Source organism: Microtus pennsylvanicus, chromosome 11 (assembly GCF_037038515.1).
Source record: "Microtus pennsylvanicus isolate mMicPen1 chromosome 11, mMicPen1.hap1, whole genome shotgun sequence".
In the NCBI taxonomy this organism is placed as follows: Eukaryota; Metazoa; Chordata; class Mammalia; order Rodentia; family Cricetidae; genus Microtus; species Microtus pennsylvanicus.
The window spans coordinates 50321923-50533318 of NC_134589.1; the positions used below are offsets into that span (position 1 = coordinate 50321923).

The 211396-nt window shown below is 41.3% G+C and overlaps 3 protein-coding genes and 1 long non-coding RNA gene across 15 annotated transcripts; 3 read left to right on the forward strand and 1 right to left on the reverse strand.

Moving 5' to 3' along the window:
• The first annotated feature begins 35349 nt into the window (after positions 1–35349).
• Positions 35350–42061, forward strand: LOC142860486 (NACHT, LRR and PYD domains-containing protein 1a-like). The gene is made up of 5 exons (XM_075991812.1): positions 35350–35806; positions 36294–36419; positions 37276–37417; positions 39865–39909; positions 40867–42061. The coding sequence occupies exons 1-5, from the start codon at positions 35687–35689 to the stop codon at positions 41190–41192; spliced, it is 759 nt and encodes a 252-aa protein (XP_075847927.1). The 5' UTR covers positions 35350–35686; the 3' UTR covers positions 41193–42061.
• An 11318-nt stretch (positions 42062–53379) lies between these two features.
• On the forward strand, positions 53380–186062 carry LOC142860488 (NACHT, LRR and PYD domains-containing protein 1a-like). 8 transcript variants are annotated; one of them, XM_075991818.1, is made up of 20 exons: positions 115607–115963; positions 116465–116619; positions 117397–117582; positions 120769–120867; positions 123708–123806; positions 125499–125597; positions 127302–127400; positions 129004–129102; positions 145604–147266; positions 167772–167942; positions 168691–168861; positions 170064–170153; positions 172234–172325; positions 174819–174918; positions 176081–176304; positions 179487–179749; positions 180235–180360; positions 181223–181364; positions 183813–183857; positions 184786–186061. In XM_075991818.1, exons 3-20 carry the CDS (start codon positions 117507–117509, stop codon positions 185076–185078), a joined length of 3951 nt encoding a protein of 1316 aa, XP_075847933.1. In that variant the 5' UTR covers positions 115607–115963; positions 116465–116619; positions 117397–117506; the 3' UTR covers positions 185079–186061. The 8 variants fall into 8 exon arrangements, with proteins under 8 accessions (XP_075847938.1, XP_075847939.1, XP_075847936.1 ...); XM_075991819.1 differs by having other exon boundaries at positions 116517–116619; XM_075991821.1 differs by lacking the exon at positions 170064–170153 and having other exon boundaries at positions 115605–115963; positions 184786–186062.
• Positions 59252–104651, forward strand: LOC142860487 (NACHT, LRR and PYD domains-containing protein 1b allele 3-like). 4 transcript variants are annotated; one of them, XM_075991813.1, is made up of 10 exons: positions 59252–59479; positions 84552–85662; positions 93360–93530; positions 94443–94612; positions 95813–96040; positions 98201–98463; positions 98950–99075; positions 99934–100075; positions 102521–102565; positions 103518–104651. In XM_075991813.1, the coding sequence occupies exons 6-10, from the start codon at positions 98344–98346 to the stop codon at positions 103808–103810; spliced, it is 726 nt and encodes a 241-aa protein (XP_075847928.1). In that variant the 5' UTR covers positions 59252–59479; positions 84552–85662; positions 93360–93530; positions 94443–94612; positions 95813–96040; positions 98201–98343; the 3' UTR covers positions 103811–104651. The 4 variants fall into 4 exon arrangements, with proteins under 4 accessions (XP_075847928.1, XP_075847931.1, XP_075847932.1 ...); XM_075991816.1 differs by having other exon boundaries at positions 95813–95967; XM_075991815.1 differs by lacking the exon at positions 59252–59479 and adding an exon at positions 76676–77374.
• A 4580-nt stretch (positions 186063–190642) lies between the features above and the next one.
• On the reverse strand, positions 190643–193775 carry LOC142831967 (uncharacterized). Of its 2 annotated transcripts, none has more exons than XR_012907090.1 (3): positions 193602–193775; positions 192945–193099; positions 190643–192168 (listed from the first exon to the last, which is right to left on the reverse strand). It is a non-coding gene; the product is annotated as an uncharacterized LOC142831967 (long non-coding RNA). The 2 variants fall into 2 exon arrangements; XR_012907091.1 differs by having other exon boundaries at positions 192945–193047; positions 193602–193771.
• Between the last annotated feature and the right edge of the window lie 17621 nt (positions 193776–211396).

Below are 211396 nucleotides of genomic sequence, written 5' to 3' on the forward strand. Positions count from 1 at the left end.
ATTGAGGTCTTTGATCCATTTGGACTTGAGTTTTGTGCATGGTGATAGATATGGGTCAATTTGCATTCTTCTACAGGTTGACATCCAGTTCTGCCAGCACCATTTGTTGAAGATGCTTTCTTTCTTCCATTGTATACTTTTAGCTCCTTTATCGAAAATGAGGTGTTCATACGTTTGTGGGTTAAAATCTGGGTCTTCTATTCGATTCCATTGGTCGACTTCTCTGTTTTTATACCAATACCAAGCTGTTTTCAATACTGTAGCTCTGTAGTAGAGTTTGAAGTCAGGGATGGTAATGCCTCCAGAAGTTCCTTTATTATACAAGACTGTTTTGGCTATCCTGGGTTTTTTGTTTTTCCATATAAAGTTAATTATTGTCCTCTCAAGATCTGTGAAGAATTTTGATGGGACTTTGATGGGGATTGCATTGAATCTATAAATTGCCTTTGGTAGAACTGCCATTTTTTCTATGTTGATCCTCCCAATCCAAGAGCAAGGGAGATCTTTCCACTTTCTGGTATCCTCTTCAATTGCTTTCTTCAATTCCTTAAAGTTCTTGTCAAATAGATCTTTCACTTCCCTGGTTAGAGTTACCCCAAGATATTATATGCTATTTGTGGCTATTGTGAAAGGTGGAGCTTCTCTGATTTCCCTCTCTGCTTCCATATCCTTTGTGTATAGGAGGGCGACTGATTTTTTGGAGTTGATCTTGTATCCTGCCACATTACTAAAGGTGTTTATCAGCTTTAGGAGTTCTTTGGTGGAGTTTTTGGGGTCGCTTATGTACACTATCATATCATCTGCAAATAATGAAAGTTTAACCTCTTCCTTCCCAATTCGAATCCCCTTGATCCCTTTATGTTGTCTTATTTCTATTGCTAAAACTTCAAGCACTATATTGAAGAGGTATGGAGAGAGTCGACAGCCTTGCCGTGTTCCTGATTTTAGTGGGATGGCTTTGAGTTTCTCTCCGTTTAGTTTGATGTTTGCTGTCGGTTTGCTGTAAATAGCTTTTATTATATTTAGGTATGACCCTTGTATCACTAATCTCTCCAAGACTTTTATCATAAAGGGATGTTGAATTTTGTCAAAGGCTTTTTCAGCATCTAATGGAATGATCACATGATTTTTTCTTTCAGTTTATTTATATGGTGGATTACATTGATAGATGTTCGTATGTTGAACCAGCCCTGCATCTCTGGGATGAAGCCTACTTGATCATAATGGATAATTTTTCTAATGTGTTCTTGGATACGGTTTGTCAGTATTTTGTTGAGTATTTTTGCGTCGATGTTCATGTGTGAGATTGGCCTGTAATTCTCTTTCTTGGTTGAGTCTTTGTGTGGTTTTGTTATCAGATTGACTGTAGCTTAATAAAAGGAATTTGGCAATGACTCTTCTGTTTTTATATTGTGAAATACACTAAGGAGTATAGGTATCAGCTCTTCTTGGAAGTTCTGGTAGAATTCCGCATTGAAACCATCTGGTCCTGGGCTTTTTTTGGTAGGGAGGTTTTTGATGACAGCTTTTAATACTTCGCGACTAGCAGGTCTATTTAGATTGTTCACCTGGTCCTGGTTTAACTTTGGTATATGGTATTTATCTAAAAACGTGTCCATTTCTTTTACATTTTCCAGTTTTGTGGCATACAGGCTTTTGTAGTAAGATCTAATGATTCTCTGAATTTCCTCTGTGTCTGTGGTTATGTCCCCCATTTCATTTCTGATCTTATTAATTTGCATATTTTCTCTGCCGTTTGATTAGTTTGGATAGGGGTTTATCAATTTTGTTGATTTTCTCTAGGAACCAGCTTTTTGTTTCATTGATTCTTTGGATTGTTTTCTGTGTTTCTATTTTGTTGATTTCCGCCCTCAGTTTGATTATTTCCAGTCTTTTACTCCTCCTAGGTGAGTCTGCTTCTTTTTTTTTCTAGAGCTTTCAGGTGGGCTGTTAAGTCTCCAATGTGTGCTTTCTCTGTTTTCTTTAAGTGGGCACGTAGTGCTATGAACTTTCCTCTCAGGATTGCTTTCATAGTGTCCCATGAGTTTGAATAGGTTGTTTCTTTAATTTCATTGAATTCAAGGAAGACTTTGATTTCTTTCTTTCTTTCTTCCTTGATCCAGGTATGGTTCAGAAGTTAACTGTTCAGTTTCCATGAGTTTGTAGGCTTTCTGGGGGTAGTATTGTTGTTGAATTCTAACTTTAATCCATGGTGGTCTGATAAGATGCAGGAGGTTACGAATATTTTTTTGTAACTGTGGAAGTTTGCTTTGTTACCGACTATGTGGTCGATTTTTGAGAAGGTTCCATGAGCTGCAGAGAAGAAGGTGTATTCTTTCCTATTTGGGTGGAATGTTCTATAGATGTCTGTTAAGTCCATTTGATTCATTACCTCCATAAATCTCTTATTTCTCTGTTAGGTTTCTGTCTGATTGACCTGTCCATTGGTGAGAGAGGAGTGTTGAAGTCTTCTACTATTAGTGTGTGCGGTTTGATGGCTGCCTTGAGTTTTAGTAATGTTTCTTTTATGTACGTGGGTGCTTTTATATTAGGGGCATAGATATTCAGGATTGAGACTTTATCCTGATGAACTGTTCCTGTTTTGAGTATAAAATGTCACTCTCTATCTTTTCTGAATTATTTAAGTTTGAAGTCAACTTTGTTAGAAATTAGTATGGCCACACCTGCTTGTTTCTTGGGTCCATTTGCTTGATAAGCCTTTTCCCAGCCCTTTACTCTGAGTAGGTGCCTGTCTTTGTGGTTGAGGTGTGTTTCTTGGAAACAGCAGAATGTTGGATCCTGTTTTCGTATCCAATCTTTTAGCCAGTGCCTTTTTATAGGTGAGTTGAGTCCATTGACATTAAGTGATATTAATGACCAGTGGTTATTAACTCCGGTCACTTTTTTAGTAGTAGAGTTTGTGTGTTGCCCTTCTTTGAGTTGTGCTGGTGAAGGGTCTCTAGATGTTTGAGTTATTGTGGTCATTGTTGGACTCCTTGGTTTGTGATTTTCCTTTTATTACTTTCTGTAAGGCTGGATTTGTGGCTACGTATTGTTTAAATTTGTTTTTATCCTGGAAGATATTGTTTTCTCCATTTATAGTGAATGAAAGCTTGGCTGGGTATAGTAGTCTGGGCTTGTATCCATAGTCTCTTAGTTTCTGAAGTACATCTATCCAGGACCTTCTGGCTTTCATGGTTTCCATAGTGAAGTCAGGTGTAAGTCTGATAGGTTTACCCTTATAAATAACTTGACCCTTTTCCTTTGCAGCTCTTAATATTCTTTCTTTATTCTGTATGTTTTGTGTTTTGATTATTATATGGCGAGGAGATGGGGTTTTTTGGTCCAGTCTATTCTGTGTTCTGTATGCTTCTTGAACCTTCAAAGGAATATCTTTCTTTAGGCTGGGAAAGTTTTCTTCTATAATTTTATTAAATATATTTTCTGGACCGTTGAGCTGTACTTCTTCTCCTTTTTCTATCCCAATTATTCTTAGGTTTGGTCTTTTTATTGTGTCCCAGATTTTCTGAATGTTTTGTGATGAGAATTTGTTGGTCTTGCTGTTTTCTTTGATCCGTGTGTTTGTTTTCTCTATGGTATCTTCAGTGTCTGACATTCTTTCTTCTATCTCTTGTAATCTGTTGTTAGTACTTGTCTCTGTAGTTCCTGTTCGTTTACCCAGATTTTCCATCTCCATCCTTCCCTCGGTTTGTGTTTTCTTCATTGCTTCCATTTCATTCTTCAAGTCTTGAACCGCTTCCCTAACCTGTTTGATAGCTTTTTCTTGTTTCTCTTGGTTTTCTTGCGTGTCTTTGAGCGATTTATTCATTTCCTCTACGTTTTTGTTTGTAATCTCTAATTGTTTATGGCAGTTTTTCACCTCCTGTTTAAGGTCCTCTATTATTTTCATATAGTTCACTTTTGAGTCGATTTCTTCTAATTCTTCTGGAGTAGGGTGTATAATTCTTCTTATTTCGGGATCCCTGGATTCTGGTGGTGTCACGTTACCTTTCAGGTTGTTGGAGGAATTCTTGCATTGGCGCCTTCCCATCTCTTCCTTCAAATGGAGCCAGGAGAGGCCTGGTGTCTTGGTCCAGTCTTTGCTGTGATTGACTCTCTGGGTGTATCTCTTCAGTGTAGAAGCAGGAACCGTTCCCGTCCAGATGAACTCCTCAGCACCAAAACATGGACGCCTGGTAGTCCAATGACCCGAGGACAAAAGGGGGAACTTGGGGGGCAGGGTGGGGACGAGTAGAACACAGGACACCGTGCCGCACAGGCTGAAGGTGCATGTGCTCCCTTAGCGGGGGTCCTTGATGCCTCCCCCTTAGGTAGGCTCTCACCGCTCTGGGTGGGTAGCCTTAGTGTAGGAGCAGAAAACTGTTCCTGAGCAAAGGACCTTGAAGAAAACGAAGACTGGGGGGGGGGTCGTGTGTAAGAAAGACAGCCCTGCAGAAAGAGCTGGGGGAGGGGGATTTGTGCTCTCTTTCGGGACAATCCGCCCCTGGATAGCACACACTCACCCGTCCAGATGGGATTCCTCAGCAGCTAAACAGGGCCGCCCGGTAGCCCAATGATCCGGGGACCATGATTTTCCTACTATTACTTTCTGTAAGGCTGGTTTTGTGGCTACATATTGTTTAAATTTGTTTTTATACTGGAATATCTTGGTTTTTTATTTATTTATTTTTGGTTTTTCAAGACAGGGTTTCTCAGTGGCTTTGGATCCTGTCCTAGAACTAGCTCTGTAGACCAGGCTGGTCTCGAACTCACAGAGATCCGCCTGCCTCTGTCTCCCAAGTGCTGGGATTAAAGGCATGCACCACCATTCCCCGGCCTGGAATATCTTGTTTTCTCCATCGATAGTGAAAGAGAGCTTTGCTGGGTATAGTAGTCTGGGCTTGCATCCATGGTCTCTTAGTTTCTGCAGCACATCTATCCAAGCCCAAGCCCTTCTGGCTATCAAGGTTTCCATAGAAAAGCCAGGTGTAATTCTGACAGGTTTACCTTTATATGTTACTTGACCTTTTTTCGTTTGCAGCTCTTAATATTCTTTCATTATTCTGTAGTTTTCTGTTTTGATTATTATATGGCAAGGGGATTTTTTTTGATCCAGTCTATTCGGTGTTCTGTATGCTTCTTGTACCTTCATAAGAATATCCGTCCTTAGATTGGGGAAGTTTTCTTTTATTGAATTTTGTTGAATATATTTTCTGGGTCTTTGAGCTGTAATTCTTCTCCTTCTTCTACCCCTATTCTTCTTAGGTTTGGTCTTTTTATGTTGTCCCAGATTTTCTGGATGTTTTGTGATAAGAATTTGTGCATTTGCTGTTTTCTTTGATCAGTGAGTTTATTTCCTCTATAGTATCTTTAGCACCTGAGATTCTTTCTTCTATCTCTTGTATTCTGTTGGTGATACTTGTCTCTGTAGTTTCTGTTCATTTACCCAAGTTTTCCATTTCCTACCATCTCTTGGTTTGTGTTTTCTTCATTGCCTCCATTTCAGTTTTCAGTTCTTGAACTGTTTCCCTTACCTGTTTGATTGCCTTTTCTTGGTTTTCTTGGAGATCTTTGAGGGATTTATTAATTTCTTCTAACTTTTTGTTAGTCTTTTCATCCATTTCTTTTTTTGGGGGGGGGATTTCGAGACAGGGTTTCTCCGTAGCTTTTGGTTCCTGTTCTGGAACTAGCTCTTGTAGACCAGGCTGGCCTCAAACTCATAGAGATCCACCTGCCTCTGCCTCCAGAGTGCTGGGATTAAAGGCATGTGCTACCATCACCTGGCTTTCATCCATTTCTTTAAAGGAGTTTTTCACATCCTGTTTAATGATCTCTAACATTTTCATAATGTTACATGTAAAGTCTATTTCTTCTACTTCTTATGGATTAGGGTGTTCAAGTCTTCCTGTTGTATGTTCACTGGATTCTGGTGTTGTCATGTTGCTTTTCAGATTGTTGGAGATATTCTTGCATTGGCACCTGCCCACCTCTTTCTTTAAATGCTGTTAGGAGAGTCTTGGCAGCTTGGTCCAATCTTTGCTTTGTCTACCTCTGTACTTGGGGGTTGTTCTTGGTCAGCCCTCTCTTAGGTCCCCTCAGCACTAAAGTTGTCTCTCAGCTCCTCTCCTCTCTGAAGTAGGCCCTCCGAACAGAACCTCTGGTACAGGTACCAGGTCACTTGCTCGGCAGGGACCTCACAGACAAAAGGGGAGCCTTGCTGGATGCAGGCTCAGTAGAACAAAGAAACTCCTACAGCAGTTGCCCTCACCACTTTGTCCGCAGACCCTCAGTTCCACAGCAGGCTGAGTTGGAGGATTTTATGACCCTGCAGTTGGGATGGGGTGCCTGGGGGCAAGCTGGCATTGGATAAGAAGAGAAAGGCAGTAGCCGGGGAGAGACTCTCCGACTGAAGGGCCAGAATGTTTAGGGGATTGGATAGTGCCTGTGCTCCCTTTCCAGGGTGTCCCACTGGCCGGTCAGGTACACACTCACCTCTCCTCATAGCTCTTCTTGTACAGAACTACTGCTGCTGTTTAAAGCAAAAGAGACCATGTCCATGTGGGTTGGTATCTTAAAGGATATTGGCTAAAAGAGCAGAATGTTCTCCACAGCACCTCCCCCTTTTGTTTAAATAAGAGAGTTCCAAACCCAGTACAAAACTATATATACTAGGAACAGATATCAAGTATAATTAGAACTACAACCTGCATAAACAATATTAAGCAAGGAACATAAGTTAAATGTTTTAATAAACATTCTATCCTATGGAGTCTAAGTCTTGTATAGGAAATGGATTGTCTAGATCATAAGAGTACAGTAACTATGACTATCATTTTCAACCCCATCAAAGGCATGAGAAGAAGATAATATTACTTGAGCAGGCAGGAAGTACAATGAAGTAGCTTCCAAACTGAGCGATATATGACAGAGACAATTAGCTACCTGAGCAATCACCCAAAGTCTCATTTTGCAACCTTAAAGAAACCAACATTGACCAAGGCCTAGCATAACTGACAGACCATTTTCAGAGGAAAATTTTCAGAAGGAAAATTTTCAAAATCATCTTACCCTGTCTTGGCATGATTTGACAGTCATGCTTATCCATTTCTGTATATCATGTAACTTGTCACTGGTTGAGGAATCATCAGTTCCTTGCCCAAAGGCAAGTTTTGCCAAGAAGAAAACAAGCTCCAAGTGGAGTTTCTTTGGTGCTCAACATTCTCTCAGGAATTGACTGTTGCTGTCAGAAGCAGTCATGTCTCATGTCTACAGAACCCTGAGTTATTTAAAGCCATGTTCCACAGATCCTTGAAGTGGTTGAAGATTGCCTATCTAGACAGTATACAGTCTCTATGTATCTATATTACCTAACTGATCTGCCTGTATGTACAACAAACATGAGCAACTATTGGCCTATAATAATTAATACCTGTATAAATTAAAGACTAAAAGTTCATGTCAGAATATTAAATAATCTATAAACAAATGTGCAACAAATGAGAACAATAACCTCAAAATGTAAACAGTCTGTAAGTATCTTGATCAGATGTAGGAGTAATATATAATACAATATGAAAATATATCCTAAAAGTTGTCTCAATATATAAAATGTTCTAAACAGAGATAAGATTATACATATATACAATCTGACAAATAACTTTGCATAGGTGTACAAATAATGTACATAAAAAAATAAATATAATTTGAACTTGTATCAATATACAAAACTTTACCAATGTAAATTATCCATGAATAATAGTTCACAAGTGTTCACTCTATTACCCACTATTACTATCCCCCTTGTTTTAAACAAACATATTTATCACCTCTATCTAATATAAGTAATAATCAACAACCCCTAAATAGTGTTCCCAATCCTAAGGACAAGCTTTTTGGGGATGGAGCGTCATCTTCTAAAATTGCTTCCCGCTGTCATAGGGGCGATGTTCTCTTAATGGGATTCTGCAAAATTAAAGTGATGGTTAAGTTTCAAAATTACTGTCTAGTATAGTTACAAACAATTTCTGAGCCGTAAATAGATAGGGCTTGTTTTTCAAAGTTCTTATTTGGAGTTGGTCCAGGATGTCATAAAAAGGTGCACCATTTCAGCAGCTGGTACCCAAAAAAGCAGTTATATAGTAGCACTGTCTGCATCATGATGTCATCTCAACTAGATGGAATTGTTGCTGTGGTGCCCCATCTTCTTCCTGAAAACTTCAAAGATTACTGCAGGGAAAAGATCTATAGGAAAATCTATTGTTCATCATGGAAAACTTAAACATCATTCATATAAACATACATTAAATGAAGAACATGTTTTATGAAATAACATGGAGAAAATAAGATTTTTTTTTCCTAAAGTCTTTTTTCTGCACCAGACCAGATGGCTCGCAATATGAGACAGAAACTCTAAATGTTCCCTTTAACAACATGCTTGTATTTAGAGAACAACAGAGCCATTGTCTGTAGTAATAGGAGCGGCAGGGCTCAGTCCCCAACACCCCAGCCGCCTGCTCGGCTAGCTTTTGCCCCGAAATAACAACACACAAACTGTATTCATTTAATCACTGCTTGGCCCATTTCTATCTAGGCTAATTCTCACATATTAATTTAGCCCATTTCTAATCATCTGTGTAGCGCCCCTAGGTGCGCTTACCGGGAAGATTCCAGCCTCTGTCCATCCTGGGTCGGAGCTTCATAGTGTGCATCTGCCTGGGAGCTGGGAGCATGGCGTCTCTCTCTGAGGTGCCTGCTCCCGAGAGGAGAGCTGTCGAGTCTGAGCTCACTTCCTCTTCCTCCCAGCGTTTTGTTCTGTTTTCTCCTCCCACCTATCTCCTAACCAATGGGAGCCAAGCAGTTTCTTTTTATTTAACCAATGACCTTCCTCCATCAATTGTCCAGCTCCAAAACCAGCTGAATATATTAATGTGTGCGTGTGTGTGTGTGTGTGTGTGTGTGTGTGTGTAAATGTAGGCATAACCCAAACCTTGATTTATAAACCATACTCTGTTTTCTAGATGCTCATTAATATATAGTTAATTTTTCTTCTGTCAGCATTCAAGCATCCAGGGTCTCTTGAATTTTTGATGATGTCTACTTTTCTGTAAAGATAAGAGCAGAATCCTGCCCTAATACTTATGAGGTTTCCTTACCACCTGTATGATTGTCACCATTGTGGATGAGCTGTCATTTCTCTTTTTCAAGAGGCTTCTCCTTTTCAAAGTAAATCTTTATTGATTTTGATGGTATCCATAATTTTTCTACTCCTGTGGAAATGAACAAAACCCCTTCCCAAATGCAGTACATCTCCTGGTTCCCATGGTGAGGTCAAAACATCCTTGAAATATACTGGTTGATTCAATTCAGAAGTTTTTTCCATTATCCAATGCCTCTCTGCTGCTGTTGTTTCTTTCTCATTAGCATTAAGAAAATTCAAGGTTATATTTCTAGGAGTATTTTCTATCCCTTTCTGTTTGTTCAGCATATCCTTTATAATAAGATTTGACCTTTCTATAACTGCTTGACCTGTAGGATTATTTGGTATACCTGTAATGTGCTTTATCTTATAATCAGCCAGAAAAATGCTTCATTTTCTTAGATATACATGTTGGACAATTGTCTGTCTTTATTTGTGCAGTTATACCCATGATGGCCATAACTTCTGATAAATAAATCAGCCTTTTCTGAGCTCAAGGCAGTTGCCCATTGAAAACCTGAGTACGTGTCTATGTTGTGGTGTACATATTTTAATTTACCAAATTCCGTAAAGTGAAACACATCCATCTACCAAATGTCATTCCTTTGAGTACCCGTTGGGTGATTCCCTGCAGGCAACGGTGTTTGATTATAGAAAGAGCAAGTTGGAAACCTCTTTATAATCTCCTTAGCTTGTAGCGATGTAATAGAAAACTCTTTCTTTAAACCTTTGCTATTGACATGTTTTTTATGAAATTCAGAGGCCTGCAACACACTTCCAATCAGTTATTGATCAATTTCTTCATTACCTTGTGCTAGAGAACGTGGCAGACCTGTACAGGCTCAGATGTGTGTTATGTATATAGGACAAAGGTTATTCCAGATTATGTCTTGCACCTGGATAAATAATGAAATCAATTCTGTATCATCTGGTATAAATTCAGCCATTTCAATATGCAAGACAACTCCTTCTGCATATTGTAAATCAGTAACTATATTGAGAGGTTCTTTAAAATCCTTTAGTACCATAAGAATAGCATTTAATTCTGCCTTCTGGACAGAATTATAAGGGCTTTGTTCCACCTTACTTAATTCTTCTGATTTTTAACTTACCTTCCCTGATTTATTTGCATCAGTATAAAATGTATGGGCTCCAGTTATTGACGCATCACATACAATTTGGGGAAGAATCCAAGAAGTTCTCTTTATGAGATTAAGTCTATCACTTTTGGAATAAGTCCTATTAATTTCTCCAAAAAAATTAGCACAAGACCTTTGCCAGGGTTCGTTATCTTCCCATAAATATTATATTTCTTCATCAGTAAAAGGCACTATAATCTTTGCTGGGTCTATACCTGCTAATTGTCAAAGTCTCAATTTACGTTTTAAAATTAATTCCGAGACCTTTCCACATAAGTTTTTAAGTTTTTACTTTGTTTAAATGTAAAAAGATCCATTCTAAGATGATATCATCCCTCTGCATTAAAATTCCTGTAGTAGAATTTCTAAAAGGCAATATGACTAGAATACAATTAAGATTTGGATTCACCCTATCAACATGTGCCTCTTGTAATTTCTCCTCAACAATCTTCAATTCCTTTTCCACTTCAGCTGTTAATTCAAGTCTTTATCACCATCTAAGGTTTTGTTTAAATGGATTATTAGATCAGGTGTTATCCCAACAGCCAGTCGTAGACTGGAAATGTCTCCTAATAATCTTTGAAAGTCATTAAGAGTCCACAACCGTTCTCTTTTAATTTGTGCCTTCTGTTTTCTAATTTTCCATAAACCTATTCTGTAACCTATGGCGGGGAGGAGGCAGAAATCTTTAATAAATAATTAATAAAAAAAGAGTAATCTCTTTAAGGTAAAACATTTCAAAAATAATTTTACATTTGGTATTTTTAAATCAGGGTATATTCAGGGGAGTTAGTAAGAGAAGTTGAATATTAACTGTTAGGACACAGTTAATATTGCATGTAGCAGAATAGAGTTCCCAGACAGAAATTTGAATCTCAGCTCTAGCTTAGCAGCTGCAAAGTTGTGAGAAGCTAGTTAACTTCTGGGGTTCCCAGTCTCTCATTGACAACCAGCAGTAACAACTATTTCTCAACGTGGATATGGAGGTTCTACAGCTCCTCATGCTTGAAAGAACTGTGTCAGAGCCAAAGGAATATTAGCACTATTTTCTGATTCGCATTTATGTAGGTAACCTTGAGTATCACACCATGTTAGTGTTCTCCAGGGTAACAGATTCATTACAGGAAATTTGCCTGTGTGAGTACACCAATTGACAAGTTCCGTGCCGTGTGTTTGACAAACTGGATCCCAGAAACCCTTGATAGAGCCTCTGTAAAAGGTTTATGATTTGAGAAGCAGATGACCTGATGATACTTTTTTCTTCTCAAAAACTCAGTGATGTCATTTTTCCAACTGTTTCAACAGGAAAAGCAGAGGCCTACCTCAAGTACTCAGGGAAGAGGAATTATGTAGAGACAGTTTTTTTCCCCAAATCTTCTCTGGGGACTACTTTTTAAACACCCTAATGTGATTGTCATTATTTCTAGTCTCCAAGATGTTTGAAGTTATAAAAGAAAAGAAATAAAAGTCCATGAGGTAGAACAGTAAGGATTAAATCTGATCTCAGGTCACTGAAGAATTAGTTGCCTACCAACCTTTTTATTATATCTTTATGAACTGAAAAAAAAAGAACAAATGGTGCCTTTCTTCCTCAAAACTATAAAGTGATGAGCCTTGTGATTATACTAACATCTCTAGGGAAAAGATTGTCAAGAGCCATCTAAAACAGGAACAGGGTCTGGTGTTCGGGGAAGCCCACTAGTGGGTTGGTCCTTGACCTGTCTGAATTTTAAGAGTAACTATCCACCTATTAGAGACTTTGAGCTTTGACCTCATAGACTCTAAATTGTGTTACACAATTCATTTGAAGAGGGTCGTTGCCCAATAATGCCGACCTATTTTTTTTCCACTAAGCAAATGGGTTATTTGATTTTCTCCTCCTCTCACTTAGCATCCATGGCCTCTCAGTTAGCATTCACAGTGGATTTTCTAGCAGTGCAATTTGAGCTTGAAGGTTAAACATTCATGCTTGTCTGCTGTTCAGATCAATGCTTCTCTGACATTGCTATTCCTTACCTTGACCTCCATCGATGATTTGATTTAAACCAGCTGTTTTTGCTAATTCAGTAATTAGCGATTAGGCAAAGCGCTAATCGTGTTGGGAGGTAGATAAACATAACTCAGATTTACATATATAATGAAATCTCAGGAGGAAAAGCTTGTTCCAAAGAATGATAATATCAAATATAAAATGCACATTTACCGAAAGACAAGATGAAAAGAAAACCTCACCACATAGGCTAATACCTAACATCCATGTAGGTGTATTTCCCCATTCTAGGTCAACCAAATGTGTGCCAGGCATTATGCCAAATACCTTAAATACATTAGTACACTCTGCATATTGATACTAAAAAACCAAACAAACAATTATCATTGATTCAACTTTTCAATAGAGAAACTGAGATCTATGTTGCTAAGTATTTTGGTCAATATCACACAGCAGGTACATTCCTTGTGCCATAAGATCAGGCACCAGCACCTGAAATATATACTCATCAAATCAAAAATCTACCAAGATTCTTATCATATATGCCCCAAACATAAGGGCATCCAAGTTCATAGAAGAAACAGTCCAAGAGGTGTAATCACATCTCCCACACACACACATCTGATAGTAGATACTTCAGCACCCCATTGTCATCATACAAAAACTGAAAGGAGAAATCCTAGTGGTAAAAGACCTTATAAAACAAATGGACCTAGCAGATGTATACAAAACTTTTTATCCAAACAGAAAAGAATATACCATCTTCTCAACACCTCATGGAACTTTCCAAACCTGAGAACAAACCCTGTCACAAAGCAAGTCTCAACAGATAGAAGAAAATTGAAATAACTCTTTGCATTATACCAGACCACCATGGATTAAAGATGGATATCACCAACAACAAAAATAACATGAAGTCTACGAATTCATGGAAACTGAACAACTAGGTACTAAGTGAAAAAATAGGTCAAGGCAGAAATAAAAATGTTCTAGAATTCAGTGAAAATGCATCCTACCAAAACTTATGGGATACAATGAAAGTGGTGCTAAAAGGAAACTAGACAATAAGACATAACCAAATCGTGGGCTCAAGTCAACAAAATAGAAAAGAGGATAATAATGTGGTTGTTAGCTTGATGTTTTTTGTGGGAGTGGGTATATCGCTGACTCTTTTGCTTGCTCTTGGGACTCTTTTATCCTATTGACTTGTCTTGCCCAGTTTGAATGTGAGGGCTTTAGTTTGGTCTTGTTATATCTTGTCTTGTCATATTGTATTGTTTCTTGGAAGCTTTCTCTTTTCTGAACAAGAAATGGCAGGGAAGTAGATCTGGGGGAGTGGGGAGGTGTGGAGGAATGGAAGGAGGGGAAACTGTGGTTGGGATATATTATATGAAACCCATTGTGTTTACATTAGGCCTTTAGGAAAAACTTGGAATATATACCATATATATACACATGAAATATATAAAAATACTATATATATATAAAGAAAAAAATCTAGTTTACCATTTTAAACTCAGAAAATAAAAAAATATATAAATACATTTATCTGTTCAATAGGCAGTTTTAGAACATAAATTACTCATTCTTTATCTCCTAATTAACTTGGGCTTTAAAAAAGATATCCTACCTTCCTTTATCACTGTGAGTTAAACTTTTATTTTGTCAACTGTAATCCATGCAGTTATCTCTCAAGATTTACTCTGTGATCTCATATATGTTTCTCAGCTATCATTTAAAACTATTAGTTTATCTTCCTCTCTGCTGGCTAGCTTTAATAATTCTGGAAAGTGTTATGCAGGCTTCAGCTGAAAAATCATCAACAATGTTACCTAATTGTGAACCCAGTGAGCTATAATAATGACCAATATGGCAAAATACAATAATTATGTCAGTGTTGTGGAGGTAACTAACCCATGCTATAGGAGAAAACAATTGCCTAGTGCTGTAAATCTGGCTAAGAGCCCATTGTTGGGAGGCCTCGTCTCCAGGGGTTAACCTATATTGTCATTTTGTTAAATGGGCATGATTTCAAACTATTTTTTTAAATGTGTACCTCTATGCCCATAGATTAGTACATCTCTCAGTCCTCATCAGAGAAGTTTCTCTGTGCAGTGGACAGTAGTTAGCACAGAAACTCACAACTGGTTTTGTTGCAGAGAGTAAATGTCTGTGTAGTGCTCAGCCATAACTAGAACATCTATGTCACATACCCTCCATGTAAAACTCAGGGACCAGTGTGGAAGAGGGGACTCGGAAGATTGAGCTGGAGATTGGAGAGGATCAGAGAAAAACAGTGGAACATAGTGGATGCCAAAGCCTGTAAGTATGAAGACAGGAAGAATTTGATTTGATAAATTTAGAGAACTCTAACTGCCTTGAGAGAAATGTACCATAGATTTTTCAGCTTAGAGTCCATGGCTCCTGGTGCATGGTGTGCCTTTCTGTTCCTGAGAAACCAAGGAACTCTCTCAAGCAGTGAAGCCTTCAGGCTGCCTGTGCTTACTTCTCTCTGTTTCTTACAAGTCAGTGGAGCATATAGAAGCTTCGCTGGACAATTAGTTCATAGACATTAATCTTCTATAACCTGTTTGCCTGCAAACATCATCATACCCTGGCAACTATGAGCATATTGATCCTGGAAACTTCCATTATATTCTGTTTTTGATAAAGTATGAGAAATCTCATTGCTTGAATGAACTTGTCACAGACTCAGTCTTGCTGTGATCCCCCAAAATAGGGATTTAGGTAATCCAAAGGGGATGGGCCCCAGGACATTATCTTCTAGAAATAGTAAGTCAAAGGAAACATGAAGTTAGTGAAATTAGACCTTTAGCTCACAATTTAATTATAAAATCAACTCAAAATATATCACCATCCTGAATATGTTAGCTAAACTATGAAATTTCCGTAAGAAACTGTGAGGGAAATATAAACCTAATGAATGCAAATATTTCTTAGGTTGACAACAAGTAAGTTATTGTTCCAATGAATGTCATCATATGGTAGTGAGTTGTTTGGTTCCATGAGTTTGGAAGCCTTCTGTAGTTCATGTTGCTGATATGCAGCTTTAATTCAGTTTGGGCAGATAGGATTCAGGGTGCTATCTCAGTTTGGTTGTGTTTGCTGAAACTTGCCTTGTGTCCAAGAATGTGGTCAATAGAGAAAGTTTTCTGAGTTGCTAAGAAGAAAGTCTAATTTTTTGTGTTTCAGTGAAATGTTCTGTAAATATCTGTTAGCTACATTTGATTTATGTTTGTGAGGCTCAACATTTTTCTGTTTAGTTTTTGTCTGGATGACTTGTCTAATGGTGAAAATGGGATATTGAAATTTCCCACTATCACTCTGTGAGAGTCAATGTGTGATTTAAACTATAGTAGTATTTCTTTTATGAACCTGTTTGCACTTGTGTTCAGATGTTATCTGAATTATAGAAGTTCACTTTAAACATACCGTAAAATAAAGAAACATTTAACACATGGGTTAAAAATATTTTCAAGTCATATTTCTGATACAGGGCTTGTATTGAGGAGAATACATATACCTTAAAAATTATTGATAAGGAAATTGTTCCTCCTCCCAAATATTGCAACATATTTGTATAAGCACTTATCCAAAGATATAAAGATAAATATTGATCACATGAAGAAATGCTCAGTCTCATACTTATTAAATATAAAGTGGTGCCTTCACAATTAACCTGATAGGTATTTCTGAGGTTATGGAGAAATTGGATTCCTCCACCCATTGTTGGTATGGAGGCTGGTATTCTACTAGCCACAAAGTTTCTACAATAGATCTCAATATATTGCATAGCTTTATATACAATTAGAAAACAAACTTGGCAGTTTCTCACAAAGTTCACTATAGATTTGTTTTCCAAATAACCTAACCACTACTGTACATATGTATTTCTGAATATATGCTCATACAAAGGAGAATGTATTTCTAGGCAAGAGACATTAACTCTAATGTCCTTAGTTGAATTATCCACAAAACTCAATAAGAAAATAATTAAATATTCATCCACTTAATAACCAAAATGTGATAGTGGGATACTATGAAGAACCAAGAGAAAGGATTTCCTATACACACTACTACACAGATGGAGCCTGAGAACTTCAGGTTAAGTGGAAAAAGACATATGCAAATATTTTTTGGTAGTGATGGTTAATGCTCATTATTACCTTAATAGCCTTGAGAAAATCCCAGGAATTCACCTCTTGGCTTGTAAGCATGTTTCCAAAGAAGACTATAGGAAGGACTTGCTCTAATGAACACCATAAACCATTTATGAATGCAAAGTTTGCATAAATTCATGGGAGTTGATGGAGCTGTGGGTGCTGGGGGCTTGGCTGGAGAGCGTCGGTCTCTAGGAGATGTCAGGGGGCTATCTCTAATATCAGCCTCTTCTTTTGACTCTTCCTCTCTACCTTGTTTGGCATTTCTATTCTGTGTCACAGAGATATGGGCAGCTCTAACTGGCCACAGGAGGTGCTTCACTAGTGGAATAACATCCTGTTAGCACCGACTGGATCCCGAGGAGCCAGCTGCTTCTGCCATGCTGCATTCCCTATTAACTGAACTCTTTATCTTCCTTTCTCTTAGTTCTCTCCCTCAATTTGGCAAAGCATCTCCTTTTGTGGTTCTCCAAGGAAAAGGTTACACGAAACATAAAAAATTCAAAGAATTCAGTCTGACAATGTCTTAATTAGTTTCATAATTAATACTTTGGGTGGAAATAAACTTTCAGGTCAGATATAATTAATTGTGGAAGAATTAATACATTGTTTCCCAGATTCTGAGGCTGTGATTAAGGTGTGTAGTCACTAATGATCCATTGTTTTTAAAATCTTGTTATGAATCAATCTGTATCTACTTGCCTGTCTGTGGATATTTCTGCCCCTATAGTTACAAAATACCCACAAAGTAAAAGAGCTTGTTCCGCGGAAGGCTGTTTTCACTCAGTACATAGAATGATTAATGAGCCTATTCACTATTGGAACATATTTTTGTTATTTCTGATGAAATTTCTTCCATCATTTTATAGACACTACTTAGCCCCCACTTCTAAACTCTCTCAGAACCTGTGTTTAGGGCTGGCTGATAGAGTATTGGACCTCCTAGCCTGGTGATTTAGTTTTTGTGTCCTTTCTCTAACATTCACCGCTCACTATCCAATGACCTTTAGGGTATAGAATTCTAATTTCTCAAAGAAAACCAGCCTACACATCACAATCCCAGAGAACCTGGACAACAAAGAGGACCCTAAGAGAGACATACATGTACCTAATCTATATTTCATGAGTAAATTGGGAGGACAGGTACCATGGGAGAGGGTAGAAGTGGAGGGGAGAGAAAGGAAAGGGAGTAAAAAAATATAAATATCAATAAAAATGATAAAAAGAATCAAAAAATGTAACAGTCCTATTTTCAAAAAAAATACAATAAAACAAAGCAAAAGTCCTCACACCAAGGCTGTACAAGGCAACCCAACAGGAGAAAAGGAGTAAAGAATAGGTAAAAGAGTCAGAGATACACCCAGTCCCATAGGAGTCCCACAAAACACCAATCTAACAGTCCCAATGTATATGCAGATGACCCGGTGTGGTCCCTTTAGACCCTGGGCTTGCAGTTTCAAATTCTATGAGCCCTGGAGACTCTATGTCCCCCTGGAGAGCCCCTCTTTACCTGACCTCTATGAGTCTATGGATTATAGCTTGATTATCATTTATATTATCTTTAAAATAAAACTAACGTACCCTGCTTAATTGCTTCAGTGGGCTGTTTCTTTATGAAGTCCTTCATCACTCTGATTCCTTGAATCTTTGTGCTCTTTCTTCCATGTGTTTCCATGAGCTCCAAGTGTAGGGACCTGATGGAGACCTCCACTTTAGAGTCTCTCTGTATAATGTCTGGCTGAGGGTCCCTGCATTTTCCCCATCTGCTGCAAGAGGAAGCCTCTCTGATGATAATGAAAAGGCACCGATCTATTAGTAAAGCAGAATACCATTAGGACCACTTTCATTGAATTTTTTTCCTGTCATGTTTGCTTTTACCCTAGGTTCCTTGGCTTTCCAGTCTCCTGTGCTGGCTGTCCAAGCATTGTTAGGCATGGGCTTCCTCGTGTCGTGTGAACTTCAAGTTAAATCAGACATTGATTGCCCTCTGCCACAAGTTTTGTGCTATCATTGCCCCAGCACATCTTGCTGGCAGGATAGATTGTAGGCCAAAGGTGTGTGGCTGGGTTGATGTCCAGATCTGTCTTTTGGTAGACTGCAGAATACATTTCCACACATTGGGGTGAAGGCACCAGCTTGACCTCTCTACGTTAAGTGAGATTGGGCTGTGCAGATTTTGTACTTGGTGATTGGACCCTTGCTGTCAGTTTTCAGAGAACTGTCTTCTTTCCCAGCATCAGCTTGGGTTGTTTGAGGATCTTGACAAGACCCTGTTGGCTAAAATTTCAACTGAATACCTAGCAACAAGCGATGACCAGTTGACAAACCATATCTAATGTTACCAGAAGTCCTCACTGGCATCACTCTCATAGATTCCAGGAAGTTTCCATGGCACTGGGTTTTCACATTGCCCCCCCTCCCAAAGCTCCCCAGTTTCAGTCATCTATCCCTTGACTCTTTCCCTCCATTCTATCTCTCCCCCATGGTACCCCCTCTTTTCTCCAACTGCCCTCAGATCAGGAGCAAAATATATTCTATTTCTCCTTTCCTGGGAGATCCATGTGTCCCCCTGGAGAGCTCCTCTTTACCTGAGCTCTCTGGGTCTATGGATTGTAACTTGATTATCATTTACAATATCTTTTTGTAAAGAGGCCATAAATTTTAGGACATGGTGCTAAACTAATTATATTTCATTGATCATATATCTTTTATGCCAATACACCATGTTTTGATTGCTATTATTTTGTTGTCAATTTACAAAAAAATAAAAAGTATAGGTTTTACAGTTTTGTTTATTTTTCTTTTTTTATTATTTATTTATTTATTTATTAAGGATTTCTGCCTCCTCCCCGCAACCGCCTCCCATTTCCCTCCCCCTCCCCCGATCAAGTCACCCTCCCTCATCAGCTCAAAGAGCAATCAGGGTTCCCTGACCTGTGGGAAGCCCAAGGACCGCCCACCTCTATCCAGGTCTCCTAAGGTGAGCATCCAAACTGCCTAGGCTCCCCCAAAGCCAGTACGTGCAGTAGGATCAAAAACCCACTGCGATTGTTCTTGAGTTCTCAGTATTCCTCATTGTCCTCTATGTTCAGCTAGTCCGGATTTATCCCATGCTTTTTCAGACCCAGGCCAGCTGGCCTTGGTGAGTTCGAGAATTTCCACATCCCCAGATATATTATGCTCTACTTGATATGAGAAAAATATAGAACTTTTTATACTTTAACATTTTAAAAATTTCACGTACATTTTATTTTTAAAGTATCATAATTGAATCTTTTTTAAAACATACTTTCATCCTTTACTGTAATATATGAATATTGAATTTGGAAATCTGAACACATCTATTAGCTGTACATGTGTTGAGAATTGGCATTATATTCAGAGTCATGTGACCTGTAAATGCCAGTTGTTCTTTATTTACAGCCTGGATTTTGTTTTTCAGTTCATTTCAGCTAATGTAAAGCAACTCAGAACAGGATAGAGATTGAAAGAGTGAGGGGTACCCTGGCTTGTTCCCCAGCATAGATGCAAATGCAAGGTAGCTTTCATCATGTTTGCTCAAAGGTGCCACATTTAAAAGAATGGAGTGAACCCGTTAGCTGTTTGCAGATTGTTTTTATCCTTGGTTTTGATTTTTGTCAGTTAGTAACTTGCTCCAGAAATTTTTACTATTATTGTTGATTCTATCAATTGGCAGCCTGCTGAGGGAATTGTGGAACTTTGCCCTTTGGTTTATTAATATTGTAAACTGTGTTAATAACATTTAAATGAGACTCACTTTCCTTTTCATGGTAAGTCTCAGATGCTCACAAGGTAAGTCCCATTTGTCTTCATAATAACTATATTTATATGTGGTTAGATTAGATTTGCTAATATTTAGGGAGGTTTTGTATCTGTATTCATAAAGGATATCCTTTTCATCTCCAATTATAGATTTTCCAAGGAAATTAGCCATGATTATTGTCATTTCTTCAGTATTTGATAGAACTGTCCAATGAAGTCATCTTGGCATGTAATTTCAATTGGGTTAGATTTATAATTCCTGGTTCAAATTATGCACATGTTATCCTCAGATCTTGTGTTCAATTGGAGTCGTTAAAAATTTTATGCTTTCTTGGGTATTTCTCAACTCCAAGCAAGTTGCCTGATTTGTTGACAAAAAAGTTAATTTTGCATTTTGTTTGATTATAACTTGTGCCTTTATTTCATTGCCAGCCTAGATAAAAACTTTTTGTTTGTTTACTTTTGTTTTTGTTTTTCAAGATGTGGTGTGTCTGTATAGCCCTGGCTACTCTGGGATTCACTCTGTAGAATAGACTGACCACAAACACAAATGTCAGCTGCCTCCAAAGTGCTGGGGTTAAAAGTGTAAGCACCACATCCAGCTTGATAAGACATTTTTGATACTTCTGCTCCTTCCTGGACACCTTATTTTATATTAAATAGATTTTAATGTACTATTTTATGTATTTTATTTTTTTATTTTTTATTAGTGTAGGATTTGTATATCTCAACATCTGTATCACAAATCCAGCTATTTTTTTATTTTACCTTCTTAGTTGGCATATAAAATAAAAGATTTTTATATAACATTTACAAGATTCTTGGCAATGGAAAAAAATCAGTAATCCCGTGAGCTTTAAATGACATAATATGACCTATCCTGCCTAAAACTGGGTGAATTAATACAGAGTTGTAAGCAGATTGGCACAACTGCCTATAATTCTAGAACCAGAGAATTTCATGTCCTTTTCTGACTGACGCCTATAGGCTTCTGCACACACTTGGTATATATACAATCCCATTGATAAATAAAATCTTTTAAGATAAAAATATGTTTTAAAATTAAATTTAAAATATTTAAAATTTAAATATTAGTTTCAAAACCTAATTTGAATAATTTTTGTCTTCAATTTATTGGTTTTACTTCTTTTTTTTAATATGAACTATATTTTATTAGACTCTTGGGTTACTTGGTTTTTATATTGTGGGAGAATAATCTAAAAACAACAGACTTTTCACAAACTCTGACTGACCATACAAGAATCATACAAATAATCTTTCAGGGAGCCTCCAGCCTTCAATCCACACCTGTCCTGAGGATTTAGGTTTGTGAGTCAGAGTCATTATTGCCTTCTCCTCGTGTATCAGTAACTCTAGTCACATTGGACATGACTGGTCCCTGGGATTGCCATTACAATGGCATGGTGAAGTAGTTCCCTGTTTACTTAGAGAAGAGACAGGAAATTGTACCATGAGAGAAGTCTCTGCTGTGCTTTCTTATACTCAAACTTCTGACTCTAATGATGATCTTTAATTTTCAGATATGTGTGATCCAGATGTGCAATCCAGATGGTCATTTCAGATGTTCAATCCAGATGTGCGAACCAGATGTGCGATCCAGATGGTCATTACGGATGTGTGATCCAGATGTTCGATCCAGATGTGCAATCCAGATGTTCGATCCAGGTGTGCAATCCAGATGTTCGATTCAGATGTTCTTTCCAGATGTGCGATCCAGATGTTCACTTCAGATGTTCGATCCAGGTGTGCAATCCAGATGTACGATCCAGATGTTCATTCCAGATGTGTGATCCAGATGTGTGATCCGGATGTTCATTCCAGATGTGCGTTCCAGATGTTTGATCCAGATGTTCATACCAGATGTGTGATCCAGATGTTCGACCCAGATGTGCGATCCAGATGTTTGATCCAGATGTGCGATCCAGATGTGCGATCCAGATGTGCGGTCCAGATGTGCGGTCCAGATGTGCGATCCAGATGTTCATTCCAGATGTGCGATCCAGATGTTCATTTCAGATGCACGATCCAGATGTGCGATCCAGATGTTCAATCCAGATGTGCGGTCCAGATGTGCGATCCAGATGTTCATTCCAGATGTGCGATCCAGATGTTTGATCCAGATGGTCATTTCAGATGTTCAATCCACATGTGCGATCCAGATGTGTGATCCGGATGTGCGATCCGGATGTTCATTCCAGATGTGCGATCCAGATGTTTGATCCAGATGTTCATACCAGATGTTCGACCAAGATGTGCGATCCAGATGTTTGATCCAGATGTGCGATCCAGATGTTTGATCCAGATGTACATTCCAGATGTGCGTTCCAGATGTTCATTCCAGATGTGCGATCCAGATGTTCATTCCAGATGTGCGATCCAGATGTTCATTCCAGATGCACGATCCAGATGTTCATTCCAGATGCACGATCCAGATGTTCTTTCCAGATGTCCGATCCAGATGTGCAAGCCAGATGTTCATTCCAGATGTGCGATCCAGATGTGTGATCCAGATGGTCATCACGGATGTGTGATCCAGATGTGCGATCCAGATGGTCATTCCAGATGTGTGATCCAGATGTGCGATCCAGATGTTCATTCCAGGTGTGCGATCCAGATGTTCGATCCAGGTGTGCGATCCAGATGTTTGATCCAGATGTTCGTTCCAGATGTTCGTTCCAGATGTATGGCATATATGCAAATTTTCTTTTTTTCTTTTTTTTAAATTTTTATTGAGAAAAAAAAAGTTTCTGCCTCCTCCCAGCCTCCCATTTTCCTCCCCGTCCTCCCACCCTTCTCCCCCTCCCCCTCTCCTCTCCCCCTCCCTCTCCAGTCCAAAGAGCAGTCAGGGTTCCCTGCCCTGTGGAAAGTCCAAGGTCCTCCCCCCTCCGTCCATATCTAGGAAGGTGAACATCCAAACTGGCTAGGCTCCCACCAAGCCAGCACATTACGTAGGATCAAAACCCGTGCCATTGTCCTTGGCGTCTCATCAGCCCTCATTGTTCGCCATGTTCAGAGAGTCCAGTTTTATCCCATGCTTTTTCGGTAACAGCCCAGATGGCCTTGGTGAGCTCCCAGTAGATCAGCTCCACTGTCTCAGTGGGTGGGTGCACCCCTCGTGGTCCTGACTTCTTTGCTCATGTTCTCCCTCCTTCTGCTCCTCATTGGGACCTTGGGAGCTCTATCCAGTGTTCCAGTGTGGGTCTCTGTCTCTATCTCCATCCATCGCCAGATGAAGGTTCTATGATGATATGCAAGATATTCGTCAGTATTGTTATAGGCTAGGGTCATTTCAGGTTCCCTATCCTCAGCTGCCCAAGGAAATAACTGGGGACCTCAGCTTGGGCACCTGGGAGCCCCTCTAGGGTCAAGTCTCTTGCCCACCCTAAAGTGGCTCCCTTAACTAAGAATTGTGCTTCCGTGCTCCCCTATCCAACCTTCCTTTATCCCAATCCTCCTTTTTCCCCAAGTTCCCCCCATCCTCCCCTTCTCCCTTTTCTCTCCCCATCTCCCCTTACCCCCATCCCACCCCACCCCCAAGATCCCAATTTTCTCCCCAGCAATTGTGTCTACTTCCCATAGCCAAGAGGATAACTATATGTTTTTCCTTGGGCTCACCTTCTTACTTAGCTTCTTTAGGTTCATCAATTGTAGACTCCGTGACCCTTATTTATGGCTAGAAACCAATTATGAGTGAGTACATCCCATGTTCTTCTTTTTGGGTCTGGGTTACCTCACTAAGTATAGTGTTTTCTATTTCCACCCATTTGCATGCAAAATTCGAGAAGTCATTGTTTTTTACCGCAGCATATACTCTAATGTGTAGATATTCCACACTTTCTTCATCCATTCTTCCATTGAAGGGCATCTAGGTTGTTTCCAGGTTCTGGCTATTACAAATAATACCGCTATGAACATAGTTGAACAAATGCTTTTGTCATATGATAGGGCATCTCTTGGGTATATGCCCAAGAGTGGTGTTGCTGGGTCCAGGGGTAGGTTGATCCCGAATTTCCTGAGAAACCGAAACACTGATTTCCAAAGTGGTTGCACAAGATTGCATTCCCACCAGCAATGGATGAGGGTACCCCTTCCTCCACAGCCTCACCAGCAAAGGCTCTCCTTGGTGTTTTTGACTTTAGCCATTCTGACAGGTGTAAGATGATATCTCAAAGTTGTTTTGATTTGCATTTCTCTGATTGCTAAGGAGGTTGAGCATGACCTTAAGTGTCTTTTGGCCATTTAAACTTCTTCTGTTGAGAATTCTCTGTTCAGTTTAGTGCCCCATTTTTTTAATTGGGTTAATTAGCATTTGAAAGTCTAGTTTCTTGAGTTCTCTATATATTTTGGAGATCAGACCTTTGTCTGTTGCGGGGGTGGTGAAGATCCTCTCCCAGTCAATAGGTTACCTTTGTGTCTTAGTGACAGTGTCCTTTGCTTTACAGAAGCTTCTCAGTTTTAGTAGGTCCCATTTATTCAATGTTGTCCTTAATGTCTGTGCTGCTGGGGTTATACCTAAGAAGCGATCACCTGTGCCCATCTGTTGTAGGGTATTTCCCACTTTCTCTTCTATCAGGTTCAGTGTTTTTGAGCTGATATTGAGTTCTTTAATCCATTTGGACTTGAGTTTTGTGCACGGTGATAGATATGGGTCTATTTTCATTCTTCTACAGGTTGACATCCAGTTGTGCCAGCACCATTTGTTGAAGATGCTTTCTTTCTTCCATTGTATACTTTTAGCTCCTTTATCGAAAATGAGGTGTTCATAGGTTTGTGGGTTAAAATTCGGGTCTTCTATACGATTCCATTGGTCGACTTCTCTGTTTTTATGCCAGTACCACACTGTTTTCATCACTGTAGCTCTGTAATAGAGTTTGAAGTCAGGGATGGTAATGCCTCCAGACAATCCTTTATTGTATAGGATTGCTTTGGCTATCCTGGGTTTTTTGTTTTTCCATATAAAGTTGATTATTTTCCTCTCAACATCTGTGAAGAATTTTGATGGGACTTTGATGGGGATTGCATTGAATCTATAAATCGCCTTTGGTAGAATTGCCATTTTTACTATGTTGATCCTCCCAATCCAAGAGCAAGGGAGGCCCTTCCATTTTCTGGTATACTCCTCAATTTCTTTCTTCAATGCCTTAAAGTTTTGTCAAATAGATCTTTCACTTCCTTGTTTAGAGTTACCCCAAGATATTTTATGCTGTTTGTGGCTATCGTGAAAGGTGGAGCTTCTCTGATTTCCCTCTCTGCTTCCATATCCTTTGTGTATAAGAGGACGACTGAGTTTTTTGGAGTTGATCTTGTATCTGGCCACATTACTAAAGGTGTTTATCAGCTTTAGGAGTTCTTTGGTGGAGTTTTGGGGGTCGCTTATGTACACTATCATATTATCTGCAAATAATGAAAGTTTAACCTCTTCCTTCCCAATTCGAATCCCCTTGATTCCCTTATGTTGTCTTATTGCTATTGCTAGAACTTGAAGCACTATATTGAAGAGGTATGGCGAGAGTGGACAGCCTTGTCGTGTTCCTGAGTTTAGTGGGATGGCTCTGAGTTTTTCTCCATTTAATTTGATGTTAGCTGTCGGCTTGCTGTATATAGCTTTTATTATATTTAGGTATGACCCTTGTATCCCTAATCTCTCCAATACTTTTATCATAAAGGGATGTTGAATTTTGTCAAAGGCTTTTTCAGCATCTAATGAAATGATCATATGGTTTTTTTCTTTCAGTTTATTTATATGATGGATTACATTGATAGATTTTCGTATATTGAACCAGCCCTGCATCTCTGGGATGAAGCCTACTTGATCATAATGGATAATTTTTCTAATGTGTTCTTGGATTCGGTTTTCAGTATTTTGTTGAGGATTTTTGCGTCGATGTTCATGAGTGAGATTGGCCTATAATTCTCTTTCTTGGTTGAGTCTTTGTGCGGTTTTGGTATCTGAGTAACTGTAGCTTCATAAAAGGAATTTGGCAATGACTCTTCTGTTTCTATATTGTGAAATACATTAAGGAGAATAGGTATCAGCTCTTCTTGGAAGTTCTAGTAGAATTCCGCATTGAAACCATCTGTTCCTGGGCTTTTTTTGGTAGGGAGGTTTTTGATAACCGCTTCTAATTCTTCGCTACTAACAGTTCTATTTAGATTGTTCAGCTGGTCCTGGTTTAACTTTGGTATATGATACTTATCTAAAAAAAGTGTCCATTTCCTATACATTTTCCAGTTTTGTGTTATACATGCTTTTGTAGTAAAATCTAATGATTCTCTGAATTTCTTCTGTGTCTGTGGTTATGTCCCCTTTTCATTTCTGATCTTATTAATTTGCAAATTCGCTCTCTGCCGTTTGATTAGTTTGGATAGGGGTTTGTCAATCTTGTTGATTTTCTCCAGGAACCAGCTTTTTGTTTCATTGATTCTTTGGATTGTTTTCTGTTTTTCTGTTTTGTTGATTTCAGCCCTCAGTTTGATTATTTCCAGTCTTCTACTCCTCCTAGGTGAGTCTGCTTCTTTTTTTTCTAGAGCTTTCAGGTGGGCTGTTAAGTCTCCAATGTGTGCTTTCTCTGCTTTCTTTAAGGGGGCACTTAGTGCTATGAACTTTCCTCTTAGGACTGCTTTCATAGCGTCCCATAAGTTCGAGTATGTTTTTTCTTTATTTTCATTGAATTCAAGGAAGACTTTAATTTCTTTATTGATTTCTTCCTTGACCCAGATGTGGTTCAGTAGTTGACTGTTCAGTTTCCTTGAATTTGTAGGCTTTCTGGGGGTAGCATTGTTGTTGAATTCTAACTTTAATCCATGGTGATCTGATAAGACACAGGTGGTTACTAATATTTTTTTGTAACTGTGGATGTTTGCTTTGTTACTGAGTATGTGGTCGATTTTCGAGAAGGTTCCATGAGCTGCAGAAAAGAAGGTATATTCTTTCCTATTTGGATGGAATGTTCTATAGATGTCTGTTAAGTCCATTTGTTTCAATACCTCCATTAATTCTCTTATTTCTCTGTTAGGTTTCTGTCTGATTGACCTGTCCATTGGTGAAAGAGGAGTGTTGAAGTCTTCTACTATTAGTGTGTGCGGTTTGATGGCTGCCTTGAGTTTTAGCAATGTTTCTCTTATGTACGTGGGTGCTTTTATATTAGGGGCATAGATAATCAGGATTGAGACTTTATCCTGATGAACTGTTCCTGTTATGAGTATAAAATGCCCCTCTCCATCTCTTCCTATTGATTTAAGTTTGAAGTCAACTTTGTTAGAGATTAGTATGGCCACACCTGCTTGTTTCTTAGGTCCATTTCCTTGATAAGCCTTTTCCCAGCCCTTTACTCTGAGTAGGTGCCTGTCTTTGTGGTTGAGGTGTGTTTCTTGGAAACAGCAGAATGTTGGATCCTGTTTTCCGATCCAATCTCTTAGCCTGTGCCTTTTTATAGGTGAGTTGAGTCCATTGACATTAAGTGATATTAATGACCAGTGGTTGTTAACTCCGGTCACTTTTTTAGTCATAGAGTTTGTGTGTTTCCCTTCTTTGAGTAGTGTTGGTGAAGGGTCTCTAGATGTCTGAGTTATTGTGGTCATTGTTGGACTCCTTGGTTAGTGATTTTCCTTCTATTACTTTCTGTAAGGCTGGATTTGTGGCTACGTATTGTTTAAATTTTTTTTTATCCTGGAAAATTTTATTTTCTCCATTTATAGTGAACGAAAGCTTGGCTGGGTATAGTAGTCTGGGCTTGCATCCATGGTCTCTCAGTTTCTGCAGCACATCTATCCAGGACCTTCTTGCTTTCATGGTTTCCATGGAGAAGTGAGATGTAAGTCTGATAGGTTTACCTTTATAAGTAACTTGGCTTTTTTCCTTTGCAGCTCTTAATATTCTTTCTTTATTCTGTATGCTTTGTGTTTTGATTATCATATGGCGAGGGGATGTTTTTTTTTTTTGATCCAGCCTATTTGGTGTTCTGTATGCTTCTTGAACCTTCATATGTATATCTTTCTTTAGGTTGGGAAAGTTTTCTTCTATAATTTTATTAAATATATTTTCTGGACCTTTGAGCTGCACTCCTTCTCCTTCTTCTACTCCTATTATTCTTAGGTTTGGTCTTTTTATTGTGTCCCAGATTTCCTGAATGTTTTGTGATGAGAGATTGTTGGACTTGCTGTTTTCTTTGATCAGTGTGTTTATTTTCTCTATGGTATCTTCAGAATCTGAGATTCTTTCTTCTAACTCTTGTATTCTGTTGGTTATGCTTGTTTCTGTAGTCTCTGTTTATTTACTTAAATTTTTCATGTCCAGTCGGCCCTCTGTTTGTGATTTCTTCTTTGCCTCCATTTCAGTTTTCAAGTCTTGAACTGTTTCCATTATCTGTTTGATTGTTTTTCCTTGGTTTTCTAGGGTATCATTCACTGATTTATTCAATTCTTTAAACTTTCTGTTATATTTTTCATCCATTTCTATAAGGGTGTTCTTTACATGCTGTTTAAGCGCGTCAATCACTTTCATGAAGTCAATCTTTTCTACTTCTTCTTGATTAAGGTGTTCATGTCCTCCCATTGTGAGGTTGCTAGTTTCTGGTGGCTTCATGTTGCTTTTCAGATTGTTGGGTGAATTCTTGCATTGGCACCTGCCCATCTCTTCCTCCAAATGCTCCCCTATGGATCTTCTTTTACAGGATCAGGTCTCCTTGCCTACTGATGTATCTTCCCAGTGATGGCTCTCCCCAGTGATGGCTCTCCTGGTACCGAGATCAGATCTCCGTGCCCAATGATGGCTCTCCCCAATGCTGGCTCTCCTGGCACCGAGATCAGGTCTCCATGCTGGTTGGGTAGCTCGTAAACAAAGTGCCTACCTTGCTTGGTGCAGTCAGGCTAGAGTGGCTCCCAGGAGCACAAGGCGATGTCCCCAGTTAGTTCCTTGGGCAGATAAGGATACGGAACCTGAAACGACCCTATCCTATAGCAATACTGACGAATATCTTGCATATCACCATAGAACCTTCATCTGGTGATGGATGGAGATAGAGACAGAGACCCACACTGGAGCACTGGACTGAGCTCCCAAGGTCCCAATGAGGAGCAGAAGGAGGGAGAAGATGAGCAAGGAAGTCAGGACCACAAGGGGTGCACCCACCCACTGAGACAGTGGGGCTGATCTATTGGGAGCTGACCAAGGCCAGCTGGACTATGACTGAAAAAGCATGGGATAAAACCGGACTCTCTGAACATGGTGAACAATGAGGGCTGATGAGAAGCCAAGGACAATGGCACGGGGTTTTGATCCTACTTCATGTTCTGGCTTTGTGGGACCCTAGCCAGTTTGGATGTTCACCTTCCTAGACATGGACAGAGGGGGAAGGTCTTTGGACTTTCCACAGGGCATGGAACCCTGACTGCTCTTTGGACTGGAGAGGGAGGGGGAGAGGAGTGGGGGAGGGGGAGAAGGGTGGGAGGAGGGGGAAACTTTTTTTTCCTTTTCTCAATAAAAAAAAATTCTTGTTTAAACAAAAAAAAAGAAAAAGAAACAAAGGAACTCCCACCCGCTTGGTTGCCCTGAGGATTCAGACCCAGTGCCCAGACAGGCTGAGCTGGGTGATGTTATGTGCCCAAAGAGGGCAGGGGGGCCGAAGTGGGGAGGGTTCTGGATGCAAGCTGGGTGGGAAAGGAAGAAAGAGGCAGTATGCAGGGAGTAGAGGCCCTGCAGAGAGCCCAAGAAGGATAGGGGGTTAAGGAACTTCTGAGATCCCTGTCCCGGGTTGGTGCTGCGGGGTCAGAAACTCACCCCAATCTCATTAAAACTCTTATAAGCTAAAATTACTGATATCAATTAGACAATTCAGCTTAAGGATGAGTATTCTTCAGGACAATCCAGAGATGTAAATGCCCGGTAAGTCAGAATTTATTCATAAGATAAACACTGTGGTGCAGGGAAATTTACAATAGCATATGTGAATGTACAGACAGAGGCAAAAGATATTCCAGTTTCTGTAGCCTCGTGACTTGGCCTAATGAGGTTTCGCTGTAGAGAATTTCCTTCTGGTAGGTTGGCAGCTTAAATATTAACCATAATCTGCTGCTCCTTTGACAATGGCACCAACACAGCTAGACTGACTCAGAAACAGACACAAAATGAGAACACTGAATGCTATGATAAGGATGTAGATGAGGAACCACATAGGAAAGGATCCAGATCTTAGAGCAAAGGAGCAGGTAGAAGCTGGTGAATCCTGGGATAGCATATTGAGTCCTGGTGCTCAGACAGATAGAAACCTACTCTGCCCTGTGAGGCTGTGCACGTCAGACCATACGCACATGAATCACATCTACCAAATATCTCTCTCCCTCAGGTCCAGGTGTACTCCAATCACTAATTCCACTTGGCAGATATTCTTCTCCACTCCTGAGTTCACAGGAAGTCTGAAGGTGCTCAACCTAAGTGGAAATCCACTGAGCTACTGTGCAGTGCAGAGCCTCTGTAGGACACTGAGATGCCCTGGATGCCAACTAAGGACATTGTGGTGAGTCTGGCCTGGGTTCTTCCCTGAAGCAGAGATGGATGGCAGAAAGCAAAGGCAAAAGCTGGACCTACAATGAGGCTTTCTTTTAATCACATATTCACCCTCTTGCCCACACCTGTAACAGAGGCCTAAATGTTATGATAAAGAAATGGAAAATGTATTGTATTCTTAGAGATCATGAAATACTGATATTCTCCAGGGAGCCCCACTAACTATTGCTAACAACAGGCCCATGAGGGCTTCAGTGGAGCAAACATACCGAGGAAGTGGCTGCAGGTGAGCTGAAGAGCACAGAGGAGGAGGCTAAATAAAGCAGAGGGGAGAAAGCTCCAGCCAGGGAATGGCATCCCCACTTCCTCCTGCTCTCTTCCTTGTAACCAGCCTTCTGCTCTGTTTCTATGGACTCCATCTTTACTAAGATATCCCATATGTGTGTGTATATCTGAAACATTGTGATTTGAGACCATCGCGATGTAATTGAAATTTATAAATATATAGATACCTTCAGAATACATAGAAACGTGAAGCATATTTTAGCACTATGGCTTCCAGGAAAACTTTCATTAAAATTAGAAAACTAAAAAAAAAAAAATAAACAAGTGAGTCATGTCCTTATTCTATGGCTGGTGAATGTCACTTCAGATGTCTCTTGAAATACACTGGTGAGCTGTCCTGGGTCTCACGGAGGTCTGTCATGGCCAGTCACAGCAGAGCTGTGGGTCTCAACCTGTGCTCCATGATTCTGCAGCTCAGCAGTGGGAAGCATGGGATTATCCGCCCAGAGGAGAAAAGGCACTAGAAAAGCTAAGCACTGCTAACACCACATGCCAGGGCTCACAACGGGAAACCATAGCACAGTTCCCAAGAGCAGTGATCCCTGGAGAATCTGATGGTGAGCATCTCCCATGCAGGCTTGTCAACTGTGGCCTCACATCCAGCCACTGTGAGGACCTGGCCTCAGTATTCTCATGTAGCTCCAGCCTGACTGAGCTAGACCTGCAGCTGAATGCCTGGGAGACTGTGGTGTGAGGCAGCTATGTAAGGGCCTCAGGAATCCTGCCTGCAAACTCAGAATCCTGCGGTAAGTAAAACCCAGGATTTCCATTCTAGGCAGGGGCAAAAGAAGGGACATGAGGGAGTGAAAAATACGGGATATGGAAAAGAAGTGGGAGAGGGAAATGCATAGTCAGAGTGGCTCCTGACCAGCTGTGCCGCTTATACCTGAGACCTGGGCAAGTCACCGTAGTCTGTAAAATTCAGTTTCCTCATATATCAGGTGGAATACCCACTTCATGGATTCTGATGACATAAAGTGTACATATGTAAAAACAAATACCAGGTAGGTAGTTAGGCACTGTGCAGTCATATGTATTAGCAAGGCTGTTACCTTACCAGACTCCCTTGCCTTCCTCCAGGACAGTGATTCAATCATTTATTCATTCATGAATACATATGTGCTTGCATCCATATCAGGACCCTCTGTGCTAAGCACTTGTCCAGTACCTAGGGATACTATCACAAACACACATGGCTCTCTCCTGCTAAAGCTGTGTGGGAAGAGACAGATAAAGATCACCCACCAGCCCATGACACCATTGCCAAACTCTGCTGAACGCTATGGAGTCAACAGTATTGTGAGAATGTATTATTGTAAGAGAGCCTGCATTATTGGATGGCCCATGAGTGCTTTCCCTAGGCCTGATAGAGAAATAGGCTTTGGTTGGGCCAACCTGGAGACAGCAGTCTGGGCAAAGGAAGAATTGGAGAAAGCTCTAGAACAGAAAGTGGTTGAAGCCCTGGAGGGTCATGGGGTTTCACTACAGGAGGTGGTCCTCTGTCCAGAATGCCTATGGGGATATGGTCATGAACTCCATCTACTGGGAATGCTGATAGCAACTTTGTGACCCTTTTTCAATATGAGTCCCCTCATCTACGTCCATGTTCCCTTTCCTGGGAGAGTCTATTTCCAGTGTGACTGACTTGTGGGAAGGGGTATAAAGGGCCAGCCCTCATTTCAGCTCTGGAAAGTTCCAAAGGTCCTCATCCTGGCTTCAGATCTCCCTGCATACTGACCACGTTCCACTAGGACTTTGTCATGGACACATCTCTGTTTGTTATGCCTCCTGTTCTCTATCCTTTGTCCTGGATTTGGCTCAAGAATGAACTTAATAAAGCTCCTCACTTGTTCCATCTATAGACAACAGTGTCAAGGATTCGGGACCCTGAGGTTTCATAATTCTTTTGTGAATCCCAGGAAATATAGCTTCTTCTTGTGCTTGCAGGCTGGACCTGGCCCCTCTCAGTGACCCAGTGATTATGGAGCTCAGGGCCCAGCAGGCAGAGAATCCACAGCTGATAATCCACAGCACATGTTAAGGAGTGGACACAGAACTCCTACTGGTCAACTCAGACTCTATGTGGCTGGTCCACGACTGAGGTGGGACAGGTATCCTGAGGTGATGGGAAAGAGAAACAGAGTCAAGAAGAAACCAGAAACCATAGAAACCAATGTGAGGAAGGGTTCTGTGTGGTGGGGAGGTTTCATTTAGCAGGAACTGAATCCTGCAGCCAGAAAAGAGGCCAGATGCATGTTTTACATGGCATGAATAATAGAAGAGGCCACGCCCAAGTGGGTGGATAATATAAAGGGTTTTGGCTGTAGGATTTCCTGCAGCACAGCATGACTCAATGACCCATCAATCTAGCATCTTTCATGCTTAAAAACTATAGGGAAGACACTGTTCAGTTCTGCTGATAGCTTGAGGTATGATTGCACTAGTCCAAAGCTAAATGATGTGCTGATCATGGGGAAACACTTCCTTGGGATTTGCATTTGTGGAACAGGGAACACGACCACCAAGTCTTTCTGTCTTTAATTTTATTGTTCACAAGGTGAGCCCATGAAGAGTTAGATTTTGCCCTCGGGACACCTTTCCTATTGTCACTGTGCTCTCCCTGCAGTGATGCTGATCTCTAATATTTACAACTGATTTATCTTTTTGAATCAGGGTCAATGCTTTATGTCTTGGAATTTTTCCTGCCATATAGTATTTTATATTTAAATTCAACTTTACACATATTGAGGGCATTTATGCACCGAAACTAGATTCTTGGCCAAACTGTCTCATGAATGGCACCTTTTACAGTTTCAATGGAAATCTTTCACCTCTCTGAAATTGACATGAACTGGCCTCCACCCCCTCTCTCAGCATTCTTGTCTTCCCTGCTTCCAAAAGAATGTAACCATAAGCTCTGCTTTCAGCATAGAAGGGCTTTCCTAGTCCTAAGGACCAAACTCTTCCACATTCTAGCCACAAAACTCTTCCAAATGCGTAAAACCCATGTGACCAGGATCATTATAACAATGACCCAACTCCTGGTATCAATTTTCTATCCAAGTTTACAAGTATTCAAAGTCTTGTAGCTCAAACAAAATACCTAAATAAGGAAACTTAGAAGAAAGATTTATTTGGCCCACACTTTAAAGGAATAGTTCATCATGGCATGGAGATCTGAGAACATTGAGCCTGCAATGCCTGATAAATTTTGTCAACAGAGGGAAGAGAAACCACTAAATGCTTGTACTCCTATGACCATCTCCATTTTACACAACCCTGGATCCTAGTCCATGGATTCCACAGTGGTTAGGTCCTCCCAAATCTTTAACCCAATCAAGATAGTTTCTTTCTATCATACCCTGAGGCCTGTATCTAAGGTGATTCTAGATTTCATCAAACTCACATTTGACACTAATGTTTCCACGGATGCATCCACTTGTCTTCAGTGAACAAAGTTAGGAATCCCTGGTCTCTTTCATAACAGCAAACTCCATCCTGCAACAAGCACATTAGTGGACACTACACTCCAAAGACACTGAAGTTGGTGATGGCAGCGCCTCAGAGAACCTAATGGATGCGCAGTCTCTAACAAAGGCCTCTGAGGCTGTATTCATTGTAGGATACATGGATGAGACCATCAAGAATTTCCATTGTACTGTGAATGCTCCCCCAGCGGCAAGACAGGTCAGAGCCAAGGCTGCTCCAATGAGTGGTAATCTGCACGAGTCACTATGGTAACACATCACAGTCACCTCACAGCATGGTGAACCAATAGAATGGAAATGTTTTATTAATCTGCTATGTTCTCAGTGGGAATTAATTAATAAAACTTAAGATTTTCTTGTTCATGGCTTTTCAATTAAACAAAAATAACCAAAAGCTGAAAATACTTCATGACCAAAGCAATTATAGAAAAAAGATTTGGGAATGGTTAGAGTTTCAGAGTTAAGAGTCCATGACCATCATGGCAGACAGCATGGCAGCAACAGGCAGGCATAGACCTGGAACAGAGCTGAAAGCTCACGTCCTTAGTGACAAGGAGGAGAGAGAGAAATAAAACTGGAAACAATAAAAACTTCTTTTTTTAAATAAGAAGAAAGAAGAAGAAGAAGGATAAGAAGGATAAGAAGAAGAAGAAGAAGAAGAAGAAGAAGAAGAAGAAGAAGAAGAAGAAGAAGAAGAAGAAGAAGAAGAGAAAAGACAAGACCTCAAATCCCATTCCAGTGTCATATCTGCCATTCGTCAAGCAGTTCCACCAAATACAGCCACCCATTCTCATTCTAAGCACCACCGCCATTCCACATCTTAGTGGCTCTTTTTCCAGCCAAGCACAGTTCAGTAGAAACACTAAATCCCTGTCATTGAATCTGTTCTTTCACAGAGGGACAGGTGGACACCTCCTGGTTCCATGTGGCCCACTTTCAAGAACACGGGGTGGTCCCAGAACTGCCAGCCAAAGTGGAGCAAGGCTACACAGTCTTGGAAAACCCAAGCTTCTCCCCAATTGGAGTTCTACTAAGAATTATGCCTCCTGTCAGACATTTCATCCGCATCACTTCTGTCACGTTGATCTACTATTACCTCAATCTCCAGGATGTCACCCTTCATCTCTACCTGATCCCCAATGACTGGACCATTCAGAAGGTAACACTGAGGACCAGAAATGTGGGGCTAGGGTGGATTGACAGAATACTTGAAAATATAGCTATCCCTTTGGAGAAATTCTCCACATAGAGTGGGATACAGTTTATAAGGGGAACCCTGGTGATTATGAGTCTGCAGTCTTCTTGGCCCCCTCACAACAGAGGTTCTTCAACTGCCATTAACACCCCTTTATCTCTACACATCCTTCTATGGCCTCTTTCCACCCATCAGAAGAATGGAAATTCTCCGTATCCAACATGAAACCAACTCCCTTCTTCTCTGTCAGGGAGGGACACAGTCTCCACAATGACCCTGACAGAGGCCAATAATTAGCAATCTATATGGCAGAATAAAAGTCAGAAGGTTTCCCTGGAGCTGACATCACCCCATCACACAAAAATGTACTGATCAACCAACACACCTTATTCAGACCAGTTAACTGTTGCAGTACTGAAATCTATTTAAATCTGTCTGCAATGTTCCCTAGGCCATTGATGAACAAGAAATGAGGTATCAGTTTGTTCGAATACACAAGCCACCCCCAGTAGACTCTCTTTGCATTGGCTCGCGATACATAGTGTCTGCTTCCAAGAACCTGGAAATCATTCCAAAGGTAAGCATCCAGGGGTTTGCATTCTACAGGATCAGATGCCAGATTTGGGGCACTTTACAAGGATTTACAGCAAACTGAGATTGGGGAAAAATTATTTGGGCTTTAGGATGAGCAAGAAAACTTCCAAGTTAAGTGGAAAGCAATTTAAGGGATCACACAGAAGGTCTGGTGAACTGAGGAGTTGGTTTTAATATGGCACAGAGAGGGCAGAGCCTACCGTGCAGCAAGTCCTGGGTCAAGGACTTCAAGATGAGCTCTCACTCATCATGGTTTGAATCTGAAAGGTCTCCTACAGGTGTAAATGTTAAACACTTGATCCCCAGTTACTGCTAGTGTTTGGGGAGTTGTGGAAACAAATATGTGAGGCCAACAATCACAAGCAGGCCACTAGTGGAAGGCCTTGAGGGCTAGAGCCTCTACCTGCTCCTCACCTCAAACTTGGATTCCTGATCATATATAACAAGCTACGCCACAAGCTCCTGCCACAAATAACAGAGCTCCAGTTTACATGCGTTCCCATCATGAAACTAAACAACATAAGCTCTTTCTTAAGTTGTTTCTGCCGTATTTTTGTCAGAGTGATGAGAAAAGGAATAGTATGTGGGCTAAGCTGGACCCATTAGCATTCTCCATATCTTCTGTTGCTACATTCTTTCTATGTCCCCTTTCACAATGTTCCAGCCTTCTGAGTAAAGATGTGCATTCAAAGCTATAGGTTAACTCATTGCAAAAGACACACAGTGCCTAAGCCAGGGTCTACTATGGTGTGCAAGAATAAGAAAGCACAGGGGTGTGGAAAACACTTGTTTTCTTGAGTAGAGAATTCTGAAACAGAATCTGTCCTCGCCCCCTTCAGGAACTGGAGCTGTGCTACTGGAGCCCCAGGGAATCCCAGCTCTTCTCTGAGATCTATGTTGGCCACATGGATTCAGTGATTAAACTGAAAATCACAGACAAGAAGAATGGAAATTTCAAATGGGAAGCCTTGCTGAATCCAGGTAAAATTAGTTTAGATCCAGATACTCAAAAGGTTGAAAAAGTCAATGAATAGGGAAGGTGTGTTATCATTAATTCTTGGTGTCATGAAATAGTCAGATCAGTTATGTGGCTTTTGCTAGAACCAAAGCAGGAGGTTAGAGTTAGAGTGAGTGCAATGGGAGAAGCAGGAAAAGGTAAAGATAAGAGGAGAACAGAAGAGGAGCAGGGACAGAAGAGAGGAGAGGGAGAGAGGCCAAAAGGAGGAGAAGGAGGAGGTGGGAAGCCTATTCCAGGATGGGCCTCCAGTGTCCCAGTTCCTCCAACTGTGCACTCTCATGGTTTCCAGTACCATTCTCAGTGGCCATGCAATTATGAGTGCACTAGTGTGTGTGTTCGTTCATCACACCACAGTCCTCATGACAATTACCGCTGCAGAACCAATCTTTCAACATATGATCACAGAACATGTTACATGCAAACCACTGCATACCCTACGCCCCATTTTCTCAGTCCTGCATCGTGATTTCTACTCCCAGTGCCCTAGAAATGACAGATTTTGAGATGCAGAAAGCAACTAGTAACAGTTCACATTTAAATGTGAACAGTGAAAAGGAAGAGATTTTTCCATCAGGAGATTCTTAATCTTAAAATCCCTTTGTCTCTTGGCAATTTTTTTTAATATTTATTTATTTATTATGTATACAATATTATGTCTGTGTGTATGTCTGCAGGCCAGAAGAGGGCACCAGACCCCATTACAGATGGTTGTGAGCCACCATGTGGTTGCTGGGAATTGAACCCAGGACCTTTGGAAGAGCAGGCAATGCTCTTAACCTCTGAGCCATCTCTCCAGCCCCGTCTTTTGGCAATTTTATACATGCATACAATGCATTCTAGGAATTCCATCCTAAAGAAACCTTATTAACCTCCTGCCAGCCCCTCTTCTTTTCTACAAATCATCTCCCCATATTCATTATTGCTTGTGTCTTACAGAGTTTAAGTAGGATCCTCTGTGTGCCTGAGGGTTTTGAACTTCCCAGTAGGGAAGCAAGTGAGTTCACCAGTGGGTACAGATGGATTGTATACACCCTCTTCTCCCTTAATCTATTATTTGTCAGTAGTAAAGCCCTAAGTAGCACGGCCCCTGTGAGCTGCTTCCCCATGTCTAGGGCCCTACTTGTGTGGGTCCAGAGGCAGTAAGTACAGGTGCTAAGAGTTCATGATGGCCATGGTCATGTCATGCTTAGAAGAGACCACAACCTCTTATCTATATATTCTCGATATGTTCTCCATATCTTCACAGCCCTTCCCCATATCTTTTGTCCCTACATTCTTTCCAATTTTTCTTCCACAATGTTCCTAGATCCTCAAGGAGCGATATAATTGTCTACTAATAGGGATTAGTACTCAACCATCCCTTAGTCTCAGTATCCTGCACAGCAGTAGGTATCTGCAGGCACCTCCATTCACAGCAAAGAGAGGCTTTTCTGGTGAAGACTGAAAGTAGCCTTTGTCTGTGGTATAAACATTGCTATTTACAAGAGAATTGACACCATGTTCCTTTATGTAGGCAGTAAATGTAGTTTTTCTAAGGGCCTAAGACCTTAAAAGACCTGGGTTTGTTTGTTTTAATTTAAAAATGAGAGAAAATCATAACGAATTTTAACCTGTATTTTTCTAATTTCTAAGTGTTTCGTACACATATATGTTTTCTCTTTTAAGAATTCTGCTGCTACTCCTATGGCAAATCTCAGAATTGTGCCATTTCCTTGCTATTTAGGTTTTCTGATCCATATATATTCCTATTACTAATATTCTGTCAGATGTTACCTGGGAATAGTTCACCCATTCTTAACTACATCTTCACTCAATTAAGTTTCCTTTGATCTACAGAACTTTTTGAGTGTTCTGATATCCAATTTGCCAAGTTTTGGTTTTATTTCCTGTGCTACCAGAATCTTATTCACACAATCCTGACATATACTGATTTGTTGAAATGTTCTGCCTATGTTTGTTCTATAAGTTTCAGGGTGTTGGGGCACAAATTAAGGTCTTTGATCATTTATAGTTAATTTTTTAAAGGTGTGATCTAGGCATCTAGTTTGATTCTTGCATACAGTGCTAAGTAGTTTTACAGGACCACTCGTTTAACAGGCTGTCATTTATACAAAGTACATTTTTGGGTTCTTTGTCAAAGTCAAGGTAGGTATGGTTGTATAAACTTTTGTCTAGGTTCCGAGTCTATTCTATTGATCTGCACATCTTTTTGTGTCAATACCATGCTGTTTTTACTACTAGGACTCTAGTATTGGTTTGAAAGAAGTGTGATGAAGTTTTCTACAAAATCATTTTTTATTCAGAATTTTCTTGGAAATCCTATGTCTCTAGTGGTTCTGCATGAATTTCAGCATTTTGCCATTCTATTTGTAAAGAATCATTAGAGAGGATCATCTCTCCTTTCTTCCAGGAGACCTCAGGCCTGCACAGCCCATGATCCCTACAGTCCACAAAGGTCAGTAACACTTATACAGAGCCAGAGAAGCCAATAGTATTCCGCAGGTAGATCATCTGATCCTTTGAGAAGGTCAGTGAGAAAGGAGGGAGGCTCACTTTGCAAACCTTACCAGGACAGGTAGGCCATGTCAGGTAGGCATGAGAGAAACTCCCCAGGGCAGAGTTTCTCTCATGCCTCTTGGCTTCCCATGTTGAAAATAACCCCACCCTACAGCACGAATAATAAATACCCAGAGACAGATATTGGGGTTCAACCTGATGATCAGAAAAGCAAAGCGGCCAATTACTGGCTCTCACCACTACCTCAGACTGAAATGGGGTGAGATCCTGTCCACAAACTCCCAAACTCCACAACCCACACTTCACAGTACACTGAGATCCTGTCTCTTTCCCCTTATATTCCTTTCTCTACCCAGCCATATCACTCCTGTCTCCACCTCCCTAGTGCTGGGATCTAAAAAAAAAAAAATGTTATCCCAAGTGCTGGGATCAACTGAGTGTGAGCTCTATTTCTCTTTAAGACAGATTTAATCTTGTGTAGCCCAGGCTGGCCTAGAACTAACAGAGAACCCTCTGCCTCTCTCTCCCGAGTCCTGCGATTAAAGGTGTGCCACCATTCCCTGGCCTGTATGGCTGAATAGTATGACTGCTTTTCTCACTCATCTTCAGGCAAGCTTTGTTTATTAAAACACAAATAATACATTACTATACTACCCACTCCCAACCTGAACACCTTACCATACACCCTTCCTCTTAGTTATGCAGAGTGTCAGACTAATAACTGGCCTCAGGAAGGATACAAATATTTTTTCTCTTGACTTCCCAGAGGAGGAAGGGAACCAGGGGTGCACAATGCAGATGAAATACGTTAAAAAAATTAAAACAAAAACTGAGCAGACAGTGGAAGAGTCTGTAGAGGCCTCTTTCTATGCTCAGTGTCAGTCTTCACTCCTAGATGCTCCTGCCTTGCTACACTTTGTGGACCAGCATCGGGAGCAGCTGGTGACCCGAGTGACATCAGTGGACCCTCTCTTGGACAAGCTGCATGGTCTGGTGCTGAGTGAAGAGGAGTATGGAGCAGTGCGGGCTGAAGCCACCACCCAAGACAAGATGCGGAAGTTCTTCAGCCTCAGTCGGTCCTGGAACAGGGCCAGCAAAGACCAAGTCTACCAAGCTCTAAAGGAAACACATCCTCACCTGATCATGGACCTCTTTGAGAGGTCAGGTGGTGTCTCTTGGGATCCTGACATCTTAGTGGTTGAGGGGTGCACTCTTCTTTGAGTCCTGGCTCTGCCTGACCTTCCTTTGGCCCTCCAGTTTCTCCATCTATAAACCAGTGGCCATCTGAGTTGCCATTCAAATGGCAATGTTCCTAGGACATCTCTTGGGGACCCAGACATCCCCTCTTGCCCTTCCCCATCCTGTTCATATGGGATGTGCATCTCAGAAAACTTCCAATGGAGCCAGCAAGTCTATTGAGCCTTGTCCAGCTGGCTTTATGGCCTGAGTGGCCATCTCAAAACCACCTGACCAACCATGATACAAGCAGAACTGGGAGCATGGCAATGGAGGCAATGAGAGGGTGCTTTCCCTGGAAAGTGAATTCTTATGAATAGGAAAGGAAGGGGGCTTCTTAAATATTTCCCACCCTCAGTTTTTGTTGTCTTTATTCATTCTATTTCTATTTTCAGGTCTTGAACAACTTACTCATTTACTTCCCTAGTTCTTTGTGTTATTTAAATGTTTTAAGGGATTTGTTCCTTTCCTCACACTGTTTGGATTCTCCTGGATTTCTTTAAGGGATTTATTAATTTAATCTCTGAGGACCTCTATCATCTTCATACAAACTTTTAAGACCTTTTTCTTGTGCTTTAACTATGTTGGAATATTCTGGCACTGCTGTGGTGAATAGGTGGGCTCTAGTTGAGATATATTTGCTTGGATGTTATTGACTGTATTTTTATACAGTCATCTAGGCATCTGGAACTGGAATGATTAAAGGTCTAAGTACTGATATCTGGATTTGTTTTGCTTTGGGTAGGTGTTTGTACCTTGGTTGCTGTTTATTCTGACTATGGGAGAGTGTGATGGGTGTTTGCTGCCTGGTAGGAAATTTTTTTTTACATCATTAAAATCAGTTTTATTCTTTAGCATTGTGGAGAATTCAAATAATAATGCCTTGTATTTGTAAAGAACTTAATTTACAAGTCCCTCCTCTATTCATTATGTTGTTGGGTTCTTTTTTCTTTTTTTAAAGAAAAATATATATGAAGGCTCGAGTGTATGCAGTAATTATACAGGAAGTCTCTCAAGAACAAGGGCAGAATCTGTCAGACTTCTGTTACTCCCCAGGTCTAGGAACAGGAATATAATCATTTTCAAGAGCCAATTAATTTAATTCACAGTCAGAAGTGGGCACAACTGCTTCCACAAGTGGAAAGAGTTTAAGAAGCTCTGCTCTGTCTTCCTGAAGACAAATAAGAACATTGTTCCTCACAGAGAGGTCTCTGAGTTACACAGCTAGCATTGGCTCCACAGAGTAACAAGCCAGTGTATGGAAACTGGGATGTGATGAGCTTAGGAGGAACAATGACATCATAATAGTAAAGACAAGTGACAGGGGGGCAGAGGGTGTAAAAATGCAACAATCATAAACAATAAATGAATTAGCAGAAAGAACCAAAAATGACACAGAAAAAAAAAACATCAGGGTGGTACCAGACCAACTAGTTTGTTCTGATAGACCACGAAGTGTGTATTCTCTCTGAGATGCCATGCTCTGGTTTCTAAACTGGAGACAGTGGTATTGTACTAACTAATAGCATCACTTACCTCGATTCATACCTCAGAGGTGTGATTTGAGGAAAATGGCCTGTTGTATGATGTCTGGTAGCCTTCCTTCTGCCGACCTGACTTTCACCACCTGGTAGGAAATTTTATGCACCTAATATGTGTGGTCAGTGAGGTTTCCCAGTAAAACTTATTTCTTATCATTGACAGCTGACTCTTAGGAATGGGGCTAGGCTGAGAGTCGGAAGGAGTTCACAGGAGGGAGGAGATCAGTGTTCAACAAGAACCTGCTTCTTTAGTCTCCTATGAGACTAAATGAGAGGAGAAACAGTAAAAAAAGGTCACTCACAGGTCGGCTATAGCACTGGGGGTGAGACTGGATTGGATCTAGAGGGACAGAAGGAGAAAGGAAAATCTATACACAACCTACCTGCTTCCCTGGCAGGAGTAGCCTGTGGGTTATCAGGAGGTGTCTGCTGGAATTGGGGGCTGGGATAAAGCAACAAGTGGGGTAAGGAGGCTGGGAGGGGAAAGTCTGTGGGATCCACAGGAGAAGTTGGCAGAGGAGGAAGGAAGGCTGAAAAACAGGTGCTCTGTTGCAGAGGTAGTGAAGAGACTGGGGTATTGGGTTTTGGGGAGAGGAGGGAGTAGTGAAGGTCCTCAGTTAGCTTACCTGTTTCCATGACTACACAGCTGGTGTGATCACAGGAATGAATGCCAGCTGGTTTGGAGGCTGAGCTCCTGGGATGAGTTGGGGGAAGGAAGGTTGGAGCAGAGGATCTTTGAGATTTGAAGGAAGTGGCATCAGAGGGGAAAGGAGACCACAGCAGGTGTTCTGTTACCAAGTTGAGGAGGAGGTTGGGATACTAGTAGCTGAGAAAAAGGAGAGGAGACCTGAAGTCAGCTAGCACAAAGGGATATGCCTTCTTCTCTAAGCCTCGTGGAATTTTCCCGAAATTGATGATATACTCAGACACAAAACAAGACTCAACAGATACAAGAAAATTGAAATAATGTCTTGCATCCTGTCAGATCACCATGAATTACTACAGCTGGATCAACAACAACAGAAAGCATACAAACTCATGGAAAATGAAAAACTATCTTCTCATTAAAAAAATAGATCAACACAGAAATAAAGAAATTAAAGGCTTTCTAGAACTCAAGGAAAATGAATACATGATATACCCAAACTTATGGGACACAAGGAAAGCAGCGCGAAGAAGCAAGTTCATAGTGCTAGTGAATACATTAAAAAACTACAGAGATCTAATTCTAGCAACTTCACAACACACCTGAAAGCTCTAGAACAACAACAAAAGAATTAATCACACTCAAGAGGAGTAGATCACAAGAAATAATCAAACTCAGGGTTGAAAATAGTAAAATACAAACAAAGAGAAAATTTTTTAAAAATCAATAAAATGTAGACAAATTTTTCTTTGGGCTGAAAGTTCTTTTAAAATGACACAGAAGATTATTTTTAATTATGAAAGCTTTGCCCTAGCTTAGGCTTGTTGTACTAGCTCTTATAACCTAAATTAACCCATATTCTTAAATATACATTCTTTTGCGGAGCTTGTTTACCTTTGCTCTGCATTGCCTGTCCTGCTTCCTCGACATCTGGCTGGTGACTCTGCCTTTCCTCTTCCCAGAGCTCTCTGCCCCAGGAAGTCCTGCCTTACCTCTTGCCTGCCTAGCTAATGACCATTCAGCTTTTCTTTTGTAAACCAATCCCAGTGACATGTCTTCATACAGTGAAAAGGAATATTCCACAACAATAAAACAAATAGTTGTTTCTTTGAGAAAATCAACAAAATTCATAAATTCTTCCCCAAATTAAATAAGAGGCAGAAAGAGAATATTCAAATTAATAATATCAGAAACAAAAGGGAGACATAACAACAGACGCCAAGGAAATCAAGAGATCATAAAGACATATTTTAAAAACCAGTGCTCCAACAAATTGAAAAATCTATAAGAAATGGATAATTTTCTCAATATACACATCTTATCAAAGTTAAATCAAGTTAAGATAAGCAATTTGCACAGATATATACCCCCTAGTGAAACAGAGGTAGTCACTAAAAGTTTTCCAAACATGAAATAGACCAGGACCAGATGGTTTAGTGCAGATTTCTACCAACCATTCAATGAAGACCTAATACTCCTCAAATTATCACACAAAATAGGAGCAGAATTAGTATTGCCATATTCATTTTATGAGACCACAGTCAGCATGATACTCAAATGCAAAAAAAAAAAGATTCAGCAAAGAAAGAATTGCAATCCAATTTCCTTAATGAACAAAAATGCAAAAATATTGTAAAATACTTGCAGTTTAGGCCTGGTGGACCCCAGAGGCCAAGCACAGGTCCACCCTAGGTATCTAGACTTGGGGCAGGAAGAATTTCACTGCCCTCTGGTACTAGGTAGTCAGGCCCCATTATGATTTTGGGCAGTAGAGTCCTGCCCAGCACCATGACAGACTGAGTCAGACAAGACCCACAAGCAGGCCAAAGGGGGACTGCCCTGGGCTCTGAAGAGGAATGATGGTCCTGTCCTGAGCCAAGATGGCTGAGTGGGAAGAGACCCATAGATGGCACGGGGCAAACAGGCACAATTATGGTCTACAAATGTACGATATGGTATGGGAGGGAAAAAAGACAGAACGGTTTGTGTCCTGTGGACAGAGGCAGATCTGAAGAGGTGAAAGTGGTGAGGAACAGGCAGATGAGGGTGGCTTGATTGCCAGCCAGAGCCATGGTGATGTCAGGGCCTGGGCTGCTGCTGGGGCCCAGGTCTGGGTTCATGACCCTGATGCATTCAAAGTCTGTATTGATGTCTATGACTCCTGATACCACCAAAGGTCTAGAAGGTAGACTTGGCACCACCCCTTACCACACCATACTGACTATAACTCTGAAGAGAACTGGTCCTGCCCCTCACCCACTGAAGCACTCTGGAGAGTGGACCCTATACCTCCCCTGGGTAACACAACAGAGCTGTCCCTGATGGGATAGGTGTGGGAGAGCTGACCCTAAAAGCAGGAAAGTAGGAGAACTGGCCCCACCCCTTGTTTATCTCTACAAAGGATGAGCTAGCCAGGTCAATGCAGGAGAGCTCTCCCTGGTGAGACCGATAAGAAGCAAGAGCTGGCTGGTGGATTGACTAATCCTGCAACTGTCCAGGCCCAGAACCAGGGTTATAGGTTGGTCAATAACATCTAACCCATATATGATCTGCTGGAGCAAATGAAGGGGCTGGGGGGCTGGAGAGATGGCTCAGTGGTTAAGAGCACACTGGTTGCTCTTCCAAAGGTCCTGAGTTCAATTCCCAGCAACCACATGGTGGCTCACAACCATCTATAAGGAGATCTGGCGCCCTCCTCTGGCATGCGGGCATACATGGAATGTTGTATACATAATAACTAAATAAATCTTAAAAAAAAAAAAAGAAAAATACTTCATGATATTTTAAAAAAAAAATGAAGGGGCTGGTATTGCAGACCCAAAGCTGGAGAATTTCCATAACACAAGGCAACAGCAGACTGTCCAAGAGAGGTCCAATGAGGGCCCAGCATCAAGAGTGTAGCAAAAAGCAGAAGCCCAGAACCAGATCAATGACCTTTGCAATGAACACTTGTGAATAAAGATATCTGAATAAACGGTTTACTGCATAACTCACTGTGTCACACTACTGCAATCAAGAAAAGATTGATGATTTTAATTTTTTTTCTTCTGAAATTTATGTTATTTTGGGGGGAGAGGCTGCAAGGATAGAAAGCAGATACAAAGGGATGAGGAAATAAATGGAATTGAGATGCATGATGTGAAAGACACAAAGAATAAATAGAAAGAAAAAATACTTAATATGTTAGAAGAAACATTAAAAATGAATTTAAAGAATACTTGCATTTCAAATGCAAGACCGCATCGAAAAGATCATCGGTGATTATCTAGTAGGCTTCATTCCAGAGTTGCAGGGATGGTTCAATATATGAAAATCAACAACTATAATCTTCCATATAAACAAACTTAAAGATAGTAATGGAAAACACATGATAAGCTCATCATTTCATTAGATCCAGAAAAGGCCTTTAACAAATCCAACTCCCCGTCATAATGAAAGTTCTTGAGACACGATGGATAAAAAGAACATATGTAAACATAATAACAGCAGTTCACAGAAAGTCCATAGCCAACATCAATTTAAATTGAGAGAAAATCAAAGCAATTCCACTAAAATCAGGAGCAAGAGAAGGTTATTGACTCTCTCCATATTTAGTCAAAATAGTATTCAAAGTCTTAGTTTGAGCAATAAGCTAAGGCTTATTGTTTATAAGATGTATAAGCTGAAGGAGATCAAGGGGATATAAATTGGAAAGGAAGTACTCAAAATATCTTTATTTGTAGATGATTTGATAATATACATAACTGTCCCTAAAAATTCCACTGGGAAACTCCGAGATCTGATAAAACAATTTGATCAAAGTAGCTGGATACCAAGTTAATTCATAACCATCACTACAAGTGACAAATGGACAGGAAAACAAATTAAAGAAACATCTTAGCCTCAAATAAAATAAAATATCTTGACATAACTCTAACCAAGCAAAGGAAACAAATGTATGATGAAACTTCAAGTCTTTGAAGGAAGTAATTGAAGAAGATATCAGAAGATGGAAAGCTCTCCCATGCTCATGGATCAGTAGGATGAACATAGTAACACATGTAAACTCAAATGTTCTCCCATAATACAATACAGACATGAAGCACAGTTAATCAAATCTCAGAAACAGATATTGGGGTTCAGCTTGAAGAAAAGAAAAGAAAAGCAACCAGCCCCTAACTCTTATTGAACCTCAGTCTGAAATGGTGATTCTGTCTCCAGGAAACCTCAGAATGAGACTGAGCCTGAAAACGGTCTCTTGCCATTTTATAACACTCTCTAGTTCTCGAATCAAAGGTGTGTACCACTGGGATTAAAGGCACACACTGCCCGGTTTCTATTTCAACTAGTGTGGCTACTGGGATTAAAGGTGTGTGTTAATACTGCCTGGTCTGTAAGGCTGACCAGTAGGGCTCTTTTCCTCTCTGATCTTCAGGCAAGCTTTATTTATTAAAAATATAAATGAAATACCACTACAAAAATACATGTTAACTTGTTACTTACAAGTTAAAAAACAAAAATAGAAAAATATTTAAATTTTTACAATCCGTTATGAAGTTATGTTTCTATAAGAGCAGAAGGTCTTTCATGTATAGGGAAATGCTGTAATCACAGCAAACGATAACCTCAACTATGAGCCAAGGTGTTTCAGAAGCATCACAGGGGTTGTGTGGTGTGTGGTTGTGTTGTGTGTGGTTGTGTGGTGTGTGGGTTCGTGCAGTACAAAGTACTCAGGCCGGGTGCTCAGAACCAGAGGTGTGAGGAAGTCACATGATGCAACATGGCACACACTGCAGAAACGCCTCAGATTCAGTGCACATTTGAATTAAGCTTGGCCATTTCATGTACACAAAACATTTTTCTTGTCAAAATTTTGCAATTGCCAGAGTGACATCATCCCATACAGAGATGTGATTCACAGCTTAAGAACCTGATGTACATCCTGGCAGTGGTGGTGCATGCCTTAAATCCAGTACTTGGGAGGTAAAAACGGGTGGATCTCCGTGACTTCAAGGCCAACCTCATCTACAAAGGAACTTCTAGGACAGTTAAAACTGTTACATAAGGAAAGCCTGTTGAAGGGAAGGAAGAAAGGAAGGAAGGAAGGAAGGAAGGAAGGAAGGAAGGAAGGAAGGAAGGAAGGAAGGAAGGAAGGAAGGAAGGAAGGAAGGAAAAAGGGAACTAACTGATGGTACAATTTTAAAATAAGGGGCAGACATTAAGACTGTGATTAAGAGCCTTGCTGCTATTGCATAGGTTCAGAATTCTACTCCCAGCACCATAATCAGACAGATATACATTCAAAGACACACACACACACACAAATGTACACACATTCACACACAAAGACAAACATATAAAAGAATGACAAATTGGGATTCCTCTTTATTGCTCACCCATCTACCAAAGTAGGACACAATGTTCATGATGGTATGTTTGCCGCAAGGGTAGGCCTACCAGTTTCTTTGCCCAGGCTGTCTGGATACCCTCTGGATCACGTTTCTGGACCCCTACTTCCCAGACTCATAACCAAAGCTGTTATCCTGTTATCCTGGCTTCTCAGTGCCTCCCATCTTCTCCTCTGGACTCCGCAGGTGTGCTAGCTCAGCCTGTGGGAATCTCTGAAGTTCTCCCTCTCTTTATCTCTTAGGACACAGTATTTTCCTTATTGTCATGCCTACCCTTCATGTTGTCACAGGCAGAAAGCTTCTCCCAAGACTTCTTACACAGAATCCTCTAGGGTTTTATTTGATAAGAGATAATTCCATGTTTTGACCTTCCTTTCTGCTACATTGACTTCATTGGGAGTTTGGAAATAAAACTAAATAGTTGGATATTACAAGGGAACTCAAGGCTCTTAAATGTATACAACAGATATAAAACCTTGGGTTTCTTTGTAAATAAGAGAAAATGCTAAAATATCATGCTGTGGAATATTAGTTGAAGTTGTGCTACGTTTATTTATGCTATGGAATATTTGTTTTAATGATTCAAAGGTGTGCTGCATTCTTTTAGGTTGCATTTGTTTAACTCTGTGAAGCTGTGCTACTTTGCCTGTCTAAAACCCCTGATTTGTCTAATAAAGAGCTGAACGACCAACAGCAAGGCAGGAGAAAGGATAGGCATGGCTGGCAGGCAGAAAGAATAAGTAGGAGGAGAAATCTGGGAAGAAAGGATCAAAGATCTAGGGAAAAAAGAAGGAAAGGAGGATGCCAGGGGCCAGCCACCCACCTATATAGCAAGCCATAGAGTAAGAAGTAAAGGAAGATATACAGAAATAGAAAAAGGTAAAACCCAGAGGCAAAAGGTAGACAGAATAACTTAGTTAAGAAAAGCTGGTTAGAAACAAAGCAAGCTAGGGCAGGGCATAGAAGTAAGAATAAGCTTCCTCCAAAAGCTAGAGATAAACCCTGTCTCAAAAAACAAACAAACAAACAAACAAAAAGAATAAGCCTCCATGTGATATATTTTGAAGCTAGCTAGTTGACCTCCTAAAGAACCAGAAGAGCAAAGAGAAAAAAAAAACAACAATATCAATACCAATTTGTAAATATAAATTTAAGTCTGAGTTTCTTAAAAGATATATAAAATGAAATATATTTAGGTGTACTAATTTCATTTCATGAATTATTGGTATATAAAAAGAAGTTCACATTCCTTTCTTCTGGCTGTGTGCTGGAACGCAAGGTCACTGAGTGCTCTAGGTAACCCAGGCCTTCTGCTGATGTGGTTAGGATGCTCTGAGAAACAAGTTATGACAGGACAGACTCTGTGTCCAGCAGCAAATCCACACTGACACAGTCCCCATACCTGAGGTCCTCAACTTGGGTCCTCCAAAGGACATGTCACCTGGACAGTGGTCAAGTGTTTGGTTGCTTCAATCACATACTGGTACATTCACAGCTTTTTTTATTTTTACTGTTAAAATACATTAGTGACAAGTTTTTTGTGTCAAGTTTCCAGCTGTGGCTTCCCTGTCAATAAAATGTTTTTGGCAGTGTGAACCAATACCAATAGTCACAACAGGGAGCAAAGGGCACCTCCTTCTTCATTGTGGAGTGGAGGGCTGGCTGCATTCTCCTGCCTGTCCTTTCTTACATTATAAAATTTTTTATTTAACATTTTGTGTCCTCCAGGAGAAACATTGCAAAATTAAAAACCACAATCTTTGGCTCTTGACTCCTCAAATGTGTTTCTTTATATTTTCCAACATAGTATTTGTATTGCTTATTTGGGAATTTCCATAATGCAGCCCAATCACACTGACTTTCCAGTCCCTGCATGAATATCCTCCCACCCTTCTAACCTCTCCCACCAAAAATGAAGAAGAAGAAAGAAAGGAAAGAAAGGGGAGGAAGGAAGAAAAATTAAGAAAAGGAAAAAATATGAGTCACAGAAACATCTATGTCCCTGTTTCAAAACCGTGAATCTGCAGTAATCAATATCACTGTAAAAGTAGCTTCCTTGCCCTTTACAGTCAGTGGGATCATGAATCATGGGCTTCTACTTGGTTTCTGGCAATAGCACTGCTACGAACATCCACCTGGTCTACGGACTCAGCACTTTCCAGGAACTTCCTCTTGATGTCCTGTGGGAGTGCAGACAACAGACGACAGGACGGCCCTCTGCTGAAGCACAGAGCACAGACACCATCACAGTCTTTATCAGCAGCACGGGCCAAAGCTGTCAATATGGCCTCTGGGGTAACATGGGCCATGAACACCACTATGGACCGCAGTGACAGCCAGGCCCACGGACATCAACATGGCCTCTGGTAACGGCACAGACAACAGACATCCACATGACCCCAGAAGACCTCAAAGAACACCCACATCAACATGGCCTTCAGCAGGCCCAGGGCCCATGGATATCAACATGGCTTCTGACAGTGGCACAGACAGCGCACGTCCACATGGCCCTCAGTGGTAACATGGGCCTCAGATGTCAGAACAACCACTGGCTGCAGTAGGATCAATGACCCAAACATGGCCTGCATCCACAACATGGACCACAGACATCGAAATTGTTTCAGGTGGCAGCATAGACCACAGATCTCTGCATTGACCTCAGGTTTCATCATGGCCTAGGGCAGCAGCACTGACCACCAATACCATGGCCTCTGGAAAAAATACAGATAGTGAAGGTCTTTCTAGGAGGTCCAATCCAGAAAACGAACTGTTAGACCTGATACGACTAAATGTAATTTTCTATCCTTCTTCTTCTGGTGTAATTTTAAACTGTGACACCATATTGACAAGATCATCAAATCCTAGAAGTCCATCAACGATTTCTTTATCACTCTTCGTCACAGTGTGAGTCCTTGATCCTATATTCTTGTCCATTGTCTAGTGGCAGAAGCTGCCATAGGTTCATGGTTGCATTACAATCCATGGCCGTAAAGAATTTACTTTAACATGTGTGCAGGGGTTCCTTCCAGTTACGGCAGCCATGCTTGCTCTGGACACAGCTGGTGAATGACACAGACCTCTGAATCCTCATCACCTCCATCTTGCAGCAAGACTGACTGAGGCGCCCAACACGCATGACTGCAGTGAAACAAGTGACCGTTTTCTATATGGACAGTGTTGCCCTACAGCAGAGCCCCTGACACGGACATGGGCAGACTGAATAGACGTGAACATATAGTTAGCCTGGGGTCTCCTCTGCTGCTTTCACACTAAGTTGCGCTAAGCACCAAAGTTTCCATCACTTGAGGGACAGACAGAGCTCAAGGTAAAAGGAGCTGGGTAAGAGAGGGTGTGGCATCTTCAGGGGAGGGGTCCATGCAAATTCCTGTGGTCTCTCAATTGCTCTATGAGTAATCCCTAACAAATTCATTTCTATTCATTGAGATGAACTTAATGAGTCAGTCTTTGGGCAGTGGAAAGGTCAGAAGTTAGGGCAGATATTAATCTCCCCAGAAAAGTCACACCACAGTTGTGGTCAACAAATAGCTCAGTATATGCAAATGAGACTATACACTAGATGGCAGATTCAAACTAAGTGTGAAAATACATACAATAAACTGCTTTTTCAAACATATTTTCAGGTTATTTAAACTCAAGAATTTTAATTTTATTTGCTGTTTATTTTCTTTTCTTAAGTTATAAACAGTTCAGGAGCAATTAAAAATGTAGCAAGGGTATAGTTTTCAAACTTCTGAAATCACACCTTATCAAAACAGACTTATAAATTCAGCAGTGATTTTTTTAAGGTAATCATGTGTTCTGGCAAGGTTTTCATCCTATAATAACATTGCCTGAGATTATTTTAATGTATGTCTTAAATAACTTGCCACATATGTCCTAGCTTAAAACAATTTATTGAATAACAATGTTTTGGATGGAAAAAGTTTCAGATGATAAAAATAAGGGATTTTTGTTGTTGTTGTTGTTGTTGTTTTAAAGTGTAATGACAAGCAAAAATTACTCATTGGTGACTAAAGTATTTATTCACTGGCAAAGAGAAAGCCTTGCTGACACGTGGTTCTGATAAACTGGATGTCTGCATGTAAAGAACCTTCCTCTGCTCTCACCCTGTAGTGCACTCAACTCCAAATGTACCAAAGACATCAACCCAAGACTTCAGGAGTTAAAAATAAATAAATACACGGGGTTTGGGCCTAAGAACAACTTCCTGAAATGAAAAGCCTGTGTGCTGGGCAGGCTACAGGGAGGAGAGAGAGTCCAGAAATCCACAGCACAAACCTGGGAGCTCCAGGAGATTCTGCTGAACTGGAACCTGGTGGCAAACCTGGGATACCCTGCTTTACTGGATGTAAGAAGTGAGGCTCAGACCTGAGTCCTGCACTCAGCAGGTGGGGCCCCTGCAGGCTTGGCTGAAGCTCTCAAGGGACTCCTCCTCCAGCCCAGGCTTCTGCAGAGAATTCACAACAGGAAACCAGCTGAACAATGCTCAACCTCCACTCACAGGGTCCAGAGGAAGACCATCTGCCATCTGCGCAGACTCTGATTCCTGCCTGGCTTCCTGGAGAAGCTGGGTCTCTTTCACTTTCAAAACTACTCTTACTAGCTGAGAAGCCTGGGCCAGGGAAGCACGCATCAGAGAGCCCCCTAAAAGAGCAGGGTGAGTAGTGGGACCAACAGAGTCCACCGAACTATTTGAGTTATGGGACGATAAATGCACTAAGGCACACTGCGGCAGACATGGGGGACCTTGTCCTGAGAGCCAGGGCCCAGGCTCCACCCTGCTTGGAGAATCTGCAGGCCAGCTCTGGTGGGTGGAAGGTCGCTGGATTTCTCTGTAGGCTCCATGTGTCTGCTCCTGTCATAGCCTATTCTGCACCCTCCTCTCTCCTGTCTTCCATGAACCTGCAGGTATAAGGGTCGTGAGTGGGGAGGTGTTAAGTGGGAAGCCTTAGAATGAGAAATAAAAAGACAAAAGTAATCCATGGGACCAGCAGGGCTTGCCTAAGATGATAACTTGTGCCATGCAGTTTGTTTAAAAGAACAGTGTCATATAAACTATTTCCTGGGGAAAGTGGCTAATGTCAAAAGAAAGCTACATCCATCAGTTTTTATGGCTAGCCTGGGCCAAATCTTCACTGCTGTGGTTCTTCAAAATTAGAGACCTAGATCTCCTGTCAGCTGCTGGTGGTAGGAACTGTGTCTTCCTCCAGGAACAGTGCGGATTCTGCACCAACAAACCCAAGCTGGTTGAATGGGACCCACAGACTTAATTAAGGACCAGACAAAGATTCAGTGACTGTCATCTTCCTAAGGGTGAGCTTTTGTTCCCTTACACTCTGGCTCCTCCCCTTGATCTCTCCATTCCTCCTTCTCTATTTTCCCTGTCCTTTAAAAGTTCACACAAGTTCCTCCTGGATCAAATCCTTGCCATCACTAGGTCCACATTAGGACAATGGGTACCCTGGCTACGAGCTTACTGGGTCACCTTTCTTGATTCTCATCTTACTTCCTGACTGTAGCCCCATCTGTTAACGGTTTTTAAAGGTTCCTCTGGGAATGAATGACAGCAATCACAGAACCCACTGCAGCAGTATAACTTAAAACTGTTTTCCTGGTTCATGAAGTCACCCAAAACTATGCCCCATAAACCCTAGGAATAGAGCCTAGCCTGACCTCTGCCTTCCCCCTCCTGCTGGAAGCAGGCAATGAGAAAATATACCCCCTTCTTATAATGGGTCCTCAGTGTTAGATAAATGACCTTAATGACCTAAGAGAAGAAACCTTAGATAGCTGGGAAAACCCAACTCAGAATAACTTCCCTGACAGGAAAGCCGATGTAGTGCCAAGAATATCTGCCAAGATCATTCAAGAATCCATAAAGAACACATGCACTGATAAACCTTCCTCCCAGAGCCCCCTCTTTTGCCCTATAAAGTCCAAACGCTGCACCTGGGCACACAGTCTCCATCCCCAAGAGAGACTAGAATCCTTCAGTTGTTGTGATCAGAGGACCATCTCCCTGTAATGCTTGTTCTGTTCTTTCTTTTCCCGATCTTCTCCATGGGTTCTGATCAAACACCCTTTCCCAGAGCGGAAACGGTTGTCAGAGACCAGGATACACTGGCCTCCTGTTCTGAGCAACAACAAAAGGGAAAAGCAAAGCTCTGCCAGCAAGAGCTGCACAGCCAAGCACCATCACCATGGAAGAAGTTCAGTCCAAGAAGACAAGTGGCGCAGAGGAGGCTCAGCAAAAGGGCCAACAGGTCGTGGGTTCCACCCAGAATTGGGGGGAGCAGATGAATCTGGAGCCTCAAAAGACCAAAACCCCAGCAGAGAAGGACTTGACAAAAAGTAAGTACAATAAGGACCTCAACCCACCGCTACTGTAACTCCTCCATCACCACTGAGTCCTCCTGCCAGGGTTTCCATGGGCAGGCTAATCACCTGTCAGAAGGATTCACAGGCCCAGGACAGCCTGGAACCAGAAAGCATGCAGAAAGAACTAAGTGAACTTTAGAGCCCCACACCCTCAGCTACAGGAGTGCATTCTCAGGCCCCTGGGAAGGAGCACTCTGAAGCTTCAGGAGTGGGGAGAGGCTGGTATTCAGGATGGCTCTGAAAGGGAGGAGCACAGAGTTCAAGTAAGTCCCCCAAAGGAAAACTTGGTGACGCTTAAGTTACAAACCCAGACTGAAGTTTGGCAGAGTCAGACTCCAGTCATGGCTCTATCACCCTGGACAAGTCACTTTACTGCCCTCAGCCCCCATGTCTCCATTTAAGAAACAGGAGGGAGGTAAAAACTTGTTTCCTTGGCTGTGAGAGTAAAGTGAAAATTCATGTTGTTTATTGAACAGTATTCAATTAATGTTCAGGTATTATAAGTACAAGTGAATACAATTTCAGCTGCTGTTATTATAGTTTGTAACCCTGTGCGACAGAAGGTCAGAGCCCCACATGAAGGAGCTGAGGCTCACAGAGAAGACTAGAGACTCACACAGAGGACTAATAAAGAACCAGGGCAGATGTGTGAACTTCATGGTCCCAGAGAAGGATCTTTCCTCATCAGGAACTCTGAGAGCATCTTGTGACAGCGAAGAAGGCTATAGGGGTGGGGAGTAAGGCCCCCAGGTTTGTTGCCCTGGCTCCTATCTCTGTGTTAGGCCATCAGCCTCTGTGACACTCACGGTGGGGAACATGAGCAGCCTGTGTGCAGAAATAAAGATGAACTAAACTTGAAGCTGTGAAAGGAACTTAAAGTCCACATAGGTAGTGGTTCTTCACAAGTGACCACCCATCTGAATGGGGACCTGAACAAGGGACTTAAATACAGTGAAGCCATGGTGGAGAGCTAAGGGTCACAGACTAGAGAGGCTCCACTATACTATGCAATGCTGAATTTGCATTTGACACAAGAACCATCTGGAAACCTGAGAAACCGAAAAACTGCTTTCCAAAGTCGTTGCACAAGTTTGCATTCCCACCAGCAATGGATGAGGGAACCCCTTCCTCCACAACCTCTCCAGCAGAGGCTATCATTGGTATTTTTGATTTTAGCCAATCTGACAGGTGTAAGATGATATCTCAAAGTTGTTTTGATTTGCATTTTCCTGATCCCTAAGGAGGTTGAGCATGACCTTAAGTGTCTTTTGGCCATTTGAACATCTTCTGTTGTGAATTCTCTGTTCAGTTCAGTGCCCCATTTTTAAATTGGGTTGAGTAGCATTTTAAAGTCTAGTTTCTTGAGTTCTTTATATATTTTGGAGATCAGACCTTTGTCTATTGTGGGGTTGGTGAAGATCTTCTCCCAGTCAGTGGGTTGCCTTTTTGTCTTAGTGACAGTGTCCTTTGCTTTACAGAAGCTTCTCAGTTTCAGTAGGTCCCATTTATTCAATGTTGCCCTTAATGTCTGTGCTGCTGGGGTTATACCTAGGAAGCGATCGCCTGTGCCCGTCTGTTGTAGGGTACCTCCCAATTTCTCTTCTATCAGGTTCAGTGTGCTCAGACTGATATTGAGGTCTTTGATCCATTTGGACTTGAGTTTTGTGCATGGTGATAGATATGGGCCAATTTTCATTCTTCTACAGGTTGACATCCAGTTGTGCCAGCACCATTTGTTGAAGATGCTTTCTTTCTTCCATTGTATACTTTTAGCTCCTTTATCGAAAATGAGGTGTTCATAGGATTGTGGGTTAAAATCTGGGTCTTCTATACAATTCCATTGGTCGACTTCTCTGTTTTTATGCCAGTACCACACTGTTTTCATCACTGTAGCTCTGTAGTAGAGTTTGAAGTCAGGGATGGTAATGCCTCCAGAAGTTCCTTTATTATACAAGACTGTTTTGGCTATCCTGGGTTTTTTGTTTTTCCATATAAAGTTGATTATTGTCCTCTCAACATCTGTGAAGAATTTTGATGGGACTTTGATGGGGATTGCATTGAATCTATAAATAGCCTTGGTAGAATTGCCATTTTTTCTATGTTGATCCTCCCAATCCAAGAGCAAGGGAGATCTTTCCACTTTCTGGTATCCTCTTCAATTGCTTTCTTCAATTCCTTAAAGTTCTTGTCAAATAGATCTTTCACTTTCCTGGTTAGAGTTACCCCAATTATTTTGTGCTATTTGTGGCTATTGTGAAAGATGATGTTTCTCTGATTTCCCTCTCTGCTTCCATATCCTTTGTGTATAGGAGGGCGACTGATTTTTTGGAGTTGATCTTGTATCCTGCCACATTACTAAAGGTGTTTATCAGCTTTAGGAGTTCTTTGGTGGAGTTTTTGGGGTCGCTTATGTACACTATCATATCATCTGCAAATAATGAAAGTTTAACCTCTTCCTTCCCAATTCGAATCCCCTTGATCCCATTATGTTGTCTTATTGCTATTGCTAAAACTTCAAGCACTATATTGAAGAGGTATGGAGAGAGTCGACAGCCTTGCCGTGTTCCTGATTTTAGTGGGATGGCTTTGAGTTTCTCTCCATTTAGTTTGATGTTTGCTGTCGGTTTGCTGTAAATAGCTTTTATTATATTTAGGTATGACCCTTGTATCCCTAATCTCTCCAATACTTTTATCATAAAGGGATGTTGAATTTTGTCAAAGGCTTTTTCAGCATCTAATGAAATGATCATATGATTTTTTCTTTCAGTTTATTTATATGGTGGATTACATTGATAGATGTTCGTATGTTGAACCAGCCCTGCATCTCTGGGATGAAGCCTACTTGATCATAATGGATAATTTTTCTAATGTGTTCTTGGATTCGGTTTGTCAGTATTTTGTTGAGTATTTTTGCGTCGATGTTCATGAGTGAGATTGGCCTGTAATTCTCTTTCTTGGTTGACTCTTTGTGTGGTTTTGTTATCAGATTGACTGTAGCTTCATAAAAGGAATTTGGCAATGACTCTTCTGTTTCTATATTGTGAAATACATTAAGGAGTATAGGTATCAGCTATTCTTGGAAGTTCTGGTAGAATTCCGCATTGAAACCATCTGGTCCTGGGCCTTTTTTGGTAGGGAGGTTTTTGATGACAGCTTCTAATTCTTCACGACTAACAGGTCTATTTAGATTGTTCACCTGGTCCTGGTTTAACTTTGGTATATGGTATTTATCTAAAAACTTGTGCATTTCTTTTACATTTTCCAGTTTTGTGGCATACAGGCTTTTGTAGTAAGATCTAATGATTCTTTGAATTTCCTCTGTGTCTGTTGTTATGTCCCCCTTTTCATTTCTGATCTTATTAATTTGCATATTTTCTCTGCCATTTGATTAGTTTGGATAGGGGTTTATCAATTTTGTTGATTTTCTCTAGGAACCAGCTTTTTGTTTCATTGATTCTTCGTATTGTTTTCTGTGTTTCTATTTTGTTGATTTCTGCCCTCAGTTTGATTATTTCCAGTCTTTTACTCCTCCTAGGTGAGTCTGCTTCTTTTTTTTCTAGAGCTTTCAGGTGGGCTGTTAAGTCTCCAATGTGTGCTTTCTCTGCTTTCTTTAAATGGGCACTTAGTGCTATGAACTTTCCTCTCAGGACTGCTTTCATAGTGTCCCATGAGTTTGAATAGGTTGTTTCTTTATTTTCATTGAATTCAAGGAAGACTTTGATTTCTTTCTTTATTTCTTCCTTGATCCAGGTATGGTTCAGAAGTTAACTGTTGCGGACCACCGGGCGGCGGAACGCGGCCGGACCACCGGGCGGCGGAACGCGGCCGGACCACCGGGCGGCGGAACGCGGCCGGACCACCGGGCGGCGGAACGCGGCCGGACCACCGGGCGGCGGAACGCGGCCGGACCACCGGGCGGCGGAACGCGGCCGGACCACCGGGCGGCGGAACGCGGCCGGACCACCGGGCGGCGGAACGCGGCCGGACCACCGGGCGGCGGAACGCGGCCGGACCACCGGGCGGCGGAACGCGGCCGGACCACCGGGCGGCGGAACGCGGCCGGACCACCGGGCGGCGGAACGCGGCCGGACCACCGGGCGGCGGAACGCGGCCGGACCACCGGGCGGCGGAACGCGGCCGGAGGACGCCCATCGCAGCCGGCGGGGACCCACTGGGACCAGAGTGGCAGCAGAGGACACAGGCTGCTGGCGGTGGGAACCATCCCAGCAGGAGAAGCAGGCTGCAGGGACCGCGCGCAACGCCAAGAACAGATCGCCCCACTACAATTAAACCAAAGAGGTAGGCCTTCGGTTGGGGAGGTCCCTGGCAAAGGAGGAGCCGGGTCCTATTCCTGAAGACCTTTCTGGGGGGTGAGAGGGATCTTGGCCCCCGGCAGGAACCAGGAAACAGAGCAAGGGCATTTTGTAAGAGGAGCCCCTGGCCAGCAGGGGAACCTGAACCAGTTTTAAAAGACCCCTTAGATAGCATCGATAGGAGGAGATGGGCAGGCGCCAAGGAAAGAATTCACCCAATAATCTGAAAAACAACATGAAAACACCAGAACCCAACGATCTTACAACAGAAGGTCTCCAACACCATAACACAGAAGAAGTGGAAAAAATTGACTTTATGAAAGCTGTAGAGTCCCTTAAACAACATGTGAAAAATGCCCTTATAGAAATGGATGAGAAGTATAACCAAAAATTTGAAGAAATGAGTAAATACGTACATAATACCCTGGGAAACCAAGAAAGAACGATCAAACAGGTAATGGAAACAGTTCAAGAATTGAAAACTGAAATGGAAGCAAGGAAGAAAACACAAACTGAGGCCCAGCTGGATATGGAAAATCTAGGTCAACGAGCAGAGCCTACAGAAACAAGCATAAACAATAGAATACAAGAAATAGAAGAGAGAATCTCAGATTCTGAGGACAACATAGAGAAAATAAACGCTCTGATCAAAGAAAACTGCAAAGCCAACAAATTCTCATCACAAAACATTCAGGAAATATGGGACACAATAAAAAGACCAAATCTAAGAATAATAGGAATAGAAGAAGGAGAAGAGTCACAGCTCAAAGGCCCAGAAAATATTTTGAACAAAATTATGGAAGAAAACTTTCCCAACATAAAGAAAGATATTCCTTTGAATATTCAAGAAGCATATAGAACACCAAACAGACTGGATCAAAGGAAAACATCCCCTCGCCATATAATAATCAAAACACAAAATATACAGGTTAAAGAAAGAATACTAAGAGCTGCAAAGGAAAAAGGCCAAGTAACTTATAAAGGTAAACCGATCAGACTTACACCTGTTTTCTCTATGGAAACAATGAAAGCCAGAAGGTCCTGGATAGAAGTACTGCAGAAGCTAAGAGACCATGGATGCAAGCCCAGACTACTATACCCAGCCAAGCTTTCGTTCACTATAAATGGAGAAATCAAGACATTCCAGGATAAAAACAAATTTAAACAATACGTAGCCACGAATCCAGCCCTACAGAAAGTAATAGAAGGAAAATCGCAACCCAAGGAATCCAACATTGCCAACACTGCTTACAATAACTCAGGCATCTAGCGACCCTTCACTAGCACAACTCAAAGAAGGGAGACACACAAATTCTACTTCCAAAAACAATAAGAATATCTGGCGTAAACAACCACTGGTCATTAATATCACTTAATATTAATGGTCTCAATTCACCTATAAAAAGGCACAGGCTAAGAGATTGGATACGAAAACAGGATCCAACATTCTGCTGTTTGCAAGAAACACATCTCAACCACAAAGACAGGCATCTACTCAGAGTAAAGGGCTGGGAAAAGATCTTTCAAGCAAATGGTCCTAAGAAAAAAGCAGGTGTGGCCATATTAATTTCTAACAAAACTGACTTCAAACTAAAATCAATCCGAAGAGATCGAGATGGACACTTTATACTCATAACAGGAACAATTTGTCAGGATGAAGTCTCAATCCTGAATATTTACGCCCCTAATATAAGAGCACCCACGTATGTAAAAGAAATATTACTAAAACTCAAGGCAGACATCAAACCACACACACTAGTAGTAGGAGACTTCAATACACCTCTCTCAGCAATGGACAGGTCAATCAGACAGAAACCTAATAGAGAAGTAAGAGAACTACTGGAGGTAATGAAGCAAATGGACTTAACAGACATCTATAGAACATTCCACCCAAATAGGAAAGAATATACCTTCTTCTCTGCAGCCCATGGAACCTTCTCGAAAATTGACCACATACTCGGAAACAAAGGAAACCTCCACAGATACAAAAAAAATCAGTGTCCACCTGTGTCTTATCAGATCACCACGGATTAAAGTTAGAATTCAACAACAATCCTACCTCCAGAAAGCCGACAAACTCATGGAAACTGAACAGTCAACTACCGAACCACACCTGGGTCAAGGAAGAAATCAAGAAAGAAATTAAAGTCTTCCTTGAATTTAATGAAAATAAAGGGACAACATACTCAAACCTATGGGACACCATGAAAGCAGTGCTAAGAGGAAAGTTCATAGCACTAAGTGCCCACTTAAAGAAAACAGAGAAAGCATACATCGGAGACTTAACAGCACACCTGAAAGCTTTAGAAAAAAAAGAAGCAGACTCACCTAGGAGGAGTAGAAGACTGGAAATAATCAAACTGAGGGCGGAAATCAACAAAATAGAAACGCAGAAAACAGTCCAAAGAATCAATGAAACAAAAAGTTGGTTCTTGGAGAAAATCAACAAGATTGACAAACCCCTATCCAAACTAATTAAACGACAGAGAGAGAACACGCAAATAAATAAGATCAGAAATGAAAAGGGGGACATAACCACAGACACAGAGGAAATTCAGAGACTCATTAGATCTTACTACAAAAGCCTGTATGCCACAAAACTAGAAAATACAAAAGAAATGGACATTTTTTTAGATAAGTACCACATACCAAAGCTAAACCAAGACCAGGTGAACGATCTAAATAGACCTGTTAGTCGCGAAGAGCTAGAAACCGTTATCAAAAATCTACCTTCCAAAAAAAGCCCAGGACCAGATGGTTTCAATGCAGAATTCTACCAGAACTTCCAAGAAGAGCTAATACCTATACTCCTTAATGTATTTCACAATATAGAAACAGAAGAGTCATTGCCAAATTCCTTTTATGAAGCTACAGTTACCCTGATACCAAAACCACACAAAGACCCAACCAAGAAAGAAAATTACAGGCCGATCTCACTCATGAATATCGATGCAAAAATTCTCAATAAAATACTGGCAAACCGAATCCAAGAACACATTAGAAAAATTATCCATTATGATCAAGTAGGCTTCATCCCAGAGATGCAGGGCTGGTTCAACATACGCAAATCTATCAATGTAATCCACCATATAAATAAACTGAAAGAAAAAAACCATATGATCATTTCATTAGATGCTGAAAAAGCATTTGACAAAATTCAACACCCCTTTATGATAAAAGTCTTGGAGAGATTAGGGATACAAGGATCATACCTAAATACAATAAAAGCTATTTACAGCAAGCCGTCAGCTAACATTAAATTAAATGGAGAAAAACTCAAAGCCATCCCACTAAAATCAGGAACACGACAAGGCTGTCCACTCTCTCCATACCTCTTCAATATAGTGCTTGAAGTTCTAGCAATAGCAATAAGACAACATAAAGGGATCAAGGGGATTCGTATCGGAAAAGAAGTTAAGCTCTCGTTATTTGCAGATGATATGATAGTATACATAAGCGACCCCAAAAACTCTACCAAAGAACTCCTACAGCTGATAAATACCTTTAGTAATGTGGCAGGATACAAGATCAACTCCAAAAAATCAGTGGCCTTCCTATACACTAAGGATAAGGAAACAGAGAGGGAAATTAGAGAAGCATCACCTTTCACGAGAGTCACAAATAGCATAAAATATCTTGGGGTAACTCTGACCAAGGATGTGAAAGATCTATTTGACAAGAACTTTAAGTCTTTGAAGAAAGAAATTGAAGAGGACACCAGAAAATGGAAAGATCTTCCTTGCTCCTGGATTGGGAGGATCAACATAGTAAAAATGGCAATTCTACCAAAAGCAATCTATAGATTCAATGCAATCCCCATCAAAATCCCATCAAAATTCTTCACAGATCTGGAGAAGACAATAATCAACTTTATATGGAAAAACAAAAAACCCAGGATAGCCAAAACAATCTTATACAACAAAGGATCGTCTGGAGGCATTACCATCCCTGACTTCAAACTCTACTACAGAGCTACAGTATTGAAAACAGCTTGGTATTGGCATAAAAACAGAGAAGTCGACCAATGGAATCGAATAGAAGACCCTGACATTAACCCACAAACTTATGAACACCTGATTTTCGATAAAGGAGCTAAAAGTATACAATGGAAAAAAGAGAGCATCTTCAACAAATTGTGCTGGCAAAACTGGATGTCAACCTGTAGAAGAATGAAAATAGATCCATATCTATCACCATGCACAAAACTCAAGTCCAAATGGATTAAAGACCTCAATATCAGTATGAACACAGTAAACCTGATAGAAGAGAAAGTGGGAAGTACTCTACAACACATGGGCACAGGAGACCACTTCTTACGTATAACCCCAGCAGCACAGACATTAAGGACCTCATTGAATAAATGGGACCTCATGAGATTGAGAAGCTTCTGTAAAGCAAAGGACACTGTCACTAAGACACAAAGGCAACCCACCAACTGGGAGAAGATCTTCACCAACCCCGCAACTGACAAAGGTCTGATCTCCAAAATATATAAAGAACTCAGGAAACTAGACCGTAAAAGGCTAATCAACCCAATTATAAAATGGGGCATTGAGCTGAACAGAGAATTCTCAACAGAAGAACTTCAAATGGCCAAAAGACACTTAAGGTCATGCTCAACTTCCTTAGCGATCAGGGAAATGCAAATCAAGACAACTTTAAGATACCATCTTACACCTGTCAGAATGGCTAAAATCAAAAATACCAATGATAGCCTTTGTTGGAGAGGTTGTGGAGAAAGGGGTACACTCATCCATTGCTGGTGGGAATGCAAACTTGTGCAACCACTTTGGAAGGCAGTATGGCGGTTTCTCAGGAAATTCGGGATCAACTTACCCCTGGACCCAGCAATACCACTCTTGGGAATATACCCAAGAGAGGCCTTATCATACAACAAAAGTATATGCTCTACAATGTTCATAGCAGCATTGTTTGTGATAGCCAGAACCTGGAAACAACCTAGATGCCCTTCAATGGAAGAATGGATGAAGAAAGTATGGAATTTATACATATTAGAGTACTACTCAGCAATAAAAAACAAGGACTTCATGAATTTTGCATACAAATGGATGGAAATAGAAAACACTATCCTGAGTGAGGTAAGCCAGACCCAAAAAGAGGAACATGGGATGTACTCACTCATATTTGGTTTCTAGCCATAAACCAAGGACATTGAGCTTATAATTAGTGATCCTAGAGAAGCTAAATAAGGAGAACCCAAAGAAAAACATATAGGCATCCTCCTGAATATTAACCTTCAGCAAGCGATGAAAGGAGACAGAGACAGAGACCTAAATTGGAGCACAGGACTGAAATCTCAAGGTCCAAATCAGGAGCAGAAAGAGAGAGAGCACGAGCATGGAACTCAGGACCGCGAGGGGTGCACCCACACATTGAGACAATGGGGATGTTCTATTGGGAACTCACCAAGGCCAGCTGGCCTGGGTCTGGAAAAGCCTGGGATAAAACCGGACTCTCTGAACATAGCGGACAATGAGGACTACTGAGAACTCAAGAACAATGGCAATGGGTTTCTGATCCTACTGCACGCACTGGCTTTGTGGGAGCCTAGGCAGTTTGGATGCTCAACTTACTAGACCTGGATGGAGGTGGGGGTTCCTTGGACTTCCCACAGGACAGGGAACCCTGATTGCTTTTCGGGCTGGGGGGGAGACTTAATTGGAGGAGGGGGAGGGAAATGGGAGGCGGTGGCGGGGAAGAGACAGAAATCTTTAATAAATAAATAAATTTAAAAAAAACAAACAAACAAACAAACAAAAAAAAAAGAAGTTAACTGTTCAGTTTCCATGAGTTTGTAGGCTTTCTGGGGGTAGTATTGTTGTTGAATTCTAACTTTAATCCATGGTGGTCTGATAAGATGCAGGAGGTTACGAATATTTTTTTGTAACTGTGGAAGTTTGCTTTGTTACCGACTATGTGGTCGATTTTTGAGAAGGTTCCATGAGCTGCAGAGAAGAAGGTGTATTCTTTCCTATTTGGGTGGAATGTTCTATAGATGTCTGTTAAGTCCATTTGATTCATTACCTCCATTAATTCTCTTATTTCTCTGTTAGGTTTCTGTCTGATTGACCTGTCCATTGGTGAGAGAGGAGTGTTGAAGTCTCCTACTATTAGTGTGTGCTATTTGATGGCAGCCTTGAGTTTTATTTTTTTTTTAATATTTATTTATATTTTTTATCTATAGAATATTCTGTCTGTGTATATGTCTGGAGGCCAGAAGAGGGCACCAGACATCATTACAGATGGTTGTGAGCCACCATGTGGTTGCCGGGAATTGAACTCAGGACCTTTGGAAGAGCAGGCAATGCTCTTAACCTCTGAGCCATCTTTCCAGCCCCCAGCCTTGAGTTTTAGTAATGTTTCTTTTATGTACGTGGGTGCTTTTATATTAGGGGCATAGATATTCAGGATTGAGACTTCATCCTGATGAACTGTTCCTGTTATGAGTATAAAATGTCCCTCTCTATCTTTTCTGATTGATTTAAGTTTGAAGTCAACTTTGTTAGAAATTAGTATGGCCACACCTGCTTGTTTCTTGGGTCCATTTGCTTGATAAGCCTTTTCCCAGCCCTTTACTCTGAGTAGGTGCCTGTCTTTGTGGTTGAGGTGTGTTTCTTGGAAACAGCAGAATGATGGATCCTGTTTTCGTATCCAATCTCTTAACCTGTGCCTTTTTATAGGTGAGTTGAGTCCATTGACATTAAGTGATATTAATGACCAGTGGTTGTTAACTCCGGTCACTTTTTTAGTCATAGAGTTTGTGTGTTGCCCTTCTTTGAGTTGTGCTGGTGAAGGGTCTCTAGATGTTTGAGTTATTGTGGTCATTGTTGGACTCCTTGGTTTGTGATTTTCCTTCTATTACTTTCTGTAAGGCTGGATTTGTGGCTACGTATTGTTTAAATTTGTTTTTGTCCTGGAAGATATTGTTTTCTCCATTTATAGTGAATGAAAGCTTGGCTGGGTATAGTAGTCTGGGCTTGTATCCATAGTCTCTTAGTTTCTGAAGTACATCTATCCAGGACCTTCTGGCTTTCATGGTTTCCATAGAGAAGTCAGGTGTAAGTCTGATAGGTTTACCCTTATAAATAACTTGACCCTTTTCCTTTGCAGCTCTTAATATTCTTTCTTTATTCTGTATGTTTTGTGTTTTGATTATTATATGGCGAGGAGATGGGGTTTTTTGGTCCAGTCTATTCGGTGTTCTGTATGCTTCTTGAACCTTCAAAGGAATATCTTTCTTTAGGCTGGGAAAGTTTTCTTCTATAATTTTATTAAATATATTTTCTGGACCGTTGAGCTGTACTTCTTCTCCTTCTTCTATCCCAATTATTCTTAGGTTTGGTCTTTTTATTGTGTCCCAAATTTTCTGAATGTTTTGTGATGAGAATTTGTTGGCCTTGCTGTTTTCTTTGATCCGTGTGTTTGTTTTCTCTATGGTATCTTCAGTGTCTGACATTCTTTCTTCTATCTCTTGTAATCTGTTGTTAGTACTTGTCTCTGTAGTTCCTGTTCGTTTACCCAGATTTTCCATCTCCATCCTTCCCTCGGTATGTGTTTTCTTCATTGCTTCCATTTCATTCTTCAAGTCTTGAACCGCTTCCCTAACCTGTTTGATAGCTTTTTCTTGTTTCTCTTGGTTTTCTTGCGTGTCTTTGAGCGATTTATTCATTTCCTCTACCTTTTTGTTTGTAATCTCTAATTGTTTATGGCAGTTTTTCACCTCCTGTTTAAGGTCCTCTATTATTTTCATATAGTTCACTTTTGAGTCGATTTCTTCTAATTCTTCTGGAGTAGGGTGTACAATTCTTCTTATTTCGGGATCCCTGGATTCTGGTGGTGTCATGTTGCCTTTCAGGTTGTTGGAGGAATTCTTGCATTGGCGCCTTCCCATCTCTTCCTTCAAATGGAGCCAGGAGAGGCCTGGTGTCTTGGTCCAGTCTTTGCTGTGATTGACTCTCTGGGTGTATCTCTTCAGTGTAGAAGCAGGAACCGTTCCCGTCCAGATGAACTCCTTAGCACCAAAACACAGACGCCTGGTAGTCCAATGAGCCGAGGACAAAAGGGGGAACTTGGGGGGCAGGGTGGGGACGAGTAGAACACAGGACACCGTGCCGCACAGGCTGAAGGTGCATGTGCTCCCTTACCCGGGGTCCTTGATGCCTCCCCCTTAGGTAGGCTCTCACCGCTCTGGGTGGGTAGCCTTAGTGTAGGAGCAGAAAACTGTTCCTGAGGAAAGGACCTTGCAGAAAACGAAGACGTGGGGCGGGGGGTCGTGTGTAAGAAAGACAGCCCTGCAGAAGGAGCTGGGGGAGGGGGATTTGTGCTCTCTTCCGGGACAATCCGTCCCTGGATAGCACACACTCACCCGTCCAGATGGGATTCCTCAGCAGCTAAACAGGGCTGCCCGGTAGCCCAATGATCTGGGGACCATGATTTTCCTTCTATTACTTTCTGTAAGGCTGGTTTTGTGGCTACGTATTGTTTAAATTTGTTTTTATACTGGAATATCTTGGTTTTTTATTTATTTATTTATTTTTGGTTTTTCGAGACAGAGTTTCTCTGTGGCTTTGGATCCTGTCCTAGAACTAGCTCTGTAGACCAGGCTGGTCTCGAACTCACAGAGATCCGCCTGCCTCTGTCTCCCAAGTGCTGGGATTAAAGGCATGCACCACCATTGCCCGGCCTGGAATATCTTGTTTTCTCCATCGATAGTGAAAGAGAGCTTTGCTGGGTATAGTAGTCTGGGCTTGCATCCATGGTCTCTTAGTTTTTGCAGCACATCTATCCAAGCCCTTCTGGCTATCAAGGTTTCCATAGAAGAGTCAGGTGTAATTCTGACAGGTTTACCTTTATATGTTACTTGACCTTTTTTACTTTGCAGCTCTTAATATTCTTTCATTATTCTGTAGTTTTGTGTTTTGATTATTATATGGCAAGGGGATTTTTTTTGATCCAGTCTATTCGGTGTTCTGTATGCTTCTTGTACCTTCATAAGAATATCCTTCCTTCGGTTGGGGAAGTTTTCTTTTATTGAATTTTGTTGAATATATTTTCTGGGTCTTTGAGCTGTAATTCTTCTTCTTCTACCCCTATTCTTCTTAGGTTTGGTCTTTTTATGTTGTCCCAGATTTTCTGGATGTTTTGTGATGAGAGATTGTTGGACTTGCTGTTTTCTTTGATCAGTGAGTTTATTTCCTCTATAGTATCTTTAGCACCTGATATTCTTTCTTCTATCTCTTGTATTCTGTTGGTGATACTTGTTTCTGTAGTTTCTGTTCATTTACCCAGGTTTTCCATTTCCTACCATCTCTTGGTTTGTGTTTTCTTCATTGCCTCCATTTCAGTTTTCAGTTCTTGAACTGTTTCCCTTACCTGTTTGATTGCCTTTTCTTGGTTTTCTTGGAGATCTTTGAGGGATTTATTAATTTCTTCTAACTTTTTGTTAGTCTTTTCATCCATTTCTTTTTTTTGGGGGGGGGGGGGTTTCGAGACAGGGTTTCTCCGTAGCTTTTGGTTCCTGTTCTGGAACTAGCTCTTGTAGACCAGGCTGTCCTCAAACTCATAGAGATCCACCTGCCTCTGCCTCCTGAGTGCTGGGATTAAAGGCATGCGCCACCATCACCTGGCTTTCATCCATTTCTTTAAAGGAGTTTTTCACATCCTGTTTAATGATCTCTAACATTTTCATAATGTTACATCTAAAGTCTGTTTCTTCTACTTCTTATGGATTAGGGTGTTCAAGTCTTCCTGTTGTATGTTCACTGGATTCTGGTGTTGTCATGTTGCTTTTCAGATTGCTGGAGAAATTCTTGCATTGGCGCCTGCCCACCTTTTTCTTTAAATGCTGTTAGGAGAGTCTTGGCAGCTTGGTCCAATATTTGCTGTGGCTACCTCTGTACTTGGGGGTTTTTCTTGGTCAGCCCTCTCTTAGGTCCCCTCAGCACTAAAGTTGTCTCTCAGCTCCTCTCCTCTCTGAAGTAGGCCCTCCGAACAGAACCTCTGGTACAGGTACCAGGTCACTTGCTCGGCAGGGACCTCACAGACAAAAGGGCAGCCTTGCTGGGTGCAGGCTCAGTAGAACAAAGAAACTCATACAGCAGTTGCCCTCACCACTTTGTCCGCAGACCCTCAGTTCCACAGCAGGCTGAGTAGGAGGATCCTATGACCCTGCAGTTGGGATGGGGTGCCTGGGGGCAAGCTGGCATTGGATAAGAAGGGAAAGGCAGTAGCCGGGGAGAGACTCTTCCACTGAAGGACCAGAAAGTTTAGGGGATTGGATAGTGCCTGTGCTCCCTTTCCAGGGTGTCCCACTGGCCGGTCAGGTACACACTCACCTCTCCTCATGGCTCTTCTTGTACAGCACTACTGCTGCTGTTTAAAGCAAAAGAGACCATGTCCACGTGGGTTGGTATCTTAAAGGATATTGGCTAAAAGAGCAGAATGTGCTCCACAGCACCTCCCCCTTTTGTTTAAATAAGAGAGTTCCAAACCCAGTACAAAACTATATATACTAGGAACAGATATCAAGTATAATTAGAACTACAACCTGCATAAACAATATTAAGCAAGGAACGTAAGTTAAATGTTTTAATAAACATTCTATCCTATGGAGTCTAAGTCTTGTATAGGAAATGGATTGTCTAGATCATAAGAGTACAGTAACTATGACTATCATTTGCAACCCCATCAAAGGCCTGAGAAGAAGATAATATTACTTGAGCAGGCAGGAAGTACAATGAAGTAGCTTCCAAACTGAGCGATATATGACAGAGACAATAAGCTACCTGAGCAATCACCCAAAGTCTCAAAGTTGTCTCAATATATAAAATGTCCTAAACAGAGATAAGATTATACATATATACAATCTGACAAATAACTTTACATAGGTGTACAAATAATGTACATAAAAAAATAAATATAATTTGAACTTGTATCAATATACAAAACTTTACCAATGTAAATTATCCATGAATAATAGTTCACAAGTGTTCACTCTATTAATCACTATTACTATCCCCCTTGTTTTAAACAAACATATTTATCACCTCTATCTAATATAAGTAATAGCCAACAACCCCTAAATAGTGTTCCCAATCCTAAGGACAAGCTTTTTGGGGATGGGGCGTCATCTTCTAAAATTGCTTCCCGCTGTCATGGGGGCGATGTTCTCTTAATGGGATTCTGCAAAATTAAAGTGATGGTTAAGTTTCAAAATTACTGTCTAGTATAGTTACAAACAATTTCTGAGCAGTAAATAGATAGGGCTTGTTTTTCAAAGTTCTTATTTGGAGTTTGGTCCAGGATGTCATAAAAAGGTGCACCATTTCAGCAGCTGGTACCCAAAAAAGCAGCTATATCGTAGCACTGTCTGCATCATGATGTCATCTCAACTAGATGGAATTGTTGCTGTGGTGCCCCATCTTCTCCCTGAAAACTTCAAAGATTACTGCAGGGAAAAGATCTATAGGAAAATCTATTGTTCATCATGGAAAACTTAAACATCATTCATATAAACATACATTAAATGAAGAACATGATTTATGAAATAACATGGAGAAAATAAGATTTTTTTCCTAAAGTCTTTTTTCTGCACCAAACCAGATGGCTTGCAATATGAGACAGAAACTCTAAATGTTCCCTTTAACAACACGCTTATATTTAGAGAACAACAGAGCCATTGTCTGTAGTAATAGGAGCGGCAGGGCTGAGTCCCCAACACCCCAGCCGCCTGCTTGGCTAGCTTTTGCCCCGAAATAACAACACACAAACTGTATTCATTTAATCACTGCTTGGCCCATTTCTATCAAGGCTAATTCTCACATATTAATTTAGCCCATTTCTAATCATCTGTGTAGCGCCCCTAGGTGCGCTTTCCGGGAAGATTCCAGCCTCTGTCCATCCTGGGTCAGAGCTTCATAGTGTGCGTCTGCCTGGGAGCTGGGAGCATGGCGTCTCTCTCTGAGGTGTCTGCTCCCGAGAGGAGAGCTGTCGAGTCTGAGCTCACTTCCTCTTCCTCCCAGCATTCTGTTCTGTTTTCTCCTCCCACCTATCTCCTAACCAATGAGAGCCAAGCAGTTTCTTTTTATTTAACCAATGACCTTCCTCTATCAATTGTCCAGCTCCAAAACCAGCTGAATATATTAATGTGTTTGTGTGTGTGTGTGTGTGTGTGTAAATGTATGCATAACCCAAACCTTGATTTATAAACCACACTCTGTTTTCTAGATGCTCCTTAATAGATAGTTAATTTTTCTTCTGTCAGCATTCAAGCATCCAGGGTCTCTTGAATTTTTGATAATGTCAACTTTTCTGTAAAGATAAGAGCAGAATCCTGCCCTAATACTTATGAGGTTTCCTTACCACCTGTATGATTGTCACCACTGTGGATGAGCTGTCATTTCTCTTTTTCAAGAGGCTTCTCCGTTTCAAAGTGAATCTATTAATTTTTCTTCTCCTGTGGAAATGAACAAAACCCCTTCCCAAATGCAGTACATCTCCTGGTTTTCATGGAAGGGTCAAAACATCCTTGAAATATACTGGTTGATTCAATTCAGAAGTTTTTTCCATTATCCAATGCCTCTCTACTGCTGTTGTTTCTTTCTCATTAGCATTAAGAAAATTCAAGGTTATATTTCTAGGAGTATTTTCTATCCCTTTCTGTTTGTTCAGCATATCCTTTATAATAAGATTTGACCTTTCTATAACTGCTTGACCTGTAGGATTATTTGGTATACCTGTAATGTGCTTTATATTATAATAAGCCAGAAAAATGCTTCATTTTCTTAGATATACATGTTGGACAATTGTCTGTCTTTATTTGTGCAGTTATACCCATGATGGCCATAACTTCTGATAAATGAATCAGCCTTTTCTGAGCTCAAGGCAGTTGCCCATTGAAAACCTGAGTACATGTCTATGTTGTGGTATACATATTTTAATTTACCAAATTCCGTAAAGTGAAACACATCCATCTGCCAAATGTCATTCCTCTGAGTACCCTTTGGGTGACTCCCTGCAGGCAACGGTGTTTGATTATAGAAAGAGCAAGTAGGAAACCTCTTTATAATCTCCTTAGCTTGTAGCAATGTAATAGAAAACTCTTTCTTTAAACCTTTGCTATTGACATGTTTTTTATGAAATTCAGAGGCCTGCAACACACTTCCAATCAGTTATTGATCAATTTCTTCATTACCTTGTGCTAGAGAACGTACCAGACCTGTACAGGCTCAGATGTGTGTTATGTATATAGGACAAAGGTTATTCCAGATTATGTCTTGCACCTGGATAAATAATGAAATCAATTCTGTATAATCTGGTATAAATTCAGCCATTTCAATATGCAAGACAACTCCTTCTGCATATTGTAAATCAGTAACTATATTGAGAGGTTCTTTAAAAACCTTTAGTACCATAAGAATAGCATTTAATTCTGCCTTCTGGACAGAATTATAAGGGCTTTGTTCCACCTTACTTAATTCTTCTTATTTTTAACTTACCTTCTCTGATTTATTTGCATCAGTATAAAATGTATAGGCTCCAGTTATTGATGCATCACATACAATTTGGGGAAGAATCCAAGAAGTTCTCTTTATGAGGTTAAGTCTATCACTTTTGGAATAGGTGCTATTAATTTCTCCAAAAATATTAGCACAAGACCTGGGTGCATTATCTTTCCATAACTATTTTATTTCTTCATCAGTAAAAGGCACTATAATCTTTGCTGGGTCTATACCTGCTAATTGTCAAAGTCTCAATTTACATTTTAAAATTAATTCAGAGACCTATCCACATAAGTTTTTAAGTTTTTACTTTGTTTATGTGGTAAAAAGATCCATTCTAAGATGATATCATCCCTCTGCATTAAAATTCCTGTAGTAGAATTTCTAAAAGGCAATATGACTAGAATACAATTAAGATTTGGATTCACCCTATCAACATGTACCTCTTGTAATTTCTCCTCAACAATCTTCAATTCCTTTTCCACTTCAGCTGTTAATTCAAGTCTTTATCACCATCTAAGGTTTTGTTTAAATGAATTATTAGATCAGGTGTTATCCCAACAGCCAGTCGTAGACTGGAAATGTCTCCTAATAATCTTTGAAAGTCATTAATAGGCCACAACCGTTCTCTTTTAATTTGTGCCTTCTGTTTTCTAATTTTCCATAAACCTATTCTGTAACCTATGGCGGGGAGGAGGCAGAAATCTTTAATAAATAATTAATAAAAAAAGAGTAATCTCTTTAAGGTAAAACGTTTCAAAAATAATTTTACATTTGGTATTTTTAAATCAGGGTATATTCAGGGGAGTTAGTAAGAGAAGTTGAATATTAACTGTTAGGACACAGTTAATATTGCATGTAGCAGAATAGAGTTCCCAGACAGAAATTTTAATCTCAGCTCTAGCTTAGCAGCTGCAAAGTTGTGAGAAGCTAGTTAACTTCTGGGGTTCCCAGTCTCTCATTGACAACCAGCAGTAACAACTATTTCTCAACGTGGATATGGAGGTTCTACAGTTCCTCATGCTTGAAATAACTGTGTCAGAGCCAAAGGAATATTAGCACTATTTTCTGATTCGCATTTATGTAGGTAACCTTGAGTATCACACCATGTTAGTGTTCTCCAGGGTAACAGATTCATTACAGGAAATTTGCCTGTGTGAGTACACCAATTGACAAGTTCCGTGTCGTGTGTTTGGCAAACTGGATCCCAGAAACCCTTGATACAGCCTCTGTAAAAGGTTTATGATTTGAGAAGCAGATGACCTGATGATACTTTTTTCTTCTCAAAAACTCAGTGATGTCATTTTTCCAACTGTTTCAACAGGAAAAGCAGAGGCCTACCTCGAGTACTCAGGGAAGAGGAATTATGTAGAGACCGTTTTTTTTTCCCAAATCTTCTCTGGGGACTACTTTTTAAACACCCTAATAAATATAATGTGATTGTCATTATTTCTAGTCTCCAAGATGTTTGAAGTTATAAAAGAAAAGGAATAAAAGTCCATGAGGTAGAACAGTAAGGATTAAATCTGATCTCAGGTCACTGAAGAATTAGTTGCCTACCAACCTTTTTATTATATCTTTATGAACTGAAAAAAAAAGAACAAAAGGTGCCTTTCTTCCTCAAAACTATAAAGTGATGAGCCTTGTGATTATACTAACATCTCTAGGGAAAAGATTGTCAAGAGCCATCTAAAACAGGAACAGGGTCTGGTGTTCGGGGAAGCCCACTAGTGGGTTGGTCCTTGACCTGTCTGAATTTTAAGAGTAACTATCCACCTATTAGAGACTTTGAGCTTTGACCTCATAGACTCTAAATTGTGTTACACAATTCATTTGAAGAGGGTCGTTGCCCAATAATGCCGATCTATTTTTTTTCCACTAAGCAAATGGGTTATTTGATTTTCTCCTCCTCTCACTTAGCATCCATGGCCTCTCAGTTAGCATTCACAGTGGATTTTCTAGCAGTGCAATTTGAGCTTGAAGGTTAAACATTCATGCTTGTCTGCTGTTCAGATCAATGCTTCTCTGACATTGCTATTCCTTACCTTGACCTCCATCGATGATTTGATTTAAACCAGCTGTTTTTGCTAATTCAGTAATTAGCGATTAGGCAAAGCGCTAATCGTGTTGGGAGGTAGATAAACATAACTCAGATTTACATATATAATGAAATCTCAGGAGGAAAAGCTTGTTCCAAAGAATGATAATATCAAATATAAAATGCACATTTACCGAAAGACAAGATGAAAAGAAAACCTCACCACATAGGCTAATACCTAACATCCATGTAGGTGTATTTCCCCATTCTAGGTCAACCAAATGTGTGCCAGGCATTATGCCAAATACCTTAAATACATTAGTACCCTCTGCATATTGATACTAAAAAACCAAACAAACAATTATCATTGATTCAACTTTTCAATAGAGAAACTGAGATCTATGTTGCTAAGTATTTTGGTCAATATCACACAGCAGGTACATTCCTTGTGCCATAAGATCAGGCACCAGCACCTGAAATATATACTCATCAAATCAAAAATCTACCAAGATTCTTATCATATATGCCCCAAACATAAGGGCATCCAAGTTCATAGAAGAAACAGTCCAAGAGGTGTAATCACATCCCCCACACACACACATCTGATAGTAGATACTTCAGCACCCCATTGTCATCATACAAAAACTGAAAGGAGAAATCCTAGTGGTAAAAGACCTTATAAAACAAATGGACCTAGCAGATGTATACAAAACTTTTTATCCAAACAGAAAAGAATATACCATCTTCTCAACACCTCATGGAACTTTCCAAACCTGAGAACAAACCCTGTCACAAAGCAAGTCTCAACAGATAGAAGAAAATTGAAATAACTCTTTGCATTATACCAGACCACCATGGATTAAAGATGGATATCACCAACAACAAAAATAACATGAAGTCTACGAATTCATGGAAACTGAACAACTAGGTACTAAATGAAAAATAGGTCAAGGCAGAAATAAAAATGTTCTAGAATTCAGTGAAAATGCATCCTACCAAAACTTATGGGATACAATGAAAGTGGTGCTAAAAGGAAACTAGACAATAAGACATAACCAAATTGTGGGCTCAAGTCAACAAAATAGAAAAGAAGATAATAATGTGGTTGTTAGCTTGATGTTTTTTGTGGGACACCAAACAGTGGGAGTGGGTATATCGCTGACTCTTTTGCTTGCTCTTGGGACTCTTTTATCCTATTGACTTGTCTTGCCCAGTTTGAATGTGAGGGCTTTAGTTTGGTCTTGTTATATCTTGTCTTGTCATATTGTATTGTTTCTTGGAAGCTTTCTCTTTTCTGAACAAGAAATGGCAAGGAAGTAGATCTGGGGGAGTGGGGAGGTGTGGAGGAATGGAAGGAGGAGAAACTGTGGTTGGGATATATTATATGAAACCCATTGTGTTTACATTAGGCCTTTAGGAAAAACTTGGAATATATACCATATATATACACATGAAATATATAAAAATACTATATATATATATAAAGAAAAAAATCTAGTTTACCATTTTAAACTCAGAAAATAAAAAAATATATAAATACATTTATCTGTTCAATAGGCAGTTTTAGAACATAAATTACTCATTCTTTATCTCCTAATTAACTTGGACTTTAAAAAAGATACCCTACCTTCCTTTATCACTGTGAGTTAAACTTTTATTTTGTCAACTGTAATCCATGCAGTTATCTCTCAAGATTTACTCTGTGATCTCGTATATGTTTCTCAGCTACCATTTAAAACTATTAGTTTATCTTCCTCTCTGCTGGCTAGCTTTAATAATTCTGGAAACTGTTATGCAGGCTTCAGCTGAAAAATCATCAACAATGTTACCTAATTGTGAACCCAGTGAGCTATAATAATGACCAATATGGCAAAATACAATAATTATGTCAGTGTTGTGGAGGTAACTAACCCATGCTATAGGAGAAAACAATTGCCTAGTGCTGTAAATCTGGCCAAGAGCCCATTGTTGGGAGGCCTCGTCTCCAGGGGTTAACCTATATTGTCATTTTGTTAAATGGGCATGATTTCAAACTATTTTTTTAAATGTGTACCTCTATGCCCATAGATTAGTACATCTCTCAGTCCTCATCAGAGAAGTTTCTCTGTGCAGTGGACAGTAGTTAGCACAGAAACTCACAACTGGTTTTGTTGCAGAGAGTAAATGTCTGTGTAGTGCTCAGCAATAACTAGAACACCTATGTCACATACCCTCCATGTAAAACTCAGGGACCAGTGTGGAAGAGGGGACTCAGAAGATTGAGCTGGAGATTGGAGAGGATCAGAGAAAAACAGTGGAACATAGTCAGTGGATGCCAAAGCCTGTAAGTATGAAGACAGGACAAATTTGATTTGATAAATTTAGGGAACTCTAACTGCCTTGAGAGAAATGTACCATAGATTTTTCAGCTTAGAGTCCATGGCTCCTGGTGCATGGTGTGCCTTTCTGTTCCTGAGAAACCAAGGAACTCTCTCAAGCAGTGAAGCCTTCAGGCTGCCTGTGCTTACTTCTCTCTGTTTCTTACAAGTCAGTGGAGCATATAGAAGCTTCGCTGGACAATTAGTTCATAGACATTAATCTTCTATAACCTGTTTGCCTGCAAACATCATCATACCCTGGCAACTATGAGCATATTGATCCTGGAAACTTCCATTATATTCTGTTTTTGATAAAGTATGAGAAATCTCATTGCTTGAATGAACTTGTCACAGACTCAGTCTTGCTGTGATCCCCCAAAATAGGGATTTAGGTAATCCAAAGGGGATGGGCCCCAGGACATTATCTTCTAGAAATAGGAAGTCAAAGGAAACATGAAGTTAGTGAAGTTAGACCTTTAGCTCACAATTTAATTATAAAATCAACTCAAAATATATCACCATCCTAAATATGTTAGCTAAACTATGAAATTTCCGTAAGAAACTGTGAGGGAAATATAAACCTAATGAATGCAAATATTTCTTAGGTTGACAACAAGTAAGTTATTGTTCCAATGAATGTCATCATATGGTAGTGAGTTGTTTGGTTCCATGAGTTTGGAAGCCTTCTGTAGTTCATGTTGCTGATATGCAGCTTTAATTCAGTTTGGGCAGATAGGATTCAGGGTGGTATCTCAGTTTGGTTGTGTTTGCTGAAACTTGCCTTGTGTCCAAGAATGTGGTCAATAGAGAAAGTTTTCTGAGTTGCTAAGAAGAAAGTCTAATTTTTTGTGTTTCAGTGAAATGTTCTGTAAATATCTGTTAGCTACATTTGATTTATGTTTGTGAGGCTCAACATTTTTCTGTTTAGTTTTTGTCTGGATGACTTGTCTAATGGTGAAAATGGGATATTGAAATTTCCCACTATCACTCTGTGAGAGTCAATGTGTGATTTAAACTATAGTAGTATTTCTTTTATGAACCTGTTTGCACTTGTGTTCAGATGTTATCTGAATTATAGAAGTTCACTTTAAACATACCGTAAAATAAAGAAACATTTAACACATGGGTTAAAAATATTTTCAAGTCATATTTCTGATATAGGGCTTGTATTGAGGAGAATACATATACCTTAAAAATTATTGATAAGGAAATTGTTCCTCCTCCCAAATATTGCAACATATTTGTATAAGCACTTATCCAAAGATATAAAGATAAATATTGATCACAGGAAGAAATGCTCAGTCTCATACTTATTAAATATAAAGTGGTGCCTTCACAATTAACCTGATAGGTATTTCTGAGGTTATGGAGAAATTGGATTCCTCCACCCATTGTTGGTATGGAGGCTGGTATTCTACTAGCCACAAAGTTTCTACAATAGATCTCAATATATTGCATAGCTTTATATACAATTAGAAAACAAACTTGGCAGTTTCTCACAAAGTTCACTATAGATTTGTTTTCCAAATAACCTAACCACTACTGTACATATGTATTTCTGAATATATGCTCATACAAAGGAGAATGTATTTCTAGGCAAGAGACATTAACTCTAATGTCCTTAGTTGAATTATCCACAAAACTCAATAAGAAAATAATTAAATATTCATCCACTTAATAACCAAAATGTGATAGTGGGATACTATGAAGAACCAAGAGAAAGGATTTCCTATACACACTACTACACAGATGGAGCCTGAGAACTTCAGGTTAAGTGGAAAAAGACATATGCAAATATTTTTTGGTAGTGATGGTTAATGCTCATTATTACCTTAATAGCCTTGAGAAAATCCCAGGAATTCACCTCTTGGCTTGTAAGCATATTTCCAAAGAAGACTATAGGAAGGACTTGCTCTAATGAACACCATAAACCATTTATGAATGCAAAGTTTGCATAAATTCATGGGAGTTGATGGAGCTGTGGGTGCTGGGGGCTTGGCTGGAGAGCGTCGGTCTCTAGGAGATGTCAGGGGCTATCTCTAATGTCAGCCTCTTCTTTTGACTCTTCCTCTCTACCTTGTTTGGCATTTCTATTCTGTGTCACAGAGTTATGGGCAGCTCTAACTGGCCACAGGAGGTGCTTCACTAGTGGAATAACATCCTGTTAGCACCAACTGGATCCCGAGGAGCCAGCTGCTTCTGCCATGCTGCATTCCCTATTAACTGAACTCTTTATCTTCTTTTCTCTTAGTTCTCTCCCTCAATTTGGCAAAGCATCTCCTTTTGTGGTTCTCCAAGGAAAAGGTTACACGAAACATAAAAAATTCAAAGAATTCAGTCTGACAATGTCTTAATTAGTTTCATAATTAATACTTTGGGTGGAAATAAACTTTCAGGTCAGATATAATTAATTGTGGAAGAATTAATACATTGTTTCCCAGATTCTGAGGCTGTGATTAAGGTGTGTAGTTACTAATGATCCATTGTTTTTAAAATCTTGTTATGAATCAATCTGTATCTACTTGCCTGTCTGTGGATATTTCTGCCCCTATAGTTACAAAATACCCACAAAGTAAAAGAGCTTGTTCCGCGGAAGGCTGTTTTCACTCAGTACATAGAATGATTAATGAGCCTATTCACTATTGGAACATATTTTTGTTATTTCTGATGAAATTTCTTCCATCATTTTATAGACACTACTTAGCCCCCACTTCTAAACTCTCTCATAACCTGTGTTTAGGGCTGGCTGATAGAGTATTGGACCTCCTAGCCTGGTGATTTAGTTTTTGTGTCCTTTCTCTAACATTCACCGCTCACTATCCAATGACCTTTAGGGTATAGAATTCTAATTTCTCAAAGAAAACCAGCCTACACATCACAATCCCAGAGAACCTGGACAACAAAGAGGACCCTAAGAGAGACATACATGTACCTAATCTATATTTCATGAGTAAATTGGGAGGACAGGTACCATGGGAGAGGGTAGAAGTGGAGGGGAGAGAAAGGAAAGGGAGTAAAAAAATATAAATATCAATAAAAATGATAAAAAAGAATCAAAAAATGTAACAGTCCTATTCTCAAAAAAAATACAATAAGACAAAGCAAAAGTCCTCACACCAAGGCTGTACAAGGCAACCCAACAGGAGAAAAGGAATCTAAAGAATAGGTAAAAGAGTCAGAGATACACCCAGTCCCATAGGAGTCCCACAAAACACCAATCTAACAGTCCCAACGTATATGCAGATGACCCGGTGTGGTCCCTTTAGACCCTGGGCTTGCAGTTTCAAATTCTATGAGCCCTGGAGACTCTATGTCCCCCTGGAGAGCCCCTCTTTGCCTGACCTCTATGAGTCTATGGATTATAGCTTGATTATCATTTATATTATCTTTAAAATAAAACTAACGTACCCTGCTTAATTGCTTCAGTGGGCTGTTTCTTTATGAAGTCCTTCATCACTCTGATTCCTTGAATCTTTGTGCTCTTTCTTCCATGTGTTTCCATGAGCTCCAAGTGGAGGGACCTGATGGAGACCTCCACTTTAGAGTCTCTCTGTATAATGTCTGGCTGAGGGTCCCTGCATTTTCCCCATCTGCTGCAAGAGGAAGCCTCTCTGATGATAATGAAAAGGCACCGATTATTAGTAAAGCAGAATACCATTAGGACCACTTTCATTGAATTTTTTTCCTGTCATGTTTGCTTTTACCCTAGGTTCCTTGGCTTTCCAGTCTCCTGTGCTGGCTGTCCAAGCATTGTTAGGCATGGGCTTCCTCGTGTCGTGTGAACTTCAAGTTAAATCAGACATTGATTGCCCTCTGCCACAAGTTTTGTGCTATCATTGCCCCAGCACATCTTGCTGGCAGGATAGATTGTAGGCCAAAGGTGTGTGGCTGGGTTGATGTCCAGATCTGTCTTTTGGTAGACTGCAGAATACATTTCCACACATTGGGGTGAAGGCACCAGCTTGACCTCTCTACGTTAAGTGAGATTGGGCTGTGCAGATTTTGTACTTGGTGATTGGACCCTTGCTGTCAGTTTTCAGAGAACTGTCTTCTTTCCCAGCATCAGCTTGGGTTGTTTGAGGATCTTGACAAGACCCTGTTGGCTAAAATTTCAACTGAATACCTAGCAACAAGCAATGACCAGTTGACAAACCATATCTAATGTTACCAGAAGTCCTCACTGGCATCACTCTCATAGATTCCAGGAAGTTTCCATGGCACTGGGTTTTCACATTGCCCCCCCCCCAAAGCTCCCCAGTTTCAGTCATCTATCCCTTGACTCTTTCCCTCCATTCTATCTCTCCCCCATGGTACCCCCTCTTTTCTCCAACTGCCCTCAGATCAGGGGCAAAATATATTCTATTTCTCCTTTCCTGGGAGATCCATGTGTCCCCCTGGAGAGCTCCTCTTTACCTGAGCTCTCTGGGTCTATGGATTGTAACTTGATTATCATTTACAATATCTTTTTGTAAAGAGGCCATAAATTTTAGGACATGGTGCTAAACTAATTATATTTCATTGATCATATATCTTTTATGCCAATACACCATGTTTTGATTGCTATTATTTTGTTGTCAATTTACAAAAAAATAAAAAGTATAGGTTTTACAGTTTTGTTTATTTTTCTTTTTTTATTTTTTATTTATTTATTTATTAAGGATTTCTGCCTCCTCCCCGCAACCGCCTCCCATTTCCCTCCCCCTCCCCCGATCAAGTCACCCTCCCTCATCTGCTCGAAGAGCAATCAGGGTTCCCTGACCTGTGGGAAGCCCAAGGACCGCCCACCTCTATCCAGGTCTCCTAAGGTGAGCATCCAAACTGCCTAGGCTCCCCCAAAGCCAGTATGTGCAGTAGGATCAAAAACCCACTGCGATTGTTCTTGAGTTCTCAGTATTCCTCATTGTCCTCTATGTTCAGCTAGTCCGGATTTATCCCAGGCTTTTCCATACCCAGGCCAGCTGGCCTTGGTGAGTTCGAGAATTTCCACATCCCCAGATATATTATGCTCTACTTGATATGAGAAAAATATAGAACTTTTTATACTTTAACATTTTAAAAATTTCACGTACATTTTATTTTTAAAGTATCATAATTGAATCTTTTTTAAAACATACTTTCATCCTTTACTGTAATATATGAATATTGAATTTGGAAATCTGAACACATCTATTAGCTGTACATGTGTTGAGAATTGGCATTATATTCAGAGTCATGTGACCTGTAAATGCCAGTTGTTCTTTATTTACAGCCTGGATTTTGTTTTTCAGTTCATTTCAGCTACTGTAAAGCAACTCAGAACAGGATAGAGATTGAAAGAGTGAGGGGTACCCTGGCTTGTTCCCCAGCATAGATGCAAATGCAAGGTAGCTTTCATCATGTTTGCTCAAAGGTGCCACATTTAAAAGAATGGAGTGAACCCGTTAGCTGTTTGCAGATTGTTTTTATCCTTGGTTTTTGTCAGTTAGTAACTTGCTCCAGAAATTTTTACTATTAGTGTTGATTCTATCAATTGGCAGCCTGCTGAGGGAATTGTGGAACTTTGCCCTTTGGTTTATTAATATTGTAAACTGTGTTAATAACATTTAAATGAGACTCACTTTCCTTTTCATGGTAAGTCTCAGATGCTCACAAGGTAAGTCCCATTTGTCTTCATAATAACTATATTTATATGTGGTTAGATTAGATTTGCTAATATTTAGGGAGGTTTTGTATCTGTATTCATAAAGGATATCCTTTTCATCTCCAATTATAGATTTTCCAAGGAAATTAGCCATGATTATTGTCATTTCTTCAGTATTTGATAGAACTGTCCAATGAAGTCATCTTGGCATGTAATTTCAATTGGGTTAGATTTATAATTCCTGGTTCAAATTATGCACATGTTATCCTCAGATCTTGTGTTCAATTGGAGTCATTAAAAATTTTATGCTTTCTTGGGTATTTCTCAACTCCAAGCAAGTTGCCTGATTTGTTGACAAAAAAGTTAATTTTGCATTTTGTTTGATTATAACTTGTGCCTTTATTTCATTGCCAGCCTAGATAAAAACTTTTTGTTTGTTTACTTTTGTTTTTGTTTTTCAAGATGTGGTATGTCTGTATAGCCCTGGCTACTCTGGGATTCACTCTGTAGAATAGGCTGACCACAAACACAAATGTCAGCTGCCTCCAAAGTGCTGGGGTTAAAAGTGTAAGCACCACATCCAGCTTGATAAGACATTTTTGATACTTCTGCTCCTTCCTGGACACCTTATTTTATATTAAATAGATTTCAATGTACTATTTTATGTATTTTATTTTTTTATTTTTTATTAGTGTAGGATTTGTATATCTCAACATCTGTATCACAAATCCAGCTATTTTTTTATTTTACCTTCTTAGTTGGCATATAAAATAAAAGATTTTTATATAACATTTACAAGATTCTTGGCAATGGAAAAAAATCAGTAATCCCGTGAGCTTTAAATGACATAATATGACCTATCCTGCCTAAAACTGGGTGAATTAATACAGAGTTGTAAGCAGATTGTCACAACTGCCTATAATTCTAGAACCAGAGAATTTCATGTCCTTTTCTGACTGACGCCTATAGGCTTCTGCACACACTTGGTATATATACAATCCCATTGATAAATAAAATCTTTTAAGATAAAAATATGTTTTAAAATTAAATTTAAAATATTTAAAATTTAAATATTAGTTTCAAAACCTAATTTGAATAATTTTTTGTCTTCAATTTATTGGTTTTACTTCTTTTTTTAATATGAACTATATTTTATTAGACTCTTGGGTTACTTGGTTTTTATATTGTGGGAGAATAATCTAAAAACAACAGACTTTTCACAAACTCTGACTGACCATACAAGAATCATACAAATAATCTTTCAGGGAGCCTCCAGCCTTCAATCCACACCTGTCCTGAGGATTTAGGTTTGTGAGTCAGAGTCATTATTGCCTTCTCCTCGTGTATCAGTAACTCTAGTCACAATGGACATGACTGGTCCCTGGGATTGCCATTACAATGGCATGGTGAAGTAGTTCTCTGTCTACTTAGAGAAGAGACAGGAAATTGTACCATGAGAGAAGTCTCTGCTGTGCTTTCTTATACTCAAACTTCTGACTCTAATGATGATCTTTAATTTTCAGATATGTGTGATCGATCCAGATGTGCAATCCAGATGGTCATTTCAGATGTTCAATCCAGATGTGCGATCCAGATGTGCGATCCAGATGGTCATTACGGATGTGTGATCCAGATGTTCAATCCAGATGTGCAATCCAGATGTTCGATTCAGATGTGCAATCCAGATGTTCGATTCAGATGTTCTTTCCAGATGTGTGATCCAGATGTTCAATCCAGGTGTGCAATCCAGATGTACGATCCAGATGTTCATTCCAGATGTGTGATCCAGATGTGTGATCCAGATGTTCAATCCAGATGTTCAATCCAGATGTGCGATCCAGATGTTCGATCCAGATGTTCAATCCAGATGTTTGATCAGGATGTTCATTCCAGATGTGCGATCCAGATGGTCATTCCAGATGTGCGATCCAGATGTTCATTACAGATGTGCGTTCCAGATGTTCATTCCAGATGCATGATCCAGATGTTCATTCCAGATGTGCGATCCAGATGTGTGATCCAGATGTTCAATCCAGATGTGCGGTCCAGATGTGCGATCCAGATGTTCATTCCAGATGTGCGATCCAGATGTACGATCCAGATGTTCATTCCAGATGTGTGATCCAGATGTGTGATCCAGATGTTCATACCAGATGTGCGATCCAGATGTACGATCCAGATGTTCATTCCAGATGCGTGATCCAGATGTGTGATCCAGATGTGTGATCCAGATGTTCAATCCAGATGTGCGATCCACATGTTCATTCCAGATGTTTGATCCAGATGTTCATTCCAGATGTGCGATCCAGATGTTCATTCCAGATGTTTGATCCAGATGTTCATTCCAGATGTTTGATCCAGATGTTCATTCCAGATGTGCGATCCAGATGTGTGATCCAGATGTTCAATCCAGATGTGCGGTCCAGATGTGCGATCCAGATGTTCATTCCAGATGCGTGATCCAGATGTTCTTTCCAGATGTCCGATCCAGATGTGCAAGCCAGATGTTAATTCCAGATGTGCGATCCAGATGTGCGATCCAGATGGTCATTACGGATGTGTGATCCAGATGTGCGATCCAGATGGTCATTCCAGATATGTAATCCAGATGTGCGATCCAGATGTTCATTCCAGGTGTGCGATCCAGATGTTTGATCCAGATGTTTGTTCCAGATGTTCGTTCCAGATGTATGGCATATATGCAAATTTTCTTTTTTTCTTTTTTTTAAATTTTTATTGAGAAAAAGAAAAGTTTCTGCCTCCTCCCAGCCTCCCATTTCCCTCCCCCTCCTCCCACCCTTCTCCCCCTCCCCCCTCTCTTCTCCCCCTCCCTCTCCAGTCCAAAGAGCAGTCAGGGTTCCCTGCCCTGTGGAAAGTCCAAGGTCCTCCCCCCTCCATCCATATCTAGGAAGGTGAACATCCAAACTGGCTAGGCTCCCACCAAGCCAGCACATTAAGTAGGATCAAAATCCCGTGCCATTGTCCTTGGCTTCTCATCAGCCCTCATTGTTCGCCATGTTCAGAGAGTCCAGTTTTATCCCATGCTTTTTCGGTAACAGCCCAGCTTGCCTTGGTGAGCTCCCAGTAGATCAGCTCCACTGTCTCAGTGGGTGGGTGCACCCCTCGTGGTCCCGACTTCTTTGCTCATGTTCTCCCTCCTTCTACTCCTCATTGGGACCTTGGGAGCTCAGTCCAGTGCTCCAGTGTGGGTCTCTGTCTCTATCTCCATCCATCGCCAGATGAAGGTTCTATGATGATATGCAAGATATTCATCAGTATTGCTATAGGCTAGGGTCATTTCAGGTTCCCTATCCTCAGCTGCCCAAGGAAATAACTGGGGACCTCAGCTTGGGCACCTGGGAGCCCCTCTAGGGTCAAGTCTCTTGCCCACCCTAAAGTGGCTCCCTTAACTAAGAATTGTGCTTCCGTGCTCCCCTATCCAACCTTCCTTTATCCCAATCCTCCTTTTTCCCCAAGTTCCCCCCATCCTCCCCTTCTCCCTTTTCTCTCCCCATCTCCCCTTACCCCCATCCCACCCCACCCCCAAGATCCCAATTTTCTCCCCAGCAATTGTGTCTACTTCCCATAGCCAAGAGGATAACTATGTGTATTTCCTTAGGCTCACCTTCTTACTTAGCTTCTTTAGGTTCATCAATTGTAGACTCCGTGACCCTTATTTATGGCTAGAAACCAATTATGAGTGAGTACATCCCATGTTCATCTCTTTGGGTCTGGGTTACCTCACTAAGTATAGTGTTTTCTATTTCCACCCATTTGCATGCAAAATTCGAGAAGTCATTGTTTTTTACCGCAGCATATAATCTAATGTGTAGATATTCCACACTTTCTTCATCCATTCTTCCATGAAGGGCATCTAGGGTGTTTCCAGGTTCTGGCTATTACAAATAATACCGCTATGAACATAGTTGAACAAATGCTTTTGTCATATGATAGGGCATCTCTTGGGTATATGCCCAAGAGTGGTGTTGCTGGGTCCAGGGGTAGGTTGATCCCGAATTTCCTGAGAAACCGAAACACTGATTTCCAAAGTGGTTGCACAAGATTGCATTCCCACCAGCAATGGATGAGGGTACCCCTTCCTCCACAGCCTCTCCAGCAAAGGCTATCCTTGGTGTTTTTGACTTTAGCCATTCTGACAGGTGTAAGATGATATCTCAAAGTTGTTTTGATTTGCATTTCTCTGATGCTAAGGAGGTTGAGCATGACCTTAAGTGTCTTTTGGCCATTTAAACTTCTTCTGTTGAGAATTCTCTGTTCAGTTCAGTGCCCCATTTTTTTAATTGGGTTAATTAGCATTTGAAAGTCTAGTTTCTTGAGTTCTCTATATATTTTGGAGATCAGACCTTTGTCTGTTGCGGGGGTGGTGAAGATCCTCTCCCAGTCAATAGGTTGCCTTTGTGTCTTAGTGACAGTGTCCTTTGCTTTACAGAAGCTTCTCAGTTTTAGTAGGTCCCATTTATTCAATGTTGCCCTTAATGTCTGTGCTGCTGGGGTTATACCTAAGAAGCGATCACCTGTGCCCATCTGTTGTAGGGTATTTCCCAATTTCTCTTCTATCAGGTTCAGTGTTTCTGAGCTGATATTGAGTTCTTTAATCCATTTGGACTTGAGTTTTGTGCACGGTGATAGATATGGGTCTATTTTCATTCTTCTACAGGTTGACATCCAGTTGTGCCAGCACCATTTGTTGAAGATGCTTTTAGCTCCTTTATCAAAAATGAGGTGATCATAGGTTTGTGGGTTAAAATTCGGGTCTTCTATACGATTCCATTGGTCGACATCTCTGTTTTTATGCCAGTACCACACTGTTTTCATCACTGTAGCTCTGTAATAGAGTTTGAAGTCAGGGATGGTAATGCCTCCAGACAATCCTTTATTGTATAGGATTGTTTTGGCTATCCTGGGTTTTTTGTTTTTCCATATAAAGTTGATTATTTTCCTCTCAACGTCTGTGAAGAATTTTGATGGGACTTTGATGGGGATTGCATTGAATCTATAAATCGCCTTTGGTAGAATTGCCATTTTTACTATGTTGATCCTCCCAATCCAAGAGCAAGGGAGGCCCTTCCATTTTCTGGTATACTCCTCAATTTCTTTCTTCAATGCCTTAAAGTTCTTGTCAAATAGATCTTTCACTTCCTTGGTTAGAGTTACCCCAAGACATTTTATGCTGTTTGTGGCTATCGTGAAAGGTGGAGCTTCTCTGATTTCCCTCTCTGCTTCCATATCCTTTGTGTATAAGAGGACGACTGATTTTTTTGGGGTTGATCTTGTATCTGGCCACATTACTAAAGGTGTTTATCAGCTGTAAAAGTTCTTTGGTGGAGTTTTGGGGGTCGCTTATGTACACTATCATATTATCTGCAAATAACGAAAGTTTCACTTCTTTCTTTCCAATTCGAATCCCCTTGATTCCCTTATGTTGTCTTATTGCTATTGCTAGAACTTGAAGCACTATATTGAAGAGGTATGGAGAGAGTGGACAGCCTTGTCGTGTTCCTGAGTTTAGTGGGATGGCTCTGAGTTTTTCTCCATTTAATTTGATGTTAGCTGTCAGCTTGCTGTATATAGCTTTTATTATATTTAGGTATGACCCTTGTATCCATAATCTCTCCAATACTTTTATCATAAAAGGATGTTGAATTTTGTCAAAGGCTTTTTCAGCATCTAATGAAATGATCATATGGTTTTTTTCTTTCAGTTTATTTATATGATGGATTACATTGATAGATTTTCGTATATTGAACTAGCCCTGCATCTCTGGGATGAAGCCTACTTGATCATAATGGATAATTTTTCTAATGTGTTCTTGGATTCGGTTTTCAGTATTTTGTTGAGGATTTTTGCGTCGATGTTCATGAGTGAGATTGGCCTATAATTCTCTTTCTTGGTTGAGTCTTTGTGCAGTTTTGGTATCAGAGTAACTGTACCTTCATAAAAGGAATTTGGCAATGACTCTTCTGTTTCTATATTGTGGAATACATTAAGGAGAATAGGTATCAGCTCTTCTTGGAAGTTCTGGTAGAATTCCGCATTGAAACCATCTGGTCCTGGGCTTTTTTTGGTAGGGAGGTTTTTGATAACCGCTTCTAATTCTTCGCTACTAACAGTTCTATTTAGATTGTTCAGCTGGTCCTGGTTTAACTTTGGTATATGATACTTATCTAAAAAAGTGTCCATTTCCTATACATTTTCCAGTTTTGTGTTATACAGGCTTTTGTAGTAAGATCTAATGATTCTCTGAATTTCTTCTGTGTCTGTGGTTATGTCCCCTTTTCATTTCTGATCTTATTAATTTGCAAATTCGCTCTCTGCCGTTTGATTAGTTTGGATAGGGGTTTGTCAATCTTGTTGATTTTCTCCAGGAACCAGCTTTTTGTTTCATTGATTCTTTGTATTGTTTTCTGTTTTTCTGTTTTGTTGATTTCAGCCCTCAATTTGATTATTTCCAGTCTTCTACTCCTCCTAGGTGAGTCTGCTTCTTTTTTTTTCTAGAGCTTTCAGGTGGGCTGTTAAGTCTCCAATGTGAGCTTTCTCTGTTTTCTTTAAGTGGGCACTTAGTGCTATGAACTTTCCTCTTAGGACTGCTTTCATAGCGTCCCATAAGTTCGAGTATGTTTTTTCTTTATTTTCATTGAATTCAAGGAAGACTTTAATTTCTTTATTGATTTCTTCCTTGACCCAGATGTGGTTCAGTAGTTGACTGTTCAGTTTCCTTGAATTTGTAGGCTTTCTGGGGGTAGCATTGTTGTTGAATTCTAACTTTAATCCATGGTGATCTGATAAGACACAGGTGGTTACTAATATTTTTTGTAACTGTGGATGTTTGCTTTGTTACTGAGTATGTGGTTGATTTTCGAGAAGGTTCCATGAGCTGCAGAAAAGAAGGTATATTCTTTCCTATTTGGATGGAATGTTCTATAGATGTCTGTTAAGTCCATTTGTTTCAATACCTCCATTAATTCTCTTATTTCTCTGTTAGGTTTCTGTCTGATTGACCTGTCCATTGGTGAAAGAGGAGTGTTGAAGTCTTCTACTATTAGTGTGTGCGGTTTGATGGCTGCCTTGAGTTTTAGCAATGTTTCTCTTATGTACGTGGGTGCTTTTATATTAGGGGCATAGATATTCAGGATTGAGACTTTATCCTGATGAACTGTTCCTGTTATGAGTATAAAATGCCCCTCTCCATCTCTTCTGATTGATTTAAGTTTGAAGTCAACTTTGTTAGAGATTAGTATGGCCACACCTGCTTGTTTCTTGGGTCCATTTCCTTGATAAGCCTTTTCCCAGCCCTTTACTCTGAGTAGGTGCCTGTCTTTGTGGTTGAGGCGTGTTTCTTGGAAACAGCAGAATGTTGGATCCTGTTTTCCTATCCAATCTCTTAGCCTGTGCCTTTTTATAGGTGAGTTGAGTCCATTGACATTAAGTGATATTAATGACCAGTGGTTGTTAACTCCGGTCACTTTTTTAGTCATAGAGTTTGTGTGTTTCCCTTCTTTGAGTAGTGTTGGTGAAGGGTCTCTAGATGTCTGAGTTATTGTGGTCATTGTTGGACTCCTTGGTTAGTGATTTTCCTTCTATTACTTTCTGTAAGGCTGGATTTGTGGCTACGTATTGTTTAAATTTGTTTTTATCCTGGAAAATTTTATTTTCTCCATTTATAGTGAACGAAAGCTTGGCTGGGTATAGTAGTCTGGGCTTGCATCCATGGTCTCTCAGTTTCTGCAGCACATCTATCCAGGACCTTCTTGCTTTCATGGTTTCCATGGAGAAGTGAGGTGTAAGTCTGATAGGTTTACCTTTATAAGTAACTTGGCCTTTTTCCTTTGCAGCTCTTAATATTCTTTCTTTATTCTGTATGCTTTGTGTTTTGATTATTATATGGCGAGGGGATGTTTTTTTTTTTTTTGATTCAGCCTATTTGGTGTTCTGTATGCTTCTTTAACCTTCATATGTATATCTTTCTTTAGGTTGGGAAAGTTTTCTTCTATAATTTTATTAAATATATTTTCTGGACCTTTGAGCTGCACTCCTTCTCCTTCTTCTACTCCTATTATTCTTAGGTTTGGTCTTTTTATTGTGTCCCAGATTTTCTGAATGTTTTGTGATGAGAGATTGTTGGACTTGCTGTTTTCTTTGATCAGTGTGTTTATTTTCTCTATGGTATCTTCAGAATCTGAGATTCTTTCTTCTAACTCTTGTATTCTGTTGGTTATGCTTGTTTCTGTAGTCTCTGTTTATTTACTTAAATTTTTCATGTCCAGTCGGCCCTCTGTTTGTGATTTCTTCTTTGCCTCCATTTCAGTTTTCAAGTCTTGAACTGTTTCCATTATCTGTTTGATTGTTTTTCCTTGGTTTTCAAGGGTATCATTCACTGATTTACTCAATTCTTCAAACTTTCTGTTATATTTCTCATCCATTTCTATAAGGGTGTTCTTTACATGCTGTTTAAGGGCGTCAATCACTTTCATGAAGTCAATCTTTTCTACTTCTTCTTGATTAAGGTGTTCATGTCCTCCCGTTGTGAGGTTGCTAGTTTCTGGTGGCTTCATGTTGCTCTTCAGCTTGTTGGGTGAATTCTTGCATTGGCACCTGCCCATCTCTTCCTCCAAATGCTCCCCTATGGATCTTCTTTTACAGGTTCAGGTATCCTTGCCTACTGATGTATCTTCCCAGTGATGGCTCTCCCCAGTGATGGCTCTCCTGGTACCGAGATCAGATCTCCGTGCCCAATGATGGCTCTCCCCAATGCTGGCTCTCCTGGCACCGAGATCAGGTCTCCATGCTGGTTGGGTAGCTCGTAAACAAAGTGCCTACCTTGCTTGGTGCAGTCAGGCTAGAGTGGCTCCCAAGAGCACAAGGCGATGTCCCCAGTTAGTTCCTTGGGCAGATAAGGATACGGAACCTGAAACAACCCTATCCTATAGCAATACTGACGAATATCTTGCATATCACCATAGAACCTTCATCTGGTGATGGATGGAGATAGAGACAGAGACCCACACTGGAGCACTGGACTGAGCTCCTAAGGTCCCAATGAGGAGCAGAAGGAGGGAGAAGATGAGCAAGGAAGTCAGGACCACAAGGGGTGCACCCACCCACTGAGACAGTGGGGCTGATCTATTGGGAGCTGACCAAGGCCAGCTGGACTATGACTGAAAAAGCATGGGATAAAACCGGACTCTCTGAACATGGTGAACAATGAGGGCTGATGAGAAGCCAAGGACAATGGCACGGGGTTTTGATCCTACTTCATGTTCTGGCTTTGTGGGACCCTAGCCATTTTGGATGTTCACCTTCTTAGACATGGACAGAGGGGGAAGGTCTTTGGACTTTCCACAGGGCAGGGAACCCTGACTGCTCTTTGGACTGGAGAGGGAGGGGGAGAGGTGTGGGGGAGGGGGAGAAGGGTGGGAGGAGGGGGAAACTTTTTATTCCTTTTCTCAATAAAAAAAAATTCTTGTTTAAACAAAAAAAAGAAAAAGAAACAAAGGAACTCCCACCCGCTTGGTTGCCCTGAGGATTCGGACCCAGCGCCCAGACAGGCTGAGCTGGGTGATGTTATGTGCCCAAAGAGGGCAGGGGGGCCGAAGTGGGGAGGGTTCTGGATGCAAGCTGGGTGGGAAAGGAAGAAAGAGGCAGTATGCAGGGAGTAGAGGCCCTGCAGAGAGCCCAAGAAGGATAGGGGGTTGAGGAACTTCTGAGATCCCTGTCCCGGGTTGGCGCCGCGGGGTCAGAAACTCACCCCAATCTCATTAAAACTCTTATAAGCTAAAATTACTGATATCAATTAGACAATTCAGCTTAAGGATGAGTATTCTTCAGGACAATCCAGAGATGTAAATGCCCAGTAAGTCAGAATTTATTCATAAGATAAACACTGTGGTGCAGGGAAATTTACAATAGCATATGTGAATGTACAGACAGAGGCAAAAGATATTCCAGATTCTGTAGCCTCGTGACTTGGCCTAATGAGGTTTCCCTTTAGAGAATTTACTTCTGGTAGGTTGGCAGCTTAAATATTAACCATAATCTGCTGCTCCTTTGACAATGGCACCAACACAACTAGACTGACTCAGAAACAGACACAAAATGAGAACACTGAATGCTATGATAAGGATGTAGATGAGGAACCACACAGGAAAGGATCCAGATCTTGGAACAAAGGAGCAGGTAGAAGCTGGTGAATCCTGGGATGGCATATTGAGTCCTGGTGCTCAGACAGATAGAAACCTACTCTGCCCTGTGAGGCTGTGCACATCAGACCATGCGCACATGAATCACATCTACCAAATATCTCTCTCCCTCAGGTCCAGATGGACTCCAATCACTAATGCCAGTTGGCAGATATTCTTCTCCACTCTTGAGTTCACAGGAAGTCTGAAGGTGCTCGACCTACGTGGAAATCCACTGAGCTACTGTGCAGTGCAGAGCCTCTGTAGGACACTGAGATGCCCTGGATGCCAACTAAGGACATTATGGTGAGTCTGGCCTGGGTTCTTCCCTGAAGCAGAGATGGATGGCAGAAAGCAAAGGCAAAAGCTGGACCTACAGTGAGGCTTTCTTTTAATCACATATTCACCCTCTTGCCCACACCTGTAACAGACGCCTAAATGTTATGATAAAGAAATGGAAAATGTATTGTATTCTTAGAGATCATGAAATACTGATATTCTCCAGGGAGCCCCACTAACTATTGCTAACAACAGGCCCATGAGGGCTCCAGTGGAGCAAACATACCGAGGAAGTGGCTGCAGGGGAGCTGAAGAGCACAGAGGAGGAGGCTAAATAAAGCAGAGGGGAGAAAGCTCCAGCCAGGGAATGGCATCCCCACTTCCTCCTGCTCTCTTCCTTGTAACCAGACTTCTGCTCTGTTTCTATGGACTCCATCTTTACTAAGATATCCCATATGTGTGTGTATATCTGAAACATTGTGATTTGAGACCATCGCAATGTAATTGAAATTTATAAATATATAGATACCTTCAGAATACATAGAAACGTGAAGCATATTTTAGCACTATGGCTTCCAGGAAAACTTTCATTAAAATTAGAAAACTCAAAAAAAAAAAAAAAAACAAGTGAGTCATGTCCTTATTCTATGGCTGGTGAATGTCACTTCAGATGTCTCTTGAAATACACTGGTGAGCTGTCCTGGGTCTCACGGTGGTCTGTCATGGCCAGTCACAGCAGAGCTGTGGGTCTCAACCTGTGCTCCATGATTCTGCAGCTCAGCAGTGGGAAGCATGGGATTATCCGCCCAGAGGAGAAAAGGCACTAGAAAAGCTAAGCACTGCTAACACCACATGCCAGGGCTCACAACGGGAAACCATAGCACAGTTCCCAAGAGCAGTGATCCCTGGAGAATCTGATGGTGAGCATCTCCCATGCAGGCTTGTCAACTGTGGCCTCACATCCAGCCACTGTGAGGACCTGGCCTCAGTATTCTCATGTAGCTCCAGCCTGACTGAGCTAGACCTGCAGCTGAATGCCTGGGAGACTGTGGTGTGAGGCAGCTATGTAAGGGCCTCAGGAATCCTGCCTGCAAACTCAGAATCCTGCGGTAAGTAAAACCCAGGATTTCCATTCTAGGCAGGGGCAAAAGAAGGGACATGAGGGAGTGAAAAATACGGGATATGGAAAAGAAGTGGGAGGGGGAAATGCATAGTCAGAGTGGCTCCTGACCAGCTGTGCCGCTTATACCTGAGACCTGGGCAAGTCACCGTAGTCTGTAAAATTCAGTTTCCTCATCTATCAGGTGGAATACCCACTTCATGGATTCTGATGACATAAAGTGTACATATGTAAAAACAAATACCAGGTAGGTAGTTAGGCACTGTGCAGTCATATGTATTAGCAAGGCTGTTACCTTACCAGACTCCCTTGCCTTCCTCCAGGACAGTGATTCAATCATTTATCATTCATGAATACATATGTGCTTGCATCCATATCAGGACCCTCTGTGCTAAGCACTTGTCCAGTACCTAGGGATACTATCACAAACACACATGGCTCTCTCCTGCTAAAGCTGTGTGGGAAGAGACAGATAAAGATCACCCACCAGCCCATGACACCATTGCCAAACTCTGCTGAACGCTATGGAGTCAACAGTATTGTGAGAATGTATTATTGTAAGAGAGCCTGCATTATTGGATGGCCCATGAGTGCTTTCCCTAGGCCTGATAGAGAAATAGGCTTTGGTTGGGCCAACCTGGAGACAGCAGTCTGGGCAAAGGAAGAATTGGAGAAAGCTCTAGAACAGAAAGTGGTTGAAGCCCTGGAGGGTCATGGGGTTTCACTACAGGAGGTGGTCCTCTGTCCAGAATGCCTATGGGGATATGGTCATGAACTCCATCTACTGGGAATGCTGATAGCAACTTTGTGACCCTTTTTCAATATGAGTCCCCTCATCTACGTCCATGTTCCCTTTCCTGGGAGAGTCTATTTCCAGTGTGACTGACTTGTGGGAAGGGGTATAAAGGGCCAGCCCTCATTTCAGCTCTGGAAAGTTCCAAAGGTCCTCATCCTGGCTTCAGATCTCCCTGCATACTGACCACGTTCCACTAGGACTTTGTCATGGACACATCTCTGTTTGTTATGCCTCCTGTTCTCTATCCTTTGTCCTGGATTTGGCTCAAGAATGAACTTAATAAAGCTCCTCACTTGTTCCATCTATAGACAACAGTGTCAAGGATTCGGGACCCTGAGGTTTCATAATTCTTTTGTGAATCCCAGGAAATATAGCTTCTTCTTGTGCTTGCAGGCTGGACGTGGCCCCTCTCAGTGACCCAGTGATTATGGAGCTCAGGGCCCAGCAGGCAGAGAATCCACAGCTGATAATCCACAGCACATGTTAAGGAGTGGACACAGAACTCCTACTGGTCAACTCAGACTCTATGTGGCTGGTCCACGACTGAGGTGGGACAGGTATCCTGAGGTGATGGGAAAGAGAAACAGAGTCAAGAAGAAACCAGAAACCATAGAAACCAATGTGAGGAAGGGTTCTGTGTGGTGGGGAGGTTTCATTTAGCAGGAACTGAATCCTGCAGCCAGAAAAGAGGCCAGATGCATGTTTTACATGGCATGAATAATAGAAGAGGCCACGCCCAAGTGGGTGGATAATATAAAGGGTTTTGGCTGTAGGATTTCCTGCAGCACAGCATGACTCAATGACCCATCAATCTAGCATCTTTCATGCTTAAAAACTATAGGGAAGACACTGTTCAGTTCTGCTGATAGCTTGAGGTATGATTGCCCTAGCCCAAAGCTAAATGATGTGCTGATCATGGGGAAACACTTCCTTGGGATTTGCATTTGTGGAACAGGGAACACGACCACCAAGTCTTTCTGTCTTTAATTTTATTGTTCACAAGGTGAGCCCATGAAGAGTTAGATTTTGCCCTCAGCTCACCTTTCCTATTGTCACTGTGCTCTCCCTGCAGTGATGCTGATCTCTAATATTTACAACTGATTTTTCTTTTTGAATCAGGGTCAATGCTTTATGTCTTGGAATTTTTCCTGCCATATAGTATTTTATATTTAAATTCAACTTTACACATATTGAGGGCATTTATGCACCAAAACTAGATTCTTGGCCAAACTGTCTCATGAATGGCACCTTTTACAGTTTCAATGGAAATCTTTCACCTCTCTGAAATTGACATGAACTGGCCTCCACCCCCTCTCTCAGCATTCTTGTCTTCCCTGCTTCCAAAAGAATGTAACCATAAGCTCTGCTTTCAGCATAGAAGGGCTTTCCTAGTCCTAAGGACCAAACTCTTCCACATTCTAGCCACAAAACTCTTCCAAATGCGTAAAACCCATGTGACCAGGATCATTATAACAATGACCCAACTCCTGGTATCAATTTTCTATCCAAGTTTACAAGTTATCAAAGTCTTGTAGCTCAAACAAAATACCTAAATAAGGAAACTTAGAAGAAAGATTTATTTGACCCACACTTTAAAGGAATAGTTCATCATGGCATGGAGATCTGAGAACATTGAGCCTGCAATGCCTGATAAATTTTGTCAACAGAGGGAAGAGAAACCACTAAATGCTTGTACTCCTATGACCATCTCCATTTTACACAACCCTGGATCCTAGTCCATGGATTCCACAGTGGTTAGGTCCTCCCAAATCTTTAACCCAATCAAGATAGTTTCTTTCTATCATACCCTGAGGCCTGTATCTAAGGTGATTCTAGATTTCATCAAGCTCACATTTGACACTAATGTTTCCACGGATGCATCCACTTGTCTTCAGTGAACAAAGTTAGGAATCCCTGGTCTCTTTCTTAACAGCAAACTCCATCCTGCAACAAGCACATTAGTGGACACTACACTCCAAAGACACTGAGGTTGGTGATGGCAGCGCCTCAGAGAACCTAATGGATGCGCAGTCTCTAACAAAGGCCTCTGAGGCTGTATTCATTGTAGGATCCATGGATGACCAACAAGAATTTCCATTGTACTGTGAATGCTCCCCCAGCAGCAAGACAGGTCAAAGCCAAGGCTGCTCCAATGAGTGGTAATCTGCATGAGTCACTATGGTAACACATCACAGTCACCTCACAGCATGGTGAACCAATAGTATGGAAACGTTTTATTAATCTGCTATGTTCTCAGTGGGAATTAATTAATAAAACTTAAGATTTTCTTGTTCATGGCTTTTCAATTAAACAAAAAATAACCAAAAGCTGAAAATACTTCATAACCAAAGCAGCTTATAGAAGAAAGATTTGGGAATGGTTAGAGTTTCAGAGTTAAGAGTCCATGACCATCATGGCAGACGGCATGGCAGCAGCAGGCAGGCATAGCACTGGAGCAGAGCTGAGAGCTCACATCCTTATTGACAAGGAAGGGAGAAATAAAACTGGAAACAATAAAAGCTTCTTTTTTAAAAGAAGAGGAGGAGGAGAAGGAGGAGGAGGAGGAGGAGGAGGAGGAGGAAGAGGACGAGGAGGAGAAAAGACCTCAAATCCCATTCCAGTGTCACACCTCCCACTCCTTCTCAAGCAGTTCCACCAAATACAGCCACCCATTCTCATTCTAAGCACCACCACCATTCCACATCTTAGTGGCTCTTTTTCCAGCCAAGCACAGTTCAGTAGAAACACTAAATCCCTGTCATTGAATCTGTTCTTTCACAGAGGGACAGGTGGACACCTCCTGGTTCCATGTGGCCCACTTTCAAAGACACGGGGTGGTCCTAGAAGTGCCAGCCAAAGTGGAGCAAGGCTACACAGTCTTGGAAAACCCAAGCTTCTCCCCAATTGGAGTTCTACTAAGAATTATGCCTCCTGTCAGACATTTCATCCGCATCACTTCTGTCACGTTGATCTACTATTACCTCAATCTCCAGGATGTCACCCTTCATCTCTACCTGATCCCCAATGACTGGACCATTCAGAAGGTAACACTGAGGACCAGAAATGTGGGGCTAGGGTGGATTGACAGAATACTTGAAAATATAGCTCTCCCTTTGGAGAAATTCTCCACATGGAGTGTGATACAGTTCTATAAGGGGAACCCTGGAGATTATGAGTCTGCAGTCTTCTTGGCCCCCTCACAACAGAGGTTCTTCAACTGCCATTAACACCCCTTTATCTCTACACATCCTTCTATGGCCTCTTTCCACCCATCAGAAGAATGGAAATTCTCCGTATCCAACATGAAACCAACTCCCTTCTTCTCTGTCAGGGACACAGTCTCCACTATGACCCTGACAGAGGCCAATAATTTGCAATCTATATGGCAGAATACAAGTCAGAAGGTTTCCCTGGAGCTGACATCACCCCATCACACAAAAATGTACTGATCAACCAACACACCTTATTCAGACCAGTTAACTGTTGCATTACTGAAATCTATTTAAGTCTCTGTCTGCAATGTTCCCTAGGCCATTGATGAACAAGAAATGAGGTTTCAGTTTGTTCGAATACACAAGCCACCCCCAGTAGACTCTCTTTGCATTGGCTCGCGATACATAGTGTCTGCTTCCAAGAACCTGGAAATCATTCCAAAGGTAAGCATCCAGGGGTTTGCTATTCTACAGGATCAGATGCCAGATTTGGGGCACTTTACAAGGATTTACAGCAAACTGAGATTGGGGAGAAATGATTTGGGCTTTAGGATGAGCAAGAAACCTTCCAAGTTAAGTGGAAAGCAATTTAAGGGATCACACAGAAGGTCTGGTGAACTGAGGAGTTGGTTTGAATATGGCACAGAGAAGGGCAGAGCCTACCGTGCAGCAAATCCTGAGTCAAGGACTTCAGGATGACCTCTCATTCATCGTGATTTGAATCTGAAATGTCTCCTACAGGTGTAAATGTTAAACGCTTGATCCCCAGTTACTGCTAGTGTTTGGGGAGTTGTGGAAACAAATATGTGAGGCCAACAATCACAAGCAGGCCACTAGTGGAAGGCCTTGAGAGCTATAGCCTCAACCTGTTCCTCACCTCAAACTTGGATTCCTGATCATATATAACAAGCTATGCCACAAGCTCCTGCCACAAATAAGAGAGCTCCAGTTTACATGCATTTCCATCATGAAACTAAACAACATAAGCCCTCCCTTAAGTTGTTTCCGCTATATTTTTGTCAGAGTGATGAGAAAAGGAATAGTATGTGGGCTAAGCTGGGCCCATTAGCATTCTCCATATCTTCTGTTGCTACATTCTTTCTATGTCCCCTTTCACAATGTTCCAGCCTTCTGAGTAAAGATGTGCATTCAAAGCTATAGGTTAACTCATTGCAAAAGACACACAGTGTCTAAGCCAGAGTCTACTATGGTGTGCAAAAATAAGAAAGCACAGGGGTGTGGAAAACGCTTGTTCTTTTGAGTAGAGGCTTCTGAAACAGAATCTGTCCTTGCCCCCTTCAGGAACTGGAGCTGTGCTACCGGAGCTCCAGGGAATCCCAGCTCTTCTCTGAGATCTATGTTGGCCACATGGATTCAGAGATTAAACTGAAAATCACAGACAAGAAGAATGGAAATCTCAAATGGGAAGCCTTGCTGAATCCAGGTAAAATTAGTTTAGATCCAGATACTCAAAAGGTTGAAAAAGGCAATGAATTGGGAAGGTGTGTTGTCATTAATTCTTGGTGTCATGAAATAGTCAGATCAGTTATGTGGCTTTTGCTAGAACCAAAGCAGGAGGTTAGAGTTAGAGTGAGTGCAATGGGGGGAGAAGCAGGAAAAGGTGAAGATAAGAGGAGAACAGAAGAGGAGCAGGGACAGAGGAGAGGAGAGGGAGAGAGGCCAAAAGGAGGAGAAGGAGGAGGTGGGAAGCCTATTCCAGGATGGGCCTCCAGTGTCCCAGTTCCTCCAACTGTGCACTCTCATGGTTTCCAGTACCATTCTCAGTGTCCATGCAATTATGAGTGCACTAGTGTGTGTGTTCGTTCATCACACCACAATCCTCATGACAATTACCGCTGCAGAACCAATCTTTCAACATATGATCACAGAACATGTTACATGCAAACCACTGCATACCCTACGCCCCATTTTCTCAGTCCTGCATCGTGAATTCTACTCCCAGTGCCCTAGAAATGACAGATTTTGAGATGCAGAAAGCAACTAGTAACAGTTCACATTTAAATGTGAACAGTGAAAAGGAAGAGATTTTTCCATCAGGAGATTCTTAATCTTAAAATCCCTTTGTTCTTGGCAATTTTTTAATATTTACTTATTTATTAGGTATACAATATCATGTCTGTGTGTATCTGCAGACCAGAAGAGGGCACCAGATCCCATTACAGATGGTTGTGAGCCACCATGTGGTTGCTGGGAATTGAACTCAGGACCTTTGGAAGAGCAGACAGTGCTGTTAACCTCTGAGCCATTTCTCCAGCCCTGTCTTTTGGCAATTTTATACATGCATACAATGCATTCTAGGAATTCCATCCTAAAGAAACCTTATTAACCTCCTGCCAGCCCCTCTTCTTTTCTACAAATCATCTCCCCACATTCATTATTGCTTGTGTCTTACAGAGTTTAAGTAGGATCCTCTGTGTGCCTGAGGGTTTTGAACTTCCCAGTAGGGAAGCAAGTGAGTTCACCAGTGGGTACAGATGGATTGTATACACCCTCTTCTCCCTTAATCTATTATTTGTCAGTAGTAAAGCCCTAAGTAGCACGGCCCCTGTGAGCTGCTTCCCCATGTCTAGGGCCCTACTTGTGTGGGTCCAGAGGCAGTAAGTACAGGTGCTAAGAGTTCATGATGGCCATGGTCATGTCATGCTTAGAAGAGACCACAACCTCTTATCTATATATTCTCCATATGTTCTCCATATCTTCACAGCCCTTCCCCATATTTTTTGTCCCTACATTCTTTCCAATTTTTCTTCCACAATGTTCCTAGATCCTCGAGGAGTGATATAATTGTCTACTAATAGGGATTAGCACTCAACCATCCCTTAGTCTCAGTATCCTGCACAGCAGTAGGTATCTGCAGGCACCTCCATTCACAGCAAAGAGAGGTTTTTCTGGTGAAGACTGAAAGTAGCCTTTGTCTCTGGCATAAACATTGCTATTTACAAGAGAATTGACACCATGTTCCTTTATGTAGGCAGTAAATGTAGTTTTTCTAAGGGCCTAAGACCTTCAAAGACCTGGGTTTGTTTGTTTTAATTGAAAAATGAGAGAAAATCATAACAAATTTTAACCTGTATTTTTCTAATTTCTAAGTGTTTTGTACACATATATGTTTTCTCTTTTAAGAATTCTGCTGCTACTCCTATGGCAAATCTCAGAATTGTGCCATTTCCTTGCTATTTAGGTTTTCTGATCCATATATATTCCTATTACTAATATTCTGTCAGATGTTACCTGGGAATAGTTCACCCATTCTTAACTACATCTTCACTCAATTAAGTTTCCTTTGATCTACAGAACTTTTTGAGTGTTCTGATATCCAATTTGCCAAGTTTTGGTTTTATTTCCTGTGCTACCAGAATCTTATTCACACAATCCTGACATATACTGATTAGTTGAAATGTTCTGCCTATGTTTGTTCTATAAGTTTCAGGGTGTTGTGGCACAAATTAAGGTCTTTGATCATTTATAGTTAATTTTTTAAAGGTGTGGTCTAGGCATCTAGTTTGATTCTTGCATACAGTGCTAAGTAGTTTTACAGGACCACTTGTTTAACAGGCTGTAATTTATACAAAGTACATTTTGGGGTTCTTTGTCAAAGTCAAGGTAGGTATGGCTGTATAAACTTTTATCTAGGTTCCGAGTCTATTCTATTGATCTGCACATCTTTTTGTGTCAATACCATGCTGTTTTTACTACTAGGACTCTAGTATTGGTTTGAAAGAAGTGTGATGAAGTTTTCTACAAAATCATTTTTTATTCAGAATTTCCTTGGAAATCCTATGTCTCTAGTGGTTCTGCATGAATTTCAGCATTTTGCCATTCTATTTGTAAAGAATCAGTAGAGAGGATCATCTCTCCTTTCTTCCAGGAGACCTCAGGCCTGCACAGCCCATGATCCCTACAGTCCACAAAGGTCAGTAACACTTATACAGAGCCAGAAAAGCCAATAGTATTCCGCAGGTAGATCATCTGATCCTTGAGTGAAGGTCAGTGAGAAAGGAGGGAGGCTCACTTTGCAAACCTTACCAGGACAGGTAGGCCATGTCAGGTAGGCATGAGAGAAACTCCCCAGGGCAGAGTTTCTCTCATGCCTCTTGGCTTCCCATGTTGAAAATAACCCCACCCTACAGCACGAATAATAAATACCCAGAGACAGATATTGGGGTTCAACCTGAAGATCAGAAAAGCAAAGCAGCCAATTACTGGCTCTCACCACTACCTCAGACTGAAATGGGGTGAGATCCTGTCCACAAACTCCCAAACTCCACAACCCACACTTCACAGTACACTGAGATCCTGCCTCTATCCCCTTATATTCCTTTCTCTACACAGCCATATCACTCCTGTCTCCACCTCCCTAGTGCTGGGATCTAAAAAAAAAAAAAAAATGTTATCCCAAGTGCTGAGATCAACTGAGTGTGAGCTCTATTTCTCTTTAAGACAGATTTAATCTTGTGTAGCCCAGGCTGGCCTAGAACTAACAGAGAACCCTCTGCCTCTGTCTCCCGAGTCCTGTGATTAAAGGTGTGCCACCATTCCCTGGCCTGTATGGCTGAATAGTATGACTGCTTTTCTCACTCATCTTCAGGCAAGCTTTGTTTATTAAAACACAAATAATACATTACTATACTACCCACTCCCAACCTGAACACCTTACCATACACCCTTCCTCTTAGTTATGCAGAGTGTCAGACTAATAACTGGCCTCAGGAAGGATACAAATATTTTTTCTCTTGACTTCCCAGAGGAGGAAGGGAACCAGTGATGCACAATGCAGATGAAATACATTAAAAAAAAAACTGAGCAGACAGTGGAAGAGTCTGTAGAGGCCTCTTTCTATGCTCAGTGTTGATCTTCACTCCTAGATGCTCCTACCTTGCTACACTTTGTGGACCAGCATCGGGAGCAGCTGGTGGCCCGAGTGACATCAGTGGACCCTCTCTTGGACAAGCTGCATGGTCTGGTGCTGAGTGAAGAGGAGTATGGAGCAGTGCGGGCTGAAGCCACCACCCAAGACAAGATGCGGAAGTTCTTCAGCCTCAGTCGGTCCTGGAACAGGGCCAGCAAAGACCAAGTCTACCAAGCTCTAAAGGAAACACATCCTCACCTGATCATGGACCTCTTTGAGAGGTCAGGTGGTGTCTCTGTGGGATCCTGACATCTTAGTGGTTGAGGGGTGCACTCTTCTTTGAGTCCTGGCTCTGCCTGACCTTCCTTTGGCCCTCCAGTTTCTCCATCTATAAACCAGTGGCCATCTGAGTTGCCATTCAAATGGCAATGTTCCTAGGACATCTCTTGGGGACCCAGACATCCCCTCTTGCCCTTCCCCATCCTGTTCATATGGGATGTGCATCTCAGAAAACTTCCAATGGAGCCACCAAGTCTATTGAGCCTTGTCCAGCTGGCTTTATGGCCTGAGTGGCCATCTCAAAACCACCTGACCAACCATGATACAAGCAGAACTGGGAGCATGGCAATGGAGGCAATGAGAGGGTGCTTTCCCTGGAAAGTGAATTCTTATGAATAGGAAAGGAAGGGGGCTTCTTAAATATTTCCCACCCTCAGTTTTTGTTGTCTTTATTCATTCTATTTCTATTTTCAGGTCTTGAACAACTTACTCATTTACTTCCCTTGTTCTTTGTGTTATTTAAATGTTTTAAGGGATTTGTTCCTTTCCTCACAGTGTTTGGATTCTCCTGGATTTCTTTAAGGGATTTATTAATTTAATCTCTGAGGACCTCTATCATCTTCATACAAACTTTTAAGACCTTTTTCTTGTGCTTTAACTATGTTGGAATATTCTGGCACTGCTGTGGTGAATAGGTGGGCTCTAGTTGAGATATATTTGCTTGGATGTTATTGACTGTATTTTTATACAGTCATCTAGGCATCTGGAACTGGAATGATTAAAGGTCTAAGTACTGATATCTGGATTTGTTTTGCTTTGGGTAGGTGTTTGTACCTTGGTTGCTGTTTATTCTGACTATGGGAGAGTGTGATGGGTGTTTGCTGCCTGGTAGGAAATTTTTTTTTTACATCATTAAAATCAGTTTTATTCTTTAGCATTGTGGAGAATTCAAATAATAATGCCTTGTATTTGTAAAGAACTTAATTTACAAGTCCCTCCTCTATTCATTATGTTGTTGGGTTCTTTTTTCTTTTTTTAAAGAAAAATATATATGAAGGCTCGAGTGTATGCAGTAATTATACAGGAAGTCTCTCAAGAACAAGGGCAGAATCTGTCAGACTTCTGTTACTCCCCAGGTCTAGGAACAGGAATATAATCATTTTCAAGAACCAATTAATTTAATTCACAGTCAGAAGTGGGCACAACTGCTTCCACAAGTGGAAAGAGTTTAAGAAGCTCTGCTCTGTCTTCCTGAAGACAAATAAGAACATTGTTCCTCACAGAGAGGTCTCTGAGTTACACAGCTAGCATTGGCTCCACAGAGTAACAAGCCAGTGTATGGAAACTGGGATGTGATAAGCTTAGGAGGAACAATGACATCATAATAGTAAAGACAAGTGACAGGGGGGCAGAGGGTGTAAAAATGCAACAATCATAAACAATAAATGAATTAGCAGAAAGAACCAAAAATGACACAGAAAAAAAAACATCAGGGTGGTACCAGACCAACTAGTTTGTTCTGATAGACCACGAAGTGTGCATTCTCTCTGAGATGCCATGCTCTGGTTTCTAAACTGGAGACAGTGGTATTGTACTAACTAATAGCATCACTTACCTCGATTCATACCTCAGAGGTGTGATTTGAGGAAAATGGCCTGTTGTATGATGTCTGGTAGCCTTCCTTCTGCCGACCTGACTTTCACCACCTGGTAAGAAATTTTATGCACCTAATATGTGTGGTCAGTGAGGTTTCCCAGTAAAACTTATTTCTTATCATTGACAGCTGACTCTTAGGAATGGGGCTAGGCTGAGAGTCGGAAGGAGTTCACAGGAGGGAGGAGATCAGTGTTCAACAAGAACCTGCTTCTTTAGTCTCCTATGAGACTAAATGAGAGGAGAGACAGTAAAAAAAGGTCACTCACAGGTCGGCTATAGCACTGGGGGTGAGACTGGATTGGATCTAGAGGGACAGAAGGAGAAAGGAAAATCTATACACAACCTACCTGCTTACCTGGCAGGAGTAGCCTGTGGGTTATCAGGCAGTATCTGCAGGAATTGGAGGCTGGGATAAAGCAACAAGTGGGGTAGAGAGGCTGGGAGGGAAAGTCTGTGGGATCCACAGGAGATGGTGGCAGAGGAGGAAGGAAGGCAGAAAAACAGGTGCTCTGTTGCAGAGATAGTGATGAGACTGGGGTATTGGGTTTGGGGGAGAGGAGGGAGTAGTGAAGGTCCTCAGTTAGCTTACCTGTTTCCATGACTACACAGCTGGTGTGATCACAGGAATGAATGCCAGCTGGTTTGGAGGCTGAGCTCCTGGGATGAGTTGGGGGAAGGAAGGTTGGAGCAGAGGATTTTTGAGATTTGAAGGAAGTGTCCTCAGAGGGGAAAGGAGACCACAGTAGGTGTTCTTTTTAGTTGGGGATGAGACTTGGGTTAGTGGGAGCTGAGGAGGGGAGGAGACCTGCAGTCAGCCTAGCACAAAGGGATTTGCCTTCTTCTCTAAGCCTCGTGGAATTTTCCCGAAATTGATGATATACTCAGACACAAAGCAAGACTCAACAGGTACAAGAAAATTGAAATAATGTCTTGCATCCTGTCAGATCACCATGAATTACAGCTGGATCAACAACAACAGAAAGCATACAAACTCATGGAAAACGAAAAACTATCTTCTCATTAAAAAAAATAGATCAACACAGAAATAAAGAAATTAAAGGCTTTCTAGAACTCAAGGAAAATGAATACATGATATGCCCAAACTTATGGGACACAAGGAAAGCAGCGCTAAGAAGCAAGTTCATAGTGCTAGTGAATACATTAAAAAACTACAGAGATCTAATTCTAGCAACTTCACAACACACCTGAAAGCTCTAGAACAATAACAAAAGAATTAATCACACTCAAGAGGAGTAGATCGCAAGAAATAATCAAACTCAGGGTTGAAAATAGTAAAATACAAACAAAGAGAAAATTTTTTAAAAATCAATAAAATGTAGACAAATTTTTCTTTGGGCTGAAAGTTCTTTTAAAATGACACAGAAGATTATTTTTAATTATGAAAGCTTTGCCCTAGCTTAGGCTTGTTGTACTAGCTCTTATAACTTAAATTAACACATATTCTTAAATATACATTCTTTTGCGGAGCTTGTTTATCTTTGCTCTGTATTGCCTGTCCTGCTTCCTGGACATCTGGCTGGTGACTCTGCCTTTCCTCTTCCCAGAGCTCTCTGCCCCAGGAAGTCCTGCCTTACCTCTTGCCTGCCTAGCTTATGGCCATTCAGCTTTTCTTTTGTAAACCAATCCCAGTGACACGTCTTCATACAGTGAAAAGGAATATTCCACAACAATAAAACAAATAGTTGTTTCTTTGAGGAAATCAACAAAATTCATAAATTCTTACTCAAATTAAATAAGAGGCAGAAAGAGAATATTCAAATTAATAATATCAGAAACAAAAGGGAGACATAACAACAGACGCCAAAGAAATCAAGAGATCATAAAGACATATTTTAAAAACCAGTGCTCCAACAAATTGAAAAATCTATAAGAAATGGATAATTTTCTCAATACACACATCTTATCAAAGTTAAATCAAGTTCAGATAAGCAATTTGCACAGATATATAACCCCTAGTGAAACAGAGGTAGTCACTAAAAGTTTTCCAAACATGAAATAGACCAGGACCAGATGGTTTAGTGCAGATTTCTACCAATCATTCAATGAAGACCTAATACTCCTCAAATTATCGCACAAAATAGGAGCAGAATTAGTATCGCCATATTCATTTTATGAGACCACAGTCAGCATGATACTCAAAAAAAAAAAAAAAAGATTCAGCAAAGAAAGAATTGCAGTCCAATTTCCTTAATGAACAAAAATGAAAAAATACTTGTAAAATACTTGCAGTTTAGGCCTGGTGGACCCCAGAGGCCAAGCACAGGTCCACCCCAGGTCTCTAGACTTGGGGCAGGAAGAATTTCACTGCCCTCTGGTACTAGGTAGTCAGGCCCCATTATGATTTGGGGCAGTAGAGTCCTGCCCAGCACCACGACAGACTGAGTCAGACAAGACCCACAAGCAGGCCAAAGGGGGCTGCCCTGGGCTCTGAGGAGGAATGATGGTCCTGTCCTGAGCCAAGATGGCTGAGTGGGAAGAGACCCATAGATGGCACGGGGCAAACAGGCACAATTATGGTCTACAAATGTACGTTATGGTATGGGAGAGAAAAAAGACAGAACGGTTTGTGTCCTGTGGACAGAGGCAGATCTGAAGAGGTGAAAGTGGTGAGGAGCAGGCAGATGAGGGTGGCTTGATTGCCAGCCAGAGCCATGGTGATGTCAGGGCCTGGGCTGCTGCTGGGGCCCAGGTCTGGGTTCATGACCCTGATGCATTCAAAGTGTGTATTGATGTCTATGACTCCTGATACCACCAAAGGTCTAGAAGGTAGACTTGGCACCACCCCTTACCACACCTTACTGACTATAACTCTGGAGAGAACTGGTCCTGCCCCTCACCTACTGAAGCACTCTGGAGAGTGGACCCTATACCTCCCCTGGGTAACACAATAGAGCTGTCCCTGATGGGATAGGTGTGGGAGAGCTGACCCTAAAAGCAGGAAAGTAGGAGAACTGGCCCCACCCCTTGTTTATCTCTGCAAAGGATGAGCTAGCCAGGTCAATGCAGGAGAGGTCTCCCTGGTGAAACTGATAAGAAGCAAGAGCTGGCTGGTGGATTGACTAATCCTGCAACTGTCCAGGCCCAGAACCAGGGTTATAGGTTGGTCAATAACATCTAACCCATGTATAATCTGCTGGAGCAAATGAAGGGGCTGGTATTGCAGACCCAAAGCTGGAGAATTTCCATAACACAAGGCAACAGCAGACTATCCAAGAGGAGTCCAATGAGGGCCCAGCATCAAGAGTGTAGCAAAAACCAGAAGCCCAGAACGAGATCAATGACCTTTGCAATGAACACTTGTGAATAAAGATATCTGAATAAACGGTTTACTGCATGACTCACTGTGTCACACTACGGCTTTCATGACAAGATTGATGATTTTAATTTTTTTCTTCTGAAATTTATGTTATTTTGGGGGGAGAGGTTGCAAGGACAGAAAGCAGATACAAAGGGATGAGGAAATAAATGGAATTGAGATGCATGATGTGAAAGACACAAAGAATAAATAAAAAGAAATAATACTTAATATGTTAGAAGAAACATTAAAAATGAATTTAAAGAATACTTGCATTTCAAATGCAAGACCGCATCGAAAAGATCATCGGTGATTATCTAGTAGGCTTCATTCCAGAGTTGCAGGGATGGTTCAATATATGAAAATCAAAAAAATAAAAAAATAAAATAAAATAAAAAAAAATATATATATATATATGAAAATCAACAACTATAATCTGCCATATAAACAAACTTAAAGATAGTAATGGAAAACACATGATAAGCTCATCATTTCATTAGATCCAGAAAAGGCCTTTAACAAATCCAACTCCCCGTCATAATGAAAGTTCTTGAGACACGATGGATAAAAAGAACATATGTAAACATAATAACAGCAGTTCACAGAAAGTCCATAGCCAACATCAATTTAAATTGAGAGAAAATCAAAGCAATTCCACTAAAAGCAGGAGCAAGAGAAGGTTATTGACTCTCTCCATATTTAGTCAAAATAGTATTTAAAGTCTTAGTTTGAGCAATAAGCTAAGGCTTATTGTTTATAAGATGTATAAGCTGAAGGAGATCAAGGGGATATAAATAGGAAAGGAAGTACTCAAAATATCTTTATTTGTAGATGATTTGATAATACACATAACTGTCCCTAAAAATTCCACTGGGAAACTCCTAAATCTGATAAAAAACAATTTGATCAAAGTAGCTGGATACCAAGTTAATTCATAACCATCTCTACAAGTGACAAATGGACAGAAAAACAAAGAAACATCTTAGCCTCAAATAAAATAAAATATCTTGACATAACTCTAACCAAGCAAAGGAAACAAATGTATGATGAAACTTCAAGTCTTTGAAGGAAGTAATTGAAGAAGATATCAGAAGATGGAAAGCTCTCCCATGCTCATGGATCAGTAGGATGAACATAGTAACACATGTAAACTCAAATGTTCTCCCATAATACAATACAGACATGAAGCACAGTTAATAAAATCTCAGAAACAGATATTGGGGTTCAGCTTGAAGACCAGAAAAGTAAAGCAACCAGCCCCTAACTCTTACTGAACCTCAGTCTGAAATGGTGATTCTGTCTCCAGGAAACCTCAGAATGAGACTGAGCCTGAAAACGGTCTCTTGCCATTTTAAAATACTCTCTAGTTCTCGAATCAAAGGTGTGTACCACTGGGATTAAAGGCACACACTGCCCCGTTTCTATTTCAACTAGTGTGGCTACTGGGATTAAAGGTGTGTGTTAATACTGCCTGGTCTGTAAGGCTGACCAGTAGGGCTCTTTTCCTCTCTGATCTTCAGGCAAGCTTTATTTATTAAAAATATAAATGAAATACCACTACAAAAATACATGTTAACTTGTTACTTACAAGTTAAAAAACAAAAATAGAAAAATATTTAAATTTTTACAATCCGTTATGAAGTTATCATGTTTCTATAAGAGCAGAAGGTCTTTCATGTATAGGGAAATGCTGTAATCACAGCAAACGATAACCTCAACTATGAGCCAAGGTGTTTCAGAAGCATCACAGGGTTTGTGTGGTGTGTGGTTGTGTTGTGTGTGGTTGTGTGGTGTGTGGGTTCGTGCAGTGCAAAGTACTCAGGCCGGGTGCTCAGAACCAGAGGTGTGAGGAAGTCACATGATGCAACATGGCACACACTGCAGAAACGCCTCAGATTCAGTGCACATTTGAATTAAGCTGGGCCATTTCATGTACACAAAACATTTTTCTTGTCAAAATTTTGCAATTGCCAGAGTGAAATCATCCCATACAGAGATGTGATTCACAGCTTAAGAACCTGATGTACATCCTGGCAGTGGAGGTGCATGCCTTAAATCCAGTACTTGGGAGGTAAAAACGGGTGGATCTCCGTGACTTCAAGGCCAACCTCATCTACAAAGGAACTTCTAGGACAGTTAGAACTGTTACATAAGGAAAGCCTGTTGAAGGGAAGGAAGGAAGGAAAGAAGGAAGGAAGGAAGGAAGGAAGGAAGGAAGGAAGGAAGGAAGGAAGGAAGGAAGGAAGAAAGGAAGGAAGGAAGGAAGGAAGGAAAACGGGAACTGATGGTACAATTTTAAAATGAGGGGCAGACATAAGACTGTGATTAAGAGCCTTGCTGCTATTGCATAGGCTCAGAATTCTACTCCCAGCACCATAATCAGACAGATATACATTCAAAGGCACACACATACACACACACACACACACACACACACACAAATGTACACACATTCACACACAAAGACAAACATATAAAAGAATGACAAATTGGGATTCCTCTTTATTGCTCACCCATCTACCAAAGTAGGACTCAATGTTCATGATGGTATGTTTGCCGCAAGGGTAGGCCTACCAGTTTCTTTGCCCAGGCTGTCTGGATACCCTCTGGATCACGTTTCTGGTCCCCTACTTCCCAGACTCATAACCAAAGCTGTTATCCTGTTATCCTGGCTTCTCAGTGCCTCCCATCTTCGCCTCTGGACTCTGCAGGTGTGCTAGCTCAGCCTGTGGGAATCTCTGAAGTTCTCCCTCTCTTTATCTCTTAGGACACAGTATTTTCCTTATAGTCATGCCTACCCTTCATGTTGTCACAGGCAGAAAGCTTCTCCCAAGACTTCTTACACAGAATCCCCTAGGGTTTTATTTGATAAGAGGTAATTCCATGTTTTGACCTTCCTTTCTGCTACATTGACTTCATTGGGAGTTTGGAAATAAAACTAAATAGTTGGATATTACAAGGGAACTCAAGGCTCTTAAATGTATACAACAGATATAAAGCTTTGGGTTTCTTTGTAAATAAGAGAAAATGCTAAAATATCATGCTGTGGAATATTAGTTGAAGTTGTGCTACGTTTATTTATGCTATGGAATATTTGTTTTAATGATTCAAAGGTGTGCTGCATTCTTTTAGGTTTCATTTGTTTAACTCTGTGAAGCTGTGCTACTTTGCCTGTCTAAAACCCCTGATTTGTCTAATAAAGAGCTGAACGACCAACAGCAAGGCAGGAGAAAGGATAGGCATGGCTGGCAGGCAGAAAGAATAAGTAGGAGGAGAAATCTGGGAAGAAAGGATCAAAGATCTAGGGAAAAAAGAAGGAAAGGAGGACGCCAGGGGCCAGCCACCCACCTATATAGCAAGCCATAGAGTAAGAAGTAAAGGAAGATATACAGAAATAGAAAAAGGTAAAACCCAGAGGCAAAAGGTAGACAGAATAACTTGGTTAAGAAAAGCTGGTTAGAAACAAAGCAAGCTAGGGCAGGGCATAGAAGTAAGAATAAGCTTCCTCCAAAAGCTAGAGATAAATCCTGTCTCAAAAAACAAACAAACAAACAAACAAAAAGAATAAGCCTCCATGTGATATATTTTGAAGCTAGCTAGTTGACCTCCTAAAGAACCAGAAGAGCAAAGAGAAAAAAAAAACAACAATATCAATACCAATTTGTAAATATAAATTTAAGTCTGAGTTTCTTAAAAGATATATAAAATGAAATATATTTAGGTGTACTAATTTCATTTCATGAATTATTGGTATATAAAAAGAAGTTCACATTCCTTTCTTCTGGCTGTGTGCTGGAACGCAAGGTCACTGAGTGCTCTAGGTAACCCAGGCCTTCTGCTGGTGTGGTTAGGATGCTCTGAGAAACAAGTTATGACAGGACAGACTCTGTGTCCAGCACCAAATCCACACTGACACAGTCCCCATACCTGAGGTCCTCAACTTGGGTCCTCCAAAGGACATGTCACCTGGACAGTGGTCAAGTGTTTGGTTGCTTCAATCACATACTGGTACATTCACAGCTTTTTTTATTTTTACTGTTAAAATACATTAGTGACAAGTTTTTTGTGTCAAGTTTCCAGCTGTGGCTTCCCTGTCAATAAAATGTCTTTGGCAGTGTGAACCAATACCAATAGTCACAACAGAGAGCAAAGGGCACCTCCTTCTTCATTGTGGAGTGGAGGCCTGGCTGCATTCTCATGCCTGTCCTTTCTTACATTATAAAATTTTTTATTTAACATTTTGTGTCCTCCAGGAGAAACATTGCAAAATTAAAAACCACAATCTTTGGCTCTTGACTCCTCAAATGTGTTTCTTTATATTTTCCAACATAGTATTTGTATTGCTTATTTGGGAATTTCCATAATGCAGCCCAATCACACTGACTTTCCAGTCCCTGCATGAATATCCTCCCACCATTCTAACCTCCCCCACCAAAAATGAAGAAGAAGAAAGAAAGGAAAGAAAGGGGAGGAAGGAAGAAAAATTAAGAAAAGGAAAAAATATGAGTCACAGAAACATCTATGTCCCTGTTTCAAAACCGTGAATCTGCAGTAATCAATATCACTGTAAAAGTAGCTTCCTTGCCCTTTACAGTCAGTGGGATCATGAATCATGGGCTTCTACTTGGTTTCTGGCAATAGCACTGCTACGAACATCCACCTGGTCTACAGACTCAGCACTTTCCGGGAACTTCCTCTTGATGTCCTGTGGGAGTGCAGACAACAGACGACAGGACGGCCCTCTGCTGAAGCACAGAGCACAGACACCATCACAGTCTTTATCAGCAGCACGGGCCAAAGCTGTCAACATGGCCTCTGGGGTAACATGGGCCATGAACACCACTATGGACCGCAGTGACAGCCAGGCCCACGGACATGAACACGGCCTCTGGTAATGGCACAGACAACAGACATCCACATGACCCCAGACGACCTCAAAGAACACCCACATCAACATGACCTTCAGCAGGCCCAGGGCCCATGGATATCAACATGGCTTCTGACAGTGGCACAGACAGCGCACGTCCACATGGCCCTCAGTGGTTACATGGGCCTCAGATGTCAAAACAACCACTGGCTGCAGTAGGATCAATGACCCAAACATGGCCTGCATCCACAACATGGACCACAGACATCGAAATTGTTTCAGGTGGCAGCATAGACCACAGATCTCTGCATTGACCTCAGGTTTCATCATGGCCTAGGGCAGCAGCACTGACCACCAATACCATGGCCTCTGGAAAAAAATACAGATAGTGAAGGTCTTTCTAGGAGGTCCAATCCAGAAAACGAACTGTTAGACCTGATACGACTAAATGTAATTTTCTATCCTTCTTCTTCTGGTGTAATTTTAAACTGTGACACCATATTGACAAGATCATCAAATCCTAGAAGTCCATCAACGATTTCTTTATCACTCTTCGTCACAGTGTGAGTTCTTGATCCTATATTCTTGTTTATTGTCTAGTGGCAGAAGCTGCCATAGGTTCATGGTTGCATTACAATCCATGGCCGAGAAGAATTTACTTTAACATGTGTGCAGGGGTTCCTTCCAGTTACGGCAGCCATGCTTGGTCTGGACACAGCTGGTGAATGACACAGACCTCTGAATCCTCATCACCTCCATCTTGCAGCAAGACTGACTGAGGCGCCCAACACGCATAACTGCAGTGAAACAAGTGACCGTTTTCTATATGGACAGTGTTGCCCTACAGCAGAGCCCCTGACACGGACATGGGCAGACTGAATAGACGTGAACATATAGTTAGCCTGGGGTCTCCTCTGCTGCTTTCACACTAAGTTGCGCTAAGAACCAAAGTTTCCATCACTTGAGGGACAGACAGAGCTCAAGGTAAAAGGAGCTAGGTAAGAGAGGGTGTGGCATCTTCAGGGGAGGGGTCCATGCAAATTCCTGTGGTCTCTCAATTGCTCTATGAGTAATCCTTAACAAATTCATTTCTATTCATTGATATGAACTTAATGAGTCAGTCTTTGGGCAGTGGAAAGGTCAGAAGTTAGGGCAGATATTAATCTCCCCAGAAAAGTCACACCACAGTTGTGGTCAACAAATAGCTCAGTATATGCAAATGAGACTATACACTAGATGGCAGATTCAAACTAAGTGTGAAAATACATACAATAAACTGCTTTTTCAAACATATTTTCAGGTTATTTAAACTCGAGAATTTTAATTTTATTTGCTGTTTATTTTCTTTTCTTAAGTTATAAACAGTTCAGGAGAAATTAAAAATGTAGCAAGGGTATAGTTTTCAAACTTCTGAAATCACACCTTATCAAAACAGACTAAGATTTATAAATTCAGCAGTGATTTTTTTTTTAAGGTAATCATGTGTTCTGGCAAGGTTTTCATCCTATAATAACATTGCCTGAGATTATTTTAATGTATGTCTTAAATAACTTGCCACATATGTCCTAGCTTAAAACAATTTATTGAATAACAATGTTTTGGATGGAAAAAGTTTCAGATGATAAAAATAAGGGATTTTTGTTGTTGTTGTTGTTGTTGTTGTTTTAAAGTGTAATGACAAGCAAAAATTACTCATTGGTGACTAAAGTATTTATTCACTGGCAAAGAGAAAGCCTTGCTGACACGTGGTGCTGATAAACTGGATGTCTGCATGTAAAGAACCTTCCTCTGCTCTCACCCTGTAGTGCACTCAACTCCAAATGCACCAAAGACATCAACCCAAGACTTCAGGAGTTAAAAAAAATACACGGGGATTGGGCCTAAGAACCACTTCCTGAAATGAAAAGCCTGTGGGCTGGACAGGCTACAGGGAGGAGAGAGAGTCCAGAGATCCAGAGCACAAACCTGGGAGCTCCAGGAGATTCTGCTGAACTGGAACCTGGTGGCAAACCTGGGATACTCTGCTTTACTGGATGAAAGAAGTGAGGCTCAGACCTGAGTCCTGCACTCAGCAGGCGGTGCCTCTGCAGGCCTGGCTGAAGCTCTCAAGGGACTCCTCCTCCAGCCCAGGCTTCTGCAGAGAATTCACAACAGGAAACCAGGTGAACAATGCTCAACTTCCACTCACAGGGTCCAGAGGAAGACCATCTGCCATCTGCGCAGACTCTGATTCCTGCCTGGCTTCCTGGAGGAGCTGGGTCTCTTTCACTTTCAAAACTACTCTTACTAGCTGAGAAGCCTTGCCCAGGGAAGCACGCATCAGAGAGCCCCCTAAAAGAGCAGGGTGAGTAGTGGGACCAACAGAGTCCACCGAACTATTTGAGTTATGGGACGATAAATGCACTAAGGCACACTGCGGCAGACATGGGGGACCTTGTCCTGAGAGCCCGGGCCCAGGCTCCACCCCTGCTTGGAGAATCTGCAGGCCAGCCCTGGTGGGTGGAAGGTCGCTGGATTTCTCTGTAGGCTCCATGTGTCTGCTCCTGTCATAGCCTATTCTCACCCTCCTCTGTCCTGACTTTCATGAACCTGCAGGTATAAGGGTCGTGAGTGGGGAGGTGTTAAGTGGGAAGCCTGAGAATGAGAAATAAAAAGACAAAAGTAATCCATGGGACCAGCAGGGCTTGCCTAAGATGATAATTTATGCCATGCAGTTTGTTTAAAAGAACAGTATCATATAAACTATTTCCTGGGGAAAGTGGCTAATGTCAAAAGAAAGCTACATCCATCAGTTTTTATGGCTAGCCTGGGCCAAATCTTCACTGCTGTGGTTCTTCAAAATTAGAGACCTAGATCTCCTGTCAGCTGCTGGTGGTGGGAACTGTGTCTTCCTCCAGGAACAGTGCGGATTCTGCACCAACAAACCCAAGCTGGTTGAGAGGGACCCACAGACTTAATTAAGGACCAGACAAAGATTCAGTGACTGTCATCTTCCTAAGGGTGAGCTTTTGTTCCCTTACACTCTGGCTCCTCCCCTTGATCTCTCCATTCCTCCTTCTCTATTTTCCCTGTCCTTTAAAAGTTCACACAAGTTCCTCCTGGATCAAATCCTTGCCATCACTAGGTCCACATTAGGACAATGGGTACCCTGGCTACGAGCTTACTGGGTCACCTTTCTTGATTCTCATCTTACTTACTGACTGTAGCCCCATCTATTAACGGTTTTTAAAGGTTCCTCTGGGAAGGAATGTCAGCAATCACAGAACCCACTGCAGCAGTATAACTTAAAACTGTTTTCCTGGTTCATGAAGTCACCCAAACCTATGCCCCATAAACCCTAGGAATAGAGCCTAGCCTGACCTCTGCCTTCCCCCTCCTGCTGGAAGCAGGCAATGAGAAAATATACCCCCTTCTTATAATGGGTCCTCAGTGTTAGATAAATGACCTTAATGACCTAAGAGAAGAAACCTTAGATAGCTGGGAAAACCCAACTCAGAATAACTTCCCTGACAGGAAAGCCGATGTAGTGCCAAGAATATCTGCCAAGATCATTCAAGAATCCATAAAGAACACATGCGCTGATAAACCTTCCTCCCAGAGCCCCCTCTTTTGCCCTATAAAGTCCAAACGCCTGCACCTGGGCACACAGTCTCCATCCCCAAGAGAGACTGGAATCCTTTGGTTGTTGTGATCAGAGGACCATCTCCCTGTAATGCTTGCTCTGTTCTTTCTTTTCCCGATCTTCTCCATGGGTTCTGATCAAACACCCTTTCCCAGAGCGGAAACGGTTGTCAGAGACCGGGATCCACTGCCTCCTGTTCTGAGCAACAACAAAAGGGAAAAGCAAAGCTCTGCCAGCAAGAGCTGCACAGCCAAGCACCGTCACCATGGAAGAAGTTCAGTCCAAGAAGACAAGTGGCGCAGAGGAGGCTCAGCAAAAGGGCCAACAGGACTTGACAAAAAGTAAGTACAATAAGGACCCCAACCCACCGCTACTGTAACTCCTCCATCACCACTGAGCCCTCCTGCCAGGGTTTCTATGGGCAGGCTAATCACCTGTCAGAAGGATTCACAGGCCCAGGACAGCCTGGAACCAAAAGGCATGCAGAATGACCTAAGTGAACTTTAGAGCCCCACACCCTCAGCTACAGGAGTGCATTCTCAGGCCCCTGGTAAGGAACACTCTGAAGCTTCAGGAGTGGGGAAAGACTGGTATTCAGGATGGCTCTAAAAAGGAGGAGCTCAGGGTTCAAGTCAGTCCCCAAAAGGAGAGCTTGGGGACACTTAAGTTACAGTTCCAGACTGAAACTTGGCAGGGGCAGACTGCAGTCATGGCTCTATCACCCTGGACAAGTCACTTTACAGCCCTCAGCCTCCATGTCTCCATTTAAGAAACAGGAGGGAGGTAAAAACCTGTTTCCTTGGCTGTGAGAGTAAAGTGAAAATTCATGTTGTTTATTGAACAGTATTCAATTAATGTTCAGGTATTATAAGTACAAGTGAATACAATTTCAGCTGCTGTTATTATAGTTTGTAACCCTGGGCGACAGAAGGTCAGAGCCCCACATGAAGGAGCTGAGGCTCACAGAGAAGACTAGAGACTCACACAGAGGACTAATAAAGAACCAGGGCAGATGTGTGAACTTCATGGTCCCAGAGAAGGATCTTTCCTCATCAGGAACTCTGAGAGCATCTTGTGATAGTGAAGAAGGCTATAGGGGTGGGGAGTAAGGCCCCCAGGTTTGTTGCCCTGGCTCCTATCTCTGTGTTAGGCCATCAGCCTCTGTGACACTCACGGTGGGGAACATGAGCAGCCTGTGTGCAGAAATAAAGATGAACTAAACTTGAAGCTGTGAAAGGAACTTAAAGTCCACATAGGTAGTGGTTCTTCACAAGTGACCACCCATCTGTGTGGGGACCTGAACAAGGGACTTAAATACAGTGAAGCCATAGTGGAGGGCTAAGGGTCACAGACTAGAGAGGCTCCACTATACTATGCAATGCTGAAGTTGCATTTGACACAAGAACAATCTGGAAACCATGATGGTTAGCAGTGAGTCTAACCCACCTGGCACCCAGAATTCAGCTCAAAATACGAGTGTGCACTGAAGACCTAAGGGAGTCATGGAGGTTCTGATGACCCAAGAAGGTTTCTGCTCCTTGAGATGGACAAAGAGAAGAGGGCAGGCTCCTGCCTCAGCTTCAGTCATTTTCTGCTACTGACTTCATTCTCTTTACCGGGGCCATATTTGTAGACAGATTTTCCTTTGACCACCAGCTCACCAAAAACAACATGGAGACTTGTTATTAATTATAAAACCTCAATGTATAGCTTGGGCTTACACTATTAGATCTTATAACTTAAATTAACCAATTTATAATAATCTTTGTTTTGCCTCACTACTTTTTACCTCTCTTCCATCTTGAACCTCCTGCTTTGTACCCGTGTCCTCTGGCATCTCTCGTGCACCTAGATCCATCTCCTCTTCTTTCTTTCTCCCTGGAAGTTCCACCTAACCTCTTCCAGCCTGACTATTGGCCATTTAGCTTTATTTATTTTACTTTTATTGATTAAACCAATTTTGTTAAACTAATTAGAAAATGACTTAGCAAAAAACTTATCTTTACAGTGTACAAAAGGATTAGGCCACAACACACACCCTTGCTGCTTCCTTTTCTCAAGCATGAAAGTAGCCTTTTCTATCCATTGCACAAGGTTTAGAGAGAGAAGTAAACTTGTCCTAGCTTAAAGCACACAGAGACAGACACAGGGCTGCAATCCAGAACTCTCAGTACCTGGGAAATGGGAGATACCTCTTTCAACCTAGTGCTACAGTGTGAAGTCCTGCCTAACCCTCGTCCTTCATTTTAAAGTTCATTACTTTTACCCCACATTAAGCTTTGAAAATGTTGACTATAGAGTCAAAGTCCCTTGCCTTTGATGATCACACTGATTTTACTTACTGTGTGATAGGAATAAAGTCATTATGTCTAAGGACATTTTGAAAGAGATTAGTCCTGTCTCACAGAACTTCCCTGCTGTTCCATTTAAAATAATTCCCCTCCATCCTGACCTTTCTAATTGCATTTAATTATGATTCAAAACTGTGTTTTAGAGACTCTCACATTCCTCCCAAGGATGCCACTTACTAAGTAACCATCAGTAACAACTTGAAATGTGTGCTTCAGCCCGCTAGAAATTTGTCAGAATCTGTGTTATAGGTTGTTTCGTTATTCTTTAGCTCTTTGGTGGGTACTGCCACCCAGTTCCCAAATAAATCCAGTCTTTTTCTGACTTACGAATGGCTGACCTTAGCATTTTTTTGTGTGTCTAGCCAGCTTTTCGTAAATTATCCAGTCTATCTACTGCCTCTGGGAGTTTACCTTTCCTTACTAATTACTTTGTAGACTGCTGTGTAGCTGAGTATCTGTCCCCAATGAATCTTTCTCTTGTTCATGTCTCTTCCTTCCTCGTTTATTCTCACGATTCACAGCTTTTAAGCTATTCTATTCAAATAATTTCTCTCCATCACTAACTTCCATGCTCAAGTTTCATTGTGTATCAAAACTGTGTTTTAAACATTCTGGTCTTCCTCCCTAGGATGCCACTTAGTAACTGTCAGCTATTATTGTAAATACGTACATGAGCCCCCCAAATTTTTCTCAAAATCACTCTTTCTAATACAGTATGCCCAACTTTTAAGTTTTAGATCAAATACTAAGAAATAATAAGGCATCAAAAATGAGGTTGTTAACTAGTTGTGAAAATATTCCTATAATCCCAGAACTTGTGAAATTAATGCAAGAAGAATCTGAGCTTGAGGCAAGCCTGAACTACACAGTAAGGTGCTACCTATCCTGGCGGGACATAAAATCAGAGAGCCACATGAGGGAGCTGAGTCTTAGAGAGGAATGTGGAGACTCACACAAAATAGAGTAGAACAGCATTAGTGTGTGAACTCATGGTCCCTGTGAAGGAAGGTGACCCTGCATCCGGTGTAAGAGCATCATTCTCTCCATGAAAGAGTGGAGAAGGGTATGAGGGTAAGGAGGTAGGACCCAGCCTTATTGCCCTGACTCTTCCTGCTGCTTCTCCGACAATCACACAACCACTACCCCTTCCCATTGCACTTTCTTCATCATTTTCAGGTTCAACAATCACACCCTATGTGGATCCAACTACCCTTGAAGACTCCTTGATACTTCTGAGCTCAAACCTTAATAACCTGAGACAAATTCTGATGTCAGGTAAGGGGCTTGTTAAAAGGGAACCTGCAACACAAATAATAAAAATCAAGAGACAGATACTAGGAGTTCAACCTGAATATCAGAAAAGCAAAGCAATTAGCCACTAGCTTTTACCTCTACCCCAGACTGAAATGGGCAAGATCCTGTATCCACGAATCCTGAAGACTTCACAGTCCACTGAGTTCCTGTCTCTTCCCCTTCATATTCCTCTCTCTGTCTTGTCATATCGCTCCTGCCTCAACCTCCTTAGTGCAGGGATCACTTTTGTGTGTGCTCCCTTTCTCATTTAGACAGATCCTATCTTGTGTAGCCCAGGGTGGCTTTGAACTAACAGAGATCCATCTGCCTCTGTCTCCCAAGTCCAGGAATTAAAGGTGTGTGCCACCACTCCCTTGCTTGTATATCTAACTAGTATGGCTGCTTTGCACTCTGATCTTCAGGAAAGCTTTATTTATTAAAACACAAATAGTATACCACTAAAGGAGCATGGGAAGTCTGGATCCAGAACCAAATGTATCTGAGCTGGCAGCTATGCTGGGACTTCTAGTCCACATAGATGGAGGTTCTTCACAGCTGAGCCTTCACCTGTGTGGGTCCTGCAACTAAAATGAACAATCAGAAGACTGATGGAGGAATATTAAGAGTCACCGGCTAGAGATGATGTCTCTCGGCTATGCAGTGCTGAAGCTGCACTTGACACATGAAGAAAGAGGAACCCATGGGGGTCAGCAGTGAGCCTTGCACCAATGTCACCCAGATTTCAGCTCAACATATGAGTGGGTTCTGAAATATCGGGGATAATACAGCTCCAGAAGTTCTAAGAAGGTTTCTTCCTTTAGACGGAACCAGGGAGACAGTAGACTCCTGCCTTGGCTTCAGCCTGACTTCCCATATTTCAATTTATACAGGCCACACCCTTGTGTCTTCCTCTTTTCAAACATGAAACAGGCCAACCCTTTCAAGTGAACTAGGTCTGGAAAGAGATGTTAACTTGTCCTGACTCACAGCACACAGAGATACACGGAGAAAAGATCTAGAGCAATAAAAGCCTTCCTCCACACTCATCCTGCTACCACTCTGTGAAAGTCCTGCCTATACCTAACCTTCTCTCTCCCTTCAAAGTCCATTCTTCCTTCCCCACAATAAGCTTTGAAGACTACATTGTCAAAAGCCGTCACCCCTTTCATCTTACACCAGTAATAATGGCAATGATCAAAACATAGGCAGGAGAGGATGTAGGGTCAAGGGAACACTGCTGCATTGCTGGTGGGATGGCAAGCTGGTACAGCCTCTTTAGATATCAGTATAACGATTTCTCAGAAAATTGGGAAACTATCTTCCTAAAGACCCAGCAATACCGCTTTTGGGTATATACTCAAGGGAACATCAATCATACCAAAAGTACATGTGCTCAACTATGTTCATAACATAGCCAGAATCTGGAAACAACCTAAATGCCTCTCTTGTGAAGAATGGATAAGGAAAATGTGGTACATTTACACAATGGAGTACTACATAGCTGGAAAAAATGACATCTTAAAATTTGTGGGCAAATTGATAGATCTAGAAAAGTTCATATTGAGTGAGGTAACCCAGACCCAGAAAGACAAACATCATATGTACTCATTCATAAGTAACTTTTAGACATAAAGCAAAGAAAAAACACCATACAATTCACAATCCCAGAGAACCTAGACAACAAAGAGGACCCTAAGTGAGACATACATGAATATAATCTACATGAGAAGTAGAAAATGACAAGATCTCCTGAGTAAATTGGGAGCATGGAGACCATGGGAGAGAGGAGAAAGAGGGGGGAGGAAGAGAGGAGAGTGCAGAAAATCACATAGCTCAATAAGGCCATTTTTTAAAAATGCCATCACTCCTAGTTGTCACCTTGGAATCATTTAATGTTGGTCTTATAAAAAGCCATTCCAGAAATTATGTCCCATTTTCATTATCTGAGCATTGATGTTGCTCACCCTTTGTTCTGCTGCCACCTCTTCAATAGGTGAAGATTTACATCTTCAGGCTGCACACAAGAAGGCTCTTGCTCATGGGGCTTAGGGAAGACTCCACTGATAAATTGCATCACATTAGACTGTTCATGTCTCTCTTGTCACAAAGCTTTTTCCTATGCTAACAACAGGTTCCTTCTCTCACTTCTTTCCCTCACTATTTCCACCTTCCTACTTGTTTTATTAAAATAGTTCCACTACTTTTCTGATGTCCATGCTCATTTTCATTGTGTATCAAAACTGTGTTTTAAAGACTCTCACCTTCCTCCCTGAGATGCCACTTAGTAACTGTCAGCTATTATTTGAAATATGTACCTGAGTCCCAAAGAATTCTCTCAGAATTGCTCTGTCTTATAGATCGTACACCCACCTTGAAGTTTTAGATCAAACATAAAGGAATTACACGCATCAAAAATAAGACTACTAACTGGCCCTGAACATATTCCTGTAATCCCAGAATGTATGAAATTAATGCAGGAATAATCTGATCTTGAGGCAAGTCTGAACTACACAATAAGATACTATCTATCCCTGTGCAACATAAAGTCAGAGACCCAGAATGGGGGAGCTGAATCTCAGAGAAGAATGGAGATTCACACAAAGTAACAGAGTAGACCAGCATTGGTGTATAAACTTCATGGTCTCCATGTAGGACATATCCCTGAAGCAGGCGTAAGATCATCATTCTCTCCATGAGAGAGTGGTAAAGGGTATGAGGGTAAGCAGGTAGGATCCCAGAGCTGCTACCCTGGCTCCAACTGCTGGTTCTTAAACAATCACACAAACACTGTCTCTTTCCATGTCTCTTTCTTCATCTTTCAGGCTCATCCACAACTCTCAAAGTGGATCCCACTGCCCTTTGGGACTCCTTACAACTACTGAGCTCAGACCTTGGAAATCTGAGACAAATTCTGATGTCAGGTAAGGAGCTTGTTAATTGAGAATCTTATGACTCTGGATTTAGAACCAAAATAAACTGAACAGTCAGCAGGGAATGCGACTTATAGTCCATATAGATGGTGGTTCTTCACAGGCTAGAGTCTACCTGTATGGGGACCTGGGAAGTCAATGGTCAAAGGAGCTATGGCAAAATGTTAAGCATCCCAGACTAGAAATGATGCCTCTGGGATCTGCAATGCAGAATTTTCATCTAACACATGAAGAATCTGTAACCCATGGGGGTCATCAGTGAGCTTAGCCCTACTGTCACCGAGAGTTCAGGTCAAAGTATGAGTGGCTTCTCCAATCCCAGGGGTGCTGCAACTCCAGAAGAGGGTCCTTTCCTGTAGATGGCATCAAGGAGAGGGTAGGCTGCTCTCTCAGCTCCAGCCTGACTTCCCTTATTTCAGCTTATGCAGGCAACACCCTTGCCTCTTTCTGTTCTCAAACATCAAGGTAGCCACTTCCTTCCAGTGCAAAAGTTCTTGAGAGAGAGGGTAACTTGTACAAGTTTACAGCCTATAAGGACAGACAGAAGAATAGAATCTAGACCAATGTGTGCCTGGGGAATGAGTTACTCTTCCTTTATCCTACTGCTACTCTGTGAAAGTCCTGCCCACATCAAAACCTTTCCTTCCATTCAAAGTCCATTCTTACCCAAATTTACATTAAGGCTTGAGAATGAAGACTACAAAGTCAAAAGCCATCACCCCCAAATTTTACCTAAGGATCCTTTAACGTGCGTCTTGGAAAAGGCCATTCCCGAGACAGTATCTCTATTTCATTATCTGAGCATTCACATTGCTCACCCTTCATTCAGATGCCATCTCTCCAGTATGTGCAGATCTCACATCTTCAAGAAGCACATAAGGAAATCCTTACACACAGGCCATAGGGAAGACTCCACTGATGATACCGTAGCAGAGATTAGACTGTTCAAGTATCTCTCTTCTCAAAAATTTCCTCCTATGCTACCAAAAGATTCCTTCTCTCATTTCTTTTTTTCACTATTCCCAGCTTCCAAGTTGTTCCATTAAAACAAGTTCACTCCATCCAGAACTTCCATGTTCAAATTTCATTGTGTAATAAAAATGTGTTTTAAACAGTCTCAACTTCCTCCCAAAGATGCCACTTAAAACCTGTCAGCTATTGCTTGAAATATGTGCCTGAGTCCCTAAGAAGTTTTTCAGAATCGCTCTGTCTGATGGACATTAATATCTACCTTGAAATTTTAGAATAAAGGCTAAGGAAAATTATAAAGCTTCAAAATATGATTATGGACTTGTAGTGGACATATTCCTATGAATCCTGAACATGTGAAATTAATGCAGGAAGAATCTAAGTTTGAGCCAAGTGCTGAACTACACAGTAAGATGCTACCTGTCTTCTGGCACATAAGCTTAGAAACCCCGTGAAGAAACTGAGGGTCAGAGAGGAATGGAGACTCACACATAAGACTAGAGGAGACCAACATAGGTGTGTGCACTTCATGGTCCCAGTGTGAGAACCTGTCACTGAAGCAGGTGCAAGAGCATCATTCTCTCCATGAGAATGGAGAAGGGTATGAGGGTGAGCTTGAAGGACCCAAGTACTGCTGCTCCGAATCCTAGCCCTGTTCTCTAACAATCACACAACAATTGCCTCTTTGCTTGGCACTTTATTCATTGTTTCCAGGCTCAGGATTCACAAGCTACATGATTCCCACTACCATCAAAGGCTCGTTACGACTACTAAACTCAAGCCTTGAAAAGCTGAGAGAAATTCTGATGTCAGGTAAGAAGCTTGTTAATTGGGGACCTGACAAATTTGTATTCAGAACTAAATGTAAGCTAAGCTGGAAGCTGAGAATGAGAATTCTAGGCCACATAGATGGTGGTTCTTCACAGGTGAGCCTCCACCTGTATGGAGGCCTGGGACAGGTAACTAAAATGAAAGGTCAAAGGAGACATGGAAGAATGCTAAGAATCACAGGCTAGCAATATTCTCTTGGGACCTCTAGTGCTTAAGTTGCAATTGACACATGAAGAAACTGGAACCTGTGGTGGTCAACAGTGAGGCTAGCCCAAATAGAACCCAGGGATCAGTTCAAAATTTGAGTGGGTTCTGGAATATCAGAGTCATGCAGCTCTTGAAGTTCCAAGAAGTTCTCTTGAGGTGGACTCCCAAGTAGAAGGAAGGCTCCTGGCTCAGCTTGAGCCTGACTTCCCTTATTCCAACTTATCAGGCAGCACCATTGCTTTTTCCCTTTTTCAGACATCAAAGTAGCCAACTCCCTTCAGTGCACAATGTCTTGAAAGAGAAGTTAACTTGTTTAGGCTCACAGCACATAGTGACACATGCAGGCCTTAAATACAGAAAAATAGGAACCTGGGGAAGAATTTCTTCCACATTCATCCTGCTTCTACTTTGTGAAAGTCCTGCAAACACCTAACCGTTGTCTCTCCCCTCAAAGTCTATTCTTCCTTCCCCCACCATAAGCTTTGAGAATGAAGACTACAGAGTCTAAAGTCATTGCCCTTCATTGATACCTTGGCACCATCTAATGTCTATCATGAAAAAGCCATGGAACAGATGGTGTCTCAGTTTCAATATCTTATCACTGATGCTTCTCACCCTTTGTTCTGCTGCCACCTCCTCAGCAGGTGCAGATTTACATCTTCAGGCTGCACACAAGAAGGCTCTTGCACATGGGGCTTAGGGAAGACTCCACTGATTGTCTGGCAGCACATTAGACTGTTCATGTCTCTCCTGCCACGAAGCTCCTATGCTAACAACAGGTTCCTTCTCTCGTTTTTTGACTTCTGTTCCCATCTTTCAACTTTTTCCATTAAAATAATTCCACTACATCCAGATCTTCCATGCTCATTTTCATTGTGTATCAAAACTGTTTTTTAAAGACTCTCACCTTCCACCCTAAGATGCCTCTTAGAAACTGTCAGCTATTTTTGGGAAAAGGCACCTCAGTTGCCAAGAAGATTCTCAGAACATTTCTGCCTGATGGATGCTATACATACCTTGAAGTTTTGAATCAAACACTAAGAACTAATCATAAGACTTCAAAACTAACATTAGTAACCAGTCCTGGGCATATTCCTAAAGTATCAGAACCAATGAAATTAATGCAGAGAAAAATCTGAGCTTCAGGCAAATCTAAAGTAGACAGTAAGGTGCTACTTACCCCTGTGTGACATGAAGTTAGAGATTCACATGAGGGAGTTAAGGCTCAGAGAGGAATGGAGACTTCCACAATGGACTAGGGTAGACTAGCATTGGTGTATAAGCTTCATGGTTGCATGCAGGACAGGACCATGTCCCTGCATCACCTAAAAGATCATCATTCTTTCCGTGAGACTGGAGAAGGGTATGCGGGTAAGCTTGTAAGAACTTCGCTCTTATTCCCCTGAAGCCTACTGCTGGCACTCTGACAATCACACAACCACTGTCTCTTCCAATGGCCCCTTTCTTCATCTTTTCCAGGTTCAACAATAACACGCTACATGGATCCAACTACCATCCAAGACTCCTTACAACTACTGAGCTCAGTGCTTGAAAATCTGAGAGAAATTCTGATGTCAGGTAAGGGGCTTGTTTAATGAGAACTGAGGAGTCTGGATTCAGAATTAAACTTAAACCGAGCTGGCAGCTGGGAATGGAATTCTAGTCCACAAAGATGTTGGCTCTTCACAGGTGAGCCTCTACCTGTATGGGGATCTGGGAGACAGAACTAAAATGGAAGATCAGAGGAGACAGGAAGGAATGCAACTTTTAAGTCACACACAAGAAAACAGGCTAGAAATGACCTGACTGGGCCCGGCAGTTCTATAGTTACCAAAGACACATGAAGAACCTAGAACCCATGGGGGACAGACGTGAGCACAGTCCAAAGGGCACCCAGAGTTCAGTGCAGAGCATGAGTGGGTTCTGAAATGTCAGGGATCATACAGGTCCTGAAGTTCCAAGATGGTCTATTCCCTTCAGTCTGGCTTCCTTTATTTCAACGTACCCAGGCCACACATGGCCTCTTCCTCTTCTCAAGCATCAAAGTCGCCACCTTTCTCTAGTGCACAAGGTTTAGAGAGAGAGATTAACTTGTCCAAGCTCCCAGCACACAGAGATACATGCATGTGTGGAATCCAGAACAATGGGAGTCTGAGGAAAGATTTTCTCAGCCTCCATCCCGCTGCTGCTCTCTGAGAGTCCTGCCCACACCTTGTGTTAACTTCAAAATTAATTCTGAATCATCTCACACAGCAAGGCTTAAGTATGGAGACACAGATTCAAAAGCCATCATCCCTAGTTGTGACCTTGACATCATTTAATGTGTGTCTTAGAAAAGGCCATTCCAGAGATAGTATCTCTGTTTCATTATCTGAGCATTCACAGTGCTCAGCCTTTGTTCTGATGCCACCTCTCCAGCATGTGCAGATCTCACATCTTCAAGCTGAACACATGAAGGCCCTTGCACTTGGGGCTTAGGGAAGACTCCAGGGATGATATTTTTGTGGAGATTAGATTGTTCGTGTCTCTCTTGCCAAAAAAAAAAAACTTGCCCCTATGCTATCCAAAGGTTTCTTCCCTCATTTTTTGTCACTATTCTCATCATTCACATTCTTCCATTAAAATAATTCCACTCCTTCCCAAAGTTCCATGCTCAAATTTCACTGCGTAATAAAACTGTGTTTTAAAGACTCTCACCTTCCTCCCTAAGGTGCCACTTAGTAACTGTCAGCTATTGCTTGAAATATGTACATAAGTCCCCAAGAAGTTTCTCAGAATCTTTCTGTCTAATGGGCGTAAGTCCATAAAAATAAGAATGCTTATTGGTCCTGGATATATTCCTAATGTATCAGAACCAATGAAATTAATGCAGGAAGAACCAGACTTCATGGCAATCCTGAACTATACAATAAGATGCTACCTATCCCTGTGGGACCCACATGAGGAAGCTGAGGCTCAGAGAGGAATGGCGACTCACACAAAGTACTAGAGTACTAGAATAGGTGTGTGAATGATAGGGTCCCAGTAGAGGGCTGTGTCCCTGCCTTACCTGTAAGAGGCTGAGGAGAAGAATATGAGGGTAAGCAGATAGGACCCCTGCCTTGACCCTGATTCCCACTGTTGCCCCTCTGACAAACACAATCACTGTTTCTTCTCATGAACCTTTCTTCATCATTTCCAGGCTCATCAATCACACCCTCCATGGATCAGATTACCCTCCAAGGCTCCTTAAAACGACTGTACTTAAACTTAAGAAGTCTGAGAGAAACTCTGATGTATGGTAAGGGACTTGATAAATGAGAACCTGATATCTCTGGATTCATAACCTAATGTAAACATAGCTGACAGCTGAGAAAGGGACTTCTAGTCCACATAACATAGAAGGAGGTTCTTACAGGTGAGCCTGCCACTGTATGGGAACCTGGGACATGCAACTCAAATGTAAAATCAGAGGAGGAATGCTAAGAGTCACAGGCTAGAGATGATCCCTCTGGGCTCGGTAGTACCCAAGTCGCATTTGATCCTTGAAGAAACTGGAAATCCATGGTTATCCAAAGTAAACCTAGTCCAAATGTCACCCATAGTTCAATCAAAATATGAGTGGGTTCTGAAATTTCAAGGGTCATGCAGCTCCTAGATTTCCAAGAAGTTCTCTTCCCTTGAGATATACCCTAAAGACAGGGAAAGCTCTTGCCTCAGCGTTAGTCTAACTTCCCTTATTTTAACTTATGCAGGCAACACCCTTGCCTCTTCCTCTTTACAAGCACCAAAATAGCCACCCCTCTTCAGTGCTCATGGTCTAGAGGGAGAGGTTAACTTTTCCAAGCTCATAGCACATAGGGACAGATGCAGGGACATGGGAAATTACTTCCTACTCTTTCATCCTGGTGCTACTCTGTGAAAGTCCTGCCCACACATAACCCTTGTCTCTCCCTTCAAAGTGCATACTTCCCTGGCTACAATAAGCCTTCAGAATAAAACTACAAAGCCAAAAGCCGTCACTCCTAGATATCACCTCGGCATCATTTATTGTGAGACATGTAAAAAGTCCTTCTACAGATTATGTCTCATTTTCATTATCAGAGTACTGCTCACCCTTTCTCCCACTGCCACCTCTCCAACAGGTGCAGATCTCACGAAATCAAGCTGCACACACGAAGGCCCTTGCACCCGGGCCTTATAGAGGACTCCACTGATAATATTATAGCAGATATTCTCCTGATCATATCTCTCTCCCTAAAAATGTTCCTCCTAGAAGTTACCAGCCATATTGTTCTCCCAATTCTCGTCATCACTATTCCAAGCTTCCAAGTTTTCCCCTGAAACAATTTCACTCAATCACAAGCTTTCATGTTCATATTTCATTGTCTATCAGAATTGTGTTTTAAATATTTTCACCTTCCTTCCTAGCTCACAAATGCCACTTATTATTTGAAATATGTACCTCAGCACCCAAGAAGTTTGTCAGAATCTCTCTGTCTCTTAGACACTATACCCACCTTGAAGTCTTGGATCCAACAATACGAAAATATTAAGTTTTCAAATATAAGATTATTAACTCGTTGTGGATGTAGTCCTATAATACCAGAACAGGTGAAATTAATCAGGAATAATCTGAGCTTGAGACAATCTGAACTACATTGTAGGATGCTACCTATCCCTGTGGGACATGAGGTCAGAGTCCTATATGAGGGAGCTACAGCTCAAAAGAACTGGAGACTCACACAACAGAGTAGAATACACCAGCATAGGCGTGGGAACTTCGTGGTCCCAGAGCAGGACCCTTTCCCTGCAACACCGCAAGAGCATCATGCTCTCCATAAGACTGGAGAAGGGTATCAGGGTAAGTAGGTACAACCCCAATTAGGAAGCTCCTGGAACAAGGTGGCCTCCAGCTGAAAGTCTTAATTCACTGCTCAGGTGAGATGAGCTTCTTAAAGTGAAGCAAAGACATGTATAATGTCATATCATGTGTAAATAGAGAGAATTTGGCTTCTTTTCCTACTTGTTTCCATTTAATTTCCTTCTCTTATTGCTCCAGCTACTGCTTTGAGCACTATATTGAAAAGAAATTTGGGAGTGCTGGAAAAGTATCTCTGTATTTGAGACCACTGGCTGTTCTTTCAGAAAACCTGGATTTAATTCCCAGCACACACATGACAGCTCACAATTGTCTGTAAGTTCAGTTCCCCGGGTATCTGACAATCTCTTCTGACCTTTGAGGGCACTGCACAGACATGTATACAGGCAAAACATAATTACACATAGAATAAAAAGTAAAATGAGAAAAAATATTTTAAAGAAAGTAAAGGAATGAGAATAGTGGACAACCGTATCTTATTCATGATTTTAATAGGATTACTTTGAGATCTTTCTCCATTTAGGAAAATGTTGACTGTGTGTTTGTTCTAAAGAGCATTCATTGTGTTGAAGTATGGGTCCTTTGATATTGTTCTCTGTACAACTTTTCTCATGAAGGAATTTTGAGTTTTGTCAAAGACTTTTTATACATCTACTGAGATAATCATGTAATTTTTCTTTAGACCCATTTATATGATTTATTATCTTAATTAGTTTATATAGAGTCTTGGGGTTTCTGTTGCTGTAAAGAGACAAAATGACCAAGGCAACTCCTATACACATGATCATTTAATTGGGGCTGCCTTAAAATTGTCAGAGGTTCAGTTTATTATCAACATGGTGGGAGATGGTGGCATTCAGTCAAACATGTGGAGAAGATGTTGAGAATTCTACATCTTGATCTGCAGGCAGTAGGAGTCTGTGTTCACATGGACACAGCTTGAACATAAGAGACCTCAAAGCCCACCTCCACAGTTACACACGTCGTCCAAAGTAAACCATACCTCCTTATTGTGCCACTCCCTATTCTGGTCACTTTCTTCCTAATAACCGGTTATTTACATTAATGTAACACAATTTTTTAAAACCACAGAGACAGATAATGAGGTTAAACCTGAAAGTCAGAAAAGCAAAACTACCAGCCACTGGCTCATATTCTTAGGAAAAAATCATAAGGCCGGCACAAAGAAATCCAATTAGGTCAAAACAAACTGAATTAAAATGCCCATGATTTATTAAATGCTGCACTCTCAGGTGGCCGAGAGCATGGCAGGGGAGACAGAAAACTGGGGGCCACATGCCAAATCTGGGACCACGTGTTCCTCCTCTGGGAGCCCACTTAAATACCCTGTGGGAGTGGTCCTGTAAGGATGACTAGGGGTTTAACTCTCTGATGTTCAGGCTTGCTTTATTTAATAATGTACAAGTGAAATATCACTGCATGTTTCTTAAGAATTTTTTTCATCTATGTTCATTAGGGAAATTGGCATGTAGCTTTTGATAAATTTTTGTTTTGTTGTGTGGTTCATGTGTGTGTGTGTTTATTAGTTTACATGTTAGAGTTGTACTGGCTTCTTAGAAGGAGTTTTGAAGTGCTCCTATTTCTAAGTTAATTGGGGTTTTGTTTGTTTGTTTGTTTGATATGATTTTTTGGCTTTGTTTTGAATAACTTTAGAAGGATTCTTGTAGAACTTTCTTTTCAATAAAATAAACTACTTTATTAGGAGAAATGTTAAAATGGGAGAAAATTTGACTGAGCTAGTTCGCTGAAAGCATCCAACAAGGAACACATAAGCTCCTCAGGCAATGGATTTCAACCTTCCTTGTTTTTATTGTGTTATTCATTTTTCTCCACTTCCCTTCCTCCTCTCCGCTCCCCTTCTACACTCTCCTGTGACCCACATGCTCCCAATTTACTCAGAAGATCTTGTCTTTATCTACGTTCCATGTACATTAGATCCATGTATGTCTCTTCTAGGGTCCTCTTTGTGGTCTGCGTTCTCTGGGCTGGTGGACTCTGGGCTAGTTTGGTATTTTTTTTTTTTGCTTTATGTCTAAAAGCCCCTTATGAGTGAGTACATATTATATTTGTCTTTCTGTGTCTGGGTTGCCTCACTCAATATGGATTTTTCTAGATCCATCCATTTGCCTGAAAATTTAAAGATATTATTTTTTATCACTGAGTAGTACACCATTGTGTAACTGTACCACATTTTCTTTATCCATTCTTCGGTTGAGGGGCATCTAGGTAATTTCCAGGTTCTGGCTATTATGAATAATGCTGCTATGAACATAATTGAGCATATGTACTTTAGGTATGATTGAGGTGTCTTTGGGTATATGCCCCAAAGTGATATTGCTGGGTCTTGAGGTAGATTGTTTCCTAATTGCCCAAAAAATCCCCATACTGATTTCCAAAGTCGCTGTATCAATTCGCACTCCCATCAGTGATGATGTAAGTCACAAGATAACCCCACACTAGTTTAGAATTATGATTAATAAAAGGGTTATTTCTTTAAGGGGAAAACTTACAGATCACTGTCCTAGACAACAGTCCGCTGCACAACCAGGAACAGAGTCTAGCAGCCAGAAGCAGGAGCCTTTAGAAAGACGGTGGGCACACTGCTACCACTGCTTTTTAAAAAGTGTTATTTTTATTTTTCCATTCAAAAATTTACACTTTCTCCCTTCCTCCCATTCCCCTCCCACTCCTCCAACACCCTCCTCCCTCCCCCTCCCTGCTTGAGAGAGCCCTGTGGAAAGTCCAAGGCCCTCCCCCTACATCCAGGCCTAGGAAACAGTACGTTCAAATAGACTAGCATCCCAAAACACTAGTACATGCAGTAAAAACAAGTCCCAGTGCCTTTATCAATAGCTTCTCTGTCAGCCCCCATTGTCAGCCACAATCAGAGAGTCTGGTTTGATCACATGCTCGTTCAGTCCCCGTCCAGCTGGATTTTGTGACCTCCCATTAGAACAGGCAACTGTCTCAGAGGGTGGACCAACCCCTCACGGTCCTGACTTCCTTGCTCGTCTTCTCCCTCCTTCTGACCTTCAACTGGACCTTGAGAGCTCAGTCCATGGAACTGATGAGATTCTCTGTCTCTATCTCCATCTTGTCGCCAGATGAAGATTCTATGGTGATATTCAAGATAAACATCGGTGTGATACTGGGGCAAGGACAGTTCAGGCACCCTCTCCTCCGTTGCCCAAGGACCTAGCTGGGGACATCCCCGTGGACACCTGGGATCCCCTCTAGAAACAAGTCTCTTGCCAACCCTAAAATGGCTCCCTTAACGTAGATATCTTCTTCCCTGCTCCTATATCCGCCCTTCCTCCATCTCCACCCTCCCATTCCCCCAAGCTCTCCCTAGTCTTTCCCTTCTCCCTTCCCTCTCCCCCTCACCCCTTCCCCCAACCCCAGCCCCACCCCTACCCCAACTCCCATGCTCCTAACTTTTGCCCAGCAATCTTGTTTGTTTCCAATTTCCAGGAGGATTTATATATGTTTTTCTTTGGGTAGATCTTGTTATTTGGCTTTCTAGGCTTGTGAACTATAGACTTAATGTCCTTTTTTTATGGCTAGAGTCCACTAATGAGTGAGCACATATCATATTCATCTTTTTGCATCTGGGTTATCTCACTCAGTAAAGTGTTTCCTATTTCCATCCATTAGCATGCAAAATTCAAGATATCATTATTTTTTTTACCACTGAGTAGTACTCTAATGTGTATATATTCCACACTTTCTTCATCCATTCTTCCATTGAGGGGCATGTAGGTTCTTTCCAGGTTCTGGCTATTACAAATAATGCTGCTATAAACATAGTTGAACAAATGCTTTTGTAGTATGATTGGGCATCTTTTGGGTATATTTCCAAGAATGGTATTGCTGGATCCTGAGGTAGGCTGATTCCCAATTTCCTGAGAAACCCCCACACTGATTTCCAAAGTGGTTGCACAAGTTTGCATTCCCACCAGCAATGGATGAGTGTTCCCCTTACTTCACATCCTGTCCAGCATAGGCTATCATTAGTGTTTTTGATTTTTGCTATTCTGACAGGTGTAAGATAGAATCTCAAGGTGTTTTGATTTGCATTTCCCTGATAGCTAAGCAGGTTGAGCATGACCTTAAGTGTCTTTTGGCCATTTGAACTTCTTCTGTGGAGAATTCTCTGTTCAGATCAGTGCCCCATTTTATAATTGGGTTGATTAGCCTTTTACGGTCTAGTTTCTTGAGTTCTTTATATATTTTAAAGATCAGACCTTTGTCTGATGCGGGATTGGTGAAGATCTTCTCCCATTCAGTAGGATGCCTTTTTGTCTTAACAGTGTCCTTTACTTTACAGAAGCTTCTCAGTTTCAGGAGGTCCCATTTATTCAATATTGTGCTACTGGGGTTATATGTAGGAAGTGGTTTCCTGTGCCCATGCGTTGCAGTCTATTTCCCACTTTCTCTTCTATCAGGTTCAGTGTGGTCGGATTTATTTTAAGGTCTTTCATCCATTTGGATTTGAGTTTTGTGCATGGTGATAGATATGGATCAATTTTCATTCTTCTGCAGGTTGACATCCAGTTATGCCAGCACCATTGTTGAAGATGCTTTCTTTCTTCCTTTTTGAAAATCAGGTGTTCATAGGTTTCTTGGTTAATATCCGGGTCTTCAATTTGATTCCATTGGTCGACATCTCTGTTTTTATGCCAATACCAAGCTGTTTTCATTACTGTAGCTCTGTAATAGAGTTTGAAGTCAGGGATGGCAATGCCTCCGGAAGTTCCTTTATTGTATAAGATTGTTTCGGATATCCTGGGCTTTTTGTCATATAATGTTGATTATTGTTCTCTCAAGGTCAGTGAAGAATTTTGTTGGGATTTTGAAGGGGATTGTGTTGAATTTATAGATTGTCTTTGGTAGAGTTGTCATTTTTACTATGTTGATCTTACCCATCCAAGAACATGGGAGATCCTTCCATTTTCTGGTATCCTCTTCAATTTCTTTCTTCAAAGCCTTAAAGTTAGTGTCAAATAGTTCTTTCACTTCCTTGGTTAGTGTTACCCCAAGATACTTTTTTTAAAAAGATTTATTTATTTATTATGTATACAACATTCTGCCTCAGTGTATGCCTGCATGCCAGAAGAGGGCTCCAGATCTCAGTACAGATGGTTGTGAGCCACCATGTGGTTGCTGGGAATTGAACTCAGGACCTCTGGAAGAAGAGCCAGTGCTCTTAACCTCTGAGCCATCTCTCCAGCCCCTACCCCAAGATACTTTATGTTATTTTTAGCTATCATGAAAAGTGAAGTTTCTCTGATTTCCCTTTCTGTTTCTCTATCATTTGTGTATAAGAGGACTACTGATTTTTTTGAGTTGATCTTGTGTCCTGCCACATCACTGAAGGTATTTATCAGTTGTAGAAGTTCTTTGGAAGAATTTTAGGGGTCACTGATGTACATTATCATATCATCTGCAAATAACGAAAATTTAACTTCTTCCTTTCCAATTCGAATTCTCTTGATCTCCTTATGTTCTCTTACTGCTATTGCTAGAACTTCAAGCACTGTGTTGAAGAACTATGGTGAGAGTGGACAGCCTTATCTTGTTCTTTATTTTAGTGGAATGGCTTGGAGTTTTTCTCCACTTAATTTGATAATAGCTGTTGGTTGTTGTATATTGCTTTTATTATATTTAGGTATCATGCTTGTATCCCTAACCTCTCCAAGACCTTTATCATAAAGGGGTGTTGAATTTTTTCAAATGCTTTTTCAGCATCTAATGAAATGATCATATGATTTTTTTCTTTCAGTTTATTTATATGATGGATCTCATTGATAGATTTTCGTATGTTGAACCAATGCTGCCTCTCTGGGATGAAGCCTACTTTTTCATAATGGATAATTTTTTTGATGTGTTCTTGGATTCTGTTTGCCAGTATTTTATTGAGAATTTTTGCATCCATGTTCATGAGCGAGATTGGTCTGTAATTCTCTTTCTTGGTTGAGTCTTTGTGTGGTTTGGGTATCAGGGTAACTGTAGTTTCATAAAAAGAGTTTGGTGATGACTCTTCTTTTTCTATTAATGTGTGAAACACATTAAGGAGTATAGGTATCAGCTCTTCTTGGAAGTTCTGGTAAAATTCTGCATGAAACCCATCTGGTCCTGAGCTTTTTTTGGTTGGAAGGTTTTTTATGACAGCTTCTATTTCCTCACGATTTATAGGTCTATTTAAATTGTTCACTTGTTCTTGATTTAATTTTGGTATATGGTACTTATTTAAAAACAAGTCCATTTCTTTTACATTTTCCAACTTTGTGGCATATAGGCTTTTGTAATAAGACCTAATGATTCTCTGAATTTCCTCAGTGTCTGTTGTTATGTCCCCCTTTTCATTTCTGATCTTGTTAATTTGCATGTTCCCTCTCTGCCTTTAGATTAGTTTGGATGGGGGTTTGTCAATCTTGTTGACTTTCTCAAAGAACCAGCTCTTTGTTTTACCGATTCTTTGGATTGTTTTCTATGTTTCTATTCTGTTGATTTCAACCCTCAGTTTGATCATTTCCAGTCTTCTACAACTCCTGGGTTAGTCTGCTTCTTTTTTTTCTAGAGTGTTCAGCTGTGCTGTTAAGTCTCTAATGTGAGCTTTCTCCGTTTTTTTTTAAATGTGGGTACTTAGAGCTATGAACTTTCCTCTTAGCACTGCTTTCATAGTGTCCCATTGGTTTGGGTATGTTGTGTCTTTATTTTCATTGAATTTAAGGAAGACTTTAATTTCTTTCTTTATTTCTTCCCTGATCCAGGTGTGGGTCAGTAGTTGACTGTCAGTTTCCATAAGTTTGTAGGCTTTCTGGGGGTAGAATTGTTGTTAAATTCTAACTTTATTCCATGGTGATCCAATAAGACACAGGTGGTTACTAAAATTTTTTTGTATCTGTGGAAGTTTGCTTTGTTACTGAGTATGTGAACTATTTTTGAGAAGGATCTATGAGATGCTAAGAAGAAGGTATAATCTTTCCTATTTGGGTGGAATGTTCTATAGATGTCTGTTAAGTCCATTTGATTCATTAGCTCCATTAGTTCTCTTATTTCTCTGTTAAGTTTCTGTCTGGTTGACGTGTCTATTGGTGAAAGAGGAATGTTGAAGTTTCCTACTATTAGTGTATGGAGTTTGATGTGTGCTTTGAGTTCTAGTAATGTATCTTTTACATACGTGGGTACTTTTATATTCGGGGCATATATATTCAGAATTAATACTTCATCATGACGAATTATTCCTGTTATGAGTATAAAGTGTCCATCTCCATCCCTTCTGATTGATTTTAGTTTGGAGTCAATTTTGTAAAGATATTAGTATAGCCATACCCCCTATTTCTTAGGTCCATTTGATTGAAAAACCTTTTCCCAACCCTTTACTCTGAGTAAATTTCTGTCTTTGTGGGTGAGGTGCGTTTTTTTGTAAACAGCAGAATGTTGGATCCTATTTTTACATCCATTCTCTTAACCTTTGCCTTTTTATAGGTAAACTGAGACCATTGATATTAAGTGATATTAATGACCAGTGGTTGTTACCTCCAGTTACTTTTTTTTTTTGGTGGTAGACTTTGGGTGTTTCCCTTCTCTGAGTTGTGTTTTTGGAGGGTTGTTAGATGTCTGAGTTATTATAGGTGTTGTTGAATTCCCTGGGTTGTGATTTTTCTTCTATTACTTTCTGTGAGGCTGGTGTTGTGGCTATGTATTGTTTAAATTTGTTTTTATACTGGAATATCTTGGTTTTTTATTTTTATTTATTTATTTGTTTGTTTTGTTTTGTTTAGTTTTTTGAGACAGGGTTTTTCTGTGGCTTTGGAGCCTGTCCTAGAACTAGCTCTGTAGACCAGGCTGGTCTCGAACTCACAGAGATCCGCCTGCCTCTGTCTCCCAAGTGCTGGGATTAAAGGCCTGCACCACCATCGCCCAGCCTGGAATATCTTGTTTTCTCCATCGATGGTGAAAGGCAGCTTTGCTGGGTATAGTAGTCTGGGCTTGCATCCATGGTCTCTTAGTTTCTGCAGCACACCTATCCAAAACCTTCTGGCTATCATGGTTTCCATAGAAAAGTCAGGTGTAATTCTGACAGGTTTACCTTTATATGTTACTTGACCTTTTTCCTTTGCAGCTCTTAATATTCTTTCATTATTCTGTAGTTTTGTGTTTTGATTATTGTATGTCAAGGGGATATTTTTTGATCCAGTCTATTCAGTGTTCTGTATGCTTCTTGTACCTTCATAGGAATATCCTTCTTTAGGTTGGGGAAGTTTTCTTCTATAATTTTGTTGAATATATTTTCTGGGTCTTTGAGCTGTAATTCTTCTCTTTCTACCCCTATTCTTCTTAGGTTTGGTCTTTTTATGTTGTCCCAGATTTTCTGGATGTTTTGTGATGAGAATTTGTTGCATTTGCTGTTTTCTTTGATCAGTGTGTTTATTTCCTCTATAGTATCTTTAGCACCTGAGATTCTTTCTTCTATCTCTTGTATTCTGTTGGTGATACTTGTCTCTGTCGTTTCTGTTCGTTTACCCAGGTTTTCCATTTCCTACCATCTCTTAGTTTGTGTTTTCTTCATTGCGTCCATTTCAGTTTTCAGTTCTTGAACTGTTTCCCTTACCTGTTTGATTGCCTTTTCTTGGATATCTTTGAGGGATTTATTAATTTATTCTAACATTTGTTAGTCTTTTCATCCATTTCTTTTCTTTGGGGGGGGGTTATTGAGACAGGGTTTCTCTGTAGCTTTTGGTTCCTGTCCTGGAACTAGCTCTTGTAGACCAGGCTGGCCTCGAACTCACAGAGATCCACCTGCCTCTGCCTCCTGAGTGCTGGGATTAAAGGCATGCACCAGCACTGCCCGGCTTTCATCCATTTCTTTAAAGGAGTTTTTCACATCCTGTTTAATGATCTCTAACATTTTCATAATGTTACATCTAAAGTCTATTTCTTCTACTTCTTATGGATTAGGGTGTTCAAGTCTTCCTGTTGTATGTTCACTGGATTCTGGTGTTGTCATGTTGCTTTTCAGATTGTTGGAGAAATTCTTGAATTGGCGCCTGCCCACTTCTTTCTTCAAATGCTGTTAGGAGAGTCTTGGCAGCTTGGTCCAATCTTTGCTGTGGATACCTCTGTACTTGGGGGTTTTTCTTGGTCTGCCCTCTCTTAGGTCCCCTCAGCAATGGAGTTGTCTCTCAGCTCCTCTCCACTCTGAAGAAGGCCCTCCGAACGGAACCTCTGGTAAAGGATCCAGGTCACTTGCTTGCCAGGGACCTCACAGACAAAAGGGCAGCCTTGCTGGGTGCAGGCTCAGTAGAACAAAGAAACTCCTGCAGCAGTTGCCCTCACCACTTTGTCCGCAGACCCTCAGTTCCACAGCAGGCTGTGTTGGGGAATCCTATGACCCTGCAGATGGGAAGGGGTGCCTGGGGGCAAGCTGGCATTTGATAAGAAGAGAAAGGCAGTAGCCAAGGAGAGACTCTTCCACTGAAGGACCAGAAACTTTAGGGGATTGGATAGTGCCTGTGTTCCCTTTCCAGGGTGTCCCATCGGCCATTCGGGTACACACTCACCTCTCCTCATGGCTCCTCTGGTACAGCACTACTGCTGCTTTTTAAAGCAAAAGAGACCATGTCCATGTGGGTTGTTATCTTAAAGGATATTGGCTGAAAGAGCTGAATGTGCTCCACAGCACCTCCCCCTTTTGTTTAAATAAGAGAGTTCCAAACCCAGTACAAAACTATATATACTAGGAACAGATATCAAGTATAATTAGAACTACAACCTGCATAAACAATATTAAGCAAGGAACATAAGCTAAATGTTTTAATAAACATTCTATCCTATGGAGTCTAAGTCTTGTATAGGAAATGGATTGTCTAGATCGTAAGAGTACAGTAACTATGACTATCATTTTCAACCCCATCAAAGGCCTGAGAAGAAGATAATATTACTTGAGCAGGCAGGAAGTATAATCAAGTAGCTTCCAAACTGAGCGATATATGACAGAGACAATTAGCTACCTGAGCAATCACCCAAAGTCTCATTTTGCAACCTTGAAGAAACCAACTTTGGCCAAGGCCTAGCATAACTGACAGACCATTTTCAGAGGAAGGAAAATTTTCAAAATCATCTTACCCTGTCTTGGCATGATTTGACAGTCATGCTTATCATTCTGTATATCATGTAACTTGTCACTGGTTGAGGAATCATCAGTTCCTTGCCCAAAGGCAAGTTTTGCCAAGAAGAAAACAAGCTCCAAGTGGAGTGTCTCTGGTGCTCAACATTCTCTCAGGAATTGACTGTTGCTGTCAGAAGCAGTCATGTCTCATGTCTACAGAACCCTGAGTTATTTAAAGCCATGTTCCACAGATCCTTGAAGTGGTTGAAGATTGCCTATCTAGACAGTATACAGTCTCTATGTATCTATATTACCTAACTGATCTGACTGTATGTACAACAAACATGAGCAACTATTGGCCTATAATAATTAATACCTGTGTAAATTAAAGACTAAAAGTTCATGTCAGAATATTAAATAATCTATAAACAAATGTGCAACAAATGAGAACAATGACCTCAAAATGTAAACAGTCTGTAAGTATCTTGATCAGATGTAGGAGTAATATATAATACAATATGAAAATATATCCTAAAAGTTGTCTCAATATATAAAATGTCCTAAACAGAGATAAGATTATATATATATACAATCTGACAAATAACTTTGCATAGGTGTACAAATAATGTACATAAAAAAATAAATATAATTTGAACTTGTATCAATATACAAAACTTTACCAATGTAAATTATCAATGAATAATAGCTCACAAGTGTTCACTCTATTGCCCACTATTACTATCCCCCTTGTTTTAAACAAACATATTTATCACCTCTATCTAATATAAGTAATAATCAACAACCCCTAAACAGTGTTCCCAACCCTAAGGACAAGCTTTTTGGGGATGGGGCATCATCTTCTAAAATTGCTTCCTGCTGTCATGGGGGCGATGTTCTCTTAACGGGATTCTGCAAAATTAAAGTGATGGTTAAGTTTCAAAATTACTGTCTAGTATAGTTACAAACAATTTCTGAGCAGTAAATAGATAGGGCTTGTTTTTCAAAGTTCTTATTTGGAGTTTGGTCCAGGATGTCTTAAAAAAGGTGCACCATTTCAGCAGCTGGTACCCAAAAAAGCAGTTATATAATAGCACTGTCTGCATCATGATGTCATCTCAACTAGATGGAATTGTTGCTGTGGTGCCCCATCTTCTTCCTGAAAACTTCAAAGATAACTGCAGGAAAAAGATCTATAGGAAAATCTATTGTTCATCATGGAAAACTTAAACATCATTCATATAAACATACATTAAATGAAGAACATGATTTATGAAATAACATGGAGAAAATAAGATTTTTTCCCTAAAGTCTTTTTTCGGCACCAAACCAGATGGCTCGCAATATGAGACAGAAACTCTAAATGTTCCCTTTAACAACATGCTTGTATTTAGAGAAGAACAGAGCCATTGTCTGTAGTAATAGGAGCGGCGGGGCTGAGTCCCCAACACCCCAGCCGCCTGCTCGGCTAGCTTTTGCCCCGAAATAACAACACACAAACTGTATTCATTTAATCACTGCTTGGCCCATTTCTATCTAGGCTAATTCTCACATATTAATTTAGCCCATTTCTAATCATCTGTGTAGCGCCCCTAGGTACACTTTCCGGGAAGATTCTAGCCTTTGTCCATCCTGGGTCGGAGCTTCATAGTGTGCGTCTGCCTGGGAGCTGGGAGCATGGCGTCTCTCTCTGAGGTGTCTGCTCCTGAGAGGAGAGCTTTCAAGTCTGAGCTCACTTCCTCTTCCTCCCAGCATTCTGTTCTGTTTTCTCCTCCCACCTATCTCCTAACCAATGAGAGCCAAGCAGTTTCTTTTTATTTAACCAATGACCTTCCTCCATCAATTGTCCAGCTCCAAAACCAGCTGAATCTATTAATGTGTTTGTGTGTGTGTGTGTGTGTGTGTGTGTGTGTGTGTGTGTGTGTAAATGTAAGCATAACCCAAACCTTGATTTATAAACCATACTCTGTTTTCTAGATGCTCATTAATATATAGTTAATTTTTCTTCTGTCAGCATTCAAGTATCCAGGGTCTCTTGAATTTTTGATGATGTCTACTTTTCTGTAAAGATAAGAGCAGAATCCTGCCCTAATACTTATGAGGTTTCCTTACCACCTGTATGATTGTCACCATTGTGGATGAGCTGTCATTTCTCTCTTTCAAGAGGCTTCTCCTTTTCAATGTGAATCTATTAATTTTTCTTCTCCTGTGGAAATGAACAAAACCCCTTCCCAAATGCAGTACATCACCTGGTTTCCATGGTGAGGTCAAAACATCCTTGAAATATACTGGTTGATTCAATTCAATAGTTTTTTCCATTATCCAATGCCTCTCTGCTGCTGTTGTTTCTTTCTCATTAGCATTAAAAAAATTCAAGGTTATATTTCTAGGGGTATTTTCTATCCCTTTCTGTTTGTTCAGCATATCCTTTATAATAAGATTTGACCTTTCTATAACTGCTTGACCTGTAGGATTATTTGGTATACCTGTAATGTGCTTTATATTATAATAAGCGAGAAAAATGTTTCATTTTCTTAGATATACATGTAGGACAATTGTCTGTCTTTATTTGTGCAGTTATACCCATGATGGCCATAACTTCTGATAAATGAATCAGCCTTTTCTGAGCTCAAGGCAGTTGCCCATTGAAAACCTGAGTACGTGTCTATGTTGTGGTGTACATATTTTAATTTACCAAATTCCGTAAAGTGAAACACATCCATCTGCCAAATGTCATTCCTCTGAGGACCCTTTCAGTGACTCCCTGCAGGCAACGGTGTTTGATTATAGAAAGAGCAAGTAGGAAACCTCTTTATAATCTCCTTAGCTTATAGCGATGTAATAGAAAACTCTTTCTTTAAACCTTTGCTATTGACATGTTTTTTATGAAATTCAGAGGCCTGCAACACACTTCCAATCAGTTATTGATCAATTTCTTCATTACCTTGTGCTAGAGAACGTAGCAGACCTGTACAGGCTCAGATGTGTGTTATGTATATAGGACAAAGCTTATTCCAGATTATGCTTTGCACCTGGATAAATAATGAAATCAATTCTGTATAATCTGGTATAAATTCAGCCATTTCAATATGCAAGACAACTCCTTCTGCATATTGTAAATCAGTAACTATATTGAGAGGTTATTTAAAAACCTTTAGTACCATAAGAATAGCATTTAATTCTGCCTTCTGGACAGAATTATAAGGGCTTTGTTCCACCTTACTTAATTCTTCTTATTTTTAACTTACCTTCCCTGATTTATTTGCATCAGTATAAAATGTATGGGCTCCAGTTATTGACGCATCACATACAATTTGGGGAAGAATCCAAGAAGTTCTCTTTATGAGGTTATGTCTATCACTTTTGGAATAAGTGCTATTAATTTCTCCAAAAAAATTAGCACAAGACCTTTGCCAGGGTTCGTTATCTTCCCATAACTATTTTATTTCTTCATCAGTAAAAGGCACTATAATCTTTGCTGGGTCTATACCTGCTAATTGTCAAAGTCTCAATTTACGATTTAAAATTAATTCAGAGACATTTCCACATAAGTTTTTACTTTGTGTATGTGGTAAAAAGATCCATTCTAAGATGATATCATCCCTCTGCATTAAAATTCCTGTGTTAGAATTTCTAAAAGGCAATATGACTAGAATACAATTAAGATTTGGATTCACCCTATCAACATGTGCCTCTTGTAATTTCCCCTCAACAATCTTCAATTCCTTTTCCACTTCAGCTGTTAATTCAAGTCTTTATCACCATCTAAGGTTTTGTTTAAATGGATTATTAGATCAGGTGTTATCCCAACAGCCAGTCGTAGACTGGAAATGTCTCCTAATAATCTTTGAAAGTCATTAATAGGCCACAACCGTTCTCTTTTAATTTGTGCCTTCTGTTTTCTAATTTTCCATAAACCTATTCTGTAATCTAGGTAATTAACAGAATCTCCTCTTTGAAACTCTTCAGTAGCATTTGTAATCCCCATTTCGGCAGACTTTATTTACTTCTTCAAACATCCTTTTTAAAGTAACTATATTTGAATCCCATAGAAAAATGTCATTCATGTAATGACAAATTATAGACTTAGGAAATTGGTTACATATTATTTCCAGTGGCTGGCTGACAAAGTATTGGCACAGGGTGGGGGTTTGAGCATTCCCTGTGGGAGGATGGTTCATTGATATCTCCTAGTAGGATGAGAATTAAGTAGGCACTGTGAAGGCAAACTTTACTCTATCCTTTTCTTGTAAAGGTATAGTGAAGAAACAATCCTTTAAATCAATAACTATAAATGGCCATCCCTTTGGTAACAGAGAAGGCAGTGGAATTCCAGACTGTAGAGGGCCCAAAGGTTGATTAGCTCTAAGATCTGTCACCATTCTCCATTTTCCAGATTTCTTTTTAACAACAAATACAGGGGAGCTACTGGATGATCCCATAGACAGAATGAGGACAGAGTTGTGTCTGTGAACTCATCCTTTATACTCAGCCCTAAGAGCAGGTCTGGCACAGAGTAAGATGTCAATAAATATCCGAAATGGAAATGAACATCATACGTTATTATTATTATTGTGACTATTATTATTAGCCAAGTGAAGACCTGAACTAAATTCTTCTGCTCTAAACCTCACATTCTTAGCACCCAAAATGTGTATCCAGTATGCTGTACAGCTTAGAGAGGTGCCATAGTTGTTGAAAGGGGGAAAGAATGAAACAAAGAATAAACAACTCTAATGTGTTCCTTTATGCTCCATCTTTCTCTCCATAATGTATTAAACATTTCAGAAATACATCAAAGCGAAGGAAGAGAAAACTTTTACCCCACACAGACCTGGAAAACAAATGATTTGCTGCAAAATTTCACACAGCTACTACTTGTACAAAAACCTTGCCCAAGAGGATTGGAGACCGTGGTATGGGAAAGATGGCATAAATATAAAAGAGAGGAAAGAGGGCATCTGATTGAGATCCAAAACTTATTTTGTCCAAGCCCGGGTACCCAGAAGGAGCCTCAACTTGTTGTATTAGAGGGGGCGGCTGGAACTGGAAAGTCAACACTGGCCAGAGAGGTGAGGAGAGCATGGGAGGAAGGTCAGCTCTACAGAGATCGCTTCCAGCATGTCTTCTACTTCAGCTGCAGAGAGCTGGCCCAGTGCAAGCAGCTGAGTCTGGCTGAGCTCATAGCAAAAGACCAGACTGTGCCAGCAGCTCCCATCAGGGAGATCCTGTCTCACCCTGAGAAGCTGCTCTTCATCCTGGATGGCATAGATGAGCCAGCATGGGTTTTGGAGGATAATAATCCCAAGTTCTGCCTGCACTGGAGCCAGATACAACCTGTGCACGCACTGCTGGGCAGTTTGCTGGGGAAATCTGTCCTGCCTCAGGCTTCCTTGCTGCTCACAGCTCGAACCAAAGTTCTGAAGAACTTCATTCCTTCCTTGAGGCAGCCACGTTGGGTGGAAGTCCTGGGCTTCTCTAAGTCTGGACGGAAGAAATACATCTACAAATATTTCAGAGAGAAAAAAGAAGCAATGGCAGCTTTTAACTTGGTTAAATCAAACCCAGTGCTCTCAACACTGTGTGTGGTACCCTGGGTATCCTGGCTGGTCTGCACCTGCCTGAAGCAGCAGATGGATCGGGGACAAGACCTCTCACTGACCTCACAGACCACCACAGAGCTCTACCTGAAATACCTTTCCCAGGCTCTCTCAGGTCATGCCCTGGGGAACCAGCTCAGAATACTCTGCTCTCTGGCTGCTGAGGGAATCTGCGAAAGAAGGACCTTGTTCAGTGAGAGAGATTTTTGGATCCAAGGATTGGATGATGATGACATTGCCACTTTCCTGAAGATTGGCATCCTTCAAAAGCAGCCCGGATCTCTGAGTTACAGCTTTGCCCACTTGTATCTCCAGGAGTTATTTGCAGCAATGTTCTACGTCTTGGAGAATACTGTGCTAATATATCACTATATGGATGCCTACACAACTGTGGAAGCACTGAAGGACGTCTATGGAAGACATGACCTACTTGAGGCACCCACTGTGCGCTTCCTATTCGGTCTTTCAAGTAAAAGAGGAATAAGAGAAATGCAGAAGATCTTTGCCTGCAGTTTGCTTCAGAAGACAGGCTTGTACCTACAATGGCACATCCTAGAGGAAACCCAATACCATCAACCAGATCCTCTGGGTTTACTCCATTGTCTGTATGAGACTCGGGATGGGGACTTCCTGAGAGAGGTAATGCACATTTTTCAGAGAACAATGGTGCATGCCTCAGTGGATATGCTACACCCAAGGTTCCAGAAAAGCATTAACCACTTGGTGGTCCAGACAGACGTGGAACTCATGGTGGTCACTTTCTGCATTAAGTTCTGCCACCATGTGAAAAGGCTTCAGCTGAACGCTTGTGGACAACAGGGACACACGCTGGCGGCCCCAAGTATGGTTCTGTGAGTATCCAGACACAGCCCTCTCTCCAGCTTCCCTATGGATTGCATGAGCACACCTGTTCTGAGCACCAGCAGCACACTTAGTTGGTTTCGGGTCATCAGCATCCAGGTCACCAGCGAGATCTAACTGCTGAATCTGACCACATTTCTCTGTTTGCCTCTGTGTGCCTAACTATGCAATTGAGGTATGAGCTCGGTAAGGACCACCCACCTTCTCTGATTCAAATCCTCTTCACCCTTCACAAGGTTCAAATGACCCACAGTTACTGGTCCTCTCGCTCATCATGCTTTCTCTCTGAGAGAAACCTCATCCAACTCCTGCAGGCACCATCTTCTCTCCCCATGACAAATACCTTGTCCTGAGGTCTTCCCTCCCCAGAAGGCGTATGCATTGGAGTCCATACATTTTTCCTGATCAAATGACTTTCCTATATGTGTCAATGAAGGCAGCATGAGCCTGACACTCAGCTTGAGGGTGTCCTAATGTCCACCGATCCCAGCAGCAATGTAGACCTTGTATTCCAGGATCTCCTTTTACCATGCAGAAGTGGTAAACCAGTTTCATTATGTATCTCTCTCCTCTTTAGATGATTAGTTAAGCATTAATTTTATACCAGGGCCTGCCAATCAGTAGCAAGAGGAGAAATACAGTTGTTCTCCCAAGGATTCAAAACTGAAAGAGAAGAAAGCCAACTACTCTAATTACACAGGATGTGACTGTTGAAATAATCAGAAACAACAGTAATCTAGAGTTGAGGGCTTTGACTCCAAGTTGAAAACACAGTAAGAGCCCATGTGAAAAATAAATAGCTTAAAAGTAGTGGAGCAAAGGCTAGAGAACAGGAAGAGGATGAGGAGAGGAGGGAAAACTGGTCAAAGAAAAGAAATGTCATTAAACAGTGTTATATTCATCTAGGAAGTTCCCTCAAAGACTCTAATTTTGTATTAATAGGATGGAATAATAAAAACATACTTGCTGTAGAATACTGAGGATTTATCAGTTATCAAAACCACAGAAAATTAGTATCCTACAGAATTCCATTTCTTAGAGAGCAGCACTAAATATTGTGTTAACTGAGCTTGATTGGGTACACGTCATCCCAAACTCAGAAGGCTGACACAAGAAGGTCAGAAGTCCCAGTCTAGCCTGGGCTACATACATAGTGTGCTGTTGTCTCAAAATGTCATTGACTAAGGATGTTACTCATTTGGTACAGAGATTGCCTACTCTGTTGGATAATTTTCTGTTGCTGTGAAAAAGCACCATGGCCAAGGCAACTTATGGGAGAGTTTATCTGGGCTTCTGGTTCAGAGGGATCAGGGTCCATCGTGGCAGAGGGAAAAGATGTGACTGGAGCAGCAGCTGAGAGCTTATTTCTTGAACCACAAGCAGGAAACACAAAGGATGTACTGGGTGTGACTCAGGGCCTTGAAATCTTCAATCCTATCCCCAGTGATGTATTTCCACCCACAAAGCCATACCTCCTAAGCCTCTACAAAGAGATTTCAGGATCAGGCATTCAAATTTGCATGTCTAGGTGACCAGTCATTCAAAACACCTCACCTAATAAGCCCAAGACCCTAGGTTTGATCAACAGCATGAAAGAAGGAATGTGACACCTCCTTTTATCTTTTATGTATATAATTTTCTATGGGATTCCTGAGCCACACAGTTTCTGCTATCTCATATTCACGTGTATTTTCTTAATGAATCAAGACACTTCTCTGGTCCTGAAAGCCTAGGACAACACCATTCTGACCATTCTTAATTGCCTTCTGATATTGCCTAGAGAGACTATCTTAGTGAAATGAGTTTTTCCTGCTCTTGGCCAGTATAAGTTGCTTCTAAGTGTATGGTTATAAAGAAGTGAGCCTTAAAGGACCTTGATACAGATGATGGAAATAGAAGTGGCTTGGTGTAGAGCTTCAGAAGAATTCTGAGTATATACAGAGACAGAGACAATATAGGGCCAGAGAAAAAAGGAACACCCACCTGCTTACAGGGACAGTGGTCTTCAAAGCCTGTGGACAACCCCTTGGGATAGGGAGAGGCTTTGACTAATAGTGAAAAAGTAAAATTGAGGGGAAAATCAGACAAGGTAGGGAGAGAAGTAGGAAGCCACTGCACATAAGGAAAATGGGTGGACCTTGGTTAAAGTCAAGGGATAAAGGATGGCAAGGTGAGTGTCTTAGTCAGGGCTCCTATTGGTGTAGAGATACATCATGACAAGAAAACATTTGATTGTTGGTGCTCTGTTGTAATAAGAGCAGCGGGGCTGCGTCCCAGGCACCCGGCCACCCACATGGCTAGCACTAGCTTATGCCCCGAAATAATTACACGGAAACTGTATTCTTTTAAACACCGCTTGGCCCATTATATCTAGCCTTGTCTCTGTTAACTCTCACACCTGGACTAGCCCATTTCTTATAATCTGTGTAGCCCATGAGCTGGCTTACCATGAATGATCTTAACCTACATCTGCCTGGAGTGGAAGAATCATGGCGACTCCTTGACTCAGCTTCTTTCTCCCAGCCTTCTGTTCTGTTTACTCCTCCCACCTATGTTTTAACCTATGAGGACCAAGCTGTTTCTTTATTGCTTAACCAATGAAATCAACAGATTGATATATGACACTCCCACATCAATGCTCGCTTTCAGTTTAGAGGTTCAGTCCATTATCATCATGGTGGGATAGGGCAGTTGGCAGGTAGACACAGTGCTGCAGAGGTAGCTGCTACATGTTGATAAGCAGGGAACTAGAAGTAGACTGTCTTATTAGGCATGGCTTGAGCATATATGTGACCTCAAAGCCCGCCTCCACAATGATACAATTCCTCCAGCAAGACCATAGCCCCTCCAACAAGTCCACACCTTCTAAAATTGAAGCCCTCGTTAATGGCCATTTTCTTTCTAACTACCATAGTGAGCAACTTCTGTGTGTGGTTTATAATGATGCCTCTTGTTTCGTGATAGCACATACTGAAGTTCCACACTCAGTCAGTGTACATACTAAACACGCATCAAAACTATCATCCTGTGAAAACTGAGAGACTGGCTCCACCATTAAGAAAACCTGGTGCTCTTTCAGAGGGTGTGGATTCATTCCCAGCACCCACATCAGATGGCTCACAATCACCTTTATCTACAGTTCCAGGGGATCCAAAGCCCTGCTTTGAGTCTCTGAAGGTTTCTGCATGCATAGAATACATACAGACAAGCCGGCATACAAACATAGTCTTAGGCCTTGTATTGTTATGAAGAGACATTTTGACCATGACAACTCTTTTTATTTTTATTTCACTTTATTCTTATTTTTTTAAAAAGAAAAAATATCTTTTTATTTTACACACCAATCCCATTTCCCTCTCCCTACACTTCTCTCATCCCCTCCATCCCTCACCCCCACATCCGTTCTTCAGAGAGGGTAAGGCACATTGCTAAAGGAAGGTTCAATGCCCTCCCTACTATATCTAGGCTGAGCAAGGTATTCATCCGAAGAGAATAGGTTCCCTAAAACCCAGTACAAGCAGTAGGGATAAGTTCTGGTGCCACTGCCAGTGGCCCTGCAGTCTGCCCCAACCACACAACTATCACCCACATTTAGAGGGACTGGTATGGACCTATGCTGGCTTCTTCCTTGTCTGACTGGAGTTGTGGTAAGCTCCCATTAGCTCAGATAAGCTGTTTTCAGTGAGTGTTCCCATCACAGTCTTGGCCTCTTTGCTCATTTTCTCATTCCTCCCACTCTTCATCTGGACTTTGGGGGCTCAGTCCAGTGCTCTGTTTCAGTTCAGGTCTCTGTCATCTGTTTCCATCAGTTGCTGGATGAAGGTTCTATGTGACATTTAAGAAATTTGTCAAGCCGGGCAGTGGTGGCACACGCCTTTAATCCCAGCACTCGGGAGGCAGAGGCAGGCGGATCTCTGTGAGTTCGAGACCAGCCTGGTCTACAAGAGCTAGTTCCAGGACAGGCTCCAAAACCACAGAGAAACCCTGTCTCGAAAAAACCAAAAAAAAAAAAAAAGAAGAAATTTGTCAATCTGACTACAGGGCAAGGCCAGTTTGGGCACCCTCTCCTCTTAACTGGGGTCATCCTTGTGGAATCCTGGGAATTTCTCTAGTGCCAGATATCTTGCTAGTCCCATAATGGCTACCTCAATCAAAATATAAAATATCTCTTCTTGCTCTCATGTCTGTACTTCCTACATCTCGACTATCCCGTTCCCTCAAGTTTTCTTCCCCCCTTCTCCCGGCCTCTTTTCCTTCTACCCTCCCATCTACACCCACCCCCATGCTCCCAATTTTGTAGGGAGATATTGTCTATTTGCCCTTTCCAGGTGGATCTATGTATTTTTTCTTAGGGTTCATTGTTACTTAGCTTCTCTAGGATCATTAACTATAGGCTCGATATCCTTTGCTTTACAGATAGTATCAGCTTATGAATGAGCACATAGCATGTTTATCTTTCTGGGTTTGGTTTTGTTCTAATTCCATCCATTTGCATGCAAATTTCTGGATGTAATTTTTTTTTCCATTGAGTAGTACTCTAAGGTGTAAAAGTGCCACATTTTCTTTATTTATTCTTCAGTTGAGGGACATCGTGGGTGTTTCTAGTTTCTGGCTGTTACAAATAATGCTGCTATGAACATAGTTGAACAGATGTCCTTGTAGTATGATTGAGCATATTTTGGGTATATGCCCAAGAGTGGTATTTCTGGGTCCTGAGGTAGGTTGATTTCCAATTTTCTGAGAAATTGCCATACTGATTTCCAAGAGTGGTTGTATAAGTTTGCATTCTCACCAGCAATGGAGGAGTGTTTACCTTACTCCACATTCTCTGCAGCATAAGCTATCATTGGTGTTTTTTATCTTAGCCATTATGACTGGTGTAAGATGGTATCTCAAAGTCATTTTGATTTGCATTTCCCTAATAACTACTGATGCTGAACATTTCCTTAAGTGTCTTTCAATCATTTAGATTCTTCTGTTGAGAACTTTCTGCTCAGTTCTGTAACCCATTTTTAAATTGGATTATTTGGATTTTTGATGTCTAATTTCATTTTTATTTCTTTTTTTAAATTGATTTTTATTGAGCTCTACATTTTTTCTCTCCTCCTCTCCTTATCTCTCCCCTCCCCTTCAACCCTCTCCCAAGGTCCCCATGCTCCCAACTTACTCAGGAGATCTTGTCTTTTTTTTTCCCATGTAGATTAGATCTATGTATGTCACTCTTAGCGTCCTCATTGTTGTCTAGTTCTCTGGGATTGTGATTTGTGGGCTGGTTTTCATTGCTTTATGCTTAAAAAAACATATGAGTGATTACATGTGATCATTCTCTTTCTGGGTCTGGGTTACCTCACTCAATATGTTTTCTAGATCCATCTAATTGCGTACAAAATTTAAGATGTCATTATTTTTTTCTGCTGTATAGTACTGCATTGTGTAAATGTAACACATTTTCCTTATTCATTCTTTTGTCAAAGGGCATCTAAATTGTTTCCAGGTTCTGGCTATGACAAACAATGCTACTATGAACATAGTTGAACACATGTCCTTGTGGCATGATTGAGCTTCCTTTGGCTATATGCCCAAAGGTGGTATTATTGTGTCTTGAGGAAGGTTGTTTCCTAATTTTCTGAGAAATCACAACACTGACATCCAAAGGGGCTGTACCAGATTGCATTCCCACCAGCAATGCAGGAGTGTTCCTTTTACCCCACAACCTCTATAGCATAAGTTGCCTTCAGTATTTTTGATCTTGGCCATTCTTACAGGTGTAAGATAGAATCTCAGAGTTGTTTTGTTTTGTATTTTTCTGATGACTAAGGATGTTGAACATTTTCGTAAGTGTCTTTTAGCCATTTTAGATTCCTCTGTTGAGAGTTTTCTGTTTAGGTCTGTATTCCATATTTTTTATTGGATTCTTTGTTCTTATGATGACCAATTTCTTGAGTTCTTTGTATATTTTGGAGATCAGCCCCCTCTCTGATGTAGTGTTGGTGAAGATCCTTTCCCATTCAGTATGCTGCCTTTTTGTCTTATTGACTCTGCCCTTTGCTTTAGAAGCTTCTCAGTTTCAGGAGATCCCATTCATTTACTGATGATCTCACTGTCTGTGATGCTGGTGATATATTTAGGAAGTAGTCTCATGTGCCCATACATTGAAGGCTACTTTCCACTTTCTCTTCTATTATGTTCAGTATGGTTGAATTTATATTGAGGTATTTAATCTATTTGGACTTGAGTTTTGTGCATGGGGATAGATATGGATCTATTTTCATACTTCTACATGTTGATATCCAGTTATACCAGCACCATTTGTTGTAGATGCATTCTTTGTTCCTTGTATAATTTTAGCTTCTTTGTCAAAAACTCAGGTGTTCATAGATGTAGGAGTCTTCAGTTTGATTCCGTTGGTCAACCTGTCTGTTTTTATGCCAATACCAAGAAGTTTTCATTACTGTAGTTCTATAATAGAGCTTGATGTCAGATATGCTGATGCCTCCAGAAGTTGCTTTATTATACAGGATTGTCTTGGCTACCCTGGGTTTTGTTTTTTCATATGAAGTTGATTATTTTTTCTTTCAAAGTCTGTGAAGAATTATGTTGAGATTTTGAGGGAGATTACTTTGAATCTAAAGATTGCTTTTGGTAGGATTGACATTTTTATTGTATTGATCCTACCCATCCAAGAGCATGGGAGATCCTTCCATTATCTGGTATCTTCTTCAATTTCTTTCTTCAAAGACTTAATGTCAAACAGATGTTTCACTTCTTTGGTTAGTGTTGCCCCAAGATATTTTACATCATTTGTGATTATTGTGAAGGGTGATGTTTCTCTGATTTCTCTCTCAGCTTCTTTATCATTTATATATAGGAGGGCTAGTGCTGTTATTGTTGTTGTTGTTGTTTTTGAGTTGATGGCTCAACATTACTGAAGGTATTTATCAGCTGTAGAAGTTCCCTAATGGAGTTTTGTGGTCAATTATTTATACTATCATATCATCTGCAAATAGTGAAAGTTTGACTTCTTTTTTACAGTTTGAATCACCTTGATCTTCTTTTGTTGCCTTACTGCTCTAGCAAGAACTTCAGAAAATATGTTGTATAGTTATGAAGAGAGTAGACAGCCCTGCCTTGTTCTTGATTTTAGTGGAATTGTTTTGAATTTCTCCCCATCTAATTTGATGTTGTCTGTTGGCTTTCTTTATATTGCTTTTATTATGTTTAGATATGTTCCTTGTATTCCTGATCTCTCCAAGGCCTTTATCATCATGAAGCAGTGTTGGAATTTGTTGAATTCTTTTCAGCATCCAATGAGATGATCATATGTTTTTGTTTCCCTCATTTTATTTATATGGTGGACTACACTGATAGATTTTGATGTATTGAACCATCCCTGCATCTCTGGGATGAAGTTGACTTGATAATGGTAGATGATTTTTTTGATGTGTTCTTAAATTTGAGCTGCCAGTATTTTCTTGAGTATTTTTCATCAATGTTAATGAGTAAAGATGGTCTGTAATTTTCTTTCTTGGTTGAGTCTTTCTGTGGTTTTGGTATCAGGGTAACTGTATACTCATAAAAAGAGTTTGGCAATGTTCTTTCTGTTTCTATTCTATGGAACAATTTGAGGATTATATGTATTAGGTATACTTCGGAGTTCTGATAGAACTGAGCTCTGAAACCATCCAAGTCTAGACTCTTTTTCACGGGGACCCTTTTTATGAGTGTTTCTATGTCCTTGCAGGCTTTAGTTCTATTTAAATTGTTCACCTGGTCTTGTATTAGTTTTGGTATGTGGTACCTATCCAGAAAATTTTCCATTTCTTTTACATTTTCCAATTTTGTGGAGTACGGGTTTTTAGTAGTATGACCTACTAGTAATAATTAGTAATAATTCTCTGGATTTCCACAGTGTCTGTTGATATGTCCCCCCTTTTCATTTCTGATTTTGTTAATTTTGGATGTTCTTTCTCTGATTTTTGATTATTTTGGATAAGGGTTTGTTTATCTGTTGATTTTCTTGAAGAACCAGCTCTTTGTTTCATTGATTCTTTGTATATTTCTATTATATTGTTTCTATTGTTATTGATTTCAGCCCCCAATTTGATTATTTCCTGTCATCTACTCCTCCTGGATGAGTCTTCTTGTTTTTGTTCTAGAGATTTCTGGTGTGATATTATTGCACTAGTGTGAATTTCTAAACTTTCTCTATGTGGGCACTTAGTGCTGTGAACTTTCCTCTTAGCATTGCTTTCATAGTGCCATAGATTTGGATATCTTGTGCCTTTATTTTCATCGAATTCTAGGAAGTCTTTAATTTTTTTCATTTCTTCCATGACACAGGGATTGTTCAATAGAGCACTGTTCAATTTCCATGAGTTTGTAGGTGTTCTGTGATTAGTGTTATTGTTAAATTCTGACTTTAAACTATTATGATCTGATAAGATATGGGTGGTTACTCCGATTTTTAATATCTGTTGAGGTTTGTTTTGTTACTGAGTATGTGTTTAACTTTAGAGAAGGTTTTATAAGGCCATGAGAAGAAAGTATATTCTTTTGTGTTTGGGTAGAATGTTCTGTAGATATCTGTAAAGTCCATTTGAGTCATGATATCGTTAGTTCTCTTATTTCTCTGTTCAGTTTCTGCCTGGTTGGCCTGTCCATTGAGGAATGTGGGGTGTTGCAGTCTCCTATTAGTGTGTGGGGTTTGATGTGTGATTTAAGCTTTAGTAATCTTTCTTTTACATATGTGGGTGCTCTTGTATTAGGAGCATAGGTGTTCAGGATTGATACTTCATCTTAATGGATTGTTCCTGTTATGAGTATAATGTGCCCTTCTCCATCTCTTCTGCTAGATTTTAGTTTGAAGACTGCTGTGAGACAATGGTCTTGTACCTTGTATAGATTTGTCATTGTATTGCTTTAATAAAATACTGATCTGCCAGTAGCCAGGCAGAAAGTATATGTATTCCTACCAGAACAGGAGCTAGAAAACAGTATTTTGAGTGAGGTAACCCAGACTCAGAAAGACAATTATCACATGTACTCACTCAAAAGTGGTTTTTAAACAAAGCAAAGAAAACCACCCTACAAATCACAACCCCAGAGAACCTTGACAACAATGAAAACCCTAAGAGAGACACACATGTATCTAATCTACATGGGAAGTTGAAAAAGACAAGATCTCTTAAGTATATTGGGAGCTTGGGGACCATGGGAGAGAGTTGAAGGGAAGGGGAGAGGCAGGGAGGAGAGCAGAGAAAAATGTAGAGCTCAATAAAATAAATTTTAAAAAATGCAAAAATAAAATAAAATGCTGATTTGCCAGTAGCCAGGCAGGAAGTATAGGCAGGGCGACCAGAACAGGAGAATTCTGGAAAGAGGAAAGGATCAGTCTGCAGTCATCACCCAGACACACAGAGTAAGCAACATGAGAATAAATTGCTGATAAAAGGTATCAAGGCAAGTGGCTAACACAGAAAAGAATTATGGGTTAATGTAAGATGTAACAGTTAGTTAATAAGAAATCTTGAGCTAATAGGCCAACCAGTCTATAATTAATGTAGGCCTCTGTGTGTTTCTTTGGGATTGAATGACTGTGGGACTGGGTGGAACAGAAGCAAACCTCTGTCAACAGAAATCTATTTTGTTAGATATTAGGATAATTACACTTGTTTGTTTCTTAGGTCCATTTGATTAGAAAATCTTTTTCCAACCCTTTACTTTGAGGTAATGTCTGTCTTTGAGGTTGAGGTTTGTTTCTTGTATATAGCTGAAGGATACATTCTGCTTTCGTACCCATTTATTAGCCTGTGTCTTTTATTATATGTTAATTGAGTCCATTGATATTAAGAGATATTAATGACCAGTGATCGCTAATTCCTGTTAACTTTTGGTGGTAGTGTTTATGCATTTTCCTTCTTTGGGGTTTGCTGTTGTGAGGTTATCTGTTGCCAGTGGTTTTGTGGGTGCAGTTAGCTTCCTTGGGTTGGAGTTTTCCTTGTAGTACTTTCTGTAGGGCTGGATATGTGGATAGGTATTGTTTAAATCTGGTTTTGTCATGGAATATCTTGTTTTATCCTTTGATGGTGATTAAAAACTTTGCGTGGTATAGTAGTCGTGGCTTGCATCCAGGCCACAGTAACTCTTATAAAATAAATATTTAATAAAGAAGGCTCGCTAACAGTTTCAGAGATTCAGTCTATTATCATCATGGTGGGAACCATGGAGTGTGCAGGGAGATGTGGTGCGGGCTATATCTTTATATACTGGCCACAGTATATAAAGTTGATTGACACCTTCAGTGGTATCCTGAGCCAAGGAACCCTTAAAGCCTGCCCCCACGGCGACATACTTCCCCCAACAACACATAAAGTAAAATATAAGGAGTCAGGCAGTGGTGATGCATGCCTTTAATTCCAGCACTTGAGAGGCAGTGGAAGGCAGATCTCTTATGAGTTCAAGGTCTACTTGGTCTACAAAGAGAATTCCAGGACAGCAAGAACTGTTCCACAGAGAAATCTTGCCTCAAAATCAAAATTAATTAATTAATTAATTAAACTTTTTTTTTTAAAAAAAACACCATCCTTTAAATTTCAGTGTTTGGTATCCTTAACGTTCTTTAGTTTTGTAAAAGCAAAAGAAAGCATCCAATACTTTCTGCTTCAGTCAAAGTTGGCCACCTTTAATTTGTGTTTTGAGACTTGTGGTTTTATTTTGAGTTTCTTGCCTTGTTTTGTTGACAGTATTAGGGATGAAATACTGCAAAAAACAGATAATTAGCTATTCCCAGTCCTTTGCAGTTTGTAACTAAGGCTGGTTAAAAATCTATGGTTCTCCTGGCTTTGTATGATTAGTTAGTGACATTAAAGGAATCCCTTACATGCATGCTCTTCTTCTTCTTCTTCTTCTTCTTCTTCTTCTTCTTCTTCTTCTTCTTCTTCTTCTTCTTCTTCTTCTTCTTCTTCTTCTCTTCTCCTTTTTCTTCTTCTTTTTCTCTTCCTCCTCCTCCTTCTTCTTTTTCTTCTTCTTCTTCTTCTTCTTCTTTTTTTCTTCTTCTTTTTCTTCTTCTTCTTCCTCTCTCTCTCTCTCTCTCTCTCTCTCTCTCTCTCTCTCTCTCTCTCTCTCTCTCTCTCTCTCTCTGCCTGCCTGCCTGTCTGTCTCTGTGGTGTTTCTGTCAATTTATCTCTCTATATATCTGTGAGTTTATCTCTGCCTATCATTCTCTGTCTCACTGTGTGTCTCTGTCACTCCCTATCTCCATCTATCTATTTATCTATCTATCTTTCTGTCGATTTATCTATTTCTCCTCTCCCCTTTCTCTTAAAATGATATGGTGACATGTGAACCAGCACATCTGTAGAGTTTATGACCATGCTCAACATCCCACAATAGAATCATTCTCAACCACCTCTCCTGAGCTCTCTTCCCATCTCCTCTTTCCAGTTTTCCTTTATGAGACTCTAGTATTCTGCTCCAAATGAAATCAGATACATTGACATCAAAAGGAAAAGACTCTCTGAAGTGCCCCTTTGTACCAGGGCCTGTGCTGAGTACTGTAGATAAAAAAGAGAAGATACTAGCCACCTGTTCACACCCTGTGGAGCACTTATACTGCAGTCTAGAGAAGAATCAACTCCTAGGCTGCCCAGGGTATCGAAGGAAATACAGGAGTCAGTGCATAAAGACTTTTCTATCTGAAGGTTTTGGGGGAAAGAAACACACATATACTTTCCTGATAGTTTCCTTTCTATATTCTCTTAAGATTTTTCTCTAAAGTTTTTCCTCTCATGATATTCCACAAAACCTTTCAGGCAATATAGGAGTTAGATTTAAAGGTCATATACCATTTCTTAAGTAAATTATTAAAATCAGAGTCGCCCTGACAACTGACATGCAGTAAATCTAAATAACTTGTCACGGAGCAAGGAAGAAGCAGTTTTTTCTTCAGTTAGCTTCTTCATTGGTGGACTGTAACTTACAGCTGCAAAGAAAGGATCAGTCACATAATTACCTGTCGAGAGGTAATCTTATAAGGGATTTTAAAGGAGTCATAATCATAAAGTGCTGGAGAGTCAAAGAAAACAACAAAATTGGGTACTTAGAACCTATATGAGTGTATTTGCTGCTTCGACATTCTGCCCTGTATTCTCCCAGGAAGGGAACGGCAATTTACACTGACTCATGACTAGGAAAGCATTTTGAAGTAATATTCTGCCATCAGGAATTGTAAATATTGGATTATCTCAGAATCAGAGAGTGCAGTGTTGATTCTCTGCATTCTTTGAGTCAGTTGTAAGTTTGTGGTTTGGGCTCAGATTACCATAAATCTGTCAATATTATGTCAATTGGCATTTAACAAGGCAATAGTGATGCTAAACCATTTTAAATTTTAAAATGTATTTTCTATCTTCTGTGTGTCTTTAAAACAAGAAAATGGAAATTTATAACTCTTTCTCAGGACTATGAAGTCAACTTATTTTCTGTATATAAAAAATAGTTAGTTGACTAAACTTTGAGTCTTCAGGGTACATGCCCATGTCAGAAAACTGAGGTTAGGAACGTATGAGGAGAGTTAATCACTGTCCTAGGTTACCAGTCAGACCTAGCAAAGATACTGCATGCAGCATTTAGGTTGCTCTGCACTTTTAACCTTAGTTCAACAAATCAGAAGATTGGCTATATGTCTTTGTAGACAAGATTGCCTTTCTGGAAATAGTTTATCTTAAAAACCATTAACAAGGCACCTGATCTAATCTAAAGCATTCTGAAGCTATTGCACAGCTGTTCTAGCCGTTGGGGAAAATTGAGTTATTTTTATAGGCATTGGCTGTGTATCATTTTTGCATGCATTTTTATTCATTAAAACTCTTTTTTTTATTAGAACAGGAAAAAAAAAACAAGTTTCCGCCTCCTCCCAGCCTCCCATTTCCCTCCCCCTCCTCCCACCTTTCTCCCCCTCCCTCTACTACTCTCCCCCTTCCTCTCCAGTCCAAAGAGCAGTCAGGGTTCCCTCCCCTGTGGAAAGTCCAAGGTCCTCCCCCCTCCTTCCATATCTAGGAAGGTGAACATTCAAACTGGCTAGGATCCCACAAAGCCAGAACATTATGTAGGATCAAAACCCCGTGCCATTGTCCCTGGCTTCTCAGCAGCCCTCATTGTTGGCCATGTTCAGAGAGTCTGGTTTTATCCCATGCTTTTTTCAGTCACAGTCCAGCTGGCCTTGGTGAGCTCCCAATAGATCAGCCCCACTGTCTCAGTGGGTGGGTGCACCCCTCGTGGTCCCTACTTCATTGTTCATCTTCTCCCTCCTTCTGCTCCTCATTGGGACCTTGGAAGCTCAGTCCAGTGCTCCAGTGTGGGTCTCTGTCTCTATCTCCATCCATCACCAGATGAAGGTTCTATGGTGATATGCAAGATATTCATCAGTATTGCTATAGGATAGGGTCATTTCAGGTTCCGTATCCTCAGCTGCCCAATGCACTAACTGGGGACATCGCCATGGGCTCCTGGGAGCCACTCTAGGTTCAAGTCTCTTGCCAACCCTAAGGTGGCTCCCTTAACTAAGAATTGTGCTTCCGTGCTCCCCTATCCAACCTTCCTTTATCCCAATCCTCCTTTTTCCCCAAGTTCCCCCCATCCTCCCCTTCTCCCTTTTCTCTCCCCATTTCCCCTAACCCCCATCCGACCCCACCCCCAAGATCCCAATTTTCTCCCCGGCAATTTTGTCTACTTCCCATAGCCAAGAGGATAACTATGTGTTTTTCCTTGGGTACACCTTCTTACTTAGCTTCTTTAGGTTCACCAATTGTAGACTCTGTGACCCTTATTTATGGCTAGAAACCAATTATGAGTGAACCATGTTCATCTCTTTGGGTCTGGGTTACCTCACTCAGTATAGTGTTTTCTATTTCCACCCATTTGCATACAAAATTCGAGAAGTCATTGTTTTTTACCACAGCATAGTACTCTAATGTGTATATATTCCACACTTTCTTCATCCATTCTTCCATTGAAGGGCATCTAGGTTGTTTCCAGGTTCTGACTATTACAAAAAATACTGCTATGAACATAGATGAACAAATGCTTTTGTCATATGATAGGGCATCTCTTGGGTATATGCCCAAGAGCGGTGTTGCTGGGTCCAGGGGTAGGTTGATCCCGAATTTCCTGAGAAACCGAAACACTGATTTCCAAAGTGGTTGCACAAGATTGCAATCCCACCAGCAATGGATGAGGATACCCCTTCCTCCACAGCCTCTCCAGCAAAGGCTATCATTGGTGTTTTTTATTTTAGCCATTCTGAGAGGTGTAAGATGATATCTCAAAGTTGTCTTGATTTGCATTTCCCTGATTGCTAAGGAGGTTGAGCATGACCTTAAGTGTCTTTTGGCCATTTAAACTTCTTCTGTTGAGAATTCTCTGTTCAGATCAGTGCCCCATTTTTTAATTGGGTTAATTAGCATTTTAAAGTCTAGTTTCCTGAGTTCTCTATATATTTTGGAGATCAGACCTTTGTCTGTTGCGGGGTTGGTGAAGATCTTCTCCCAGTCAGTAGGTTGCCTTTTTGTCTTAGTGACAGTGTCCTTTGCTTTATAGAAGCTTCTCAGTTTTAGTAGGTCCCATTTACTCAATGTTGCCTTTAATGTCTGTGCTGCTGGGGTTATACCTAGGAAGCGATCTCCTGTGCCCATCTGTTGTAGGGTAATTACCACTTTCTCTTCTATCTGGTCAGTGTGTTCAGACTGATATTGAGGTCTTTAATCCATTTGGACTTGAGTTTTGTGCATGGTGATAGATATGGGTCAATTTTCATTCTTCTACAGGTTGACATCCAGTTATGCCAGCACCATTTGTTGAAGATGCTTTCTTTCTTCCATTGTATACTTTTAGCTCCTTTATCGAAAATGAGGTGATCATAGGTTTGTGGGTTAAAATTCGGGTCTTCTATACGATTCCATTGGTCGACTTCTCTGTTTTTATGCCAGTACCACACTGTTTTCATCACTGTAGCTCTGTAACAGAGTTTGAAGTCAGGGATGGTAATGCCTCCAGAGGATCCTTTATTGTATAGGATTGTTTTGGCTATCCTGGGTTTTTTGTTTTTCCATATAAAGTTGATTATTGTCCTCTCAACATCTGTGAAGAATTTTGATGGGACCGTGATGGGGATTGCATTGAATCCATAAATCGCCTTTGGTAGAATTGCCATTTTTACTATGTTGATCCTCCCAATCCAAGAGCAAGGGAGGCCCTTACATTTTCTGGTATCCTCCTCAATTTCTTTCTTCAATGCCTTAAAGTTCTTGTCAAATAGATCTTTCACTTTCTTGGTTAGAGTTACCCCAAGATATTTTATGCTGTTTGTGGCTATCGTGAATGGAGAAGCTTCTCTGATTTCCCTCTCTGCTTCCATATCCTTTGTGTATAAGAGGGCGACTGATTTTTTGGAGTTGATCTTGTATCCTGCCACATTACTAAAGCTGTTTATCAGCTTTAGGAGTTCTTTGGTGGAGTTTTTGGGGTCGCTTATGTACACTATCATATTATCTGCAAATAACGAAAGTTTCACTTCTTCCTTTCCAATTCGAATCCCCTTGATTCCCTTATGTTGTCTTATTGCTATTGCTAGAACTTCCAGCACTATATTGAAGAGGTATGGTGAGAGTCGACAGCCTTGTCGTGTTCCTGAGTTTAGTGGGATGGCTCTGAGTTTTCTCCGTTTAATTTGATGTTAGCTGTCGGCTTGCTGTATGTAGCTTTTATTATATTTGGGTATGACCCTTGTATCCCTAATCTCTCCAATACTTTTATCATAAAGGGATGTTGAATTTTGTCAAATGCTTTTTCAGCATCTAATGAAATGATCATATGGTTTTTTTCTTTCAGTTTATTTATATGATGGATTACATTGATAGATTTTCGTATGTTGAACCAGCCCTGCATCTCTGAGATGAAGCCTACTTGATCATAATGGATAATTTTTCTAATGTGTTCTTGGATTCGGTTTTCAGTATTTTGTTGAGGATTTTTGCGTCGATGTTCATGAGTGAGATTGGCCTATAATTTTCTTTCTTGGTTGAGTCTTTGTGCAGTTTTGGTATCAGAGTAACTGTAGCTTCATAAAAGGAATTTGGCAATGACTCTTCTGTTTCTATATTGTGAAATACACTAAGGAGTATAGGTATAAGGTCTTCTTGGAAGTTCTGGTAGAATTCTGCATTGAAACCATCTGGTCCTGGGCTTTTTTTGGTAGGGAGGTTTTTGATAATCGCTTCTAATCTTCGCTACTAACAGTTCTATTTAGATTGTTCAGCTGGTCCTGGTTTAACTTTGGTATATGTTACTTATCTAAAAAAGTGTCCATTTCCTTTACATTTTCCAGTTTTGTGTTATACAGGCTTTTGTAGTAAGATCTAATGATTCTCTGAATTTCCTCTGTGTCTGTGGTTATGTCCCCCTTTTCATTTCTGATCTTATTAATTTGCAAATTCGCTCTCCGTCGTTTGATTAGTTTGGATAGGGGTTTGTCAATCTTGTTGATTTTCTCCAGGAACCAGCTTTTTGTTTCATTGATTCTTTGTATTGTTTTCTGTTTTACTGTTTTGTTGATTTCAGCCCTCAGTTTGATTATTTCCAGTCTTCTACTCCTCCTAGGTGAGTCTGCTTCTTTTTTTTCTAGAGCTTTCAGGTGGGCTGTTAAGTCTCCAATGTGAGCTTTTTCTGTTTTCTTTAAGTGGGCACTTAGTGCTATGAACTTACCTCTTAGGACTGCTTTCATAGCGTCCCATAAGTTCGAGTATGTTGTTTCTTTATTTTCATTGAATTCAAGGAAGACTTTAATTTCTTTATTGATTTCTTCCTTGACCCAGGTGTGGTTCCGTAGTTGACTGTTCAGTTTCCTTGAATTTGTAGGCTTTCTGGGGGTAGCATTGTTGTTGAATTCTAACTTTAATCCAAGGTGATCTGATAAGACACGGGTGGTTACTAACATTTTTTTGTAACTGTGGATGTTTGCTTTGTTACCAAGTATGTGGTCAATTTTCGAGAAGGTTCCATGAGCTGCAGAGAAGAAGGTGTATTCTTTCCTATTTGGGTGGAATGTTCTATAGATGTCTGTTAAGTCCATTTGTTTCAATACCTCCATTAATTCTCTTATTTCTCTGTTAGGTTTCTGTCTGATTGACCTGTCCATTGGTGAAAGAAGAGTGTTGAAGTCTTCTACTATTAGTGTGTGCGGTTTGATGGCTGCCTTGAGTTTTAGCAATGTTTCTCTTATGTACGTGGGTGCTTTTATATTAGGGGCATAGATATTCAGGATTGAGACTTTATCCTGATGAACTGTTCCTGTTATGAGTATAAAATGCCCCTCTCCATCTCTTCTGATTGATTTAAGTTTGAAGTCAACTTTGTTAGAGATTAGTATGGCCACACCTGCTTGTTTCTTAGGTCCATTTGCTTGATAAGCCTTTTCCCAGCCCTTTACTCTGAGTAGGTGCCTGTCTTTGTGGTTGAGGTGTGTTTCTTGTAAACAGCAGAATGTTGGGTCCTGTTTTCGTATCCAATCTCTTAGCCTGTGCCTTTTTATAGGTGAGTTGAGTCCATTGACATTAAGTGATATTAATGACCAGTGGTTGTTAACTCCGGTCACTTTTTTAGTCATAGAGTTTGTGTGTTTCCCTTCTTTGAGTAGTGTTGGTGAAGGGTCTCTAGATGTCTGAGTTATTGTGGTCATTGTTGGACTCCTTGGTTAGTGATTTTCCTTCTATTACTTTCTGTAAGGCTGGATTTGTGGCTACGTATTGTTTAAATTGGTTTTTATCCTGGAAAATTTTTTTTTCTCCATTTATAGTGAACGAAAGCTTGGCTGGGTATAGTAGTCTGGGCTTGCATCCATGGTCTCTCAGTTTCTGCAGCACATCTATCCAGGACCTTCTTGCTTTCATGGTTTCCATGGGGAAGTGTGGTGTAAGTCTGATAGGTTTACCTTTATAAGTAACTTGGCCTTTTGTCCTTTGCAGCTCTTAATATTCTTTCTTTATTCTGTATGCTTTGTGTTTTGATTATTATATGGCGAGGGGATGTTTTTTTTTGATCCAGCCTATTTGGTGTTCTGTATGCTTCTTGAACCTTCATATGTATATCTTTCTTTAGGTTGGGAAAGTTTTCTTCTATAATTTTATTAAATATATTTTCTGGACCTTTGATCTGCACTCCTTCTCCTTCTTCTACTCCTATTATTCTTAGGTTCCGTCTTTTTATTGTGTCCCAGATTTCCTGAATGTTTTGTGATGAGAGTTTGTTGGACATGCTGTTTTCTTTGATCAGTGTGTTTATTTTCTCTATGGTATTTTCAGAATCTGAGATTCTTTCTTCTAACTCTTGTATTCTGTTGGTTATGCTTGTTTCTGTAGTCTCTGTTTATTTACTTAAATTTTTCATGTCCAGTCGGCCCTCTGTTTGTGATTTCTTCTTTGCCTCCATTTCAGTTTTCAAGTCTTGAACCGTTTCCATTATCTGTTTGATTGTTTTTCCTTGGTTTTCTAGGGTATCATTCACTGATTTATTCAATTCTTCAAACTTTCTGTTATATTTCTCATCCATTTCTATAAAGGCGTTCTTTACATGCTGTTTAAGGGCGTCAATCACTTTCATGAAGTCAATCTTTTCTACTTCTTCTTGATTAAGGTCTTCATGTCCTCCTGTTGTGAGGTTGCTGGTTTCTGGTGGCTTCATGTTGCTTTTCAGATTGTTGGGTGAATTCTTGTATTGGCGCCTGCCCATCTCTTCCTCCAAATGCTCCCCTATGGATCTTCTTTTACAGGATCAGGTCTCCTGCCTACAGATGTATCTTCCCAGTGATGGCTCTCCCCAGTGATGGCTCTCCTGGTACCGACATCAGATCTCCATGCCCAATGATGGCTCTCCCCAATGCTGGCTCTCCTGGTGCCGAGATCAGGTCTCCATGCTGGTTGGGTAGCTCATAAACAAAGCGCCTACCTTGCTTGGTGCAGTCAGGCTAGAGTGGCTCCCAGGAGCACAAGGCGATGTCCCCAGTTAGTTCCTTGGGCAGATGAGGATACGGAACCTGAAACGACCCTATCCTATAGCAATACTGATGAATATCTTGCATATCACCATAGAACTTTCATCTGGTGATGGATGGAGATAGAGACAGAGACCCACACTGGAGCACTGGACTGAGCTCCCAAGGTCCCAATGAGGAGCAGAAGGAGGGAGAAGATGAGCAAGGAAGACAGGACCACAAGGGGTGCACCCACCCACTGAGACAGTGGGGCTGATCTATTGGGAGCTGACCAAGGCCAGCTGGACTATGACTGAAAAAGCATGGGATAAAACCGGACTCTCTGAACATGGCGAACAATGAGGGCTGATGAGAAGCCAAGGACAATGGCACGGGGTTTTGATCCTACATAATGTTCTGGCTTTGTGGGACCCTAGCCAGTTTGGATGTTCACCTTCCTAGACATGGACAGAGGGGGAAGGTCCTTGGACTTTCCACAGGGGAGGGAACCCTGACTGCTCTTTGGACTGGAGAGGGAGGGGGAGAGGAGTAGGATGAGGGGGAGAAGGGTGGGAGGAGGGGGAAACTATTTTTCCTTTTCTCAATAAAAAAAAATTCTTGTTTAAACAAAAAAAAAGAAAAAGAAAAAGAAACAAAGGAACTCCCGCCCGCTTGGTTGCCCTGAGGATTCGGACCCAGCGCCCAGACAGGCTGACCTGGGTGATGTTATGTGCCCAAAGAGGGCAGGTGGGCCGAAGTGGGGAGGGTTCTGGATGCAAGCTGGGTGGGAAAGGAAGAAAGAGGCAGTATGCAGGGAGTAGAGGCCCTGCAGAGAGCCCAAGAAGGATAGGGGGTTGAGGAACTTCTGAGATCCCTGTCCCGGGTTGGCGCCGTGGGGTCAGAAACTCACCCCAATCTCATTAAGACTCTTATAAGCTAAAATTACTGATATCAATTAGGCAATTCAGCTTAAGGATGAGTATTCTTCAGGACAATCCAGAGATGTAAATGCCCAGTAAGTCAGAATTTATTCATAAGATAAACACTGTGGTGCAGGGAAATTTACAATAGCATATGTGAATTTACAGACAGAGGCAAAAGATATTCCAGATTCTGTAGCCTCGTGACTTGGCCTAATGAGGTTTCCCTTTAGAGAATTTACTTCTGGTAGGTTGGCAGCTTAAATATTAACCATAATCTGCTGCTCCTTTGACAATGGCACCAACACAACTAGACTGACTCAGAAACAGACACAAAATGAGAACACTGAATGCTATGATAAGGATGTAGATGAGGAACCCCCAGGAAAGGATCCAGATCTTAGAGCAAAGGAGCAGGTAGAAGCTGGTGAATCCTGGGATAGCATATTGAGTCCTGGTGCTCAGACAGATAGAAACCTACTCTGCCCTGTGAGGCTGTGCACGTAAGACCATGCACACATGAATCACATCTACCAAATATCTCTCTCCCTCAGGTCCAGATGGACTCCAATCACTAATGCCAGTTGGCAGATATTCTTCTCCACTCTTGAGTTCACAGGAAGTCTGAAGGTGCTCGACCTACGTGGAAATCCACTGAGCTACTGTGCAGTGCAGAGCCTCTGTAGGACACTGAGATGCCCTGGATGCCAACTAAGGACATTATGGTGAGTCTGGCCTGGGTTCTTCCCTGAAGCAGAGATGGATGGCAGAAAGCAAAGGCAAAAGCTGGACCTACAGTGAGGCTTTCTTTTAATCACATATTCATCCTCTTGCCCACACCTGTAACAGAGGCCTAAATGTTATGATAAAGAAATGGAAAATGTATTGTATTCTTAGAGATCATGAAATACTGATATTCTCCAGGGACCCCCACTAACTATTGCTAACAACAGGCCCATGAGGGCTCCAGTGGAGCAAACATACCGAGGAAGTGGCTGCAGGTGAGCTGAAGAGCACAGAGGAGGTGGCTAAATAAAGCAGAGGGGAGAAAGCTAAAACCAGCCAGGGAATGGCATCCCCATTTCTTATTGCTCTCTTCCTTGTAACCAGCCTTCTGCTCTGTTTCTATGGACTCCATCTTTACTAAGATATCCCATAACAAGTGAGTCATGTCCTTATTCTTTGGCTGGTGAATGTCACTTCAGATATCTTTTGAAATACACTGGTAAGCTGTCCTGGGTCTCACGGAGGTCTGTCATGGCCAGTCACAGCAGAGCTGTGGGTCTCAACCTGTGCTCCATGATTCTGCAGCTCAGCTGTGGGAAGCATGGGATTATCGCCCAGAGGAGAAAAGGCACTAGAAAAGCTAAGCAATGCTAACACCACATGCCAGGGCTCACAACGGGAGACCATAGCACAGTTCCCAAGAGCAGTGATCCCTGGAGAATCTGATGGTGAGCATCTCCCATGCAGGCTTGTCAACTGTGGCCTCACATCCAGCCACTGTGAGGACCTGGCCTCAGTACTCCCATGTAGCTCCAGCCTGACTAAGCTAGACCTGCAGCTGAATGACCTGGGAGACTGTGGTGTGAGGCAGCTGTGTAAGGGCCTCAGGAATCCTGCCTGCAAACTCAGAATCCTACGGTAAGTAAAACCCAGGATTTCCATTCTAGGCAGGGCAAAAGAAGGAACATGAGGGAGTGAAAAATACCGGATATGGAAAAGAAGTGGGAGGGGGATGCATAGTCAGAGTGGCTCCTGACCAGCTGTGCCGCTTATACCTGAGACCTGGGCAAGTCACCGTAGTCTGTAAAATTCAGTTTCCTCATATATCAGGTGGAATACCCACTTCATGGATTCTGATGACATAAAGTGTACATATGTAGAAACAAATACCCGGTAGGTAGCTGGGCACTGTGCAGTCATGTGTATTAGCAAGGCTGTTACCTTACCAGACTCCCTTGCCTTCCTCCAGGACAGTGATTCAATCATTTATCATTCATGAATACATATGTGCTTGCATCCATATCAGGACCCTCTGTGCTAAGCACTTGTCCAGTACCTAGGGATACTATCACAAACACGCGTGGCTCTCTCCTGCTAAAGCTATGTGGGAAGAGACAGATAAAGATCACCCACCAGCCCATGACACCATTGCCAAACTCTGCTGAACGCTATGGAGTCAACATATTGTGAGAATGTATTATTGTAAGAGAGCCTGCATTATTGGATGGCCCATGAGTGCTTTCCCTAGGCCTGATAGAGAAATAGGCTTTGGTTGGGCCAACCTGGAGACAGCAGTCTAGGCAAAGGAAGAGTTGGAGAAAGCTCTAGACCAGAATGTGGTTGAAGCCCTGGAGGGTCATGGGGTTTCACTACAGGAGCCTGAGGTGGTCCTCTGTCCAGAATGCCTATGGGGATATGGCCATGAACTCCATCCACTGGGAATGCTGCTAGCAACTTTGTGACCCTTTTTCAATATGAGTCCCCTCATCTATGTCCATGTTCCCTTCCCTGGGAGAGTCTATTTCCAGTGTGACTGATTTGTGGGAAGGGGTATAAAGGGCCAGCCCTCATTTCAGCTCTGGAAAGTTCCAAAGGTCCTCATCCTGGCTTCAGATCTCCCTGCATACTGACCACGTTCCACTAGGACTTTGTCATGGACACATCTCTGTTTGTTAAGCCTGCTGTTCTCTTTCCTTTCTCCTGGATTTGGCTCAAGAATGAACTTAATAAAGCTCCTCACTTGCTCCATCTATAGACAACAGTGTCAAGGATCAGGGACCCTGAGGTTTCATGATTCTTTTGTGAATCCCAGGAAATAGAGCTTCTTCTTGTGCTTGCAGGCTGGACATGGCCCCTCTCAGTGACACAGTGATTATGGAGCTCAGGGCCCTGCAGGCAGAGAATCCACAGCTGATAATCCACAGCACATGGTAAGGAGTGGACACAGAACTCCTACTAGTCAACTCAGCCTCTATGTGGCTGGTCCACGACTGAGGTGGGACAGGTATCCTGAGGTGATGGGAAAGACAAACCGAGTCAAAAGAAACCAGGAACCACCGAAACCAATGTGAGGAAGGGTTCTGTGTGGTGGGGAGGTTTCATTTAGCTTTTAGCAAAAATAGAATTATATAACACACCTACATAATTTCTTTGATCAGAAAAAAAGAATGTGAAAGGTGAGTTAGAGGTGAGTCCTCTGGGCACAGGAAGTGTGACAATGGTAGGCAACAGTAAACCTAAATACTGGAACAAGGAAAACAGAAACTACACTTTCAAAAGATACAGAAATTCTCAGGGAACAAAAGCCACCATGGGTATCACTGTCCCAATCCTAAAACTCAGACTCACACACAGGAGTGTATGAATGTCACACACACACAAACACACACACACACACACACACACATTGCACTATGGGATATAGAGCCTCAGGGCTGGAAAGTCATTTTCCACCCCCAGGGGCTGTGTTGAAGCCCCATGCTCTCCCAGTTTAGTCAATTTCAGTCATGACCATGAATTCCTTCTGTGCTCAAGATCCCAGCTGCCATGCCACATGTGACAGGGAGGGTCTCTACATAGGATAGTGATCCATTCATTGAACAAACATTTGTGCAAGACCCGCTGTGCATCATTCACTGTTTGGGGATCTGAGGAAACAGGATAACAAGGCAGACACGTTCAACATTCATTATCTCAGTCCAGCAATGAGAGGGGATACTTGATTCCCCACAGTTCAAAGAAATTGTACTGGGAACCCTATGAGTGCAGAAGTGGTCTGTCTGACTTCATCCAAAGCTGAGATGGGCTAAGGTGAGCTCTGAAAGATGAGAGTTGTGGGGTTGATAGGAGAAGAAGAAAGATCCAGGAAGAAACATGGGATAGGGAAGCAAAGAGTGAGCAGTTCCAATGAGGGACAGAAACCACGTGTGGATACCATCTCTGCCTCAACATCACCTGAGCCCTCCACAGAAATGCAGGTTCTCAGGCCAAACTCCATAATCTCAGATGGAACAGCTTTCTTCAGTGAGCTTTCTGATTTAGCAGCCTGTCCAGGTGACACTTTAAAGCAGGGATTTGAAAGCCACTGGTCTAGATTTGAGCAGGAAAGGGTGACATAGGAAAGCCTGGAGGGGGACAGGGTCCACAGCAGGAACTATGAACCACCCTAAGAACCTTCTGCTACTCCCCAAAGGAAATAACAGTCGTTTCAGCACCTTGGTCATGATGGAGTATCCTCACCCTTTATTTATGCTCAGCTTCTATGTAGAAAATGAACTAGAAGGGACCAGATCAGAAGCAGGGACACCTGACAGAGGATGCTGCAGAGGATAGGAACCATGTTCACTCGATCCAGGGACAAGGGTGGAGTCTGTGGAGGGCAGGGGAGTTGTGAACAGAAAGTAGAGGGATTTAGAAGATACTATCTAGGTGCTTAGCATTCAAGGTGAGTGATTGTTTGTTTTATGTGGCTATAACACAATGTCTGACACTGGTGCTTAACATGAAGAATTGAGATTACTTCTTCCAGTTCTGGATACAGGGAAGAGCCAGGGCATGGACCCTGCATCTAAAGAATCCTTCTTTCTGTTCCCTCTGATTGTGCAGCTGGGAGGGCTGAGAGTGAGAGACCAAGGTGGCTTTTGTGACAAGTCCTGTCAGGGCACAGGAGTCTACTCCTGTGATGATGTCATTAACCCCTTCATGACAGCAGACACTCGTGACCTCCTTGTGTCTTATCCTTCATCCTGTCACACTGTAACACTGGGAATTAGCTTTCTAATGAATAAACACTGGGGAACACACTCAAAGCAAAGCAGTGGTTGAGATGATCCGTGTTCTAGCACCATGGATGCCTGGGAGGATGGAGACTTTATAGTGTTCTGGCCCAGAGAAAAATCATGGAACTGAGTTCAAATTCAGATGAGTTGGATTTTATGCTGGGATATTGTGTACACAGCCCTGGTTTTCATGGTTTCTCCTGACATCTGAGGAGAACATATCTATATGTAGGAAACCACATGTGATGATCCCTACTAAGAACCCGGAAGGAAAAGGAATGGGTAACAGAGTGACCTCATTCAAGCAACAGAGACCACAATCAGGTATGTGAAGGGTTCAGACCCAGAGCATCATGATTACCAAATGAAGGAGCATCTGTGGAGCGTGTCAGCATTTCTTTCTTTATTGTTTTTAGAATTTAATACACAAGTACTATATTTACATCATTTCCAGCCCTAATTCTGTCTGCTTCAACAACTCCTGTTCCCCACCAACAAACTCTGTCTCAAATTCATGAGCTGTTCTTAGGTACTATTGTTAATTACATGTGTTTTTACACATGTATGCATATGTATATATAAGGAGAACTTGATGAATCCATTTGGTGTTGGTCATTTATATGTTCTAGGTTGACCACTTCGGACTAGATAGCCTTTTAGGAAACTATTCCTTAAGAAGACTGATTTTGTCCCTCTCCTACCAGCTATTAATTGCTTGTAGGTTTTCTTTTATTAAACTATCTTTTCTCATTTTACATGCCCAAATTCATTTCCCACTCCCTCCCGTCCTCCTCCCTGCACCTTCCCCCTCCTACTCCCCATTCCACCCTCCATCCACTCCTCAGAGAGGATAAGCCTTCCCATAAGAAGTCAACAAAATCTAACACATTGCTTTGAGGCAGGACCAAGGCCCTTCCCACTATATCTAGGCTGAGCAAGGTATCCCTCCAGGGAGAATGGGTTCCAAAGAGTCAGAACACTCAGTAGAAATAAATCCTAGTCTCACTGCCAGTGGCCCCACAGTCTGCGCCAGCCATACAACTGTTACCCACATTCAGAGGGTCTATGCTGGTTCCCTTGCTGTAAGGCCTTAGTTGGAAGGCTTATTATTAGCTCAGGTAAGTTACATAAGAGGGTGTCCTCATCAGGGTCTTGTCTTCTTTGCTCATATTCTCAATTCTCCCTCTTTTCTACTGGATTTTGGGAGCTCAGCCCAGTGCTCTAATGTGATTCATTGCATCTGCTTCCATCTGTTGCTGGATGTAGGTTCTATGATAACATTTAAGATAGTCATCAGTCTGACTACAGGGCAAGGCCAGTTCGGGTACCCTCTCCACAATTGGTTGGAGACTAGGCTGGGGTCATCCTTATAAATTCTTGGGACTTTCTCTAGTGCAAGTACTGTTCATAGCAGAATTATTCATAATAGTCAGAACCTGGAATTAACCTTCAACTTAAGAATTGATAAAGAAAATGTGGTACATTTAAACAGTGGGGAACTACTCAGAGGTTAAAAGAAAAAAAAAACAATGACCTCTTGAAATTTGCATGCAAGTGGATGGAACTGAAAAACTGCCCTGAGTGAGGTAACCCAGACCCAGGAAGATGAACAAGGTGTGTAACCACTCATAGGTATTTACTAGCTGTTAAGCAAAGGATACGAACCTATAGTTTAAGACCCCAGAGAAGCTAAGTAACAAGAAGAACCCTAAGAGAAACATACATGAGTTTCCCCTAGGAAGGGGAAATAGACAAGATCTCCTGACAAAATTGGGAGCATGGGGTGTGGGGAAAAGGGAAAGTAGAAGGGGAGTTGGAGGGGAGAAAGGGAGCAGGAAGGAGAGCTAGAAAAAATGGGATGATCAAGATGGGGGAAGGACAGAGACAGAGAACAAGAAAAGAGACATCTTGATTGAGGGAGCCATTATAGGGCTAGCAAGAATGCTTATAGATTTTCATTTAGGAGTGGGGCATTATGAGATCTCCCCCATCCACATTAGCCTGTCAGCTAGTTCTGTCACTGTGAAGATCTTGTTGAGGCAGAGATATTGCTGATATTTCATTGGTGGATTGTCCCAGTCATATACAAAACAAAAACAAAAACAAATTATCTGCAACAGATGCTGTGGAGGTAGTCGTCATTTGTATTCCTGTCTTTGAGATGGAACCGTACAGGCTCTCCAATAAGAGCAGCACCCCTTGCAAGACATTCCACACTTAGAAACCAGAGGGAATACTGTTTGCTTCTTTCCCAGACTTTGTGGGCTGCTGATGCCCCATTCTCAAGTCTGTGACTTGCATTCGGCTCTATACCAGAGCTCTGTGTCTCATTCCTAGCTGCTATGGCCTGGGACTCATCTCCCTATCCCTGCTCACCATATTATGAGCTATCTTCTTTTATTTTTTATCATACCACGTGAGACATACTAGAAAAATCAACACTTATGGACCAGTAAGAAAGAAACAATGCAGCTGGCATCCAGGCAGGTATTATGGTGGGATAGTTGCTTAAGAAGCACAGCGGAAAGACACACACACACACACATATATATAGTTTATTATAAATAATGTATATTAATGTATTCAATTATATGTAAATGAAAAGCATGCAGGTAGCCTGATGAGCAGTGATAAAATCTTCAGGCATGCCTCCTACTAATACCTAGGCGAGAGAACCTGGAAAAGAGTTCAGTCATGGTCCAGCACTGGGAAAAGCTGGGGAGATGAGACTGACCTCTGTCTGGCCTTTTCTAGAGGAATGGTGTTCATCATTTACACCACTAATGACCTTTTACCCATCTTCCCCTGCCTTTCCAGATCACAGACTCATGGAAGCACAGGATACTGAAGATGACTTCTGGGGCCCTACAGGACCTGTGGCTGTAGAGGTGATTGACAGAGAGAGGAATCTGTACAGGTGAGTGAGCTCTGCCTAGAAAAAGGTGACTTTCCCAATACACTTTCCACACTTTAAAAACTATTTACAGTCCTCCCTTGTCATCACTGTCACAGTAGAGTGAGTCCAGGACATGAGATTTTACCACATACATTTCCCTATCTCTATGCCTCCATTTTAGTTCAGACAGGACCTCGTCTTCCATGACCAGCACACCATTACCAAATCAACAGAGCTGTCCTGAATCCTTCATTTCGTCTACACGGTCTGTTCTCAACTTTGCTCATTATCTGAAATGTGGACTGGTTGTTTTATTCATGGTGTAAGCAGCATCCCTGCCATCATTATATTTGGTTTCTTCAGTTTCTTAGATTTCCCTCCAACTCCTGCTTACTAACAACCACTGTGTGCGAAAAACCCACTGGGACCTAAGAACATGAGGATGCGTACTGCAGCCCTGACCTATGAGAATTATAGTCTCATGAGTGATGAGTGACTATACCCACAGTCACGGTATCTGACATAACCGGGATCCTCCTCCAACATTGTCACAGTCACTGTCTCAGCTGGAGAAACTGTCACTTTAACTTCCTCCCACAGAAGCTGACACCTGTCCACCCACCAGTCACCAGGAAGGAAGAAAATCTCTGAAGATCTTGGTAAAACATTGTTTCAGGGCCAAGGATTTACCACTATTAATTGCAGATAGACTCTTATTTTAGGGAAATATATTCCTAAGGAATATAAACACTAGAATCTGAAGGAAGGTGTACCTTAGTGGTAGAGCCCTTGCCTAGTGTGCACAAGGTCCTACATTGAGCCCCAGAACTCCACACACACACACACACACACACACACACACACACACCACTTTCATCACCACCATCATCATCATCACAGGACTAGCTAACTGCTCCAGGTGTGTGTCACCTGTAGGTTTACTCTAGAACACTCAGTACTATCAGGTCGAGAAGATGGTGTTGTCATTACCCCTGTTTACAGATGAACAAACAGATTTGGGGGTTAAATGACTTCTTTACTCAGGGATCACCTACAGACCACAGAGGAAACAGAACTCAGAGTCATCTGGCTTAAGTCTGTTGTGTCCCCAACCCTTCACCTGGTCTGCATCCTGCAGGTGAACAGAGCTGGTGTTCACTGGTGTCTGCCTTCCCTCTTCTAGAGTTCAGTTCCCTGTAGCTGGCTACTACCACTGTGCCAACATAGGACTCCACTTTGTGGTAACAAGGGAAACAACCATCGAAATTGGATTCTGTGCCTGGAGCCAACACCTGGACAAGACTCCCTTGCAGGACAGTCACATGGTGGCTGGGCCTCTGTTTGACATCAAGGCTCAGCGGGGAGCTGTGGCTGCTGTGTACCTCCCTCACTTTGTGGATCTCCAAGGTAACCAAGGGAAGGATAGGGAGTAGGGTGGAGGCCAGGCGGTGATGGTGCATGACTTTGATCCAAGCGTTCAGGAGGTAGAAACAGACAGATCTCTATTAGGTCGAGGCCAGTTTGGTCTGCAAAGTGAGTTCCAGGACAGTCAGGGCTACAGAAAAAACCCTGTCTCAAAAAAAGGAGTAAGGTGATGGAAATGGAGGACTTGAGAGGTCATATAGGACAGTGTAGAGTGTTGGGTGATGAGGAAAGGTCTATGCCTTCCTTAGCACGGCAGAGCAGGTTGTGAACACCGACACTGAGATGTTTTGTCATCCCTTTGTCTATGATGTATTTTCTTTGACGCACATGTCTCCAAGCCTTATACTTTATTTTATATTAACTAAAGGAGACCCTGAGTGGAAAGTGATATTCTCAGTAGCTATATTAACTGGTGATTAATAAGCGCTCCTTACACAGCATATCTCACAAGAGTCCAGCAGGAAACAGAATAAATTGAACAATGTGAAGACATTGTTGGAAAGAAAAATAACAAGGATCATTTGGTACCCAAGGTTTACCAACACTCCACTACATTGCTACAGGCGGGGAGAAAATGATGTCTTCAGATTTCATTTGAGAACTGGAGCCACAGAATAATGGTGTCCTAAGGAAAGAGGGGAACTCATGAATTGTCCCAACCTCAGTCATCACCAAGGATTCCTTCAGAAGATATTTTAATAAATATAAGATTTCCTGTGTAAGGTCTCATGATGGAAATCTTTACTACAGATCTCTGGAGGTTGAGACAAGAGAATTTGGAATGCAAGAGGAAATTAGACTATACAGCCAGACTCTGCTTAAGAAAAGAAAACACAACATCAAGGAACCTGGTGTTGTACGAGTGGCTACTGAGGTCAGTTACTTCTTTGGCTACAAGGAGCACAGGAATAAGTCCACCATAGACACTAGGAGAATCCAGCACACAGCAGAAGATGTTCTTCTTATAAAGGTGATGAGCAGCCATAAGAGGGGAGACCCAACAGCTAAAGAAGTATTGAAAAGTAAAATAGAAACTCAGGTGGCACTAGCCAATAGGAGAACATTAAATAGAAAACACCATTAAGCATCCCCAGGTTAAAGATATTCATAGTTAACAGCAAGCCCACACGAAAAAAAAAGCAGATGAAGAAATCAAGCAGGAATAAGTTGAAAACCTCAAAAGAAAATAAAAATAATAGTGACACGCACATACAGAAGATCCTGAGCTCCTGAACCTGACAGGAAGCACTGCTACATGGATTTGGCCTCCCTAAATGATGTGCTGATCATGGGGAAACACTTCCTTGGGATTTGCATTTGTGGAACAGGGAACACGACCACTTAAGTCTTTCTGTCTTTAATTAATTTTATTGTTCACAAGGTGAGCCCATGAAGAGTGAGATTTTGCCCTCAGCTCACCTTTCCTATTGTCACTGTGCTCTCCCTGCAGTGATGCTGATCTCTAATATGTACAACTGATTTTTCTTTTTGAATCAGGGTCAATGTTTTATGTCTTGGAATTTTTCCTGCCATATAGTATTTTATATTTAAATTCAACTTTACTCATATTGAGGACATTTATGCACCAAAACTAGATTCTTGGCCAAACTGTCTCATGAATGGCACCTTTTACAGTTTCAATGGAAATCTTCCTCCTCTCTAAAAGTGACATGAACTGGCCTCCACCCCCTCTCTCAGCATCTTGTCTTCCCTGCTTCCAAAAGAATGTAACCATAAGCTCTGCTTTCAGCATAGAAGGACTTTCCTAGTCCTAAGGACCAAACTCTTCTACATTCTAGCCACAAAACTCTTCCAAATGCCTAAAACCCATGTGACCAGGATAATTATAGCAATGACCGAACTCCTGGTATCAATTTTCTATCCAAGTTTACAAGTTATCAAAGTCTTGTAGCTCAAACAAAATACCTAAATTAAGAAACTTAGAAGAAAGATTTATTTGGCACACACTTTAAAGGAATAGTTCATCATGGCATGGAGATCTGAGAACACTGAGCCTGCAATGCCTGATAAATTTTGTCAACAGAGGGAAGAGAAACCACTAAATGCTTGTACTCATATGACAATCTCCATTTTACACAACCCTGGATCCTAGTCCATGGATCCCACAGTGGTTAAGTCCTCCCAAATCTTTAACCCAATCAAGATAGTTTCTTTCTATCATGCCCTGAGGCCTGGATCTAAGGTGATTCTAGATTTCATCAAGCTCACATTTGACACTAATGTTTCCGTGGTTGCATCCAACTTGCCTTCAGTGAACAAAGTTAGGTACCCCTGGTCTCTTTCATAACAGCAAACTCCATCCTGCAACAAGCACATTAGTGGACACTACACTCCAAAGACACTGAGGTTGGTGATAGCAGTGCCCCCAGAGAACCTAATGGATGAGCAATCTCTAACAATGGCCTCTAAGGCTGTATTCATTGTAGGATCCATGGATGAGACCATCAAGAATTTCCATTGTACTGTGAATGCTCCCCCAGCAGCAAGACAGGTCAAAGCCAAGGCTGCTCCAATGAGTGGTAATCTGCACGAGTCACTATAGTAGCACATCACAGTCACCTCACAGCATGGTGAACCAATAGTATGGAAATGTTTTATTAATCTGCTATGTTCTCAGTGGGAATTAATTAATAAAACTTAAGATTTTCTTGTTCATGGCTTTTCAATTAAACAAACTAACCAAAAGCTCAAAATACTTCATGACCAAAGCAATTATAGAAGAAAGATTTGGGAATGGTTAGAGTTTCAGAGTTAAGAGTCCATGACCATCATGGCAGACGGCATGGCAGCAGCAGGCAGGCATAGCACCAGAGCAGAGCTTAAAGCTCACGTCCTTAGTGACAAGGAAGAGAGAGAGAAATAAAACTGGAAAAAATCAAAACTTCTTTTTTAAAAGAAGAGGAGGAGGAGGAGGAGGAGGAGGAGGAGGAGGAGGAGGAGGAGGAGGAGGAGGAGGAGGAGAAAAGACCTCAAATCCCATTCCAGTGTCATATCTCCCATTCGTCAAGCAGTTCCACCAAATACAGTCACCAGTTCTCATTTTAAGCACCACCGCCATTCCACATCTTAGTGGCTTTTTTTTCCAGCCAAGCACAGTTCAGTAGAAACTCTAAATCCCTGTCATTGAATCTGTTCTTTCACAGAGGGACAGGTGGACACCTCCTGGTTCCACGTGGCCCACTTTCAAGAACACGGGATGGTCCTAGAAGTGCCAGCCAAAGTGGAGCAGGGCTACACAGTCTTGGAAAACCCAAGCTTCTCCCCAATTGGAGTTCTACTAAGAATTATGCCTCCTGTCAGACATTTCATCCGCATCACTTCTGTCACGTTGATCTACTATTACCTCAATCTCCAGGATGTCACCCTTCATCTCTACCTGATTCCCAATGACTGGACCATTCAGAAGGTAACACTGAGGACTAGAAATGTGGGGCTAGGGTGGATTGACAGACTACTTGAAAATATAGCTATCCCTTTGGAAAAATTCTCCACATGGAGTGGGATACAGTTCTATAAGGGGAACCCTGGTGATTATGAGTCTGCAGTCTTCTTGGCCCCCTCACAACAGAGGTTCATCAACTGCCGTTAACACCCCTTTATTCTACACATCCTTCTATGGCCTCTTTCCACCCATCAAATGAATAGAAATTCTCCATATCCAACATGAAACCAACTCCCTTCTTCTCTGTCAGGGACACAGTTTCCACAGTGACCCTGACAGAGGCCAATAATTAATAATCTATATAGCAGAATACAAGTCAGAAGGTTTCCCTGGAGCTGACATCACCCCATCACACAAAAATGTATTGATCAACCAACACACCTTATTCAGACCAGTTAACTGTTGCAGTACTGAAATCTATTTAAATCTCTGTCTGCAATGTTCCGTAGGCCATTGATGAACAAGAAATGAGGTTTCAGTTTGTTCGAATACACAAGCCACCCCCAGTAGACTCTCTTTACATTGGATCACGGTACATAGTGTCTGCTTCCAAGAACCTGGAAATCATTCCAAAGGTAAGCATCCAGGGGTTTGCTATTCTACAGGATCAGATGCCGGATTTGGGGCACATTAAAAGGATTTACAGCAAACTGAGATTGGGGAAAAATGATTTGGGCTTTAGGATGAGCAAGAAAACTTCCAAGTTAAGTGGAAAGCAATTTAAGGGATCACACAGAAGGTCTGGTGAACTGAGGAGTTGGTTTTAATACAGTACAGAGAAGGGCAGAGCCTACCGTGCAGCAAGTCCTGGGTCAAGGACTTCAGGATGAGCTCTGTCAGATTCATCATGGTTTGAATCTGAAAGGTCTCCTACAGGTGTAAATGTTAAACACTTGATCCCCAGTTACTGCTAGTGTTTGGGGAGTTGTGGAAACAAATATGTGAGGCCAACAATCACAAGCAGGCCACTAGTGGAAGGCCTTGAGGGCTATAGCCTCTACCTGCTCCTCACCTCAAACTTGGATTCCTGATCATATATAACAAGCTACGCCACAAGCTCCTGCCACAAATAACAGAGCTCCAGTTTACATGCGTTCCCATCATGAAACTAAACAACATAAGCTCTTTCTTAAGTTGTTTCTGCCATATTTTTGTCAGAGTGATGAGAAAAGGAATAGTATGTGGGCTAAGCTGGGCCCATTAGCATTCTCCATATCTTCTGTTGCTACATTCTTTCTATGTCCCCTTTCACAATGTTCCAGTCTTCTGAGTAAAGATGTGCATTCAAAGCTATAGGTTAACTCATTGCAAAAGACACACAGGGCCTAAGCCAGGGTCTATTATGGTGTGCAAGAATAAGAAAGCACAGGGGTGTGGAAAACGCTTGTTCTCTTGAGTAGAGGCTTCTGAAACAGAATCTGTCCTCATCCCCTTCAGGAACTGGAGCTGTGCTACCGGAGCCCCAGGGAATCCCAGCTCTTCTCTGAGATCTATGTTGGCCACATGGATTCAGTGATTAAACTGAAAATCACAGACAAGAAGAATGGAAATCTCAAATGGGAAGCCTTGCTGAATCCAGGTAAAATTAGTTTAGATCCAGCTACTCAAAAGGTTGAAAAAGGCAATGAATTGGGAAGGTGTGTTGTCATTAATTCTTGGTGTCATGAAATAGTCAGATCAGTTATGTGGCTTTTGCTAGAACCAAAGCAGGAGGTTAGAGTTAGAGTGAGTGCAATGGGGGGAGAAGCAGGAAAAGGTAAAGATAAGAGGAGAACAGAAGAGGAGCAGGGACAGAGGAGAGGAGGGAGAGAGGCCACAAGGAGGAGAAGGAGGAGGTGGGAAGCCTATTCCAGGATGGGCCTCCAGTGTCCCAGTTCCTCCAACTGTGCACTCTCATGGTTTCCAGTACCATTCTCAGTGTCCATGCAATTATGAGTGCACTAGTGTGTGTGTTCGTTCATCACACCACAGTCCTCATGACAATTACCGCTGCAGAACCAATCTTTCAACATATGATCACAGAACATGTTACATGCAAACCACTGCATACCCTACGCCCCATTTTCTCAGTCCTGCATCGTGATTTCTACTCCCAGTGCCCTAGAAATGACAGATTTTGAGATGCAGAAAGCAACTAGTAACAGTTCACATTTAAATGTGAACAGTGAAAAGGAAGAGATTTTTCCATCAGGAGATTCTTAATCTTAAAATCCCTTTGTCTCTTGGCAATTTTTTTTAATATTTATTTATTTATTACGTATACAATATTATGTCTGTGTGTATGTCTGCAGGCCAGAAGATGGCACCAGACCCCATTACAGATGGTTGTGAGCCACCATGTGGTTGCTGGGAATTGAACCCAGGACCTTTGGAAGAGCAGGCAATGCTCTTAACCTCTGAGCCATCTCTCCAGCCCCGTCTTTTGGCAATTTTATACATGCATACAATGCATTCTAGGAATTCCATTCTAAAGAAACCTTATTAGCCTCCTGCCAGCCCCTCTTCTTTTCTACAAATCATCTCCCCACATTCATTATTGCTTGTGTCTTACAGAGTTTAAGTAGGATGCTCTGTGTGCCTGAGGGTTTTGAACTTCCCAATAGGGAAGCAAGTCAGTTCACCAGTGGGTACAGATGGATTGTATACACCCTCTTCTCCCTTAATCTATTATTTGTCAGTAGTAAAGCCCTAAGTAGTACTGTCCCTGTGAGCTGCTTCCCCATGTCTAGGGCCCTACTTGTGTGGGTCCAGAGGCAGTAGGTACAGGTGCTAAGAGTTCATGATGGCCATGGTCATGTCATGCTTAGAAGAGACCACAACCTCTTATCTATATATTCTCGATATGTTCTCCATATCTTCACAGCCCTTCCCCATATCTTTTGTCCCTACATTCTTTCCAATTTTTCTTCCACAATGTTCCTAGATCCTCGAGGAGCGATATAATTGTCTACTAATAGGGATTAGTACTCAACCATCCCTTAGTCTCAGTATCCTGCACAGCAGTAGGTATCTGCAGGTACCTCCATTCACAGCAAAGAGAGGCTTTTCTGGTGAAGACTGAAAGTAGCCTTTGTCTCTGGTATAAACATTGCTATTTAGAAGAGAATTGACACCATGTTCCTTTATGTAGGCAGTAAATGTAGTTTTTCTAAGGGCCTAAGACCTTCAAAGACCTGGGTTTGTTTGTTTTAATTGAAAAATGAGAGAAAATCATAACAAATTTTAACCTGTATTTTTGTAATTTCTAAGTGTTTCGTACACATATATGTTTTCTCTTTTAAGAATTCTGCTGCTACTCCTATGGCAAATCTCAGAATTGTGCCATTTCCTTGCTATTTAGGTTTTCTGATCCATATATATTCCTATTACTAATATTCTGTCAGATGTTACCTGGGAATAGTTCACCCATTCTTAACTACATCTTCACTCAATTAAGTTTCCTTTGATCTACAGAACTTTTTGAGTGTTCTGATATCCAATTTGCCAAGTTTTGGTTTTATTTCCTGTGCTACCAGAATCTTATTCACACAATCCTGACATATACTGATTTGTTGAAATGTTCTGCCTATGTTTGTTCTATAAGTTTCAGGGTGTTGGGGCACAAATTAAGGTCTTTGATCATTTATAGTTAATTTTTTAAAGGTGTGATCTAGGCATCTAGTTTGATTCTTGCATACAGTGCTAAGTAGTTTTACAGAACCACTTGTTTAACAGGCTGTAATTTATACAAAGTACATTTTTGGGTTCTTTGTCAAAGTCAAGGTAGGTATGGCTGTATAAACTTTTATCTAGGTTCCGAGTCTATTCTATTGATCCGCACATCTTTTTGTGTCAATACCATGCTGTTTTTACTACTAGGACTCTAGTATTGGTTTGAAAGAAGTGTGATGAAGTTTTCTACAAAATCATTTTTTATTCAGAATTTCCTTGGAAATCCTATGTCTCTAGTGGTTCTGCATGAATTTCAGCATTTTGCCATTCTATTTGTAAAGAATCATTAGAGAGGATCATCTCTCCTTTCTTCCAGGAGACCTCAGGCCTGCACAGCCCATGATCCGTACAGTCCACAAAGGTCAGTAACACTTATACAGAGCCAGAGAAGCCAATAGTATTCCGCAGGTAGATCATCTGATCCTTGAGAGAAGGTCAGTGAGAAAGGAGGGAGCCTCACTTTGCAAACCTTACCAGGACAGGTAGGCCATGTACCTGCCCCAGGGCAGAGTTTCTCTCATGCCTCTTGGCTTCCCATGTTGAAAATAACCCCACCCTACAGCACGAATAATAAATACCCAGAGACAGATATTGGGGTTCAACCTGAAGATCAGAAAAGCAAAGCGGCCAATTACTGGCTCTCATCACTACCTCAGACTGAAATGGGGTGAGATCCTGTCCACAAACTTCCAAACTCCACAACCCACACTTCACAGTACACTGAGATCCTGTCTCTTTCCCCTTATATTCCTCTCTCTACCCAGCCATATCACTCCTGTCTCCACCTCCCTAGTGCTGGGATTTAAAAAAGAAATGTTATCCCAAGTGCTGGGATCAACTGAGTGTGAGCTCTATTTCTCTTTAAGACAGATTTAATCTTGTGTAGCCCAGGCTGGCCTAGAACTAAAGAGAACCCTCTGCCTCTGTCTCCCGAGTCCTGCGATTAAAGGTGTGCCACCATTCCCTGGCCTGTATGGCTGAATAGTATGACTGCTTTTCTCACTCATCTTCAGGCAAGCTTTGTTTATTAAAACACAAATAATACATTACTATACTACCCACTCCCAACCTGAACACCTTACCATAAACCCTTCCTCTTAGTTATGCAGAATGTCAGACTAATAACTGGCCTCAGGAAGGATACAAATATTTTTTCTCTTGACTTCCCAGAGGAGGAAGGGAACCAGGGGTGCACAATGCAGATGAAATACATTTAAAAAAAACTGAGCCGACAGTGGAAGAGTCTGTAGAGGCCTCTTTCTATGCTCAGTGTCAGTCTTCACTCCTAGATGCTCCTGCCTTGCCACACTTCGTGGACCAGCATCGGGAGCAGCTGGTGGCCCGAGTGACATCAGTGGACCCTCTCTTGGACAAGCTGCATGGTCTGGTGCTGAGTGAAGAGGAGTATGGAGCAGTGAGGGCTGAAGCCACCACCCAAGACAAGATGCGGAAGCTGTTCAGCCTCAGCCGCTCCTGGAACAGGGCCAGCAAAGACCAAGTCTACCAAGCTCTAAAGGAAACACATCCTCACCTGATCATGGACCTCTTTGAGTGGTCAGGAGGTGTCTCTGTTGGATCCTGACATCTTAGTGGCTGAAAGGTGCACTCTTCTTCGAGTCTTGGCTCTGCCTGACCTTCCTTTGGCCCTCCAGTTTCTCCATCTATAAACCAGTGGCCATCTGAGTTGCCATTCAAATGGCAATGTTCCTAGGACATCTCTTGGGGACCCAGACGTCCCCTCTTGCCCTTCCCCATCCTGTTCATATGGGATGTGCATCTCAGGAAACTTCCAATGGAGCCAGCAAGTCTATTCAGCCTTGTCCAGCTGGCTTTATGGCCTGAGTGGCCATCTCAAAACCACCTGACCAACCATGATACAAGCAGAACTGGGAGCATGGGAATGGAGACAATGAGATGGTGCTTTCCCTGGAAAGTGAATTCTTATGAATAGGAAAGGAAGGATATTTCCCACCCTCAGTTTTTGTTGTCTTTATTCATTCTATTTCTATTTTCAGGTCTTGAACAACTTTCTCATTTACTTCCCTTGTTCTTTGTGTGATTTAAATGTTTTAAGGGATTTGTTCATTTCCTCACACTGTTTGGATTCTCCTGGATTTCTTTAAGGGATTTATTAATTTAATCTCTGAGGACCTCTGTCATCTTCATACAAACTTTTAAGACCTTTTTCTTGTGCTTTAACTATGTTGGAATATTCTGGCACTGCTGTGGTGGATAGGTGGGCTCTAGTTGAGATATATTTGCTTGGATGTTATTGACTGTATTTTTATATAGTCATCTAGGCATCTGGAACTGGAATGATTAAAGGTCTAAGTACTGATATCTGGATTTGTTTTGCTTTGGGTAGGTGTTTGTACCTTGGTTGCTGTTTATTCTGACTATGGGAGAGTGTGATGGGTGTTTGCTGCCTGGTAGGAAATTTTTTTTACATCATTAAAATCAGTTTTATTCTTTAGCATTGTGGAGAATTCAAATAATAAGCCTTGTATTTGTAAAGAACTTAATTGACAAGTCCCCCCTCTATTCATTATGTTGTTGGGTTCTTTTTTCTTTTTTTAAAGAAAAATATATATGAAGGCTCGAGTGTATGCAGTAATTATACAGGAAGTCTCTCAAGAACAAGGGCAGAATCTGTCAGACTTCTGTTACTCCCCAGGTCTACGAACAGGAATGTAATCATTTTCAAGAGCCAATTCATTTAATTCACAGTCAGAAGTGGGCACAACTGCTTTCACAAGTGGAAAGAGTTTAAGAAGCTCTGCTCTGTCTTCCTGAAGACAAATAAGAACATTGTTCCTCACAGAGAGGTCTCTGAGTTACACAGCTAGCATTGGCTCCACAGAGTAACAAGCCAGTGTATGGAAACTGGGATGTGATAAGCTTAGGAGGAACAATGACATCATAATAGTAAAGACAAGTGACAGGGGGGCAGAGGGTGTAAAAATGCAACAATCATAAACAATAAATGAATTAGCAGAAAGAACCAAAAATGACACAGAAAAAAAAACATCAGGGTGGTACCAGACCAACTAGTTTGTTCTGATAGACCATGAAGTGTCTATTCTCTCTGAGATGCCATGCTCTGGTTTCTAAACTGGAGACAGTGGTATTGTACTAACTAATAGCATCACTTACCTCGATTCATACCTCAGAGGTGTGATTTGAGGAAAATGGCCTGTTGTATGATGTCTGGTACCTTTCCTTCTGCCGACCTGACTTTCCCCAACTGGTAGGAAATTTTATGCACCTAATATGTGTGGTCAGTGAGGTTTCCCAGTAAAACTTATTTCTTATCATTGAAAGCTGACTCTTAGGAATGGGGCTAGGCTGAGAGTCTGAAGGAGTTCACAGGAGGGAGGAGATCAGTGTTCAACAAGAACCTGCTTCTTTAGTCTCCTCTGAGACTAAATGAGAGGAGAAACAGTAAAAAGAGGTCACTCACAGGTAGGCTATAGCACTGGGGGTGAGACTGGATTGGATCTAGAGGGACAGAAGGAGAAAGGAAAATCTATACACATCCTACCTGCTTCCCTGGCAGGAGTAGCCTGTGGGTTATCAGGAAGTGTCTGCTGGAATTGGGGGCTGGGATAAAGCAACAAGTGGGGTAAGGAGGCTGGGAGGGGAACGTCTGTGGGATCCACAGGAGATGGTGGCAGAGAAGGAAGAAAAGCTGAAAAACAGGTGCTCTGTTGCAGAGATAGTGAAGATACTGGGGTATTGAGTTTGAGGGAGAGGAGAGAGTGGTGAAGGTCCTCAGTTAGCTTACCTGTTTCCATGACTACACAGCTGGTGTGATCACAGGAATGAATGCCAGCTGGTTTGGAGGCTGAGCTCCTGGGATGAGTTGGGGGAAGGAAGGTTGGAGCAGAGGATCTTTGAGATTTGAAGGAAGTGGCATCAGAGGGGAAAGGAGACCACAGCAGGTGTTCTTTTTAGTTGGGGATGAGACTTGGGTTAGTGGGAGCTGAGGAGGAGAGGAGACCTGCAGTCAGCCTAGCACAAAGGGATTTGCCTTCTTCTCTAAACATCATGGAATTTTCCCGAAATTGATGATATACTCAGACACAAAGCAAGACTCAACAGATACAAGAAAATCGAAATACAATGGAAGAAAGAAAGCATCTTCAACAAATGGTGCTGGCACAACTGAATGTCAACCTGTAGAAGAATGAAAATTGACCCATATCTATCACCATGCACAAAACTCAAGTCCAAATGGATCAAAGACCTCAATATCAGTCTGAGCACACTGAACCTGATAGAAGAGAAATTGGGAGGTACCCTACAACAGACGGGCACAGGCAATCGCTTCCTAGGTATAACCCCAGCAGCACAGACATTAAGGGCAACATTGAATAAATGGGACCTACTAAAACTGAGAAGCTTCTGTAAAGCAAAGGACACTGTCACTAAGACACAAAGGCAACCTACTGACTGGGAGAAGATCTTCACCAACCCCGCAACAGACAAAGGTCTGATCTCCAAAATATATAGAGAACTCAAGAAACTAGACTTTAAAATGCTAATTAACCCAATTAAAAAATGGGGCGCTGAACTGAACAGAGAATTCTCAACAGAAGAAGTTCAAATGACCAAAAGACACTTAAGGTCATGCTCAACCTCCTTAGCGATCAGGGAAATGCAAATCAAAACAACTTTGAGATATCATCTTACACCTGTCAGAATGGCTAAAGTCAAAAACACCAAGGATAGCCTTTGCTGGAGAGGCTGTGGAGGAAGGGGTACCCTCATCCATTGCTGGTGGGAATGCAATCTTGTGCAACCACTGTGGAAGTCAGTGTTTCGGTTTCTCCGGAAATTCGGGATCAACCTACCCCTGGACCCAGCAATACCACTCTTGGGAATTTACCCAAGAGATGCTCTATCACATGTCAAAAGCATTTGTTCAACTATGTTCATAGCAGTATTATTTGTAATAGCCAGAACCTGGAAACAACCTAGATGCCCTTCAATGGAAGAATGGATGAAGAAAGTATGGAATATATACACACTAGAGTACTACGCTGCGGTAAAAAACAATGACTTCTCGAATTTTGCATGCAAATGGATGGAAATAGAAAACACTATCCTGAGTGAGGTATCCCAGGCCCAAAAAGACGAACATGGGATGTACTCACTCATAATTGGTTTCTAGCCATAAATAGGGTTCACGGAGTCTACAATAGGCGAATCTAAAGAAGCTAAGTAAGAAGGTGAACCCAAGGAAAAACATATAGTTATCCTCTTGGATAAGGGAAGTAGACAAAATTGCCGGGGGGAAAAGTGGGATCTTGGGGGTGGGGTGGGATGGGGGTTAGGGGAGATGGGGAGAGAAAAGGTAGAAGGGAAGGAGGGTGGACTTGGGGAACCAGGAGGATCGGGATAAAGGAAGGTTGGATAGGGGAGCACGGAACCACAATTCTTAGTTAAGGGACCCACTTTAGGGTGGGCAGGAGACTTGACCCTAGAGGGGCTCCCAGGTGCCCAAGCTGAGGTCCCCAGTTAGTTCCCTGGGCAGCTGGGGATAGGGAATCTGAAATGACCCTACCCTAGAGCAATACTGACGAATATCTTGCATACCATCCTAGAACTGGCATCTGGCGATGGATGGAGATAGAGACAGAGACCCACCCTGGAGCACTGGACTGAGCTCCCAAGGTCCCAATGAGGAGCAGAAGGAGTGAGAACATGAGCAAAGATGTCGGGACCACGAGGAGTGCACCCACCCACTGAGACAGTGGAGATGAACTACTGCGAGCTCACCAAGGCCAGCTGGACTGTTACCAGAAAAAGCATGGGATAAAACTGGACTCTCGGAACATGGCGAACAATGAGGGCTGATGAGACGCCAAGGACAATGGCACGCGGTTTTGTTTTTTTTTTTTTTTTTTTTTTTTTTTTTAATTTATTTATTTATTAAAGATTTCTGTCTCTTCCCCGCCACCGCCTCCCATTTCCCTCCCCCTCCCCCAATTAAGTCTCCCCCCCAGCCCGAAAAGCAATCAGGGTTCCCTGTCCTGTGGGAAGTCCAAGGAACCCCCACCTCCACCCAGGTCTAGTAAGTTGAGCATCCAAACTGCCTAGGCTCCCACAAAGCCAGTGCGTGCAGTAGGATCAGAAACCCATTGCCATTGTATATTGGGGTAACTCTAACCAGGGAAGTGAAAGATCTATTTGACAAGAACTTTAAGGAATTGAAGAAAGCAATTGAAGAGGATACCAGAAAGTGGAAAGATCTCCCTTGCTCTTGGATTGGGAGGATCAACATAGAAAAAATGGCAGTTCTACCAAAGGCAATTTATAGATTCAATGCAACCCCATCAGAGTCCCATCAAAATTCTTCACAAATCTTGAGAGGACAATAATCAACTTTATATGGAAAAACAAAATACCCAGGATAGCCAAAACAGTCTTGTATAATAAAGGAACTTCTGGAGGCATTACCATCCCTGACTTCAAACTCTACTACAGAGCTACAGTATTGAAAACAGCTTGGTATTGGTATAAAAACAGAGAAGTCGACCAATGGAATCGTATAGAAGACCCAGATTTTAACCCACAAACCTATGAACACCTCATTTTCGATAAAGGAGCTAAAAGTATACAATAGAAGAAAGAAAGCATCTTCAACAAATGGTGCTGGCACAACTTGATGTCAACCTGTAGAAGAATGAAAATTGGCCCATATCTATCACCATGCACAAAACTCAAGTCCAAATGGATCAAAGACCTCAATATCAGTCTGAGCACACTGAACCTGATAGAAGAGAAATTGGGAGGTACCCTACAACAGACGGGCACAGGCGATCGCTTCCTAGGTATAACCCCAGCAGCACAGACATTAAGGGCAACATTGAATAAATGGGACCTACTGAAACTGAGAAGCTTCTGTAAAGCAAAGGACACTGTCACTAAGACAAAAAGGCAACCCACTGACTGGGAGAAGATCTTCACCAACCCCGCAATAGACAAAGATCTGATCTCCAAAATATATAAAGAACTCAAGAAACTAGACTTTAAAATGCTACTCAACCCAATTTAAAAATGGGGCACTGAACTGAACAGAGAATTCACAACAGAAGATGTTCAAATGGCCAAAAGACACTTAAGGTCATGCTCAACCTCCTTAGCGATCAGGAAAATGCAAATCAAAACAACTTTGAGATATCATCTTACACCTGTCAGATTGGCTAAAATCAAAAATACCAATGATAGCCTCTGCTGGAGAGGTTGTGGAGGAAGGGGTTCCCTCATCCATTGCTGGTGGGAATGCAAACTTGTGCAACGACTTTGGAAAGCAGTTTTTCGGTTTCTCAGGTTTCCAGATGGTTCTTGTGTCAAATGCAAATTCAGCATTGCATAGTATAGTGGAGCCTCTCTAGTCTGTGACCCTTAGCTCTCCACCATGGCTTCACTGTATTTAAGTCCCTTGTTCAGGTCCCCATTCAGATGGGTGGTCACTTGTGAAGAACCACTACCTATGTGGACTTTAAGTTCCTTTCACAGCTTCAAGTTTAGTTCATCTTTATTTCTGCACACAGGCTGCTCATGTTCCCCACCGTGAGTGTCACAGAGGCTGATGGCCTAACACAGAGATAGGAGCCAGGGCAACAAACCTGGGGGCCTTACTCCCCACCCCTATAGCCTTCTTCGCTGTCACAAGATGCTCTCAGAGTTCCTGATGAGGAAAGATCCTTCTCTGGGACCATGAAGTTCACACATCTGCCCTGGTTCTTTATTAGTCCTCTGTGTGAGTCTCTAGTCTTCTCTGTGAGCCTCAGCTCCTTCATGTGGGGCTCTGACCTTCTGTCGCACAGGGTTACAAACTATAATAACAGCAGCTGAAATTGTATTCACTTGTACTTATAATACCTGAACATTAATTGAATACTGTTCAATAAACAACATGAATTTTCACTTTACTCTCACAGCCAAGGAAACAAGTTTTTACCTCCCTCCTGTTTCTTAAATGGAGACATGGGGGCTGAGGGCAGTAAAGTGACTTGTCCAGGGTGATAGAGCCATGACTGGAGTCTGACTCTGCCAAACTTCAGTCTGGGTTTGTAACTTAAGCGTCACCAAGTTTTCCTTTGGGGGACTTACTTGAACTCTGTGCTCCTCCCTTTCAGAGCCATCCTGAATACCAGCCTCTCCCCACTCCTGAAGCTTCAGAGTGCTCCTTCCCAGGGGCCTGAGAATGCACTCCTGTAGCTGAGGGTGTGGGGCTCTAAAGTTCACTTAGTTCTTTCTGCATGCTTTCTGGTTCCAGGCTGTCCTGGGCCTGTGAATCCTTCTGACAGGTGATTAGCCTGCCCATGGAAACCCTGGCAGGAGGACTCAGTGGTGATGGAGGAGTTACAGTAGCGGTGGGTTGGGGTCCTTATTGTACTTACTTTTTGTCAAGTCCTTCTCTGCTGGGGTTTTGGTCTTTTGAGGCTCCAGATTCATCTGCTCCCCCCAATTCTGGGTGGAACCCACGACCTGTTGGCCCTTTTGCTGAGCCTCCTCTGTGCCACTTGTCTTCTTGGACTGAACTTCTTCCATGGTGATGGTGCTTGGCTGTGCAGCTCTTGCTGGCAGAGCTTTGCTTTTCCCTTTTGTTGTTGCTCAGAACAGGAGGCAGTGGATCCTGGTCTCTGACAACCGTTTCCGCTCTGGGAAAGGGTGTTTGATCAGAACCCATGGAGAAGATCGGGAAAAGAAAGAACAGAGCAAGCATTACAGGGAGATGGTCCTCTGATCACAACAACTGAAGGATTCTAGTCTCTCTTGGGGATGGAGACTGTGTGCCCAGGTGCAGCGTTTGGACTTTATAGGGCAAAAGAGGGGGCTCTGGGAGGAAGGTTTATCAGTGCATGTGTTCTTTATGGATTCTTGAATGATCTTGGCAGATATTCTTGGCACTACATCGGCTTTCCTGTCAGGGAAGTTATTCTGAGTTGGGTTTTCCCAGCTATCTAAGGTTTCTTTTCTTAGGTCATTAAGGTCATTTATCTAACACTGAGGACCCATTATAAGAAGGGGGTATATTTTCTCATTGCCTGCTTCCAGCAGGAGGGGGAAGGCAGAGGTCAGGCTAGGCTCTATTCCTAGGGTTTATGGGGCATAGGTTTGGGTGACTTCATGGACCAGGAAAACAGTTTTAAGTTATACTGCTGCAGTGGGTTCTGTGATTGCTGTCATTCATTCCCAGAGGAACCTTTACAAACCGTTAACAGATGGGGCTACAGTCAGGAAGTAAGATGAGAATCAAGAAAGGTGACCCAGTAAGCTCGTAGCCAGGGTACCCATTGTCCTAAAGTGGACCTAGTGATGGCAAGGATTTGATCCAGGAGGAACTTGTGTGAACTTTTAAAGGACAGGGAAAATAGAGAAGGAGGAATGGAGAGATCAAGGGGAGGAGCCAGAGTGTAAGGGAACAAAAGCTCACCCTTAGGAAGATGACAGTCACTGAATCTTTGTCTGGTCCTTAATTAAGTCTGTGGGTCCCATTCAACCAGCTTGGGTTTGTTGGTGCAGAATCCGCACTGTTCCTGGAGGAAGACACAGTTCCCACCACCAGCAGCTGACAGGAGATCTAGGTCTCTAATTTTGAAGAACCACAGCAGTGAAGATTTGGCCCAGGCTAGCCATAAAAACTGATGGATGTAGCTTTCTTTTGACATTAGCCACTTTCCCCAGGAAATAGTTTATATGACACTGTTCTTTTAAACAAACTGCATGGCACAAGTTATCATCTTAGGCAAGCCCTGCTGGTCCCATGGATTACTTTTGTCTTTTTATTTCTCATTCTAAGGCTTCCCACTTAACACCTCCCCACTCACGACCCTTATACCTGCAGGTTCATGAAAGACAGGAGAGAGGAGGGTGCAGAATAGGCTATGACAGGAGCAGACACATGGAGCATACAGGGAAATCCAGCGACCTTCCACCCACCAGGGCTGGCCTGCAGATTCTCCAAGCAGGGGTGGAGCCTGGGCCCGGGCTCTCAGGACAAGTTCCCCCATGTCTGCCGCAGTGTGCCTTAGTGCATTTATCGTCCCATAACTCAAATAGTTCGGTGGACTCTGTTGGTCCCACTACTCACCCTGCTCTTTTAGGGGGCTCTCTGATGCGTGCTTCCCTGGCCCAGGCTTCTCAGTTAGTAAGAGTAGTTTTGAAAGTGAAAGAGACCCAGCTCCTTCAGGAAGCCAGGCAGGAATCAGAGTCTGCGCAGATGGCAGATGGTCTTCCTCTGGACCCTGTGAGTGGAGGTTGAGCATTGTTCAGCTGGTTTCCTGTTGTGAATTCTCTGCAGAAGCCTGGGCTGGAGGAGGAGTCCCTTGAGAGCTTCAGCCAGGCCTGCAGAGGCCCCGCCTGCTGAGTGCAGGACTCAGGTCTGAGCCTCACTTCTTACATCCAGTAAAGCAGGGTATCCCAGGTTTGCCACCAGGTTCCAGTTCAGCAGAATCTCCTGGAGCTCCCAGGTTTGTGCTGTGGATTTCTGGACTCTCTCTCCTCCCTGTAGCCTGCCCAGCACACAGGCTTTTCATTTCAGGAAGTGGTTCTTAGGCCCAAACCCCGTGTATTTATTTATTTTTAACTCCTGAAGTCTTGGGTTGATGTCTTTGGTGCATTTGGAGTTGAGTGCACTACAGGGTGAGAGCAGAGGAAGGTTCTTTACATGCAGACATCCAGTTTATCAGCACCACGTGTCAGCAAGGCTTTCTCTTTGCCAGTGAATAAATACTTTAGTCACCAATGAGTAATTTTTGCTTGTCATTACACTTTAAAACAACAACAACAAAAATCCCTTATTTTTATCATCTGAAACTTTTTCCATCCAAAACATTGTTATTCAATAAATTGTTTTAAGCTAGGACATATGTGGCAAGTTATTTAAGACATACATTAAAATAATCTCAGGCAATGTTATTATAGGATGAAAACCTTGCCAGAACACATGATTACCTTAAAAAAATCACTGCTGAATTTATAAGTCTGTTTTGATAAGGTGTAATTTCAGAAGTTTGAAAACTATACCCTTGCTACATTTTTAATTGCTCCTGAACTGTTTATAACTTAAGAAAAGAAAATAAACAGCAAATAAAATTAAAATTCTCGAGTTTAAATAACCTGAAAATATGTTTGAAAAAGCAGTTTATTGTATGTATTTTCACACTTAGTTTGAATCTGCCATCTAGTGTATAGTCTCATTTGCATATACTGAGCTATTTGTTGACCACAACTGTGGTGTGACTTTTCTGGGGAGATTAACATCTGCCCTAACTTCTGACCTTTCCACTGCCCAAAGACTGACTCATTAAGTTCATCTCAATGAATAGAAAAGAATTTGTTAGGGATTACTCATAGAGCAATTGAGAGACCACAGGAATTTGCATGGACCCCTCCGCTGAAGATGCCACACCCTCTCTTACCTAGCTCCTTTTACCTTGAGCTCTGTCTGTCCCTCAAGTGATGGAAACTTTGGTTCTTAGCGCAACTTAGTGTGAAAGCAGCAGAGGAGACCCCAGGCTAACTATATGCTCACGTCTATTCAGTCTGCCCATGTCCGTGTCAGGGGCTCTGCTGTAGGGCAACACTGTTCATATAGGAAACGGTCACTTGTTTCACTGCAGTCATGCGTGTTGGGCGCCTCAGTCAGTCTTGCTGCAAGATGGAGGTGATGAGGATTCAGAGGTCTGTGTTATTCACCAGCTGTGTCCAGACCAAGCATGGCTGCCGTAACTGGAAGGAACCCCTGCACACATGTTAAAGTAAATTCTTCACGGCCATGGATTGTAATGCAACCATGAACCTATGGCAGCTTCTGCCACTAGACAATGGACAAGAATATAGGATCAAGGACTCACACTGTGACGAAGAGTGATAAAGAAATCGTTGATGGACTTCTAGGATTTGATGATCTTGTCAATACGGTGTCACAGTTTAAAATTACACCAGAAGAAGAAGGATAGAAAATTACATTTAGTCGTATCAGGTCTAACAGCTCGTTTTCTGGATTGGACCTCCTAGAAAGACCTTCACTATCTGTATTTTTTCCAGAGGCCATGGTATTGGTGGTCAGTGCTGCTGCCCTAGGCCATGATGAAACCTGAGGTCAATGCAGAGATCTGTGGTCTATGCTGCCACCTGAAACAATTTTGATGTCTGTGGTCCATGTTGTGGATGCAGGCCATGTTTGGGTCATTGATCCTACTGCAGCCAGTGGTTGTTCTGACATCTGAGGCCCATGCTACCACTGAGGGCCATGTGGACGTGCGCTGTCTGTGCCACTGTCAGAAGCCATGTTGATATCCATGGGCCCTGGGCCTGCTGAAGGCCATGTTGATGTGGGTGTTCTTTGAGGTCTTCTGGGGTCATGTGGATGTCTGTTGTCTGTGCCGTTACCAGAGGCCATGTTGATGTCCGTGGGCCTGGCTGTCACTGCGGTCCATAGTGGTGTTCATGGCCCATGTTACCCCAGAGGCCATGTTGACAACTTTTCCCGTGCTGCTGATAAAGACTGTGATGGTGTCTGTGCTTCAGCAGAGGGCTGTCCTGTCGTCTGTTGTCTGCACTCCCACAGGACATCAAGAGGAAGTTCCTGGAAAGTGCTGAGTCCGTAGACCAGGTGGATGTTCGTAGCAGTGCTATTGCCAGAAACCAACTAGAAGCCCATGATTCATGATCCCACTGACTGTAAAGGGCAAGGAAGCTACTTTTACAGCGATATTGATTACTGCAGATTCACGGTTTTGAAACAGGGACATAGATGTTTCTGTGACTCTTATTTTTTCCTTTCCTTAATTTTTCTTCCATCCTCCCCTTTCTTTCCTTTCTTTCTTCTTCTTCATTTTTGGTGGGGGAGGTTAGAAGGGTGGGAGGATATTCATGCAGGGACTGGAAAGTCAGTGTGATTGAGCTGCATTATGGAAATTCCCAAATAAGCAATACAAATATTATGTTGGAAAATATAAAAAACACATTTGAGGAGTCAAGAGCCAAAGATTGTGGTTTTTAATTTTGCAATGTTTCTCCTGGAGGACACAAAATGTTAAATAAAAAATTTTATAATGTAAGAAAGGACAGGCAGGAGAATGCAGCCAGCCCTCCACTCCACAATGAAGAAGGAGGTGCCCTTTGCTCTCTGTTGTGACTATTGGTATTGGTTCACACTGCCAAAGACATTTTATTGACAGGGAAGCCACAGCTGGAAACTTGACACAAAAAACTTGTCACTAATGTATTTTAACAGTAAAAAATAAAAAAAAAGCTGTGAATGTACCAGTATGTGATTGAAGCAACCAAACACTTGACCACTGTCCAGGTGACATGTCCTTTGGAGGACCCAAGCTGAGGACCTCAGGTATGGGGACTGTGTCAGTGTGGATTTGCTGCTGGACACAGAGTCTGTCCTGTCATAACTTGTTTCTCAGAGCATCCTAACCACATCAGCAGAAGGCCTGGGTTACCTAGAGCATTCAGTGACCTTGTGTTCCAGCACGCAGCCAGAAGAAAGGAATGTGAACTTCTTTTTATATACCAATAATTCATGAAATGAAATTAGTATACCTAAATATATTTCATTTTATATATCTTTTAAGAAACTCAGACTTAAATTTATATTTACAAATTGGTATTGATATTGTTGTTGGTTTTTTTTCTCTTTGCTCTTCTGGTTCTTTAGGAGGTCAACTAGCTAGCTTCAAAATATATCACATGGAGGCTTATTCTTTTTGTTTGTTTGTTTGTTTGTTTTTTGAGACAGGGTTTCTCTCTAGCTTTTGGAGGAAGCTTATTCTTACTTCTATGCCCTGCCCTAGCTTGCTTTGTTTCTATCCAGCTTTTCTTAACTAAGTTATTCAGTCTACCTTTTGCCTCTGGGTTTTACCTTTTTCTATTTCTGTATATCTTCCTTTACTTCTTACTCTATGGCTTGCTATATAGGTGGGTGGCTGGCCCCTGGCGTCCTCCTTTCCTTCTTTTTTCCCTAGATCTTTGATCCTTTCTTCCCAGATTTCTCCTCCTACTTATTCTTTCTGCCTGCCAGCCATGCCTATCCTTTCTCCTGCCTTGCTGTTGGTCGTTCAGCTCTTTATTAGACAAATCAGGGGTTTTAGACAGGCAAAGTAGCACAGCTTCACAGAGTTAAACAAATGCAACCTAAAAGAATGCAGCACACCTTTGAATCATTAAAACAAATATTCCATAGCATAAATAAACGTAGCACAACTTCAACTAATATTCTACAGCAAGATATTTTAGCATTTTTTCTTATTTACAAAGAAACCCAAGGTTTTATATCTGTTGTATACATTTAAGAGCCTTGAGTTCCCTTGTAATATCCAACTATTTAGTTTTATTTCCAAACTCCCAATGAAGTCAATGTAGCAGAAAGGAAGGTCAAAACATGGAATTATCTCTTATCAAATAAAACCCTAGAGGATTCTGTGTAAGAAGTATTGGGAGAAGATTTCTGCCTGTGACAACATGAAGGGTAGGCATGACAATAAGGAAAATAATGTGTCCTAAGAGATAAAGAGAGGGAGAACTTCAGAGATTTCCACAGGCTGAGCTAGCACACCTGCGGAGTCCAGAGGAGAAGATGGGAGGCACTGAGAAGCCAGGATAACAGGATAACAGCTTTGGTTATGAGTCTGGGAAGTAGGGGACCAGAAACGTGATCCAGAGGGTATCCAGACAGCCTGGGCAAAGAAACTGGTAGGCCTACCCTTGCGGCAAACATACCATCATGAACATTGAGTCCTACTTTGGTAGATGGGTGAGCAATAAAGAGGAATCCCAATTTGTCATTCTTTTATATGTTTGTCTTTGTGTGTGAATGTGTGTACATTTGTGTGTGTGTGTGAGTCTTTGAATGTATATCTGTGTGATTATGGTGCTGGGAGTAGAATTCTGAGCCTATGCAATAGCAGCAAGGCTCTTAATCACAGTCTTATGTCTGCCCCTCATTTTAAAACTGTACCATCAGTTCCCTCTTTCCTTCCTTCCTTCCTTCCTTCCTTCCTTCCTTCCTTCCTTCCTTCCTTCCTTCCTTCCTTCCTTCCCTTCAACAGGCTTTCCTTATGTAACAGTTCTAACTGTCCTAGAAGTTCCTTTGTAGATGAGGTTGGCCTTGAAGTCACGGAGATCCACCCGTTTTTACCTCCCAAGTACTGGACTTAAGGCATGCACCTCCACTGCCAGGATGTACATCAGGTTCTTAAGCTGTGAATCACATCTCTGTATGGGATGATGTCACTCTGGCAATTGCAAAATTTTGACAAGAAAAATGTTTTGTGTACATGAAATGGCCAAGCTTAATTCAAATGTGCACTGAATCTGAGGCGTTTCTGCAGTGTGTGCCATGTTGCATCATGTGACTTCCTCACACCTCTGGTTCTGAGCACCCGGCCTGAGTACTTTGTACTGCACGAACCCACACACCACACAACCACACACAACACAACCACACACCACACAACCCCTGTGATGCTTCTGAAACACCCTGGCTCATAGTTGAGGTTATCGTTTGCTGTGATTACAGCATTTCCCTATACATGAAAGACCTTCTGCTCTTATAGAAACATGATAACTTCATAACGGATTGTAAAAATTTAAATATTTTTCTATTTTTGTTTTTTAACTTGTAAGTAACAAGTTAACATGTATTTTTGTAGTGGTATTTCATTTATATTTTTAATAAATAAAGCTTGCCTGAAGATCAGAGAGGAAAACAGCCCTACTGGTCAGCCTTACAGACCAGGCAGTATTAACACACACCTTTAATCCCAGTAGACACACTAGTTGAAATAGAAACTGGGCAGTGTGTGCCTTTAATCCCAGTGGTACACACCTTTGATTCGAGAACTAGAGAGTATTATAAAATGGGAAGAGACCGTTTTCAGGCTCAGTCTCATTCTGATGTTTCCTGGAGACAGAATCACCATTTCAGACTGAGGTTCAGTAAGAGTTAGGGGCTGGTTGCTTTGCTTTTCTGGTCTTCAAGCTGAACCCCAATATCTGTTTCTGAGATTTTATTAACTGTGCTTCATGTCTGTATTGTATTATGGGAGAACATTTGAGTTTACATGTGTTACTATGTTCATCCTACTGTTCCATGAGCATGGGAGAGCTTTCCATCTTCTGATATCTTCTTCAATTACTTCCTTCAAAGACTTGAAGTTTCATCATACATTTGTTTCCTTTGCTTGGTTAGAGTTATGTCAAGATATTTTATTTTATTTGAGGCTAAGATGTTTCTTTGTTTTTCTGTCCATTTGTCACTTGTAGTGATGGTTATGAATTAACTTGGTATCCAGCTACTTTGATAAAATTGTTTTTTATCAGATCTAGGAGTTTCCCAGTGGAATTTTTAGGGACAGTTATGTATATTATCAAATCATCTACAAATAAAGATATTTTGAGTACTTCCTTTCCAATTTATATCCCCTTGATCTCCTTCAGCTTATACATCTTATAAACAATAAGCCTTAGCTTATTGCTCAAACTAAGACTTTAAATACTATTTTGACTAAATATGGAGAGAGTCAATAACCTTCTCTTGCTCCTGATTTTAGTGGAATTGCTTTGATTTTCTCTCAATTTAAATTGATGTTGGCTATGGACTTTCTGTGAACTGCTGTTATTATGTTTACATATGTTCTTTTTATCCATCGTGTCTCAAGAACTTTCATTATGACGGGGAGTTGGATTTGTTAAAGGCCTTTTCTGGATCTAATGAAATGATGAGCTTATCATGAGTTTTCCATTACTATCTTTAAGTTTGTTTATATGGCAGATTATAGTTGTTGATTTTCATATATTGAATCATCCCTGCAACTCTGGAATGAAGCCTACTAGATAATCACCGATGATCTTTTTGATGCGGTCTTGCATTTGAAATGCAAGTATTCTTTAAATTCATTTTTAATGTTTCTTCTAACATATTAAGTATTTTTCCTTTTTATTTATTCTTTGTGTCTTTCACATCATGCATCTCAATTCCATTTATTTCCTCATCCCTTTGTATCTGCTTTCTGTCCTTGCAACCTCTCCCCCCAAAATAACATGAATTTCAGAAGAAAAATAATTAAAATCATCAATCTTGTCATGATTGCAGTAGTGTGACACAGTGAGTCATGCAGTAAACCGTTTATTCAGATATCTTTATTCACAAGTGTTCATTGCAAAGATCATTGATCTGGTTCTGGGCTTCTGGATTTTGCTACACTCTTGATGCTGGGCCCTCATTGGACTCCTCTTGGACAGTCTGCTGTTGCCTTGTGTTATGGAAATTCTCGAGCTTTGGGTCTGCAATACCAGCCTCTTCATTTGCTCCAGCAGATCATACATGGGTTAGATGTTATTGACCAACCTATAACCCTGAACTGGGCCTGGATAGTTGCAGGATTAGTCAATCCACCAGCCAGCTCTTGCTTCTTATTGGTCTCACCAGGGAGAGCTCTCCTGCATTGACCTGGCTAGCTCATCCTTTGCAGAGATAAACAAGGGGTGGGGCCAGTTTTCCTACTTTCCTGCTTTTAGGGTCAGCTCTCCCACACCTATCCCATCAGGGACAGCTCTATTGTGTTACCCAGGGGAGGTATAGGGTCCACTCTCCAGAGTGCTTCAGTAGGTGAGGGGCAGTACCAGTTCTCTCCAGAGTTATAGTCAGTAAGGTGTGGTAAGGGGTGGTGCCAAGTCTACCTTCTAGACCTTTGGTGGTATCAGGAGTCATAGACATCAATACAGACTTTGAATGCATCAGGGTCATGAACCCAGACCTGGGCCCCAGCAGCAGCCCAGGCCCTGACATCACCATGGCTCTGGCTGGCAATCAAGCCACCCTCTTCTGCCTGCTCCTCACCACTTTCACCTCTTCAGATCTGCCTCTGTCCACAGGACACAAACCGTTCTGTCTTTTTTCTCTCCCATACCATAACGTACATTTGTAGACCATAATTGTGCCTGTTTGCCCCGTGCCATCTATGGGTCTCTTCCCACTCAGCCATCTTGGCTCAGGACAGGACCATCATTCCTCCTCAGAGCCCAGGGCAGCCCCCTTTGGCCTGCTTGTGGGTCTTGTCTGACTCAGTCTGTCATGGTGCTGGGCAGGACTCTACTGCCCAAAATCATAATGGGGCCTGACTACCTAGTACCAGAGGGCAGTGAAATTCTTCCTGCCCCAAGTCTAGATACCTGGGGTGGACCTGTGCTTGGCCTCTGGGGTCCACCAGGCCTAAACTGCAAGTATTTTACAATATTTTTGCATTTTTGTTCATTAAGGAAATTGGATTGCAATTCTTTCTTTGCTGAATCTTTTTTTTTTTTGCATTTGAGTATCATGCTGACTGTGGTCTCATAAAATGAATATGGCAATACTAATTCTGCTCCTATTTTGTGCGATAATTTGAGCAGTATTAGGTCTTCATTGAATGGTTGGTAGAAATCTGCACTAAACCATCTGGTCCTGGTCTATTTCTTGTTTGGAAAACTTTTAGTGACTACCCCTGTTTCACTAGGTGGTATATATCTGTGCAAATTGCTTATCTTAACTTGATTTAACTTTGATAAGATGTGTATATTGAGAAAATTATCCATTTCTTATAGATTTTTCAATTTGTTGGAGCACTGGTTTTTAAAATATGTCTTTATGATCTCTTGATTTCTTTGGCGTCTGTTGTTATGTCTCCCTTTTGTTTCTGATATTATTAATTTGAATATTCTCTTTCTGCCTCTTATTTAATTTGGGGAAGAATTTATGAATTTTGTTGATTTTCTCAAAGAAACAACTATTTGTTTTATTGTTGTGGAATATTCCTTTTCACTGTATGAAGACATGTCACTGGGATTGGTTTACAAAAGAAAAGCTGAATGGCCATTAGCTAGACAGGAAGAGGTAAGGCAGGACTTCCTGGGGCAGAGAGCTCTGGGAAGAGGAAAGGCAGAGTCACCAGCCAGATGTCGAGGAAGCAGGACAGGCAATGCAGAGCAAAGGTAAACAAGCTCCGCAAAAGAATGTATATTTAAGAATATGGGTTAATTTAAGTTATAAGAGCTAGTACAACAAGCCTAAGCTAGGGCAAAGCTTTCATAATTAAAAATAATCTTCTGTGTCATTTTAAAAGAACTTTCAGCCCAAAGAAAAATTTGTCTACATTTTATTGATTTTTAAAAAATTTTCTCTTTGTTTGTATTTTACTATTTTCAACCCTGAGTTTGATTATTTCTTGCGATCTACTCCTCCTGAGTGTGATTAATTCTTTTGTTGTTGTTCTAGAGCTTTCAGGTGTGTTGTGAAGTTGCTAGAATTAGATCTCTGTAGTTTTTTAATGTATTCACTAGCACTATGAACTTGCTTCTTAGCGCTGCTTTCCTTGTGTCCCATAAGTTTGGGCATATCATGTATTCATTTTCCTTGCGTTCTAGAAAGCCTTTAATTTCTTTTTTTTTTTTTTCTTATTTTTTTTTTTAATTTTTTTATTGATAAAAGGAGGATAAAGAAAAGAAAAAAAAACAAATTTCCACCTCCTCCCACCAGCCTCCCATTTCCCTCCCCCTCCTCCCACTCTTCTCCCCCTCCTCCCACTCTTCTCCCCCTCCTCCCACCCCTCTCCCCTTCCCCCCACTCCTCTCCCCCTCCCTTTCCAGTCCAAAGAGCTGTCAGGGTTCCCTGCCCTGTGGTACGTCCTAGGTCCTCCCCCCTCCATCCATATCTAGGAAGGTGAACATCCAGACTGGCTAGGCTCCCACCAAGCCAGCACATTGCATAGGATCAAAACCGCGTGCCAAATAGATCTTTCACATCCTTGGTCAGAGTTACCCCAAGATATTTTATGCTATTTGTGGCTATTGTGAAAGGTGATGTTTCTCTGATTTCCCTCTCTGCTTCCATATCCTTTGCGTATAAGTGGGCGACTGATTTTTTTGGAGTTGATCATGTATCCTGCCACATTACTAAAGGTGTTTATCAGCTTTAGGAGTTCTTTGGTGGAGTTTTTGGGGTCGCTTATGTACACTATCATATCATCTGCAAATAATGAAAGTTTAACCTCTTCCTTCCCAATTCGAATCCCCTTGATGCCCTTATGTTGTCTTACTGCTATTGCTAAAACTTCAAGCACTATATTGAAGAGGTATGGAGAGAGTCGACAGCCTTGTCATGTTCCTGATTTTAGTGGGATGGCTTTGAGTTTCTCTCCGTTTAGTTTGATGTTTGCTGTCGATTTGCTGAAAATAGCTTTTATTATATTTAGGTATGACCCTTGTATCCCTAATCTCTCCAAGACTTTTATCGTAAAGGGATGTTGAATTTTGTCAAAGGCTTTTTCAGCATCTAATGCAATGATCATATGAGTTTTTTCTTTCAGTTTATTTATATGGTGGATTACATTGATAGATTTTCGTATGTTGAACCAGCCCTGCATCTCTGGGATGAAGCCTACTTGATCATAATGGATAATTTTTCTAATGTGTTCTTGGATACGGTTTGTCAGTATTTTGTTGAGTATTTTTGCATCAATGTTCATGAGTGAGATTGGCCTGTAATTCTCTTTCTTGGTTGAGTCTTTGTGTGGTTTTGGTATCAGATTGACTGTAGCTTCATAAAAGGAATTTGGCAGTGACTCTTCTGTTTTTATATTGTGAAATACACTAAGGAGTATAGGTATCAGCTCTTCTTGGAAGTTCTGGTAGAATTCCGCATTGAAACCATCTGGTCCCGGGCTTTTTTTGGTAGGGAGGTTTTTGATGACAGCTTCTAATTCTTCGCGACTAACAGGTCTATTCAGATTGTTCACCTGGTCCTGGTTTAACTTTGGTATATGGTATTTATCTAAAAACGTGTCCATTTCTTTTACATTTTCCAGTTTTGTGGCATACAGGCTTTTGTAGTAAGATCTAATGATTCTTTGAATTTCCTCTGTGTCTGTGGTTATGTCCCCCTTTTCATTTCTGATCTTATTAATTTGCATATTTTCTCTGCCGTTTGATTAGATTGGATAGGTGTTTATCAGTTTTGTTGATTTTCTCTAGGAACCAGCTTTTTGTTTCATTGATTCTTTGGATTGTTTTCTGTGTTTCTATTTTGTTGATATCTGCCCTCAGTTTGATTATTTCCAGTCTTTTACTCCTTCTAGGTGAGTCTGCTTTATTTTTTTAGAGCTTTCAGGTGGGCTGTTAAGTCTCCAATGTGTGCTTTCTCTGTTTTCTTTAAGTGGGCACTTAGTGCTATAAACTTTCCTCTCAGGACTGCTTTCATAGTGTCCCATGAGTTTGAATAGGTTGTTTCTTTATTTTCATTGAATTCAAGGAAGACTTTGATTTCTTTCTTTATTTCTTCCTTGATCCAGGTATGGTTCAGAAGTTAACTGTTCAGTTTCCATGAGTTTGTAGGCTTTCTGGGGGTAGTATTGTTGTTGAATTCTAACTTTAATCCATGGTGGTCTGATAAGATGCAGGAGGTTACGAATATTTTTCTGTAACTGTGGAAGTTTGCTTTGTTACCGACTATGTGGTCGATTTTTGAGAAGGTTCCATGAGCTGCAGAGAAGAAGGTGTATTCTTCCTATTTGGGTGGAATGTTCTATAGATGTCTGTTAAGTCCATTTGATTCATTACCTCCATTAATTCTCTTATATCTCTGTTAGGTTTCTGTCTGATTGACCTGTCCATTGGTGAGAGAGGAGTGTTGAAGTCTCCTACTATTAGTGTGTGCCATTTGATGGCAGCCTTGAGTTTTAGTAATGTTTCTTTTATGTACGTGGGTGCTTTTATATTAGGGGCATAGATATTCAGGATTGAGACTTCATCCTGATGAACTGTTCCTGTTATGAGTATAAAATGTCCCTCTCTATCTTTTCTGATTGATTTTAGTTTGAAGTCAACTTTGTTAGAAATTAGTATGGCCACACCTGCTTGTTTCTTGGGTCCATTTGCTTGATAAGCCTTTTCCCAGCCCTTTACTCTGAGTAGGTGCCTGTCTTTGTGGTTGAGGTGTGTTTCTTGTAAACAGCAGAATGTTGGATCCTGTTTTCGTATCCAATCTTTTAGCCTGTGCCTTTTTATAGGTGAGTTGAGTCCATTGACATTAAGTGATATTAGTGACCAGTGATTGTTAACTCCGGTCACTTTTTTAGTAGTAGAGTTTGTGTGTTGCCCTTCTTTGAGTTGTGCTGGTGAAGGGTCTCTAGATGTTTGAGTTATTGTGGTCATTGTTGGACTCCTTGGTTTGTGATTTTCCTTCTATTACTTTCTGTAAGGCTGGATTTGTGGCTACGTATTGTTTAAATTTGTTTTTATCCTGGAAGATATTGTTTTCTCCATTTATAGTGAATGAAAGCTTGGCTGGGTATAGTAGTCTGTCTGGGCTTGTATCCATGGTCTCTTAGTTTCTGAAGTACATCTATCCAGGACCTTCTGGCTTTCATGGTTTCCATAGAGAAGTCAGGTGTAAGTCTGATAGGTTTACCCTTATAAATAACTTGACCCTTTTCCTTTGCAGCTCTTAATATTCTTTCTTTATTCTGTATGTTTTGTGTTTTGATTATTATATGGCGAGGAGATGGGGTTTTTTGGTCCAGTCTATTCGGTGTTCTGTATGCTTCTTGAACCTTCAAAGGAATATCTTTCTTTAGGCTGGGAAAGTTTTCTTTTATAATTTTATTACATATATTTTCTGGACCGTTGAGCTGTACTTCTTCTCCTTCTTCTATCCCAATTATTTTTAGGTTTGGTCTTTTTATTGTGTCCCAGATTTCCTGAATGTTTTGTGATGAGAATTTGTTGGTCTTGCTGTTTTCTTTGATCCGTGTGTTTGTTTTCTCTATGGTATCTTCAGTGTCTGACATTCTTTCTTCTATCTCTTGTAATCTGTTCTTACTACTTGTCTCTGTAGTTCCTGTTCGTATACCCAGATTTTCCATCTCCATTCTTCCCTTGGTTTGTGTTTTCTTCATTGCTTCCATTTCATTCTTCAAGTCTTGAACCGCTTCTTTAACCTGTTTGATAGCTATTTCTTGTTTTTCTTGGTTTTCTTGCGTGTCTTTGAGCGATTTATTCATTTCCTCTGTTTGTAATCTCTAATTGTTTATGGCAGTTTTTCACCTCCTGTTTAAGGTCCTCTATTATTTTCATATAGTTCACTTTTGAGTCGATTTCTTCTAATTCTTCTGGAGTAGGGTGTACAATTCTTCTTATTTCGGGATCCCTGGATTCTGGTGATGTCACGTTACCTTTCAGGTTGTTGGAGGAATTCTTGCATTGGCGCCTTCCCATCTCTTCCTTCAAATGGAGCCAGGAGAGGCCTGGTGTCTTGGTCCAGCTTTGCTGTGATTGACTCTCTGGGTGTATCTCTTCAGTGTAGAAGCAGGAACCGTTCCCGTCCAGATGAACTCCTCAGCACCAAAACATGGACGCCTGGTAGTCCAATGAGCCGAGGACAAAAGGGGGAACTTGGGGGGCAGGGTGGGGATGAGTAGAACACAGGACACCGTGCCGCACAGGCTGAAGGTGCATGTGCTCCCTTACCAGGGGTCCTTGATGCCTCCCCCTTAGGTAGGCTCTCACCGCTCTGGGTGGGTAGCCTTAGTGTAGGAGCAGAAAACTGTTCCTGAGCAAAGGACCTTGCAGAAAACGAAGACTTGGGGGGGGGGTCGTGTGTAAGAAAGACAGCCCTGCAGAAGGAGCTGGGGGAGGGGGATTTGTGCTCTCTTCCGGGACAATCCGCCCCTGGATAGCACACACTCACCCGTCCTGATGGGATTCCTCAGCAGCTAAACAGGGCCGCCCAGTAGCCCAATGATCCGGGGACCATGATTTTCCTTCTATTACTTTCTGTAAGGCTGGTTTTGTGGCTACATATTGTTTAAATTTGTTGTTAAACTGGAATATCTTGGTTATTTATTTATTTATTTATTTTTGGTTTTTCGAGACAGGGTTTCTCTGTGGCTTTGGATCCTGTCCTAGAACTAGCTCTGTAGACCAGGCTGGTCTCGAACTCACAGAGATCCACCTGCCTCTGCCTCCAGAGTGCTGGGATTAAAGGCATGTGCCACCATCACCTGGCTTTCATCCATTTCTTTAAAGGAGTTTTTCACATCCTGTTTAATGATCTCTAACATTTTCATAATGTTACATCTAAAGTCTATTTCTTCTACTTCTTATGGATTAGGGTGTTCAAGTCTTCCTGTTGTATGTTCACTGGATTCTGGTGTTGTCATGTTGCTTTTCAGATTGTTGGAGAAATTCTTGCATTGGCGCTTGCCCACCTCTTTCTTTAAATGCTGTTAGGAGAGTCTTGGCAGCTTGGTCCAATATTTGCTGTGGCTACCTCTGTACTTGGGGGTTTTTCTTGGTCAGCCCTCTCTTAGGTCCCCTCAGCACTAAAGTTGTCTCTCAGCTCCTCTCCTCTCTGAAGTAGGCCCTCCGAACAGGACCTCTGGTACAGGTACCAGGTCACTTGCTCGGCAGGGACCTCACAGACAAAAGGGCAGCCTTGCTGGGTGCAGGCTCAGTAGAACAAAGAAACTCCTACAGCAGTTGCCCTCACCACTTTGTCTGCAGACCCTCAGTTCCACAGCAGGCTGAGTTGGAGGATCCTATGACCCTGCAGTTGGGATGGGGTGCCTGGGGGCAAGCTGGCATTGGATAAGAAGAGAAAGGCAGTAGCCGGGGAGAGACTCTCCGACTGAAGGGCCAGAAAGTTTAGGGGATTGGATAGTGCCTGTGCTCCCTTTCCAGGGTGTCCCACTGGCCGGTCAGGTACACACTCACCTCTCCTCATGGCTCTTCTGGTACAGCACTACTGCTGCTGTTTAAAGCAAAAGAGACCATGTCCATGTGGGTTGGTATCTTAAAGGATATTGGCTAAAAGAGCAGAATGTGCTCCACAGCACCTCCCCCTTTTGTTTAAATAAGAGAGTTCCAAACCCAGTACAAAACTATATATACTAGGAACAGATATCAAGTATAATTAGAACTACAACCTGCATAAACAATATTAAGCAAGGAACATAAGCTAAATGTTTTAATAAACATTCTATCCTATGGAGTCTAAGTCTTGTATAGGAAATGGATTGTCTAGATCGTAAGAGTACAGTAACTATGACTATCAATTTCAACCCCATCAAAGGCCTGAGAAGAAGATAATATTACTTGAGCAGGCAGGAAGTACAATGAAGTAGCTTCCAAACTGAGCGATATATGACAGAGACAATTAGCTACCTGAGCAATCACCCAAAGTCTCATTTTGCAACCTTGAAGAAACCAACTTTGGCCAAGGCCTAGCATAACTGACAGACCTTTTTCAGAGGAAGGAAAATTTTCAAAATCATCTTACCCTGTCTTGGCACGCTTATCCATTTCTGTATATCATGTAACTTGTCACTGGTTGAGGAATCATCAGTTCCTTGCCCAAAGGCAAGTTTTGCCAAGAAGAAAACAAGCTCCAAGTGGAGTGTCTTTGGTACTCAACATTCTCTCAGGAATTGACTGTTGCTGTCAGAAGCAGTCATGTCTTATGTCTACAGAACCCTGAGTTATTTAAAGCCATGTTCCACAGATCCTTAAAGTGGTCGAAAATTGCCTATCTAGACAGTATACAGTCTCTATGTATCTATATTACCTAACTGATCTGACTGTATGTACAACAAACATGAGCAACTATTGGCCTATAATAATTAATACCTGTATAAATTAAAGACTAAAAGTTCATGTCAGAATATTAAATAATCTATAAACAAATGTGCAACAAATGAGGACAATGACCTCAAAACGTAAACAGTCTGTAAGTATCTTGATCAGATGTAGGAGTAATATATAATACAATATAAAAATATATCCTAAAAGTTGTCTCAATATATAAAATGTCCTAAACAGAGATAAGAATATACATATATACAATCAGACAGAATAACTTTGCATAGGTGTACAAATAATGTAAACAAAAAATAATAAATATAATTTGAACTTGTATCAATATACAAAACTTTACCAATGTAAATTATCCATGAATAATAGCTCACAAGTGTTCACTCTATTAACCACTATTACTATCCCCCTTGTTTTGAACAAACATATTTATCAGCTCTATCTAATATAAGTAATAATCAACAACCCCTAAGCAGTGTTCCCAACCCTATGGACAAGCTTTTTGGGGATGGGGCATCATCTTCTAAAATTGCTTCCCGCTGTCATGGGGGCGATGTTCTCTTAATGGGATTCTGCAAATTTAAAGTGATGGTTAAGTTTCAAAATTACTGTCTAGTATAGTTACAAACAATTTCTGAGCCGTAAATAGATAGGGCTTGTTTTTCAAAGTTCTTATTTGGAGTTCGGTCCAGGATGTCATAAAAAGGTGCACCATTTCAGCAGCTGGTACCCAAAAAAGCAGTTATATAGTAGCACTGTCTGCATCATGATGTCATCTCAACTAGATGGAATTGTTGCTGTGGTGCCCCATCTTCTTCCTGAAAACTTCAAAGATTACTGCAGGGAAAAGATCTATAGGAAAATCTATTGTTCATCATGGAAAACTTAAACATCATTCATATAAACATACATTAAATGAAGAACATGATTTATGAAATAATATGGAGAAAATAAGATTTTTTTCCTAAAGTCTTTTTTCTGCACCAAACCAGATGGCTCACAATATGAGACAGAAACTCTAAATGTTTCCTTTAACAACATGCTTGGATTTAGAGAAGAACAGAGCCATTGTCCAGCTCCAAAACCAGCGGAATATATTAATGTGTATGTGTTTGTGTGTGTGTGTGTGTGTGTGTAAATGTAAGCATACCCCAAACCTTGATTTATAAACCATACTCTGTTTTCTAGATGCTCCTTAATAGATAGTTAATTTTTCTTCTGTCAGCATTCAAGCATCCAGGGTCTCTTGAATTTTTGATGATGTCTACTTTTCTGTAAAGATAAGAGCAGAATCCTGCCCTAATACTTATGAGGTTTCCTTACCACCTGTATGATTGTCACCACTGTGGATGAGCTGTCATTTCTCTCTTTCAAGAGGCTTCTCCTTTTCAAAGTAAATCTTTATTGATTTTGATGGTATCCATAATTTTTCTACTCCTGTGGAAATGAACAAAACCCCTTCCCAAATGCAGGACATCTCCTGGTTTCCATGGTGATGTCAAAACATCCTTGAAATATACCGGTTGATTCAATTCAGAAGTTTTTTTCATTATCCAATGCCTCTCTGCTGCTGTTGTTTCTTTCTCATTAGCATTAAGAAAATTCAAGGTTATATTTCTAGGGGTATTTTCTATCCCTTTCTGTTTGTTCAGCATATCCTTTACAATAAGATTTGACCTTTCTATAACTGCTTGATCTGTAGGATTATTTGGTATACCTGTAATGTGCTTTATCTTATAATAAGCCAGAAAAATGCTTCATTTTCTTAGATATACATGTTGGACAATTGTCTGTCTTTATTTGTGCAGTTATACCCATGATGGCCATAAATTCTGATAAATGAATCAGCCTTTTCTGAGCTCAAGGCAGTTGCCCATTGAAAACCTGAGTACGTGTCTATGTTGTGGTGTACATATTTTAATTTACCAAATTCCGTAAAGTGAAACACATCCATCTGCCAAATGTCATTCCTTTGAGTACCCGTTGGGTGACTCCCTGCAGGCAACGGTGTTTGATTATAGAAAGAGCTAGTAGGAAACCTCTTTATAATCTCCTAAGCTTGTAGCGATGTAATAGAAAACTCTTTCTTTAAACCTTTGCTATTGACATGTTTTTTTATGAAATTCAGAGGCCTGCAACACACTTCCAATCAGTTATTGATCAATTTCTTCATTACCTTGTGCTAGAGAACGTAGCAGACCTGTACAGGCTCAGATGTGTGTTATGTATATAGGACAAACCTTATTCCAG

Coding starts and splice junctions, on each gene's coding strand:
- LOC142860486 (XM_075991812.1), top strand. CDS start 35,687: ATGCCTCCTGTCAGACATTTCATCCGCATCACTTCTGTCACGTTGATC. Junction 35,807..36,293: donor ATGACTGGACCATTCAGAAG/GTAACACTGAGG, acceptor AATGTTCCCTAG/GCCATTGATGAACAAGAAAT. Junction 39,910..40,866: donor GATCCCTACAGTCCACAAAG/GTCAGTAACACT, acceptor CTTCACTCCTAG/ATGCTCCTGCCTTGCTACAC.
- LOC142860487 (XM_075991813.1), top strand. CDS start 98,344: ATGCCTCCTGTCAGACATTTCATCCGCATCACTTCTGTCACGTTGATC. Junction 98,464..98,949: donor ATGACTGGACCATTCAGAAG/GTAACACTGAGG, acceptor AATGTTCCCTAG/GCCATTGATGAACAAGAAAT. Junction 102,566..103,517: donor GATCCCTACAGTCCACAAAG/GTCAGTAACACT, acceptor CTTCACTCCTAG/ATGCTCCTACCTTGCTACAC.
- LOC142860488 (XM_075991818.1), top strand. CDS start 117,507: ATGGAAGAAGTTCAGTCCAAGAAGACAAGTGGCGCAGAGGAGGCTCAG. Junction 120,868..123,707: donor GAGACAAATTCTGATGTCAG/GTAAGGGGCTTG, acceptor TTCATCTTTCAG/GCTCATCCACAACTCTCAAA. Junction 176,305..179,486: donor TCACTTTGTGGATCTCCAAG/GTAACCAAGGGA, acceptor GTTCTTTCACAG/AGGGACAGGTGGACACCTCC.